Consider the following 288,358-nt stretch of genomic DNA (forward strand, 5'->3'; position numbering starts at 1 on the left):
GTGGCCAAATGGAGTTGGGTATGTGTAGACAGGGTCCTCCAACACCCCATATCCCAAGATAAAGGAGTTCTGCGCACCCATTTCCACCTTCTGACCTGGCCCTTTGCGGGTTAACAGGTGACAAGAACATGAGAAGAGCCCCCTGGCTCTGACCAAATGCTTGGGGGGAGGGTGGCCTGTGGATGGGGAAAATGTTAAGGACCCCACAAAGAGGCCCGGAGGACTGCATTCATCCCTCAGGGCTGAGGTTCCCCATCCCTGGATGATACAGTTTAGATTTCAGCCAGGCTGGCAAAGAGGACAGGAGAGAGAAACAGATGGCAAGGAAGGGAGGGGAAAGGAGGTTGATCAAGACAACAGACTGAAGAAGGAAGGGGGAGAGAGGCACGGGTCTGCTGACCTCCACTGTCTCTGCTACTTGTACCCTCGCTGGGCTGTCTCTTTAAACCAATCTAGTAGCAAACCAGACACAGAAACATTTGTGACTTTATGAGCAACCATTTTTCAGCTCTCCTCAGAGATGAGTGGTAGACATTTCAAAGGCTGCCCTTGGATACATTTAAGATTAAAGCTGTAATCCTATATTCACTTGCCTGGGAGTTAAGTTCCCACTGAACTGAGGGGTGTGTGCACCCAAGTAGATATTTTTGGGACTGCGTTGTACACATCCATTTTAAGAATCAGAGGAACAGAGTTGGAAGGGATCTCAAAGGCCATCTAGTCCAAGCCCCTGCTCATGCAGGGAATCTGATGCTCTGGCATCCCTGCTGACCACCAAAGTGCAATTGCTGTTGCTGCTGCTGCTGTTTTAAACCCTAACAACTAGAGACTTAAGCGCTTCTGAGTTACAGTCACGTGTGGTCTGAAACATAAAGTCTTCCTGATTTCCCAAAATAGTTTCCCTACATATGACAACAATGCTAGCCTGAAGTCATACCATTTTACATAGCAACCACACCCTAGTTCTGTAATGGGAGAAGGACCACCAGACTTCAGTGTCTGTAAACTTTGGATGTGTAGTCTTATGCTGTATAGTCTTTCTTCTTTTTAAAAATAAATGATCCCCTTGGTGCTTTGGGTCTCAAACAAACACATCAAAGCCAAAGCAATTTGCATCTATCAACAGTAATAAGGGCCATGCCATCCCTCTAGTGGCATCTTGACTCTCACCTGCCCTGAAAGTTCAAAGGCTACATCAAGAAGTGATTAACATATTTGCCACAGACAGGACAGTCAAATGAGCCAAGAGCTAATAGCCGACCCGACCAAAGCATTGTGATGCACCTCCTCCTCCACTTCCGAATTGGATCTGTCAGCTCCTAAATTGCGTGCAGTTTTGAGCAGTTAGCACAGTTTACTGCCTGAAAAACTATCGTAGCAGCCACCGTTAAGGTGGCAAATTGCTTCCTAAATGATAAATTAAAGGATGGGATTGTACTTCCCACCTTAATTAGGAAGACCACCCTGTTAAATGGAAATAAGGTGGCCAATGTATATTTTTGTTATTGACAGGCAAACTAACACTAGAGAGAGAATTGCTGAAGGCTTGCCCTGCACAAAGTACAATGAGATGATCGAATCAGGAGGTAGGAGACTGGAAGGCATCCCTATAAGATGAGAAAAGGCCTGTTCTTTTGTTGCTAACCTCTGGACCTTCCTTCGAGATGGATCTCAGATGACATTCTCAGGGTCTGGGCAGGTTCATATGGGGAAAGGCAGTCATAGGAACATGAGAAGTGCCTGCTGAATCAGGCCAATGGCCCACCTAATCCAGCATCCTGTTAAAAAGCACAGATCCCAGTACTGATCCTTGAGGGACTCCACTTCTATATCCCTCTACTGGAAGGACTGTCCATTTATACCTACTTTCTCTCCTCCCCCCCCTTCCCATTTCATGAAAACAATTACAATTATATTTTTAAAAGTCACTTTTAGACTTCAGGCTGTAGGTGGGTACATTATTTTTGAATGTGCTTTTTCATAATAATCTCAGCACATTGGGGAGAAAAGATTCTAGTTCCCACTCCCTGTTGTGCTGTTGTCTACCCACGAAGTGTGTGTGCCTGCGTGCACGTGTGTGTGTTTATATACGTGTATATCAGAGCTTGGAAAAGTTACTTTTTTGAACTACAACTCCCATTAGCCTAAGCCAGCATGGCCACTGGACTGCGCTTATGGGAGATGTAGTTCAAAAAAGTAACTTTTCCAAGCTCTGGTGTATATGCAGAGGAGCATTCATGAATGTGATTCCACCCTGCAGTCAGAAGTTCCCCCCGCCACATCAGCACTCTTTAACCTCATTATAACACAAGAAGAGCCCTGCTGGATGTGGCCAGTGGTCCATCTAGTCCAGCATCCTGTTCTCACAGTGGCCAACCAGATGTTCATGGGAAGCCCAAAAGCAGGACCTGAGTACAAGGGCACTCTCCCAACCCACAGCACTCTCTCTCCTCAAGGGCACTCTCCCCCGTGGGGAATATGTGCTGTAAGTGCAGATCAGGACTCAGCGTGTTACAGCATATACTTTGCAAGTACAATCCTGGACATCACCATTTAGAAGGACTCTAGGTAGAGAATTGCAAATTTTGCACCAGCTCAACTCAGGTTAACTCGGAAATAAATCCAAGTTATTTCCGATCCTATCTGAAGCTTGGTGATAGCCCACCTTACTTGCCAGATTCCCCCAATGCCCAAAGCACTTCTCTTGCTAAGCTCTTACTTCCATGCTTTTCCACTTCTCCTGAAGGACTTGCCAGGCCAGGTGGCAAGTGCAGCTGTGGCACATATGGGGAAGGAGAACTCCCATCTCTCATGGATTGCCAGGCTGGGGAGCAATGATATGTACCGGTATACCATGATGCCTGGTAGGCAGAAGGAAAAGAGGGATAAGCTCTCAGGCTTTCTTTTCTCCACATGCCCTGCTGCTGCTCCCATCACCAAAGGCTGATCTTAGATCTGCAAGATTTTACTAGGAAGATGAGGAGGGTGGGGAGGCTGTTTTGGGAATTGAGAAGGGTTGGCAAGAAAGGAAACTGGGAGTTCTTCTCTAGGTTGGATTAAAATCCAACCCAGAGAAGAATGTTGGGGCTTTGAAAGATCCCTTCACATTTGATGTGGGCTTCTAACAACTCCCAAAGGCAATTTCTGAGCCCGGTTCAGGAAAACGTTGCAGCTTTCTCTAAGTCTAAGTAATGGCATTGAGAAAAAAACCTCTCTTCCTCAATCCTCTGAGATCTTCTGCCACTCACTGGAGCTACCACTAGATTAGATGGGCCAATGGTTGTGGCTCCATATTCATATAAGCACCTGTCCTATTTAGACAAGCAGTTATAAAAATAGATCAAATACTACAGTCTCTCAACCAACACAGTATTAGATTGAGGTTACAGAGGTAGCAGAATTTAATTACGTCCATGCACGCTTCCTGCACCAACAAACTTTTTTTCAGTAAGCCACTTCCCAGGATTTATTTCACACACCCCCTTTTGCTTTGAGGTTTCACCTTGGAATGCCTTCCTAGTTCATACAAACTGTCTTTCCCCATATGAACTAGCCCTTAACCTGAGATAATACTCTGAGGCCTTTCTCTTCAGGCCACCTCCAAGGGAGGTCTGGAGGGTGGTGATAACAGAATGGGCCATCTTTGTAGAAGCTTCCAATTTATGGAATGTTCTCCCAAGGAAAGCATGCCTGACACCAACCTTGTCATCATTTTACCATCAGGCAAGACATTTTTTGTTTTCCTGGGCATCTGGGGAGTGCCAATATTAGATGATTGTTCTGTTAAATCTGTTTTTAATAATGTTTATGTGATTTTATTGTATGTTTTACTTTGGTTATAAATCGCTTTGGGCCTTTTTTTTTGTTAGTTATTATAGATGTAATAAAACTAACCAACCCCTCCCCACAATTAAATGAAAGGAGACTAGCCTGTCTACTTCTAAAAATGGATGTTGTGATTTGCAAAATTGTAGGAGCCTGAGAAAAAGCGAATGCAATCAAGTAAATTGCATAAGTTGCAGGTTTCGTTTTTGCAAACCCAGGCCAGTTTAGCCCAGCCACAAGCCCAGCACTGGCCCATGTCAGAAGTGCAAACTGGGCCATAGGAAAAATCAGTTTTCTAACAATGTTGTATTATATTTTCAGAAGTCTAACAACCCGATCCCCCCAACAATATTTTGCTATTGCAACTAATTACATATAAATGAATCCGTCTTAACTGATCCAGCACTCAGTCTGCTTTTAATTACATGGTTTCAACAGTGACAGATGGCATAGAGTATGATGAGTTGACCCAAAAGGGTTAGAAGGCTGTCACAAGAGTGATTTGGTTTTAACAGCCAAAAATAGGTTGAGGTCACAATGTTCAAAGGTATAACATAGGGTTGACTTGATGTTGGCAAGTGCCTCTTGAATGCGTGCTGTTAGTAGTAGGCCTTGAAAATATAGAGTCTAGTGAAAATAGACCAGGGCTGAGAGATGAAACCATTCAGTGATATTGGACATTTTCAGAAATGCTGAAAAAATGCCTCTCCTTCTCTGCATTTTGTCACTTGTTGCAAAAATGTCCACCTTTTCAAATAAACTGACCTTACTTGTTCTTACTTTTCTTCGCTGTTCATCACCTTCATTTGCCCTCATCAATCTCACAGCCAAATCTGATACCTTGTGTTGACCCACAATGTGACACTGGACTTTATTTGTTTAAATTAAAGATGTATTTTGCTTATTTGCTGCTTAAAGTAAAAAAAGTGCTGGGCCTGTTTAGAAATATAGCACAGTAAAATTGACAGTTAGCTTGCTTGTGTGTTAATCTGCTGACAAGTTAATTTACTTGTGTGTGTGTAAAGAGAAATGCTAATTTGCTGACATGCATTATCATTGTTTGTTTAAAGCTGTGTTTGCAAAATAGCTATAGCTGGGAAAATCAGTAGTTGTTGCAAACTGCAGCTGTACTGTAGAAAAGTATCAAACTATGTTGCAGATGTACAAGGCTAAAATGAACATAACAAGATAACAAGTGTGAAAAACAATCTCCTAATATGGTTACCAGGGGGAAATGGGTATGGACTAATGATGTAGTTATGATGTAGTTACTATGATATTGATGCATGCATAATTATTAAAACAAAGCTTATAAAAAGGCCAGCACAGCAGTGTTTTGCCGGAACTGGCTTGGCCCTTCTCCACGTGCACGTGTTAGCAATAAATATACTCCATCCTCCATCTTGTTTCGTTCGTTTCTGAGACTCTGTTGGGTGAGTATTGGGAGCGGATCCAAGCTACCAGGACCCCTAAAAGGGACTGGGGCGTTTTGTTTTTGTAACAAACTGGCGACTCCTCCGGGACTCATTTACTGGCACCCCTTTTTTGCCTCGGGCGTGGTCCACAGGGAGTTGGGAAAAGTGCGCACCAGGCTACCTTCAGCCTGCCCAAGCCTGTGAGAGCGGATCGGGGCGATGAGGGATCGCCATAATGACTCCCTTTTAAATCGAAACAAGGTTGGAGAGGAGCAGGGGATTGAACTTGAACGTTCCAACGTCTTTGTTTGGCAGGGGTAAGCAGCCCAGTGGGCCTAAGTGTGAAGAGAGTGATGTGTGAAAGTGTGTGTGCATGAGACAGGGCTTATCCGCAGCGGTTTACCCTGAAGCGAGTGTGGACCGTGAGTAGCGCGTTTCCCTACCTCCGTGAGGAGAAGGGCCGCGAAAACCGGGAAGCGAGTGTTGTACGTCATCTGTCCGTTGTTTTGTCTCAGACACCCCCCAGGTTAGACGGAGAGGCTACCCCCAAGTGTCGTACGTCGTCTGCAAAGGGCAGAGGGGACTAGGCATGGGGAAAATGGGGCAGGGTGCGTCAAAACAGGAAAAGACAGAGGGGACAGTACACAGGGAAGTTAAGAAAGGGTCTAGAAAGACTCAAAAGAAAAAGGGTGACTGGAAAATGACCCCCCTTGAATGTGTTTTGCAAAATTTTGCTAGATTTAAGAAAAATGTTATTTCTTCCGGAGGGCCAGTCCCGAACGAAGAACAATTGTCAATGTTTTGTGATGAAGAGTGGGTGGAGCTGGGCATTGGCTGGCCAAAGGGAGGCACATTCAATATGATTAGGGCTAGACAGTTGGAAGCCACCCTTTATGAGTTACTACCAAACGAGGAAACCTCGTGGTATTATGCAAGGGGTTGGAGAATCATCTGTCTAGACCCGCCACAAGAATGTGTGCTCCAAATGGCACTGGCTCAATGTAAAATTAATGAGGGGAAGAATTTGAAAATTAAGCCCCCAGTCCTCCAGGCAGAAGAAGAGGAATGTTTAGTTTCACCCACGGCTCCGCCCGTGATTCCTCTACCGCCACCACAGGGTCCGGTGATTCCTCCACCAGTACCCGCATTACCAGTGCTACCACAGGTGGTCCAACAGCCACCAGTTCAAATTCAGCCACCAGCCCAAATTCAGCCACCAGCTCAGACACCACCTCAAAATCAGCCCCCAAAGTATCAACAGTCGACTACCCCGCAGACCCAGTCCACTAGTTCTGAAACCCCATCTGGAGCGGTAGCAACGTTTCAGGATTTAAGTCAATCTTTAGGGTGGCTGAGTCAAGAATATGATATGTTGGATCGTTATACCCATTCTGTATGGCAAAGTCAGGGTTTGGGAGCTTCACCCCAAACGATACATCCATGGCTCCAAATGATTGAGGAAGTTAGAAGGGAGAATCAAGGAGCAAGTGGACATACCTTGCGGAGTGGGCGGACATATAGTTCCACTCCCATAGGCAATAACGCAGGAAGAAATAACCCTGAAATGGAAGATGTTTTGGCTGATGGTACCTTTATGGGACCGATGCGACAAATGCTTGATGGCCATGGACAGATTGCTTATGTGCATGTACCTTTTACTGCATCTGATTTGTTTAATTGGAAAAACCAGATGCCATGTTTGAGAGAAGACCAAGATAAGCATTGTCAATTGTGGGAGACTATTTTTGCAAGCCACCATCCTACTTGGGCAGATATACAGACATTAATGAATACCCTTCTTAGTCCAGAGGAGAAGTCACTGGTACTTTCCCAAGCGAATGCTCTCGCATTAGAAGAGCAAAGACAAGGTGGCAATGCGCCCGGTTTGGCCCCAGCACGTGTTTTACCCACAGCAGAACCTCAGAGGTGGGTTCAAACCCCAGGAGCAGCGGCCCCTGAAATTACCACGTATAGATGATTGATTTTACATGGACTTAGACATGCCATTCCTAAACCAATGAATGTGGCAAAATTATATGAAATTCATCAGGAAAAGGAGGAAACTCCCTCTGCTTTCCTTAATCGTCTTACTACAGCTATGCGGAGATTTACTACCCTTAATCCAGAGGGTGCTGAAAATCAAAGGCTCCTAATATCTTTGTATATTGGCCTAAGTTCTACAGATATTCGAAAGAAATTGCAGAAGGTGGAAGGAGTGATGGGTATGGGACTGGGACAAATAATAGACATAGCGTTCAAGGTCTATGTAAATAGGGATGAAGCAACTAAGAGAGAGGAAGGAAAGTTGATGAAGAAGCAATATAGTATGATTGAGAAGCAATGTGATATGATTGCGGCAGTGGTCGGTGTGAATCAAAGGGACAAAGAAAGAGGGCCAAGGAGGAGATTAGAGAAGGACCAGTGCGCTAAATGCTTGAAGAAAGGCCATTGGGCAAAGGATTGTAGAAATGAGAAGGTACCTAGGTCCCGCCAAGATGGACGAGGAGCCTCATATGGCTACGGAGAGGTTCCTGGCTCTAGGGACAGGGAATCCAGGACAGTCTCAAGTCCTGATCTGAATCCACCCTATGTTCGGATGGCAGCTGCCAGGGGGCAACAGGAGGAATCAGAATGAAGGTGGACGGGATATGAGGGCGGCTCGTGGGAAGAACCATATGTTTCCCTTACCCTGGATAATTCAGCAGTCCGAGGACTAGTGGATACAGGAGCGGCCTTCTCTATGATTCCACGAGCAATGTTCCGTCTACCCTTGACCCTCAGTAAAGAAACCAAGGATGTAATGGGAATAGAAGGAAAGCGTAGTCGAATCCCTTTGTCCCAACCCATCCAGGTACACCTTCCAGGAAAAGAAGATAACCAACAATATTTTACACATCAGTTTTTGGTTTTGGATGGTTGCCCTATTGCAATATTTGGAAGGGACCTTCTAGCAAAACTTCAAGCCCAAATTACATTTAGAGGAAAAACCTTGGAAGTGATGATACCAAAACAACAAGAATGTGCTTTCCAAATGATCCTAAGGGGGGAGCCAGAAGTTAAAGAGAAACAACAGTGGGAGCCTCCGGAAGGAATTCACCCTGATATTTGGGCCAGAAAGAATAATCCTGCTCGTGCGGTCAATGCTGAACCAGTGAAGGTCAGATTGAAGCCTGGGGTAGGCCCAACCCCAGTACGCCAATTTCCTTTGAAGCCAGAAGTACGCCTAAGTTTGAAGGAACTAGTGACGGACTTCATCCAGTATCAATGGTTACATCAAACTACTAGTCCTCACAATACCCCCATATTTGGAGTCCCCAAGGAAGGCCGCCCAGGACAGTATAGGATGGTGCAAGATTTGCGAACTATCAATGAAAAAGTTCTAGAAGATGTTCCAGTAGTGCCAAACCCACATACTCTGCTGGCTCATGTACCTGGCAACACTACCCGATTTACTGTGATTGATTTGAAGGATGCATTCTTTTCAATACCTCTTCATGAGGATAGCCAAGACCTTTTTGCATTTCAATGGGAAGACCCAGTTGACCATCGGCAATGTCAACTAACCTGGTCCGTATTACCTCAAGGATTCATCAGCTCCCCATCTGAATTTACTAAGGCATTACAGAAAGATTTAGGACCATGGTATCAACAACAACCAAAGTCAGCATTGCTGGTCTATGTGGATGATCTTTTGATCTGTAGCCCAGATAAGAGGAGTAATGAACAAGATGCTGTGAGCCTATTGAATCATTTGCATGCTTGTGGATATCGAGTGTCCAAGGATAAGGTACAATGGAATCAGAAGCAAGTAACGTACCTAGGATACCAACTATCACAGGAGGGACAAATGTTGTCAACTGAAAGGCATACAGCGATGTGTGGTTTACCACCACCAACAAATGTTAGGGAGCTATGATCATTTTTGGGTTTAGCTGGCTTTTGTCGACAATGGATACCAAATTATAGTAGTTATGCCACTTCCCTGTACGAGTTGCTGAAGAAGGAAACAGATTGGAAATGGACTAAAGAATGTCATCAAGCTTTTGTAAACATTAAGCGAGCTTTACAAGAGGCACCAGCTTTGGTTCTGCCAGATGGACTTAAGCCATACAGACTTTATGTTTCAGAAAATAAGGGAACTGCTAGCGGAGTCTTGACACAGCAGTGGGGTCCTGATCACCTACCTGTAGGTTATTATTCCTCTCAATTGGATCCTGTGGCAAGAGGATGGCCAGCATGCCTGCGAATTGTGGCAGCTACAGGAATTCTTTTAAAGAAAGCTGAAAAGATCATGATGGGAGCTCCTGTAGAAGTACTAGGACCTCATGATTTGAAAAGGATCCTGGGAGAGAAGGCAGCTAAGGTTCTCAGCCCAAGTAGGCTTACCCAGTATGAACAGCAGTTGCTAGGACGACAAGGCTTACATCTGAAAGCTTGTAATACCTTGAATCCAGCAACACTACTGCCTCAACCAGGAGAGTTAGTACATGATTGTATCCAGACACTGGAATGCTCATTGAAACCCCGAGTAGATTTGACTGATCAGCCAATACCAGGACGGCATTTATATGTGGATGGAAGCTCGAAGGTAATAGGTGGACAACGGTATGCAGGCTACGCCGTGTGTGAGGACTTGAAGCCTGTAAAGAGTGTTAAGTTGCCGCCTACCTATTCAGCCCAGATGGCGGAATTGGCCGCAGCCACAGAGGCTCTGAAAGAATTGGATCAACAAGAGGGGAATATATACACTGATTCCAAGTATGTATTCCAAACTGCACATGCTTTCGCTATGTTGTGGAAGGAAAGAGGTTTTATTAAAAGTGATGGACACAGGATTGAGCATCAACAGATGATAAAGGAATTTCTGGAATGTGTCCAGTTACCAAAGAAAGTAGCTATTGTTCATGTGAAGGCCCATGGAAGAGAAATGGATCCAGTTCGGCGAAAGGGAAATCATCAAGCAGATGAGGCAGCAAAGGAAGCAGCGCTGAGTGGACGACCATTGGAGAAGAATCTAATGAACATTATGATCCCATGGAGGGAGTTGGTCCCCCAATATTCTAAGAAAGAAGATGTTGCAGTACAATATGGGGCTCAGAAATTACCTAATGGTTGGTGGCAGCTACCTACAGGATTAATTTTTGTCCCAAGGGCAGTGCTTCGAGCTCTTGTACTAGAGACTCATAAACAGACTCATCTTGGAGGCAACGCTTTAGGAGATCTTCTAATCAGACAAGTGGTTGCACCTGGATTATATGAAGAGACCAAGCGAGCAGTATATGGATGTACTATGTGCGCAGCAACTAATCCTGCTCCAAAGCCACCGCCAGCAATGGGAGGAAGACCATGGGCCTACTATCCTTTCCAGAGATTACAAATAGACTTTGCAGAATTGCCAAGATGTGCGGGGTACAAGTACTTGCTTGTTATAATAGATCAGTTGACAGGATGGATAGAGGCCTTTCCCATGCGAACGGCGACAGCAATTATAGTAGCAAAGATATTGCTGAAGGAAATCTTTCCAAGATATTCTATGCCAGAGACATTTGAGTCAGACCAAGGCCCACACTTTGTGAGTAAGATAATTTGTGCTGTAAGTGTGGGCTTGGGGTTCAAGTGGAACCTTCATACTCCATGGAGACCACAATCATCCGGTCAAGTTGAACGTGCTAACCGAACGGTTAAGACTTTGTTGACCAAACTCTGCCAAGAGACTAAGTTGAATTGGATAACAGCACTGCCATTGGCTTTGACCATTATGAGAAACACTCCAAGGGGAAAAACGAAATTGACTCCTTTTGAGTCATTGTTTGGCAGACCTCCCATTGAGCCTGGGCCCCAGACAGAGATTAATGGGGAATTGGGGAACAGACAGTTATTGGAATATGTTACTGCCTTGCAGGGTGTCTTGTCTTCTATTCACAGGCATAATCGTGAGTTTCAGAGGCTACCCTTGGATGTGGCTATCCACCAGTACCAACCAGGAGATTGGGTACGAGTTCGGAAGTGGAAGCAAGAGCCTTTGCAGCCCACGTGGGGACCACCGGAGCAGATCATTCTGATTACTGAGTCTGCCGTAAAGCTCGTAGGCCATAAGCGGTGGGTCCATGCCAGCAGGATAAAGAAAGCAGAACCTACAATTACCCAGGAACCAGAGAAGGGAGTAGCCAAGGACTCCCCACCTGGAGAGGCGAAGGATCAGACGCCTGAAGAAAAGTGGTTGTCGGAAACTGTGCCGGGTTTCAACCTGAAGCTCAAGTTGAAGAGACAGAGAGACTGAGATTGTATGGGAGGTTCACGGAAACCTTTTCCCATCCAAGCTGTTAGTGTACAAGTGCCAGGAGATCCTAGGAGGAAGATTCCAATAACAGTAATCCAATTCGTAGATACGTGTACTAAGGATAAAAGGCAACATCTACATACCATCGCTCGAACCTTTCTGAATTCTGTTCTTCCGCCTGATATTGATCGAAGGACTGTACGCCTAAGGTGGTAGATGGGAGGGTCTCCACCAACATTGCCACCGGAAGCATACACTATAGATTGGAGATTTGAATCTGTTGAAACTTGGGGATGTGTAAGAGTAAAAGTTATTTTGCCCCATGTTCCGTTGATTGCCAATATACCAAATAATCCTAGGCAGTATTATTATCATCCTATTTTAGAGACAAAACTCACACACCGACGACGTGTATGGCGTAGATGGGCGGATCGATACATCCTTGATCAAGTCCCTTAAGTCAATGGGAGGTTCAGTAAGACCCTTACCTTTGGAAGCAGCTGTACAAGAGATTCCAGGAGATACCCGACCAGCGGTAGATGTGAAAGTATTGTATGCTCAGCCTAGGTTAAATCAGAAGGGCTACAGACGAACAAGGTACCGTTCGAAAGTGTTGACTTGGGGCTTATTAACATTTTGGAGATTAGGATTAGAAGATATTAATATAGAGTAGATCATAATTAGCAATACCTTATGTCAAAATGGGAAGAAACTCGGCAGATATTAATTCTCTGGGCTTTAAGCCTATCCTTGGTACTATTTTGTGTCTCACTTCTTTATTTGTGGTATATATCTGCTTCCCGATTCCTTTTTCCTCTCAAGAAACGAGAGTATGTAGAGGTCAAAGGAGCTCATTCCAGAAGGAAAAAAGGGAAAATGTGTTTGTTGAACTCGCTCAAGAGGTAGCCAAAGGGTTTAACCTCACAAATTGTTGGATCTGTGGAAGTCCAAAAGGATTTTTAAAATGGCCATGGATAGGATTTCCTCTTGCACCCTACTGGCTTTTAAGTAATAAAAGTGAAGTACACGTTAATCTGAGCACTTGGACAGAGCCACATGAATGGGAGTTGTACAAATCAAGTTTGGGCAAATATTGTCTTCAACAGAATATTTCTAGAGGCAAATATGTTGGAAATAGTAAATGTAATTGGACATTGGGATGGCGTGAATATTGTTCCATCGGTGGTTGTCCAGTTACGAATTGTACTACATTTGCCTCCCGATGGAATAATACACATGTCCAACTTGGAAATGGAACATGGTGTTCATGTATCCCTGATGCACGTAATCGGAGTCCATGTAGGTCTAAGTGTTCAGACTTCACAGATATTCAATTGCATGAGTGTCAAGAGAGAAATTTAACGATTCCTACAGTCTTAAAAGATCAAGGTTGGCTATGGAAACACCTTAATGGAACTGTTATTTTGGGATTTCAGAATTATTGGGCAATATGGAATCAAACTAATAATGATACCAAATGTACCTACAGAAATGAATCTCAATTATGGAAATGTAGTTTTATTTTGGGAAAAGGGTATCGTATTGTTACGGGCCCTCTTGGCTCAAAGGATACCTACTACATCCCTTATAATAAAAATTCCCCAATTCTACACAATACTACTATGCCTGCACTAAAAGGACACTATTGGATTTGTGATCAAAAGGCTTATGCAATTCTCCCCTTAAATTGGACTGGTATTTGTTATGTTGGAATCATACAGCCAATGTATACCATAAAAGGTGGAAATCTAAATCCTTTAATTCCAGTATTTGATGAAGAACAATCTGATAGAAAGAAGCGGGCCATTGATACCTCTTTAACAAAAGGCCAAGACAATGGTTGGAGAGACACTTGGCCTCCAGAACGGATCATTGAACATTATGATCCTGCTTCATGGGCACAAGATGGTTCAGCGGGATACCGAGGTCCAATATATATTTTGAATCGCCTTATTAGACTTCAGGCGGTATTGGAGATAATAACCAATCAAACAGCTAAAGCTTTAACATTGCTTGCTGATCAATCAACTCAGATGAGAGAGGTTATACTCCAAAACAGACTAGCTTTGGATTATTTATTAGCCAAAGAAGGAGGGGTCTGTGGACTCCTTAATTTGACAGAATGTTGTGTGAAAATTGATGACAATGGCAAAGTAGTAAAAGACATTGCTAATAAAATCAAAAAGCTTGCTTATGTCCCAGTACAAACTTGGAAAGGAATAAATCTTGGAGCTTGGGGAAGTTGGTTTAATTGGTTTGGAGGAATGAAGACAATGATTGTATTGGTTCTTCTGATTTTAATGGGATGTATGCTTTTGCCTTGCTTGATGCCTATAATCATGAATGGTATTCGTAGCATAATAGATAATGCAATAACTAAGAGTAACATGCAAATGTATGGCAAAATAATGTATCAACAAGTGATTCAGAATGAAGAAGCTATATGATATAAATATCAAAAAGCTTCTAAGGGGAGAATTGTGACACTGGACTTTATTTGTTTAAATTAAAGATGTATTTTGCTTATTTGCTGCTTAAAGTAAAAAAAAGTGCTGGGCCTGTTTAGAAATATAGCACAGTAAAATTGACAGTTAGCTTGCTTGTGTGTTAATCTGCTCACAAGTTAATTTACTTGTGTGTGTGTAAAGAGAAATGCTAATTTGCTGACATGCATTATCATTGTTTGTTTAAAGCTGTGTTTGCAAAATAGCTATAGCTGGGAAAATCAGTAGTTGTTGCAAACTGCAGCTGTACTGTAGAAAAGTATCAAACTATGTTGCAGATGTACAAGGCTAAAATGAACATAACAAGATAACAAGTGTGAAAAACAATCTCCTAATATGGTTACCAGGGGGAAATGGGTATGGACTAATGATGTAGTTATGATGTAGTTACTATGATATTGATGCATGCATAAAGATTAAAACAAAGCTTATAAAAAGGCCAGCACAGCAGTGTTTTGCCAGAACTGGCTTGGCCCTTCTCCACGTGCACGTGTTAGCAATAAATATACTCCATCCTCCATCTTGTTTTGTTCGTTTCTGAGACTCTATTGGGTGAGCATTGGGAGCGGATCCAAGCTACCAGGACCCCTAAAAGGGACTGGGGCGTTTTGTTTTTGTAACAACAAGGTTTTATTTACTGATATCTGGCCGTATTAGACCTCACTATTTTCATGATATGAACACTGGTTTGGTGGGATCATCTGTATGATTAACTAGAAAGGAGGGAGAATAATAGAATGGTAGAGTTGGATGTGGTTCTTGTAGGCCATCTAGTCTGAACCCATGTTTGAGGCAGGAAATTCAGAGCTGGCACATCCCCAGCAGACAGCAGCCCTACCTCTGCTTGAAGACCTCGGGCAAAGAGCCCACCAATGGTAACTGGTTCCATTGTCAAGGTGCTCTTTCCATGAAGCCATTTCTCTTGAGGATTAACCACAACCCACCCTTCTGTAGCTTAAGTTCTTTAGATCTAGTCCTGCCCTCTGCCAACAACAGAGTACAAGTATTTGCTCTCTTCTAGGCAACATCTCTTTGGTATTCAGGTATCACATCCCCCACTCAGTCTTCTCCCAATTAAAGTACCTAGTCCCTTCAGATTTTCCTTACAGTTGTTTGCCATACAATTGACAATCTTTGCTGTCCTTTTCTGAATCTGTTCCAATTTGCTTACAGGCAGCACCCAGCAGAGCTGCTGGCAGACTTCAGGGGGTCCTCAGCACGGTCCCCCATAGTACCCCCGATGTCACAACCACTGCTGATACCCTCCTGCTACCACTGGAGCTTCCCCATGCCCATGCTTGTCCTTGTGGCAGCAGCAGGGGTGTACTCATATGGGGTCTCAGGGGGGCTTAGAACTCTTGATTTCTTGAGAGCAGGGTCCCAGCATCATCCCTATGTCTCCAGTGTCCTATGAGCCAATCAGCATGAAAGGGGAGCATGTTGGCCACTGAGAAGATCCTTCTAATGTACTTCCTTGTACTTTCCTGCTGATTGGAGCCAGAGTGAAAGGAGGTAGTCAGCCACCGAGAAGACTCTCCTCAGTAGCTAACACTATCATGTTCATGCTCCCAGGGATGTTTGTTGTTGTGGGAGAAGACATTAATAAGGATCTCATTCTCAGCCCAGCATGGGGGGAAAGCAAGGTTGGGAGGGGGCATGGTTGTAACTATAGTGAAGGGATTTCTGATTTGCCACTACACTACTGAGCAGCAGTGCCACCATCCTCCTCTTCCCCCCATTACTGCTGTCCCCCATTCTTCCTCCTCTCCCCATGCCCCCTTTCTTAGAGCTCAGCTAAGGCAACAGGGAGGCGGAGGCTGGAGGCAGGTGGCTGGATGGTTGCTGGGGATGGAAGTCAAGTTTGGCTCCAAAATGATGTTTGCATACTGCTACCTGGGTCCAACAGGGAGTGACTGGGTGGCAGGTTGGACTGGTGAGTGGCCCTTCAGAGCCCTCGGGCTCTCAGTGAATGCCTGGCTTGGCCAACCGCTGGCACCAGGCATGGTGCCCAGAACTGGATAGAGTACTCCAGATGAGGTCTGACTAGCTGGAAGAAGAAATAGCCAGGAGAATAAGTGACATGAAGCAGGAAAAATGTCACTAACAATACTGAGAAAAGAAGACTATTTGTACATTTTTTAAAATCGGTACCCAGTACAGCATATTCAGTGCAATCCTATAATAGTTATTTCCAGTTATTTCCTTTTTAGCCGTTCACTTAATCTAGAATACTCTCACTGTGTCACAAGTTGTGTGGATTTAGTCAGAATACCTGTGAAGTCAATCGATGCTGCCAGGACTGTAATAGCATCCACCACCCACACTTTGAGATTGGAGACCCCCCAATTTGGCTGCAGAGGATTTGCAAGAAGAAGAGGACAGCTGGACTCAATGAGTTCTGTGATGTCATATCACAGACTGTGAAGTTCTGGAGCCTAGCCCATTCCTAGGTGCATGGACTTTGTTTTGAGTAGAGAGAGCATTCAAGCACTCAGTCCTCCAGTCCTGCAAGAGCTGCCTCACATAATTCTGTTAATCGTGTATTTTGGCATACTGTATTTCTCTTGTCCTTCAACTTGCGAGGCCCAGAAAGCAGTGCATGTTCTCAAGGACAGTGCCAGACAGGAGTTGCCACCTGATGTTGCCCAGAGTTCATTTTTGAGACATTTGTTCTTGGCTGAAACATCAGAGGTATTCCAAAAGAAGCAAAAATACTTTTGATGTGACTAGTCATCAAATTTCACATCTCTCTCTCTCTCTCTCTCTCTCTCTCACACACACACACACACACACGAGATGGACAAGAAATTTGATTCAGTTCACATTTCAAGCTGAATCTATCAAAATCACACTTTCCAAAACAATATGAGAACCAAAACACAGCTATCCTTTGAGAGTAGCACTTATTCGAATTTTGCAATGCAGTTCACCAACCAAACAATCTTTACAAAAATGCACACGTTACAGGAAAGTGTGCATAAAAAATGAATATATGTGTGAAAATAACATACAAAAATGCATTACATGATGAGAAATTGCTTGCAGAAATGTATACATTACTCAAAATGGCCTAAAAAGGAGGGGGGGGGGTTATAAAGAGAAATTGGCATAAAATGCTGGAGAATTTTCATGAGGATTTAAAAATATCGTAGATTGCTGCAGAAATGTGGAGAACTGAATTTAAGATTGGAAAAATGAGAAACTGAGAGAACTGAAACTGACAGATCTTGCCATCCCTAATACACACAGAGAGAGAACATTTTATTTATATACACACAAAAAACTGAAAATAAAAACTCTTCTCTCCTCCTCCTCCTAGTTTACAAGTGGTTGGGGGGGGGAAGAGGCACCACGTGTATAATAAAAATAAGTTGTGGGGATAAATCAGAGAGAATATTATTTTATATTTTGATTCATTCATTTACATATAGCTATAGACAGAGCTTGGAAAAGTTACTTTTTTGAACTACAACGCCCATCAGCCCAATCCAGTGGCCATGCTGGCTGGGGCTGATGGGAGTTGTAGTTCAAAAAAAAGAACTTTTTCAAGCTCTGGATATAGCTATAACCTTCATGGAAGGCTTAACTGATATGGCAGCCAGGAAGCTAGACAAGAACTTTATTGTCTCTCTCCAATAAGACCAGAACAGCTACAGGAAATCCCTGACTTCCTCTGGATTCAACTTAGCCCAGTGCCATCTAGTGACTAAATTACATAGTGTACATATACAGTGACACTACCCAACCGCTGCCTTTTAATTGTGATCTTCCTTGACCATTGCCCAGGCTGGTTGGAGCCAATGGGAGCTGGAGTCCACCAGTATTGCAGCTTCCCCGCCTCTGCACTAAAGGCAAGCAACAGCATTTTGATACTATATGCCAGCAAAGCTCTGCTGTGGGTGTCATCTGCCTCTCACCAACACAGGATGTGCTGGTGAGATTTTCAGGGCTGGGGAAGAAACTCTCCACATAGTAGGCAGAATAGCAAAGGCCAGGGGTTAGAGCAGTCACCTAACCCAAATATTCAAAGCACATTTTGGTGGGGAAATGTACAAGGAATGTTGAGGGGAGGGAAAAGAGAAATTCAGTAAGCCTGGAGATAATTCCTCGGGGAGGTTTTGGCACATACCTGGCACTGCTAACTTTTGAAGACTCCCAAGATCAGATTCCCTGGGAAAGCTAAACTGAGGCAATCAGGTGAAACAGGCTTTGTTTTATGTCACCAGAGCAGTGTGACGCACCTGGAAGAACATCCTGTCAAATGTGATTCAAAGTTCCAGGTGCAAGTGAACAAGCAAAGAGCACAAGCAAGTAACTCACAGCTGAATTGTTACCTGTCTGGCTGCAGATGAAGCAGATGTCTTTCTTTGGTGAAAACAGGTGTACCTCTGCCCCTGGCACAGCCACTTGTCACTTCTACTCTGACCGAGTACGTCCGTCAACTCATCTGTGACCTGCTCTGACAGGAGGCAAAAGGGCAACAGCATCAGATGGCAAAATCTGGGTGAAGGCCAACCTGCTGGAGAGTGTATTAGGAGCTGAAAACAGTGGCAGCTCTCAGTAACGCAACGCGGCTTGGTCAGTGCAATGGTCTGTGGCCAGGATTTCGTTCCATTTCCTCTTCCCATTGGTTCCTAATTCCCACGCCTCTTTTTTCCTTTCCAAGTCACTGATAGGAGTGTTGACAGTGAGTGGCATTTTATGAATCAGCATTCCCAGCAATGTGCCCATATGCTTTCATGCCATTTAAGAGAGGTTTACATCTATCTGAAAGACATCCCATCCAAACTGCAAAACCTTGACAATACCAGGATGACAATGTCAGGTGGATTGGAAACAGAAGGATGATTCAGATGCTCTACTGTTTGCATGGTGGAGGCATGGTGGTAGATGCTTCTAGTATTTATGTATTCCCCCTGTGTGGCTCTGCTATTTTAGCCGGTGTACAGGGACAGCAGAGCAGCAAACATTAAGTATCCACCTCTTCCCTCTTCTTCTCCAGAGCCCGAGAACAAAGTCTTATTTTCAGGGTCTGTCTGGTGGGTCTTTAGCACCCTAAGAAATTCAGGCACCCTTCTCGTTACAGGGACTCTTTCTCTCTCAAACTCTGGCTCGCCAGAATCTCCTTCTGTCTTTTCTCATTCTTCCTTTCACTGCTCAACCCATTGCCTTCTACTCTCCCTGCTCCTCTGTTCCCCTTTGCCTCTCAACCCAAGTGTCTCCAGCATCTTCCTTCACGGATCCTCTGCGGCGCTCTTCCCCCACTGGCCACCTTGTATGCAGCTGTGGTGAGGGCAGGTGAGGATCCATTGCCTGGTTGCTCCACTGCTCCACTTCTGATTCAGCCTGTTGACTTCTGGCCAGGCAGAGAGTAGAATGACATGGAGGATCGCAGTGGGCATGTCTCTCCCCTGCACAATAGGGTTGACTTGCACAGGGCCACCTTGGAAGCTTCTTGGCTGAGAACCTATTTGAAGGCAAGTCTTACCAGTCCAAAGTCAATGCTGTAGCTCAAAGATAGCCAGTGTGGTGCCTTCAAGACCTTGTTGGACTCCAACTCCCATCATTCCTGGTCAACACAGCCAAGGACCCGGGACTATGGGATTTATAGTCCAATGATATTTGGAGGGCACCATACTAGCGACCTCTGCTCTTGCTGCTGCATAACATTGATGCACAACGGGTAAAGTGATAAGGGATGCTAAGAGGGAAAAAATAGTGGTGAATGGCCCCCAACTGGAAATATTTGCTCTTCCAGGGGACAGCTCTTACATAGTTTGAGGATTCTACCTTCAGAATTCCTGCAGAGCTATTTCCCACTATAGGCCCATGGGCATTTTTTTTCTTCCCTCCCCAGATACACACAGGCATGCAAGCGTGCACATTCACACAGATGTATCCCTCAGCATTGGCTCCTTTTCCCCAAACCCCATTTTCATTTGTTCGATTCTTCCTCCATTTGCCTTACAGACCTAGGTCTTGCTGGGGTGGTAAATGCCTACACATAGAAAATTAGCATGTCATGGAGACAGCGATATTACTTCAGGGCTAAATTGCACAGCATTATATGGAAGAATTGTGACTGACTCTCTCAAGGCGGGTTTGTTTTAAACATAAAATGCAGCTGTGGACGAGATGGAGAGAGACTGCTAATTTGCTCAGCATTGGCAAGGAAGGGGTGCTTAATTCTTTCCTATCATGTTATTTTTTCTATGTGAGTCAAACCCCCACCTTAAGCTGCTGGTAGCCCCACTGAGGGAAAGATGTAGGTTTCCCACTCAGGGAAATGGCATGGAGGGGTGGACTCCTCCTCAAACGCCACTATTGTAAGAAAATGGTATCCCCTATGGATATATTTCCTTTAAAAATGTTGAGAGATTCAGCCAGAGATTTACTATGTAACATGTAGTTTGACCCCCAAAACAGCAGGCTTATAGTGACAGAATGTTCTTCTACACCAGGGTTGGGGAACCTTTTTCAGACTGAGGGCCAGATTCTTATTTGTCCAACCTCCGAGGGCCAAATGGGCAGGACCAAAATCCAAGTGGGAGGGACCAAAATCCAAGTGGGAGGGACCAAAATCCAAGTGGGAGGGACCAAAGGCTGGTGTTACCAATAAAGTGAAATACAGTGAACTACAGTTCCAAAATACAGTAGGGCCCCACTCATACGGCGGGTTACATTCCAGACCCCCGCCTAAAAGTGAAACCCGCGCAAAAGTGGAACTCCTTCAATAAAATGGTGCCTGGCGCCCAAAAAATGCCATAAAAGTGGAACAAGTGCCGTATGAGTGGGGCCTTACCCTAATTTTAGCCACCATATTAGCGGAATGCCAAAAAGCGGGCCGCCAAAAAGCGGGGCCCTACTGTAACAGCTATCGAGCCACACATCTCCATAAAGTTTCAATAACACACATCCTACTCCAAAAGCAGAAATTCTGCACACACACACACACGGGTGTGTGTGTAAGGCTTCTCTCAGCTCAAGTTAGAACAAATGGCAGCTTTCCTAATGTTTCAGTATTACATACAGCCAACAAACTATCCACCTCTGTAGAGTCTACAGTGAAATTCCCCTTTTACATAGAAAAGGTAGCACGTCACGAAGAAGGATTCTTGGCTTGCTTTCTCCCTGACAAGCTAGTTTTTTATGTGCAGGGATTTATTTATTTTTTGTATGGAGGGGTATTGCCCCATCAGCCCTCACTTTCTTTCTGAAGTGATACAATCTGGATGCAGGTTCCTTACATGAAAGAGAGGACTAAGCTGAAATCTGTCCACAGAACCTACTTTTCCTATCTAGTTTCCTCTGCCACCTTCCCAATTGGAGTATCTTCCCTTTTTTATTTGATTTGCTATCATTCCTCTCTCTGGAACCCCATTACAACAGCAATGAAGTGGAAGCCTCTCTAATTAAGAGAAAATGATTGGGGACGAAGACAAAGGGGGACTTTTTGAATACCTTTTATGTCTTTAAATGTTCCTGTTGGAGCATTCAAAGGTATTTAGCTAGAATTCATTTAAAACCGAAGCTGAGGAATGTCTCTAACTGCTCCAAAGGGGGCCATGGAAGAGGTTTCTGCTTTTAAGTCGAAATGGTTGGTTCTAATAATTGGAGTGTGATTCATTATTACTTTGAGGTGGATTTTTACAACTGAGATGGCTGTGCAGATACTTCCTGCAGGGGACAAAATGGCATTTGCTGGGGCTGTTCAGAACTATTTGAGGAACAAATTCTTGGGAATAATTCTTCCAAATGAATTCTGCAAACCAAACTCCCTTTGCATTTCGCTCTGAGTTCCTTGGCTGCTGGAGGAAAAATGAAAGATCCTGCTCCCTTTATCCAAGTGCTTCATTGAGAAATAGTTTAGTGGGAACACCTTGCTGGAGTAAGCACTATGTGTAAAAAGAGAGCTGTACCCAGTGACTGACTCTGGATCACAGCATGGCAATAGTTCATGATGTGATAAAACTGAAACACATTCTCTGAAGGTGGCCAATTGCCCTTTGTCAAAAAGAGGGCAAAAGAAGACACAAATTTGCATAAAATTTGCATGTGCTAATTTCTATGTAGGCATGGTCATTTGGAAATAATTACTATACTTCTACCATGGACAGGAATAAGACTATTGACCAGGTAAACTATTTGCAGTTGAGGGGTGAAATAAAACACAGAGACGTCAGCTTGGGTTGAACAAGGGCCACTTTATTTAAATTATAGAACAAAACCCAATTTAAAGTGACCTGCAGAGGGAAACCTAGGTGCGGGAACTGTCTATAAGCAAGTAGCTTGCCATACAGCTCTCGGGCGACCAGCCCCTGCTGGGGCAAGGGCAAGCCCATCTGCTTACCCTTTACCCCAGCCACACCCTGCAGGGCCTTCCCACATCATCCCCACCCAGGGCCGTATAACCCCTGGGTAGATGAGGATAAGTTGGCCCCAGAAGCAGCCCATATCCTGCCCTCGAGCCGTAAAGCCCTGAGAGACAGGCCTCTGGAACCACCAATCACCTCCAAAGGTGCCTAAGGGGGCCACCTAGCTGTCCTTACCTATTTCTCTTCCCGCACCTTCCCGCCACAAAAGGCAGCAGAAGAGGAAGGTGGAAGGGGCGGCTGGACTCAAATAGTCCTATAGACCCCGCCCCTTATGCTGCACGTCGCGCTGACGTCACGGGCGCGACGCGCGACGTTGCCCCATTAACAGATGGGGGCAGCGTCTTCACCCCCACCTGCAATCATGCCCCGCCCGTCAGCTGCGCGGCGAGCGGAGCTTCGTATGTCTGCCACCTCAGTCTGCTATCCAGGTGCTAATTGTGGATGGATACCTTCAAGGCCCCTGCCTCTCCTCACTTAGGGTTCCTTATTTTTAAAGTGGAGTTGCCGATTGGACAGACCTTCAGATCAATAGCAGATGGCAGGATGGGGCAGTGTGGGGTGGTGCTACTTCTATACATGGAGGTTACTGCTAGTAAAGGAGGGATGAGGCAGTGGGAGGTCATCACGATTTGGACACAGTGGCAGGAGTGGCAGATTGGCTCAGTCATTGTGCCCACACTGTGCTGACCTCCTTGCCCTCTCGCCTCTCCCTCTCAGTTACCGGTGGTGACCTCTGCATTTGGAAGCCAGATAAAAAATGCCACCCCACCCCACTGGATACTACTGCTTCAAATAGAGGACTCCGTGAAATAGAGGGCTGTCCTCTGTAAAGTACAACCCATGGCCACCCTGCATCCCTTCCAGGGGATTTTTTGTTTCATAGAATCATAGAATAGTAGAGTTGGAAGGGGTCTATAAGGCCATCAGGTCCAACCCCCTGTTTGTTTGGTTGATTTCATCTTCACCTGCTTTGCATTAGTCACCAAAGCCGGCCCTATCATTAGCCACACTGAGCCACTAGCCTCAGGGTGGTGGAATAAGTGTCCCTTCTGCATTCCCAGGTGTTCCCAGTTTCTCAGGGATGATGCTCTTCCTAAGCAGTGGCAGAGACATGCCTTCTTTCTTTTTTCCTAAGGTTTTAGTTTGTTGTTGCTGCTGCTGCTGCCCCTGCAAGTGTCTGCTGCAATCACAGCTGTGTTGGCTAGCCTGGCCATCCTTTTGCACCACCAGCTAAGCGTCTTGCTGACTTCAGATTTCAAACATTCTGGCACATTAGACTTAACTCTATAAATCGAGGCACACTGGGGAGGAGCTGTAGCTCAGTGATAGAGCATCTGCTGTGCATGCAGAATGCCCCGGGTTCAATTCCAGGCATCTCCAGTTAGGGCTGGGAGAGAACCCCAGTCTGGAGAGCCACTGCCAGTCAGTGTTGACAATACTGAGCTAGATGGACCAATGGTCTGAGTCAGCATCAGGCAGCTTCCTCTGTTCCTATGGGAGGACGTCCCACTGAACATGGTGGCCAGACTGCTGATGGGGGCACATGGCTGACAACATGTGATACCACTGTTAAAACTTCTGCACTGGCTACCCATCTTCTACTGAGCCAGGTTCAATGTCCCTGCATTAATTTACAAGCCCCGAACAACTTTGGTCCACAGCATATTAGGGACCGTCTGAACCCTTGTATCCCAGCCCAATCACTGAGATCATCTGCAGGAGCTGTCCTGGTATTCCCCCAAGTTGGCGAGGCTTATTTAACATCAACATGAAATTGAGCCTTTGGTGTTATTGGCCCAGTTCTCTGGAATGCTCTGCTAACAGAGATTCAGCAGGCACCTTTTGTTTTAACCTTTAAATGCCTGCTGAAAACGTTTCTGTTCTCCCAGCCGTATGCAATCATTTAAGAAGATGTCTCTTTCCCAATAGCTGACCTTGTTTTTACTGTATTTTTAATGGTTTTTATATGTTGTAAACTGCTTTGCTTAAAAAAAATGAAATAGCAGTATACAAATCTGTTTATAAATAAATAAATAATAAACACAGCAGCACTTCTGAATAAGCGTGCCCAGCATTGGAATGTAAGTACTTAAGCATCCACAGAATGTCATTGGGATCCAAGGCTTCCTCACTGACATCCCTGCCCCCAGCACAATCCCTTTTTGGCCCTTTCAGTGTTGGAGCTCCAACATCAGTAGGACTAGGGCTATGGTAGTTGCCACAGCAGTAGGAAAGGAACAGGCACTGGATCTCTTTCTCCAAGGTCAGAACTCCCCCCTCCCTCCCTCCTCTCTCAGTCTTGGACAGGGAGATCCTCTGTATCCTATGGCCCCCATGTTGTCTGCCCAGGGTTGCATAGGATTGCTACTATATTTCCTTTCAGAATCCCCAGAGATCAAATTCATTGAATGTATACACAAAGACAGTATTGTTGTGTGTGTGTGTGTGTGTGTGTGTGTGTGTGTGTGTGAGAGAGAGAGAGAGAGAGAGAGAGAGAGAGAAGCCTTTTACACATCTCATTTTTAGAGCAACATAAACCAGAAATGAGAACAATTTTTCCAAGAAGTAGTCCTTAAAATTATTTAAAATAGCAAAACCTAATTCTGCAAATGTGTAGTATAATCTCAGAGCCACAAAATGCATGTGACTCTGTAACTGTTTTATGTGTACATACCATGCACATCTGCCAAGAGCATTCTTCTTTGCTTGGTTCACAGGACAACAGATTATCAGAGTTTCTTCCCACCCTGCCCCCTATGCCAGTCTGTGTTTTGTCAAGAGGAAATTTAATGAATGAAAGGTCAAGCCACCCAACCATTTCATCATAATCAGATATATGCGAAGGCAGGAAAAAAATAATGTCACAGAAATTTAATTTACCTAGAAATTAGAGACTGTTTTGTTTCTTTGTTTCTCCCTTTTTCGCATCTCCTTCTAAAGAAACATTTGCCTATCTCAGCTAGGATACTTTCTTGAAATATTTACCAATGCCTATTTGCTTCTTAGAACACGGGGAGATCTTAGATGTTTTTAATTGTAGGAAAGGACAATAAAGGAGAAGGAAATGTACATCTTATAGGGCTGTAAGTAGCCTGGACTTAATTTGGGCAGAAGGAGGACTTGAATTCAAGTTTCCAAGCAGTTTAATTTATGTTCTTAGGGAAATTTTACATAAATGTGCATGCAGGTCTCCTTGTAAACATGGCTCTTTAAGCCTGGTGTTATGCCTTCTCCATTTTTACGTTTGGTTTTACGCTTTCCTTTGTGGTGACCTCTGTCCATTCCCCAGGAAGGCGGGAGCTGAAGGCCACTGCAACCCAGGCTCACCCTGGTCTCTAGTGCATCCAGCCTACTGACTCCTCCTTGGAGAGATGGGGTTAGGGTTGCCAGGTCTCCTGTTTTCACCTGGAGACTCTGGATATTTGGGGTCCTCTCAAGGTCCTGGGTGAGTCACCTTAATATCTGGGCTCTCAGCTTTCGTTTTTAAGAAATTAAGTTTCTAGGTGGCCTGGTTCAAAAGATATACACCAAAACGTCAGGGGGCCCCCCAGCTTCTGTTAAATGAGCTCATAGTTGACTGCTCTAACCTCGCCGTTTCAGGTTTGTAGCCAATAAGTGAAGTCAAGGTTGTGATTGACAAGGCAGTAGCTAGACCTCAATGCAAGGCCAGAAAATTGTTATTTCCCCCTACTTATCTGAAAACCTCATAAATTGATTAAGTATATAGCTTGCAGTCTTTTTCTCTCTTGTGTGCAGGACTCAAACAAGTTCAAATTTTCCTGGGCTGTTGAAGAGGGCAGTGTTTTGAAAACCTTCCCAATATGAAGCTTTAATAATATACTCACGTTTCTGGAAGTAAAACTGCAATGCTAATCCCACATACCCGGAGTAAACCCCATTGAATTCAATAGGACTTAATTTGAGTAGACATGTTAGGATTGTGCTGTAAATTAGTGGGATGTTTGAATGAACATAGTAAAGAATTGTGTTTGTGTTGTAAATCTTTCTCTCTCCCTCCAATCCTATTTTTAAAGCAATTAGGCAGGGCTTATGTAGGCATCATTGCTTTTTTATGTAGTAAAGTCATACTGGTTTTATTTTTTTAAAAAAATGTTCTGCAATGACCAGCTGGTTTTGACAATAAACTATTATATGGAGTGTATGTATTTTTACATCTCCAGTGTGTGTGCATATGGAGCCTTTCCAACAACCCTGTGAGGTAGAGTTGCTGACTAGAAACCAAGGCAGCTCACAATAAGAAATAAATTCCTTTAAAATCCAATAACCATAAAAACAAATAGAAACAGTTGCAAAACAGCTTCAAGTGGCATGATTATGAATTTTGGGTTGGGTGAGTGAAGTTCCTTATCACTTGAGGTTGCAGTTCTGTGCATGCTTCCCTGTTTGACTAAGCCCCATTGAATACACTGGGACTTGCTTCTGAGTAAACAAACAGGATTGAACTATAAATATCTTTACAAGTTGTGTAAATAATAAACATCTTTGACAGTCATGCTTATATAAATATTTCTTCATACTATGTTCCAATAAGTATCTGATTCCACACTGTGGTTGTACATCATTATTTCCTCTTCATTTTAAGTGTGCCCTTCTTCCTTGGGGTGGTCATGGTTCCCCTCTGTTGTTTTTATCCTGAGGGGCAGATTAGCCTGAGAGATGGTGAGTAGCCCATGGTCACTCACTACACTTTATAGATCATTACCATTTTAAAGGAATTAATTAAAATGATTTACATGCAGGCAAAGTTTATTAAGTAGATCCACACATTATGTTTAAAGCACATCCATCTCTCATTTAAGGCACATGGCTTCCTTTAAAGACTCCTGGGAAGTGTAGTTTTTCCCTCACAGTTATAGTTCCCACCACTCTTAAAAAAACACAGTTCCCAGGATTCTGTGGTGTGATTCATGTGCTTCAAATGTATGTTGAATGTGCTTTAAATGAATGGTATGGATCTGCCCTAGGTATGATGTGCATTCATTAGTGAATTGAAAGCAATAATTTTAAAAGATACTTTTTAAAACAGGGGAAGGGTTGTAGCTCAGTGGTAGGGCATATGTTTTGCATGCAAAGGTCCAAAATTCAATTTCTGGAAAAGACTATTGCCTGGAATCTTGGAGAGCCAATGCTGAACATGCACCTCTTTACCCTGGCATTTGACACCTGAGATATAGGATGGAACACCAGCCTTTCTCAGACTATATTCCAATTTAAGCTAACAGACATGACTAACTTAGGTTCATTAATTTCAATGGGTCTACTCTGAGTAGGACTTACTGGACTACAACCTGTGTATATTCCGTGCTCACCCTTTTCTCTTCACTATAATCTGTTTTAACTGGTTTTAATCATGCATTTTTAAATTGTTGTAACCTGACCTGGGACCTCATGGTGAAGGACAGATGAAAAATCTAATAAATACTAATGGAAATGGACTGCCTTGAAGTCGATCCCGACTTATGGCGACCCAATGAATAGAGTTTTCATGGTAAGCGGTATTCAGAGGGGGGTTACCATTGCCTCCCTCTGGGGTTGAGAGGCAGTGACTGGCCCAAGGTCACCCAGTGAGCTTCATGGCTGTGTGGGGATTTGAATCCTGGTCTCCCAGGTCAACTGACCATTTACCAGACCCACCAGCTCACAGACCTGAAGGACCAACCTGGGCTTGTATAGTCTGCACAAAACAATGTCTTGCTTTGCCCCAGAAAGGACGGTACATTGACATCTTCCAAACTGCAGGAAACAGCCCTGCATACGTGTCTTAAAACACAGAAAATTTATGGCCTCCTGCTATTTTTGCCCTGTGTAATTAAAGTTCCAACAGCCTGGCTTAAAATGGAGATATTTTTTTTCTCCCCTGGTTGAACTGGGGGAGGGGGTGGATGCGAAGAAGTGCCAGTCAACCACATTTGTGTGCGATAAATAATCAGTTGTGCACTCAGTTTTTGATGCTTGTTAAAAATCCAGGCACTGGAACAGCTCCCGAACCTCACCGCTCCCACCTCCTCTGCCAATCTCTTTTGCATCTCATTGGCATTTGAGAACATTAATTGACTCATTATTTCAATTCATATTCAGGAAAGGAAGCTGATTAACGAAGGCAGATGCAGAATCTCCAGACACATTTGTGGCGATGTTGTTTGTCCCGGCAGTTTACTCGAGTTATTAGAATCCTTTGGAAGCTACAGCCAGGAGAACTGGAGATGTGTCCTGCTATTTCAGCTGCTTTAAAATGTTTGCATACTTTTGCCCTTGATTTTTTTTAAAAAAAATAATAAATAGCATTGCCTTACAGCCATGCAGAAGTCTGTGGAAAGCTCAAAGCCACAACATTTTATGAGCTCTGGAAAAATCTCATTCTTCATAAAAGTATCCTTTGTGAAGAGTAGAAAGCAGCCAACAGGTCAGACAGTGCTAGCCCAAAGGCTTAGGGATCCCAAAAGGCAGTAGTGTAGGGGCAAATTCAGAAGTGCAGGGTCCTTTCATGATAGTGACAGCCACACCCCTTCCCTTCCCCTTCCCCTTCCCCCCCTCTCTCTGCTGCTCAGTTGAGAATGAGATCCTTGTTAATGCCTTCTCCCACAACAACAAACGTCCCTAGGAGCCAATCAGCATGAAAGGGGAGAGTGTTAACTACTGAAAAGAGTCTTCTCAGTGGCTGACTCACCTCCTTTTACTCTGATTGGCTCTAATCAGCAGGAAAGGACAAGGAAGCATATTAGAAGACTCTCCTTAGTGGCTAACAGGATGCTGGAGATCTAGGGACCCTGCTGGGACCCTGATCCCAAAAAACTAAGGGATGTAAGACTCCCCAAAAACCCTGCATAACTACACCTGCAAGAAGGTTGTTCTTTTCTACAAACTCAGTTCTAAATTTCTTCCTCACATCCATATTAACAAATGTAGCCTCTCTGTGCTTGTTTTCCGGGAAATACTGTCCAGGGAGGGAAACCTCTGCACACACTGATGATGCAATCAATACCCACATATTGGTAGTGTATGGGGCCTATGCCCAGGATGGGACTGACAGATTGTAGTCTGAAACATACAGAAGGCAACAGATTGGCAAAAACCAGGCCAGACAAACCCTTGATCTGATCCAGCAGAGCTTTTCTTACGATCAGCCATCAGGGATGATGGGAGTGGCAGTCCAATATCTGAAGGTGGCCCTTTCGTTTAGAGAAAAGGTGAGACAGGGGTGACATGATATATGTGCATTAGGATTGCCAGTTCCTAGCCTGAGACTGATCCTGTATCTTTAGGAGAGGAGAAAGTCAGCCAAGTGCAGGTGTTCTTGCAACAGTGTAATGATAAAAATCACAAGGTGGAATTCTCCCTTCCCCCTGCACAACTTTTAAAGATACAAAAGACCTCTTGGTTGCCAGGCCCAGCTTCCAAAAGGTCTTCTGTATCTTTAAAAGTTGTGCAGGGGGAAGGAAGAATTCCACCTTGTGGTTTTTCCCATTACAGCATTGCAAGAACACCTGCACTTGGCTGACTTTCTCTTCTCCTAAAGATACAGGATCAGTCTCAGGCCATGAACCTAGCAACCCTGCTCTGGCTACATAATTTGCATTATCATTAGCCACTTATAACCACTTTCTCCCCTTTAAGTGAAAGGGCTGGAGGTTGTTCTCCCCCCTTCATCTCAGTTCCTTAATCCTCACAAATACGAACAGTTGCTTGAGAATGGGGGGGGGGTGTCCCTATAGGAAGTATGTTAGGACTGACACAGCTGACTGCTATAGTTCCTTTGGAGCCGTTATCATCTGTCATGTAAATTCATAATTAAGGACTTTTTAAAAATGCAGATTATGTAAATATATAGTTAGGGTCTTTTGGAAATGCAGAAGGTTGACCCAGTGGAATAGAATGAGTCCTTTGGAGCTGTTTGTAAATACATATTTAGGTTTGGAAATGTGGGTTGTACGCTCAATGGATCACTAGGTGCTCCTTCTGAGCCATTTCCTGACTCTTCTGCAGATACTTATTTTTGCATGGAGGGTTTTCAGTAACATTGTAATAGTGCCAGATAAAGTACACCAACTGTTCATTACTGGGGTAGGGGGGGAAAGCTGAAAAGTGGCAACATTTTAAGAAGCCATTCTTGCTCACAAACACCTTTCTCTGTCTTCCCAAACTTCAAGATTCTTAAGCTGATTTGGGGAAATTATGGCTTGAGACAACCACCTCTGCTGATTGTGATTTGCAGGTTTAGGTCTGCTTTTTTAAAAAATAGGCTTTTCTTTATGAACAACTACAAAGCGAAAAGGAAAACAAACCCCAGCTGGGTGTCCAAAACCATGAAAAACAGAAGTATCACAATACAATAATCAATAAGCACAGAACCCAAATAACATAACAATCCCTCCCCAACCCTCCCAACCCCTCCCTTGGGATATCATGGAAGAGGTCAACACAGAAAACACTAAGAAGATGGAAAAAGAAGTTACTGTTTGAGGCATTTTCATTGGGATAACTATTGTTGCTTTGCTGCGGCTGACAGGTGTCCATGTTGCAGGTTTGGGTCTGATTGTAATTTTCCAGGTTCCAAATATATCACATACTTAAGAACACAAGAAGTGTGTTCTTGCTGGATCAGACCAAAAGCCAGTCTAGTATGGCATCCTCACATTGGCCATCCAGATGCCCATGGGAAGCCCACAAACAGGATTTGAGCACAACAGCATTGTCCCCACTTGTGATTCTTCGCAGCTGGTTCATACTACCTATGACACTGGAGGCAGAGCTTCATTGGCAGTCCTCAGATATATAGTTGATCCTTTCTCAATACAGGAAAGGAATTCTGGGGGGGTAGGTGGGCTTCATGTCTTGCAATCCTTCAGTCAGGGTTGGTTCACAATATGTTCTTCTCTTGAGCCCTTTTCAGGCACGCTCATTCAGGTTATGCAAGTATGGTCACATGAGGGGTAGAGCAAGGCCATGCTCGCTGGCCCCGCCTCCCACCATTCAAATGTTGGAGAGGAAGTGGAAAGCCTCCTATGCATGAGTAGGGAGAGGGGAGCAATTTGATTCAGTTTGTATTGAAACGAAAGATCTCTTCCGGAGTCTCTAGGGAACTGTTGACATTCAGAGTTAAGGATGGGGAGAAATTTGGTTCAATTTGCATTTAAAGGTGAACCAACCTCATGTACAAACACCATGCAAACCGAAACACAGCCATCCTTCCAAATTCGCGCTTCTCTGGATTTTGCAATGCAGTTCTCCAACCAAATAATGTGTACAAAAATGCATACTCTAGGGTAAGGTGTGTATAAAAATGCATGTATTATGAAAATAACCTCCAAAATGTATTATATGGAGGAAAATTGGGTTACCAAAAATGTGCATATTAGGCAAAACATCACAGAAAAATAAGTAAATTGGGAGAAAATCACACTAAAACGCTGATGAATTTTCATGAGGATTTTTTTTTTTAAAAAAAGTAGCAAACGAACATGGAAATGTGGAAAACTGAACTTAAGATGGTAAGAATGAGAAACAGAAAAACTGAAATGGACAGATTTCACAGAATCATAGAATCATAAAATAGTAGAATTGGAAGAGGCCTATAAGGCCATCAAGTCCAACCCCTTGCTCAATGCAGGAATCCAAATCAAAGCATTCCCGACAGATGGCTGTCCAGCTGCCTCTTGAATGCCTCCAGTTGTCTTTCCTTATGAGGGGTAGGCTCTCCAGAACAAGAGTTGTTAAGCACATGGGGAAACTACACAGGTACTGCAGATTCCCTACATCAGACCTTCCTCCCACCCATCTGTATTGGCATTCTGCCGGCTATTGCTTACACAGGCATTCCCTTGATCTCTTGCCCTTTGTCTTCTTTTTTAACTCTTGTGCTGTTTGAATGGGGTTGTTTTATGCTGTATTTTAATTATGGATGTTTAATGTCTGCTTAGCGGGTTTTTATACTTTGCAAATGGCTTAAAAGCCTATTTTGGCATTAAGGGGTACATAAATAAATAAAAGATAAGGATAAATAAAGGATAAATAGCATGTGGATGGTGTGGACAATGAGAATGTGACAGCAGGGCCCCACTCTCTTCAACACATAATTATAATTGAAAAAGGTCCCACATTCGATCCCCAGCATCTCCAGGTGGGACTGGGAATTTCCCTTGCCAGAAACTGTGGAGAGCAGCTGCCAGTCAGTGTAGGCAATACTGAGGTAGATGGACCAGCTTCCTATGTTTACTATGAGAAGAGGGTGGACCAGCAGGACTCCTCCTCTGTTCTTATGTTAGAGTTATAGCATTTCTGTCCTCTTCTGTTTCAGCAGACTAATGATAACATAAAACTCTCTGGCAGATTCTTCTTCCTCTCTCACCTGGCTATTTATTGAAAGTCTTGGATATCAAGCCTAATTCAGGATGTTAGTACTAGCATATAAAGCCCTAAACAGCTTGGGATCTAAGTACCTAAAAGAGCACCTTCCCCAATACTAGCAAGCTCAGACTCTATGATCAGCAGGTGAGGCCTTGTTGGTAGGGCTGCCCTGGGAGGTGCCTGGTTGATGTTGACCCATGAACAAGGCCTTTTCAGTGTTGGTTTCTCAATTAGAGAATGCCCTCTCTAGCAAAGTGTGTCTGTCACTCTCGTTATTGACCTTCAGGAGAAATTTAGAAACATTCCTGTGTACTCAGGCATTTGATGGATGAAAGAAACTATTCCAGGAAACTCTGAAATTACTGCTTGAGAGAATGTTTTTTAAACTGTTTCTAGAATGTTTTAAACTGTTTTTAGAATGTTTTTGTTTTTAGAATGCTTTTTTAAAAAAAGGTTTTTATTTATGTGTTTGCCACCCTGGGTTCCTTTGGGACGAATGGTGGGATATAAAGTGAATGAATAAATGAATAAACAACTATTACATTTGTGTAGAACAGTTTGGATATTACATACTCCAGACTGCCATCTGCTTCATTCTGGGACATTCTGATCTGGGATCCCTACCTTGCCTTATCAGGTTCTTCAAAAAGCAGTTGACACCAAGTGGAATGGCATTGACGCTGTCCATGCAATTACATTCATTTGGGCAGGAATTCCTACATCTTGTCTCAGTTCATGAGCTAAATTGTTTGATGAAAAACATCAACCAGATTTCTGAGTCTTGAAAACTAAAAGGGTCCATACTGTGCACTCCTGCTTCAGAGGATTTTTTCATTTTTCAAATCTCTTTGAAGATTTGGGGCTATTCAGGAGAAGTAATTCCTAATCTGCCTCCTTTGTTCAACAGCAATAATGCATCTTGCTGTGTTGCAGTACTGGTTTACATTGCAATGACTGTGACTCAGTTTTAATCACAGCTTATTTATTTATGCCCACCTTTCATTAAAGGAGCTGAAGGAAGACACAGGCTAGTGGTATGCGTGGGCCCCAACTTTCACCTCGTATCTGTGCTGCTTTTTTAAAAATCCAGTCTGTTTTTGAGTTGTTCTGTGCTCTGTCCACTTTAATCTTGGATTCAGGTTTGAGTCACTCTGTCCAAAATGAAGCTCCATGTTCCCCTTGCATGGGGAATTTAAAAATGGCTATAACTTCCCTCCCCCCTTTGGCAGAAGCAGATAAAATCTGTGGGCAAAAGAGTTCCTTGGAAGTTGATTAAATCTGCCAAAATGCAGGGCCAGGGGCTTTTGAGGGGAAAAACATTTTATTCACCTTAATTCACAATCTATATTAGGACAAACTTTATTAGGACAACTAGAACTCCCAAATCCATAGTAGTTTCATATTTTCAGGGGGGGGGAATGGAGGTTTCTCTCTTGCTCTTTCTTACCTTAAAATAATTAAGAGGTGGTCAAGTGTACACTTTTTTAAAAAAACAACAACACCATTTAACAGCTCCACACCATTCAATTCACTGTCTGATTCTTATTGTGTTGGAAGGGGATGTCTTTTAATAGGCATTACAAGGTGAGGCTGTCCTTAATACTGCCTGTGGAGTGCTGAAAAGTTCTGGAGGATTCCCCCTCCCCAGCAGAGTAGCAGACAATTGTTTTTTTAAAAAAAGTGAAATGAAGCTTTCAACTTTTTTAAAAAATCTTCTGCTACTCTGTTTAACCACCACCACCACAACAGCAACAACATCCAGAGCTTGTCCATGCTCCACAGGCAGCATTTAGATTGTCTCACTTATTGCAAAGCTCGTGGACCTAGACTACAGAAATATAAAGCCATATAAAAATATAGAAATATAGTGAATGGAAAGGTAGAGAGGACAGAAACGCAGAGCAACAGATTGGCATGATGCTTTATTTATTGATTGATTTATTATTTGATTGATATCCCGCCCTTCCTCCCAGCAGGAGTCCAGAGTGGCATGTTTTGTGGGGGTCCTGCTCTGGCTCAGGGTGCTTAGCTGATATTGTTGTTTAATTCAGGGAGGGGTAAAATCACCCCAAATCACCCCTATTCATCTCATTATTCAGTCCTAGGACAGAGCAATCACACACCTCTAAAATATGCTCCCCCCATTTTATCCTCACAGCATCTATTTGAGGCACTATGCTTTATGGTGAAGTGGGGATTTGAACCAAGTTCTTCCCACCCCAATCCATCACACTGTCTATAAACAGAAGGGCAGGTGTTTTTTTCTTCAAATATGAATCATGTTATTCAGTGACTTTGACCAAAGCCAATGTAGTCTAGTGGCTAACATTGGGATCTGGAGGTCCATGCATTAAATCTCACCTCTGCCATGAACTCTGTAGACACCCTAGACATAAGCAAGACACTGTCTGTCAGCCTCAGCCACAAATTTACAAAAGAGGAATAAAAGTACCCTTTTAGATGGTGAGTCTATAGGTTCCATTTACATAGATAATGTATTATAATGCTTGTGGGGGGTTATTTTGAGGGGAATGAAGGGAAAGACTCAGTTGTAGTACACATGGTTTGCATGGAGAAGATCCCAGGCTCATTTCATAGCATGTCTGAAACCCCAGAGAGCTGCTGCCGAGCTGTGTAGCATAGATGAAGCTAGAAAGATCAATGGTCTGACTCAGTATAAGGCAGCTTCCTTTGTACAGGCAGGGCTCCAGTGGGTGATTGGGTCAGAAACTGGCCAAGGGCCCTCGCAGCGAGGAGAGTGGAGCTCCCACAGTGCGATCCCCGCCAGCATTGGGTCACATGCTTTGCAGAGCGGGAGCTCCGCTCTTCCTGCCAGCATCACCTCACATGTCAGCGAGCATGTCTGCCATCACCTAAGGTGGCAGTGGGGGCATCAACATCCCCCGCCACCATCTTGGGTGATGGCAGTGAGGCGTGAAGTGAGGCAACCAGGTATATTTAAATGTGTGTGCATACATATGCAATTGTGCACACACACACAAGGGGGAAGTAGAGCCCCACAGTGAGCTGATCCCTGAGGGCCTGCGGGGGGCTGGTGCTGGCCCTGCCTATGTACCTCTAAGTCCCATACACACAAAGTCAGACTCTCTTGGTATAGCTTTCCAAAGAGCAGCCCCTCCACACCACATCCCAGGCAGTTTTGTAGACTCTCACAAAAGCCCTATGGTATGCACAGACGTAGAGTGGTTGCACATAAATAGCTTGTTGGATGAGAATCTTTGCATTCTCCTGCTTTGGAGGGCATCAGACATTGCACTTAATATGTTGCTGCGGAATACCAGTGTCCATGGGTTAAGAATCTGATTTTTTTTTTCATATGGTGTTAGGCATATTGGCATAATTTTTTCCTTCTGTTTTCAATTCTTTGTCCATGACAGATTTCACAGCAGGGAATCATTCTATCACATATGGCCACTAAATTAAAGAAACTTCCAAAACTTCTGTCCGTGAGTTAATTTTAAAACCAAAAGAACAGAACAGTGCCTTAAAATAAAGAAGTTAAAATAGAAAACTGATGGTCTTTTTCCTCATTAAACCTACCTGTAGCTCTACCTGTCTATAATTTGCATTTTGGACCATAACAGCATGCTACCTAATAAATGAGGTAAGATATGTTTTGAAGACATCCTCCATTCCAAATTCTGTAATAAAATAAAATAAAATCCAAAGGTTGGGGTAACTATTACCTGCAGTTGATCTTGTGAGTGCAAAGTATGACTCATGCACATTTTGGCCTCTTATGGATAGTCCTGCAAACCCTTCTCAAAATTCTCTCTCTCTCTCTCTCTCTCTCCCCCCCCTCTCTCTCTCTGTCTGTCTGTCTGTCTGTCAGGCACTAGAGCTTGCTTGCCAGCATGGTGCCCTTAAATATTCCTGCACTCTAACTCCCATCATTCATGACTACTGGCCATGTTGGCTAGGGATGGTGAGAGCTGTAGCCCAACAACATCTGGAGGGCTACCATATTGGCTAACCCTTCTCTAACCATTCCTCCCACAAATGGTCTCCCACAGCAACTGGGCTTTATATGACGGCTTCCCTCCATCAATATTAGACTTTCTATATTACCTGTAGCCACTGGCCCTGGCTGTAAGCCAGGGCTATTGACTACAATTCCCATCATCCCTGACCAGTGGCCATGTTGGCTGGAGCAGATGAGAGTCCGATATCATCCTGAGGGCCATCCCTGCTGTAAGTTTTCCTCTCAGGACCAGAGTCCCCAAAGGGGCTGGCAGTGGAGAACTTTCAAGCAACTGTCCAAGGTGCAGAACCTATATTGGGGATAGGTTTCAGCACCTTGGACAGCTCCTCGAAACTTCAGGCTGAAACCCAAACCAGATTCACTGCCCCACTGACAGAGCAGCCACCAGTCTCCGCTGGGTGCTGGGCCTTATTTGAAGCCTGCCTCATAGGGCCACTCTCCCCATATGCACTTGCTCCAATCTCCCCTTCAGGATCCGTCCAGCTTTTAGGTGGAGGGCTTTTAAGAAGTCCTTTATTGTGGCTTGATTTCATCCCATTTCCCAATTGACAACCACAAAGGACACTTGAAGGTGCAAAGGGGGCAGATCTTTAAAAAGTTTTGGGGTTGGAGGGGGACTCAGGTTAGAAAATACATGCTTGATCCCAGGCTGCTTGCTTTAATTAGAGGTGTGGAACTTCAGGCCTGGGGTTCCAAACACGGTCCTAGTCCAACCGTAGCCTATTTGTCTGGACTTTGAGATTGCCCAGGCCAAGCCACACCCCTCACTACTCCTGGTCCTGCTTTAATGATTTTCCTTGGTTGGAATGAGTCCTTGAACTGTAATAACAATGTATCTTGCTTGCCCGGATAGAGGATGGATGCTAGGATAGATGTGCAAATCTGTGGTTTTCAGTTTCTTTCTGTTTCTCATTTTTCCAATCTTAAATTCAGTTCTCCACATTTGCAATTTATATCAGTTTGCTTTTTAAAAAATCCTCATGAAAATTCATCAGCATTTTAGTGCGATTTTCTCCAAATGTAAACATTTTTATATGCGATTTTGCTTAAGATACACCTTTTAGCACAGCAATTTCTCCCAATATAATGCACTTTTGTATGTCATTTTCACCAATCTATGTATTTATATGCACACTTCACCCTGGCATATGCTTTTCTGAACACATTACACAACTGTAATGCAAAACTTGGAGAAGTACAAATTTTGAAGGATAGCTGTGCTTCGGTTAAAGTGCAGACTTGGTAAGTTATCTGTAAATGCAAAGTGAACTGAAATTCTCCCCATTCTGACCCCATGCTTGCTTTTTGACTGGCACTCAGATAAGGGAGATTGCTATTAGTATATAGGAGTGTAGACTACACTAGGCTAGAATGGAATACAATAGAATAGAATATGGATCCACCATGCTTTCTGGAACGGATATGTTGACTGGAGCTACTGTTAACAAGAGTGCTGCCTTAAATCGACCAGTATAGCAAGGCTACAGCCATTTGCTCCCACCAGCTGAACTGAACCTTTGGAAGCTAATGTAAATACAAGCTTTTCAGCAAGCGGCCAGACTCCTGCTGTTGTGCTGAGAGGTATTGTTTGTGTGTGCCTTGCAATGTAGTTCCTCTGAGGGTTTGCACTGCGTGACCATTCCAGTTCAGGCAGCCAAGGGAGGGCAAAAACGTGGACAAGGCAAATCCCAATTCTATTCTTTGCTGCTGCTCCCCCCCATTTTTGCATGGTAATAATTTTATAATTTTAAAAATATTTTAAAGAAGGGCTCCATGAAGCCTGGATTTGCCGCCACTGAGTAATACACAGCCTGTCCCCAAACATCTGGAATTAGGGGTTAGGTGAGAAGGTATGAGATCCAGGCAAGAATAAGCATAGGCCTGTCAGTCATGGAGACTAGTAGCCCTGATGTCAGCGGGACAGTGAATCCACTCTGGGTTTTAGTTCAAACTTTCAAGGAGCTGTCCAAGCTGCCCCACTGACATTGGGGCCACCAGTCTCCACTGCCTGTCTGTGCTGAGCCAAAGGCAGCTAAATACATTGGAGCTGAAATGGGAGTCCCAGCAGGATTGGGACCAGAACTGGACAGGGTTTGGGGGCAGATCCAGAGGCGGTGGAGTGAACTGCAAGTCAGGATCTCAGTCAAGAAACCTACTTCAGGTTGTGGGGAATAAAATGGGGGCTGAGCAGGTAGCAAGTAGGGATGGACAAATCTGTCCATTTCGATATCTCTAACTTTAGCATTTTCCAGTACTCCACATTTCCACATCAGTTTGCAATATATATATATTTTAAAGTCCCCATGAAAATTCATCAGTACTTCAATGCCATCTTCTCCCAATGTAAACATTTTTAATGCAATCTTGCCTAATATACACATTTTGGCAAACCGATTTCCCACAGTATAATGCTCTTTTGTATGTTATTTTCATTAATATATGCATTTTAATGCACACTTTAACATGGTATATGCATTTTTGTATACATTACCTGGCTGGAGAAATTCAGAATTCCATTGCAAAATTCAGACAAGTGTGAATTTTGAAAAATGGATGTGTTTTGGTTTGTGGATTGTTTCAGAAAGTGCAAATAATGCAGGTTCATTTTTAAACGGGAACAGAACCTAATTTTTCCCATATCTCTAGTAGCAGGACTGAGAAGTAATTAGAGAAGCTGAAACACTGAGAGGTGAGAAGGGAGCCAGGAAGACAACAGGGGGAGAGACATGGCAAAAGGGTAATTATATAAGCTCTTTTCAGGCAGTGGCAGCTGGTGGCTCCATGTCAGTAGGGCAGTGGAATCCACTCCAGGTTTTGGTCTGAACTTTTAAGGAGCTGCCCAAGGTGCTGAAGCACTCTTGAAGACACACCTGTTTAGGCATTTCCCTGCACTTGAACTTCCTGATCTAATTGTTTTGTTTTTGTTTTTCATCAGTTTTAACCACCATGCTTTTTAACTGGCTTGGTTTATTGTATATTTTAATAGTGGGTGTTTTTAATGTTTTGGTGGAATTGTTTTATTGTGTATTTTAATTATGTATGGTTTTTATAACTGATTCTATACTTTGACATGTAAGCTGTATATAAATTAATAACAACTTTGTATAGGTTGGATCTGAAAAGCTGGTTGTCCACCCCCTTCTCATTTTAAAGAAATTAACCAACAAATTCACAGTCTATTTTGAGGATCCAATGCAATGATTTTATAACAGCCTTTGACAATCTGGTGCCTTCCAGATGTGGCTAAACTTCCGTTCTATCACCCTGACTACTGGCCCTGCTGGTTGGAGCTGATGGGAGTTGTAGTTGAACAACATCTGCAGGGCACCTGGTTGGGGAAAGCTGCTTTGCATTAAAGCAAGAAGATTTATCAATTTCCCATTGGAAGCATTGTGATTGGATATGGCACAATCAAGGTTTCTGAGTGTGAAAATGTACAACTCCCTAATGCAGCTGACAGAAAGCCACACTCAGACCTTTCAGGCTTTCAGGAGTTTACTTAAGATTAACTCTGGCGTGAGCAAAAAGGTTTCAAGTCTTGCTTATACTTTGCCCGTGGCTCTAAATTAGCAACTTAGCTCTTAAATGATCAGCAATTGAGTCATAGGTGTTAATGAGTGAAGCTTAGCCAGAAGGGATGAGGCGAATGGGAGGGTAACCCAAGCAAGTGTTAAGCTCCAAAAAAGCCACTACGAAAGCAAGAAAAAACACAACACTCAATGATTTCTTAAGTCAAATTGTATTTTAATCAAAGCTTCCCAGCCAAGATGAAGAAGTCAAACTGTGACTTCTCCAGCTGTAAAAAGTCTGGTTTCACATTTGCATGATTTTGAAGGTCAAACGCCTGCAATCCAAGTCTTACTGATCCATATGGACTAGAAATGCCACAATATGCAATCGTCATGAAGGCAGATTGTCTCCTGTAAATCTGTCCTTTTTGTAACACGTTCAAAAAGTACCGTATTGGATGGATTATAAATCCATTCAGGAAATGCATGCAATATGGTACGGAGCTTCTCTGGTTTATGAAAGTGTGCATTTGAGTGCCTGTTTGCGTGTGTGAGAAAGGCAAAGGCAAAAGATCAGCCTGGATGAACTGCCGGGGGAAATATGCTATGGAACAGGACCCCATCCAAAGTGAGGCTACGGCTGTGATGGAGCTATCTGGCATTGGCCCTGCATGCATAATTTAGACCATTCCAAGTTCTGGGTCCCATTGAAATCTCCACAGCTGAGCCCATGAAGACGGCAGAGTGGCCATCCATTTTGTGGAGCGGCGGAACATTATGTGGCTTTGTGACCGGGTTGCTACGTAAAGGTGGAGGGATCCAGCCCAGCAGGGAGAGCCGCTGATACGTTGCCAATAAACAGGACAAAAGAGGACATCCATTTGCATATGCTAACTAATACGTACGGATGCTAATTTAGAAATAATTAATTTGAATAGAAATATAATCTCATCATAGCGAGGAGGCTGCAGCCGCGTGGCTGTCCAGGCGCTGTCGACGAGCAACCTTCAAGGCCCTTGCTGCTGCCTCCTTCTTAGGGTTTGTTATCTCTAAAGCAGACTTGGGCCCCATCTGCACTATACATTTAAAGGTGTATTGTGCCATTTTACACAGTCATGGCTTCCCCCAAGGAATCTTGGGGACTGTAGTTTGCTAAGGGTGCTGAGAGTTGTTAGGAGATCTCTATTTCCCTCACAGAGCTACAAGTCCCAGAGGAACTGATTGTTAGACCACTCTGAGAATTGTAGCTCTGCGATAGGAACAAGGGCCTTCTAACAACTCTCAGCACCCTTAACAAACTACAGTTCCCAGGATTCTTTGGAAGATGCCATGACTGTTTCAAGTGGCATAATCCTGCTTTAAACGTACAGTGCAGTGGACCAAATACAGGACTCTTTGAAATAGAGGACTGTCCTGTTGCAGCCCTTCAGACAGAGGGCTATCACCTGTAAAACAAAAACTTAGTAGCCACCCTGCTAGCAGGGGCATAGCATCTCACAGGAGCAAAATCAGTAGCTGTTCTCATGAGATCCCGAGGCAGAGGTCTGGTCTGGAAGAAGGCTTGGGAAACTCAGCGTGGAGGGGATGGAGATCCTATACTATATCTACAGCAGACAAAGTGCAGCCAAGAAAGAACAGCCTTGAGCTCAGAGAAGAGTCTCTGTTACTCTATCAGGACCTTAAAGATGGGCTTATTGCCGCCCTGGGCTCCTACTGGGAGGAAGGGTGGGATTGCAATCTAATAAATAAAATAAAATTCCTTATGTTCTACCTCAGTCCAGTGGCAGCTGGTGGCTCCATGTCTGTGGAGCAGTGGAATCCACTCCGGGTTTTAGTCCATACTTTCAAGGAACTGTCCAAGGTGCCAGCACCTTGAAAGTTTGGACTAAAACCTGAAGCAGTTTCCACTACTCTACTGACATGCAGCCACCAGCCGCCATTGCCTTGGCCAATGAGATCTTCTGATAATTTGTAACAGTTAAAGTGTTGGACTTGGACCTGGGAGGCCAGAGTTCAAATTCCCACTCAGTTGAGAATCTTGCTGGGTGACCTTGGGCCGTTCACTGCCTCTCAGACTACCGTACCTCGCAGCACTGTTGTGAGGATAAAGTGGAGAGGGAGAAGAACCCTGTACGCCACCTTGAGCTCCTTGGAGGAAAGGTGGGATATAAATGTAGTAATAAATAAATAATAAATAATAGGGCACTTCTGGTGCTACCCGATGCCCCTGAAATTCAATCGACCTTTACCAATCAGCCTTTAGTGTGCCAAGCCCTGCCCTGTGGAACTCCTTGCCAATAGAAATCCGGCAGGAGTCATCCCTGCTTACTTTTTAGATCTCTTTTAAAACAGCACTGTTCAGACAGGCCAGCCAGATTACTGGCATGCTACTGATGTGTTTATGGATGCTGGGAGACCAGGGTTCAAATCCCCACACAGCCATGAAGCTCACTGGGAGACCTTGGGACAGTCACTGCCTCTCAGCCTCAGAGGAAGGCAATGGTCAACCACCTCTGAATACCTCTTGCCATGAAAACTCTATTCGTAGGGTCGCCATAGGTTGGGATCGACTTGAAGGCAGTCCATTTCCATTTATTATTGTAGTATTGTGTTTTCATGTTTCATACCATCATGGTACATCTCTTATGAAAGTGCACTTTATGAATATTTAAATAAATAAATATCACTGGTGACTCTATCAAAGATATGGGGAACCTGTAGCACTCCAGATGTTGCTAGTCTACAGTTTTCATCATTCTTAGCTATTAGCAATGCTGGTTGGGCTAATGGGAGCTGGAACCCAAACAATCTCTGGGGAGCCACAGCTTCTCCATACCTGAGCTAGGACAATCTCTATGGCAAGCCATCTCCTCAGCTAAAGCAGATCTATCTGTCACAAGGTGCAAAAGAGGCTGTGATGAAAGTTAGATCTGATGGCAATGGAGGAGAAGGAAAGGCAAGTCTAGGGTGAGTTAGGGACACAGGGGGCTGCCATGCACCAGGTTAGGTTATTTGTCTACCCCAATACTGTCTATTCAGACTGGCAGCAGCTCCACAGGGCATCAGGCAGAGCCTTTCCCATCCTTTGCAACCTGATCATTTTTTAATAGAGATGCCAGAGATTGTACCAGGGATCTTCTGTTTGCAAACCAAACACTCTGTCTCTGGGCTATGAGACTGAAGAACTAAGAGGCAGGTTCTCTGTGTGTGTGTGAATGAGTGTGTGTGCCCGTGCACATGCAGCAGGGATAGAAAGATCTGTTAATTTTGGTTCTCTCAGTTTTTCACTTTTTCAATCTTAAATTCAATTCTTTACATTTTTGCAGCAATTTGCCAATTTTCAAAAAAGAAATCCTCATGAAAATTTACCAGCATTTTAGTGTGAATTTCTCCTAATAAACAAATTCTTGAAGGCAGTTTCGACTAATGTACACATTTCTGCAAGCCACTTCTCATCATGTTTGCATATTATTTCACTCATATATTCATTAACAAGCACACTTTCACTTTGTATATGCATTTTTTTTTTCCAATAATTTTTATTCAGATTTTCAGAAAACATACAAGACAAAATCATAAAACATTCAAAGACAAAAAACAAAATCAAAAATAGTTAAACAAAAAGAAAAAAAGAGAAAAAAAAAAACAAAAATAAAAAATAAAGAGTAAAATATTGACTTCCCATTTGTCAAAGATCAAATCAGTTATAAGTCTATAATATATAACAATCCTGTCTCTTAAGTCATATTATAAAATCACTTTCCTCCAGTAGTTATCTTACTTAATCATCAAATCTCATAAACATTACTTTATTCTTTCCACAAAAAGTCAAAGAGAGGTTTCAATTCTTTAAGAAATATATCTATCAATTTTTTTTTCCAGATAAGCATATCGATTAATCCATCTCATTACTAATTATGATAATCTTATTGTCATAACCATAGTCAAAATAAACATTTCAATTAATCCATCACATCAGAATCTGTTAGGTTCAATAATTTCAGTAGCCATTGTTCTATTATCTCTATTAGTTCCATTTTCCATCATCCATCTTCAGTAGTCTTGTTAAGTCCAGTAATTTCAATATCCAATCTTCCATTATCAGTATTCCATAATAATCTTGCTGTCAAAGCCATAGTCATATAGTAAGAGTCTGATGGGAATTACCTCTATCCCAAATATTTTCTTGCCATCCATTCTGAATAGGTTGCTGAAATACTGCTGTAAAATCATATCTCTGTTCTTTTTTTCAAAATGCACTGGGTCATCTCTTAAAAGTTTTTCCATTGTCACATGGCTGCAGTTAATTCCATAGATTTTCTCTATATTGGGCTCCATCACATCATTCCAGTCCAGAAGATTATCCATGCCATTGATAACTTTATCTCTAGAATCTTCATTCATTTCTTCAGAGATAACATTGAGTTCCAAACAATAGATTTTATTTCTAAAGTCCATAGACTCCAAATCTTGTTCCTGTTCCACGTTGGTTCCAATCTCCGGGATCTCCTCTCTCACAGGGACCCCTATTCCAGTCTCCAGGGTCTCCTCTCTCACAGGGACCCCTGTTCCAATCTCCGGGGTCTCCTCTCTCACAGGGACCCCTGTATATGCATTTTTGTAAGCACTGGTTGGTTGGCGAAGTGCATCACAGCATTCAAATAAGTGCGAATTCTGAAGGATGGGTGTGTTTCGTTCTCATATTGTTTCAGAAAATGTGAATTTGATGGTTTTGTCTTGAAATGCAAACGGAACAGAAATTCTCGCCAGTCTCTAGTGTGCAGTAACAGACAGCAGAGTGAGCTCTCATCTGACCTCCCATCATCTGTGATGCTACTGCTTACTGGGAGGTAGAGAGCAGAGCTTGGAAAAGTTACTTTTTTGAACTACAACTCCCGTCAGCCCAATCCAGTGGCCATGCTGGCTGGGGCCGATGGGAGTTGTAGTTTAAAAAAGTAACTTTGCCAAGCTCTGGTAGAGAGGGAGGGGTGAGGTGACGCCGCTGCTTTGCCCTTCCCCCTGTACCTCCCAGGAAGCAGCGATTGAAGGTCAGGTGAGCACCCCCACCCTGCCAACTGTGTGTGTTTGTTTAAGACTTGCCAGATTAGGAACATAGGAAGATACCTTATAATAAGTCAGATCACTGGGCCATCTAGCTCAGTATTGTCTACACTGGAGATCCCATTGATTGAACCCGGGACCTTTGGCATAGAAAGCAGATGCTCTACCACTGAGGTAGAGATCCAGAGATAATGTTTAGACCATAGAATTCTGAGTTAAGTTAGGGCACTCTGGATGAAAGCACAGCAGGTACACCTCTTCTCCCATTCCTGTACTGGTCCTCTGCCCCACTTCTCTACTGTGGGGCAAAGCAGGCAGGGGAGGACCACTGATGGAAAAGGCCAGTGGAGGAACAGCATGGGAGGTTGCGGCATTTCTTGTTGCCTTTGAAGATATGGACCTGGAAGCCAACTGAGCAGGCCACATGGCACACACAGCTCTGCCCTCCAGCTCCACATTGTCATTACCTCCCCTACCAGCATCTGCCGCCTGAGGCATCGGCCTCCCTCTGCCTAACAGTAGAGCCAGGCCTGGTGAGGAAAGTGTCATGGAGATAAAGGCACTGGAGCTAGGGTTGCCAGGTCCATGGCCTGAGACTGATTCTGTATTTTTAGGAGAAGAGAAGGTCAGCCAAGTGCAGGTGTTCTTGCAACTCTGTAATGGGAAGAACCACAAGGTGGAATTCTCCCTCCCCCCCTCCACAACTTTTAAAGATACAGAAGACCTCTGGTAGGCAGGGCCTGGCAACCAAGAGGTCTTCTGTATCTTTAAAGGTTGTGCAGGGGGAAGGGAGAATTCCACCTTGTGGTTTTTCCTATTACAGAGTTGCAAGAACACCTGCACTTGGCTGACTTTCTCTTCTCCTAAAGATACAGGATCAGTCTCAGGCCATGGACCTGGCAACTGTAAACTGGACTGAAGCGGAGATGCATGTTGAGGCCTGGACATACTTGAGACCTGTGTATTCAGATGATGTGCTCTGCTTTACAGGTACAGCTAGGCATATTAGAGTTCTGTACATCTGGGTTCTGGAACATATTTCAATGCCAGGGTAGATATGAAAGAAGAAGAATGGCCCTCTGAGTATGTACAGATTTTTTTCCCTTTACCTGCCCACAGCATTTTCTTCCATATTACCTGGAAGTGTTTATGGGTTTCCAGGGCAGAAGGCTTGCTTTACATGTAGGCTTAAACCCTGGAATCCATCATCTTAGGAATCAAACAGTCATCACCATTGTGTCTGTTCATGCTTCTCGGTTTCAGCTGGTGCTTCTCAAAGAGTACTGAATACAAGATTGAAGTCTCATCCAGGGGGTTGAAAAAATGAAGGTTAATCATTGGCTTTTTAAGTGTATGCAAAAAGCTTCATCTTGACATAGGAATAATGGAGCAGGCTGTTGATGTATAGAAACTCTTTAACATTACGGGGGAGGGAGGGAGAGGCTCCTCCCTTTATATCTCTACAAACATAAGTGTGGATTCTTGCACTGTTGTTTTTTTACTTTGCTATTTTCCCCCCATCTTTTTTGACAGCACATGTAGTTGAAAAGAGACATATGGAGACAGGCAAGCAAAGCCTAACAAACACTTTTGCATGGTTTAAAACGGAATGCTAATCAATGTTGGAAAGATTTGGGGGGTGGGTTGCACTCACAACCGAGTTCTTGACAAACCAAGGAAGATCACTAAAGGCAGATGATGCTGATGCTGAACTATTATTATTATTATTATTATTATTTTCATTTATCATTTGCTTTATACAATGAAAGATACTCAAAGTGACTTGACAAAATAAAATACGGCACATAAAAAACAAGTTAAAACCAGGGGAGAAAAATAAAACCAGTGACAATACAAAATCCATAAAATGTTCATCCAACAAAAAGTTAATAAGGATCAAGTCCTTCCCATCCCACCAAACAACAAGCTCCAGTGTAGGAGGCAACATTAACCCAAAGGCCTGGATGAACAGAAAGGTCTTAGCCTGGTGCCTAAAGATGGCACTAGGCATGTCTCCCTGAGGAGAGCATTCCACAGATGGGGGGGCTACCATTGAAAAGGCCTGTTCTCGTGTGGCCACCCTCTGCACCTCCCTTGGGTCGGGCACATAGAGAAGAAAACACAGATACAATGATGACGACGATAAATTATTTAGCACTCATCTCAGAGTGCAGGACACAGAATAATGGGCTCAAGCTACAGGAAGCCAGATTTCAACTGAACATCAGGAAAACCTTCCTAACTGTTAGAGTGGTATGACTAGGGAGGTGGTGGGTTCTCCAACCCTGGAGGCATTCAAGAGGCAGCTGGACAGCCACCCGTCGGGTATGCTTTAAGTTGGATTCCTGCACTGAGCAGGGGGTTGGACCTGATGGCCTAATAGGCCCCTTCCAATTCTACTATTCTATGACTGATTCTATTATTTGTATCCCTCCCCCACAAAAAAATCACACTCAACATTCATATAGTGGATTTCAAATGTTCAAAGATGCTCGCTGATGTCATGTCTGTAATCCTAAGGTAAGCGGTTGTCATTATTGTTTATTAAATATGTTTTTGTCCTACCCTTCCTCCCCAAAATTCTTTGAGAAAAGGTATGTTAGGCTGAGAGAGAGTGGAAGGTTCAAGATCACCCTGTGAGTTGCATGGAAAAGTAAAGATTAGAACCCAACTACTCCCCAGTCCAAGCCTAATCCTCTAACCCAGCCTTTCCCAACCAGTGTGCCTTCAGATGTTGTTGGACCACAACTCCCATCAGCCTCAGCCAGCATTGCCAATGGCTGAGGCTGATGGGAGTTGTGGTCCAACAACATCTGGAGGCACTCCAGTTGGGTCTAACCAGTATACCATACTAGCCCTTAGGCAGGGTTGGGGGGTGGGGAGAAGTGTGGCTGAGTTTATAGCCATCAAATGAGTTTGTGACTGAGGTGAGATTTGAACTGGGAACTTGATGACTGCCATTCAGCTGCTACACCACACCAGCTCTTATGAGCCACACATGCTTCAGCCAGTGATCTTCAGACCTAAAGAGCACAGAATAGAACTCAGCTGACCTACTCTGTTTTCCACAGTGTCAAAATCACCTTCCTTTTCAACAGTCCTTGAGAAATGTTCACATTTATTAACATTGCCTTGGCTTCCTCTTGACTTTCAATTGACTTTGCCTGCATTCACTGATGTTATCTGGTTGGCTATGCTGCATTGCGATACCCTATTCACTATGAAATTAACAACTATACAGGATCATCCATGGCAAGGTTCACCAGAATGACAGATTCGGGAAGCATTGTCCTGCTCTCAGTCGTCCTTCGTGATGTAACCATGTAGCCAAATTTGATTGATTACGTAGTATCATGAGTCCATCCTATTCATTACAGGATCTCTGGTTGACTGGGATCACTTGTTTACCTGAACCAGGTAGGAAAAAGAGGCAGCTGAAGCAGCAGAAGCAAGGGGAAATAATGGCATGCAACAGGACGGAGAAAAGGTGTATTTTAGTCACACAATTTAAGGGTTGGACCAAAAGTTCTCCGATGAATCTTTGTGAAGTCTGGCTGGAAAAGGAGTGAAACTGCTTCTCCAGGTTAATTTTTTTAACAACTGCCAGTGTCATAGCAGTGGCAGCTGCAATGGAGCTCTTTCCAGTTACACTGGCTGGCGTGTGTAGTTATTGTTTTCTCATAACCTCCTGAGTCAAAACTGTAAGTACTGTTTCAAGATGAATTGTGGGGGATAAAAATGGTGGCCATCAGGAAGATCCGTGCTGCCAATGGCAAGACCTCTCTTTTTGCCCCATCCCAATTGTCAAAATTCACCCCACACATGTACGCACAGACATTTTCATTGCCTGTGGATGGGGTAATGACAGTTAGTGATGGTGGGGTACATTTCAGGTCAGCCCCCATTTCAGGAAATATTTTTCTAATTCTACCAACATTGCTATTTTTAACCCCCCACCCCCAAAACACCTAGAAAAATATTCAGTCCAGCTGTAGCACAAAATACCACATCTGGGCATGGAAAACGCAACACACTAATATTACTGGATAATCAGAGATGGCTTCTCCTCCTCCTCCCCTCCTTCTCTCTCTCTCTTTTTTTACATGAAAGTGCTGAATATTACCTGAACGGAAAGGAGGCAAGAGCTGAACAGACCTTTACAACAGAATGGGCATCTGCCAAGACAAAAATACCCAGAGAGCTTATGGTGTTGGCACAGTGACAGTAGAAGCAAGCTGTCTTTGTAAATGATTTTGCAATCGATCCATTGCAAGGCTGGAGCTTGAATTATGTTCCCGCTGTAGGGCCTCCAGGGTGTCACATTTCAGAAACCACCACCTAAACATTTGCCACAGAGATGGGTGAGCGGGCTAAGGAGAAATCCTTCCAAAGCTTTTTTTTAATGGTGTGCAAATGCTTTTGTATGGAGTTTTGTGTCCTTTCCCTGCCATTTCAGCCTCTCTCTCCTCTCTCCCCCTCCCCTTTTCCCTCTCTTTCTCTCTTTTCCCGTTGTTCAGCCGCCTGGCATTTGCTAACCCACAAGCTGCTGTTTCCCTTCCCAATGAAGCTCTAATGGGTGGAGGGCCAAGAAAAATTAGCCCAAATGATGAATGCAATCTTGACAGAAAATATGCTTTTTAGCAGAGACCGCATGTTGCCAACAGGCAATTAGAAGAAATCTCAGAGATTTCATTGGATCTAAATCCTGCAAAATAAGAAATCATGTACCTGATACCTTTCAAGACATCTGTGTTAGCCACAGTATTCTGTGTTAGGGAATAAGAACAATAAATCATTTTTAAAAGGGGGAAATTACTTTTCCTACTAATTATGCTACTTATCTTTAACACCTATGTGATAACAATGTGTATGTTAAGGGTTAGACAACACTTGGAATACACATTCAAACAATGAATGACATCAGAGAGGTGCCACAGTGCTGCAAGTAATAAAGGGATTTAATGATTATAGGGTCCTATAAGTTAACCACACAGAGGCTGCCTGTTGTCTCTCTGCATGGGGGAGGAGCCAAGATGCCAACAGCTTGCCTTAGAGTATCTCCTTAATTAATGTGCTTTTTTCCCTTCTGAAGCCCTCAGATTCTTAAAAACCCTATTGCTGTTTATGTGGGAGTCTTTTGCAGTCTCCTTGTGATGAATGTGTTGCCCTTCAAAGAGTGGAAATGGCTGTTTCACTTGAGGAGCCTCGGCATCTCTCTGCATGACACTGGAGGACTGTGTCAAGTTCTGGCTGGGTGCCACATTTTAAGGACATTGACCAAGTTGAGTGCATCCAGAGGAGGGCAACCAGGATGGTGATGGGGCTGGAAACTGAGTCCTATATGGAATGGATTAAAGAACTGGGTTTGTTTAGCCTGAAGAAGTTTAACAGGAGACATGATAGTGGGCTTCAAATACCTGAAGGACTGTCATGCAGAAGATGGAGCAGGCTGCTCCTCCAGAGGGTAGGAAATTGCAGGGAAGCAGATATTTGCTACACATTAGGAGGCACTTCTAAATGGTAAGAGCTGCTGAGTACTGAGAGAATCTAGGGAAGGTCTGTAGCTCAGTGGTAAAGCATCTGCCTTGCCTGAAGAAGGTCCCAGGTTCAATCCCTGGCATCTCCATGTAGGGCTGGGAGAGAACCCCTGCTTAAAACCCTGGAGAGCCACTGCCAGTCAGTGCAGGCAACATTGAGCTAGATGGTCCAGTGGTCTGACTCAGTATAAGGCAGGCTCTTATGCTCTTATGCCTTGGGAGATGGTGGGCTCTCCTTGCTCAGAGTTATTTAACAGAGGCTAGACAGCCATCTGTCAGGGATGCTGGAGTTGCATTTGCATTGTAGATCTTGCACAGAGTGTGGACCTTCCAAGGCCCCTTCCAACTCTGATTGGTTCCTATGCCCTTGCTTCCATCCAGTTGAGCTTCCATTGCGTGCAGGCCAATTCTTGCAGTGTCTCTGCATTGGGTATGATTGGGCCAGTGGTGCAACAGAGGATGAGGCATGTCCAGGATAGTGACTCATCCATTAACACAACAATGGGACTCTGCGGGCAGGTAGTCTTAATTTTAGTTATTTAGGGTAGTGTGTGTCTATTTTAGTTCAGAAAAATTAAATGTACTTCAGTGATGTGAAGCTTGGGAGAGGCCTGGCTCCAGGTCAGAGGTCCCTTAGCAAAGAGGTCATCGGTGCCCCACTCCCCCCCCACCACATAAGTAAGCTGCAGGCTTACTTGGCAGTCATAGCTGGGACTTGGAAGCCATCCACCATGTGAAATTTCCTACAGAGCTCCACCTTGCCTGCTGCAGCAGTAATGTTATCTTAGGCACTCTGGGGCATTATGGGAAATTCTCAGCATAGCAAGTGGTTTCCCATCTCCAGCCACTGCCACCAGATAAGGCCACTGCTGGGGGAGTGGACAGGCAGGAGGGCTGAACACACGTTGGCCTCTGTTCCGGGGGTCCTGCCTAGATGCTTGGGCCCCAGCAACTGCCCCAGGGCACTAGGTATGGTCTCCAGCCCTAGACCTGTCTACAGAGTATAAAATCTATGTTGGATGGCTGGACCAAGGTGGCTGGAGAGACGAGTGGCGATTAGCTGGATGAGAAAGACTGATGAGAGAGAACTGCTTGGTAAAACCAGGAGACTCCAGCAAGTTTCTGTCAAAGAATGGTGGGGAGGGAAGGGGTTAGAGCCAAGCCACATGTTCGGAAAGGTTCCCCCACTTGTGGAGCAGACAGTGAAAACTGGTGGGTTCGATGTCAGTGGGGCAGTGAATCCACTCCAGGTCCAAGCTGCTGAAAGCTCCTTGAAAGTTTGGACTAAAACCTGGAGTGGATTCACTGCCCCACTGACATCGGAGCCACCAGGCTCCACTCAGAGCAGACGGTGGGATAAACGGCTTGCAAGCAAACAGCTTTTTCACATGCTGCTCCCTCTCTCCACATAGCCTGGCTTTCAAGCATCCAGGATGCAGGTTTTTCTTTATATAAGTATATAAGTGAGCCAAATAATCAGCTGGAATTTTGTTTATGTAGAAAGTGGCCTTGACCCAAGTCAGACCATTGTTCCATCTAGCTCAGTATTGTCTACACTGACTGGCAGCAGCTCTCCAAGGTTTCAGGCAGGGAGTCTTTCCCAGTCCTACCAGGGGATGCTGGGATTGAACCTTGGGCCTTCTGCATGCAAAGATTATAGGTACTCTTTGGCCTAATTCATATGATGTGACTGTTGCAGTGGCTTCTGATGTCCATTGGGACAGGTGGGGCAGAAGGCAAGAAGACCAACCACAGGCAGAGCCAGAGCCAAAGACAAGCAATTCTAGCTTTGATCCCATCCTCCTTGCTGAATTCTACAGGGCAACACTGAGACCAGGGGTGTAGTCGTCCAGGGACTTGGGGGGTCTTAGACCCTTTACTTTTTTGGGAGCAGGGTCCCAGCAGGGTCCCTATGTCTCCAGTATCCTACAAGATAATCAGCATGAAAGGGGAGTGCATTAGCCACTGGGAAGAACCTTCTAACGTGCTTTCTTCCCCTTTCCTGCTGATTGGAACCAATCAGAGTGAAAGGTGAGTCAGCCACTGAGAAGACTCTTCTCAGCAGCTAATACTCTCTTCTTTCATGCTGACTGGCTCCTAGGGATGTCTGTTGTTGTGGGAGAAGGCATTAGCAAGGGTTTCATTCCCAACTCAGCAGCAAAACAAAGCAAAAGGATGGGAGGGGCGTAGCAGTGACTCTCATGAAGGGACCCGGCACTTCTGAATTTGCCACCACTCTTCTGACTGACCCTAAAGAAGAGGAAGCTGCCACAGGCAGTGCCAACCCCTAGACTGGGTGTAAGCAGGCAGGTGTGGACTGACTGAGGTTGGTGAAGCAATGCCTTATTTCCACCAAGGGACCAGCCTCCACTGCTGCTTCTCCGTATACAGTTTATTCTTTATTAAATTTATATCCCGCCCTTCCTCCCAGTAGGAGCCCAGGGGGGCAAAGTTGTTCTTCCAGAAGGACAGATGGGCACATCACGTGGGTGCTACCCGTGACAATATCCTGTGGGTCACACCCATCTGATCCTGGCGCTCCCCAATGATTCCAGATCTTACCAGGCTGTACACCGAGGGAAGCAGCAACTATATCCCCCTGCAGTGAACGAAGGAAGCTGCTGCAGGCCTCAACCACAGCAAAGCGACGGGCCCTCGGAGTCCAGTTCTGATGTTACCACTGCAGCGTGGGAGGCACAGCAGTGTGATGCCTTCCCACCCCGCCACGTCACCTGAGAGGGGCCGCCAGTGGCAACCCCGGAATGAGGAGCAGCCGTGACATGGGTCCAGATGCCACCTTGTCAGTTGGGCCCTAGGCAAAGCCATAGCTCCTCCAAGCCATCCCCTCCTCTGCTTGACCCATTGTCCTCACTGGCACACTGCAGGAGGTGAGGGTGACGGATGGTAGGTAGAGGTGTGGAGGGAAGAATTAGAGAGCATGATCCCTTTCTGCCTTGCCTCCTGCTTCAGAGGGAGCTTTCTCATCTCAGTGGAGGCTGCTTTATCAGGGCACAAGGGGGCGCTGCCCCACCAACCCCAGTCTACCTTCAGCCTCCACCTGCCTGCTTTCTCTCTCATAATTAGTTCAGAGGGTGGCAATGCCTGTCAGCGTCCCACTCTTTGGTCTCGCTGTTGGCCTTCTAGAACTCGGCGCAGAGGAGGAGGAGGAGGAGGAGGGTGGGGCCAAAAGCAGAATGAGTTGGCTGTGCCTGTCATTGGCTCTGGCTCCCCTGACTGTTTGTCTCCGCGCCTTTTCCTCTACCAGTCCAGACTGGCAACAGCCGCCACTCCGGCATCTGCTGTTCAGAGTGAGAGGCAGCCACCCTATACTTCAGTAGCCCTTCCCAGGTGAATTTGGGCTTCCAACAGTACCTCTGAGTCCAGGGAAGGAGCCCCAGCAGAGCCGCTCCCATGCCATGCCATTTTAGGAAATATCCAAAAGAGGCCTCCCTTTTCAGCCCCAACCCTCCCTTTGCTTGTCAAAGACCATTGCTGGTACGCACAAGGGAAAGAGAGAGCAGCCCAGGTCTTCCTGATCCATGACCATTACCATCAAAAGCAGTGATTACAAACCCTTTTGGTTGGTGTATGCTTTCAAGGACATGTGGTTAAGAACCTGTGCTCGAAATAATTGCCTGGTTTGATTCCTTCATCACCATCACCTAATGTACCATTTGCACTTGGCCCATAAGCTTAGAACAAATTAAACCAGAACTATCACTAGAAGCTAAAATGATGAAACTGAGGTTATCATACTTCGGACACATCATGAGAAGACATGATTCACTAGAAAACAGAATAATGCTTGGAAAAACAGAAGGGAGTAGGAAAAGAGGAAGGCCAAACGAGATGGATTGATTCCATAAGGGAAGCCACAGACCTAAACTTACAAGATCTGAACAGGGTGGTTTGTAATATATGCTATTGAAGGTTGCTGATTCATAGGGTCGCCATAAGTCATCGACTGGAAGGCACATAAGAACAACAACATAAGCGACTTCCGGGAAGTGGTGCTGGCTGGTGGTTGTCTCTGAGGGAGCTCTGCCTCAGAGGAAGCTTTTTTCAGGTTAAAAGTCAGCCAAGAGGAATCTTGGACTGGCTTAAATGTTCTCCAAGGTACAGGAGAACCGATCAGATCTTCCACAAGACTTCGTTGAGCTGTCGGCGGCTGGAATTGATCAGGAAATTCCTGAGATAAGAAGGCAAGCCGATCGGCTGAAGACGGAGTCAGGATTTTCACGCAAGCTGGACTGGAATGAAGCGAAGCGTTTTTTCTTTTCTTAAAAAAAAAACGTTCTTAACCAGCGAGCCCACTTCTGCCTAAACCTTATCATTTGGCTTAAATTACTGCAATAAAAGGGATTTGTTTATGAATCAGCAATTGAGAAACCTGGGTGAGTCATACTTTTTCTCTTTTAAATATAATTAAGGAAGAAAGAAAATATAAACAACTTATTTACTTTTCTACGACAAAAAGCTGGCTTGAATTTGGACTTTTAAAGTTTAAAAACGGATGAGAGGTAATTATTATATTTTGGACTATTTTTCTCTTTGGACTATTTCTTGTTGGATGAATCCGCTGCTCGTATATGCTACTAATTGTTTAGTCTTGGCAACCAGAATTGTTTTGCATTCTTGGATGCAGATAAGGACTGTGTTGTGCTGGCTGGATTCCAATTACAGGCCTGGAATATTAACTCTTCTTTTTGGTGGAGGGAAAAAAAGAAGAAATAGACTGCCCTTAGGTTCTGAAACAGTGATTAATTTTAGAAATTAAAGGCCTCTTTTTGAAAATGACAACTAAAAAAACAACTAAGGCCCAGGGGCGAAGAGGTTCTATTGATACACAGGAAGAGGATATACCCCCAGAAATGTTTCAAAAAATAATGGAAGGGATTAATGCTATAAAACAGGAAATTAAACAGGAAATGAAAATTGAATTGACAGATATAAAAGACTATATTAAAACACAAGTGGATGAGATTAAAGGGACAATTGGGCAAATAAAGGAGGATGCAAAAAATACTAAAGAAAAGGTACAAACCTTGGAGAATAGAACAGATATACTAAATCTGGAACTAGAAAAAAATTTGGACTATTTAGCTATGACTGAAATGAGAAATAAAGAGCATTGTTTGAGATTCCGTGCAATCCCTGAGGAAACAGGTGAAGACATTAGAGACAAAATTGTTAATGCTTTAGTAAAATTTCTGGACTTGAATGAAGATAGGATGGAATTTGAAATAGACAAAGTTTATAGAATTAACTCCAGATATGCAACAATGAAAAAAATTCCAAGAGATGTGCTTGTTCACTTCGTAAAGAAAACGACCAGAGATATGGTTTTACAGCAACACTTTAAATATACCTTTAAAATTGATGGTAAGGAAATACTGGTGATGAAGGAAATTCCTATTAGACTTTTACGTAAGAGAAAAGAATATGCTTTCCTTACAGAAAAACTTAAGCAATGCAAAATTCAATTTAGGTGGGACGTTCCAGAAGGAGTGATTTTTACATTCAGACAACAGAAATATAGATTGAATACTGTTCAAAAAGCAAGGGACTTCTTGAGAAAAGCTTCAAAAGATATGGAAGAAGATAAACTCAAAGATATGGATACAGTTCCTGGGAAACAAAGTCAACAAGGATACGCAGAGGAGGGGAAGGAAGATGATGGATCAAAAGGAGCATCAGGCAAATTTTAAAATACACGCTTAACGATGGATTACAAATACCTAACTTGGAATATAAATGGAGCCAACACGGCGCAGAAGAGAAAGAAAGTGTTTCATTATTTGAAAAAATTAAAATTGGATATAATTTGTCTACAAGAAACTCATATTCAGAAGAAAGATTCTAAATATTTGATTTGTAAAAATTTGGGTGAAGAATTTATTTCAGCTGGACCAAAAAAAAAAAATGGAGTTGTTCTCTATATTAACCCACAATTGCTTCCTAAATTGGTATTATTGGACGATAGTGGTAGATTTGTGGGGGTTGAAATTACTTTACAAGGTACAAACATTTTGATAGTGGGTATTTATGCCCCCAATGAAGATAAAACAAGGTTTTATACAGGACTTATGGAAAAATTGTCAGAGTTTTCATATGAGCATTGGTGTGTCATGGGTGACTGGAATGGGGTAATCTCACCAAAAATTGATAGGCTTTCTGAAAAAAATATCAAAGAGACACAAGGTAAATTACCGAAGATTTGTTTTGAACTCATGGAACATCTAGAATTGGTGGATACCTGGAGATATATAAATGATAATGCAAAGGAATTTACTTATTTTTCAGAAAGACATAAAACATTTTCGAGGATTGATATGATTTGGATGTCAAAAATTTTAGCGAAGGATATTTTTAAAATGGATATATTACCAAAAACTTTTTCGGACCATAATCCTGTGATATTAACTTTAAAAAAAAAAAATCTTGGATTTAGATGGAGACTAAATGAATCTTTATTACAGAATGATAAAGTAGTACAAGAATGTAAGAAGAAATTAAAGGAGTTCTTTGAATATAATTTACATAAAGGAACAAGTGAAAATATTGTTTGGGATACAAGTAAGGCATTTATGAGGGGATACTTTATTAAATGTAATTCTGAATTAAAAAAAAAGAAACAACAGAAAATGCAATTAATTTTGGAAGAAATAAAACAAAAAGAGGAAGAATTGAAAAAGAATCCAGCTAAAGTTTCTATTGTAAATCAAATTAAAATGTTACAGAAGCAAGTATCAATGTTGACAGTTAGAGAAATTGAAAGGAAATTAAATTTTGCTAAACAAAGGACTTTTGAATTTGCAAATAAACCTGGGAAATGGTTAGCATATAAATTAAGAAAAGAACGTCAAAAAAATATTATTTTAAAGATACAAGAAGGAGATGAGACGCTGACAGACAATGTAAAAATTAAAAAGATTTTTCATCAATATTACTCAACATTGTATAAGTGTCAAGAAATTCCATCTGAAAAAATAGAAGAGTATTTATTTAAACAGAATTTGCCTAAAATTACAGATTTTCAGAGACAAGTTATTAATGGCCCTATTACGTCAAGAGAGATATCTGAAGCTATAAATAAAATTAAATTAGGAAAGGCACCAGGACCAGATGGGCTATCTGCAATGTATTATAAATGTTTGGAGGAAGAACTCCTGCTACCTTTACAGTCTACAATGAATTCTATTTTGCAAGAGGGAAAGATACCGGATAGTTGGAAAAATGCTAATATAACATTAATACCTAAAGAGGACCAAGATTTAACTAAAACAAAAAATTATCGGCCAATATCTCTACTGAACAATGACTATAAAATTTTTACAATGATTTTGGCTGAAAGATTGAAAATAATATTGCAACAATTTATTCAGGAAGATCAATCAGGGTTTTTACCTAAAAGACAATTACGTGACAACGTCAGGAATGTTTTGAATGTGTTGGAATATTTAGAACAACGAAATGATAAACAAGCAGCTCTGATTTTTTTAGATGCTGAAAAAGCATTTGATAATTTGAATTGGAAATTTATGTTCCAGGTTTTGGAGCAAATGGACTTTGGAGACAACTTTATAAAATGGATTAGATCGATTTATACATCACAGAAGGCCCAGATAATTGTTAATGGAGACTTAACGGACTCATGTGAAATACAAAAGGGTACAAGACAGGGATGTCCATTATCTCCCCTTTTATTTATTTTGGTTTTAGAAGTGTTGCTTAGAGATATAAGGCAAGATAAAAGGATTTCGGGATTAAAAATAAAAAAAGAAGAATATAAATTGAGAGCATTTGCTGATGATTTGATAATTGTACTAGAAAACCCTTTGGAAGGAATTCATATACTGATGGACAAATTAAAAGAATTTGGACCTTTAGCAGGATTTAAGATCAACAATCAAAAAACAAAGATGTTGGTGAAAAATTTAACTTTAAGGGAACAGAAAGAGTTAATGGACAAGACAGATTTTACAATAGAAAAAAAGTTGAAATATCTAGGCATCATCATGACAAATAAAAACTCAAAGTTGTTTCACAATAATTACGAAAAATTATGGACAGAGATTAAGAAAGACTTGCTAAGATGGGATAAACTACAACTGTCATTAATGGGTAGAATATCTGTGATAAAAATGAATGTATTACCGAGAATGATGTTTTTGTTTCAAACAATACCTGTAATATCCTCTGATTTACCTTTTAAACAATGGCAAAAAGATATTTCTAAATTTGTATGGCAAGGAAAAAAACCAAGAGTTAAATTTAAATTACTTCAAGACGCTAAAGAAAGAGGAGGACTGGGATTACCAAATTTGAGACTTTATTTTGCTGCCTGCTGTTTAGTCTGGATAAAGGAATGGATCTTATTGAGGAATAAAAGACTATTGGATTTGGAGGGCCACAATCTGAAGTGGGGATGGCATGGATATCTATGGTATGACAAAGTAAAAGTAAATGTAGACTTTAATAATCATTTTATAAGACGTCCTCTGTTGAAAATATGGAATAGATACAAACCAAGGTTTTATTCGAAAATACCATTATGTGTCTCAAGTCAAGAAGCTTTTTATAGAAGAGAAATGTCTGGAAAAGAGAAATGGTTAACTTATCAAGAACTATTAGAAAATGTACATGGAGAATACATAATGAAAGAGAGAGAACAATTGATAAAGGAAGGATATAGTTTTCATTGGTTTGCCTATTTACAATTGTTAGAAAGATATAAAATGGACAAGAAAATGTATGGGTTTGAAATAAATAAATCTGATTTTGAAATAGGTTTGTGTACAAATGATGAAAACATAATTGCAAAAATGTATAAACTTTTATTGAAAATGGATATGGAGGAAGAACAAGTAAAAGAGTGCATGGTAAAGTGGGCAAAAAATTTTGGTCATAACATACAAATGGATCAATGGGAAAATATGTGGAAAAAAGGCTTGAAATTTACATTATGTTATAATCTTAAAGAAAATTTTTATAAAATGATGTACCGTTGGTACATGACTCCAGAAAAGCTGTCAAAAATGTATAGTAATGTCTCTAATGTTTGTTGGAAATGTAAACAACAAGAAGGATCTTTTTATCATATGTGGTGGTCATGTAAAAAGGCGAAATTATTTTGGGCACAGATAGGTAGGAAGATGCAAAAAATTCTAAAGATAAATATTCGGTCAAAACCAGAATTTTTCTTATTGGGTTTTATGGATAAACAAATAGAAAAGAAATATGGAAGAATAATATTATATATGATTACGGCAGCAAGATTATTATATGCACAAAAGTGGAAAATGGAATCAACACCAACAATGGAAGAATGGTTATTGAAATTAATGGACTTAGTAGAAATGGATAAATTGACATGTTTACTTAGAGAAAAATCGACAGATACATTTCTTAAGGAATGGAAACCTCTCTTAGACTTTTTGTTGAAAGATCAAAATAAAATGATGATACTGGGATTTGACGATTAATTAAGACAGCCTATGGAGAAAAGGGACTCTGTATGTATACATTAAGGGACAGGTTTGATGTATATTATATACTTATAGCTGATCTGCGACAAATCGGAAGTCAACTATTTTATTTTCATTTTTTTGTTGATGTATTGTTATGTCTTTTTGACTTTGTTTTGTTTGTTTTTGGAAAAATTTGAATAAAAATTATTAAAAAAAAAAAAGAACAACAACATAAGCGAAGGAATTCACCTGGCACAGGGTGGCCCCATTATCGCTAAAGACTTTGTCTCTCTGGTCCCGGGATTTTGCTGGCTTCCCCATACAGCTTCCTTTTAAGAGCATTACAGCCGAATCAATCACTTATCCAAAGGGAACGGTGAGTTGAGATTTCCTGTCGGGGAAGACGGCGCTTGTCTGCAGGCAGCATGTCAGACTTTGTCTGAAGGACTAGAACTGACAAAGAGACAGTCTCTATTGGCCATCAATTACATTGAGCTCAAATGGCAAGCTGCTATCACGAGGAGGGCAGCCCTGGGCACCTCAAAGCTGCTTCAGCTGACTCCACAGGATCCAGGCGGACCGCAGCATGAGCCAATCACATCCCACCTGGGGGACTCTTTTGAGACACTTCAGCCTCTCAGTAAAGGCTCAGGGGATGGCAAACAGGGATGAAGCCAGGCCAAGGCTCTCTGCTCTTCACTTGGAAAAACGAAAGCACTTGCCTTAAAAGCCCCTTCTCTTTAAAAGTAAGGAATGCAATAAACAAACCAAAAGGCGCCACCTTTTCAGCCTCATTTCAGAGGCAGGCCTGTTCAGAGCAAAAGGAAGAGCTGGATCTCACAACTAGGGATGTAGGAAGCCGCCTTATGCCAAATCAAGCCTTTGGTCTATCTAGCACAGTGCTGTCTACACAAGGGGTGAAGAACTCTGGCCCAGGGAGTCCTAGTTGGCCTGCAATGGGCAGAAGGGCAGGGTTAAATCCTGCACTGGCTGCACATACCTGTTCCCAGCAGGAGCAACAGGAACAGAGCAGGAGGGCAGGGTTAAATCCTGCATTGTCTACACGTACCTGCTCAGGTTGGCAGGATTCCATGAAAACCCCACCCTGATTCACAAAGGGTTTGCATAGAAAGCCCTGCCAAAATGGAGGCATTTTGAAAAACCTCATTTATTTATTATTTTTATCTGATTGTATTGATTTACATCCTGCCCCTCCTCCCAGTAGGAGCCCAGGGCAGCAAACAAAAGCACTAAAAACACTTTCAAACATCATAAAAACAGACTTTCAAATACATTAAAACAAAACATCCTTAAAAACATATTTTGAAAAGCTTTCAAGACATAAGAAAAGGTTAAAAACATATTGTTTAAAAACCACACAAAAGGTTTAAAACATATTAAAAAGTAATTCCAACACAGATGCAGACTGGGATAAGGTCTCAACTTAAAAGGTTTGCTGAAAGAGGAAAGTCTTCAATAGGCACAGAAAAGATAACAGAGATGGTGCCTGTTTAATATTTAAGGAGAGGGAATTCCACAGGGTAGGTGTTGCCACACTAAAGGTCCGTTTCCTATGTTGTGCAGAATGGACCTCTTGATAAGATGGTATCTACAGGACGCCCTCACCTGCAGAGTGCAGTGATCTGCTGGGTATATAAGGGATAAGACCATCTTTCAGATAGCCTGGTCCCAAGCTGTATAGGGTTTTGTTCACCAAGACTAGAACCTTGAACTTGGCCCAGTAGTCAATGGGCAGCCAGTACAATTCTTTCAGCAGCGGGGTGACATGTTAGCGATACCCTGCCCCAGTGAGCAGTCTCACCGCCACATTTTGCACCAGCTGCAGCTTCCGGACCAACCTCAAGGGCAGCCCCACATAGAGCGCATTACAGTAATCCAGTCTGGAGGTTACCACTGTGTGGACAACAGTGGTCAGGCTATCCCAGTCCTGAAACGGCCACAGCTGCCTTACCAGCCAAAGCTGGTAAAAGGCACTCTTAGCCACTGAGGTCACCTGGGCCTTTAGTGACAAAGATGGATCCAGGAACACCCCCAGACTACGGACCTGCTCTTTCGGAGGGAGTACAACTCCATCCAAAGCAGGCAACTGACAAACTATCTGAACTCGGGAACCACCAACCCACAGCACTTCCATCTTCCTAGGATTCAGACTCAGTTTATTGGCCCTCATCCAGCCCACCATGGAGTCCAGGCAGCGGTCTAGGGCTTGCATAGCGTCTCCCGATTAAGATGTTACAGAGGAATAGAGCTGGGTATCATCAGCATACTGCTGACACCTTGCCCCAAATCTCCTGACAACTGCTCCCAAGGGCTTCATATAGATGTTAAACAGCATGGGGGACAATATGGTACCCTGCGGCACCCATAGAACAACTGGCAGGGGGCCGAAAGACAATCACCCAATGCTATTCTCTGAGAACGACCTTGGAGATAGGATCAGAACCACTGTAAAACAGTGCCTCCAATACCCATCTCACCAAGTCGGCCCAGAAGGATACCGTGGTCAATGGTATCAAAAGCCACTGAGACATCAAGTAAGAGTAACAGGGTCACCCTCCCCCTGTCCTTTTCCCGGTAAAGGTCATCCATCAGGGCGACCAAGGCCGATTCAGTCCCATAACCAGGCCTGAACCCAGACTGGGATGGGTCAAGATGATCTGTTTCATCCAAGAGTACTTGCAATTACTGTGCCACAACCCTCTCAATCACCTTCCCTGAGAAGGGGGTATTTGTGACCAGTCGGTAATTGTCACAGACTAAAGGGTCCAGGGTGGGCTTTTTCAGGAGTGGTTGGATCACTGCCTCTTTCAGGGTGGCTGGAACCCCTCCCTCCTGCAATGATGCATTGACCACACCCTGGATGCACTCAGTCAAACCCCCTCGGCAAGCTTTAATGAGCCAAGAAGGGCAAGGGTCGAGAGGACACATTGCTGGCCGCATCTTTGCAAGCACCTCGTCTACGTCATCAGGCCACATCAGCTGAAACCATTCCGTTAAGCAGCGCCTTGCAAGGTGCTTTGAGGTCCCAACTTCAAGACTTCAAAACACCTTGCACCTAATGTCATGGTAACATCAGGTGATTGACAGGTGGAAACCCCTGCCCACCTGTCAAATGTGGCCTGTGAGGCCAATCTTGATAAGGATCTGGCCCATGGAGCCAAAAAGGTTTCCCACCCCTATTTTACACTGACTGGCAGTGGCTCTCTAGGTTTCCAGACGGGTGTCTGGAGATGCTGAGGATTGAACCTGGGACCTTCTGCATGCAAGGCAGAGCCTCTACCCACTGAGCTTTGCTCCTTCCTCTACTTTGTCCATGGTGAATTGCCACCCCATCCCACCCCAGGATGGATTGTCTGTAGTTTATCACATAACTAAAAAATGTCCCATTGCTCAGTCCACTTTTGGAATATTCAGCATGGTCCAGACAATTTGTGCCCTGGGGAAAAGACTGGGAAAGGATAACTCAGAGGGTGAAAACGGTCATAATGTTTGCTTATTCGCCCCATGTCCAGAATGGAAATCAACCCAAGTGAATACAATCAGCACTCACCACTGTTGTTGCTTTTAGTCCTCAAACGATATGTAATTGATTGTGTTTCATTTTCTTTGAAAATAAATGGAATGAATAATGTACTGGCAAAGTAATCATTTATGTAAATCACACAAGTTACGAAATTTTGCCTCAGTGGACAGCAGATGAATAAAGTAGCTTTTGCAGAAAACAAACTGCAGTGGAATGGAAACAGTGCTGCATCTGATGAATATAGGAAAACAATGCCTTCTGACATCCCTACTAAGCACACATATTTGTGCCAGGAGACCTAGATTTTCCCCAAGTGGAATTCTACACTAAATCCTATGATTCCTTTCTTCCCCGTAGTAGCAAGCTCACAAATTGGAAAAGAGCCGCAGCTCAGTGGTATAGCACGTGCTTTTGCACGCAAAAGTTCCTAGGTTCAATCCTTGGCATCTCCAGTAGCACTGGAACCCCAGAGAGCCTGTTGCCAGTCAGTGGAGGCAATACTGAGACTAATGGTATACCGCAGCTTCCTGTATGCCTATGTATAGGCAGGCAGGCAGGCACCTATAGAAAAATAGTGCTTCCCCATCAACTCTTCCCACTCATATGTCCAGGGACAGCCCTGTGCACTCCCAAGCATGTGAGGGCCAAAGGCTAAGTGTGGCATTTCAGGGATCCCTGAGAAAGCCCTGGCCCCTGGAAGTCACTCAGCTGAGCCACTGAATCCCAGTTTCTCTCAGTATTCCTCACAATAACCTCCTGCCATCATCTACTAAGTAGGGCTCTCCTGCTACATAGTTGAGCAGTTTCTCTCTCTCTCTCTCTCTCGCTCTCTCTCTCTCTCTCACACACACACACATACACACACAAAAGTGTGTATGTATGTGTATAACCTGGATTTCCAAACTTCCTTCCAACTCTAGCTTCTCCTTGTTTCTTAGGTGTTGCTTTTTCTTATTCCTTTTGGGGTTGCATGGTTGGATTTCAGGCTGGAAATCTTAAAAACAAGGAGGAGGAGGAGAAGGAGGAGGAGGAGAAACACACACACACACACCAAAACCTGAAGCAATATCGATGTGCTGTGGTATGCACAAGACCAGTGCTGTAGTCAGTGATGTTTGTGCATGGATGGTAATTACTGTCAAAATGCAAAGGGTTAGGGAACAGGGTCTGTGGGGAAAGCCCGGATGACACTCAGTGCAAGACATCTTGCTAATAGGTCTGAGAGCAATTACTCTGTGCTTTCTAATCAAACCTTTAACCCAGTAGGTCTCGGACTGAACTGTCTGCTTTGGTTGTTCTACAGATTTATCTGTTCTTTCACGTTCTGTAGGAGCTGCATCCCAGGAAATGAACCGATGTGAATAGAATTGCCAGCCTGTGTTCATGCCAATCAAATCTGAAAGAAACCACAAACCTAGCAAAATTGGGGCAGGGGGGGTGAAGTATTGGATCAGATCAACTCCCCATTGTGCTTCCAGCAGGGGCTAGCCAGGTCCCACCAAAAGCTCCCAAGTCAGATGCAATGGGGATGACAGTTCTGTGCTTGTTGTATCCAGGGCTAGTATTCATTTATTTATTTTAAAGATGTACAGTATATGCTGACTTTCAAAAAAAACCCTACCAAGGCAGCTTATGTCGGAATCATAATAAGCAATGCACCAGATAAATATCAATAAAACCACAATCTTAAAAGTAAAACCTTGTGATGCTAAAAACAGAGGCAGTTAAAAACACACACAGAGTGCCACAAATTAACAGCAGTGGCTTGTGAGTGGTGGTGGTATGGCGGTGGCATTCTCCTGCTGACGGCAGCGCTGTGATCATTGGAACAAGGTGAGGATGAGGTGGGAAAAGCCAGGGTTTGGCAGTGGTAGCACACCCGTGCATGTTTTGCTCTCAGCCCATGCCCACAGGTGCACATCTTGCCCCAGCCCACCACCGCAGCCACACACATTGGCCTCTCCCTACCCCCACAGGTGCATCCCAACTAGCACAGCGCTGCTACCGCTGGGAAGCAGTAGAGTAAGGTCCACCCATATCTCTGTAGGGAGGGAATTCCACAAGTGTGGGGCCACTACCAAAAAGGAACTCAGACTCATGACTTCCAGGCAAGTTGTTCTCAGTGGGAGGCCTCTGAGTCCTCATTGTCTGAAGGCACATGAAGTTCCCATCTTTCTGGTCAGCGCCCAGAAGGGTGGCTTTGGAACCGCACACATGCTGCCTTGGACTGTACGATGGGAGAAAGGTGGGATATACAATGCAAGAAAATAAAAACCATAGATAAGTAAATAAGTTGCAGTGAAAGTTGCAAACTATAAAGGAAATTTTATAAGAAATAAAATAAAATAAAATATCAAGGCTCAGGCAGGCTAGGAAACTGCTTTACACTGAGTCAAATAGTTGGTCTATCTAGCTCAGTATTATCTACACTGACTGGCAACAGCTCTCTGGGGTTTCAAGCAAGGAATCGTTCCCAGATCTTCCTGTAGATGCCAGGGATTGAACCTGGGACATTCTGCATGGCCAATGCTCTCCCACTGAATTCATGTGAGTGCAGGCAGGGATGGAATATTTTGGTTCTCTCAGTTTCTCATTTTTCCAATCTTAAGTTCTCCACATTTACTGAGAACCATGGAAGTTTTGTTTTTCTTCTTTCTCCTTCTGAGGAGGGTCATTGTCAGGCGAGTCAGATAGGAGAAGCATTTAGCAGACACCTGACTGACCAACCTCCACCAAATCTCTAAGGACTGAATCATCTGCACTAGCTTCTAGTTTGTTTCTATGCCCAGTTTAAAGTGCTGGTATAATTAACCTGGTATAATTAGCCCTAAACAGCTTTGGACCAGGTTATCTGGAGGACCATCTTCTCCCACACATACTTGCCCAGATCCTAAGATCATTTTCAGAGGCCCTTAATTTAGGTGTCACTGCCAGATGAGGTGAGATGGTGAGTTTGTATGAAGGAAAGGACATTTCCAGCGGCGGCACCTTGGTGGTGGAATGCCTTCCCTAGAGAGGTTAAAGTGGTGCCTACATTGTGCTCTTTTTGACACCGGGTGAGATATGGTCTTTTTGACACCAAGTGAGGACTTTTTTATTTTCCAAGGGTTTTCAAGTTTAAAAACATGTTTTAATACATTGTAGACCATTGTCACTACTGGTTTCTGTGTTGTTGTTTTTATTGTGGCTTTATCCTGATGCTGTAAGCCCCTTCCTGAAGTCTGCTGAGGTACAGAGAGCATATATCACTAGTATTTAAAATTCTGAAGAACTGCGATCAGGTCATGACTTCCCTTTCAGTACCATAAAGACCCACTATCAAATATTTACATCAGAGCAGGAAATCTAATTTTTCTTACCTCCTAATCTATAATGTACTTAGAATAATGATTAATTCAGCCCTGGTTCCAAGATGCTGGATCAAACAAAATACCCATCTGCACGGAAGAGTGAATTGACTTTCTGATAGTAGGAACAAACACAATCATTTTCTGTATGAAATATCTTCAATTATAATACTGTTCCGATTAAGAGGGTCATGGTGGCAATTTTATTACACCAAAAGTAACATTTATTAGTCTTATCATAATGTGCTGTGATTGCAGATCTCTTGTTAAAGGGGACAGGTTTAACCTCACTTCATTTTTGCTCCATTTAAAAAGTCTGAATGAAATGTTCATAATACATCACTTTTTTCACAAGTCACAAAAGCAGAGAAAACAGGTAAATTGTTGTGTATAAGTGCGTTCTTAAATATTAATATTTGGTTGGATCTTTCAGAATCCCACATTTTCCTAAGGTGATTATCGTTATGATGGGACAAGATAAAAGAAGAGCCTTGCATATTATTTGCATGATTAAGGTCAATTCTGATATCAATTACATGGATAAAACAAAGATGAAACATCATGAATATTACTGTTCCTTTTTGTGCTGAGATGTAACACTTTTTCCAGGGACTGAGAGATCTCACATACTTCAAATGCCAACTATATTTTTGATAATAAAATAAAATGTCCTGAAATCACTTGCTATCAGATTCTCATAGACCTCTGCAGAGCGGCATGCAATATTACTTATTGTGTTCCAGAATACATGCGATTATTCTTCATTAGGACCTAGGCATCTGGCCACTCTGCTGGTTCTAGACCAGCAGCATTTGCACATAATGGTAAGTCAGGAATCCTGTGCCCGGAGTGTGAAATATGGTGCAAGGTATGAGAGGAAATCATTACATGTAGGCTGCAATTGATAGGGTTAAATCAGAGATGGTAAACCTAAGACCTGGGGGCCAAATGCCTCCCTCTAGGCCTCTCCATCTGGTCCGCAGAACTCTCCCCAGACCACATACCTTTATAGCCACACCCTTCCTTCCAGGCCATATCCCATTTGAGATCCAATGTGGTGCAATGGTTAGAGTGTTGGACTAGGTTTTGGGAAACCAGGGTTTGAATCCCCACTCAGCCATAAAGCTCACTGGGTGACCTTGGACCAATCACTGTCTCTCAGCCTAACCTACCTCACAGAGCTGTTGTGTGGATAAAATGGAGAGGGAAGAGAACCATGTATACCACCTTATTTTATTTTTATTATTATTAGCATTTATGACCTGCCCTTAACCCAGAAGTCCCAAGGTGGGTTACAACAACCTTAAAATACAGCGTTAAAAACAATTACAAACAACCAGAATCACAAAATAGGGTGGGTCCTAAAATATATATGCCTCAGGTTGAAGCTCCTTAGAGGAAAGGTGGGATATAAATGTAATAAATAAATAAATTTCTCCTTATAGACACATTTTTACATGGAGTTTTGGCTAATATACACATTTTTGCAACAAGTTCCTCCATTATAATGCACTTTGGTATATTTTATTTTCACTAATATATGCTTTTTAATGCACACTTTCCTGTAACATGTAGATCTGTGTACGATTTGTTGCTGCTGAAACACTGCATTGCAAAGTATAGAGAAGGACAGCTGCATTTCAGTCCTCATACTGTTTTAAGAAGTGCAATTCAGGTAGGTTTGCATTAACATGTTCACCGCCCAGAGAGCTATTGCTAGTCGGGCGGTATAGAAGTCTAATAAATAAATAAATAAAAATAAAATAAATAGAGATGGAAAGACCTGTCAGTTTCAGTTCTCTCAGTTTCTCATTTTTCCAATGTTAAATTCAGTTCTCTATTTCTGCAGCAATTGCTAATATTTTTAAAAAAACAATTCTCATAAAAATTCTCCAGCATTATAGTGCAAATTTCTCCTAATAAACACATTTTTGTAGGCAGTTTTGACTAATGTACACATTTCTGCAAGCCATTTCTCAGCATATATTATGCATTTTTGCATGTTATTTTAATGCATATGTTCATTTTTGTGCTCACTTTCCCCAACATAGACATTCTTGTAAGCATTGGTTTGCTGGCAAACTGCATTGCAAAATTCAAATAAGTGCAGTTTTCGAAGGATGTCTGTGTTTCGGTTCCCATATTGTTTTGGAAAGTGCAAATTTGATTGATTTGGCTTGAAATGTGCACTGAATCAAATTTCTCACCCATACCTGGGCATGGGGACTCAGAGATGGTGCCAAAGACTCCAGGCGAAATTGGGGTTTTAAGAAGGATTTGAAGGGAGAGTGAGAAAGTAGCATAGGAACATAGGAAAACTTTGGTCCATCAGACTCAGCGATGTCTGTCACTGGCAGCAGCTCTCAGTTTCCGATGGGGTCTCTCCCAGTCTTACTCAGAGATGCCTAGGATTGAACCTGGACCCTTCTGAATTCAAAGCTGATCCTTACCACTGAGCTATGGCCTCACAAAGGCATACTGGGTGGCAATTCCAAGCATAAGGATACAGGAAGTTTCCAACAGCCATAAATCCAAAGTAGGGTTGGGCAAAATCAAGCTGCAATCCTATATGCAGTTTCCTGGGAGTAAGTCCTACAGTTAGTCTATTTCCTCTCCAGGACACCTTCACATGTGTTCACCCATAACGTCTGTTCCATCCAGTTCCATCCTTTTTTTGCATTAGCCTGTGATGTGTTTAAACGTGAATTTAAAAATACATTCTCTCAAAATATGCATTTCCAAACATATTTTCTCCCCAAACGCACATACATTTCTAAACGCATTTCCCCTCAAAGTGCACATTTTAAAATGTACTTTGATACTTCTTTTAAAAACAGCAGAGATCTGTATCGGAACATCCAGCCAAGGCAAAAGCTGTTGGATAACTAAGTTCCAATCCCCACAGTAGTCTGGAAGATGCAGATCAAGTTGGTTTGCGTCACAATTTGCAAAGATGGAAATCCTGTAACCTAAAGGGAGGTTCAGCAGGATAGCAAATAAAACAACAACAACCCCTACTGAAATTAGGATGTTGATTTGTAAATGAAGGCCTTGGAACACCCATGACCCCCCATGGCTGGCACCTCCGTGTTGTCTCTCTTTATGAGCTACCATCTGGCATCTCAGAGAGTCTTTAGACGTTGCCACATTTTTCCCCATAAAAAGAGGGGTTTTTTTTCTGGGTCAAGGCACATCTTCAATGTATGGAAACAGACATAAGTGACTGACTTAAATAGTAATGCACAAAGGGAGAAGTGTTAATAGATATGACAAGTGTTAAGATTAAAATTAATTTAGTACTCCACACATAGAAAGGGGACAATCTCTCTTCCTCTCCTCCTTCCCACCAACTCTCCACTCCTACTGCAACATGTCTGCATTTGTGGTTATCTCATTTCCTTCTTGTGCAACTGTGTCACTGTTCATGGCTGGGGATTTATTTCACAAGAGCATTGTCTTCCATGCTCACATCAAAGATCTATCCAGTCCAGCAAACTGCTTGGTTAACAAAACACACATCCCCCAATACCTGTGGAAAGCTCATAAGCAAGACATATTCCATGTTGGTCATAAACATCTGGATATCAGAGGTCAGCTGCCTCTGAACATGGGGATTCTCTTGAGCTGTCAGAGTTAACAGAAGTTTATTGACCAAGGGTAGCCAACACAATGTCCTACAGATGTTACCAATGCATGACCACAGTGGTCCATGCATTGGTAACCTCAAGACTTGATTATTTTAACATGCTTTATGCGGGGCTGCCCTTGTATCTGGTCCAGAAGCTTCAACCAGTGCAGAATGCAGCAGCCAGACTACTTACAGGAGGAGATTACTGGCAACATGTTACCCCACTGCTGAAAGAGCTGCGCTGGTTGCCAATTTGCTACCAGGCCAGGTTCAAGGGACTTGTGTTAATTCACAAAGCCCTAAACAACTTGGGCCCAAAATACCTTACTCCCTTATGCCTTATCTCAGTCGCCGAGATCTTCTGATGGGCAACTTGTGGTGACTCCTCGCACCCCTCAGATTCGGTTGGCCTCTACCGGGGACCGAGCCTTTAGTGTAGCAGGCCCTGCCCTGTGGAACGCCCTACCCAGGAACCATCCTTCCTTCCTTCCTTCCTTCCTTCCTTCCTTCCTTCCTTTCTTTCTTTCTTGTGTCTCTTGAAAACTGAACTTGTTTAGACAGGCCTTTTAATTTATTTTATTTATTTATTTTGTTCAATTTATATACCGCCCACAGACCGAAGGCTCTCAGGGCGGTGTACAGCATAGGATAAAATACAATAACATCACAAGAACAATAGAACATAAATATAAACAATAAATAACCTCATATACATTAAAAGCTTAAAAGGTAGATTAAAACATGATATTTTTCTTCAAATCAATGCAATACTTGCTGATGCTTCTATTTAATGTTTATTTTATAAACACTTAATAATGTTTTATTGCTTTTTAATTTTATAATGTCTTTGTATTGTAAGCTGCCTTGATGTACTTTTATGAAAAGTGTGGCTTATAAATACTTAAATAAATAAATGTTGTGGACTACATCTCCCATTGGCCCCAACCTGCATGGCCAATGGTCAGGGGTGCTGGGAGTTGTAGTCCACAGTCTCTGGAGGGTGCATTATTAGCTACCCACGTTATAGATGTAACCTCCATGAATTTGTTTAATCCTTGTTTGTTTGTTTGTTTAAAAAAAACCATCAAAGCTAAATTGTGGAAGCACACTTTGTCGTTATGCATGTTGATCTCATAGAGCAGATTTTTCCTCATATCAATTGGCATTAAGCAAGGAGGGGCAAGGAAAAAATGGAGATGTGGAGGCAATTCACCATCTACTGAGCTTCTGTATCTTATGAGAAGACAGACTTTTGAATAAGATGAATTTCCTGTTGACCAGACTCTCCTGGGGCCCTGTTGAAACTCCAGTTTTATATACAAATACAGTCCACATAATTTCACAATAGAAGGTTTGGAGATTTCTGAACGGGAAGGGCAAGTGGAAGGAAAAACAACTAGTCTTCTTGTAAGCAATGTCTTGGAAGACAGTGAAGAGGGTAGAAGATGCTGGATGAGAGCTAGTCCAAAGCAATGGGATTACATTGACTTTATTTAGTGCTCCTGCACAACTTTGGCATGCCTGATACCACCATTTCGTTCATTTTTGCTTTCATTCTCTTAGACAAAAAGGTACCAAGGGTCACGGAACACAGTGAAGGCTTCATTTCATTTCCAGAACCTTGGAAGAGGTCACTTTGAGCAATGGTCCTTTCCTATATTGTTTTTATAGTGTAGTATTTTTAGACTTACCTCTTGCTCTGCAAGGTGGTGCAATGCCTTTGGGAAGAAGAACAGCACCAATAATTTTCTGAAAACTTCAAAAAGAAAACAGGGAGGGAAAGGGGTTAATCATTTGATGGACTGCATTTAATACAGTTTAGCACTGAAGATAACCAAAGATTGCCAGGTAGCTAGAGCTTCTACAGTTAACTTGCAACTAGGGATGGGGGGGAAATTCAATTCAGTATGAATTTAAAGTCAAATCTATCACATTCACTCTTTCCAAAATAACCTAAGAACTGAAATGCAGCCATCCTTTGAAATCAGCACTTACCCGAATTTTGCAATGCCGTTCTCCTACCAAACAAGGTTTACAAAAATGCATTATATTAGATGAAATTGCTTGCAAAAATATGTACATTAGTCAAATCTGCCTACAAAAATCTGTTTATTAGGAAAGAAATCACACTAAAATGTTGGGGGGGAAATTATGAGGGGACTTTTTAAAAAAAAACACAAATTGTTGCAGGAATGTGAAGAACTGAATTTAAGATTGGAAAAATGAAAACCTGAGAGAACTGAAATTGACAGATCCTTCCACCCTGTCTGCAACTGACAAGGTTCCTATTAGTATTCATGGGAACTAGGACTGTGATGATATGTGGGGTGCTTTTTGTGAAAGCTTTCATCCCTTATGAAAAGCTCTTCCAGTTTAAGCAGTTTTGGAGAAGCAGCAAATGGGGGGAGGATGTCAGCCAATTCAGAGTGAAGATAGGAAGCACTGCACTCTAAACTCGCTTTATGATGTTGTCATGTAGTAAATATAATTTGCTGCATGAGGTGGTGATATCAAACACTGACTACATAATCTGCAACTGGCTAGGATCATGCAATCAAGAAGAACGGCTTAGGCCCAGGCTACTTGTCAGACCGTATCTCCCTATATGAGCCTACCCGGGCCCTGAGGTCTTCGGGAGAGGCCCTCCTCTCAGTCCCACCACCGTCACAAGTGCGATTGGTGGGGATGCGACATAGGGCCTTTTCAGCGGCTGCCCCTAGGGTTTGGGACTCCCTTCCAAGGGAGACAAGAATGGCCCCCTCTTTACTGTCCTTTTGTCGACAAGTGAAGACATTAATTCCAGCAGGCTTTTGGAGTGAAAGTTGTTTAAGACAGGACTTCTAGAGGTATTCCGTATTGTTTTACTGTTTGGTTATATTATTCTTAAATTGGTTTTAGGTATTTTTAGGTGATGTTTAATTGTTTTAATGTTGTAATGAGTTTAATTCTATTTTAAATGTAGATTTTTCTATGTCTAAATTATATGTACCCATTTTTAGTTGTAAGCCGCCCTGAGTTCCAGTTTTGGAAAAAGGGCGGAGTATAAATAAAGATAATAAGAATAAGAATACCCACTTCATGTTTTTTTTTAAAAAGGTGACAAAACTTAAGCACTGAATAAAAAGCAAACTTAATTGAAGTACTTGGAACACTTTGGGGTCCTTTTCACACTGAAAATAGTCACTTGTGAACCCTAATGGGAACATTGACTGTAGGGTTAGAGTAAAAAGTCAGTTCTGCAATCTGGCAAAATTCTCAAATCCATAATCCTCCAATTCAAAATTCCCAAATTGTGGATGTTCAGATTTCCATTTTGACCTCCAAATTCAAATGTAAGCATCTGAGCTCAGTGTCCAAAGCCAAAACGCGGTGGCAGTGACTGACCTTTATTGCTGGGATATCAGATTTCTCATTCATCAGCCTGCCCATACACTAGCATTCTGCCACCAAAATATGAAGCATGATTTGAATTTCAGGCCCAATATTCATACCGTAAATGTGTGAATTGAGCTGTATGAAGGCCTGCTTTCTTTTGTCTGTCCTAAATCTTCCAAGCAGTGGTGGCTGGTAGCTCCATGTCAGTGGGGCAGTGGAATCTGCTCCAGGTTTTCGTCTGAACATTCAAGGAGCTGTCCAAGGTGTTTTCTTAAACACTAAACTAAAAAGCCCCAAATGAACTATTGTGGTGGTTCTCAAACTCCCCCTCCCACAGGCCACCTGAAAATTTGGGGGAGTCTCAGCAAACCACTTAACTAACTTTTACTTTTGTTCTACAAATAGAAACACATACATAACTACATAACTCATGTTTTAATAACCATAATCTTGCTTTTCTCACTGATGGATGTGCCTGTGTTTGCAAGCAAAGTTCTATAAAGTCAAGTATAATGCTTGTAAGCTTTAGTCTGAGGTCTGGTTCCACAATCATTCTGCTTCTGTATATGGATGAGAGCCTGTTTCAGCCCTGGTCAAAATGGCTTCAACCTCTATCACTGAGGGAAAAAATGAATCAAGTGCAAGGCCAAGTACAGATATTGTTAACTGTTCAAAAATCTTTCGGAAACCACCTGAACAGAGTTTGCAGCCCAGGAGTTTTGTGAGGATCACAGCTTGAGAACGTCTGAACTATTGGGATGAATGCTTGAAAACAGATTGAAATCCTATGCAAAAATGTTGCCAAATAAGAACTGAAAGAACAAAAGAAGAGCCTGTTGGATCAAGCCAGTGGCCCATTTAGTCCAGCATCCTGTTGTCATGTTGGCCAACCAGATGCCCATGGGAAGCCCAAAAGCAGGACCTGAGTGCAAGAGCACTGTCCCCTTCTGCAGTTCCCAACAACTATTACTCAGACGCATACTACCTCCAACCATGGAGATAGAGCTTAGCCATCAGGGTTAATAGCCATTTTGCTGCTGTTGTTGATGATGATGGGGTAGAATACTTCCATGATGAATCCTGAAGCTATGAAATTCCCTTCCCCCTCCCACTTTCATTCTGACATTTCGGTATGTCACAGAGTAGCTGTTTCCCTCTCTCTCCTGCATGACATGCAAAACTAATTCCATTAGCAATCCCTTTGAGGGAGGGGGACATTTCTGCTGGTCTTTCTCCTGTTCTCCCAACTGTTTCTGAAGGCTCCAGGGTTAGAGAGCTGCTGCTAATGCTTAAGTGACCTTCTGCACCAGTAGTTACATTGATGGAAGCACCAACATAGTGTTTTTTTCTTTTTCAATTTCGCTTGCAAAGATCAATGAGAAAGCATTCCCCATCACCCCATTCTCAGTATGTGAACAGCAGAGGGGGAGAGCAGAGAGAGATTTAAGGGTATCTGAAGTGGCAATATTCAGTGCACGGGCACACCAAAAAAAACCCCAGCAGTGAAGCAGCTCCCCTCTAACCTTTACTAAGAAAGGCATCAATTCCAGAGTAGTGTGCAGCTACCCTCACAGATGCTTGACTGCTGAACTGTACAGAAGGCATTCAGTTTCTTGTGTTCACATTTGTATAGAATTAATGGAGATTTGCAACCCAAGAAACTGCTTCTTGGGTTAGGTCACTATGTGATTCCCTATGTGGCTTTCCTTAACCAGCTACACCCTTTCCCTCCAACGCCACTTAGTCCTGTCTCTATGAAGTTTATGTACTCTAATCTGCCTACTTAACTGCCTGTCATTTTGGTTCCTTGACTAACAAGCCCCCCATGGCACATAGCCCCTGCAGCCCCTGTATGAGATATCCCATCTCATTCCTGACCCTCTGTCAGCTGCTCTCAAACCAACTTTCTCCTTCATCCCCTCCAGTTTCTCTTGTCCTTAAGCACTGTGCAAGGTTTGAACACCATCCAAACCGACTTTCCTCCTTTCCTCACAGCAGCTGAACTGATCCTCAACATTTTGCCTTTCCTCTCAGTCAGGGATTCTTAACCTGGGGCCCATGGATGGGTTCAGGGAGTCCATGAACCGAGCACAAAAAATCAAATTCTGATGCAATAAAAGTAATATTTATTTAGTTATTTATTTATGGGGCTCCTTAGATTTCAACAGATTCTCAAAGGGGTCTGTGACCCAAAAAAGGTTAGGAACACTGCTCTCAGCTGTAGGAATGTTCATAAGCATTCTATTTATTTATTTATTACATTTATATCCCACCTTTCCTCTAATGAGTGCACGTGCTTCTCCTCTCCATTTATCCTCACAACAACCCTGTGAGGTAGATTAGGCTGAGAGTGTCTGGCTGAAGGTCACCCAATGGACTTCATGCCCAAGTGGGGATTTGAACCCTGGTCTCCGAGGCCCTAATCCAACACTCTAACCTCTATATCACACTGGCTCTATGATATCACAGCAGCTCAGCCAATGGCGGAGTGAGGGGGTGGCTTGCAAATAGCCATCCAGCTCAATGCAGTGAAATCTCAGAGATCTTGTGTTCATATTACCACATACAAATGGTTACATGAACTGGGTCTCACTGGAAGTGATTCGTGGAAGTGCTCCAACAAGAGAAAGTAACTTCCTTTCTTAAAGAAAACCTTCAAAGTCATTTTTAGAAAGATATGAATGTGAATTATTATTTGCTTTGTTTATACCAATTTATCTTTTAAAAATAATTTTTAAAAATCTCTCTAAATACAGTAAGGCATAAAATGAAAATGTGGCCTTGGCATCTGTCTGAGATTTTCTCCTGTTTGAATTCACAAACACATCTGGGTCAAACTCTGTTCTGAAGTAAATCCACTGATGCCCATCATCCTGTAGAGGAATTTGACTCAAGATTTTCCTGAGAAGGGGTGGGGAAAACCCATTCAATCCGTGTAAATGGAAAAGTGCCCAAAAAGATCATCACATGTCTCAAAAATTTTGTCATTCTCTTTGGACACAGCTAGATGCTCCCTCACATGTTGCCTCATAATATGTAGTTTTATCCTTCATTAATCTTAATTTCTTTCCCTGCGATAACCCTTTTAGGAAAAAAAATATTTTTTTCTTTCCCTGGGATACACCCTCTAAGGGGAGGAAGAATACCATTCACAATGAAAAAACACTATGGTTGGGTGAGAAATTTGATTCCGTTTGCATTTCATACTGCATCTATCAAATTCTCACTTTCTGAAACAATATGATAACTGAAACACAGCCATCCTTCAAAATTCACTACTATTTGAATTTTGCAAAGCAGTTCACCAACCAAATATTGTTTACAAAAATGCATGTTAGAAGAAAGTGTGCATGAAAATGAACATATGAGTGAAAAAACATACAAAATGCATTACATTATGAGACATTGCTTGCATAAATGTGTCCATTAGTCAAAACTGCCTGCACAGATGTGTTTGAGAAAGTCTCACCAAAATGCTGGAGCATTTTCATGAGGATTTTGTTTTCAGCAAAACTGAAAATTGCTGCAGAAATGCAGGGAACTGAATTTAAGATTGGAAAAATGAGAAACGGAGAGAACCAAACCTGGCTGATCTTCGCACCCATAGAAAACACAAAAGCATCTTGGAAAATAATAAAAAGTGATTGTCTCCTATGTAGAATGTAATGTCTGCCCTCAGCATTTTGATGGCAATCATTTTATTCATTCTGCTTTGCTACAAGCTGCTTTGTTGGTTGCGTGAAAAAAGGGAAGACTTCCTTTATCCTACTGAGATGCTTTACCTTAATTTAAAATGATTTTATGCACCTGAGCTTGTTCTAGATTTACATCTCTCTCTCTCTCTCTCTCTCTCTCTCTCTCTCTCTCTCGCTACTGACCAAATGAACAAAATAGGTCATGTTTTGACAATTTGTCGGGCTGGGAAGGAAGGCTGCTGTAAAGGGTTCTCTCGGTCACCCAAACGTAAAAGACAAGTGTTTGCCATCTGCATACTGCGGTGTGTAATCAGTAGAGGGCTCTCTCGTCTATGCCAGCCTTGCACACCTCCAGCATTCTCTCTCTTCCTTCTTCTCAGCCCACCAGCCAGCTCAACAAACCTGTCATTTCCCATTGTTTTTCACATCCACATTAATATCAGCTGATATTAAAATGCAAGGGCATAGAGAGATTCGGACCCGTTCAACAGGACTGAGGCATTGATGTCAATCTATTAACATTCCTCCCCCCCCCAATTTATCAGTGTCATTTTGCTCTTCCCGCTTCCCTAAGCAGTAGGGATATTTTTTCAGAAGCACTGAAATTTTCCTGAGCCTTGATGGCTCAGAACATGCTAGGCAGGGCTTCTTAGCCAATTATGTATTTCAAAAATTCCCCATAGTGCCCTTGTACAGGAGAGGCTGGCAGGAAGGGCCGGTTCTACAGACCTGCATTGCTGCCAAGTACCAGGATGATGAGAGGGTGGTTCAGGCACACCAGAGGGAGTGCTGGATTGGCTCCACTACTGCACCTGCACTGCTGTAACTTTGCTGCTGCCCTGTCTTGCACACACACCATCCCGGCACACAGCAATGACACTTTTGCTGGCATCCGCTTCTCCCCACAAGCCATCCCTGACCATGGGAAAGTCTTTTCAACTTTCTCCAATTTTTACTTTTTCTCCATGGTCATTCACGCAGATCAGGTAATTTTCTCTATGCTGGTGTAATTGGTTCAGGGGATAGCCTATTAGGGAGCAAAGCATCAGGATAGACAAGGAATTCATTTGGTCCACTTTTCACATCCAGTGCTCCTGAACTAGTCTGCAGATTGGGTTCCTTCTGCAAAAGATGAAGCAGTTGCTTCATATGTAAAGACACAGGGTGGTATTCAGTGCTCGCTCTACTCAAAGTAGACCCATAGAAGCTAACAGACATGACTAATAAAGTTTCATTAATTTTGATGGGTCTGCTCTGAGTAGGGCTTAGTTAAATACAGCTTTTTTTTTTGCACAGGCTTTCCCTGACCCATACAAACAGACATTGTTTTATGTGTATGAATCCCCTGAATCTTTGTTTTATTTGCATTTATATTGTTTTATTGAGTTTTAGGCTATACTTTTGTTTTAATGCATATTGTTTTTCTATTGAACATAGTGTATACACTGCTTAGAGTATTTTTTTAAATTAAGTGATTTAGAAATGCTTTAAAATAAATAAACTTCCATTGTTCAACAGTGCAAAAGAGTCAGTATCTGCATTTACATCCCCCCCCCTTTAATGAAGTCATTTCAATTGTAAGTCAATTGTTTCAAACTGCCTTGGGTGTTTTATTACCTATTTCTTTCTTAACTTTCTAAGCTGCCGTTTCTCACAAAGGAGCCCAGGACAGCAACCAAAATGTCAAAACAATCCAGTTGGAAAGGAAATAAAAACATATTTCAGACACTTCAGAACATCTAAGGATGTTTTAAAATAGTCACATACCCTTAAAGCCAATAATTTCCACGTGCCTGGGAACAGAACCTTTCCGCCATCAAATGACTGAGTGAACAGAAATATTTTAACATTTGTTTTAATAATGAGGGAGGCACATGTACCTCACCAGGGGGGGCATTCCACAAATGGGGAGCCACCACTGAGTAGCCACTGTCATGCGCCAGCTCCAACTGAGCAGCACCCGGAAGGAAGGCAGCGTATAAATGCAGTAAATAAGATAATAATCACTTTGTCTCTTGGGCTGATTTTAAGTGGTGTGGAAAAAGCATCTATTTCAGAGAGGCCAATTCACACATGGTCTTTAGTGAGTAAACTATGCATGCAGTTGGATGCATGGGAGTGAGCCTTGGTTTGCTCACCCTCCTCTTCCATGTTCTTCCTACACACTTTTGCTGAAGTTAAGAACATAAGAACATAAGAAGAGCCTGCTGGATCAGGCCAGTGGCCCATCTAGTCCAGCATCCTGTTCTCACAGTGGCCAACCAGGTGCCTGGGGGAAGCCCGCAAGCAGGACCCGAGTGCAAGAACACTCTCCCCTCCTGAGGCTTCTGGCAACTGGTTTTCAGAAGCATGCTGCCTCTGACTAGGGTGGCACAGCACAGCCATCATGGCTAGTAGCCATTGATAGCCCTGTCCTCCATGAATTTGTCTAATCTTCTTTTAAAGCCGTCCAAGCTGGTGGCCATTACTGCATCTTGTGGGAGCAAATTCCATAGTTTAACTATGTGCTGAGTAAAGAAGTACTTCCTTTTGTCTGTCCTGAATCTTCCAACATTCAGCTTCTTTGAATGTCCACGAGTTCTAGTATTATGAGAGAGGGAGAAGAACTTTTCTCTATCCACTTTCCCAATGCCATGCATAATTTTATACACTTCTATCATGTCTCCTCTGACCCGCCTTTTCTCTAAACTAAAAAGCCCCAAATGCTGCAACCTTTCCTCGTAAGGGAGTCGCTCCATCCCCTTGATCATTCTGGTTGCCCTATTCTGAACCTTTTCCAACTCTATAATATCCTTTTTGAGATGAGGCGACCAGAACTGTACACAGTATTCCAAATGCGGCCGCACCATAGATTTATACAACGGCATTATGATATCGGCTGTTTTATTTTCAATACCTTTCCTAATTATCGCTAGCATGGAATTTGCCTTTTTCACAGCTGCCGCACACTGGGTCGACATTTTCATCGTGCTGTCCACTACAACCCCGAGGTCTCTCTCCTGGTTGGTCACCGCCAGTTCAGACCCCATGAGCGTATATGTGAAATGAAGATTTTTTGCTCCAATATGCAGAATTTTACACTTCTTTATATTGCATTTGCCATTTTTCCGCCCATTCACTCAGTTTGGAGAGGTCTTTTTGGAGCTGTTCGCAATCCCTTTTTGTTTTAACAACCCTGAACAATTTAGTGTCGTCAGCAAACTTGGCCACTTCACTGCTCACTCCTAATTCTAGGTCATTAATGAACAAGTTGAAAAGTACAGGTCCCAATACCGATCCTTGAGGGACTCCACTTTCTACAGCCCTCCATTGGGAGAACTGTCCGTTTATTCCTACTCTCTGCTTTCTGCTTCTTAACCAATTCCTTATCCACAAGAGGACCTCTCCTCTTATTCCATGACTGCTAAGCTTCCTCAGAAGTCTTTGGTGAGGTACCTTGTCAAACGCTTTTTGAAAGTCTAAGTACACTATGTCCACTGGATCACCTCTATCTATATGCTTGTTGACACTCTCAAAGAATTCTAATAGGTTACTGAGACAGGACTTTCCCTTGCAGAAGCCATGCTGGCTCTGCTTCAGCAAGGCTTGTTCTTCTATGTGCTTAGTTAATCTAGCTTTAATAATACTTTCTACCAGTTTTCCAGGGACAGAAGTTAAGCTAACTGGCCTGTAATTTCCGGGATCCCCTCTGGATCCCTTTTTGAAGATTGGCGTTACATTTGCCACTTTCCAGTCCTCAGGCACGGAGGAGGACCCAAGGAACAAGTTACATATTTTAGTTAGCAGATCAGCAATTTCACCTTTGAGTTCTTTGAGAACTCTCGGGTGGATGCCATCCGGGCCCGGTGATTTGTCAGTTTTTATATTGTCCATTAAGCTTAGAACTTCCTCTCTCATTACCACTATTTGTCTCAGTTCCTCAGAATCCCTTCCTGCAAATGTTAGTTCAGGTTCAGGGATCTGCCCTATATCTTCCACTGTGAAGACAGATGCAAAGAATTCATTTAGCTTCTCTGCAATCTCCTGATCGTTCTTTAGTACACCTTTGACTCCCTTATCATCCAAGGGTCCAATTGTCTCCCTAGATGGTCTCCTGCTTTGAATGTATTTATAGAATTTTTTGTTGTTGGTTTTTATGTTCTTAGCAATGTGCTCCTCAAATTCTTTTTTAGTTAGCATGCTGAAGTGAGACAGCTTGTCTTGGTGGGGCAGAGGCAGAGTTTGGAAAAGTTACTTTTTTGAACTACAACTCCCATCAGCCCCAGCCAGCATGGCCACTGGATTGGGCTGATGGGAGCTGTAGTTCAAAAAAGTAACTTTTCCAAGCTCTGGGCAGAGGAAGAACCTGGCGCCCCTTCTCTGGAACGTTGCCTAAACTGAGAGGAAGGCAAAGATGTGGGAGCTTTATATATCAGCCAGTAGCATCAGATTGGCCCTCTGCTGTTGGCTTCCCAAGAAGATACCTTCAGCCTGCCTGCCTGACATGCTGCCAAGCACTTGATATATCAATAATTTCCTTTCCTTGTCTGGGCTGCTCTGATATTGATCTTTAAAACCATCATCCACATCCTCATCTTCCATGAATGATTAGAAGCAATATTTTGGTGCAGTGGATGACACACGAAGACAATGGACCCATAACTGGTTAGTGGAAATTGCAGCATGCATGTTAGCTAAAACCAAACTCTGACTAGGTAGCAATTTATACTGCAATCCTATGCATGTCTGCTGAGAGGTAAGTCTTGCTGAGTTGAGGGAGACTTACTTCCAGGTAAGCATGTGTGGGATCATAGCTTTAATATGCTGAGTGGATGGGCCAAGCAGGCACAGATCTGGAGAAGCCTTCTACTGACAGGAGGGAGCTCAAGAGCCAATTGTCTGCCCCTTCTCTGAGGTCAGAAAATAGAATGATGTCCTGAGGCAAGGAGATTACAATAGATGTGCAAATATATATGGCCCCAAAGCTATAAACAAACCACACATCTGGCTTTCTTTGTGGGAATATTTATTTAATACCCAAAATGGCTACCAGAAAATGTGTCCATGTGACATCCCCCACAATCTTTTGGGGTTGTTGCCAACACAGGATTTTTTTTTAAAAAATGATTTTTTTATTATGACTTTTGAATAATAAAGAATAACCAGTAGCAACTGCCTTGCCCTATGGCTTCTTAACGATTTTTGGAAAATCATTATCCTCATTTGGATGGAAGCAGAAACTAAAAGAGGTTTAAATATCTTTTATCTGGGCAAGCTTTATACCTACTCCAGTTATGAAATTTTTATACTGAAGCCTATGGATTACATATGTTTGACCCCTGAAGGACTTTATGTTGAAAAGCATCTGGCTGATTCATTTAAGCAGCACTCACTTTTAATTGGCATTTGGCTTGTAAGCAGGAATGTATTTCTTAGTAGTTGTCTGTAGTGTATATTTTAGCTTATGGAACACTAAAAATTTGTGCTCATGTTTGTAAACATTGCAAACAAATGAGAATTTTATGGTAACTGTGTCTTACTATATGCTAGGAAACAGACTGGCTGTCTAGAGCCTGATTTCTTCTTTGTCCAGTCAGAACTGGACCATGCTTTTTGGGGGGAAGGTGATGCTTCATTAACCACAATGGAGACAATAGTCAAGAAATCAGAAGAAGGCTAGGACTGGGGAGGGCAGCTATGACAGAACTAGAAAAGGTCCTCAAATGCAAAGATGTATCACTGAACACCAAAGTCAGGATCATTCAGACCATGGTATTCCCGATCTCTATGTATGGATGTGAAAGTTGGACAGTGAAAAAAGCAGATAAGAGAAAAATCAACTCATTTGAAATGTGGTGTTGGAGGAGAGCTTTGCATATACCATAGACGCAAAAAAGACAAATAATTGAGTATTAGAACAAATTAAACCAGAACTGTCACTAGAAGCTAAAATGATGAAACTGAGGTTATCATACTTTGGACACATCATGAGAAGACATGATTCACTAGAAAAGACCATAATGCTTGGAAAAACAGAAGTGAGTAGAAAAAGAGGAAGGCCAAACAAGAGATGGATTGATTCCATAAAGGAAGCCACAGACCTGAACTTACAAGTTCTGAACAGGGTGGTTTATAACAGATGCTCTTGGAGGTCGCTGATTCATAGGGTCGCCATAAGTCATAAGCGACTTGAAGGCACATAACAACAACAATGCTTGTGGGATTCTCCTACCTCTTCCTTTGGGATGATGTCACTACCCATCTATTGTCAAAGCAAGGAAAATGAAGTAGAGAATCTTCCACCTCCAACAGGCATAGAGCAGTGGATGGAGCAACAAGGTGGCTTAATTTTTTCAGTACACACTTCTGTCTCCATCCCTTCTTACAGCAACATTTATGTGTAACTGAAGCGCGGGCCCAAGACACACTGCAGTTGGAGGCAAATATACTGCCTTCTTCTTTCCATGTACAGAAGCTGACAAGATGGACAGTTGAACCTTATTTCAATACTTGTGATGGGACAGTATCCTCCTAATAGCAACAGATGAAACTGAGGTTATCATACTTTGGACACATAATGAGAAGACATGATTCACTAGAAAAGACAATAATGCTGGGGAAAACAGAAGGGAGTAGAAAAAGAGGAAGGCCAAACAAGAGATGGATTGATTCCATAAAGGAAGCCACAGACCTGAACTTACAAGATGTGAACAGTGGTTCACGACAGATGCTCTTGGAGGTCACTGATTCATAGGGTCGCCATAAGTTGTAATCGACTTGAAGGCACATAACAACAACAACAACAGGACAGGGTGTGCATAGCTCTGTCCACCAGCATCTTGCTGCTTCTCCTCTCTGTCTAGCATTTGCCACCTGAGGTGAATGCCTTACCCTGCCCAATGGTAGGGCCAGCCCTATGCAACTGCACACATGGAATAAGAGGTCAGGGCTATGATTGTCTTCAGCTTTGAAGGTCTCACTGTTGGGGTTGCCTCCACAGTCCCCAGCCCTTTTCAGCGGGCTTTCTTCTCCAAATTCTATGTTGCAACATCGAGCCTAAACTTCTAACGCGAGGAAAAGGCAATGTGAGAAAAGTGCACATCATTCCAACACTGTAAAAGAGGAGGTGACGTGCGAAGTCATAAACTGCAATGGGATGCAGATGAGGTCCAAGCAGCCCGTTCAAAATACCCGCCTTTTACAATTGTTTTAAATTTGATTTACTCACTGCCTGCAAAGGAGCGCCAGTGTTAAAAACTGTTGCCCTTGAACAGTGGTGAGCTAATTGGAGAGAGAGAGGAAAACTTTATACATGTCCATCCAGACCTTTGGAGTGATTATGACTTCATTGCCTGTATTCCTGGGGGAGAAGAGTTAGCCAGTAGGCAGCGAGAGAAGGGGTGGAATTCTGGGCTGTTCAAAAGTCAGCGGAACTTTTGACTAACTACAGTGACGGAGGGATTGATGCGGCTATTTGGACCGTATAAACCAACTCTACTTGTAGCCATTAAATGCCTGTCAAGCAGCAAACAGGTGTCATTTATCTACACACCATTTTGATACAAGTAGATCTGCAATGAGGTAAAGCTTTTAGAGTTCCGAAGCCCCGCCAATGGGTCCAGTGTGGTTAACCACAGCAGAGAAAATGTTTCCTATTTGATTTTTATTAACTGATTGACATGAATTAACACATTAGGATATTTGACTGTGTCATAAAAAGTGTATATGAACATCATGATTCAATTTAATGTACCCATTACTGCTTGATATGCCATTATATTAGACTAAATTAAAAGAATTTTATGGGGGGGAAATTACAATTAAAGACTCAAAATTGATTACATTCATAACTTAGTAGTAGAGATTCACTCCTATTAATATTTGGGAGAAGGGCCATCAAAGTGCTGGCAGACAACACAGTTGCATGGCTTGCAAGTCCTAGCAAACAATACAACAGAAGACAGGCTGGCAGACACAAGCAGGAAACAAACCACTGGGAATTAGGATGCACTAATAACCTTGTGCAAACAGAGCCAAGAGACTCATGGGTCTGAACAAGCAGCATAACCTGTTGTCAGTGGTGGGCTGGTGCAGAGACACACCCTGTCTGGCTATAAGTAATATGGCAAGCAGGTGGGAGCTGGCTGAGGGTAGATTGAGGTTGTAAGGGCAGTGCCCCATTCATCCTAATGGGCCACCCTCCACTGCCAGCTGTTCCTGAACGTTCAGCTGGTAAAACCCAATGCAAAGGAGATTGTAGCCACTGAGAAATCTTATTGCATTATTCATTGGGAAGAGATTTCCTCCTCCGCTATATCCCATCCTGATCAGCCCAAGTGCCTTCACAGTTCTATCTATGTCCTGTGAGTGTGTGTGTAGAGAAGCATTCTCAGTATCTGCCCTGCAGTTATCCTTTTGGAGACTTTTGAGCATGTTTTCGGCCAGAGGTCAGTTGCAGAGCACATCCTTTGAACGTAGGAGGCTCCTAAGATCAATCCAATTTTTCTAATGAAGAGATCTATGTTTCCCCACCTTTCTGTGTGGAAAGAGTTTGGGGTGTATTCCACCAGATAACGATGGCACTGGCAGGGAAGTACTACTGGGTGGTGGTCATTTTTTTAAAATTTAGATTAAGGAAAAGGGCAAAGGATGTGTTATCTTGTACTGGAAGTAGTGGACACAAGGATGCATAGGGCACAACAAAGCTGGTAGTTCTCCAACTCCCATCAGCCCAAACCAGCACGGCCAATGGCTGGAGAAGATTAGAGCTGTAGTCCATCAATATCTGGAGGGCCACAGATTCTCCAACCCTGTTTTACAGACACCAAATATGGGCTCATAGGTGGTAAGGATTAGGAAAACATTTGCGTAGAGTCTCCAAGTTACTCTGAATTGTTATGTCTGTTGAGAGGACGTGCAAGAACACTGAATTTCCAAAATCATCACATGGTAACCATAGTTGTTCATAAATAATGGAAATAATTTAACGAATATCAAGAACCAAAGACACCAACCTAGACTTCTGATGTAGAAGCTAATTAAAAATGACTTATTATTAGCCCAATATCTTCCCTGTATTTCATCAAAATCTGGAACATAAGAACAGCCTCCTGGATCAGGCCAATGGCCCATCGAGTTCAGCATCTTGTTCTCACAGTGGCAAACCAGATGCTCATGGAAAGTCCACAATCAGGAACTGAGCATAACATTCTCTCGCTTGTGCTTCACTGGAATTGGTATTTAGAGGTATTCATTTAATACATTTATTTATTTAATCCATTTAGATACCACTTAATCATTTGCATTTCTAACCAGTGTGTATAAAAACATTCATAAAATGAAACAATAAAATGACAAAATCATCGTAATACCAAACACTACCTTAAAATGTCTGCTGAAGTTCAGCAAGGAGGGTGCCTATCTAATCTCAGCCAGGAGGGAGATTCACAGGCTTAGGCCCATCACACTGAATGCATGGCTTCTAGTCATTATGAGCTGTGCATCTGAACCATGGGGAACCACCAACAGAAGCTCCCCCAAAGGTCTCAGTGACTGGGCTGAGATATAAGGAATCAAGCGGTTCTTAAGATATCCTGGATCCAAACTGTTAAAGGCCTTCTACATTAATACAAGATATAATCTCTCATTCTGACAGTAGCACATAAGGGTGTGCACTGGCCATAACATTCAGTTCAGATCTGTATCTGTTGCTTTGTGTATCATCCCAGAGATAGTCTCGGAGGTATAGTCATGACAGAGATAGTCTCGGAGGTATTGCTGAGGTCCCCCAAACTTGTGGTGTTGGGGGACATCAACATTCATGCCGAGACTGTTTTATCTGGCGCAGCTCAGGACTTCATGGCCTCCATGACAACCATGGGGCTGTCTCAATTTGTTACTGGCCCAACGCATGTATCGGGTCACACTCTTGATTTGATCTTTGCCACTGGTCATGGAAATGGTGATCTGGAGGTGGGGTGTTTTTCATCTACTCCATTGTCATGGACAGATCACCGCCTGCTGAGTTTTAGACTTACGACGACTCTTTCCCTCTGCAAGGGTGGGGGACCTATTAAGTTGGTCCGCTCTCAGAAGCTTATGGATCCTATTGGTTTTCAGACGGCTCTGGGAGTTTTTCCAGCTGATAGTACTGGCGCTCCTGTCGAGGCCTTGGTCGAACTGTGGAATACGGAGATGGCCCGGGCTATTGACACGATTGCTCCCGCGCGCCCTCTTCGATGCAGAGCTCATACAGCTCCGTGGTATACCCCGGAGCTGAGAGTGATGAAGCAAGAGAGAAGGAGGCTGGAGTGCAGATGGAGACGAACTCCAGACGGATGCAGTTATGCTTTGGTAAGTGCCTCTACTAAGTCGTATATAAAAGCGGTAAGGGCGGCGAAGAAGTTTCACTTCGCTGCCTCTATCAGGACATCTCTCTGCCGCCCTGCAGAGCTTTTTAGGGTTGTACGAGGACTCTTACATTCTGGTCCTCGAGATACTATTGAAACATCTGAAGCTCACTGTAACGACATTGCAGGGCACTTCCAAAATAAAATCGCATGCATCCATAGGGACCTAGACTCTGATGTTATGACAGAAGAATCCATTGAAGTGTCCAGAACACGGTCTTGTCTTTCATTATTGGATGAGTTTCAGTTGGTGCAGCTTGAGGAAGTGGACAAGGTACTTGGATTGGTGCGGGCGACTACGTCTGCTCTAGATCCTTGTCCATCTTGGCTAGTGAAGGCTAGCAGGACTACTACCACCGGCTGGGCCAAGGAAGTGATAAATGCCTCCTTGAGTGAGGGAGTAGTCCCTAGTAGCCTCAAGGAGGCAGTAGTAAGACCTCTCTTAAAGAAACCTTCCTTAGACCCAGATGACCTGAACAACTATAGACCGGTGGCGAATGTCCCCTTTTTGGGCAAGGTTCTGGAGCGGGTGGTTGCCGGTCAGCTCCAGGTGCTCTTGGATGAGACCGATTATCTGGATCTGTTTCAATCCGGTTTTAGGCCTGGTTTTGGCACTGAAACAGCCTTGGTCGCCCTGTATGATGACCTTTGTCAGGAGAGGGACAGAGGGAGTGTGACTCTGTTGATTCTCCTTGATCTCTCAGCGGCGTTTGATACCATCGACCATGGTATCCTTCTGGGGAGACTCGTGGAGTTGGGAGTTGGAGGCACTGCTTGGCAGTGGTTCCGCTCCTACTTGGCGGATCGTCACCAGAAGGTAATACTTGGGGAACATTGCTCGACTCCTTGGACTCTCCATTGTGGAGTCCCTCAGGGGTCGGTTTTGTCCCCCATGCTTTTTAACATCTACATGCAGCCTCTGGGTGCCGTCATCAGGAGTTTTGGAGTGCGTTGCCACCAGTACGCTGATGACACGCAGCTCTATTTCTCCTTTTCATCTTCTACAGGTGAGTCTGTGGATGTGCTGAATCACTGCCTGACCGCGATAATGGACTGGATGAGAGCTAATAAACTGAGACTCAATCCAGACAAGACTGAGACACTGTTGGTGAATGCCTTCCCTGCCCAGATGGTGGATGCTTACCCTGTTCTAGATGGGGTTACACTCCCCTTGAAGGAACAGGTTCGTAGTCTTGGGGTTCTTTTCGATCCTTCCTTGTCTCTGGAGGCGCAAGTGGCCACGGTGGCAAGGAATGCATTCTACCACCTTCGGTTGGTAGCCCAGCTACGCCCCTATCTGGACAGGGATGACCTCGCCTCAGTTGTTCATGCTCTGGTAACTTCTAGGTTGGATTACTGTAATGCGCTCTACGTAGGGCTGCCCTTGAAGACAGTTCGGAAGCTTCAGCTAGTGCAAAACGCAGCAGCCAGACTGCTGACGAGGACCAGCCGGTCAGCGCATATAACACCTGTTCTGGCCCGTTTGCACTGGCTACCTATTTGCTTCCGAGCCAGATTCAAGGTGCTGGTTTTGACCTATAAAGCCTTACACGGCGTGGGACTGCAGTATCTTGTGGAACGCCTCTCCCGCTATGAACCGACCCGGTCACTTCGCTCAGCGTCTAAGGCCCTCCTCCGGGTACCAACCCATCGGGAAGCCCGGAGGACAGTTACTCGATCTAGGGCCTTTTCTGCAGTGGCCCCCGAATTGTGGAATAGCCTCCCCGAAGAAATATGCCTGGCGCCGACGCTTCTATCTTTTCGGCACCAGGTTAAGTCCTGGCTATGCTCCCAGGCATTTTAACGCGTTTAATGTTACAATTTTAAATCTCTTTGTTTCAGTTTATTTATTGTGATATTTTGTATTTCTGTACTTTTAATCTTTTGTACACCGCCCAGAGAGCTATTCGCTATGGGCGGTTTAAAAATGAAATAAATAAATAAATAAATAAATCCCAAACTATTAGGAGCTGATCTGTGATCTGTTCAATTTGACTTGTTATTTTGATCTGAATCAACTTTGCTAAAAACAGTTTCCCACCATACACTATTATGGAGAGTTTACAAGGGGCATAATTCCCTCCCTTTTGACAGAAGTGGATGAAATTTGCAGACAATGGAGTTTGTACAGAGTGGATTAAATCTGCCAAATTACAGGCAGATACCATTACCCTCATGACTAGCAGCCACTGAAAGAGGATGAAGTATCTTTTGTAAAAGGCAGCAGCAAGTGGTGATCCAAACTTTGTTGATACTAGAACAATCAACAAAAGCAAAGGGCCTCAGCAAAACCATTAAAAAAATCTTTATATTAAAAGTCTGCTCTATTCTGCTCACTCAAACCACATGTCTTGCTAATCCCCTCCCCTTCCCACACCACACGTGGGTCTTGCAATGCTTCTGGGAGGTGCTCACATTTGGTGAGTCATGGAGCTGCAGAGAGATTGATAACAATCTACTTGCTCTTAATTCTCATATGAGGAATTCTGACCCCATTTTGCCTAATCCCTCACCAAAGGGACCAAAGCAACAGAGATGGCTCCTACAGAAAGAGGGTTTTTTCTTGGATTATTCATTATTATTATTTATTAAATGTATATCCCACCCTTCCTCCCAGTAGGAGCCCAAGGCGGCAAACAAAAACACTAAAAACACTCTAAAGCATCTTAAAAACACTTTAAAACATATTTAAACAAAACACCTTTAAAAACATATTAAAGCAAAACAACTTTTTAAACAAACTTTTAAAACATCCTACGCCTAAGGCCACTCTGCTGTTTTTGAAATGAAAGTGACTGAATAAACCAGTGCAATGGGGCAGAATTTTCCATCTGTGGAGGTTGGCTAGGAGGCGGTCACACCATAGTAATGGATCACATAGCCACGTGGTGAGCAGCCTCACCTGTGGGCATGTACTTGGAGCTCATGGGGGCAAGACTTTAATTACATTATTAATTCATTTTTTGCACTCCAGTACACCATTGGGGAATGATTGCCCTACCTCTTATCCAAGGCCACATTCACACCATACAGAGTGGTTTAACAGTTAATCCCTCTTCCCAGGGAACTCTGGGAATTGCAGGTCTGTGAGGGGAATAGAGGTCACCTAACAACTCTCAGCACCCTTCACAAGCCATACTTCCCAGGATTCTTAGGAGGGAGCCATGACTGATTAAAGTGGAATAATAGTGGAATAAATGTATGATGTAGATATGTTCCAAGACTTCATCCTGCAGATACTTTGCGAGGCTAATTCCAGAAATTTACGTCCATGCACTACCCATTCTTGAATAATCCATCAGCATCACTCTAAATCAGAATAACCTAGCCCAAGAAAAAAACTTCAGCACTCCCCCGGCTCCTCCCTTGGCCATGCCACGTAGGCAAGTCATCCAATAGCAGTGACTCTTGTTGTTGATGAATAATATCAGTTATTTCCATTATTCTTTGAACCTGATATTCCACATTGCAAATTACGGGTCTCTTGATTTTAGCTTTTGCAAAAGAAATGTGTAAACATGACAGAGCAGAAAATGTAAGCAACACAATATGGGATCCTCTGTCACCTACACACAAAGTGTATCATTTACCCAGCTTCAGAGATCACCTTTGCTTTTGTTCAAAGTGTTCAAACACCAGGAATGCCATCGGAGGCTCAAAAACATTCTGGAAAGTTGTTGGGTGTATTCCATGAAGAAATGACTTTACTATCAAGGTTCATTGGGACCATCTGTGCACCTGATTGCAATCCACTAACCCAGGGCTGGTTCTAAAGGACGGTCAGATGGGGTCCTGGCTGAGGGTCCCTGGGGCTACAGGGGGCCCTGAGGGGGCCCTCCACTCCCCTTCCATGATCCTGCCACGGATCGCAGGGCAGGAGCTTCCGCCTGCCTGCCATTCCCTCACTCCACCTACCTACCTCCTGCCTTTTAGCATTGCCCTTAATGAAGATGGCAGCCGAGGTTTCCCTAAGGTGCTGAAGCCCCTGCCGCCATCTTGGTTGATGGCAGAGATGTGAGCGCATAGCACGCACACATGCCATCAACCAAGATGGTAGCAGAGGCTTCATCCCCTTAGGCTGCCATCTTGGTTAATGGCAATGCTAAAAAACAGGAGACAGGTAGGTGGGGGCACGCATGGGGGTGGAGGTGTGCATATGTGTGCACACACATCAGGGCCCAGGGCAAGCTGATGCCCAAGGGCCCCAGCATGCCTGGGGCTGGCCCTGCACTAACCTGCCTCACCTGTGGGTTTCAAAAGAAGCAAAGTAAAATAGCATTTTGGAGCAGCAAATGAATTGTAGCATTTCAAAAAGTGGGAGGTGAGGATGAGGTCTTGCATCCTTCAAGTCTCCTTGCAGCTCAGTTAGTAAGATATTTTGCAGCCCATAAGGTATTTTGTTTTCTGTCTCCCTGTGCAAGTATCTATCAGATGTTTAAATGCAGCACTTTAATTTGCACAAAGATTATCATTTGTTACACAATGCAGATAGATAGGAAATTGTGAAATTGTGGATTCTCCTCCTCTACTTTATCAATGTAATCAAGAAAGCCAGCTACTGGGCAGTCATAAGAAGGGCAGTTATTCAACAGCTGCCCCTGCTAACTCCATCTCTAACAACAGACAGCTGATAATCTTTTGAATTTCAGAGATGCAGGCAAATATCACTCCCTCAAAAAAAAAAAAAATGCCAGCCCTCTCCCCAAAATGAACCTTCTCTCCACAGCTCAACAATTTGAAACCAGTAAAAACATAATATAGTTTGTTCTCTCAAGTATTTGTTATTGTTGAAAAGCAGGATAAGTAAGACAGGCTTTGCAAGAGATCCAATGAAATCACCTGGTAAAAGCTCAGATGCTAATATTAATGGGTATACTGACAAGGACTGACTTTCTGTCCAGAGATAGAGATGAGTGATGTCATCAAAGGAGGAACAGACCCATTGGTGAAAGATTTGGAAAAGTCACACCTGTCTCAGCACACTTAAGTCACTCATGGTAAGGGATGGGCGAGAATTTCGATTCAGTTCACTTATAAAGATGAACCTAACAAATTTGCACTTTCCAAAACAATATGACAACAACACACAGCCATTCTTGGAAGTTCACACTTTTCTGAATTTTGCAATGCAGTTCTTCAGCCAGGTAATATCTACAAAAATACATATGATCCAGGGAAGTGTACATAAAAATGCACATATTCATGAAAGATTGTGTGTGTGTATTAGGCAAAATTGCATACAGACATGTGTATTCAGAAAAATTTGCACTAAAATGCTGATGAATTTTTAAGGGACTTTTTAAAAAATCACAAGCTGATGTGAAAATGTGGAGAACTGAATTTAAGATTGGAAAAACAAGAAACTGAGATAAACCAAAATCGACAGATTCACCCATCCCTACTCGTGGTGCTAGAAGTGGGATGTATGATTAATTCAGCTGAAACAGGTATCACTTTTCTAAAGTTTTTTCTAAAATGATTTCACATATGAGGATACCCCTTCTTGATGACATCACCCAACTCTTCTTGAACATGGGATGAGCCCTCACTATTGCAGTATGTATGCTGAGTCCTGCACACTGGTATTTGGAAAATGTTCCCATTATTCCTGAGAAAGCTAGAATAAAATGCTGACACAGCCATGGAAATTGTTTATGTGGATTATTTCCATGAACATCTAGTTCTCATATTACATTTGTTCATGTGGCAACATGCTTGAGGATAGTTCAACGTGCCTTCCGTAGGCAGAAAAAGTACTGTGTGAACTAACCCTGAATTTTTCCACAATTAATCAATACAAGGCATGGAACAGAAAATAAGTAAATATTGTACAATATATAATCCAAGAGGGAGTGTTAATCAAAACAAAATTACTTTACATTATCCAAGCTGTCAATATTAATTTTAATCTCATTTGCAGCTAGAGCAAATCTTGTAACAGCTTAAATAATATATTGGGACTTATTTGCTAATAAGAATTTTGATTATTCAGATACAAGTAAATGAGATAAATTAAAACTTGAAAGAAGAGGTTTGATTTAACCCAGGCTTTTATGAATAAATAGGGGACATTTGAAAAACCACTGGAAATTTTCTCTGCTTCTAAAAAAAAAAAGGCAATGAAAAATATATTTCTCAATACTCTTGTGGTTCTTAATGTGAAACAGGTGTGCCAAAATGTCAAGACTGCTGTCAGGAAGACAGAGGAGAGCTGAACCTTTTTTTTTTTTTTGAACGATGATCTTTTGTGTGTGTATCAAGACAGGCACTGGGCTCCAAAATGAGCAGACTGTTGCAAGGTTTTGAACCCAGGTGATGTTGGACTCCACCAGCCCCAGGCAGGATGATGGGAAGGTTCATAGCTCAGTGGTACAGAACATGCTTTGGAAAGGAATCCTATCCTGGAGAGCCACTGCCAGTCAGTGTCAGCAATACTGGGATAGACGGACCATTGGTCTGATTCAGTATAAGACAGCTTCTTATGAGTTGTAGCCCAATAACATCTGGGGGGCCTTGACTCACGTTCTCCCCAGCTCAGTCCCACATGATGTCCTCCTATTGACATTCAAGAAATATGAGCACTATTTAGACATTACAAAAATATGAAAATTTCACATGTGAGGGGGCTGGCTGTACCCTCTGTCTGTCACCCTCAGGTGACTGCCTGATTCTACTCATGGAAACTCCCATACCATGTAGGACCCTGATTTTCTGGGATTCTACATCACACATGAAGCCTCCTCACGTTCCAGAGGCTCCCCAATTCAGACAGTTACATGCCAACTCACAGTGGGTGATGGTGACAGGGATTTGTAGGCATGCCCCCCCCATTTCCATATGCTCAGTGGAGAATGGTGGCTCAGAATCTGCTCTGGGTATTAGTCTGAACTTGCAATAAGCTTTCAGGGTTCAGCACCTTGGACAGCTCCTTAAAAGATCAAACTAAAACCCAGAGCCGATTCATTGCCCCATTGACATCGGAGCCACCAGCCTTCACTGCATATGCTGTAATGCCAGGATAAGGCTAATGTCTACAATAACACTGATTGTCTGTTATTGCCAAACAATTGTAGAAAGAGGATCAACTTCAGGAATCTCCAGTGGCATTCTACAGAACATAGGAATGTAGGAAGCTGCCTTATACAGAGTCAGATCACTGGTCCATCTAGATCAGTATTGTCTGCATGGAGTGGCAATGGCTCTCCAGGATTTCAGACAGGAGTCTTTCTTAGCCCTGCTTGGAGATGCTAGGGACTGAATCTGGGACCTTCTGCATGCCAGACAGATGCTCTACCACTGAGCTATGGACCTTCCTCCAAACCGGGTCTCTCTTTAGTCCCTGGGGCAAGATAATGACACCCCTACTGCCCTGGGGGACACTTGGGCAAAGAGCCTACAGGAGGTCTTCTCCTTGTGTGGTCTTGCCTTGTGGCTATTATCACCACTCCCCATTCACTTGCTCTCTTTCTCTGGGCCCAATCTCACACCACTGACCAGAAGTAGAGGACATGGCAAGGGGAGGCTGGTGACCCTTTCTTTTCCTTGCTCTTGTTTGCACAGCCTGGAGAGGGTATGCGATCAGGGAGCAATGACAAGAAAGAGAAGGAGGAAGGTCAATTGAATTTGGGAGGTCAGCATGGGTGAATCTGCTCTGTTCTTGTAGACACTAGGAACCATGGGAATCATAAGAGAGGCATAGGGACTGGTACAAATTCCTGTGTGTGAAACTGTGTTTCTTCAGCATCCAGCAGCAAAGGTGCAACCCAAATGATCAAGGGGCTGGAGTGACTCTCATATAAGGAAAGGTTGCAATGTTCTTTAGCTTCAGAGAAAAGGTAATAAGGGCAGGGGTGGGGGATATGATAGAGAGTTGTACAAAATTATGCCTGGTGTGGTGAAAGTGGGTAGGAAGACATTTTTCTCTCCCTCTCTCAAAGCATTAAGATCTGGGAAAGGTGAAGGGTGGAATATTCAGGACACCAAAAGGAGCAAATACTCTTTCACACAGCTTATATTTTAACTAGACAACCAAGGCTGGCGCCAAAGGGTGGCTGGGTCAGGCCCTGGCCAAGGGCTCTGCAGTCCATAGGGGCCCCTAAAGGGCCCCTCGTTAAAGTGGGGGAGTAGTGCTCCCATGCCACAAGTCACAGGGAGGGAGATTCCAGGCCGCCCGCCCGTTCGCTAGCTTGCTCACTCCACCTACCTTTCTCTCCTGTCTTCTGCTGCTGCGTGAGCTGTGGCGCAGGGCTGCCATCAACCAAGATGGTGGCAGAGGCTTCTTTAAAGGGCTGATGCACCTACCTCCATCTTGGCTGATGGCAGGCATGTGTGTGCGTGTGTGTGTAGCGTACCGCACATGTGAGCCATCAACCAAGATGACGGTGGGGTATCAGCCCCTTAGAGAAGCCTCCACTGTCATCTTGGTTGATGGCAGCCCTGTGCACACAGCTCGTGCAGCAGCAGGACAGAGGAGAGAGGTAGGTGGAACAGGCAGGAGCCGTGTGCCTAGTCATGCCTGGCTGCATGTGTGCGTTCGTGCGTGCATGTGTGCGGGTGCTGGGGCCCAGGGCAGGCTGGTGCCCAAGGGCCCTGGCATGCCTGGTGCCGGCCCTGTAGGCAACTCACTCCCATAGGATGAAGCAGCAGTCACCACCTTGCTTGGCTTTAAAGGGGGATTAGACTAATTCATGGAGAATAAAGGTATCAAAGGCTACTTGTCACCTTAGCTATATTACCTCCAGAGGTGGTGTGCTTCTGAATACCAGCTGGTAGGGAACATGGGTGGGAGAATTCTACTGCACTCATGTTCTGCTTGCAGGCTACCCATACGCATCTGGTTGGCCACTGTGGGAACTGAATGCTGAACTAGATAGACCTTTGGTCTGATCTGGCAGGGCTCTTCTTATGCAGTGATATCAACCCATGACAGGTCCTAGAAGCCTCTAAGAGTCATTTGGATCCATTTAGGACTGGTCTTGGATCCAGTATGAAATGGGACCACAGTGGTTGAAGGTTGAGAGATATGACGGCTAGCTTTAGTGCAAAGGCAGGTCTTGGACAGACTTGTTCAGGAGTGGTTGTCATCTTGGAAGCAAGCGTGTGAATTCAGGCTGACCCACTGCTTCCAGCATGGCAGAAACAGTCATAGAGAATCCTCTGTGGTCATATTGGAAGTTCTGTGGCACACTGTCAGCCCCTGGTTGGATGGCCTACTCTCCACCATATCTGGGGTGGTCAAAGACCCTTGAGCTCACCCCATGCAACATCACATTGTAACAACCTTCTCTTTTGAAACATCTAATAAATGCATCTTTGTAAGTTATTAATAAAGTCATTATTATTATTATTATTATTATTATTATTATTATTATTATTATTATTATTATTATTATTATTATTTATTAAACTTATATACCACCCGACTAGCAATAGCTCTCTGGGCGGTTAACATAAAATACAATAAAATTACAGAATCTGATACAACAAGCATATAAAAACTACACAATCTAAAACCAAGTTACAAACATTTAACTAAGATTAAAATGCCTCAGAGAAGAGAAAGGTTTTAACTTGGCGCCGAAAAGATGATAGTGTCGGCGCCAAGCGTACCTCCTTGGGGAGACTGTTCCACAATTCGAGGGCTGCCACTGAGAAGGCCCTAGATCTCGTCACCACCCTCCAGGCCTCCCTATGCGTCGGGACCCAGAGGAGGGCCTTCGTAGTAGACCGTAGTGTACGAGCCGGTTTGTATCGGGAGAGGCGTTCCGACAGATATCGTGGTCCCGCGCCGTATAAGGCTTTATAGGTTAACACCAACACTTTGAATCTGGCCCAGAAGCGTATTGGAAGCCAGTGCAGGCGAGCCAGCACAGGTGTTATATGCTCAGACCGCTTAGTTCTTGTTAGCAGTCTGGCCGCCGCATTTTGCACTAGCTGTAGCTTCCGAACCGTCTTCAAAGGTAGCCCTATGTAAAGCGCGTTGCAGTAGTCCAAACGCGAGGTTACCAGAGCATGTACTACTGATGTAAGGTCCTCCTTACTCAGGTAGGATGTAGCTGGGCTACCAACCGAAGTTGGTAGAACGCATTCCGTGCCACCGAGGCTACATGAGCCTCAAGTGAGAGGGAAGAGTCTAAAACAACTCCCAGACTACGAACCTGTTCCTTTAGGGGGAGTGTAACCCCATCCAGGACAGGGTATATATCCACCATCTGATCGGAGAAACCATCCACCAACAGCATCTCAGTCTTATCAGGATTGAGTCTCAGTTTGTTAGTTCTCATCCAGTCCATTGTCGCGGCCAGGCAACGGTTCAGCACATCGACCGCCTCACCTGAAGAAGATGAAAAGGAGAAGTAGAGCTGCGTGTCATCAGCGTACTGATGACAACGCACTCCAAAACTCCTGATGACCGCACCCAACGGCTTCATATAGATGTTAAAGAGCATGGGAGACAAAACCGAACCCTGCGGGACCCCACATTGGAGAACCCATGGTGTCGAGCAATGTTCCCCAAGCACTATCTTCTGGAGACGGCCCGCCAAGTAGGACGGAACCACTGCCAAGCAGTTCCTCCAACTCCCAACTCCGCAAGCCTCTCCAGAAGGATACCATGGTCGATGGTATCAAAAGCCGCTGAGATATCAAGGAGAATCAACAGAGTTACACTCCCTCAGTCTCTCTCCCGACATAGGTCATCAAACAGGGCGACCAAGGCTGTCTCAGTGCCAAAACCAGGCCTGAAGCCCGATTGAAATGGATCTAGATAATCGGTTTCATCCAAAAGCGTCTGGAGCTGGTCAGCAACCACTCGTTCCAAGATCTTGCCCAGGAATGGAACATTCGCTACTGGTCTGTAGCTGCTGAAATCTTCTGGGTCCAAGGAAGGTTTTTTCAGAAGTGGTCTCACAGCTGCCTCTTTCAGACAGCCGGGGACCACTCCCTCTCGCAAGGAGGCATTTATCACTTCCTTGGCCCAGCCAACTGTTCCCTCCTTGCTAGTTTTTATTAGCCAAGAGGGGCAAGGATCTAGTACCGAAGTGGTTGCACGTACCTGTCCAAGCACCTTGTCCACGTCTGTCAGCTCTACACTGCTTCAGCAGTGCCAGGGGGGTGGCTGGAAATTCCTGGGTCTTTGGCAGGGAAGGAAAGTCCTTAGCCGGCAGTCGGGTTGTAAATCTGCCAGGCCTATCCGAAGCGTACTTGCCGAGTCAGAAGTCCAGAAGCGAGGTCAGTGGAGGTCCGGGATCAATTGCCAAGGGGTCAGTCAAAGAGATGCTGCAGGGAAACTAGGTCTACACCAAGCCACGCCTGACGTTGCAGTCAGCAACAAGCTGCAGCCAAGGTGTGCCTTATAAAGAGCAGGATGGACAGCAGGTGTGAGCCCTCAGCGTTTGGGCCTTAAGGAGACAGGCCTGCCTCTCTTCTGCCTGACCTTCTGCTGTCTACGTTCTGCAGGTGAGGGGGGAGTATCTTGTTCACTGTCTGTGTCTGGCTGCAGGGCCTCTGCTGTATCTGAGGTGCTCTGCAGCTGAGGGGGAGAAGGAGCTGGATTCTCAGGAGGCTCCTCCGTGTCTCCTTCTGAGTCTGCTGCACCTGGGTCTGCTGCTGTTACTCCTGAGTCGTCCTCATCTGTGGAGTCCTCTGACGGGGCCATGACAACGTCCTCGAACTGAACTGACTGAAACTCATCCAACAAAATATGACAAGACTGTGCTCCAGACACCTTGCTAGGGTTAACTGCTATAAAATGGGAGTCTAGGTCCCGGCGAATGCATAAGATCTTATGCTGGAAGTGCTCAGCAAACTCATTACAGCAGGCCACCGATGTATCTACCGTGTCCTGTAGGCCTAGATGGAGTAGCCCTCGGACAACTCTAAAAAGCTCCGCTGGGCGGGAGAGAGATGACTTAATAGTGGCGGCAAAATGTTGTTTTTTCGCCGCCCTCACCGCTCCTACACACAGCTTAGTGGAAGCACGAACCAGCGCATAATTGCATTCGTCGGGAGTTTGTCTCCATCTCCGCTCAAGCCGCCTCCTATCTTGTTTCATCGCTCTCAGCTCTGGAGTATACCATAACCGGCTTCTTTCTTGAAGAAGAAACATGCCAACGTTGTGCATCCAAGTCTGTGATGCATTTACCTAGAAGCTCCACTGAAAGGAGTTCCTTTTTTTGCTTACAAGAAGTAATTGAAATGTTCTTGAGAGAGTCTCTGACTTTATCATTAATTTACTTGCCTGTCTTCTTGAGCATTCAGGTTTGATGTTGTCACTGCTTTTCTTCCCAGTGCTGTGAGTTCTGAGCTGTCAGTATGTAAACATCTACCGGTGATTCAAATGGACCAGCTTTGATAAGCTATCACACAGTACATATTTGATGTGTTGTTGTTGTTTTTTAAAAAAGATCCCTATAGGCTAATAGAAGTATTCTTTCAGATCTCTCTACAGCTGTATTCTTTCTATCATATTCAAAGGGGAAATAGCTGCATAGCTTAGGTCAGGAAGAGTATTTGTGGTGAATATTCTGTTTATCAAACAATTTTGGATGCTTCTGTATAGAGGATACCTCCCACATGGACCCACCCATTAACTTGGCTGCAGCCCCATAAACTCCCATTGCATGTATGAACAATCCCTCAGTTGCCCTCAGTCTCCATTAACTGCCTTCAGTTGCCCTCCGTTTCCACAGTGTTCTCAGCAGACTGTAGAGATCACACAATGGGATACAATACAGCAGGAATAGACAAGAAAATGCCCTCTAGATAGTGTTGGACTATGACTCCCATCATCTCTGACCATTGGGCCATTCTGGCTGAGACTGATGGGAATTTGAGTCCAACAATATCTGGAGGGGCACCATCATGTCTACCCTTGCAATAGAAGATGCCTCTAAGAGCCACTGATTGCCTCCAGAATGTGTTTGCTGCTTCTTTCGGCCAAAACAGAGGTAGAGGATGTTGCGCAGTGGGGAAATGGTGGGCAGGAGGGAGGTTTCCATTATCTGCCATTTTTTCTCTGCAATACACAAGCCAGCCTCCCACCGCTACTGAATGCAGATTCCAATCCGTTGTTTTTCAATCACAATGGGTTTATTTTAAACCAGAACTACAGTTCATGGTCAGAATGTCACGGGAATTCAGTGCAGACTGGAGCTGAAAAAATCTGGAGGAGACACACAATAAAATTATCCTAGTTCAAACTTGTCTAGGAAAACCTTGAATCTTGCAATTGCCAAATTTGGTAACTGCCAGCTCTGCCAGCTAGTCCTCATTCTTAAATGAAGAATGTATTGAATCATTCGATTTGGCAAGTATCCATATGCTTTACACAAAGAAACACAACCTCCTTTTGCCCCTGAAGAAAGTGAGTAATCAAAAAAGCATTGAACGCACTACTTTCCCCCAATACCTCTTTCCGTTTTAAGCATCGCTTTTTCTGGCTTCACATTTTTGAACCAGTTATCCACCATTGGCCTACATTAAGGCTGGGCAATTGCAGGCTCAGGGATTTGTATTGGAAACACATGCAAGGCGATTGCTATCTTGAGGTGTTGGGATGGTACCCAGCAATTTCCCCTATAATACCTAGGTAATGCCAGTGTGTGGGCCTGAATCTTCTCCAGAGCCAGTCAGGCTTCTATATGTAACCTTGCAGTTGTACTACTGTATCCTTTTAGGCCTGAGATGTCTAATGCCCCTTTCTCTAGTTAGAATTAGCCTGGGCAAGTTAATTCTCTGCAAAGAGGATATAGCCGGGGACATTTTGGACTATCTCTCTCTTAAGGATAAGCCAAGGCAGAGTCCCACAGCACACCATTTTGTAGGGGAGAGTGGCTGCTTGCCAAGGAATTAAGGGCATCTCTTATCAGTAGGGTGAGATGTAGTACCCCCCTAAGCTGCTTGCCAAATGTTTCGTAATCCTTCAACCTAGCACGACTATACAGACATGGTCAAGGACAGTGGATAAACCAAGTTGCAGGTGTCATTGATGCATCAGTTAGCTTTGTCAATATTGCTTAACATTATGTGTATGTGTGTGTATGTGGACAGAGAGGAAGAGAGAGAGATTGCAGCACTCTTAGTAGGAACCTTGGATGGGGCAAGAATTACATTGGATGCTTATTTGCTTCTGGGCCAAATTCAAGATGCTTGTGCTTACCTTCCAAGCACTAAATGGCTTGGGGCCCAAATACCTGAAGGAGCAACTCCTCCTATATTGCCCTGCCCATTTTGCCACCAGAGACAAGTCAGGATCCCTCCCCTACCACTGCACCCCACAGTGCCAGAAGCTGTTACTTACGGCAGAGAAGTCACCCTAAGTCTTGTGAGGCTTCACCAAAGTGCCCGGCCAGGCAGTTGCTGGCAACAGAAGCTCGAGTGGCATGGCAGCAACTGGCAAGGGTGTGTTCTTATTCTGATAGCCCTGAACGGGCTTGGCCAGGCAGTGGGGGGGGCATCCCCTGCCCCTCCTGATCTGAGACAAGTAGCTCAGTATAGCTCATGACAGGGCTGGCCCTGTGCCCATGCATGAAGATCTTCAGCTGAGACCTTTCTCTGAGAGTTGTCAGTTGCAGAAATGCCTGCACCAATGTTTTTGGAAGACTCTCCCGCGAGATGCTTAACTGGCATTGATGTTAAAATATCAGTGGTGCCAAGTTAAGGCGTCCTTGTTTGCCCAGGGATTTTAAAGGGTCTACATGTGGTTTTTAGCTATTTGCTTTTGTTTTACAAAGATTTATGATTTTGTTTTATGACCATTAATGTTTTATTGTGATTGTATATTGTGATTGTTGTTGTCGCTCCACACCAGGCTGGAGATGTTTGCATAAAGGACAGTTTAGAATTATTTTTAAGAAGAAAAGAAAAAGAAATTAAAATGAGCCAAGACATAGGCAAAAAACAGTGAGCAGCTAAGTTGCTTATTAACGAGAGGGCTTTTCCAAAAACCTCTGTTGCAGTTCTCACTGGAATGGAAGGGTTAAATAACCCTTTGCTTGCCTTGTTACTGCAGCAAGATCAATGTGTGTATGGCATGATGGTGGTGGGCCACTGTTGCTGATCCTCTAGCCCTTGCTCAATTCAAGATGTGGGCCCCTCCTAAAATTAAGTGCTGATGAGGGATTCAAAATGCTTTATGGCAGGGGTGGGGAACCACAGGCCTGGGGGCTAATGTGGCCCTCCAGTCCTCTCTATCTGGCCCTTGGGTCCCACCACCACCACACCTCCTCCAGAGCCACACCCTCCTTGAATATTTTCCCTGGCTGGAATGTGTCCTTGGACATGAATAATGCCTCTTGCTTGCTTGGATGGGAGATAGAGAAGGGTGTGTCAGTGTGTATAAAAACAAGCCGACTGGACAAAGGTCAAATTTACATCCATGACTCTGCTCAGTTTTTCCTTTGGCCCTGGGCATCACCACCATGTGGACCCCAGGAGGTTGCCCAGAAGGGAATGCGGCCCTCGGGCTGAAAAAGTTTCCCCGTCCCTGCTTAACAGTCAGCTATATTCTTCTGGGAAACAAATGAAAACTGCATTGCTCACATCTGGAATAACTTTATTTCTGAAGCCTTTATTTGTGCTTCCTCGCATGCCTCCCATTACTACTGGAAGCTGCAAGGTGAAGCCAGAGGGCTGGAGAGGAGGTGCTTGAATAATCATGGAAGCAAACCGTTATAATGAGATAATTGCCTGTGATAGGCAGATAGAAGCCAGTGGAAAAATGCAACGAGGGCTTTATCAAAGGAAGCATTTCTAGTCTGTGCAGTGCATCTCTTGACAGACTTTTATTGTTATTGCTGTTATTAATGGCAGTGAATGAGGCTAAGTTTAACTTTGAATTCGCAGAGCAAACAATTGTGACGCGATGCTAATTATTTTCTCTGAGAATCAGATGATGTCAAATGAGAGCAATCTCTCTCTCTGGATAGAGGTTGTTGCTCTCTGATGTATATGTTATATCAGAGTTCCAAGGTTTCTCTTGTAGGAATTTAAGCCCTAAGGAACCCACAGCATAAGCAACATGGTCCCTTCTTTCCTAGGTGGCCCCATTTAGAGATAGACAACACACCCCAGGGCACGATACATGACTGTGCATAGTAAACTTGCTTCCCTGAAAGACTGGACAAATGCTCCATTTTTTCCAAGTCCAGTTCCAGAGTTGATAACATATTGAGTTCCTAATGAGATCAGCAGGTGCAATGCAGTTTCTGACACTCTCTGCAACACCCAGACGTTCTCTGCTGGTCCTTGCTGCCCACTTACCTAGCCTGATGGCAGTGGAAACAGCTGCCACAGAAGCAGAAGCAGCACAGAAGGATACCGGAGAAGGTTCCCTGCCACCCTTCCTTCCCCTTGCATTTGCAATATTAGCATCACAGGGACGTGGGAAGTGAAATTTTCCCAGCACCCAAACAGGACTCAGCCACCCAAGGGAATGACAGTTCCCAGATGGAACTCCCAAAGGGAGATTCCTGGCTGATGCAAAGGCACCTAAGGTTTAGATCCCATCAACTTCAATAAGATTTAAGATGTCTGTGTGCAGGATCCATACAGATGTTATAGACCAGATGTAGGGAACCTTTGGCCCTCCAGATATTACTGAACTACAACTCCCATCAGCCCCAGCAAGCATGGCCAATGGCCAGGGTTGATGGGAGTTGTTGTTCAGCAATATCTGGAGGGTCAAAGGTTCCCCACACCTGTTATTGATCTTAAAAGGAATATATGAAGTGTGTGTGTGTGTGTGTTAAACCATCTGAGGTCATGTGGAGTATCCTTTTCAAGGCATGCAACTGTATAAACAGCTTAAACAAAAAGGCACTATGCATGTCAGATTTTTAATTACATGTCTCTGTCTCCAACAAAGGAGTGCAATTAAAGCTAATCATTTCTATTATATTATACAATCCCTCCATTGCTAATGGAATTAGGAAGGCATGAAAGAAAAACACTGCAGTACACAAGCACTTATTTTTTCCCAGTCCCAGTGAATATTTTGTACTCTAAACACACTTCAGATTTAGCGGTGCTAAATTATGCATTGCATAACTCAGACAAATGCCTGTAGAGAGCGCGAGAAGCTGGCTTTTTAAAACCCACTTCCTCCCTGTAGATGCTCCGTCTCTGATTGCTCTGAAAGCAATCAGGATATCTTTCGGCTTTGGTCTCTGACAGCTGTCACCTCTAAACACGTTTGTATCAATGGGAGCATCTCACCACCCAGCACCATGGTCAGCTCCCTCGCTAGCAGCCATCAGATCTACAGGTGTTGTAGTATGTTGCCCAAATGACAAACTGTATGAAGAACAGGAATGATCAGAGCTTTGAATATAATTTATACAACACAGTTCAAAGCAACACTGTGTTTGCAAGCTTTGAAGAGGCACATCGTGGTCCTCTTGTGTGTGCATTACTCTCTTTTAACTGACAGGACCCCCAGCTGGAGGAAGGGAGGGAATCGGCCTGGCTATGCCCACCTGCTAGACACTTCAGCAGATGACCTGACTCTACCGTCACCCTCCAAGCCAGCTAGGAGAACTTCCACCTTAACTGACTGCCAGGACCTGGGTGGGTGGAGGAAGGGAGGAGGATCAGACCAGCGCTGCCCATCTGCCAGAGGCTTCTGTAGCAGAAACATATTATGTGCATTATGACTTATTATTTAGTGTAAGTTGCTTTGAGTCTCTGTGCCAAACCAGGATCAAAATGCTCTGAACACACTCATACATGTCTGCAAACAAATTTCTTTGAGCTGGACACCCAAGGAGGCAGCCCTGAGATGGTGTTATGTCATGATGAACCCTGCAGAGACCCACATAGCTGAAAATGCTAAACTAAGAGCCAGTTACAGCAGAGTATTGTTGGAAGTTGTCTTATATCAAGTCAGAGTGTTTGCCTGTCTCGGCATAGTCTTCTCTGATTGGCTGAAACTCTCTGGTGTCTTGGGAAGAGGCCTAGAATCATAGAAGGACCTTGGAGGTAGGATGGGTGATTTCCGTCCATTTTGGCTTCTTTGAGTTTCTCATTTTTCTAGTCTACTCTAACCCACTGTTCAATGCAAAATCTACAGTGCATGAGCCAGTTTGGTGTAGTGATTAGAGTGTTGTATTATGACCTGGAATACTAGGGTCTGAATCCCCACTCAACCTTGAAGCTCACTGGATGGCCTTGGGACAGTCATTGTCTCAATTTACCTCACAGAGTTGTTGGGAGGATAAAACAAGGAAGGGAAAACCATGTGCACCATCTTAAGCTCCTGGGAGGAAAAGGAGGTATATAAATGTAAGAAATAAAATAAACCAAAGATATAACTACAGCATCCTTGGCTATCCAGCCTCTGCTTAACTGCATCCAGTGAAGGAGAGCCCACCACCTCCTGAGGCAGTCTGTTGATTGGGATTCTAAATGGATCATGAGCAAGGTTCAAAATTGTGCAGAGAGCCTCCATGAGTTCAGCAGACATTTGCCCCCCAATATGAGGAGAACACTGGGGCTGGGCATAGGGATGAGACAGAGGGGGCAGGGGCAGCTTTGGTATCCCTCCCTTCCCTCACATGATTCTAATCATGTGGAGAAACTGAACACCTAAATCAGGAGTAGCTAACCCGTGGATCTCAAGAGGTTGGACACCCATTATTTATTTATTTATTTATTACAAAGCTCCCTTTTGCGGTTTACAGCAATTAAAACAATAAAAACAAATATACAAATTTTAAAACAAAAAACAATTTAAAATTTTAAAACAAAAACGATTTAAAAATACAATTAAAAAAATTAAAAAGAATTTTAAAACACATGCTAAAATGCTTGGGAGAAGAGGAAAGTCTTGACCTGGTGCCGAAAAGATAATAGTGTTGGCGCCAGATGCACCTCATCAGGGAGATAATTCCATAATTTGGGGGCCACCACTGAGAAGGCCCTCTCCCTTGTTGCCATCCTACAAGCTTCCCGGAGGAGGGCCTTAGATGTTGAGCGTAGTGTACGGGTGGGTTCATGTCGGGAGAGGCGGTCCATCAGGTATTGTGGTCCAAAGCCATTATACTCAACCAGCATGATGAGGGATGATAGAGATCAGTGATAGCTGGAGAGACACAGGTTAGCCACACCTGACCTAAATAGTTTTGAAGGGTACCAACCATTGTGAAAAGTAGTATCTTATATCCAAATGCCCCAGTTACCCCTGAGGATCCCCCACTTATATTTGCTGCAGGCCTCTATCACTTACGATTTATAAAAGTAAACTGCCCTCCAGCCACCTATGGTGATGCACTGTAGACCCAACAAAGCACCTGCATTTGATGCTAGCCTGGGATATTGTCCTCTGATTGAAGGGCTGTCAGAGGATATTCATCTATTTCAAAGTTTCCTCTGTTTAAAGGCGTGTCTGGTCCATTTTCCTGACGTTTCCGTACCTGATAATTTCCACATTTTATTAGCTCTTTCAGAAGTCATAAAAGCCACTTCTGGAAATCCAGAAGAATATAGTGGGGGTTTAGCACTCGTTTTCATGTTAATTGCTTCCAGGAAAAAAAAATCATTTGAAGCCCCATTAAGCCAGAAAACCTCAGGAGTAAACTGATGAAATTTGGGGCTGTATACTGACATGCTGCTCTTTCCTGCCGTTTTCATGAGGGCATCCAGGGGGAACAAAGGTGAGCATGTGTGGAAAGGGTGGGGGAGTAGCGACATGTCCAACGACGTTCATTGTTGTGTCACACCTCGCCTGCTGGTGTGAATGAAATTTAGCACGACATGGCGGTGTATCGGTCAAAAAGCCACAGTTCCATAATGCAACAGGGACTGCACTGTGAAAAGAACATTCCAAATCGGGACAGAAGCGCTACCGTTATAATCTGTAAAACTAACACAATAAACCCCATATCTGAATGCAGCCTAAGTCTTGTTAAAAGATAAAGAAAGGACAGCAGGAGAGGCCATGAAGTTGCCCATCAAGAGTGAGCACCTCGACAGCAGACTGAGCAGGCACAGAGGGCACCTGGTTACAATTTTTCCGCCACTATAGTGACATTTATTATATTCCTGTTTAAATTGCAGTAATTCTATATACATATGCATATTAACACATACACACATATACACACACATACACACACACATATATACATATATGTGTGTGTGTAAGCAGATATATAGATATATATTGATATTGATATAGGTAGACACTTTTTGAGTGATGCAGAACTGACTGCAGTAGCCTGAGATTTGATTGCTGATGGATTGTACATGACTTGGTAGTTCGCAAGTTATGCAAGCATGATCTAGTGCATAAGACTGGACCCCATGAAGCACTAACCATTGAACCACAGCAGCTTTTAGTGCAGATGCCAAGACATTCTTGAGATACCCTCTCCTATCCCCATGCAGCCATTTCGAAACCTTTTTCTGAACAGTGTCTCCTCGTTTTCTTCCCTTTGTCTGAGTCCGTCCCACACTGTCCCCCTAAGTGCCTTTTACCATGCTTTAAGAGTCCCCCTTGGGCAAGACACGCAACCAGCTCATTGAATGGGTTTTTAAGTGATCCTAATGGCAGTTGGGAAGCTGACTTTATTAACCCCAAAGCTTTTGTCAGCAGCCCTTAATGTACCTTCACAGTTCTCTGCATGGAAAGTGAGCTGAACTCAACTGATTGTTCCTCTTCAATGTATTCTTGCTAATCACATGGCATTCAGGAAAGCAGGAGCATCTGTTAATAGTCCTATCAGAAAAAAAGGGCAACTCTTCCATGATGCCCCTGGAAAAGCCATCATGAAGCTGCTGGCACCTGGATACACTTTGGCATCCACCACAAATCTCAAAGGACTTAATTAAGTTTGCCAATGACAAGAGCGGCAGTGCTTATTGGGGGAGGGAGGGAGGGCAATAAAATAATCATAAAGTCCTAACGAAGCCTTCCAACCACACAACAGTGCAGTACATACTCTGTGGCCAAAAGAAATCTGAATTCAAAGGCCAGATAACTCAAAGTCTACGCTCAGAATAAATGATGTAAATCAATGGCAGAGTCAGGAGGGCACATGGGCAGCTCTACTGAAAGCTGGATCAGGCAAGTAGGGTCTCCATCTGAAGATCCCTGAGACCAGTTGCTGAAGCTACAACTGTGGTCTTAAGCTGGAAAACTTGGTGCCTGGAGGACAGCAAGCAGAATGTTCTGCTCTGTTCACCGGGCACAGGCAAAGTAACTAGGTACTTAGTATTTATACCAGGGCTGATCAACCAAAAGCTTCATGCTTCCTGCCAGCCAAGCACAGGGACTGCTGTTTGCACACCCTTTCTCCCTTCTGAAAGACTATGGGGCTTCAGAACTTAATATGAAATAACCTGCTAAGTCACATCCCCATCTGAGATCATGAGATTCTTGATTCAAGTCCTAGAGTTCCTCGTACTAGCAGGAAGGAGCAGCCATTGTGATATGATGAGGAAGACATCACAGGAAGAAATAACCATGCTTTGAGCCACAGGAGAACCACCGTTGCCCTAATCCACTACATCTTTCTTTTCTTTTCTTAGCACATTGGTTTTCAAGTTCTGAGTTAGGGAATCCAGCCACTTCCTAGAACCTTATGAGGGATTCCTCAATGAGAAAATTAGAAATGATCATTAAAGGCCCACCATTATCAATCCTCAGCTATGATGGTAAGCATCAGAGGAATGTGATGTAGTATGTTCTAGGGCTCAGTCTGAGTTCACATGGTTGATGATGAGGCCTAGACAGTGAATGGAGTGTGCACTCTGGAACATGTCCCAGAATCCTTTGAAACACACTGGCCTTACATCCTAGGACATGGTCTGAGAGCCTATGATGTAGCTACTTTGCTGAACCTCGTAAATTTGGGCCTGGTTAGTTCTGTTGAACCAGGAAGCCTTCTTATACTCCTTTCTGCCAAGGAGGAACCAATTGCAGCCTGAGCAATTTCAGTCCGGAAAGGTCCAGCTCAAAAGCAGAATGCATCACCTACTTGTTGGCAGATGCATTTCCTTATGTTAGCTATCAAGTGGCCATTTTTACTCTTTTATCTTTTGAAATCAGAAAGAGATCTGCCTTTGCAAATCCTACTAGATGTCTGGCTAAATTGTAGTTCTAGGACTTGCCCTAGAATCTGGACCATTTTTATTAGCTTTGCAACTGTTATTTGACATTTTGAATTCACAGTTTTATTTTTATTAATTGTTGGATGATGATTTTTAATACTTTCAAACTCTACTGAATGTATGATGTATTAATGTTCTTGTGGGTGTTCTGATTTGCTGTGTTCTGACCTGTGGTTAGAGCATTAGACTTGCAGTCCGGAAAGGTTCTTCACTGAAAAGTGGTGGTGCCACAGCTTGCCACATGGGTCAGTGGTTAGCAATTCATGATACTCTCTCTGCCCAAAGTGAGAGGGCCAGAAGTGGGATCTTAAAGCAAGCATGGCACTTTAAGTGCTCGGGAAACTGGTAGCCACTACAGGTAGGAAAAGACTCTAAAGGGGGGCATGTGGATGTGAGTGGCACTGTGTGTCTGTGTTTGTGTGAAGCTTTGACATTCCTCATTAGAAACTCCAAATAATTGGCTGAGGAACAATGGAGCAACACAATGTTTTGGTGTAGAGGAAGTTCAAAGTATGAAAGTTTTGAACGGCGGGACATGAAAGCCAGAACAAATTGGTGGCATAATGCGTTTTCCAAAATTTTGAGATTTTACCTGATTTTAATTGTCACCTGACCATTCATAGTATTTCAAAGCCCTGGGATGGGTGCCAATATCCCAATATCTAATCATGGTCTCTTCCCTTGAATCAAAGGTTTCCTTATAGCATGAACCAGCCAGTAGTGCTTAGTCCCATTTTAAGCAATTACAAAAGTTGCTTTTCTTCAATCAAAGAGAGGTATTAGAGAAATGAATGGTAGTAATTACATCTCATTTAGACATGCAAATGAGTTTAATTAAAAGAAATCCACTCTTTAATAACTTCAGGGGGAAATGCTGTTCCTTGCGGAGTTTGAAATTTAGTTAAGCTAACAAGACACAGTAGCTGAACTGATGAGCCTATGATGCTGCAATCTCCTTATATAAATAGTAGTGTGTATCATATTTAGACCATGAAAAGCAAAGGAAAAAAGAACGGAAGAGAGCATTTTCATGCCAATAAAGTAGGGCAAGGGGGCCAAATCCCTTACTCTTCCCATGCAGTTGAAGGGAATGAATTAGAACATAAGAAACACTCTGCTGGATCAGACCAATAGTCCATCTCATCCAGCTCCTGCTTCCCACAGGGACTAACTAGATGCCTTTGGGAAACCCACAAGCAGGGCTTGAAGACTGTAGCATTCCCTTGGCTATCCAGGAAGGGCCATAGCTTGGTGGTGGAACATCTGTTTTGTATGCAGAAGGTCCCAGGTACCTAGCATCGTCAGGTAGGGCTGGGAGAGACCCCTGCCTAAAATCCTGGGGAGCTACTGCTGTTCAGCGTAGACAGCACAGAGCTAGATGGAGCAATTATGGGAAGCCCATAAGCAGGACCTAAGCACAAGAGCACTCTCCCTTCCTGCAGTTTCCAGCAACTGGTATTCAGAAGCATGCTGCCTCCGACCTTTCAGGTAGAACATAGCCATCATAGTTGGTAGCCGCTGATAGCCTTATCCTCTATGAATTTGTCTAATGCTCTTTGAATGCTGCAACAAGCTGCTATTTAGCAGCCTCTGAATCTTTGGGTTCATTTGTGGGTGAGTTAAAGGATCCAATCTGCTGGGCCAGTCCTGAGATCCCCAACCCTTTGTGGGTCACTTTGACAGGTTGGTGGGTCTAACCACCTATCAATCACCTGACATCACTGTGATCTCCAAAAGTACTGGCTTTTTTATTTGTACAAAGAATTGGGAGCGCCTGATTCTTCTTTGTGGCTTGAACTTTCCTTTGCTTGACATCATATACAACATCAGACCTGGGGAAAATGGGTGTAGTTTTTCCCCAAACAGTTGGGTAAATCACCCTCTGTAGCCTGAAGGACCTAATTAGGCCTGGAGGCTGGAGGTTCCCCACCTCTAGTTCATACTCTTTACCATGCAATAGCAACCTTCCTACTGTCAGTGAACCACAATCTCTTTTATTTGTCTTACTAATGCAGTTATTGAGTTGTCTTTAAACAACCACTGCACATCTGTTGCAGGATCCTTGTGCATTAAGGAGGAATTTTATATGGATTCTCTGGTGCATGCTCCAGTTGTATGGGATGGCAGCCAGGCCTGTTGCTCTACGTCTGAAGGTGCACTCTAATGCACCCAGCATTACCCTCTATGTATGCATGTCAGGGGGAAATTGGTAAAGCTGGATGAACTGTCTCTTAGATAGTTCTTTTGCTATTATTAATCTTTACATCAACAACTTCTTTTGAGGAACCTCAAGCTTTCCTGGAACCTGGTTTGAAAAACACTGCCATTAGGGATGGCTTTAAAAGAAGATTAGACAAATTCATGGAGGACAGGGCTATCAATGGCTACTAGCCATGATGGCTGTGCTCTGCCACCCTAGTCAGAGGCAGCATGCTTCTGAAGACCAGTTGCCGGAAGCCTCAGGAGGGCAGAGTGTTCTTGCACCCGGGTCGTGCTTGCGGGCTTCCCCCAGGCACCTGGTTGGCCACTGTGAGAACAGGATGCTGGACTAGATGGGCCACTGGCCTGATCCAGCAGGGTCTTCTTACGTTCTTAGGGATGGGTGGAGGATTTGTTTCAGTTCACATTTAAAGCCAAATCTGTTAAATTCACACTTTCACATGAGAACTGAAATGCAGCCATCCTTCGAAATTCACACTCCTCCAAGTTTTGCAAGTTTTGGTTTTCCAACCAAACAGTGTTTACAAAAAGGCATGTATTAGGTAAAACTGTGCAAAAAAATGAAAATATTAGTGAAAAAACATACAAAAATGCATTATAGTGGGACAAATTGCTGCAAAATGTGTGCATAGTCAAAACTGCAGACAAACTGTCTTAGGAGAAATTTGCACAAAAATGCTGAAGAATTTTCATGAGTATTTTCACACATTGCTCTAGAAATGCGGAGAACTGAATTTAAATATTAGACAGGTGTCATATATTTTCAGCACCTACTGAAGACCTTCCTCTGTCAACAAGCTTTTTAAGTAGAGACCTTATCCTAGTTTGTGGTGTTGGAATTGCTTTTTAAGACATTTTTGAAGTTTTTTTTAAAAAAGATGTTTTTAAGATGTTTGTTTTTGAGATGTTTTAGAGCTTGGAAAAGTTACTCTTTTGAAGTACAACTCCCATCAGCCCAATCCAGTGGCCATGCTGGCTGGGGCTGATGGGAGTTGTAGTTCAAAAAATTAACTTTTCCAAGCTCTGGTTTTAAGATATTGTTAGTGTTTTGCTCTTTGTTTGCTGCCCTGGGTTCCTTCTGGGAGGAAGGGTGGGAAGTTTAGTGAGTGAGTGAGTGAGTGAGTGAGTTAACAATAGAAAAATGAGAAACTGAGAGATCTATCCATCCCTAACAGCCATTGGGTAAGAGAGCACCAAGGTCAGGGGTGAAGAACATTTTCAGCCCAGCGTCTGTATTCTTTGTGGGCAACCTTTCAGTGCCACTGCTGGATGGGACCAGAATCAAAAGTGGGCAGGGCAACAGATATGACTCTTACCTTTGTACAGTAGGCTACATTCCAGCCATGGAAAAGCCAACTCTTTCTATGTTTTCTTCCCCATACTTCCTCATCCTCCATCCAGACAAGCAAGAGGCATTGTCTCAGTTCAAGGAACACATTCTAGCCAGGCAAAAGCACTCAAAGAGGGTGCAGAGAAGGGTGGGTAAAAGGTGTGGTCTCTGGAGAGGGGGTGTGGTCTGGAAAGGATCCCAAGGGCTAGATAAGGTGTTGCACCCTTGCCTTCCTAAGGTGGTGTAGCCTCTACCAAATACAAAATGGGTCTTGTATATCAAATAATGTGTAATGTGGTTAGAAAGTTGTCTTTATACAAGCGTGTAAGATAAAAAAAATAAAAACCATTTAAACAACTTTTGTGAAAGGAGCCAAATTGCACAGGAAATTCTAGCAGGGCTTAAAAGCTTTGATCTAATTGTAGTCTCAATTATCAATTTTTCCCCTGCTGAGAGAGAGAAAATAGTGCTGTTTAAAATGTTTGATAATCTGACAAGGCCATAAGGCTTAATGAAATCAATGATTACACCCAGATGGATGATTAACTCTTGAGGTTTAATTTTTTTTTTAAAGCATATAACTATGCTGGATTGCATCTTCACAAAAATCACATTGCCCATATGGAACAGAGCTATACCCTGACTATACCCAGAATTATAGAACAGGTGGTGAAACTTTGGCTGGACTGCTTGGCATGCACAAAAGCAGCCTGAACTTGTAACTGCCAGGGAAAATAAAGGAGCCTTTCAAATTGTGTTAACTTTTCATATCTGAGAATTTCACGTGACAAAATTTTTTGCAAAAGTGATCCCTGGGGCCACTTGTTTATTCAGAACACAAGCGTAATCTACACACACACACACACACACACACACAGAGCATCTTATTAATTCTTCATGTGATCTAGTCACACCTATAAATCTAAAAGCTGCTTTGGATGGTATTGTCCTACGCAGGATCAGCATGCACACCTTCATGGGACTTCCAGTTCAACTATTTTAAAAAGTCACATCCCAAGCTAACACTGTGCTGAACCCTGTCCACCAATTTTATTTTATTTTTTTACAATAATTTTTATTCAAATTTTCATAAAACATACAAAACAAAATCATAAAACATTCAAAGACAAAAAACAAAACAAAGCAAAAATGATTAAACAAAAAAACAAAATGTTGACTTCCCATTTGTCGCAGATCAAATCAGTTGTAGGTCTACAATATATAACAATCCTGTCTCTTAAATTATATTATAAAATCACTTTCCTCCAGTAGTTATCTTAATTAATCATCAAATCTCATAAACATTACTTTATTCTTTCCACAAAAAGTCAAAGAGAGGTTTCAATTATTTAAGAAATATATCTATCAATTTTTCTCCAAATAAACATGTCGATTAATCCATCTCGTTAATAATAATAATAATCTTATTGTCATAACCATAGTCCAAATAAACATATCGATTAATCCATCTCATCAAAATCTGTTAGGTCCAATAATTTCAATAGCCATTATTCCATTATCCATATTAATTCCATCTTCCATCTTCAATAGTCCTGTTAAGTCCAGTAATTTCAGTGTCCAATCTTCCATTATCAGTATTCCATAATAATCTTGCTGTCATAGCCATAGTCATATAATAAGAGTCTGATGGGAATTTCCTCTATCCCAAATATTTTCTTGCCATCAATTCTGAATAAGTTGCTGAAATATTGTTGTAAAGTCATATCTCTGTTCTTCTTTTTTACAAAATGCCCTGGCTCATCTCTTGAGAGTTTTTCCATTGTCACATGGCTGCAGTTAATTCCATAGATTTTCTCTATATCAAGCTCCATCACGTCATTCCAGTCCAGAAGATTATCCAAGCCATTGATAACTTTATCTCTAATATCTTCATTAATTTCTTCAGAGATAACGTTAAATTCCAAACAGTAGATTTTATTTCTAATATCCATAAACTCCAGATCTTTTTTCCAATTCCACATTTGTTCCAATCTCCAAGGCTTGTATCTTCCCTTTATTTTTTCTTTTCTCATCTCTGATCTCATTCTCCTCTCTCACAGGATCCCCTATTTCTTTAAGCTCCTGCGTCATTTTGCTCAGTTCAATTTTCAGCTCCTTACTGCCCTGTCGCAGGGTTTGTTTCGTTATCTCAATCTCATCCATTATTTTCTGAAACATAATTACTTCCAGATTCTCCGCCACTTTCTTGATTGCCATTTTTAAAACCACGAAAACAAAACAAAACAAAAATAAAGAAGAACCACTTCTTATTTCAGCAACAATTGGGTTAATATTCCAGGCTTGATGACATCACAGTATAAACAGAGCAGCCTGCCTTATCTCTCTATGTTCAAGAATACAAAACAAATTTAGTTCCCAGCATCAAAACAGTTAGTGGCGTCGTGAAGAAGCAGATTCGTCAAAATAAAATAGACCAAAAAGAGAATAGTCCCAGACAATATAATGTTCCTCGGAATAGAAATCCCTCTTCTGTTTATATCTTTAGAATGCACTTCCAGGACAGCTTTTTGCAGTAGAAACAGAGATAAGCTGTTAATTTCGTGAATAACAGAGAAGAGTTATAGCTCACCCAGAAGTTCTTTAAAGCTGATTCATTTGACAAATCTCTTTTTGCTGCAACAATTTAAACCAAGTAAAAAAAATAATAGAAAGAAGGGTGCTTGCCTGTTAGTCCGTTTTCTCTTTGAAGAAAAGATAAACGTATCGCATTAAACAGATAGAGCTTGTTTGGAAGTCCGTCCGGCATTGCTGGCTGGACCTTTTCTCATAAATTAATGAAATCCAGTCCTCCCAACAAAAACAGGCTTTTGAGGTTGATCTCTACGTTTCTCCCTGCCCGGGAGAAATTTCATCAGTCAAAAAAAAAAAAATGTTCTGACTGATTTATATCTGAATAAGCTTCTTTTGAGGCGGGAGCCCGTCTCAAAAGCAGGCACAAGCGAAGTCACCCTTCCCGGAAGTCCCCTGTCCACCAATTTTATGAAACTCTTCCCCCACCTCCTTCTGCCTTTTCTGAGCTGAGGGGGTTGAATTGTAGAGGGGAGGTTGGGGGGTGGCGTTTACCTTAATTTATGTTATGAGATGACCTAAGGACTGTTCTTTCTGCCTTATAACTTCAAAAATAATAATCATATGGTACTTTGCAGCCTCCCTGGCTGGTGCATGTTCTGGAAAGCCCAAGGCAGGAATTTGAAAACATTCTTCTTTACCAAGACATTTCATGGCTGAAGGAAACTTTTCCTGGCAACCCGGAGATCGCTGAATGGAATAATGTTTAACTGTAATTGTGCTTTCAGTGTGTTTTTAACCACAATGGTATTTTTGCAGTGTTTTTAACTGTTTTCAGAATGCTTTTCTTATTGTTGTTAAACTGTTTTGTTGATTTGTTTGCCATCCTGGGCTCCTTCGGAGGAAGGCAGGACAGAAATTCAATAAACAACAGTGCAGTGGTGGCTGTGGAATCCACTCTGGATTTTAGTCTGAACTTTCAAGGTGCTGTTCAAGGTGCTGAGCCTAATGTGGGAGTAGGTTTCAGTACCTTGCACACCTCCTTGAAAGTTCGGACTAAAGCCTGACGTGGATTCCACCGGCCCGCTGACATTGGAGCCAAAGAGGCAAGACACACATACGGGATAAAACTAGGGCCACTTTATTAACTACAACTCAAATGTAAAATTCAAACTAAACTTTATAGGGAAATGAGACAATGTACGGGAAAACGATAACTCTCAATCAGGCTCCTAAGCTTGTCCATACTGGGTGAAGCTACCCCAGAAGGGGTCAAGCTGGGCTTAAGTCCAGCTTTCCCTCCCCCTGCCACACACCCTGGGTTAAGGAAGGAGGTCTTGCTGCTTCATACTCTCTCAAAGCCTCAAAACTCCGAGTGACACAAGTTAACCCCAATAGTGATCCATACTCTGCCCCCAAGACCTCACAGTCCTGAGAGCAGGTCTCTGGACTCACTATTCACCTAAAAAGTGCCTCACGGTACTCACCATTCCTACCCACCTCCTCCATTTCCCACACACACCTGCCAAGTGACCAAAGCCAATTAACCTAATTATCCAGCACCCACCGCTTACTGCACCAAACGCAAAGTACAGCATGGAGCAGGTGAAATAATTTGCAAGCCAATCACAGATAACAAAAAACACCTCCTTGGTTCTGTCTAAGGTGACCAACTAACTCCACACAGCAAACCGGGAGGGCAGGCTGAGTGCCATGCTCCAACAGAGAAGGAGGGAGAGGGCTGGGCAGAAGGGCCTTATATATCCTCTGCCCACCCATCCCTGTTGCTGGCATGTTTGCGTGCAGGCACCGGAAGTGGCCTCTTGCCAGTCTTCCTGTCCTGCCACAATGCACTCCCACCTGAAAGGCTTTCAGCCCCAGATGGGCAAGTGATATTCTCTAAACTAAAAAGCTCCAAATGCTGCAACCTTTCCTCATAGGGGGTCACACCATCCCCTTGATCATTTTGGTTGCCCTTTTCTGAACATTTTCCAACTCTACAGTATCCTTTTTGAGGTGAGGCGACCAGAACTGTACACAGTGTTCCAAAGGTGGCTGCACCATAGATTTGCATAACGGCATTGTGATATTGTTAGTTTTATTTTCAATACCTTTCCAAATGATTCCTAGCATGGAATTTGCCTTTTTCACAGCTGCCGCATACTGGCTCAGCATCTTCATTGAGCTATCCACTACGACCCCAAGGTCTTGTTCCTGTTCAGTCACTGCCAGTTCAGACCCCATGAGCGTATATGTGAAATTAAGATTTTTGCTCCAATATGCATAACTTGACACTTGTTTACGTTGAACTGCATTTGCCATTTTACCACCCATTCACTCAGTTTGGAGAGGTCCTTTTGGAGCTCTTTGAAATCCCTTTTTGTTTTAACAACCCTGAACAATTCAGTATTGTGAGCCAACTTGGCCACCTCACTGATCACCCCTACCAGGTTTCATTGTGGGGTACTGCAGGGTTTGATTTTATCCCCCCATACTGTTCAATAACTACATGAAACCACTGAGTGGGGTTATCTGGAGCTTTAGAGGGCGCTGTCAGCAATATGCTGATGATACACCGCTCCATTTCTCCTTTAATCTGCAAGTGTGGCAGTGAATGTGCTAGACTGGTGTCTGGCTTCAGTAATGGACTGGATGAGAGCCAATAAACTGAAGCTTAATCCAGATAAGACTGAGGCGCCAATAGTGGGTGGTTCTTTAGACTGGATGGGTGAGGCTCGGCCTGCTTTGGATGGGGTTACACTCCCTCTGAAGGAGTGGGTGCATAGCTTGGGGTACGTCTGGATCCATCACTGTTGTCCTGGCTCCCACCAACAGACCCAGATTTGGGACTTTCAGGCTGGTTATTGCCAAAGGCTTTAATCCACAGGTTAGCACATGTCTTGTCCATGATGCAGAAAACAGCTTACAAAATCTAGTGTTGCTACAAGGCACCAATTAGCATGGCTTCTCAAGCAAAGATGTTGCAAAACTAGATACGCCTCCAGAATCCCCTTAATAAATGGGGCAAGCACAGCTACTTTCACAGGACTTTTCTCTCAGCTGGGGACTGGGCAAGCCAGAGGGCACTCCTAAGGGTAGGCTGGCTAACAGGCTCGGTTTGTTCATGCCTGTGCCACCAATGGCACATCCTTGATGAGGGGAGCAGGGATGGCTCTGCTAGATCCCCCTACAACTCAGCCTCTGGCATCCCCTCCGGAGCGGTGGGTGGACCTGCAACAGGAGGTGAGCCCAGCTGCCAATCAGCCAACATGGGCAGTGTGCTTAGAGGAGGCAGCGGCTCCTATGTCAGCGTCAACCTCAGGGCAGAGCTGCCAACAGACAGACAACTGCCTAGAACACTGGGCCTCTCCCCTGGATCTCAAGACTCCTTCTTTTCAGACCAGTCCTGCCAAGAGTTCTCCATGGGGCTCATGTCAACTGTTGCTTGAGGCGCAACCAGCCTTGAAGACATTGAGTGCCTTCCATCAGCTGTACCCCTACCTGGACAGGGATAGCTGAGCTTCTGTTGGCTACACTTTGGTAACCACTAGGCTAGTTTACTGCAATGTGTTATACATGGAGCTACCTTTGAAGATGGTTCAGAAACTGCCGCTGGTGCAGAATTCAGCAGCCAGATTACAAGCTGGTCTGAACATATAACATCAATCCTAGCATGACTGTGCTGTCTACCAATTAGTTTCTGGGCTTTATTAAAAGTGCTTGTTTTGACTTATACAGGCCTTATGTGGTTCAGGACCCCAATACCCCAAGGACTGCCTCTCCCCACATGGCCAACCTGGCCACTCCATTCATTGTCAGAGGCCCTTCTCCATGCGCCCCCTCCGAGGGAGGTATGTAAGGTAGCAACACAACAACAGGCCTTTACAGTGGTGGCTCTCCGCTTGTTGAATGCTCTCCCCAGGGAAGCACACCTGGCACCATTATTGTCTGTTTGTAGGCAAAAACATTTTTATTTACACAGGCCTTTGGTTCTTAATTGGGAGTGCAGCTAATTAAGTCTGTGGCCTCTTTTTGTGCTCATTCTTTTAATTTGGGGTATATTACCTCTTTACGCGGATTAGCCCTTTATATTTGTTTTTAATTTTTTTGTTATTTCTATTCTTATTATATAAATTGCTTTGAGATACTTTAGTGCAAAGAGCAACAAATCATCATCATCATCATCATTTCTCCATCCTCCATCCAAGCAAGCAAGTGGCATTATCACAGTCCAGACAGGCAAAAGCACTCGAGGAGGGCATGAAGCAATCACTGTTTAAGGTTCCTTTGAAATTCTTCCTACATTTTTCTGAAGGAAGAAGGAAACACCAAAGAGTACAAATTTCAGTGAAATTCAGTGACAAACCTTCGAGGGATGTTCAAATTCACCCTTGCACTTTGATGTTGCTGCTCGCCTCAGCAGACGTAACGCACTTCCAATTTTGCTTTGAGCAAAAATAATGGGCAATTCTAATCCTGTTATTGTTTTAGAAAACTGCAGTGTGGTAACATCTTCACTTTTAATCTGCTAGCGTAACTTGCCTATTCCTATGGTCAGCTTAACTGCCCAAGCTGTTTCCCATGCGGTGACAACTTATCTTAAATTCCAGCCACATTGACTTGAACCTGGTCCTGTTCGTGAACTTGCAAATCACAACCTTTAGGAAGGATATGACGGTCTGGCAAAGAGTGTTATAACCACCATTATTCTAAGGGAGCTACAGCTTTATGTTTGAGATTGCTCTCCAATGTGCTGAACAGTCCAGTAATCAAGTCAAAGACATTGTAGGTCACCTCAGTTGGCTCGCATTAGCTCCTTCTCTCTTTTTGTGATGCCTCTGGAGGAGTCACCTGATTTCCCCACCCTGACACGTCCCTAAACACAGCAGTGATGCTGCTGCTAGGAGGCCAGGCCTGTGTGTCAGCCCTCTCTGCCAGCCCCTTCTGTCTTATTTCCATGTTTCTTGGTCCTGTTTGACACAATGGGAAAAGCTGTGGGAGGCTACACTTTAATATAGCCTTTCCTAACCAGTGTGCCTCCAGATGTTGTTGGACCACAACTCCCATCAGCCTCAGCCAGCATTGCCAATGGTCAGGAAGATGGGAGTTGTGGTCCAACAACATCTGGAGGCACACTGGTTGGGAAAGGCTGCTTTAATATATATCCTCTTCACCTCAGTTATTTGGCAACTTTCCCAATTCAGCCTTTTCCAAATTGGGGGCGGGGGGCGGTGAAGCACCATCTCCATACCCATTGACAAAGAAGAGTGACATGTTTCTATACCAGGGGAGTTGTCCTGGCTTGAATATAGACTGCTTTAGGCTAGCAAATTTCATTGTTGCTGTTTATTTCCTACAAAGTGCCAGTATATGAAGATCAAGGGGGAAAGGAGGAGCTTCATGATCTAGCAAAGCGAAACTGGGTTGGAGATTGAGAAATGTTTTCTAATTGTAGGAAAAACTGATCAGGTAGCCCATGAAAGTTGTTGGATCTTTATCTTTGGAGACATCAGCACTTGTATATATACAGGGACTGGATGAACATCTAAGCATTAGGAATCCCATCACTGCATGGATTAGTTTACACAACCATTTAAGTAATGCCTATGTCCATACTTTAGTGAACCTTTCACAGCATCTGACAACCCTAAAACTGATAGAGATGTTTGACAGTAGCAGCAAGAAACTAACAAAGAATCTAGGGCAGCGTTACCCAACCTTTTTCAACCCAATGCCCCTTTGCAAAATCTTTTTGTGCCCAACGCCCCCCTCAGATTAAGTATATGCCGATGCTTCCTATTCTTCCCTTAAAATATGAGTAATGCATAAAAAGTATTTTCAATGATTATTACTGTTTGTTTTTATCATGCCTTTTTATTGCACTTAGATTACACATTGAATTCTTAGTATGATTTATTAATATACATACATAGTTACACGCAAGAAACAAATTGCAGCTATAGGAGTTGTTTCTTATTTCACAAATCCTAAAAACATAAGCAAAAACTAATTAAGTCCACACAGTATGAACCAATAGAATACACTGTATTACGTAACGACAAACTCATTCAGTTTACCGGCATTGTTTCATTAAACAAGTTCATTTAAACATCACAGAAACAACGAGTAGCGAGTGTGTCCCATTCCTGAAGAAAACCAGCAAATAACTGACTGTCTGCATCACCCCTTTGCACACGGCACTCATCCGTTGGAAGAATGCGCCCTCCACCAATACACCCAGCTTATCAAACACTCTCTCGTGATTGGTTCCAACATCCCTCAAGACAGCATCGGAACATTACCTAGTGCTGGGGCGTGGCTAATATCTCCATTCCTTGATATGACACTGGCCGCTATTCAGAATTTCTTTACTAAAGAGCACACACTATTTATAGTGTTATTTCCATGAACTGAGACTATTAAATACATTCTAACTGGGGACAAAACAGTTTAAAAATTAATGATTTGTGTATTAAATAAAATTGAACTTAAATGCTTCAACTGTCGCATCAGACCACCATATGTCAATGCCCCCCTAATGAACCCAAATGCCCCCCTAAAGTTTGTAGTCACGTAGCCCCCCTGAAAGGCTGTAATGCCCCCCAGGGGGCGCTACCACCCCCGTTGGGAATCGCTGATCTAGGATGTGGTCTGAAGGCATATGAGGCCACCGTCTTGCTGAAGCTAAGCATGTCTGGGTCTGGTCAGTGCATGGATAGGAGACTGCCTGGAGGCCACATGTATGCCCTCTCAAGTTCCTTGTTGAAAGAAAGGCGGGATATAAATGTAAGAAAACAGAAATAAAGTTTTCATTTTAAATTGTTTCATAAGCTAGGCTGGAAAAAAACTAACCATTGGTTATTAGAAAAAGAGAATATAAAACATAAGGAGGGAATTGATTAATGTATATTTCACCCTTCTTCTATGAGGCCTAAGGCAGCATATTAAGGGTTGTCTTCAACTGCATCCTACTCAGAGTAGGCCCATTGAAAATAATGAATCTAATTTAGTCATGCTTATTAACTTCAGTGGATCTCCTCTAAGTAGGACTAGCACTGAATGCCACCCCAATACACCCACACACACCCGCCCATATGATCTTCTCTTCAGGCACTGAACAGAACCGGTCCTTCAGCAAGGTTGCTTCATCATGTGTCCCTTACCAGGGGAAGGAAACCTGTGGTTCTGCAGCTGTTGCTGGACTCCAGCTCTCATCAGCCCCAGCATGTCTGATAGTCAGGGATGATGGGAGTTGTAGTCTGACAAGATGAGGAGGGCCACAGGTTCCCCGTTCCTGCTCTAGACCACACCATGGGCCATCCCTTTAGGGTAGATTCACACAATTATTTTCCCATTCTAATAATTTTGTTACCATCATCAACTCTAGAGAAAATAAGTTGTCTGAAAATGTATTACAGGTGAAGGACTCTGCTGCAATGCTAGCAGGCTTATCCAAAGTATGGCTGTTGGACTCCATCCAACACACAATGGGACAACTTCAAACACTCTAGTTCCGCTTGATTCCTGCAACTTTGTGAACGCAAAATATCACCATTCATTCCGATTCAAATGGCTGTCTGAATCTACCCTATGGAAGTGACTCATTTGTTTTCCAGTATTCAGCAGCAGAAATGGCAGTAACCGGCAATATGGCTACCCCCAAATGGAACACAGGGTGCTCTCCAATTAAATGTGTACTTCTTCAGAGCTGCCATTAAGATGACTTTTTTTTTGTTTCCAATTAATTAGATTTCAGCTTCTTCTCTTTCTCTTTTTTTTGGCATTCCTTTTACCTCCTGTTCAGTCTATCTGGACAGTCTAGGCCTGTCTTGGCACAGATCAAGCTCTGCAATTCTGGATCGGAAAACACTGCTAAGCCTGGGCTTCTGGTTCCTGTCAGTCTGGATCGCAAAGTATCATCATGCATTCGCACACTCTCCCATGCAAACAATAAACCCCATCAGGAGCAATGTTGTTGGAACCAGGCCGAGGTCCCCAACCTTAGGGCCTCACAGCTTGCCTGCCAATGTTGCTGTTTAAAGATCTGTGGTAGGCATTTGTTCATTTGATGGTTGAATTGCAGATAATAATACTTGATAACTGTCTAGCATCTAGGGGAAAGGGCTGTAGCTCAGTGGTAGAGCATCTGCTTTGCATGCAAAAGGTCCCAGGTTCAGTCTCTGGCTTCTCGGCATACGGCTGGGACAGATCCCTGCCCCAAAATTCTGCAGAGCTGCTTAATGTAGACAATACTGAGCTAGATGAACAGTCCGACTCAGTAGCAGGCAGTTTCCTATGTTCCCGTATTCCTGCTTTCTAAGTCCACAAAGCTCTTCCCAGGCACCAAGTCCTATTTAGATGAGTCAATCCTTTCACCTGGTGAAATAGCAGCCGGGCATCCCTGGTGAAATGTATTTATTTATTTATTTAAAATATTTCTCTCCCGCCCTTCCACCCTACAACAGGGCACTCAGGGCAGCTTACAATAAAATCACACACACGCGTAATAAAATTATACACAATAAAAACACAAAGCATTGCAGTAAATTAAAATACCTAAAGTACAATTAAAATGTATAAAATACAACATGCATATATATATAGAGAGAGAGACTAACAGACATGTATACATATGCATAGATATTATGGGGGAGTGATACTAAAAGGACTCAAAAGTTAAAAATTAGAAATAAAGAGCATAAAAACAGTGTCAGGCTCACCCGTCAGTCCCTCCCAAAGGCTCTCCGGAACAAGAATTTCACAAGTTTCCGGAAAACCATCAGGGAGGGAGCAGAGTGAGCTTCTTGAGGCAGGGAGTTCCAGAGCCTGGGAGCCACAACTGAAAAGGCTCTCTCCCACGTGCCTGTCAGTCTAACATCTTTCAATCCAGGCACACAGAGGAGACCAGAGGCAGATGATCTTAAATCCAGGGTAGGGACATATGGACATAAGTGGTCCCTCAGGTACACTGGTCCAAGGCCGTTTAGGGCTATAAAGGTCAAAACCAGCATTTTGAATTGGGCCCAGAAACAAAGTGGAAACCAGTGATAAAACACAGGGATGATACGCCCCCTGCGCCATGCTCCAGTTATCATTCTGGCTGCTGCATTTTGGACCAACTGTAGTTTCTGAACCGTTTTCAAAGGCAGCCTCACGTAGAGTAGTCAAGCCTTGATGTCACAGTAGTCAAGCCTCGATGTCACCAAAGTGCATGTGTCACTGTGAAATGGGCCCTTCACATGAAGCGCAAAATGTTGACGTGTGTGCGTTGTTGCGTGAAACAGCATACATTACGTTGGAGTTAAGTTGCTCAAGAAACTTCTCAGATGCATTAGATGAGGTTAAGAGTCTTTTATTAAGACATTATGGCTTAAGGCTTTAAGATCCCCCCCTCTAGGAGAGAAGTTCTCAGTTCAAAGACATTACACAGAAGACTCAGCTCAACACAGATAGCTGCTAGAACTGTTCCCAGTCTATCGCGATGGTTACCATAGCAACGGCCTTGGCTGTCCGTTCCCAGACTGGGCAAAGACATAACTCCCCCTAGCTACAGTTTTTCAGACTTGATGGAAAACAAACTCAGTGACAGTGCGGTTCAATGGTCAACACAAAATAGGTGAAGATGCAATTAGTATATTTTATGTGTTAATCGAATCCTTACATGCATATATCTCCTTAAGGGGCATGATGGGGAGGAGAGGCAGGTTCCTGATGGGCTGATTGAAGTTGGGATCCAGCAACATCTGGAGGGCACCAGGTTGGGGAAGGCTGTCATACTACAAGACAGCCATATTGTCCTAAGCGAGCTTAGGATGACAGCTCTTGAAAATGGATGAGACACTATACAGTGGATGAACACATATCAGAAGGCATAAGTTGCATATATTATAGGGAAAGGCCATAGCTCAGGGACAGAGCATCTGCTTTGCATGCAGAAGGCCCCAGGTTCAATCCCCAGCATCTCCAGGTAGGACTGGGAGTATCCCCTGCCTGAAACCCTGGAGAGCCACTGCCAATCAGTGCAGCCAATACTGAACTAGGTGAACCAATGGTGTGCCTCAATCTGACAGCCACCTATATTTCTACATCATAGTATTATATAATACATAGCATAATATATATGTTCTTATTTATGTACGGTTTATTTGATTTTTATTGTACATGTGTATTTTTAAACAGAGGAGCATTATTATTGTTATCTTCTTCTTTACATGGGTCTCCTGATGATCTCCCATCCACATTACGCATAAGATTCACCTCCGCTTGGCCCTACCTGGAGATGCTGGGAATTGAACCAGGGACTTTTTGTATGCAAGACAGACATTCTACACTGAGCTACGGCCCTTCCCCTCACTTCATGAAGGGGAATAATGAGGCTCACCTGACCATCAGGAAATAAGAGCTTGGCCAATGTATCCCAGAATCCTCTGCAACAGGCAGAGGTTCCATGGCAGATGAACAGGTGTTTCTCAGCAGACTACTCAAATGTGGAAAGGCTTCCTTGAAGGCAGAAAAGTTAAGAACCACTGACCTAAATATACTCTTGTGCACATTTTTATTACAGAGAGAATCCCCCTCCTCCTTCTTCCCAAGTTTAAGACCAGTGTGGTGTGTCTGGCAATTAAGCAGACAAAGTGATGTTACAGTATATTACAAATCTTAAGCAGTCATATCCAAGGTAATGGCTTTGCCCATAATGATTTGTCATGCAATTTTAGCTTCAAAGCTCGGCATTAATTACAAACAAGAAACAAATCACGCTGTTAAAACATACATTACAGACAAATTATGCTCTCAAAATAGGTAATTTACAGCTTGGAAACAGTAATTGATAAACCCTAAAATGTTTCTAGACATTATTTTTAAAGGCAGAGCTGAATCTCAAGATAACTTAAGGCCACGTTACCCACTCACTCTGTCTGTGGCTTGGTGGGGTCTGTCCTTCTCCCTCTCAGCCCTTGTTGGACCATCCACATGGCAAGTGACTTTGTCTGAACTGTTTCTCACAAGCACAGATCAGAAGTTTGCACGTTGTTCCTCAGCCCCCGAGAGAAAGTTTGCAGGGGCATGCCCAAACTTATGGAAGTCTTACATTGTAAGAACATAAGAAAAGCAGAGCTTGGAAAAGTTACTTTTTTGGACTACAACTCCCATCAGCCCAATCCAGTGGCCATGCTGGTTGGGGCTGATGGGAGTTGTAGTTCAAAAAAGTAACTTTTCCAAGAAAGGCCCATCTAGTCCAGCATCCTGTTCTCACAGTGGCCAACCAGATGCCTACAAGAAGCCCGCAAGCAGGACCTTGCACAAGATTGTTCTCCCCTCCTGCAGTTTCCAGCAACTGGTATTCAGAAGCATACTGTCTCTGACCATGGCAGCAACGCAGTTGTTGCTTCCCTGAGGCTACATTCCATGCTGCTTCAGTAGCCTAAGGATGTAGACACCCCATGTGTGCATCCATTAGGGGTAGGGTTGCCAGGTTCATGGCCTGAGACTGATCCTGTATCTTTAGAAGAAGAGAAAGTCAGCCAAGTGCAGGTGTTCTTGCAACACTGTAATGGGAAAAACCGCAAGGTGGAATTCTCCCCCCTGCACAACTTTTAAAGATACAGAAACCTCTTGGTTGCCAAGCCTCCAAGGGGTCTTCTGTATCTTTAAAAGTTGTGCAAGGGGGAAGGGAGAATTCCACCTTGCGTTTTTTCCCATTACAGTGTTGCAAGAACACCTGCACTTGGCTGACTCTCCTCCTAAAGATACAGGATCAGTCTCAGGCCCTGAATCTGGCAACCCTAATTAGGGGCAGCATTAGGGATAGCATCCGTATGGATCTTCCCCTATGATCCTGCCCCTCCCACATGGTTTCTACATTCTTAGTTCCTCTTTGCACCCACATGGAGCCACTTGGGAGCTACGCAGTGGTGTAGTGGTAAATAGTGAAGGCAGGAACTCCTCTTGACATCCCCCATAGCCACAGAGCCAAGGAGCATCCATAGCCATGCCCTCAAGCAGAGTTCAAAAATGCAAGCCGCTTTGTTGATCCATTGTCACACACGCATGCGCACTAAAGAGCAGCAGCACATAGAATCATTCCCAATTTATTAGGATTAGTATGGCTGCAATCCTACACACAGTTCCCAGGAATAAGCTCCTAGGTCCTAGTCTAACCTCTATGCCGCACTGACATGGCTGGTTTTTAGGCTTTGGGACGTTAGCACTGCTGTTATGGGATGTTGTTGATATGGTGTTCTTATTGCATCTTCTGTATTTTAAACTGAGACTTTGCTGTTTTTATTGATTTTACTAGAGATCCTAGGATGTAGGGCAGGATCCAAATACCCCCCCCAATGCATAAAGTTAATAGGTTTATTCTAATAGTCTTCAAATGGAACAAGGGGGGTATATGTGTGCAGATTACAGTTACAATCCTACACCTGCTTACTTCTGGATATATGATTCCTACTGAATTCAGTGGGAATTCAGGTTGGGGAAGACTAGGATAGACCATGCTCAGTGCCAAAATATCTTGAATTGCATCAAAGGCTACAAAGACCGAAAAACACGACTGCATTCATTTTAGGAACATAGGCTAGTGTGCTATGGCCCTTCCTCAAGTCAGACTCTTGGTCTGTCTAGAGTTTCATACTGTCTACACTGACTGGCAGCTGCTCACCAGGGCTTCAGACAAGAGGACTCTCCCAGTCCTATCTGGAGATGCTGGGGATTGAACCTGGGATCTTCTCAGAGCTTGGGGAAGTTACTTTTTTGAACTACAGCTCCCACCAGTGGCCGTGCTGGCTGGGGCTGATGGGAGTTGTAGTTCAAAAAAGTAACTTTTCCAGTCTCTGGCACCTTCTGCATGCAAAGCAGATCGTCTGCCACTGAGCTATGGGCTCTCCCTTTAAAAATATTACTAAAAACCATCAATTCTGTTGTTCTGTCTCTAACCCTAATTGAGACACATGGGTGCAAGATTTCTCGTATTAACATCACCACCCAGTTTTGGGCTAGGTATGTAACATATCTGCGATATGTACACATTGCTGCCCTGGGATCCTTTGGGAGGAAGGGCAGGATATAAATTTAATAAATAAATAAATCAAATAAGTGTACATAGTGACTATTATTTGTATAATGACTTTCGTATGCTGTCTGGCTATTCTGTTGGTGTGGTGAAATACACTTCCATACCCCAGACCGCTATCTGGACAAGAAAGCAGCCTCTGGGATGACAGATGCTGGTCATTCCTGGTCAATACAAAATAGTTTGTGTCCTTGCTATCTATCAGTGCTGAATAGAATGCAAGCATTAAGTTGTGCGTGAAGTGATTTTAGTGGCAGCACATAATATTTGTGTGTTTATTTAAAGTTATTTTTAACCCCACATTTCAGCTGAAAAAAGGTACCCAGCGTGGCTTACAGCTCAGTAAGAAACAGGACAGTCCCTGTCCTCAGGTTTACAATCAAAAAGGCATGGCACAAAAGGAAAATGGAGTGGGAGGGAGGAAGAAAAAAATTAAACACAAGGACTAGCTTCTTGTTACAGAGTTCTTACAAGTGTTCTGTCCTCCTGTCAGTGGTGAAGCAGGCTACTCCTCTGGTCAATGAATGGGGCCAGTTTGCTGTCCCCCTTGTCATGATGTTTTTTCTGGGAGGCAGGAGGTGTGGCTTCCTGTGGTCCTTGGTCTTCTGGCCAATGACAGAGGCTAGAGAATGCTACCTGCCCTTCATCTCTGCAGTCCCAGGGCAGAATCTATAATACAAGAAGGGCTGGTGGTGAAGAGAATAATGAAATCCAAGCATGACAAGATCCTATTGTTAATACAGTGCATTTTAATTAAAGTGAGAGGTATAATTATATATGTGTATAAGCAAGGAAAAGCTAAAAGTTCCTAACCAGTGGGGGTAAAAACATCTGTTTGCTCTAAAAATCATTCAATGAGAGGTTTAGGAAAATGTCAGCTCTGTAAGCCTGCAAGAGATTTAGGTCTTGGACTGAAATGGGTATTAGAGGTTAAAAACCAAACATATTCTACCCACACACTAAGTCTTGATGAATAGAATATATACAGATATATTTAAAAAATAATAATTGGAAGTGTTCCCAGCTGCCAGGAGTTATGCCTAATAGAAATGTCTTTGTCTGTCAGAAAGACAAAGTATGGATTTTAATTTTTTTGCATTTCTCTGAGTTCTTATAGTCCTGGGTTTAAAGCAAGAATGGGGAACCTGTGGCCCTCCAGAGCACCCTTACTGGACCAGGCCAAAAGCCCATCTAGTCCAGTATCCTGTTCTCACAGTGGCCAGATGGATTTCTACGGGAAGCCGACAAGCAGGACCTGAGAGCCACAGTACTCTCCCCTCCTGAGGTTTCCAGAAACTGGTATACCACAGACACTGGAAGTAGTATAGCATCATGGATTCCAACTCCCATCAGCCCCAGCCAACATGGCCAATAGTCAAAGGTGATGGGCGTTGTATTCTAAAATCACCTGGAGGGATATAGGTTTCCCATCCCTGGTTTAGAGTCAAGCAGTGGAGTCCAGGGCAGATGTGGGTCTCGGGGCAAAGATAGGAAGGACCAGAGGCAAATATCATCCTCCAGGTGAACATGTTCCAGATCAGGCAGACACTAAAGCAAAATCTGGCAAGACAAAGCAAGAGGAGTCAACCCCCCCCAAAAAAATGTTCAGACTATAGTGCTAGTTTGAAGTAGGATAGCCATGTGCCCTACATTGCAGAGGACAGACCTCTGCTTGAAAGCATCCTCTTTTTGAAGGGCTGTCTGATCCAAGTCCAGTTCAAAGATAAAGAACCGCAGGAAGGGAGAGCAGGGGCCTTCTTGAACATATGGATCAAATCTTCCAATGTGAATCAGTGTGGAGTAGTGGTTAGAGTGCTGGACTCAGACCTGGGAGACCAAGGTTTAAATCCCCTTTTGGCCACAAAGCTCACTGGGCAACCTTGGGCCAGTCGCCATCTCTCATCCTAGCCTACCTCACAGGGTTCTTGTGTGGATGAAGTGGAGAGGAAGGAGAACGAGAACCATGTATGACACCTTGAGCTCTTTGGTAGAAAGGTGGAATACAAATGTATTTGTTTAATAAATCACACATTCAGTCTGGGTTGTTGAACAGTGCAGTGATGCATAGTGTATGCTTTTATGCATGGCTCCTGACCCAGAATGGGATTCGCATGTAGCCACCTGCTTCTGTACAAACAGTGCCCTTCCGGATTAGTCCAGACATCTTAAAGAGCAAAGACATTTGGTTGGCATTTTTCTAGGCATTTACTCCGTTTTTTCTGACACCCAAATGTGAACACTGATACATACAGCCTAACCAAAACTTGAAACACTGCCCCTCCCCAGAACATTTGCTCAGAACATGAAACTCAAATTTGAAATTCACACTTTGAGCTCTTGGGTATTTTTAGAGCCAAATGCAAATTAGAAATTTGAGAAACAGCGTGAGAATCTTTTCCCCATATTTGTTCAACTGTAAATAATAATGTCCCTTTAAAAAAAAAACCTTTAAATTTAAAGCACTTTTACACAATTTTTTGAAATCGGCATTATGGAGGAGATTTCGAGCACGTTCAAAAGGAATGCCCAGTTCCAGCTTCCTACATAAGACCTAAAGAGGATAGTTTTGAGCAATGGGATGAGTGAGATTTCATATCCAAGAGCAAACCTGAAGACTGCTCAGGTTCTGCACCTCAAATGAGGGCCAAAAAGGAATGCAAAGGGGAATTGCTCTTCGGAGCCTTATGCTGGAATGATGTTCTCTGTGCCCTCTGCCATTTCACATGAAGTGAACCAAGTGTGCTGAAGTTACAGAAGCGATCTCTAAATCCACACCAGAAAAGTACAGAACGCTTTCATTGTGGGAGGTCCACCACCTGGCAGCATGTTACCTTCCTTCGGCATATCCCTCTCCAGATAATGTTTTAGGTCTTTCAGAGATTCCTGGACACCTTTGCCTTTGAGATGCCATCCTGGGCTCCTACTGGGAGGAAGGGCAGGATATACATATAATAAATAAATAAATAAATAAATAAATAAAAAGATGCTTGGAGTTCTGATGTCTGGGAAGTCATGACATGGGAGCATGCAACATCAACTATGCTGAAGTGGGAAGGTTACTTTTTAAATAACTCGCTCCCCCCGCCCTTCAACATCTTAGTATGGAATCAACCACAAGACCAGCTGAAGAACCAGGATGTGATAAGATCATAAAAATGCCTCTTCCAAATCTAACTAAAGGTCCATAAGAACATAAGAACATAAGAAGAGCCTGCTGGATCAGGCCAGTGGCCCATCTAGTCCAGCATCCTGTTCTCACAGTGGCCAACCAGGTGCCTGGGGGAAGCCCGCAAGCAGGACCCGAGTGCAAGAACACTCTCCCCTCCTGAGGCTTCCGGCAACTGGTTTTCAGAAGCATGCTGCCTCTGACTAGGGTGGCAGAGCACAGCCATCATGGCTAGTAGCCATTGATAGCCCTGTCCTCCATTAATTTGTCTAATCTTCTTTTAAAGCCGTCCAAGCTGGTGGCCATTACTGCATCTTGTGGGAGCAAATTCCATAGTTTAACTATGCGCTGAGTAAAGAAGTACTTCCTTTTGTCTGTCCTGAATCTTCCAACATTCAGCTTCTTTGAATGTCCACGAGTTCTAGTATTATGAGAGAGGGAGAAGAACTTTTCTCTATCCACTTTCTCAATGCCATGCATAATTTTATACACTTCTATCATGTCTCCTCTGACCCGCCTTTTCTCTAAACTAAAAAGCCCCAAATGCTGCAACCTTTCCTCGTAACGGAGTCGCTCCATCCCCTTGATCATTCTGGTTGCCCTCTTCTGAACCTTTTCCAACTCTATAATATCCTTTTTGAGATGAGGTGACCAGAACTGTACACAGTATTCCAAATGCGGCCGCACCATAGATTTATACAACGGCATTATGATATCGGCTGTTTTATTTTCAATACCTTTCCTAATGATCCCTAGCATGGAATTTGCCTTTTTCACAGCTGCCGTACACTGGGTCGACATTTTCATCGTGCTGTCCACTACAACCCCGAGGTCTCTCTCCTGGTCGGTCACCGCCAGTTCAGACCCCATGAGCGTATATGTGAAATTAAGATTTTTTGCTCCAATATGCATAATTTTACACTTGTTTATATTGAATTGCATTTGCCATTTTTCCGCCCATTCACTCAGTTTGGAGAGGTCTTTTTGGAGCTCTTCGCAATCCCTTTTTGTTTTAACAACCCTGAACAATTTAGTGTCGTCAGCAAACTTGGCCACTTCACTGCTCACTCCTAATTCTAGGTCATTAATGAACAAGTTGAAAAGTACAGGTCCCAATACCGATCCTTGAGGGACTCCACTTTCTACAGCCCTCCATTGGGAGAACTGTCCATTTATTCCTACTCTCTGCTTTCTGCTGCTTAACCAATTCCTTATCCACAAGAGGACCTCTCCTCTTATTCCATGACTGCTAAGCTTCCTCAGAAGTCTTTGGTGAGGTAACTTATCAAAAGCTTTTTGAAAGTCTAAGTACACTATGTCCACTGGATCACCTCTATCTATATGCTTGTTGACACTCTCAAAGAATTCTAATAGGTTACTGAGACAGGACTTTCCCTTGCAGAAGCCATGCTGGCTCTGCTTCAGCAAGGCTTGTTCTTCTATGTGCTTAGTTAATCTAGCTTTAATCATACTTTCTACCAGTTTTCCAGGGACAGAAGTTAAGCTAACTGGCCTGTAATTTCCGGGATCCCCTCTGGATCCCTTTTTGAAGATTGGTGTTACATTTGCCACTTTCCAGTCCTCAGGCACGGAGGAGGACCCGAGGGACAAGTTACATATTTTAGTTAGCAGATCAGCAATTTCACCTTTGAGTTCTTTTAGAACTCTCGGGTGGATGCCATCCGGGCCCGGTGATTTGTCAGTTTTTATATTGTCCATTAAGCTTAGAACTTCCTCTCTCGTTACCACTATTTGTCTTAGTTCCTCAGAATCCCTTCCTGCAAATGTTAGTTCAGGTTCAGGGATCTGCCCTATATCTTCCACTGTGAAGACAAATGCAAAGAATTCATTTAGCTTCTCTGCAATCTCCTTATCGTTCTTTAGTACACCTTTGACTCCCTTATCATCCAAGGGTCCAATTGTCTCCCTAGATGGTCTCCTGCTTTGAATGTATTTATAGAATTTTTTGTTGTTGGTTTTTATGTTCTTAGCAATGTGCTCCTCAAATTCTTTTTTAGCATCCCTTATTGTCTTCTTGCATTTCTTTTGCCAGAGTTTGTGTTCTTTTTTATTTTCTTCATTTGGACAAGACTTCCATTTTCTGAAGGAAGACTTTTTGCCTCTAAGAGCTTCCTTGACTTTGCTCGTTAACCATGCTGGCATCTTCTTGGCCCTGGCGGTACCTTTTCTGATCTGCGGTATGCACTCCAGTTGAGCTTCTAATATAGTGTTTTTGAACAACTTCCAAGCATTTTCGAGTGATGTGACCCTCTGGACTTTGTTTTTCAGCTTTCTTTTTACCAATCCCCTCATTTTTGTGAAGTTTCCTCTTTTGAAGTCAAATGTGACCGTGTTGGATTTTCTTGGCAATTGGCCAGTTACATGTATGTTTAATTTAATAGCACTGTGGTCACTGCTCCCAATCGGTTCAACAACACTTACATCTCGCACCAGGTCCCGGTCCCCACTCAGGATTAAGTCCAGGGTTGCCGTCCCTCTGGTCGGTTCCATGACCAACTGATCTAGGGAATAGTCATTTAGAATATCTAGAAACTTTGCTTCTTTGTCATGACTGAAACACATATGCAGCCAGTCTATGTCCGGGTAGTTGAAGTCACCCATTACTACCACATTTCCTAGTTTGGATGCTTCCTCAATTTCATATCTCATCTCAAGGTCTCCCTGAGCATTTTGATCAGGGGGACGATAGATCGTTCCCAGTATTAAGTCCCTCCTGGGGCACGGTATCACCACCCACAACGATTCTGTGGAGGAGTCTGCCTCTTTTGGGGTTTCGAGCTTGCTGGATTCAATGCCTTCTTTCACGTACAGAGTGACTCCGCCACCAATACGTCCTTCCCTGTCCTTCCGATATAGTTTATATCCAGGGATAACCGTATCCCACTGGTTTTCTCCATTCCATCTTGTCCAGCGTTTTGTTGCACAAAATTGCCAACCAGAGGCTTTTGGGAAGCACATGAGCAGGGTACAAAAGTCTACCAGCAACTGATATTCAGAGATCTGGTTCAGACATCATGCTAAATCATAGTTTAGCACAGGTGTGAGGAACCTTTCACCTTCCATATGTTGCTGAACTATAACTCCCATTAGACTTAGCAAGCCTGGCCAATGGCCAGGGATGATGAGAGTTGTAGTTCAGCAACATCTGGAAGGCCAAAGGGTCCCTCCACCTGGTTTAACGTGATGAGAATGAAATGCAACAAAACTTGGGTTCACACACTCCCCTACCTCTTTGACCACGAAGCCTTTGTGTCTAGTGTAGATTAACTGTCGTTTGTTCTCTTATCCAAATCCCATAAACTGTGATTAATCTCAACTATGGTTTGTTTGAAACAAGCCAGCTTCACACCATGGATTAAAACCATAATTAACATTAATTGCAGTTTAGTGTACAGGTGACACTAAACCATGGTTAATGGAAATTGGAAGGGATAGCTACTCGCAGGCTACATGCAAGAGTGAGAGGGAAAAGGGGAGGATTTGAACCTGAAGTTTGCAGCATCTCATTCTATTGTTTAGCATGATGTCCAAAAAGTGGCCAGTGGCATATATAAATAATAATAATAATAATAAAATTTTATTTGTTAGTCGCCTATCTGTCCGAGTTATCAGACACTCTAGGCGACTTACAACAACATATGAAAATACATTAAACAATCACATAGTCTTGATCTTATACATTTATCTACCCTTATGATGAGGACTAGTGTCTTCTAATAAAAAATCTGATCATCATTTGAATAGATATGGACTGTTCCAGTTGTTTCATGTTGGGACAATCATATTGACAAATATACAAACAATGCAAAGGCCATTCTTCACATCACTTGTGAAAGCCCTCTTACATGTTGAAATGGAAATGGACTGCCTTCAAGTCACTTCCGATTTATGGCAACCCTATGAATAGGGTTTTCATGGTAAGTGGTATTCAGACTTGGTTTACGATTGCCTTCCTGTGAGGCTGAGAGGCAGTGACTGGCCCAAGGTCACCCAGTGAGCTTCATGGCTGTGTGGGGATTTGAACCCTGGTCTCCCAGGTCGTTGTCCAACACTCTAACCACTACACCACACTGGCTCTGGGCCCCTTACTGCATAGTCCTTTCCCACCTCGTTCACCGGGCAGCTTCCTCCACAACAGACATCTTATCAAACGTGACTGATTGCTGTAATCTGCACTCTGGGCAGCCATTAAGCAAATTACCTGAATCATTGCAAGGATTAGTCTCATTAACACATGATTAGCATCAAATTAAAATAATGAGTGTTTAACTTCTGATGTCTTCCAGTTGTTTGAACAGCTTGATCAGCCACACCAGGCTGGCAGTGAGGTGGTGGGTGTCAAAGAGTCATCAGGCAAAGGAGGGGGAACCAAGGTAAGGTATACTGTACAAGAGATAGAGGTACCCTCAAATACATGGAAGACATCAAAGGACACCAGTGCAAAAGGTTGCTTTGGTGACCTCCAAAGACTACAGATCTCTGGGTCAAAAGAACAAATTGAGCTGAGTTTATGAGTTGCAGAGTGCTGTGTTCTCATTAGTCAATTTCATAGGAGCTTCCATATACCGAGTCAGACCATCTAGCTCAGTATTGTCCACCCTGACTGGCAGCCACTCTCCAGGATTTCCGGCAGGTGTCTCTCCCAGCCCTACCTGGAGATGTCAGGGATTGAACCTGGGACCTTCTGCATGCAAAGCAGATACACTCCCTCCAACTTTAGAACTAAGGCAGCCTTCCCTAACCTGGTGCCCTCCAGATGTTGTTGGACTACAAGCCTCATCATTCTTGACAGTTGGCCATGCTGGCTGGAGCTGATGGGATGTGGTGTCCAACAACATCTGGAGGGCACCAGGCTGGGGGACTAAGCGAGGCCAAAACCACTCAAAGGCTTCCAAAGCTTTTTCAGCAGTATTGTATTGTATTTGTATTTATTGTATTTATATACCGCCCCATAGCCGAAGCTCTCTGGGCGGTTTACAGTAACTAAAAACATCACCTCTCCTTTTTGGCAAGTTTTAGCTCTCCTTACAAATGTGTTCCTATTTCTTTTACATTGCCCTCATGTGCCCTCTGTGATGCTGCCGCACAGCCAACTCTGATTGGCTGTTATATTATATCATCATGTTTGCTGTATGATCTCTGATTCGGTGGGGTGCCTTTGCGACTAGACCCAGGAAGGAAGCAGCAGCAGCAGCAAACAGGGCAATAAATGACACCGAAGCCATGATAGTCAGGGGGATGAGCAACAGTGATAAATAGACTGGAAGAAAGATGAACAGTGGCACACAATCAGGGCTCTTGTGGGGGAAAAATGACTACCCCATCAAAATGCCTAGTTTCTATCCAAAAATCATAACTGGAGAAATCAGTGGTGGCCCCACATTTATAGAACTCCATCCCCTGAGAAAAATGATCTGTTCCCTCCTTGTTGTCTTTTCTTCTTGTTGTTACGTGCCTTCAAGTTGATCACGACTTATGGCGACCCCATGAATCAGCGACCTCCAAGAGCATCTGTCATGAACCACCCTGTTCAGATCTTGTAAGTTCAGGTCTGTGGCTTCCTTTGTGGAATCAATCCATCTCTTGTTTGGCCTTCCTCTTTTTCTACTCCCTGCTGTTTTTCCCAGCACTATTGTCTTTTCTAGAGAATTGTGTCTTCTCATTATGTGTTCAAAGTATGATAACTTCAGTTTCATTATTTTAGCTTCTAGTGACAGTTCTGGTTTCATTTGTTCTAACACCAAATTATTTGTCTTTTTCGCAGTCCATGGTATGCGCAAAGCTCTCCTCTCTGTCTTTTGGGCAAGCCTTTAAAAACATTAACCCAGGCTATGGTCTGAAGGCATATGAGGCCAGCTCCCTGCTAAAGCTAAGCAGGGTCAGGTGTGGTCAGTGCCTGGATGGGAGACCGCCTGGGAACCATATGTAAGGCGCCTTGGGTTTCTATCAGGAAAAGAAAGGCAGGGTACAAATGTAACAAATAAATAACAGATCAGCATCTACACTGGCTGGCAGTGGCTCTCCAGAGTTTCAGGCAAAGTTCTCCCACAGCCCTACTTGGAGATGCCACAGAGTGAACCTGGGACCTTCTGCATGCAAGTGCTCTACCACTGAGCTGCCGCTCTTTTCCTAGGTCTAGGGGTAGATCACGTTGTAATTTGGTTGTTGAGACAGAATTGTATTATTTTATCTATTTATATGTAGTCTATAACATTCAACAGATACACCAAGTTTCACATTTTTACGGTTATTGTATTATTTAAATGCTGTACATCTTTGAAAGTGATTTTATCAGATAGCGCAGCCTTTCCCAACTTTTGGGTCCCCAGATGTTGGTGGACTACAGTTCCCATAATTCCTGACCATTGGTCATGCTGGCTGGGACTGATGGGAATTGTAGTCCAGCAACATCTGGGGACCCAACGGCTGGGAAAGCCTGCGATAGTGAATGCCACCTTTTGCATTTTGCAAGGGGAGCTAACAAATATATTAAATGACGATAAATAACAGCAATGGGGGCTGGTGAGGTAGTTTACTGGCAATGAGGACCTTACGTGCAACTGTTGGGGTAGAGGGGGTGGAGATGTGGGGTGGCACAGTCAGCAAAGGCAGAGCTGCTGCCTGACTAGCAGCTCCTGGTACAGGCATGGCCTACTGACATCAGAGGGAGCTGCTAGCCAATCACCGGGTGTGTTCTTGCCAGGGATAGCCCTGCCATGCAGCAGGATGAAGTAATCTGATTTAGGTAGCATCATCTCACGTGGGATTAGATGAAGGTAAGAACTGGGGTCTGATCAATGCAGCAAGAACATTTCAAGCAGTCTGTGCTGGCCAGGGTGGACGGGAGTTGTAGTCCAAAACATACAGAGGGCATCAGATTAGCAAAAGCTAAAGTCTTGACCCTTCCTGAAGAGTGGAGAGGAATACCATCTCAGCCACTGATCAGGCAGCATAGGCACTCAAATGGTGCTGACTGAATTGTCCTCTGCCTCCAGTGCTACTTCCTGATGTTGGTAAGAACCCATATTCCCAACCCTCTCAATTGCCTTGCAGTGACAGCCAGGGACACCTAACAGTGAGCCACTTCACTGGCTGTTTTTCCTCCTCAGTGTATTGGGCTTCCCATAGATGTCTGATTGGCCATTGTAATAACAGGATACTGGACAAGATGGGCCATTGGCCTGAGTCAGCAGGCTCTTCTTATGTTCTTATGATGCTGCTGTCACAGCTGTGGGACTTCCTCCGAGCAAAGTCTGGGCCTGCCCTTTTCCTGGAAGTGTTGCAAGACTTATTTATTGTTGGAAGTGTGGATGATTGCAACTCTAATTTAGGGACTGAAATCTGCATACCAGAAGGGAGATACTGTAGAGAGATAGTCCTCCAAGGTGGCTTGGCTGTCCATCTGACCTGTAATCTACCTGTCTTCTTTCCTTTATAAACAGATACCTTTAGGGAAGCTGACCACTCCTTCCAAAACTCTCCTTCCTCCTTCTTCTCCAACCACCAAAGGGAGAAGAGACATCTTGCTTCTCTCTCTCTCTCCTGTAGCAATGGGGGTAATGACCAAGTCTAGCTGTTGTACCTCCTGCTTAGTTAGTTAGTTAGAACTAGACTGCCTTTCCTATCAACTATGCAAGTTCAGTCTAAAACCTGGAGTGGATTCACTGGCCTACTGACATTGGAGCCACCAGCCTCCACTGTCCTGAACTGTGATGCCTCTTGCTTACCTGAATGGATAGATGCGGGTATACTTTGCAACCTCTTGACTTGTGTGGTTGGAATGTGTAAAGGTTAGAGTCTCCTCAATTGCTCCTCCCACTTTTGCCACTAGCCACATCCTCTACTGGCCTACAGCCCCCAGAAGGTTGCCCATGAAGGAATGCAGCCCTGAGGCTGAAAAAAAAGAGTTCTCACCCTTGCCCCAGAGAAATTGTCCACTAACAGTGAAAGCCTATACGGTGTTGACTTAGAAGTTCCACTTCATTCAGTAGGACTTACTTCCAGGTGAAGGTGTACAGGATTGCAGGCAAAATGAGAGACAAAGTCATCATAGTCAAACCATGGCTGGAGTAAGGTGCTCCACAACTCTACAATCCTCTCAGTTGTTTTCTGACTGACTTTGGGAGAACCTGAAATCAATGAGGTTATTTTCCCCCAAAGACAAACCCTACTGGGTTGATGGAGAGTGGCCAGGAACATGGGACACTGTCCTATTCAGGGTCAGACTATTTGTTAATCTAGCCCAGTACTAAGGGCCAGCATCAATGGAATGGTTGGGCATCTGCCAATAGCCCTGTATGCCCCAGCCGTGGGCTTTCAGGCTTCAGAGATACCAAGGAAACGATAAGGCAGATTCAGGTTTGCTTACAAGGAGAATTTATTGAGTAACTTACAGCACACAGGCGTACCCAATATGTGGATCAGACTGCAAGGTCCTGCATGATCTGTTGACCAGTCTGAACAATCAAACTGGGCATCCAAGGTGATTATATAGCATTACAAGCATCGCAATAATCTTTAAAGTATCATAGCATTTGATTGATTGTTTTGTTTTTGGAAAATCAAAGTGATAAGATATTGTGCTAATTGGCACTACTAACAAGCAAAACATCTTGCATCTTGAAGCTACTCCTCCTGGCAGTACATCAGACCACTCCCTGGCAATGGAAGCTCATTAGCCCCTGAGATAAGGCACCAGGTTTGCTATGAGCTAAGTTGATGGTACATTGACCGTTCTTTGACCTATCTTCCAAGCTTCCAGGAACATGCTAAATCATTGCAAATGCTAAAGAATCAGAAGGAAACATTACAACAGAGCTTGGAAAAGTTACTTTTTTAAACTACAACTCCCATCAACCCCAGCCAGCATGGCCACTGGATTGGGCTGATGGGAGTTGCAGTTCAAAAAAGTAACTTTTCCAAGCTCTGCATTACAAGCTTCCATTTCTTTAAAAGCAGCTATATATTTGCCCTTGCAATGGCTATACATTTGCCTATGGCCTACAAGCCCATACACCAGCAGGGGCCCACACACCAGCAGGAAACAAAAGCTCCTGGACTTGAGCAAGGGGGAAGCTCCGTGGAGGGTGTTTTATGCAAAACCTTAAGCTGACACTGCCAGTGCTGTCTACTTATTCTCTGACTGGCAGTGCCTCTCTGGAGTCTCAAACAATCGCAGTATTTCCCAGCACCTGCCCCTGAGATCCTTTTAACTGGAGATAGTGGGGACTTACCATGAGGCTTTCCACATGCAAAGCATGTGTTTTACTACTGAGCCATGGATTCTCTCCGTCCAAGCTTTGAGTTGAAAAGAAATGTATTGTTTACCCCATTCCTGAGGAACGCTGGGTGGATAGTGTGTTAGGGGAGAGAGTATACCTGTGGAAATCAAGCTTCCCACCGCTTAGCCTCCACTAATTATCCCCATGCCTTATGCACAAGCCGGTAGAGGACTAACTTGTCTCTGAACTTACTGAGTACTGACTCATGCAAACTGTTGGAAGAGGGGCAAGAGCAACTCCTGTTTGGGTTCTTTTGTTTGTATTCCAGAAGGAAGATAGAGTTGGGGTCCTCCAGGTGGCTAAGCTTGCCTACTTTTACCTGTGCTGTTCTCTACCTAACTTCCTTCTGTTGTAAACTGATATGCTCAGGGAAGCTGATGCCCCTCCTTCCTTTGTCTTCTTCTTTGACTGTCCAAGGACAGAGGAGACAGCTTTGTCTTTGCTCTCCTGAGCCATGAGGGCGATACCCAAGTCTGGACATTGCACATCCAATTTAGTTTGTTGGTTAGAACTAGGTATGCCTTTCCTATGTATTTCTATAAATAAAGTAGATTTTCTTATTTTAATAAGTCTTCAGTGATCTAAATGCAGGGTAAAAGCCGCCTTCTAAGGTAAATACACACATTGGCAAACACGCAGCTCAGACCACTGACGATCTCTGCATATACAAATTTCCATGGCACAAACAACCTGGTCCCTTGAAGATATATCTTGGTCAATATTAGTTTTGGGGAGGCCAATAAATATCTGTGCCAACCTTTTGTAAAAAAAATTAGATATGAACATGTCACTTGCATCAGCAGCACACACTGACAAGTAGGCATTCAGAAATGACATGTTACCTCCAGTATCAGAGGAAGCCTGCCTCTGAACGCCAGTTGCTGGGAATCATTAGCAGTAGAAGGCTACTGGGCCCATAGCCTGCTTGCAGGCTTCCCACCGTCCTCTGGATGGCTACTCTGGGAACAGAATGGTTGACAAGATGGACCTCTGGACTGACGAAGCAGAGCCCTTTCTATGCTCTTATGTTTGTTATTCTCTAACTGCCTCACAAGCCCTATTCAGATGGTCTGCTCACATGTAAAAACAACATCCCAAATGGGGATGGGAGGTAAATTCTGTTTGGCTCCCATTTTAATGTGAATCTACATAATCTGCACTTTCAATACATCTTCAAATGTCAGATGTGGGCATCTTCAGGACTCAGTGTTTCCATGAAAGGTTAGCCAGTTATGTTAATGATTATTTTCAGAGCTTGGAAAAGTTACTTTTTTAAACTACAACTCCCATCACCCCCAGCCAGCATGGCCACTGGAGTAGGCTGATGGGAGTTGTAGTCCAAAAAGGTAACTTTTCCAAGCACTGATTATTTTCTACTGTTTTAATGGGTATTTTTATGTTTTATTATTGTACATTACCCTGATGTTTAATCATATGGTGGCATATAAATACTTTTATAATTAAAATAAATAAAATAAAATAAGCCTTTGACACCGCCCCCTAGTCCACATGCCTAGGCAGGGGGGAGAAAAATGGTTCAGTTTGTGAACCTTCCTAATTTGCACTTCGAGAAACAATACCCAAAATGAAACTCAGCTAATCTTTTGAAATTCACACCTCCAAACAACAACAACAACATTTATATCCCACCTTTCCTCCCAGGAATTCAAGGTGATGTACAAACATGGCTCTCCCCCTCCCAATTTTATCTTGACACCAGCCCTGTGAGGTAGGTTAGGCTCAGAGGCAGTGACTGGCCCAAAGGTACCCAGTGAACTTCATGGCTGAGGGGGGATTTGAACCCTGGTCTCCCAGGTCCTAGTCTGATACTCTAACCACTATGACACACTTTTGTGATGCAGCTCTCCAACTCAAAATGTGTCCAAAAATGTGTATATTAGGGGAAAATGTGCATGTTAGTGAAAATAATATACAAAACTGTATTGTTCGAGAGATTTGCTTGCAAAAATGTGCACATTAGCCATGCATAAAAATGTGTTTATTGGGAGAACTCACTAAAATGGTGATGAATTTTCATGAGGACTTACTACTAATTGCTGCTGCTACTACTACTAGTAGTAGTAGTAATGCGACTAATAATAATCTCAAACTGATGCTGAAATGTAAACTGAATTGAGGGTTAGAGAAATGAGAGAGAAATTGACAGAAGAACAAGGATGATCACACCAAACTCTCCCTACAGATATACACACCACTGCCATCCACATAAACTACACAAGTTGAAGGGCAGACTTCTAAAGCAGGAAGCAGCCTGTACCTATGTACTTGGGGTTCTAAATCATGCAGGGATTTGTACTATTCTCATGAGTTCAAGAGGCTCCCCACTTCAGAAACTTCTGAAGCGGTCTCTTAACTTGGAGCTCTTCAAGTGTCAATAATTCCATCGGAAGGTCAAATCCTTCTGTGATTTTTTTTAAATGTAACCTTCTCTAACCTAGTATCTATACTGGCTGGAGTAGATGGAAGTTGTAGTCTAAAACAACCAGGTTGAGGAAGGCTATTTTAATGGTTCCCCTATGGTGCTGTAACTGAGAGGCCATTCATTTGCTGTGTGCTTGCTCCAATCAAGAGGTATATGAAGAATGCCAAATTAAAGCGACAAAAAAACAAAAACTGCAAGGCTGAAAATGCTTCTGTAATTTGATGAAGCAACTGACAGCTTATCTATGTGCCGCAGCCAATGTTTAAACCCCAACATCTTGGCTATTTATTCTTTTTCAAATGCCACAGACCATAAGTGGATATTATAGACAAACCACTTGTCAAAACTCTCTTATATGCCCCATTTCTTAATTTATTAGTGTTCCTCAAAAGTGCAAATAAGCAACTTAAACAGATAACATTATTTTTGCAGTCGCATCAAATGAAAATAGCCATACCTCCCCCAAATTGGCAAGGGTTTATTGAACAACCAAAACAACTCCCAAGCAAGACGTCTCTGTGTGCCAACTTCTGGTGTCAGTTGAGATGTGGATATTATGAGATATACAGTAGATGCAAGGATTCCTAGTGGGTAATACCATTGGACATTTTAGATGGTGGAGGAACTAGATAGCTGTGCATACACTTTAAAACAAACCCCTGAAACATTGGGAGGGGGATTCATCTTTTTCTCAGTGAATTAATATTCTACTATAGATTATTTATTTCTTTATGTATTACATTTGCATCCCACATCCTAGTGGCATCAAAGTGGCATAGAAGGCTCTCCTCATTTTATTCTCACTATAATCCTGGCTGCATTCAGACATGGTTTATTGCATGAGTTTTACTGATTCTAATGGTAGCGCTTCTGTCCCAGTTTCACTGCAGTACCTGTTGCGTTATGGAACTGTGGCTTGTTGACCAATACGCTGCCATGTCATGCTAATTTCATTCACACCAGTGGGTGTGGTGCGACACAACAATGAACGTCATTGAATATGTCACTACTCCTCCACTCTTTCCACACATGTGTACTTCTGTTCCCCCAGGATTCCCCCATGAAATAGCAGGAAAGAACTGTATGTTAGTATACAGCCCCAAATTTTGTCACTTTATGCCTGTGATTTTCTGGGTTTATAGGGTTGCAAACGGATTTTTTTTTTAAGCGATTAACACAAAAATGAGTGCTAAACTTCCACTACATTTCCAGAAGTGGCTTTTACGTCATGTGGAAGATGAAATAAAATGTGGAAATCATCAGTTAAAGAAATGTTGGGGAACGGAATAAACTGCTGTCTGAATGATGCCCCTGTGAGGCAGGATAGGCGGGGGGGGGACTGGCTTTAGTTATGCATATCATATATTTCAAGGTGAATCAACTAGCTTACAGTGATCATTTAGATCTGTTAAAAGTGCACTTGTCCTGTAGTCACTATGTCATTAATCAGAGCTTGGAAGATTATTTTTTAAAAGGAATAAATTACAGTTACTGTTATATGGCCCCAAAAAGGAACAAATTACCATTACAATTGTTCTGCAAGGAATTGATTACTTTACCCTTAATCAAAAGTAATCACTACAATTATACTTAAGTTACTTAAAAGAAAAAACTATAGTGCCTACAAGATGCTGGCCTTGGCTGCTGCACACTAAGTCGCCTAAAACAACATTAAAAATAAACACACACACACAGAGGTAGTAGAATAAAACATTTTATCCATAAGATAGCAGTAGCGGTCTCTCTGCTCGTAAGGGATGCGGGGAGGGAGGCTGAGGCCACTACTCAGATCTTTGCATGGCAAACCAAGTTTTTAAAACAATTGTTTTCTCCACTCCACCCTGGTCTCGCTCTCCACCTCCTCCCTCACCGTCTCCTACCCAACCACAGAGCACAAGGAAAGAGCAATGCTGCACAGAAGCCCAGTTTGAGGCACATGATTTTCATCCACAAATCAGAGGAGCAGAAGACTTCCCCTGCTCCCCTCCCAACTAATGCCCCAAAGTAATGCTGGAAACATTACAATTACTCCTCAAAAGTAATAAAATCACTCCTTGTTCTATTACAATCAAAATGTAAAGGAATTACCTGCTCATTCCTCAAAAAAGTAATAAATTACAAGTAATTCGTTTTTTGTAACAAATTACTTTCAAGCTCTGGTCATTATCCCGTTGCTTGCTCACCCAATCTCTGTTGCTTCTACCTCCAAAGTAAATCTAACCTTTGGTTTTGAAAGGATCCAGGCTTACACCACCACCACCACGCCTGCTCTGGAGGGAATCCATGTTCTCAGAGGGAACAAAGATGCTGAGTCCCACACTGTGTAATGTAAGTTAATGTAACCCTAACTTGATTCCTTTGAAATGACCTGGAAACACCCAATTATTGTAGGACTGAACTATACTTCTCACAGCATTTTAGATCCATGTACTTTCGCCTGGGTCGCCATGGTTTCGGCATGGGCCAGCTCTAGTGCCAAGTTTAAAGTGGGTAAATCCTCTTTGAAATTATCTTGTGTTTTACTTTTAAAATCCACAGACCAATCTAGGATTAAATTCGGTGCATGAACAGGGGTGTAGTCGTATGGAGTCTCAGGGTGTCTTAGACCCTTTACTTTTTTGAGAGTAGGGTCCCAGCAAAGTCCCTTTGTATCCAGCATCCTACAAGCCAACCAGCATGAGAAAAGAGTGTATTGGCCACTGAGAAGAGTCTTCGAACATGCTTCCTTGTCCTTTCCTGCTGATTGGAGCCAATCAGAGTGAAAGGAGGTGAGTCAGCCATTGAGAAGGCTCTTCTCAGTAGCTAACACACTCCCCTTTCATGCTTATAGTAAGTTGTATAATCTTAGAAGGGGGTGTGGCTATAAGGGAGGATGGCTGTGACTATCATAAAGGGACCCTGCACTTCTGAATTTGCTGCTACACAACTGTGCACAAAGGGGCTCCACTTCCACCTCTTTCTCTTTGTCTCTATTTATGAAGAACTGTGTAATTTTTGTCTGCTGTCTCCGATCTCTCTGCCTGTTCAGAGGAATGCTCTCAAAGGTGGGTGGAATCCCAGAACTCTGTGTGCATTTCTAGTGAGCACCATTCTTTACACAGCAAAATACTTGATGTGTCAGGTTAAACACTTGGGTTTCCTGTTCTAGGCATGAATTAAACAAATACTCTCAGTCCTTGTATGCTTGCATTTAAATCCTAGAGCTTAATATCTAGATCCATGTATGTTCATGCTAAAAGGAGCGGCGGGTGGAGGGAGGATACAGGCAACTACCAACTAGTGGAGACAGGGAAAACATTTGGTTTACCTAGTCCATACTTTTACAATGTGTCAACCAAAATGCCACTGTCCTCCAAAATTAAACTGCTCCAAGTTTTAGAATGCTGTTCTGCAGTGTGGTGTAGTGGTCAGAGTGTTGGACTGGGCCCTGGGAGACCAGGGTTCAAATCCCTGTTGGGCCATGAAGCTTACTGAGTGACCTCAGGCCAGTCACTGTCTGTCAGCCTAACCTACCTCACAGGGTTGTTGTGAACATAAAATTGGGAGAAGAATGTTGTTTGTACACCACTTTGAGCTTGTTGGAGGAAAGGTGGGATATAAATGTAATAATAAGCACAAAAATAAAAAACTGTGTCCAAAATGCATATATTAGAGGAAAGTGTATGTAAAAATGTACAGTAAAAATAACATGCAAATATGCAACTTATTAAGGGAAAATTGCTTGCAAATATGTAAATGTGTTTATTAGGAGAAATGTCCACTAAATGGTAATGATTTTTTGTGAGGACTTGCTTTTGAAAAAATAGCAAATGGATGCAGGACTGTGGCAAGTGGAACTGATTTTTTCTTTTTTAAAGAGAAACTAAGTGAAGGCAAATTTGTTCATCACTTCTGATGGGTTGCCCTGATGCTGACAGCTGGAGAGATTCTATAACAAATACTGTGATCACAAACACCCTGCATGGATTTCTTAAAAACAAGTCATGCCAGAGTAACCTCTCCTTTTTTTTAAATAGAGTTAGTGCTAGCTTAGTGGATCCGAGGAATGCTGTGAACATAGTATATCTTCATTTCAGCAAGAGTTTCAACAAGGTCCTCCACGATATTCTTGTTGGGAATGTAAACGTTGTTTGGTGCATGAACTGCATTGCAAAATTCAAATAAGTGTGAATTTTGAAGGATGGCTGTGTTTTGCTTCTCATATTGTTTCAGAAAGTGTGAATTTGATATATTCAGCTTGACATGTGAACTAAATCAAATGTCTCACCCTTCCCTAGTATTTTGCATGTTGATGAGAACATAAGAAAAGCGTGATGGGTTCGGCCACTGGCTCATCTAGTCCAACATATTGTTGTCACAGATATAGTGATCTACATACTAATCTCAGTTCAAGGCATTCTGTGCTCAGGTAGTTAAACCTACAGCATTGATGCATGAGAGACTGCCAGTTGGTGTAGTGGTTAGAGCAGCCTTTCCCAACCAGTGTGCCTCCAGATGTTGTTGGACCACAATTCCCATCTTTCCTGACCATTGGCAATGCTGGCTGAGGCTGATGGGAGTTGTGGTCCAACAACATCTGGAGGCACACTGGTTGGGAAGGGCTGGGTTAGAGTATTGGACCAGGGCCTGGGAGGCCAGGGTACAAATTTATTTATTATTTATTACATTTCTATCCTGCCTTTCTTTTCATGATAGAAACCCAAGGCAGCTTACATATGGTTCCCAGGAGGTCTCTCATCCAGGCACTGACCACACCTGACCCTGCTTAGCTTCAGCAGGGAGCTGGCCTTACCTGCCTTCAGACTACATTCCAAGGCAAAGCAGGGAGCCTCCAAAGTGGACCAAGCTGAATCAGGCCAAATTCCAAAGCAATGAATCAGAGTCCAGACTGTATCTCCTGGTCAATGCATGCTCCTGCTTGCTGATTCCAACTCTCTCCAGATTGCTCACTCTAACATGCACCTCTTGCATGCTCTGCTTCCTCATGGCATGACAGCATCCAAGAAAGAAGAAGAAGAAAGCAGAACTGAAGAGGGAATTTTTGACCCACCAAAAAAAACTGCTAGAAAAGTATGCATGAAAAACAAAGGAACATAGTTAGGAGGGGGGAAATGTCCTTTTCCCATGATATTTCTCCTACCCAACTGTATATTACTTATTGTTAAAATACAAACAGGAAGACCCCAGTGATCTAAATTTCTCCCCTCCCAACTTTTGAAAGTTGATTGGCGAGTCTACCTTGGTTCCTTCTCCAGTCTGATTCCATCCAAAGGCAAAATTCCTTCTACAAAGTTTCCTCTAGAAATCAAGCAAAACATCATCCCCCGTTGCCATCTGTGTAGGCATGTCTGTGTCATTGTTTGGCTGCCCATTGAACTGAAATCTGACTGGCCTCATTGATGACCCTTGCCGTTCACAAATAGGCTTTCATTTGTTTGCTAAGTGGTGCATGCCTTTTAATGTTAAACTGCCCCGCTCCCCCCCATTTCGTTCCCTATTGTTTATCGAAGGCCCTAAAATATTGATGGGAGGTATAATAATCCCCCCCACAAAAAAGTGTGGAGTTGTATCCACAGTTCATCTTGTATAATGGTAATACTCCAAATTGCCATGCATGCTATAGTGGTTAAGGTGTTGGACTGCAACCTGGGAGACCAGGGTTTGAATCCCCACACAGCCATGAAGCTCACTGAGCAACCTTGGGCCAGTCACTGCCTCTCAGTCTCAGAGGAAGGCAATGGTAAACCACCTCTGAATACCCCTTACCATGAAAACCCTACTCATAGGGTCGCCATAAGGCGGAATCGACTTGAAGGCAGTCCATTTCCATTTTTCCTATAGCAGAGCTTGGAAAAGTTACTTTTTTAAACTACAACTCCCATCAGCCCAATCCAGTGGCCATGCTAGCTGGGGCTGATGGGAGTTGTAGTTTTAAAAAGTAACTTTTCCAAGCTGTGCTCTATAGATCCCTCTGACATTGTATGATATTTCCCAGTATTGAGCAGCCATGGGGAACCTTTGGCCCTCCAGATGATGCTGAACCGCAATTCCCATAATCCTCGGCCATTGGTCATGCTTGCTGGGGCTGATAGGACCTGTAGTTCAGAATCATCTGAAAGGCCAAAGGTTCCCCACACCTGTTTTAAAGAGTCAGGCAAATAAGGCCACAGTCATGGCTTCCTCCAATGAACCCTGGGAGCTGTCGTTTGTTAAGAGGACCAAGAACTGGAGCACTGTAAGGGGCCTTCTAGCAACTCTCAACACCCTTAACAAACTACAGTTCCCACAATTCCCTGGGGAAAGCCATGACTGTTACAGATGTACACTTCTTGATTACTGGTATCTAGATGTCTTCTGTTCCTCAAAGATGTTCCTCTCAGTCCTCTCTGGACTCTCTCCCTCCACATATCTCTTCAGTTGTTACTTCCCAGTTTTCACTATCAGCATTCTACAACTACTACTCCTCTCAACTCCTCCCTTTGACTGAAATTCAACAGCGTAACTTACAGAATATCCTATTATAAATCACTAAAACTGTCACTACCATTAAAAAAAAATTAAAAGTGCTGATGAAAAATATGATGCTTGCCCCTTTAGGGAGGTTTAGAAGCCCAGCCAGATGTGACAGAGCTATTTAATAGACCCAAGGGTTTGTGAACATCCAGTTGTATGTGGATGGTGCTGTTTTGGCTGCAAAAGAGAACTGAGATCACTGTTGGTATATATGACTAGTGTGTTTTCAAGCTGCTTCTCAAAGTAGGTAAGTATTTTCAGTAAGTGGACGCGGCCCTGTATAGGTCAGCAGCGACATGGTTGTCAGGAAGGCAGCTCCATTGATGGCTTTTTCATAGGAACAGGGAACAAATTCTTTTTAATGCCAGTCTACCAAATCCACACTTCCCAAACCAATATGTAACCAAAACACAGCTTTTCTTTGAAATTCAGATTTCTGTGAGAAATTACCTAGAGAGGAGGTGAGCTCCCTAACACTGGAGGCCATCAAGAGGCAGTTGGACAGGCACCTGTCAGGTATGCTTTAAGTTGGATTCCTGCACTGAGCAGGGGGGTTGGACTTGATGGCTTTATAGGGCCCTTCCAACTCTACGATTCTATGATTCACTTGCCGTCCCTCTGGGCTTCATTAACCAAGAGTGGTTCACCCAGTGGGGCAGAGCCACAGCAATTTCCTCCTGGCAGTGGAATTGCTGCTGCTGCTGCTACTTACTGGGAGACCCAAGTTGGTGGTGAGGTCAAGGCTGCACAGATGCACCTGTGGAGGCAATCCATTTAAATCCATTTAAACTGTGTTTTAAATTGTTTTTAAAAGATGTGTTTTAAAATTTGTATATTTGTTTTTAATGTTTTTAGTTATTGTAAACTGCCCAGAGAGCTTCGGCTATGGGGTGGTATATAAATACAATAAATAATCCAACACTACTGCTGTTGCACCAGTGTGAGTGCTGGATTGTCTCCGTCCATGCATCCACACAGCCCCAACCTCGCCGCCACCTTTCCCTCCCAGTAAGTGGCAGCGACTCCACTGCCGGGAGACTACTGCTACGGCTCTGCCGCTGTTACTGCCATTAGCTCTCTCCTGTCCAAACCCCAGTCTCCCAACAGTATCATACCACTGAACTGGGACCACAAACCCCAATTCTAAACCCATCACCTGTAAGAAAGCCCTATTGCTTTCAATGGAATTTGTTAATGGCTTGGATGGGGGAGGGAGTCCACAATTCCATCCCAACTGCAGTCTGCCCCCAACAAATAAAACAGGCTCCAGAGTGCCAGAAGTTTCTCGAGTGGCTTTGACGGGGCCATGTGTGTGCATGTGCTACCAACAGATGAGATCATCACAAGCAGAAGCGCCTTTCATTCATGCAAAACCTTTGGATTCAAACCAGCATGTCTGAGAGATCTCTTTGTACATCCGTCATACCGTCATTCCCTCCCTGCCCTTCCTTTTCATCTCTACCCCAGTCTGCAATTTCCCCCCTCTGAATTTTCTTTTCTTTCCAAGGTCACTTTATCCCCCCCCCCGTTGTTTATTCGTTCCTCTGCCATGTTTGTGATGTGTCTGTCTCTTAATCTCAGGGCTGCTTTCTTTAACTTGAAATGAGTTCTCCAGCAAAGAAATGCTTGTACCTCTCCGGGGAGGAAAAAGAGGCATTGTTTTGTAATACACTTGTATCAAATGCTGCCAGTCCTTGGGGAGGTTCAAAGGACCTCAAAGGCACTAGTCCTCTGCCCGGGAGCAAAGAAGCCATTACAGCTTGTACTCGAAGATTTAATAGGTGTCATAATTTATCATGTAAACCGAAAGTGTTTCTTAATTAAGTGCGTACGTTAATGAATTTTTTAATTTGATCCCTGTAAGTACCTTGCTATACTAATTGCAATATTCTACACATTAGTCATCCGCTGTTGCCCTTGGCTATTTTCAACTCAGAGAGGGAGAGGCAGAGCTTTTCAGTTAAAGTTCATTTAACTCTTTCCACCCAACAAATTAGGTCTTCCTTTGACTCGTGCGGGAGAGTGACAACCATATTTCACTCCCACTGCCTATGAAAAATGCTTTCTGTGTACATAGGCTGGAGTGGCTGGAGTCTGCCACTGAATAGAGACCAGGAAAGAAAGCAACATGCCCATCCTTCCAGATCCCAACTGCATCTGGAGCATCATGCCCAGTTTTGCACACCACAATTTAAGCAGGACATTGATGAACTAGAGCATGCCCAGAGGAGGGTCACCAGGATGGTGAGGGGTCTGGAAACCAAGTCCTATGACAGGGATGGGTAACCTTCCAGATGTTGTTGGGCTCCAACTCTTGTTAGCCATAGCCAGCATGTCCAATGGTCAAGAGTGATGGGAGTTGGAGTTAAGGATGGGCGAGAAATTTGATTCAGTTCTCTTTTAAAGCCAAATTGATCAACTTTCCAAAACAACACGAGATCTGAAACACAGCCATCCTTCAAAATTCGCACTTTTCTGAATTTTGTGATGTAGTTCTCCAACTAAGCAATGTTAGCAAAACTGTATATTATATTCATTTTTATGCATGCTTTCCCATCATATATGCATTTTTAAAATGAACATATTCATGAAAATAACACACAAAATGCATTATAGTAGAATAAATTGCTTGCAAACATGTATACATTAGTCGAAACTGCATACAAAAATGCATCTAGTAGGAGGAAATTGCACTAAAATACTAGATAATTTTTAGGAGGATTTTTTTTTAAAAAAAATAGCAAATTGGTGCAGAAATGTGGAGAACGAAATTTAAGATTAGAAAAATGAGAAAGAGAGAGAACTGAAATTGACATTTCCTTCCATCCTTAGTTGGAGTCCAGCCACATCTGGCCACAAATCACCCATCCCATTCCTATGAGGAATGGATGAAAGGGCTGGGTATGTTTTAGCTTGGAGAAGATTAAGGGAGGCATGATAGATGTCTTTAAATATCTGAGTGGCTACAGTGTAGAAGAGGAAACAGACTTGATCTCTTTTGTTCCAGAAGGCAGGATTAGAACTAACGGGTAGAAATTGCAATGGTTTGGTTAAACATTAAGACGGGTATAGACCCTCCACATGTTGTTGGATTACACTTCCCATCACATCCAGCCAGCACAGCCAATGATCAAGGATAATGGGAGTTGTAGGCCAGCATCATTTGGAGGTCCAAAAGTTTCCCATCCTTGCATGAGGAGCAATTTCTAATAGTAAAAGCTGTTCAGCAATGGAACAGATTGTCTTGGGAGGTGATGGGCTTTCCTTAGCTGAAGTACCTTCTACCTGCTGAACGTCTGGCTCCAACAACTGACTGTAAGGACTCTAGGTTAGAGAACATGCAAACCATATCTGAATTGGAGTACGTATAGGCACTCACAATTACCTTGAGGTCCAGGCCAGAAATACCTGGGTAACTCTTTAACCCAAAGATGGACTATGCATGCTCTATGGGCCAATGCAACCTGCTAGCCCTCATTAAAGAGGGCCCTATTAATTTATTTATTTGCATTTCTAAACCACGTGATATTTAAAAAATCTCTAAGCAGTACACAAAAATGCAACAAAAAAGAATAAAGCAGCATCACAGAAACAGAGGTACAAACATAAAAGCAATAAAATAGCACTGTAAACACAGGTACAAACAGAAATTCAGTAGTCTTATAGGTGAGGGAAAGCCTAGGCAAAAATATGTAGGTTGCATCCAGTGCTCTCTGTGTGTAATTCCACTGGCACAATAGGACTTCAATCTCCTCTCTTACCCCCATGCAGCCCTAAAAATTGTTCTGGGGGTCCCCCAACCCTCCAGAGCTGTCTTTGAGGGTGGGGGGGCTTGAGGGGAGAGGAGAGGAAGAGGAAGCTCTGCAGCACACACAGAAGTCCATTACACCAGGGGAGCTGCAGCACTCGATATGACCCTTGGGTAGGGTTGCCAGGCTCAGGGCCTGAGACTGATCCTGTATCTTTAGGAGAAGAGAAAGTCAGCCAAGTGCAGGTGTTCTTGCAACCCTGTAATGGGAAAAACCACAAGGTGGAATTCTCCCTTCCCCTTGTTAAAACTTTTAAAGATACAAAAGACCTCTTGGAGCCCGGGCTTGGCAAGCAAGAGGTCTTCTGTATCTTTAAAAGTTGTGCAGGGGGAAGGGAGGATTCCACCTTGTGGCTTTTCCCATTACAGGGTTGCAAGAACATCTGCACTTGGCTGACTTTCTTTTCTCCTAAAGATACAGGATCAGTCTCAGGCCATGAACCTGGCAACCCTACCCTAGGGCCACATTCACACCAGACCTTTATTCCACTATTATTCCACTTTAAACAGTCATGGCTTCCTCCAAAGAATCCTGGGAAGTGTAGTTTGTGAAGTGTGCTGTGAGTTGTTAGGAGCTGTCTATTCTCACAGAGCTGCAATTGCCAGAGTAATTTAATAGTCAGTCCCTCTTCTCAGAGAACTGTGAGAATTGTAGCTCTGTGAGGGGAATAGGAATCTCCTAACAACTCTCAGTACAAACTACACTTCCCAGGATTCTCTGGGAGAAGCCATGATTGTTTAAAGTCATGGAAAATCCTGTTGCGCAAGCAGTTATCCGTGTGCTGATGGAATTATGACTTGGTGCTACTCTGAATACAATCCCAAGTGTTTTAAGCACTGGGAATGACTCAATGTCTGATTCCCATTGGAACAGTGTTCCAGACTATTGGTGCCATTCTGCTAAAAGCCTTGGTTCACACAGAAACCAAATGAATATGAGGTAACTGGAACAAACAGGAGGGCTTCTTCAGAAGATTGCAGTGATCTGGCCAGTGTATAGAGCAAAGATGGTCATCCTTAGCCATTGGCTAAGCTGGCTGGGGTTGATGGGAGTTGTAGTCCAAAAACATCTCGGAACCCAATGTTGACCATCTTTTCCTCTATACACTGGCAAGATCACTACAATCTTCTGAAGCAGCCCTCCTGACTGTTCCATTTAGCTCATATGCTAACAGTAATAAATTGAACCTAGCTGAGTAATGTATTGGCAGCCAGTGCAGAGCTTCTACCAGTGGTGCAACATGCTAATGTGGAGCTATTCCAACCCCAAACCAGGCTAACAATCTGCACTAGCTGCAATTTCCAAACCAACCTCAAGGGTAGCCCTCTGAAGAGTGCATTGCAATATACACTCTAGAGGTTACCAAGGCTTGTCACTATGGCCAAGCTGGACCTAACTGAAGCTGGGACATTTTTCCTCTCTCTCCTGTTGCTAGGATGGGGCTGAAGTGGAGTCTGGGGAAAAGAAGGTCCTGAGCAGATAGCAAGGTTGGCCCCTCCACCTGTGTATGGCACACATACATGGATCCAAATTCCATGCTGTTTCCTCTTCCTCTTTGTTATCCTCTGCACCATGCCACACTCTATGCTGCCTTGGGTTCCCTTGGGAGAAAAGGCGGGATATAAATTTAATAAATAAGGAAATTAGGTGGGCCATCTGCCCTTTGAAAATGTATATGATTAAAAATGTTTTGGGATGATGATGATGATGATGATGATGATGATGATGAAGAAACCCCAATCAGGGTTTTCACAAAAAACAATTGTGATGTCATAAGGGCCAAACAACCAGCACCATGCACAGCCAAATTGGCCAGAAACTACCATAACCGGTGTATCCTGATCTAACTCCTGAAGAAAAGGCACCAGGGTGTGTGCAGTCCCACAGTAGTTTGACAGCTTTAATATATGCATCCTGTGAGTAGGGGTCCCACTGGATTCTTCACATCAGCTATAGAAATTGCATAATCAATTACTTATAGTTGGTCTTATCAGCTTTTGCACCCAAGACATGGTACCTGCAAGTTCAGCACTGCCTACAGTATTATCAGCAACTGTAAGGCTTCTGGCTCCAGATCAACTCTGGCTCCATCACCTGCTGTCAGTTCTATTCATTTTGAGGATCTGACTTTTTCTAAGTAAAGATCCTGGAGCCAGCACTCAAGTTATTGACCTAGTCATCAAAGCTGAACATCTAATTCACTTCTGAAGTCAGAGAAGCTGAACACTCCATTACTCAGGGGGTTTTTAAACCCTTTTCTGCCACATTTATGAATGCTGTATTGATTTGCTTTCACTGGAAGTCCTCCTGACAAGCTTACACATACAATTAACTGGATTATAATGAACATGTTTAAATCGCCTAAGAACTTCTGAAGCCAAAAAAGCCTTTTGTGGAGTAAGTCCTCCGGAATCATCAAGCCAGCCACCCACCCACTCATAGGCAGGGCTTGTGAAATTAATAGTTTCAGCCCAACCTATCACGCTTCTTTAGAGTGAGACTCCCTGATTTGGGTGGCTGTCACCTGCTTTTCAATGAAATTGAAACGGTTTTGCCTACAGCAGCCTGTTGTATTAGATCAAATGAATCTTGACACCTTTCTTACTCTATTATGCCTGGCTGCTAAATTCTTGAAACACAAACCTACTAAAAGATTCCTTCCTCTTTTAAGTGGAGAAAATGCTGTCCAGTAAACTGCTGTGGGCTAGTTATTATGGGCTTTGAAGTTAACTGAAGGCTTTATATGTGTGAAATTCCATCACACACATAGATTTTGGGAATCTTGCATGTCTGCAGACACACACACATCCAAATCACATATTCCTGCATCTGTGTTGGAATTGCTTTTTAATAAGTTTTTAAAGCTTTTTTAAAAAATATGTTTTTAAAGCTTTTTTTTTAAAAAAGATGTTTTTAAGGATGTTTTGTTTTAATATATTTTAAATTTTGTTTTTATGATGTTTTATTTAGTGCTTTTGTTTGCCGCCCTGGGCTCCTGCTATTATTATTATTCCAAAGTAAGTGAAACACTATTATCATATATAGGAAATCCAGATTTTGTAACCAGGTGGTCACAGTATCCATGGTACTGACTTCAGGAGCTGCTTTTATACTCAGATCTATTTTGTGCAAAGTAAGAAATTTACAGAAATAAAGACTAGGCCTTGTTATTGCTGAACTTCTATTTTTATAAAACTGTTTTACTGTGTTTATGTTGGTGTCCCTGTTTTATTATACTTTTTTTATATTGTATTTTATACCGCTTAGAGATTTTAAAATATTAAGCAGTTTATAGATGGTTTTCAATAAAATAAATGTCGTCCACGATCCAGATCCATTTGCTAAGAAGGACCATTGGCTCTTTAAAAATAAATCAGAAATCATTCATGCGGAGTAGGGATAGGGAATCTTGTGGCTCTCCAGATGTTGCTGGACCACAACTCCCATCAGCCCCAGCCAACATGACCAATGGTTAGAGATGATAGGAGTTGTAGCCCAACAATATCTGGAGGGCCACAGGATTCCCTATCCATGATATAATTTAAAAAGCACAGACCATGGCTTCCCCCAAAGCATCCTAGGAACTGTAGTTTGTGAAGGGTGCTGATAGTTATTAGGAGACTCTTATCCCCCTCACAGAGCTACAATTCCCAGGGTGGTTTAACAATCAATCCTTCTTCCCAGGGAACTCTGGAAACTGTAGCTCTGAGATGGAAACAGGGGTCTCCTTACAACACTCAGCATCCTTCACAAACTACAATTCCCAGGATTCTTTGGGGGAAGCAATGAATGATAAAATTATATAAAGGGAGGCCAGATGGGGCCCTGGCAGAGGGCCCCGCAGCCCACAGGGGCCCCTGAAGGGTCCCTTGTTATGGTGGGGGTGAAATGCTCCACTTCCACAGCAGGCTCCCTGCCGTGGATCGCAAAGAGGAAGCTGCCCACCCACTCGCCGGCCCGCCTGCTTGGTCCCTTGCCCCCCCTGCCCACCCACTCTCTCCCTCGCTTGCCCTCTCCCCTGCTCACCCTCCCCCGCCTGCTCACTTGCCCTCTCTCCCTGCCTGCTCACTTGCCCGCCATCCCATCCCCCCACTTGCTTGCTCACTTGCCCACCCACAACCCCTCTCACTTGCTGTCCCACCCCCCCACTCGCTAACTCCCTCGCCCACCCGCCATCCCCCCACTTGCTCATTTGCCCACCCACTGTCCCACCTACCCACTTGCTCACTTGCTCATCCGCCTGCCGTCCAGCTCGCTTGCTCACTCGCCAGCCTGCCAACCGTCCCTCCCACCCACTCGCTCACCCATCTGCCATCCTGCCCACCCGTTCCCTCACCTGCCTGACCTCCAGCTCCTCCGCCCGCCTGATAGGTAGGTAGATAGGTGGGGCGGGCGTGGATCAAGACCCAGGGCAGGCTGGTGCCCAAGGGCCCTGGCATGCCTGGGGCTGGCCCTGGGCAAATCTGTCAGTTCTGGTTTCAGATTCTCACTTTTCCTGTCTTAGGTTCAGTTCTCCACATTTCCACATCAGTTTGTGATTCTTTTCTTCTGTTAAAGCCCTCATGAAAATTTGTCAGCATTCTAGTGTGGATTTCTCCTAATATACACATTTTTGCAAGTAATTTTGCCTAATATAATGATTTTTGTATGTTATTTTTACAAACAGATGCATTTTTAATAGATGCACTTTGTCCTAGTATATGTACCTTTGTGCACATTGCTTGGCTGGAGAACTGCATTGCAAAATTCATAAAAGAGGGAATTTCAAAGGATGGCTGTGTTTCGGTTTGCATATTGTTTCAGAATGCAAATTAGGTATGTTCACCTTCAAGGGTGAACCCAATCACTTTCATCCCCCATCCCCATTCAGGGTGCATATTAGTATTAGTATTATTCCTATACCGCAGTGTGTTTCAAGTTGTCCATAGAAATGCTGGTGTTGACCTTTAAAGCCCAAAAACCAGTCAGGACCCAAGAATCCCAATGTTCACCTACTGCCGTACAAATGTGCCCTTACTCTGAAGTAATTGGGAAGGCCAGCCTACAGGTGTCCCCCACCCCAAGTGAAAATTAGGTAGACGTCAGCCCTGCTTGGTGGTGGCACCTCCTCTCTCTTGGGCCATATCCACAATATACATTTAAAGCACTGTTATACCAGAATGGTTTAACAATCAAACTCTCTTCCCAGGGAGCTCTGGGGTTTGTACCTCAGTGAGGGGAATAGGGGTCTCCTAACAACTCTCAGTACCCTTCACAAACTACAGTTCTTATTATGCTTTGGAGGAAGCCATGACTGTTTAAAGTGATATGACAGTACCTAAAATGTGTAGTGCAGATGGGGCCTTCAGGGAGCCACCTGTTGTTTGTTTTCATGCATTTAGTGCACCAGATCAATGTGGGTTTATTTGGTCAGGCATTTAAATACGGCTTTCATCTTCAGCTAATATTTGAAATGGAATCTGCAGCTTTTAATTTTTTTGTGCTTTTCATTTTTCCCCAGTTGTTTTATTTTTGTATTTTTTTTCTGGTGGTGGCTTCCTGATAAGGCAGGCAACAAATTCATTACATAAATAAATAAACAATCCTCCTCTCCCCCCTTTCCCCTATTAAATATTTATTTATTTATTTATTTAAACATTTTATATCCATTTTATACACATTTTATGTTCATTTCTCTGCTAGCGTTGTGTTTCTTGTAATCATCTCACACACAGAGACGCCCCTTGCAAGACGATGGCTAACTTGGGAAGGAACAGAGAATCAAATCAGTCAAATCCCATGGAACTCCTGAATGACAAAGCTAACATCCTTGTTCCCTGCTGTACTGAGGTATATTACAATAGTGTTTGCATCAAGACTGACAACTGCTTCAAGCATTATAAATGGCTTGTTTTCATGCCGTGTAGTTGGCCTGTCTTCTCTGGGAAAGGAACTCACAGAACAGCTGAGTGACACCTTTTCCCTCCCTACCTCTCTCTCACCTGTTTCATTTATATTAAGGTTTTCCTCCTCAGCTTTATACCTTGATCTAACAATGACGGAGAAGCTAACAAATACATTACCTTTTACATATGTCTCTCCCATTCTGGCTAAATTTGGGTTGTAATTCACTAATAGGCAAAAAACATTGCAGGTTAAGAGCGTACCTATAGCCAACAGATATTTCTATCAAACTTTAAAAAGCAGAGAAATTGGGCAGCTAGAGTGAATGCACCAGGGGAGCAGGAGACCTGACCTACAAATTTGTCAAAATACAAACACCATTTGGGTTGGTTTTTCACAGTCCAATCCAATTCTTGTGTAGCTAGGAAGAATTTGGTAACATGTGCTTCTGAGCATATGGTGAGTGGTGGCAACACCTGCCATCTCCAAAGATGGAGAATTACATTTTTGAATGTTTGTTGGTGTTTCTTACTTTGCTTCTTTCCTATTGTTACCACTGTTTCTAGAGAAAATCTAATCTAGAAAATTATATTTCTCTCATTATTCATCCTAGAAACCAGTGTCAAACTTATTTTTATTAATTTCAAAGCCTTTTTATTGGTCAATGTCATATGATGGTGAAGACAGCCTTTTGTGTTTCAAACTGGAGGTTATGCCCTATTTCTGTTGTGGGCGCATTAACAGTGGAATCTGAAACTGCAGTTTGATGTAAAATCAGACTGATTACAACACACTGCTACTTCAGGAATTATTCTAACTGTTGGAAAAAACAAACTTGGTCCACCCAAGATGCATGTTTTCAGCCTGCTATGTTAAAACCACTTCATTTAAGGCGAAAGATGCTGAGAGTTGCTAGGAGATGCCCTATTCCCCTCACAGAGCTTCAGTCAGAATGGCTGACTTTTAAACCACTCTGGTCACTGGAGCTCTGTCAGGGAAACAGGAGTCTCCTCTCAGCACCCTTCGCAGACTACACTTCCCAGGATTCTCTAGGGGAAGCCATGACTGTCTCATGTGAAATCAAAGTCTGGTGTGGGTGTGGCCCCCTGATTAGGCAAGCCAAACAGCTGTGAGTCTGGCTTTTTGAACACTGACAGTTGGTTCTTACTGAGCATGCCCAACATTATCATTGAGTTCAATGCAAAATTTCTTAAATTAATTAAAAATCAGCCAGGTATTTTTTTAACTTTTAAACTGCAGAAGATGAAGGTCAGAGTGTGGGGCAAGGTCAGTAATAGGATTACAGGTACTCTGTGAACATGGCTGATTTTTAATTAATTTCAACAGATTAGGATAACTCTGACAAAAAAGTCCAAAAGGGGTCTGGTTTTTCCCCCTCTCTTTTTACAGTTTGAACTCTCCATTCTGTCTGACTGTTTTGTGTGTTACCATGAAAATTTAGAGGGTTTCTGAGTTCAGGGCTATAAGTTCTGTAAGGTTTTGTTGTGAAATGAGCTTATGGGAAACATCAGAATGGCATGCGGGTATTTTCAATTTTCAGCTCTTGTGGTTGTATAATTTGGGATGGACAAATCTAACATTTTTGGCTTATGTCAGTTCCTCATTTTTCCAGTTTTAAATTCAGTTTGCCAGGTTTCCATCTTTTTGCATCTTTTCAGTTTGCATCTTTTTCTTTTTAAGTCCCCCCCTCTCTCTCTCACACACACACACACACCCCACCAGTATTTTCATGTGCGTTTCTCCTAACATAGACATTTTTACAAGCAATGAAATAGAGCATAGGGGTTCGCACACTGTGCTCTGTGAGCTTCATTCAGGTAGTCTGTGGCATGTCCATATTAAATATTCACATTGATTTTTAATTGTATTTCATTGCTGCTTTATTTCTTATATTGCATTTTATTGTATTACATTTTGAACTCTATGGGATGCAAATTGTAATAGAATAAAAGATATTATATATGAAATAAAATTAGCAATAAAAATACAATTGGAAAAATCATACAGCATCTAGCACAGCACATTACAATTGTTACAACAGGCAGAAACATCTCACAAGATTATCAGCAATTTTCAAGTGGTCCAGTTCGTGGAGGAAAAAGGTATGGGAACCATTGATATAGTCTAAATCTGCATATTATTTTAACGAATGAATGCATTTTTATGCACCGTTTACCTTCCATAAGTGACTATGAGACCAGAGAGCTGGACTAGATCGGCCCTTGGCCTGTTCCAGCAGGGCTTTTGTTACTTTCTTAGGTTCAACTACCAGTCTACTCAGCTTCTGTGCATATAATGGGGAAAACAACAGGCAGCAAAATATCTTGGGCTGGCCCTGGTTCCAACTCACATTTGCTGCCCTGAAAACAAACTTTGGAAACCAAAAACATATTCCAGGTAGGGTTGCCAGGCTCAGGGCCGGAGACTGATCCTGTATCTTTAGGAGAAGAGAAAGTCAGCCAAGTGCAGGTGTTCTTGCAATGCTGTAATGAGACAAACCATAAGGTGGAATTCTCCCTTCCACCTGCACAGCTTTTAAAGATACAGAAGACCTCTTGGTGGCCTCCAAGATCCGTCTCAGGCCCTGAACCTGGCAACCCTATTTCCGGGGTATGTGTTCAAAGTGCTCCCGCAGCACACTTGAAATGTTATCTCTGTCTTCACCCTTCATTGTAACAAGAGCAGTGCAGAGTGTCTGTCTGCTTAAAATAATCTATCCACTTTTTTCAGACAAGCACTTTATAGCTTTATCTGTCTCCAAGAAAACAAAATCTGGTGGTACAGCAGTGACACCAATGGCAACAGCAAAGTAGTGCACAGGCTGTTAATATAATAGTTTGTGATTTGGGGTGAGCTCAGATTTTATTGCTTTAAGAGAGAGGGGGGGAGCATGTTTTGCTCAAATTCTGGGATTTCAAGGGGAGGAAGAAGATTGAGTAATTTTCAAAAACACTCCTTGAAATAGTTGTGTTGACATTTCCCCTGATTTGCTATGCCCCATTGCGTTCTATGACAACACAAAACTTACAGTTCCTATCATGCTCAATCAATGTATCAAGAGAACACCATTTCCAGTTAACCATAACTCATTCGTATTTCTTGTGATATTGGCAAAGCATTGTAATTTGTCTTCACTGTACTGTTGCAGTAGGCTCTTCATCTCACCTCAAGGAAGACAGACATGGCTGTAAGGTTTAAACTGGAGCTTTTACTTAGAATCATTGGCCATTACTGGTTATAGCAAGAAGCAAGGAATGGAGGTGTGTGTGATGCCCCTGTATTTATAATACTGTAAATATGGTAAGTGCAGATTTATTAGAGTATATATGGTAAGTAGACTGAGTGAGAGGGGGGAGTACATGGACTGGAATGCTGGAGAATGTTGTATTATGGTTGGCTGAGCGTTTGAGTGTCTGAAGGTATAAATGAGAGGATGACAGTTGGGAAGGGGGGTGAATAGGAGAGTTCTGTTGGTGGGAGTTCTGAGGGAGGCTGTTGGTTGGTTTTGTGGATTGGATTGGATTGGATTAGGCTGGTAGTGAGGCAGGTTATTGACGACTAGTAACATAAAGAGTAATGCATCTGATGAAACCATACGCTTGTTAAACTATACCTTTAAGTAATCTTGTTATTCCTGTGTATATAAATAAATATTTCTTGGTTTACCTAATGCCTGATCCTTGGCTGGGTTTACACAGACCAGAAGGGTGGGCAGGGCATATACCAAGGTTGGGAAACACTATCAATGGTGGCAGTGGTGAAGAGATAGTGTAACATCATCAGGTATCCAGATCAACCCAGGGCTGTATGCGTTATAGGCACAAAGATGCAGGGGGGTTGTGGCCTGCAAGTGCACTCAGACACAAAGTATCAATAGGCCTGGAGGAGACTAAGGCACAGTCTCAAGGCAATATTGAATTACTGGGAGTGACTGGAGGTGCTGCCTAGCAGTGGGATCTTGAGAGATCTTTGCTAGAGACTGTGAGAGAACCATTTAAAAACCAGGACCCTGAGGTGGGACCATGACAAGGCGGTAGCCACAGGCAGGATCTTAGCAGGTGGTGGCCTGAGGTGGGATCCTGACAGGAAGGGTCCTGACAGTGTGCACCAAATTTGGTCAAGGTCCAAGCCAAATTGGGTCCATTCTGATGTTTTTGGGCCTCAGTCGAGTTGGGTTCTGACAGCCACGAATTTCTATGGGTTGGATTTGGTGCTGCCAGGGTTAGGGCATCAGGCAGGAAGACGAGGCAGCCACAACTCTCCTTCAATGTTGCCAATTTAGTGATTTTCCCACTAAATTAGAGTTTTTAGGGACGTGTCTGGTGGTGCATTTTCCTGTCTAGTGGGAAATTTTTGTTGTTGTTATGTGCCTTCAAGTCAATTACGACTTATGGTGACCCTATGAATCAGCGACCTCCAAAAGCATCTGTCGTAAACCACCCTGTTCAGATCTTGTAAGTTCAGGTCTGTGGCTTCCTTTATGGAATCAATCCATCTCTCGTTTGGCCTTCCTCTTTTTCTACTCCCTTCTGTTTTCCCCAGCACTATTGTCTTTTCTAGTGAATCATGTCTTTTCATTATGTGTCCAAAGTATGATAGCCTCAGTTTCATCATTTTAGCTTTAATGATAGTTCTGGTTTAATTTGTTCAAACACCCAATTATTTGTCTTTTTCACGAATCTGGTGGTTTTCACAGATAATTTCATTATTTCCAAAATCTAGCCTTTTAAAAAAAATTCTACTTTCAGACATTTTCTTGTATTTTTCCTTGTTTGCATTTCTGTTCCTATATGCAGTCTCTAAAATGCTACTTGACTATTGTTTCATTTCTGCTGTAAGCCATGTCTAGTTAGCTACCTCTTTGATTGAAAGGATGCCAGGCCAGAATAATGTACCTAACACCACATAATGAGCCAGTGACAAAGAAGAGGATTTTTAAGTCTCCAGATCCTCTGGTGTGCTTTTTTTGTAAAATAAAGACAACAAGGTTCTTGCCACTTGGCTTCCTGAGAAGGCAAATGAGCAGGCAGTATTCTACTCAACGTGTGCTGCGGCCTACAACCACCATCTCCTCCTCACAAACCACAGACGGCTCCCACAGACCTGAGCAGAGGAGGCATGATGATTAGCAACTATAAGCCTCAGAAATAAATGGCATGAGCATGCACAGAATGCACCTGCCTCACCAGTGAGAAACCTCTGTTTGTATTTAACAAGCTGATTCCACAACAGGTATCCTTTGTATAAACAGTACATTGGATAATCATCACAGGAAGAGCCTGTTGGCCAGGCCAAAGGCCCATCTTAGTCCAGCATCCTGTCCTCAGAGTAGCCAACCAAACACACACACACACCATTTTTTAAACCTAAAAAAAACCAGAAATGCAAACCTTCCATACTTCTCTCGGATCGAAAAGACACACACACACATTTATATCTGCAATTCCAAGGTTACACAACACACAAACACACAGAGCATTTTTGAACCTTTTAAATTCTATTATCCACCTCGTTAAGCAATTACTCATAACAGCGTTTCACAATAATGCAAAAATGTTATCAGACACGGTGTCTAGTAGGTTAAGGTCAGATTTTGGTGGATTTGGGGTGTGGGTCTGGTGGGAAAAATTCTTCTTGTTGGCAACGTTGCTCTCCCTGATGAGCACAGCCAGCGACCCTCTGACTTATACAGGCCTTATGTGGTTCAGGACCCCAATACCTCAAGGACTGCCTCTCCCCACATGACCAACCTGGCCACTCCATTCATTGTCTAATTAAACATGAAACCCACCCCCAGAACTTATTTGGTAGTGGCTCCGAGCCAGGATGGGTGGTCCCTGGGTCGACCCAGGGCAAGTCAGCCTGATGGCCCACCTCCAGATTGGATCCACGGGGCAGATAAGAGGGTCTGTGTACAGGTCTAACAAAGAAGAAAGGGGGAAAGAGAAACTGAACTCACAACTCAGGAAGGCGGCGGCCACTTAATTTTCCGGGCCTAAAGACATTAACCCGAAAACAATTTTGTTCCGGAGAGCCTTTGGGAGGGACTGAAAGTAGAGCCTGACACCGATTTTATGTCTTCTATGTTAAATTTTACCTTTGTAGTCCTAGTATCAATCCATATATATATTTATATATATAGTATTTTATGTATTTTAATTGTATTTTATGTATATTAATTTATTTTAGTGTTTTTGTGATTTTACTGCTTACAATTTTATTATGTACATGTCTGATTTTATTTTTGTAAGCCTCCCTGAGTGCCCTATTACAGGGTAGAAGGGCGGGATAGAAATATTTTAAATAAATAAATAAATAACCCTTTAATGGCTTTCCCCTCTCAATACAATCAGTATTAATTAAAAGACTGTTGCTTATTCCAACATGTTATTGGCCAGAGGATGGAGCAATGAAAGAGAACAATCACTATGACTATTCTACCTCCACTGTTGGAGGCAACTTGCTTCTGAGTACCAGTTGCTGGAAACCGCAAGATGAAAGAGTGCCATTCTGCTCATGTCCTGCTTGTGGGCTTCCTGTGGGCATCCGGTTGCCCACAGTGAGAACAGGATGGATTAGATCAGTCTTTTTCAACCAGTGTCCCTCCAGATGTTGTTGGACCACAACTCCCATCAGCCTCAGCCAGCATTGCCAATGGTCAGGAAAGATGGGAGTTGTGGTCCAACAACATCTGGAGGCACACTGGTTGGGAAAGGCTGGATCAGATGGACCGCTGGCCTGATCCAGCAGCCAAGGTCTTACGATCTTAATCATCCTCACTCAGAGTTATTGCCAGGGCCGGCTCCAGGAATGCTGGGACCCTTGGGCATCAGCCTGCCCCGGGCCCCTCTGCTCCCCTTCCGCGAACCATGGCAGGAGCTGTACTACAGATCACAAGACAGTCCGGAGCTTTCAAGCCACCCGCCGAGCCACCCGCCATGCCCACCATCCCCCCCTTCACCTACCTTGCTCTGTTGCCCTTAGCGGCTGCGTGCGCTGCACACGCAGGGTTACCATCAAACAAGATGGCGGCTGAGGTTTTCGTAAGGGACTGAAGGCTTGGTGGGTGGCTCCTATCCTGCGATCCATGGCTCCTGCCACGGATCGCGGAAGGGAAGCAGAGGGCCCCTCAGGAGCTCCTGTAGCTCCAGGGCCCTCGGGCCAGTGCCCAACCTAGCCACCCTTTAGAACCGGCCCTAGTTATTGCCGTTAGTTACTGGTATTCTTCTGCTAGTAGGATTGCCAGTTCTTGATTTCAAACATTTTGGTCACTGATTGGGTCATAAGGGGGAGATTTCTATGACTGGGATGGAGCTCCAAGTGCTTCTAGGAGATGGGCTTGAAGGACGGAGCTAGGCACACAGAATCAGAATGTACAGCAGCGCTGGAAAAATCCATCTGGCCAATGGGCTAGATCCAACCTCCCCCAACCCCTGTGGGCCACTTTTGACAGGTGGGTGGGGCCACTCACCTCTCAGTCACCTAACATTACCATGACATCAGGTGAAGTGTCAGAAGGGGTCTGGCGGCACCAGAGATCAGCCACATCTTTACCTGCCGCACACCTGGCATCATATATGACATCATGGGCAGGGCAGTTGGGCATGGCTTGAGTAAAATGAGCTCATGGGTCAAATTAGGATCCCTGATTAGCCTAATAAAGGTCCATAGGAATGGAGGCTGCACATTCGTGGTGTACAGATTTTTTAAAACCCTGCTGATATGGAGGTAGGTGGGAAAGCATGTGAGGCGGAAGCACTAACTGCTGGTTCTTGACGCAAACCAGAGTTATGTCCTGACTTAAGCTGCGTTGCTCCATTGGCATGGCCGCTCTTTGCTATTTAGCTTTTTAGGAGATGGAGAGAGAGAAATTAGAAGGTAGAGAAAGAAGAAAGGTGAACAAAGACAGTTGCAAAAAAAAATAGCAGTGGTTCTCATGTTGTATGTTAGGGTTAAAGGTGGGTCCCTGGTCCAGTAGCGCGGTGACCAATTCAGATATGCAGGGTCCCTTCATGATAGTCACGTCACACACCCCTCACAGCCATGCCCCCTTTTCCATTAGCCCTTGTCCACCTTGCTGTCCCTGTCATCTCATGAGTCCACACTCCACCACAACAGACATCCCTAGGAGCTAATCAGCATGAAAGGGGAGGCTGTGTGTTAGCTACTGAGAAGAGTCTTCTCATTGGCCAGATCACCTCATTTCACTCTGATTGGCTCCAATCAGCATGAAAGGACAAGGACTCTTCTAAGTGCCTAACATATTCCCTTTTCATGCTGATTGGCTCATACATAGGGACCTGGCTAGGACCCTGCTTCGACAAAGGTAATGGGTCTATGACTCTCTGTGACCCCGGATGGCTACACCCCTATCCTGGTCTGAAAAGGTTAAAGATGACTGCTCTTAGCCATTAAGAATGGTGCTTGCTAGAGACCTGGTATTGAGAAAAGTAGGTGAAGCCAGGAATGCATCCTCACAAGGGTCCTAATCAATTTGAGGAGCGGGAACAGAATGGGTAGTCCAGCCATGCCAAGCTGGTGCCCTCAAGATGTTTTGGGTGACAAGTTCCCATCAGCCCAGTGCAGTCCCAAACATCTTGAGGGTACCAGGCAGAGCTTGGAAGTAACTAGTTACAAGTAACGAATTACTTGTAATTTATTACTTTTTTGAGTAACGAGTAGGTAACTTCATTACATTTTGCTGGTAATAGAACGAGCAGTAACTTCATTACTTTTGAGGAGTAATTGTAATGTTTCCAGCATTACTTTTGTGCATTACTTGGGGGGGAGCAGGGGACGTCTTCTGCTCCTCTGATTTGTGAATAAAAATCATGTGCTTCAAATTGGGCTTCTGTGCAGCGTTGTTCTTCCTTCATGCTCTATGGGTGCTTAGGAGGCAACGAGGGAGGAGGTGGAGAGCGAGATGGCGTGGAGAAAACAATTGTTTAAAAATGGACAGGAATGGAAGGAGAAAAGAGCTGGAGGCAATATATATATATTAAAATGTGTGCGTTGGGGTTTCATTGCTGGGGGTGGGGTGAGGGGATGTGAGATTCTGTTATGCTATTCTGTTAATCTTATGGATAAAAAATTATTCTACTACTTTCTCTGTGTGTGTGCTTATTTTTAATGTTTTAGGCTACTTATATGTGCAGTAGCCAAGGCCAGCACCTTGTAGGCATTTTTTTAAGTAACTAAAATGTAATTGTAGCAATTACTTTTGGGTACATCAGTTACTTTCAGAGCAATTGTAATTGTAACGGTAATTACTACTTTTTTGGGGCCATGTAACTGTAACTGTAATTTATTACTTTTTAAAAGTAATCTTCCAAGCTCTGGTACCAGGCTGGTGACAGCTGATGTAAGCAATGCAGGAAGACAGACAGCAGAATTGCAGCACTCCTGGATGTAAAGAAAGGTAAGCGTTGTTAAGGAGGATTGACCACCCCACAACTCCAACACTCTTTTGAATGGAAGCGTGAGGCAACGGGATGGGGCAATCCTCTAACTTCCCATGGAATTTTGGATCAGCCACAATTGTGATATGGATCCCCTTGGTGGGGGAACTAGAATTATCTGAGTGGAAGTCCAGTGATGCCAATGCCACCCATGCTCTTGTCATTGTTTGTAAAGCACTATTGAAATCTATTTATTTATTTAGACTATTTATATAGCACTTATATATAAATGAAACTCTAAGCAGTGTACAACATAAGTTAAATATCTTAAACAGCAAATACAACAACAAAAACTACACAACTGATAAAATACAATTGATAACTGAGCAGAACATCGTCTTTAGTATCAACATTTAGTACAAACATTGCATATAAAAATGAACTACAAAAATACAAAACAAAATCATAGCAAACATAGTAGGCTGAACACAATATCCCCTAGGCTTCAATAAAAAATTTTAAAATAAAAATCTTTAAATTAAATCAAAACTTTATTTTACAACATGGCAAACTGGACAAAAGAAAATCAACTCTTTTCTTAATCAATATATAATAATAAAGCAAAACAATTAAAACAGCCAGCTCCCTTTACAATAGCAAACAGAATTTCATCTAGCTACAGTTGGAAGTAAATATCATTCAATTTACTCAAGCACACCCTTACAAGATCAACACTCCCATTAATCAAACATATAAACATTCTAAACCAAAGCATTCAAGCTTACTATATTAACACACCTCAAATTACACTCTGGAAGCACTCACGTAAATTCTATCTTGCATCCTAAAAACAACACACGCACTTATCCACTCTATGCAAACCACTCAAATCTAAATACATACAAAACACACACACACACACACTAACACATTCATGCCAAGCACTCCCCTTTGTCTCTCACTCAAGGGGGCAGAAACTATCCCCACCAGGCTCTTACCCTGGAGGTAGAGAAACAACTATTTCCACCATAGTAGGCAATGACACTGCCCTCACCTCTCGCCCAAGAAACCAAAATCTATCCAAGTGGTAAACTTTCACCTTGAGAAGGGGCAGACTTTCAGTTGCAACAGCCTGTTGGTTTGCCCATCTCTCTTCAGCACTTGCAGAGCGTGGCGATGATTTCTCTTGGAATAGATTCCAAACAGACTCCAAGACGACTCCAAGTGCAATGCTAAGTGCACACTTAGCAACTTTGTGCAACTCCAAGGTGCTGCCTCAAGCAGCCCTCCCCCCTATATAACTGGAGTAGAGAATAAGATATGGCAAAGTTGTGGACAAATGGCAAATAGCTGCAGCAGCACACAGAGTCCTCCCAAACACACAACACACATCCAGCATGCCTGTACCGATAAGATATTAGGTTGTATTAGTGCTAAGGTTCCCCAACCCTCCGGAGCAGGTTTGGGGACGGTGTAGGGCACACACGAAGGAGGAGGGGGAAAATCCCATTATGCTCTAGCTAACCTGTGCTGGATGGGGTTATACTCCCCCTGAAGACGCAGGTTCGCAGTTTGGATGTGCTCCTGGACTCAGCTTTAAATTTGGAGGCCCAGGTTTCTGCGGTGGCCAGGAGTGCTTTTGCACAATTAAGATTAGTGCGCCAACTGCGCCCGTTCCTTGAGCCGTCTGATCTGGCCACGGTGACACATGCCTTAGTTACATCCCATTTACATTACTGGGGACCACAATACCTGCTGGAACGCCTCTCCCGATATGAACCTGCCTGTACACTACGTTCTACATCGAAGGCCCTCCTCCGAGTTCCGACTCATAGAGAAGCTCGGAGGGTGATAACTAGAACTAGGGCCTTCTCAGTGGTGGCCCCCGAACTCTGGAACAGTCCCCCTGATGAGGTGCGCTTGGCGCCGACGTTACTGTCTTTCCAGAGCCAAGTCAAAACCTTCCTCTTCTCTAAGGCATTTTAATCTAACTTAATTTAGTTTTAATATGTGTTGTAATTGCTTTTAGTTTTCTTATTCTTTTACATTGTTGTTGTATTTTACTATGGAATTTTTGTATATTTTTGCACTTTGTTGTACACCGCCCAGAGAATTATGCTAGTCGGGCAGTATAAAAATCTAATAAATAAATAAATAAACTTGCTCTGCGTGGGGCTGCCTGTGAAGACTGTTCGGAAACTTCAGTTGGTGCAACATGCTGCAGCCAGAATGTTAACTGGGGCTGGTTACAGGGACCATACGACTCCCCTGTTACAAAAGCTCCACTGGTTGCCACTCTGTTTCCAGACACAATTCAAAGTGCTGGTGATGACCTATAAAGCCCTATATGGCTTAGGTCCAGGCTATCTGTCAGACCGTATCTCCCTATATGAGCCTGCCTGGGCCCTGAGATCCTCAGGAGAGGCCCTTCTCTCAATACCTACGTCCTCATAAGTACGACTACTGGGGACGCGAGATAGGGCCTTTTTGGTGGCTGCCCCGAGGCTTTGGAACTCCCTTCCTAGGGAAGCAAGAATGGTCCCCTCCTAGCAGTCCTTCCATCGGCAAGCAAAGACTTTTTTATTTCAACAAGCCTTTGGAACTGAAAGCTGTTAAGGACAGGTCTTGAAGGGTGCTGCATTGCTGTTGCCTAATTGTATTATTTTAAACTGAGTTTGAATTATTTTAACTGTATGTATGAATGGTTTTAATACTGTAAATTGTTTAATTTGATTTTAATCTAGACTTTTCTATGTTTTTAATTATATGTGTGCTTTTATCTGGAAGCCGCCGTGAGTTCCAGTTTTGGAAAAAGGGCGGGGTAAAAATAATGAAAATAAATAAATAAATAAATAAACCCTTGCGCCAGCAGAGCTAGTTTGTTGCATGATGGTTCCTGAGATCAAGAAGCAGGTTTCTGCCTGTGTCTGCATACAGTTGGACACCATTGTGAATCAAGATAGCGGACTGAACCTTTCAAAACTGCACTGATGTTAAAACACTGATTTCCAAACTGAACTGATTTTTTTTGTTTCTTAGAATTTCCAAGCAATACTAGGTACAAGGCTGCTAATATCTATCTATAATATTTAAGTTTTATCTTTATTCTAGCAATTCAAGGTCAGGCTCATAGAACCATGGATGGAAGTTCTGCTGTTCATACAGTCTGAATCCACCCACTCATCCTGCAGATATAGGATGCTGGTGGGTTACACAAACTCTTCTATTTACACATTTATTTATGCTTACTTTTTCATTCTGCTTTTTGACCATCAGGTGCTCACAGCAGCTTGCAACATTTTACAATCCCATTTTAACTCCTTCTTACATCCTCAGCTGTTCCAAATATTCCTTAACCCCAAGGCATTTTTAAGTAATAGTGGTGTGTTTAAATAGACACACAGTCCTAGCTTTTGGCACCCAGTGGACACAAATGGACGCATAATATTTAATCAATGAACCAAGTACACAAATTCAGACTGGAAGCCACTGAAACACTGAGTAGAGGTATGACATTTTAGTGAAATTGAATAGAAACAGTAGAACGCAGGAACACATTACACAGTAATTCTTAGGGTTATTAGAAACCACCAGTCTTTTTGAAAAAAGTCTTAACAAAATCTCTCTCCCTGTACACTGTGATGTCTAGTGCTCTGCAGCTTTGGGTTTTTTTTTGTTTTTTTTTAAGAATTCTGCTACAGCAGGGCATGGATCATGAAATGCCTTCAAGTCGATCCCAACTTATGAATAGGGTGTTCATGGTAAGCGGTATTCAGAGGGGGTTTACCATTGCCTTCCTCTGAGGCTAGTCCTCCCCAGCTGGCTAGGGCCTGCTCAGCTTGCCACAGCTGCACAAGCCAGCCCCTTCCTTGTCTGCAACTGCCAGCTGGGGGGCAACTGGGCTCCTTGGGACTATGCAGCTTGCACAGGTGGCAGGGCACGTAACCCCTGTGCCACTCACTGTGGGGTGATCTTTAGCTGGCCCTTGACACCCAGGAGACACTGAGCGGGGATTTGAACTCACAGACTCTGGCCTCCCAGCCAGGCTCTCCTTTCCACTGTGCTATACCAGCTGTGCATGGATCATAAGCAGCAGCATTTAATTTTAATTTTAACTTGCTTTTTAATTTGTGTATCTGCAAGTAGGCTAGTAAGAATTTTGCTGGGCTAGTAACTTGTGCAAATGCATTTGCAAGGCTGTATTCACTCCCCCCCTCCCATTTTTAGTCTGAACCACAGTCCAAATGTCAAGGCTTGTACATGGTAGAGGGGCTTCCATGTACAGGCCATTTGAACAACGACAAAAGAGGAGGACACCCAATAACAATTCCTTAAATGCCCTGCTTAACCCTCACTATGGGGAAGTGCAATGCTTTAGCCCAGGAGTGGCTACTCGCTGGTTTGGCCCTTCAGACAATTTTGCTACACACACCCCAACCCAGACCTCACCAGTTTTGATGGCGGTAAAAGAAAGAAAAAGAAAAAGAAAATAGACACCACGCTGGGGTGGATGGAATCCAGTGCCCTAATAGGGATGCAAATTGCTCTGCCCATGGTTATCAGAGTGACCTGAGCAATTTAAGGGGAAAGGCTGTAGCTCAGTGGCAGAGCATCTGCCTCTCGTGCAGAAGGTCCTGGATTCAATCCCCGGCATCTCCAGACAGGGCTGGAAGAGACTCCCTGCCTGACACTCTGGAGAGCTGCTGCCAGTCAGTGTAGATAATACTAAGCTAGATGGTCTAGTATAAGGCAGCTACCAAGGTTTCAACCATATGATGGATGGAGAGGGAGTAATAACCCCCCTCCTCAGTGATCTGCACAGATCACAAGGAAAGGAGGGGTTTGTTTGCCTCTCTGTCCTATGTAGGGATGCAAGAAGGCAACATTTCCCATTCCACTCTGTATTTGTTGTATGCAGCGCTGTTTCCATTTTGCTGCAGTTCCATCTCCCACCATTTATTTATTATACTGTCCACTGTGATGAAATGATGTAATTTATGTAATTAATTACAAAAATTACACACATTACATGGCCCTTATGTTATCCTACCCCATTCATTTTAGTGTAAAGGAAACACAATGCAAATGGGAGGGGGGGGACTAACTGATTACGTATAATTTGGGAACTGACAACAACAACAGTGAATATCGATCATATTTGCTGGATTGATTTCCGTTCTGGAAATTGAATGAATAAGCAGACATAGGCAATTTCTGCTCCCATTTCTGCTTTTTTCATGTGCGTGTGTCCTCTGTGTCTGTGCATGAGTGTGGGGGAGCCACACCTACCACAGGCATGTGGCCCCTGGGATAAAAAAGGTTGGCCACCCCGTCTTTAGCACATCACCCTTCAACTTTATTTCTTCTTCTTCTTCTTCTTCTTCTTTATTCCTCTCTTTTCTGGCCTATTTAAGCGCCAGCAGCAGTAGTGCCACCTTTGAGAGTCCACTGCAGTCTGGTGCTGGCCAGTTGTATAATCATCATAACCACGTGTTGGGCTGGTTCACACATGCAGGTGTATCACTTACAGACAGCATCATCGAGTGGTGGCCTATCTATGTGAATGGGGTACCACAGATCAAACACCACAGAAAGGACTTGCCTGACAGCATCTCAATGCTTCTCAATGAATTCACTCCACACCTTCAGTTGTTAGTCATCAACTGTACAATAATCAAGGGTATAGAAACCCAGTGACATTATATCCATGTGTGAATACCTCTTATATTCGATGTAATTTTAAAAAGCATTGTTTCAGCAATCTTAGAATCATAGAATCGTAGAGTTGGAAGGGTCTATAAGGCCATCGAGTCCAATTCCCTGCACAATGCAGGAATCCAAATTAAAGCATACCCGACAGATGGCTGTCCAGCTGCCTCTTGGACGCCTCCAGTGTTGGAGAGCCCACCACCTCCCTAAGTAATTGGTTCCATTGTCATACAGCTGTAACAGTTAGGAAGTTTTTCCCGATGTTCAGTTGAAATCTGGCTTCCTGTAACTTGAGCCCATTATTCCATGTCCTGCACTCTGGGATTATCGACAAGAGATCCTGGTCTTCCTCTGTGTGACAGCCTTTCAAGTCCTTGAAGAGTGCTATCATATCTCCCTCAGTCTTCTCTTCTCAAGGCTAAATATGCCCAGTTCTTTGTCTCTTCTCATAGGGTTTTGTTTCTAGTCCCCTGATCATTTTCTTCACATTCCTGTAAGATAGGCCAGAATTATTATCCCCATGTTGTAGACAGGGGGAGAGTGAAGGATAGTTGCTTGCCTAAGACCACCTAGCGTGTTCTTGGCAGAGGCTAGATTTGAACTGAATGGCCTCTCCAGCTCCTACATGTAGACATTTATCTATTTATTTGTAAACATATTTGTAACCATACTTTTATTTCATTTCAAAAACATTAAAGCAGTTTACATTTTCCTAAGAGGTTTAAAAAAACCCTGCCGTATAAGGCCATCTAGTCCAGCGCTTGGTTTCTTACAATAGCCAGATGTGTGCCTGTGAAAAAAATTGCCAGCAGGGCATGAAGGCAACAGCCATCCATGCTGGTTGCCCCTGGTACTTGCTATTCACAGGTAGACTATTGCTGAAAATGGAGTAGCTACCATGGTTAAAAGCTAATGATAGGCCTATTCTGTTAATTTGCCTAAACTTTCTTTAAAAGCGGGGGTCACCAGCTTGGCACCTACAAATGCCAGTGTGCCCACCAGTACCCTATATGGCACTGGTATCTGCAAAAGGTCTAAGTAAATATCCTCTTGGAAATTCACAAAGCACAAGAGACTGTTTGCTCTTCCTCCTCATTGCATTTGAGCACATACCTTTACACATGCCCACATTTCACTGGCTGCCAGGATTGGATGCCCACCCTCCCATCCGTTCTGTACATAGGAGAGGTGCAAAAGAGTTTCTCTCTGTGAACAAATACGCTTGATACAGGTGCCTTTTTCCCTTTTGATGTCTGCACCATTTTGTGGCCCTGTCTGTTTTTCTCCTCCTTCAGATGTGGCGGCCATCCTCTGCTACGCCATGCCTCCACAGCAACCATTTTAGGACTGGCACCCACAGGGCTTTCTCAACAGTCCAAAAGTGCCCACTGGCCCAAAAAGTTTGCCGGTCCCTATTTTAAAGGATTAAGCATTATACTAAGATAATATGCCATCGGGTGCAGAAACAGGGACGCTTTACAGAAGAACGAGAAAACAGATTATCTCTGAGCTTCTAGGAAAGTTGTCTCCCAAGTTAAAGTCAGAGAGCCTGGCATGCAAAAGGGAGCAAGGATCCCAATCTATCCTTAATCTGTAAATATTTAAGCAGGCCCCCTTCCCCTGAAGCTGACCCCACCCCTACCCCAGCGACATATGCCAGCAGCTCCTTCAGCTCATAAAACCCAATTACCCCCTTCCCCACGGCTTCCAAGCACCAGGAGTCTCCGAGTGGTGATTAGTAGATTACGTGCATCGCAAGAGCTGCCACCAATCGCTTTCTCCCTGAAAATTGCCCGAGCTGGATGCAACGGCACAATGCTGATTGGGGTCTCTCTCGCAGGGGCCTAGTCTTCATTAAAGCCTGAAGGATTTCAGGTGTTTGTTTATATGGCTGGAGCACCATCCTCCCTGGACAACTCATCATCTTTCCCCAGGGTTTCTGCTCTTTGAATACTTAAAGGTAATCAGCAGCAGCCGAGGACACCGAGAGTGCATCTAAGCAATTTCACCATGTCAACTGACAACAGCTTGAAGTAATATCAGCCCCTGTTAGAGGAAGAGAAGTGCTCTTTCCAGGAAATGAGGCTGGAGTCTAGCGCCACTCAGTAAATCAAAGCAACAGTCTGGAAAGCTTGTTATCAGTTCTGAACCATTATATTTTGGGGTGAGGTTCTTTGTGTTTGCCTGTTTTTTGTTGTTTTTTGCTGGGGGGGTTCTACATGGGGGCTTAATCTCAGTGAGTTATCACAAAAGGGCTGGATTTTCCCTGGAAAGGGTAAATTTGGACAAAATGGGAGGGAGATACAGGTGTCATTTTGATGTTAACAATGTCACATGGAAGCTGCAAAAAAAAAACCTGCATGCATGCAGAGCACCCTTAAAACACCTCTCTGGAAACACCCAGTATCTCAAGATCCTTATGTTTAGATCTCTGTAAATAATCGCCTTGTTCTAAAGCGGAGTTAGCTATAAAGCCCAGAAACCTTGATGAAACACATTAGATAAATCATAGGCCAGAAAGCCTCCTCTTCAAAGATGAGTCACAACTCAGTGCTCCTAGCCACTCCACAAAACACACTTTCTGAATCAGTTTGCAATCAGGATGGCAAAGGAAGATATATCTCAGCATATAAGGTTGCCAGGTCTCCGGGTTTTGCCCAGAGACTCTGGATGTTTGGGGTCCTATCTGGGTCTCCAGGTGAGTAACCTTAATATCCGGTCTCTCAGCTTTCATTTTTTAAAAAAATTAAGTTTCTAGATGGTCTGGTTCAAGAGACATACACCAAAATGTCAGCCACCGCCACCCACAACTTCTGTTAAATGAGCTCGTAGCTGGCTGCTCTAACCCCGCCATTTCAGGTTTGTAGCCAATAAGTGAAGTCAGAGTTGTGATTGACAAGGCAGTAGTTAGATCCCATTGCAAGGCCAAAAAACTGTTTTTTCTTCCTGCTTATCTGAAAATCTCATAAATTAAGTATATAGCTTCTCTCTCTTGTGTGTAGGAGTGAAACAAGTTTAATTTTTCCTGGGCTGTTGAAGAGGGCAGTGGTTTGAAAACCTTCCTAATATGAAGCTTTAATTTTATACTCACTTTTCTGGTAGTAAAGCTACAATGCTAATTCCACATACCCAAAGTAAACCCCATTGAATTCAATAGGATTTACTTTTGAGTAGACATTGTTAGAATTATACTGTAAATTAATGGGAACATAGCAAAGAACTGTGTTTGTGTTGTAAATCTTTCTCTTTCAATCCTATTTTTTAAAGCAGTTAGGTAGGGCTTACTTAGATATCACTGCTTTTATTATGTAAGAAACTAATACTGATTTTATTTTTAAAAAAAATGTTCTGCAATGACCAACTGGTTTTGACAATAAACTATTATATAGGGTGTATGTATTTTTACATCTCCAGTGTGTGTATATATATATATGAAGTTTTTCCAACAACCCTGTGAGGTAGAGTTGCTGACTAGAAACCAAGAACATAAGAACATAAGAAGAGCCTGCTGGATCAGGCCAGTGGCCCATCTAGTCCAGCATCCTGTTCTCACAGTGGCCAACCAGGTGCCTGGGGGAAGCCCGCAAGCAGGACCCGAGTGCAAGAACACTCTCCCCTCCTGAGGCTTCCAGCAAGCGGTTTTCAGAAGCATGCTGCCTCTGACTAGGGTGGCAGAGCATAGCCATCATAGTTAGTAGCCATTGATAGCCCTGTCCTCCATGAATTTGTCTAATCTTCTTTTAAAGCCATCCACGCTGGTGGCCATTACTGCATCTTGTGGGAGCAAATTCCATAGTTTGACTATGCGCTGAGTAAAGAAGTACTTCCTTTTGTCTGTCCTGAATCTTCCAACATTCAGCTTCTTTGAATGTCCACGAGTTCTAGTATTATGAGAGAGGGAGAAGAACTTTTCTCTATCCACTTTCTCAATGCCATGCATAATTTTATACACTTCTATCATGTCTCCTCTGACCCGCCTTTTCTCTAAACTAAAAAGCCCCAAATGCTGCAACCTTTCCTCGTAACAGAGTCGCTCCATCCCCTTGATCATTCTGGTTGCCCTCTTCTGAACCTTTTCCAACTCTATAATATCCTTTTTGAGATGAGGCGACCAGAACTGTACACAGTATTCCCAATGCGGCCGCACCATAGATTTATACAACGGCATTATGATATCGGCTGTTTTATTTTCAATACCTTTCCTAATTATCGCTAGCATGGAATTTGCCTTTTTCACAGCTGCCGTACACTGGGTCGACATTTTCATCGTGCTGTCCACTACAACCTCGAGGTCTCTCTCCTGGTCGGTCACAGCCAGTTCAGACCCCATGAGCGTATATGTGAAATGAAGATTTTTTGCTCCAATATACATAATTTTACACTTGTTTATATTGAATTGCATTTGCCATTTTTCTGCCCATTCACTCAGTTTGGAGAGGTCTTTTTGGAGCTCTTCGCAATCCCTTTTTGTTTTAACAAACCTGAACAGTTTAGTGTCATCAGCAAACTTGGCCACTTCACTGCTCACTCCTAATTCTAGGTCATTAATGAACAAGTTGAAAAGTACAGGTCCCAATACTGATCCTTGAGGGACTCCACTTTCTACAGCCCTCCATTGGGAGAACTGTCCGTTTATTCCTACTCTCTGCTTTCTGCTGCTTAACCAATTCCTTATCCACAAGAGGACCTCTCCTCTTATTCCATGATTGCTAAGCTTCCTCAGAAGTCTTTGGTGAGGTACCTTGTCAAACGCTTTTTGAAAGTCTAAGTACACTATGTCCACTGGATCATCTCTATCTATATGCTTGTTGACACTCTCAAAGAATTCTAATAGGTTACTGAGACAGGACTTTCCCTTGCAGAAGCCATGCTGGCTCTGCTTCAGCAAGGCTTGTTCTTCTATGTGCTTAGTTAATCTAGCTTTAATAATACTTTCTACCAGTTTTCCAGGGACAGAAGTTAAGCTAACTGGCCTGTAATTTCCGGGATCCTGGCAGCTCACAATAAGAAATAAATCCCTTTAAAATCCAATAACCATGAAAACAAGTATAAAACAGTTGAAAAACAGCTTGAAGTGGCATGATTCTGAATTTTGGGTTGGGTGAATGAAGTTTCTTATCATTTGAGGTTGTAGTTCTGTACACCTTTCCCTGATGGAGGAAGCCCCGTTGAATGCATTGCTTGCTTCTGAGTAAACAAACATAGAATTGCACTTTAAATATCTTTACAGGTTGTGTAAATAATAAAACAGTCATGCTTATATAAATATTTCTTCATACTATGTCCCAATAAGTATCTGATATTGCACTGTGGTTGTACATCATTATTTCCTCTACATTTTAAGTGTGCCATTCTTCCTTGGGGTGGTCATGGTTCTCCTTTGTCGTTTTCATCCTGAGGGGCAGATTAGGCTGAGAGATGGTGTGTAGCCCATGGTCACCCAGCAAACTTCATAGCTCATTTTCATTTTAAAAAATTAATTAAAATGATTTATGTGCAGGCAAAGCTTATGAAGTAATGTAGATCCATATGATACATTTAAAGCACATCCAACTCACATTTAAAGTGCATGACTTCCCCCAAAGTATCCTGGAAGTGTAGTTTCCCCCTCATAGTTATAGTTCCCACCACCCTTAACAAACTACAGTTCCCATGATTCTGTGGTGGGGTTCATGTTCTTCAAATATATGTTGAATGTGATTTAAATCCATGGTGTGGATCTGCCCTAGGTACGATGTGCATTCATTAGTGAATTGAAAAGAACAATTTTAAAAGATACTTTTTTAAACAGGGGAAGGATTGTAGCTCAGTGGTAGGGCATATGCTTTGCATGCAAAGGTCCAAAATTCAATTTCTGGAAAAGGGTATTTCCTGGAATCCTGGAGAGCCAATGCTAGCGCATGTCATCAGTACTGAGCTAGATGGTACCAAATAGCCTGAGTCAGTATATGAAAGATTCCTTTGTTTCTAAACATGGAAAGAGACCCAAGGGCCACAGTGACTCTAGAATGTATTTATGTATTTTATTTACAACATTTATATACCGCTTTATTGTAAAAAATCTCAAAGCAGTTTACAGAAGAAATTAAAACAACAAAATTATTGGCAAAAACAGTTAAAGACAGGTATTTAAAAACAGTCAAAATAATAAAATCAACAATGAATTAAAAACAGATAAAAACTACAATAGCTTCTACATGCCTGGGTAGATTTGCCTAAACAAAAATGTTTTTAGCAGGTGCTGAAAAGAGTACAATGAAGGCATCTGCCTAATCTCAATAGGCAGGGAGTTTCAAAGCATAGGTGCTGCCACACTAAAGGCCTGATTTCTTACAAGAGCAGTGTTGCACCCGTAACATACAAAGCACACCTTGAACTTGGCCTAGCAGCAAATCAGCAACCAGTGCAGATTTCAGAGCAGAGATATTATGTGCTGACAGGGTCTCACTCATGACAGCAATCGTGCCGCAGCATTCTGCATTAACTGCAGCTCCTGGGTAAGGTTGTGCTGCATGAAGATTTCTGTGACCTTGGCTGACTGGCCGCCAGGATTTTTTTAGTTTTGGTTTTTGGTTAGGAATCCTGACTGGTTGTGGGATGCTGAGTTTTCTGCCTTACTCATATGATTCTTATTGTGGTTGGTATGGCATTGCATTTAGGAAATCATCACTGTCTTTTGTTTTCCTTTTTCTATTTGCATTTCATTTACCTCTGACCTCACTCCTTACATCCATAGAAGCAACAAGTGGTTCCATGCACTCAGCTCAACCCCCTTAAACGCACTCATGATGCACCTTGTTGGTTGCATGATGGTTTCTTTCTTGCCTACAATAGTGGTAAAAGAGAATTCAAATCGTGGGAAATATGACTGCAATTGTTGTTCCCAAGCTGCTGCCTGTGAAGGTAGACTAACCCATGTGTGTTTTCTCTCTGTCAATTATTATTCACAGGAATTGGGTTGGCTATCAGAGTGAGTTTACAGCAGCCCACAGGGTACACAGAACTCTTACTCTTACTCTTAGTCATTTCTCAGGCCTCTTTCTGAAGTGAAGGATCAAATCTATAAAGACGTTTGGAGCAGCCATGTCAAAAGGTATGGACAGGGCATTCCAGGCAGGGGGTTTCCAACCCTGCTTGGATATGGATATCTTTGCAGAGGATCCCTAGTCAAGCTTTACCAACAGCACAATCCAAACCATATCAGCTCAGCTCTATGGGGCTTAGTCCCTTAGTAAGTGTGTTTAGAACTGCAGCCTTCAGGGGCATCCATCTTTACTCCTGAGTGCTCCCATCTAACATCTCCACAACACTAGGCTCCTTTCTCCCTACAATGGCCTGGTCTGAGGCAGAGCTTGGAAAAGTTACTTTTTTTGAACTACAACTCCCATCAGCCCCAGCCAGCATAGCCACTGGATTGGGCTGATGGGAGTTGTAGTTCAAAGAAGTAACTTTTCCAAGCTCTGGTCTGAGGGCACTTAAACCCTTTTTGCCAGAAGCATGTAGATTAGATTAAATGTTCCCTACCCAGGCTTCATTTTTAGCTAAGATTTCTATCTGAATTTCCAGTCAGAGAAATGTTTTTGTTTGAATTGTATGCTCCAAGCAACTGTGGTTGATGCTTAATGTATCATGCTCAATGACATCACTTGGGCCCGTCCTTGAAATCTCAGGGTTTGGGATGCTTCTAATCTGGCAACCCTACTCAGCAACGTCTGTCAAGGTTACTGTTGTAAAATGCTGCGGTCATTCACAAATAGCAGAAGAGAGGACACATGGACAGTAGTAGCTAGTCATATGGGTGAGCCCAACCAATCAGGAATCACACCATAAATGGGATTATATCAAAACAATCACAGCTACGTGATGATGTCACTGAGAATGTGAGGCCAATCAAGAGTGAGGGCACTGTGAGTGAATAACCAAACATTTTTGCCAAGAGTACCACCAAAAACTGAGTACTTTTGACTGTCCTATTTAAATTGTACTTTCACATATATATATAAACCTCAGTTGCTTTTCTCTCTCTCTCTCTCTGACAGTCTCTCTCCTTTTTGTTGTATTTCATTAGCTGATTCATGATGCACTATACAGGACCTCTTTGCTTATGGGGAAATCAATGGCAGATGGGCTCTGCTATCAGCCTGAGGGGACAACAGAGACAAAACTTCAAAACTCTGAAATACACCGGGTTCCTTCCCTTTCATCACACTGGCTAATGGACCCATAGAGACCATCAATCCCCCTGCAGGATCATACAAGCGGCTGACACTGAAGAGGAGACCTGCTGGTTTTGAAAGAGAGGAACTTGAGCCTTTCCTACAGTATGGTGGCAGACGTCTGGCACACACAAGAGGAAAGGGAGTTGAAAACTTGCAGCACAGCCCTGTTTGAGCTGGAGCCTGAATAATAATAAGTAGTGTCCACTTTCTTTCATGCATTTCCTTATCTACCTCACCTTTCTTCTTTTTGGCTAGCATCACCAGTCTATGCATCCCTTTGGAAAGGGGATTATCAGGCCAAGGCACAACACAATGAAGGATGTCTCAAGAATTTGCACTGGGACTAGGGATAGGGAAATCTGCCCATTTAGGGTTTCAGTTGCTCATTTTTCCAATCTTAAATTCAGTTCTCCACATTTCTGCAGCAATCTGCATAATCCTGATGAAAATTCTCCAGCATTTTAGTGCAAATTCCTCCTAATAAAAATACAATACAAAAAAATACAAAAATAAAATTTTTTGGAAGGCAACTGTGACTAATGTACACATTTTTGCCAGCGTTTTGGTATGTTATTTTCACTCACATACTCATTTTTATGCACATTTTCCTCTAATACATGCATTTTTTAAATACTGGTTGTTTGGCAAACTGCATCGTAAGATTCAAGTAAGTGTGAATTTTGAAGGATGGCTGTGTTGGTTCTCATATTGTTTTGGAAACATCAAATACGACATCAGTCATGGAGATCTGTTATCTCTGACCTAAGCACTAAGATTAGATGAGGGATCTCCGCCAGGCCCCCTCTACAATGAGCTTCCGCCGAGCTGTGAAGACCTGGCTCTTGAGGCAGGCCTTTGGGGTGGGCTAGATTTTAACATCATGGCTTTTAGATTTTAATTTTATTGTATTGATATGTCATTTTGTGTTATTTTGCTTATTTTGTACGTCGCCCAGAGTGACTGGTTAGCCAGCCAGATGGGCGACTAAGAAATCCAATAAATAAATAATAAATAAATTGCTTATCTCCACTCTAAGCACTAAGCACTACAGCACTAAGATCAGAGGATGAGCCTCTGCCCGCTCTTTAACAGCAAAAGATAGCAGGCAGAGACTTATCTTCAATCCCACAGTGCTAAAATGGGAGGTAAGAGAAATGTCTGATCTTTCAGAGTAAAAGCCAGTATTCCCACACACGCTCATACACACCAGCACTGATACTAACACGTTGAATTGGACTTAGTAGCTCACTGGCAGCCAGTGCAGAGCTTTCAGGACCAATGACCAATGGTCCCATTGGTCTGCCCCACTTGCTAAACTAGCAGCCACATTCTGCACTAACTGCAGCCTCCAGACCATCTTCAAGTGCAGCCCCACATGGAGTACATTGCAGTAGTCCAAGCAGGTCACTACAGCATGGAACACTGAGACTAGGCTATCCTCAGAATGTGTAGAGGGAAGCAGGATTGTGACCACTGCCCACATGTCCTTAACCTCCACATGTGCAGCTGATAATGGGAATGGCCTCCACATGCACACGATTGTATGTATGTAGGGTCTGTATTTATGATATAGTCAGGAATTCTGATCACTCCAGGTTTAGTCATGCATATAGACTCTACATGTCATATATTTGTCTCTTTCTTTCTCACACAGGCACATACACCTGCGTCAAGGGAACAGGGATTCAAGGTTGAGTCTCATCCTGCTTTTTCAGACATTCACAATTTGGCTCCTAAAACACATTTTAACCAGCAGGAAGCAGCAGGCACACTGAATTAATATGAAAAAAATAAAACAAATAAACAATGCCATGTGCATTGTGTATATTCTGACATATATTCTTTGCGTAAGGGTGGCTTTTGGCAATGAAAAAAATAACAAGTAACTCATAATTAAATACTTTCCTGCCTTAACTGTTTATAATATTTATTTATTTAATTAATTTATAACCTGTCCTTCCTATCAGAAGGAGTGCAGGGCAGCAAACAAAAACACTAAAAGCACTCTAAAACATCTTAAAAACATAAGACTTAAAAAACATATTAAAATAATACATCTTAAACATATCTTTTTTAAAAGCTTTAAAAACATATTTAATAAACAACCAGAACAGACGCAGACTAGGATAAGGTCTCTAATTAAAAGGCTTGTTGAAAGATGAAGGTCTTCAGTAGGCTCCAGAAAGATAACAGAAATGGTGCCTAATATTTGAGGGAATTCCAAAGTGTCAATGCTACAACACTAAAGGTCTGCTCCTGATAAGGTGGTATCTGCAGGAGGCCCTCACCTGCAGAGCACAGTGATCGACTGGGTATATATAAGGGGTAAGACAATCTTTCAGGTATCCTGTTCCCAAGCAGCATAGGGCTTTGTACACCAAGACTAGAACCTTGAACTTGGCCTGGTAGCAAATGGGCAGCCAGTGCAATTCTTTCAGCGACAGGGTAACATGTTGGTGATACCCTGCTCCACTGAGCAGTCACATCAGCACATTTTGCACTAGCTGCAGCTTCCAGACCAACCTCAAGGGCAGCCCCACATAGAATGCATTATAGTAATGCAGCCAGCAGGTTACCAGTGCATGGACAACTATCCCTGTCCAGAAACGGCTGCAGCTGTCTTAACAGCCTCTACTGCTAAAAGGCACTCCTAGCCACTGAGGTCACCTGGGCCTCTGGCAACAAAGATGGATCCAAGAGCACCTCCAGACTACAAACCAGCTCTTGCAGAGGGAGTACGACCCCATCCAAAGCAGGCAATTGAATTTTAAATTGTTACCCACTCTTGGACCTGTTGCGGAAGGGTGGATGATGATGATGATGATGATGATAGCTGTTGCTTTGCAAAAAGGGGAAGATCTAATTCACACTAAGATGCTGATGAATTTTTATGAGGACTTTTTTTTTAAAGCAAGCCAATGTGGAAATCAGTGGAAAACTGAATTTAAGATTGGAAAAATAACAAACAGAGAGAAACCATCATTGAGAGATTCGGCAACCTCTAATCAAAGGGCAGGGAAAGAAGGGACTCCAAAAATCCACCAGCTTCTTAGTCATCAAGCAGAGGAGCTCACAGACATAATAACAAATGGTACAGCAAAAGCTTTCAAAGAAATACTGATCAAAGATATAGATATAGATTCCGTTAAGGGGAGAGAAGCGAACACATCTTCCTCCCATAGGGAAGCACCCAATGCGGCTCGTCATGATAACTAAATTTATTATTAACTGTGTATTTCATGATGTTAGTGACAATATGTTAATGTGATTTTTCATGTCCTCCTGCAGTGAACAGATGGCTCCTTTTACTTTACTTTCCACATCAAGTGTGATTATTTCTTGGTGCCAAAAGCCGCCTGCCGCTCCTCGGTCTCCAGTCTAATTTTTTATGTTGGTAAAACACAGCAGGACTTGTTATCCGTTGGATGGCATCTTAATAAAAGGAGACGTGCCAACATATTGACATCATGTTCAAGGGGAAATTTCTTCCCTCCTGACCCTCACCCTTCCTGCCTCTGCCCTCTTCACTTCTTAACATCTCTCTGCCCCCCTCTCTCTCTTGTTTTGTTTTGTTTTTAACAAATGAAAACAAAGCATGACTCCACCACTTTCAAGATGCTTGACTGCTGTTTTTGGGCCTGGTGCCAAATCAAAGATCCGACCCCCTTTTGTTCTTGTACCATGCACCTCACTTGGGGCTCTGCTCCCTCGTCATGTGTAATGATAATTAGCCAGAACACATTCAGAAGTCAAATGTAAGCAGGAATATATTAACATTGAGATCAATACCAGAGTAATTTTCACTGGGCAAATGACAAAGAAGGATGCACACTCTCACACACACAAGATACACAGTATAACTTTCAGCTCCATGAAGGGTAAATTAATTTGCTTCCCAATAACAAGCAAGAACCTCTTACCATAGAGCTGCCATTTCCAGCAAGTAAGCAACATGGGTTTTAGGGTTACCAACCGTACTCTTTTAAGAGTACATGTACTCTTTTTGAGATGGTGCAACAGCATACTCTTACTTTTACATGTACTCTTTTTGAGATGGTGCAACAGCATACTCTTACTTTTCACTTATCGGAGCCAAATGTACTCTTTTTGAAATGACAAAATGATGGTAACCTTAGTTTTATTGGAAGGGCCGTAGCATCTGCTTTGCTTACAGAAGACCCCAGATTCAATCCCCAGCATCTCCTGGTAAGGCTGGGACAGAACCCTGCCTAAAATCCTGGATAGCCACTGCCAGTCAGTGTAGACAATACTGAACTAAATGGACCAATGGTCTGACTCAGTACAAGGTAGCTTCCTGTGTTCTTAAGTCCTACTGAGAGTAGATCCACTGAAATCAATGACCCTAAATTAGGCATATCTGATATGAACTTCAGTAGGTCTGTTCTGAATAGGACTAGCACTGAATACCATCCCATGTATCTGATTGAACGTTGTGCCATGGCTAAACTTCTGTTCATTTGTTTGTTTATTCATGTCCCACCCTCCTTCCCTAAGGAGCTCAGGGCAGCAAACAAGTCAATCATACAATGCAACTAAAACTTCAAAAAACAGTTTTAAAAACCAAAGAGTTAAAAGCTTATTTAGAAACACCTGGTCTTCACCTGGTGCCAAAAAGATAACAAGAATGGCACCAGCCTGGTGAGCTTCCTTGGAGTCTGAGTTTCAGAGGTGGTGCACCACAACAGACACATCCTCTATCTTATCACATTTGTGAACCCTTCCCATCTTTCTTCCAAAGACAGTACACATAGTCACACACACACACCCAATTTTATCCTCACAACAGCTTGCAAGGTAGGTTAGGATGAGAGGCAGGCCCTTGCCCAAATTGAGCATTCTGACTAAACAGGAAGACCATTCATTCATTTAGCAAGATTGACAGAATGCTTAATAAAAACAATATCTAAGCAGAAATAGTATACAATATATGTGATGTGCCTTCCTGGGTTAAGTAAGATCTATTTGTCACACCATGCTGCATTTTATGCCATCTGTATTTTATGCCATCAGTAGCAGGAGTTGGGAACCTTTTTCAGTCAAAGGGCAGCAGTCCCTTCTGGGCAACCTTCTGAGGGCCACATGCCAGTGGTGGACAGGGCCAGAGGCAAAAGTGGGTGGAGCAATCAATGTAAATATTACCTCTGCACAGTAGGCTAGTTTATACACATGCTCACACACCCTATCGAGACAAGCAAGAGGCATTTCCAGAGTTGAAGGACACATTCTAAGTAGGCCAAAGCACTTGGGGTCTGAAGCAGAACCAGTGAAGGGTGTGGCCTGGGGATAGGGGGTATGCCCCGAAGAAAGTTCCAAGGGCCAAATTGAGAGGCCTAGAGGGCCACACTTGGCCCCATGGCCCAAGGTTCCCCATACTTGATCTATTCTTTGTGTATATTTGTCCAAAATAGAGATGAAAAAATATTTGTCAATACTTGGACAAAATTTTCAATTTCACCACTGAAAATCTTGAATGCAAAAAATATATATTGAAATTCAACATGTGATTTCCCCCCCCCCTCGTTTTACCTCTGTGTTACAGCACAGTCTTATGGTCCAAGGGAGGGTGTTCCAGGGACCATAGTATTTTGCAGGTCTCCTTTCAGAATTTCCCTCCCAGCAGTAGAAAGGACCATTCATGAGGAAAGGCCGTGGCTCAGTGGTAGAGCATCTGCTTTGCATGCAGAAGGTCCAAGGTTCAGTCCCAGGTATCTCCAGGGTGGGCTGGGAGAAAACCCTGTCTGAAATCCTGGAAATCCGCTGTCAGTCAGTTCAGACAATACTGAGCTAGGTGGGCCAATGGCATGACTTAGAATAAGGCAGTTTCCTATGTTCGTTGGAGAGTTTTCTTTTTTGGGGGAAGGGCTGTGCTTTGCATGCCCAGAATCCCAGGTCCAGTCCTTTGCATATGAGAGATCATATCTGAAATAGTGCAACACTGCTACCAGTCAGTGTAGCTGGACCAGGATGAGGTTGCTTCCTCCATATTCCTGGCCTGGTGCCCTTCTGCTGTTGATGCTCAAAAGGCAGAGAAGGTAAAAAGGGGGTATTCTGGGGGTAGAGCAGGAAAAGCTCTGGATCCAAAGACCTTCCATTCCCCAACATATCCATAGGACATGGGGAAAGTATGCCACCTCTGGAGCTGGCATACTTTTTTAATCTAACACACCTCCAGCCCCCCTGGCTGGCATTAAGATTAGCAAGGCTCTGGATTTGTCTGTACTAAAGCTGCCGATTCTCCCTCCCCTGCCCCCACTGGCTGCATCAGACAGCAATTTGTTCCATTTTCTCAATGTTTCCTTACCCTTTAATTTCCGTGTTTTATGTCATCATTCACACAATGTAAAAGCGACTTCCAGAAATCTAGTGGAATCAAGTGAAAGCTTTGCACTCAATTCCATGTTAATTGCTTCAGAAAAACATCCATTTGCAACCCATTAACTCAGAAAATCATGGGAGTTTGGTATTTTATTTTTCCTGCAGTTTTCTTGGGATCATGTCACCACTGATCATGTAATGAAATTTGAGGTGGCGTTCCGGCATACATGTCCAATGATGTCCACTATTGTTGTGTCACACTATGCCCACTGGTGTGAATGAAATTTTGCACAACATAGCAGTAAAGCAATTTTAATAAAACAGTTCCATAACGCAAATTAGGACAGAAGCACTAGCATTTTAATCTGGAAAAATAATGCAATAAACGCCACATGTGAATGCAGTCATTATGTTGCCTATTAGAATTGTTGTTGTCTCTTGACTGTTTTTGGAAGGCATCATACATTTACTATTTATTATTATTATTATTATTATTATTATTATTATTATTATTATTATTATTATTATATTTATATCCTGCCCTTCATCCCAGCAGGAGCCCAGGGTGGCAAAGAAAAACACTAAAAACATTAAAACATAATAAAAACAAACTTTAAAACACATTAAACTAAAACATCTTCAAAAATGTTACTTAAAAAAAGCTTTCAAAACATCTTCTAAGATTAAAAACATTTTTAAAAAGAAGGGTTTAAAAACATATTAAAAAGCAATTCCAACACAGACGCCTCAACTTAAAAGACTTGTTGAAAGAGGAAAGTCTTCAATAGGTGCCGAAAAGGTAATAGAGATGGCGCCTGTCTAATATTTAAATATTAAATATTTAAATATTTTGTATCTAATATATACATGAAATTTCATAAACTGTCCGTTGCCAAAGCTTAAAAAATGTTCTGTGTCACCTATCAAATATTAAATATCATGTCTATGAAAGTTGAACTCTCAAATTTTAGATATTGGATTGTGTTCAACTAAGTTCTACTCAGAGTAGACCCACTGAAATGCATGTACCAAAATTAGTCATGTCTACTAACTTCAATGGGACTACCGCCCACTGAAATTATATGTCAAAGGATGTGAATTGATAAAGAAGCTGAATGAAGAATATTTAACATCAAAAGTTGCAGAGGAGAATTTAAGGAGATTGTCTGGCAGCAAATTAGTCTCAACATTAGTCCCCTTTAATCTGTCTCTTTTTAAAAAAAAAAAAAATGCTCCTAGGTGACATACTTTAGTGAAACACATCATTCCTAAATTCACCTCTTCTTTTTAAAAATTGTAACAGAATGGCTGGTTTTCCAAGCTGAACAGTGCAGGAAGCCCATGTAACCTTAATGACAGAATTAAACTCTTCATTAGACATCATTTTGGTGGCTGGAATGTAGCCTGTCTCCTGATAATGTCTGGTGTCATTTAAAGCAAATTAATTTCTCATTTCTTGCTGATGGTCATAATTCTCAGCATGGGACACATTACCAATGACCTTAAGGATGGACATACAACAAACATCATTAGCAAAGCAAGAGCACTGAAACACACATATACAAGGAATGATTATATAGCACAGGGCCCTACTCTGTCACTCTTTCTTTGGCTTCGGAAACCTCATTTTCATAATTTAATTTATTTGATGTTGGTCGATTAGAGACCTTTTTCCCCTTAGGCTCCTAGATAGCCTCTGTGTATACTCTGTCATAAAATTGGTTAATTAATAATTCCTCTCAATTGCCGCTAAGCAGGCCTGCACAGTTAAATTAAAAGGTTGCAGCTTTGTTACACACACAGTTCTGAGATTCTGAATCACATGCTTAATTCCACAAGGAAGTGGGTTGGCGCTGGGAGGAGTTGCAGACACATCGAGTGTACTCTGACAACATTTTAATTGTATTCCAAGTTCCTTATAAAGGTAGAGGGAACTTCACAAGGGCTCAAGAGGAGCCCTGCTGAATTAGACCAAAGGCCTATCTGGTCCTGCATCCTGTTCTCACAATGCCCAAACAGATGCATATGGTTCTGGAAGCACAACAGCAGGGATCATTCAGTTAGTAACCTGAGCATTGATTCTACTTATAGTTAGCCAGTTAACCATGGTGGTGGTGGAGGAGGAGGAGGAGGAGGTGTTGCCTAGCAACCAGTCCAAGTGGCATCATCCTTGCTGTGGTAACATGCTTTGATTGGCTGTGTGTTGTTCTGAAGGAGTTTTGCCCTGCATTTTTCGTTGTCGAATATCTTCCTGCTATGTACAAGGCCTGACCAGAGGAAGACAAAACCCTTTGTTTATTTCTCCTCATATTATGTACTGTTTTTGTTTGGTTTACCCAGTAAAGTAATATCAGTTTCTTTTCTCTCCAGACTCAGTCTGCTTTGCTAACATATGGGGGGCCTGCAAGCAGGACTTGAGCACCAGTAGTGTAGTGGCAGATTCAGAAGTGACATATTCAGAAGTAGTGTACTGGCATGTTCAGAAGTCCATTTTTCCTTGTCTCCCTTGCCCTCCGTGTCATCTAGGAGTCTGCACTTCACTACAACAGATATCCCTAGGAGCCAATCAGCATGAAAGAGGAGGCTTTGTGTTAGCTACTGAAAAGAGTCTTTTCAGTGGCTGACTCACACCCTTTCACCCCCTTTCACCTTCGGTTGGTAGCCCAGCTACGTCCCTATCTGGACAGCGATGACCTCGCCTCAGTTGTGCATGCTCTGGTAACCTCTAGATTGGATTACTGCAATGCGCTCTACGTGGGGCTGCCTTTGAAAACAGTCCGGAAACTACAGCTAGTGCAAAATGCAGCAGCCAGACTGTTGACGAGGACCAGACGGTCCGCACATATAACACCTGTTCTGGCGCGTTTACACTGACTACCTATCTGTTTCCGGGCCAAATTCAAAGTGCTAGTTTTGACTTATAAAGCCTTACACGGTGCGGGACCACAATACCTAGCGGAACGCCTCTCCCGATATGAACCTACCCGTTCACTACATTCAACATCAAAGGCCCTCCTCCGAGTTCCGACTCACAGAGAGGCTCGGAGGGTTGTAACAAGATCTAGGGCCTTTTCAGTGGTAGCCCCCGAACTATGGAATAGTCTCCCCGATGAGGTGCGCCTGGCACCTACACTTCTATCCTTTCGGCGCCAGGTTAAAACCTTTTTATTTTCCCAGGCAATTTAATATATTTTATTGCTGTTAATATATACCAGGCTGTTAAATGCTTAAAATGTATGTTTTTAGTGTCCTATTGTTATTTTATTGTATTTATTGTATTGTATCTACTCTATGCTGTGCACTGCCTAGAGAGCCTCTGGCTTTGGGCGGTATAAAAATCGAATAAAATAAATAAATAAATAAAGTCCACATTAATTGCTCCGCCTGCTTTTGCCTCTGGCCTTGCCTACTACTGGCATGTGGCCCCTGGAAGGTTGCCCAGGAGGGAATGCCGCCCTTGAGATGAAGAAGGTTCCCCACACCTATTTTCATATATAAAATCCTTCCAAGGATGAGTAGAGTGCCTGGGTTTGACACTCTTTGAGTACATGTTTCACATGAAAAAATGGAAAGGACTGCCTTCAAGTCGATCCCGACTTATGGCGACCCTATGAATAGGGTTTTCATGGTAAACGGTATTCAGAGGGGGTTTACCATTGCCTCCCTCTGAGGCTGAGAGGCAGTGACTGGCCCAAAGCTTCATGAGCTTCATGGCTGTGTGTGGATTCAAACCCTGGTCTCTCAGGTCGTAGTCCAACACACTAACCACTACACCACACTGGCTCGCTAGTTTAATTTTAAAAACAAATGGATCCTAAAATCAAATGGATCCTCTACTAGCTGAATCTGGAAAAACCCCTTTTATCACTTCAGTTACAATATGCCAAAACGTTTCTGCTTCAAGACTTTTCTGCCACATATGGCAGAAATCCCTATTCCTTTCCCTACAGAACCAATCACTGATAGTTGCCACTTTATTCCTTATTTTACTCTTCTTGCATGACTGAAGATTTATGATATATAAAGATGTAAGGCACAATAGGACACAATCAAGCAAAAGGCCTGTCAAAACTCAGTGGAACTTGATCTAAGGTTCTGCTTTCAACTGCTTTGTAACTAACGTCTGCTGGATTGTGCCTGCAATTGCGTTCTTTTAATCCAATTTGTATTTTTCCTATTTAAATTTATTTTACAACACAATTTGCAGTGATGGACACCATCAGATTTATGGATCTTTAGGGGAGAAACAGCATAAAATACTCATGCTGGGAAGTCAACATGTAACATTATTGCATATGTACTGTATATAAACAGCAAGCTGGCAGATCGTTGTCTGCTTTGTAGAATGATCTTTGTTGCACCAACCCTACTAAAAGCAAACTAAAAAAGGATGTTTACAGGAATGACGCTGTATCACACCAAGCACAGCAAGAATTGGCTGTAGACTTTGGTTTAACTAATAGCAAAAGAAGGTTCCTAAATAAGCATTTATGGCTTGTGATGGCTGGTGGCTACTAGGCACTAAGCATATCCAACTTCACTAGTGGAGCTGGAAAATAATGGTTTTGGCAACAACTTAGACTTCTTTGATGCATATGGCTGGCAGCTGCACCTTGCTTTTGGGGGAACAAACTAATGTTTGTGTTTATTTTAATCAGGTTTTTAACTGTAGAGGCATTTTTAGGTCTTATTGATTCTGTTGTTTTTAATTGGTTATGTAAGTAGCTTTGGGTCACTTGGTGAGAAAAGTGACAAAAACAACAACAATAATCAGCGGCGTCACCTCCAGCACGCACCTTCCCAGGTGCATGGATGGGGTGGCTGGCCTTGTGTGTGCACGCGCGTGATGGTGGAAGGCCCATCCCGGCTTCACCGCCAGCGAGCGGGCGCCTGCTTTCAGTCTCGCCCACCCGCCTCTGAGGAGGAGTTGGCTGCGCTGACCCGGAGCGCTTCTCGGCTCCTTTGCCGGGCAACGGCGTGGGGCAGGGCGGCTCTGGGTGTCACCCCCCTCATGGTGTCACCTGGGTGCAGTCCGCACCCTCCGCACCCCGGTAGTGACGCCCCTGACAATAATGCTATTTTAAAGACTAGCTCTGTCTGGTGGCTTGCCTGTTTTTCCCTGCTCAACATATATAACTGCATGTAAATCAATGTTACAGCACATAAGTCTCCAGTAATCTATCAACATGGAAACTCACCCTGTGAAAGGCTTCTCCATGCTTCTCACCTCTCGGAAAGTAGGAGCTTGAAACAACATTAATTAGCAAGAGCCACAGTAGAAAAAAGAACTACACTAGGAGTACCATCATCTACTGCCCAGTTTTTCTCTGCCAAAGCAAATGATAAGTGATACTTCCAATGTTCTCCTCATCTCAACTTCTCCCCAGATTTTAGAGTGTAAAATTACCTGGACTTGTTTCTGAAGAGCAATGGAGACATTAGAACTCTCTAATTGTTCCATTTTTTTATTTTCAAATTTCGGACAAAGTGTTGCACATACATGACTTGCCAGTGCATTGCATGTTTTATCCCTCTACATCAGGGGTAGGGATTAGAGTTGCCAGCTGTCTGGCTTTCTCCTGGAGACTCCAGATTTTTGGGGTGCTTTCCAGGTTTCTGGGAGAGTCACCTCAATTTCCAGACCCTCAGCTTTCATTTTTTAAAAATTAAGCTTCTAGGTAGTCTGGTTCAAGAGACATACACCAAAACATCAGTCACCACCCCATGCAACTTCTATTAAATGAGCTTGTGGCTGGCTGCTCTAACTCCACCCTTCCAGGTTTGTAGCCAATAAGTGAAGTCAGGTTGTGATGACAAGGGATTTGTTGACTTTCAGGCAATAGTTAGAACCCATTGCAAGGCCAGAAAACTGTTGTCTTTTCCTGCTTGTCTGAAAAGCTCCTTTCTTTGTGTGCAGGAGATGTACAACAAAAAATCACAGCAGGATCTTGGTAGGCAATTGTTTACTGTAAACTATTTCAGTTATGATTATAATAAAAGTGTACATGTAGGGTTTTTTAAATTACTTGCAAAAATAGCATATTATACATTTTATCTTTCAAATAATTTTTGAACAGAAATTTAAAAGAAGTGTACATGTAGTTTATGATGCCATTACAATGTGTTATACTTTTCTAATTATGAGGAGTCAAACAAGTTTTCCTGGGCTGTTGAAGGGGGCAGTTTACTTGTCTAATAGCCTGTTTTGAAAACCTTCCCAGTATGAAGCTTTAATCCAATTCTCTCTTTTCTGGGAGTAAAGCTGCAATGCTAATGCATTCCAGGAGTAAACCCCATTGAATTCAATAGTACTTACTTTTGAGTAGACATGGTTAGGATTGTGTTGTAAATCAATGAGACGTTTGAGTGAAGATAGCAAAAGATTGTGTTTGTGTTGTAAACCTTTCTCTCCCCCTCCAATCCTATTTTTTAAAACATTTAGAGAGGGCTTAGTTAGGTGTAACTACTTTTCTTATGAAGGAAACTAATACTGATTTTATTTTTTATTTTGAATGTTGTGCAATGACCATCTGGTTTTGACAATAAACTATTATATAAACTATTATATGGGGTGTATGCATTTTTACATCTCCAGTGTGTGTGTTTATGAAGTCTTTCCAACAACCCTGTGAGGTAGGGTTGCCAGTTGGAAACCAAGGCACCTCACAACAAGAAATAAATTCATTTAAAATCCAATAACCTTAAAAACAAGTATAAACAGTTGCAAAACAGCTTAAAGTGGCATGATTCTGAATTTTGAATTGGGTGAATAAAGTTCCTTATCATTTGAGGTTGCAGTCCTGTGCACGGTTCCCTGTTTGAGTAAGCCCCATTGAATATATTGGGACTTGCTTCTGAGTAAACATGCATAGGCTTGCACTATAAATATCTTAACAGTGTGTAAAAAATAAACATATTTGACAGTCATGCTTTTATAAATATTTCTTCATACTATGACCCGATAAGTTATCTGATTCCACATTATGGTTGTACATTACCATTTCCTCTACATTTTAAATGTGCCCTTCTTGCCTGTGATCGTCATGGTCTCCCTCTACTGTTTTCACCCTGAGAGGCAGATTAGGCTGAGAGATCATGAGTAGCCCATAGTCACTCGGTAAATTTTGTACCTGATTTCCATTTTTAAAAAAATAATTAAAATGGTTTACAAGCAGGCAAAATTTATTAAGTAGAACCACACAGTAAATATAAAGCACATTGAACTCACATTTAAAGTGCATGACTTCCCCCAAAGAATCCTGGGAAGTGTAGTTTCCCCCTCACAGTTATAGTTCCCACCATCCTTAACAAACTACAGACCCCATGATTCTGTGGTGGGATTCATGTTCTTCGAATGTGTGTTGAATGCGCTCTAAATGAATGGTGTGGATCTGCCCTAGGTATGCTGTGCATTCATTAGTGAACTGAAAAGAACAATTTTAAAACATACTTTTTAAACAGGGGAAGGATTGTAGCTCAGTAGTAGGGCACATGCTTTGCATGCAAAGGTCCAAAATCCAATCTCTGGAAAAGACTATTTCCTGGAATCCTGGACAGCCAATGCTAGTCCATGTCATCAGTACTGAGCTGCATGGTACCAACTAGCCTGTGTCGGTATGGCAGATTCCTTTGTTCCTAAATGTAGAAAGAAACCCATGGGCCACATTGACTCTGAAATTTACAACATTTATATACAGCTTTATTTTTAAAAAAAACCTCAAAGTAGTTTACAGAAGGAATCAAAACAATAAAATTATTGGCAAAAACAGTTAAGGACAGGCATTTAAAACATTCAAAATAATAAAACCAACAATGGGTTAAAAACAGATTTAAAAAATCAATAGCTTCTACATACCTGGGTAGGCTTCCCTAAACAAAAATGTTTTTAGCAGGTGCTGAAAAGAGTACAATGAAGGGGCTAGCCTAATGTCAATAAACTTGGAGTTCCAAAGCATAGGTGCTGCCACACTAAAGGACTGATTTATTATAAGAGCAGAACAAGTACTATGTGGCACCCGTAACATGGAAAGCACACCTTGAACTTGGCCTAGCAGCAAATTGGCAACCAGTGCAGATTTCAGAGCAGAGGTATTATGTGCTGATAGGGCCCCACTCATGTTAGCAATTGTGGCACAGCATTCTGCACTAACTGCAGCCCCTGGGTCAGGTTGTGCTGCATGGGGGTTTCTATGATCTTGGCTGACTGGCTGACAGGATCTTTTTAGTTTTGGTTAGGAACCCTGACTGGTTCTGGGGTGCTGAGTTTTCTGCCTCACTCGTAGGAATGTTGTTGTGGTTGGTATGGTATTGCATTTAGGAAATCATCAGTGGCTTTTCTTTTTCTTTTTCTATTTGCATTTCATTTACCTCTGACCTCACACCCTTACATCCATAGAAGTAACAACAGTGGTTACATGTGGTCAGCTCAACCCCCTTAAACCCACTGATAATGCATCTTGTTGTTTGCATGATGGTTTGTTTCTTGCCCAATAGTGGTAAAAGAATTCACATACTGGGAAGTGTGCCTTCAATTGCTGTTGTTCCCAAACTACTGCCAGTGAAGTAGGCCAAACCATGTATGTTTTCTCTGTGTCAGTTACTACTGACTGAAATTGGGTTGGCTGTCGAAGTGAGTTTATAGCAGCCCACAGGGTAAGGGCAGATAATCTTTTTAACTGTTACTCATTTCTCAAACCTCTCTCTGCAGTGAAGAGTCAAATCTGTAAAGATGTTTGGAGCAGCCATGTTAAAAGGCAGGCAGGGCATTCCAAGCAGGGGGTTGCCAACCCTGCTTTGATATCAATATCTTTGCAGTGGCCCTAGTCAAGCCTTTCCAACAGCCCAATTCTAACCATATCTACTCAGAAGTAAGTACTATTGAGTTCTATGGGGCTTAGTCCTTTAGTAAGTGTGCTTAGAATTGCAGCCTTCAGGGGTATTCATCTTTACTCCTGAGTGCTGCCATCTAACATCTCCACAACATTAGACTCCCTTCTTCCTACAATGGCCTTCTAGTGACTGGTCTGGCCTGAGGACAAAAACCCTTCTTGCCAGAAGCAAGTAAGCAGGTGAGAAGGAATCATCCCGTCACTTCAGCTGGACCTGGGAACACCCTAATTGAGCTAAGATTTCTATCTTAATTTATAAACCTTCTTTTTTTAAAAAAAAATAGATGGTTTTAAAGCTTTTAAAATGTTTTTAAAGATGTTTTAATATGTTTTAATGGTTGTTTTGTTTTAATACATTTAAAAGTCTGTTTTTATGATGTTTTAAAGTGTTTTTAGTGCTTTTGTTTGCCGCCCTGGGCTCCTACTGGGAGAAAGGGTGGGATATAATAATAATAATAATAATAATAATAATAATAATAATAATAATAATAATAATACAAGGGCCATGGCATTCTGCACCAGCTACCAATTGTAAGGGTAGCCTTACATAGAGTACATTACAGTAGTCACAATGGCCAAGCTATCCTTGTCCAAGAAAGGGCACAAATGACACACCAGTTGAAGCTGGTGATAGATGCTCTTTGCTATGGAGCCTACCTGGGCTTCCATGGACAAAGATGGTTCCAAACTACTTACCTGTTCCTTCAGAGGATGTGTAAACCCATCTAAAAGAGTCACTGGGCTAATATTTAAATTGGAATGCACTTATGCTTCCATTTTTGCAGTTCTCCAAATTTTGCAATACAGATCTCGGCTAAAAGATAAAATCCAAAAGTGTATAAAATATGTGTTTTAGAGCAAAATGTGTACAAAAAGTAATATCTTAGGATAAAATGCATTCAAAAATAATGCAAATGTTCATTTTTTTTAAAATGCAAGGGATGGAGAAATGGAATAGAGGAATGAATGAATGCATGTGAAACAGACAGAGACCAGAAATAAACTGATCCATCCATGTCTAATCATCGGTGGGCTGATTTTAGACTTGGAGGATTGATTCCATGTATGGGCAGCCTGGACTGCAGCTCCCATCATCCCTGACCTTTGGCCCTACTGGTGAGGTATGATGGGAGTCCAATAACATCTGGAGAGCTATAGATTAGCCACTACAGATCTACTCTGTTCTTCATTAGGACCCTGAGGGGCAAAACAGTGTCTTGACAAGGTACTATTGCAGAACAAGGTGCCTTGGAGCACATGCTCAGTCCAGGAATTTATTTTCAGTACCGGAATTGTTGTTCACGCACAACCCCTTTCAGACATAAACTCCGGTTTTCCCCCAGCTTTCAATTTCAGTCACCTAATTTAGGAGTAGGGGGAGGCCTATTTTGTTGCTGCTGTTATTAAAGAGTCGGAAACTCCTGCTGATCTAATGCAAGTCATCTGGAGATCTACCAGTAGATCCTGATGTAACCTCTGTACACCCCTGCTCCATACTAACTGTGCACATGTTTGCATAGATAATACATCACTGGGGGGAAAGCAATCTTGATTATGTGATTATTAGGGATAGGTGAATCTCAGTTTTAGATTCTCTTAGTTTTTCACTTTTCCATTCTTAAATTCAGTTCCCCACATTTCCACATCAGTTTGGGATTTTTTTTAGAAAAAAAAGTCTCATGAAAATTCATCAGTTAGTGCAAATCTCTCATTATATATACTTTTTGACTTATATACACATTTTTGCAGAACAACTTTCCCTAATACACTGCATTGTTATTTTCACTAATATATGCTTTTTAACACACACTTTACCCCAGTATATGTACTTTTGTACACATTGCTTGTCTTGAGAACTGCATTGCAAAATTCAGAATTTTCACATTTCAAAGGATAGCTGTGTTTAGGTTCTTGTGTTGTTTCAGAAAGGGCAAATTAGGTAGGTGCACCTTTAAAGGTGAATTGAACTGAATTTCCCCTCCATCCCTAGTGATTGTATGAGTACCAATTTTCCCCCCAGGTGATGTTTTATCAGTGTGCAGGAACACATGCCCAGCAGTCATACACCACTCAACAAGAGTCTTGATGCCTGTGTTCGCATCAGGATTACAATGTTTGATTGATGTACAAATGGGTATTGCTAGCACAGAGGGGTGCATAGATGTCAATGAACTGAATGCGCTCCAGGGTGCAGCCAACTGTGCATGGCCCAAGTTCAGAATTAATTTTAGAAATTCCCCTAGTTAAAATGGAATTCGGGGGTGTGGAAAGCAGGGCAGAGCAAGTCCATTAAACAATAAAGGAATGGAGCAAATCCACTCATCTGTACAAACTGTTACACTCAGACTCCAAAAGTAGGATGGAAAATAAAAATGGTTTATATATTTTAAAGAGAGGTGCCAGAATGTATACCCGTTTGGAGAAGGGCTATAGTTCAATGGTTGAACAGAAGGTCCCAAGTTCAGTCTCTGGCATCTCCAAGTAGAACTTGGAGAGACTCCTGCCTGAAACTGTAGAGAGCCCCAGAGTAGACACTGAGCGAGATGGACCAGTGGTCAGATTCAGCTTAATGCAACTTCCTACATCAGGTTTTAAGGGTGGGGTAAGGATTCCACACATTCTCAGAGGTGCACTGAATTATGACCAGCTCATATGTCCTAAGGCTGAGCCAAAGCATTCAAAACAGGACTGAGCCCTGGTGCAAATTAATCCATTCCCTAATTAAGAGTCTTGAACAATTAACATCAGGAAAAATGTCCCATTGCTGACCATCCAGTCTATTAGTAACATTGCTAAGAGTTCAAGGAAGCAGTGGAGATTTCATTACATCTGTCTCTGCTTTCCTGTAGCCTATTAATCACTTTTTCACAAGATGTCATCCAAGTTAATGATGTGATCCATTTCACCACCGTAGGTGACTGTTTATCTTTCCAATGTCATAAGATAATTCCGGCAGCTTAATCTTGGTCAATAATGCAAACTACTGGCGTCTCTTGTGCTGACGGTCCTCTTCAATAACAAATACATGGGAGGAAGGTGTGAGGGTTTGTGCCTGTGTGCATCATGTTGCAGTTATGCACAGGGCTATGGAAATTCCATGATCCTGTTGGCCTAGGGTACAAGGTGTTTAACTGCTGACATGTTTGTGGTGTGCAGCGGTGTTGCTGATAGGCTAGGAAACAGGTGAACAAGCAATCTGGAGGCAAATGTAGGAAGGCAGAGAGCCAGATAGGCAACACCTGCACCAAGACCAGACTATTGGTATGGCTGACCTGACTTTTTAAAGCCAGAACAGATGGGCTAGCTGGAAGTGGGACACTCTTGAAGTCTGAAGAGGATGCCAGAGCTTGGAAAAGTTACTTTTTTGAACTGCAACTCCCATCAGCCCCAGCCAGCATGGCCACTGGATTGGGCTGATGGGAGTTGTAGTTCAAAAAAGTAACTTTTCCAAACTCTAGGATAATCCCTCCACTCTGCAGGATTGAGTGGCTCATGGGTGTCAGAATTCAAGCAGAAATTTCCTGTTTCATGTCCTGGCTGATCAAAGGCACAATCCATGATTTGGCTGGATATTTCAAACCAATTCTAGTTCTAATTAACTGAAATGAATGGCCATGACTAAGTTATGTCCATTAATTTCAACAGGTTTACTCTAAGTAGAACTTCGCTGGATACAATTCAGTGTGCACATCTTAGCTCTCCTTATCTCTGCAGCTTCTGTCCATGTTCATCTTTCCTTATTTCCATCCTCTGTTCCAGGTTTCCTTTCACCCCTGGATTCCTCCCTCTGACCTTCTCTTCCATTCATTGCTCCTGGTCTTCTTTATCCAATCCTCTCATCTTCCCCTTGGCCTTCTACCTTCTCAGGCCACGGCTTCTTTGCCTCCTTTACAGGCTGTCCTTCTGTATGATCAGAGCAGCTCCGCCAAGGGAAACCAGGGACACTTCTCCTTGCATTACTTCCTACATCACTTCCTGTTTCACACCTCCGTGATGTCATGGGACCTTGTCCAATCACTGTCAGCAATTTCCTCACTGTAAAAAAAGTAACTGTTTCTAGGCTTGGCCCAAAGTGCTCATGGAAGAAATAAGTCATATCTTAGTGAAGAGTAATGCTTTCTCTAAGTATTTACACCATCTACATTGTTCTGTTTTGTTCTCTGTCTCACAGGTGTTGCACGCAACCCTCACATCCTTTCTTTTTAAATGTATACCTGTCTGACCATATGAAGCTGCCTTATCCTGAGTCAGACCATCTAGGTCTAGGGCTGACCTGAGACACGTTGCTGCCTGAGGCAAAGGAAAAGAAGGGGTCCCTCTCCATGCCACATACAGAAATCAACTGGATTGGCAGCTGAGAGCATCCTCCATCATGTCCGAGTGTAGAAGGCAAGCCTAGGGAGTGCAAGGTAGGCTGTGTGACACCAATCCCTCTGTCCTGCAGCCCCTCACCACCACTCCCTGCCCTCCCCCACCCTCCAAGCATCTGCTTGCTAAGGCAGCCACTCCACTCTGCCTACTTGTAGGGCTGGCCCCGTCTAGCTCAGTGTTGCCTGATCTACCTGGGAATAGTACTCCAGGATCTCAGGCAAAGGGTCTTTTCCAGCCCTAAGATCCTTTTAATTGGAGATACCAGGGATTGTACCTGGGACCTTCTGCATGCAAAATGTGCTCCATCATTGAGCTATGGCACCTCCCACTGAACAATGGCCATCATGCACAGAATAGCATTTGTTAAAGCTGCGGAGCCTTTGTCCAAAAAAACCTTGGCAGCCCTACTGGCTGATAGAAAATGGTTATTTGCCCATTTGGGCACTTCCAAACCAGAAGTGACTCACTGGGTGGGGTCAAGGGTGTAGCTGTCTGGGGTCCCAGGGAATCTTAGACCCCTTACTTTTTTGGAAGCAGGGTCCCACGAGAGTCGCTATGTCTCCAGCATCCTATGAGCTAAATAGCATGAAAGGGGAGTGTGTTAGCTGCTGAGAAGAGTCCCAGTGAGTGTCAATAGCAAGCAAGCTTTTATTAGTTCCTACTTCAGAAAGCCAAGACAAGTTGTGGAAAGTGAGAATTCTGTAATTGCAGAAGAAGAGACAGTGAATCCTGATGATAGCATCCCATCTACATCATCAGGCAGTTTGGTAGCGGCAGGATATAAATGTGTAGACACTGAATTCAGTAATTCAAGCAATATTATTATTGTTATTATTGTTGTTTTGTTGTTGTTGTTGTTGTTATCATTATTGTTATTATTGTTATTATTTATACCCCACCTTTTGGCCAAAGACCCTCAAGGCGGCTTACAAAAAACACAAATATAAAAATACAATATAAAATACATCAATAAAACAACACAATTTACAAAATACAATTTACAAAAGTTAAATAACTGCTCTTAGGCTAACAATGTAAAATGCATGACACATGAGGGAAAAGGGACAAGGAAGAACAAGGGAAAAAAGCACACTCAGGCACCAGTTCTCAAATTACAGTTCTTATCATGACCAGCTGGAATGGAAGCAGGTACCCTGATAGCATGGTGGCTACTAGAGAGGGCAAGGGCAGCTAGTCGCTCAGCAGAGGCGACAAAACAGCTCACAGATGGATCTCTAGCAATGAGAAAGGACAGTCAAATGGTGACAGTGACAGAGAAGCAGATAGCAATATTCAAGCCTAGCAAGATTATTCTATGATCTTAGAAGGGGGCGTGGCTGTGAGGGGGCATGGCTGTGACTATCGTGAAGGTACTCTGCACTTCTGAATCTGCCGCTATGCTATTGGGTGGGGTGGAGCCACTATGCTACCTTCCCAGCAGGAGGTTTACTGAGAGAGGGAACGGAAGATGGGCAAGGTGGTAGGGAAGGTTAGCATGGTGCAAACACAGTGGCAGGAGTGCTGCATTGGCTCCATTGAGCCAGCCTCCCTGCCGCTTTGCCACTCCCCCTTTCCCTCCAGGTGATCAAGAGTAGCCCACTTGCTGGGAAACTACTAGCCTAGCAGCTGTGCCCCACCTGGCAAGCTGCTGCTGTTCTAGACATGCATAGGCAAATCCTAACGTTTGTCGTAGATTTTGGGTCACTTCCAGATTTCGTCCTGAGGTGCCAGTTTTCAAACTCTTCCTTTGAACTCTGAGATTCCATCTCAGCTTATCTCAGAAAGAAGATGAGCGGTTGCAGGCAGCTTTGCCTGACAGACGGCTGGTCCACCGCAATTCATCTTTCCCGGCAGTGTATAGCCATATGGGCATGTAGCCACATTTATTTATTATTGAATTTATATCCTGCCCTTCCTCCCCAAAGGAGCCCAGGGCAGCACACATGGGAGTGTTGGGTGCATATCTTTTGTTTGCAGAGGTTATTAACAGGCCTGGCTAGTGGCTAATATGGACTTGGAGTGTGCCTTTAGAATGTATTACAGAATATTCTGCTACATGTAAGGGCTGGAGGCATTTGTGCCAAAGATTTGGAGGCAGACAAACTGATGTGGAAAGGGAGTCATGGGGAAGTTTGAAGACCACTATATTATTATTATTATTATTATTATTATTATTATTATATCCCAACCTTCCTACCAGTTGGAGCCCAGGGCGGCAAACAAAAACATTAAAAACACTCTAAAACATCTTAAAAACAGACTCGTAAAATATATTAAAACAAAATATCTTTAAAAACATCTTTCCAAAAAAGTGAGAAAAGCTTTAAAAACATCTTCAAAAGCAATTTTAATGCAGAGGCAGACTGGGATAAGATCTTTACTTAAAAGGCTTGTTGAAAGAAGAAAGTCTTCAGTAGGCACCGAAAAGATAACAGAGATGGTGACTGTCTAATATTTAAGGGGAGGGAATTCCAAAGGGTCGGTGCCATAGCACTAAATGTCCGTTTCCTATGTTGTGCAGAACGGACCTCCCGATAAGATGGTATCTGGAGGAGGCCCTCACCTGAAGATGCAGTGATCAACTGGGTATATAAGGAGTAAGATTATCTTTCAGGTATCCTGATCCCAAGCTGTATAGGGCTTTGTACACCAAAACCAGAACCTTGAACTTGGCCTGGTAGATCTCCATAGATTAGGACTCACTAGTAACATATTACCAGCATCAAAATATTTAAAGGAGGAAGCATTAATTTATGTCAATTGTTTATTCAGAAGTCAACAGACCTTTTAAACACATAAATACATAGATGCAAACACAGACACCAAATACAATGTATCAAAATATAAAACTTACTTATGTATATTGTATACATTTAGTCTATTTGTCTCTTTGACTCAACTCCAGTACTCCTATACACAGTAAGGTAAGTTTAGACTATAGTTAAAATAGTTTATAAAATAGGGTTGCAAACCCATAATTATAAATGGTTCACTGAATTAAGGACCGCAAAATGTCTTCCTTAGCTGAATGGCCAAGTTTATGAATTTGGCCACAGTTAGGGTAATGTTTTCATTATAACCCTGTAAAAGGATTATTAATAATACTTCATTTGAACGTCCGGGGTATTTTGACAGGATTGGACTGAGAAGATCTTTTCTGGTTTTCTTATATAATTCGCAGGAAAATAATATGTGAGAAATAGTCTCGATTTCTGAGTCGTTACAAAAACAATACCTATTCATACTCGGAATTTTTTTAAACCTGCCAAATAAAAAGTTAGATGGTAGAATGTTAAAACGGGCTAACGTGAAAGCCCGTCTGTACTTGGGGACCATTAACCAGTATTGGTATTTCATCCCTTCTGGATTTGGATCAATATTAATACCCAGAGCCCTCGGACAACAAGGACCTTTTGTCAAACTTATTAAAGTCTGATTATCGATATCAGTAAGTCTGAGTTTAACCGTCGCTCTGGCCTTATTAAAGTCCATCTCTAAAAGCTCGGGGGGGTGGAGACCGATCTGTAGTAGCCTTTCCATTACCTTCCCTGTCCATGTTGCTTTTGCAAGAGGATCTTTTAAAAAGTGAGACAGGTAAGATTCAGGAGTTAATACTTTACAACAGCGAATCCAGAAATAGATAGTATGAGTCCATAATAAGCAAGACAAGGAGTTCAACCCAGCTTCTAACAATAAGGAAGCTCCTGAAACACAGCCAGGAACTCCAAATAAGGATCTCAATGCAGAATGTATTATTCCATCCAGTTTCCCTTTATAATATGGGAACCAGACGGGAGCCCCATAAGTAAGCATTGGAATGATTTTAGATTTAATAAGCCTTATAGCAGCCGGGATATTTTTCCTCTGTTGGTAAAAAAGAATCGTATAGTTGCTCCTAAATTTTTGTTTGCTTTCGCTTTTAAATAAAGTATATGAGAATTCCAAAGACCCGACTCCTGGAACCAAATTCTCAAGTATTTATATGAATTAACCTGTTCAATTTTTGTATGACCCATCTTCCAGTTGTGTCTGACTTTCCTTCTCGAGAATATCATAACCTTGGTCTTGGTGTAATTTATCTCTAGAGTATTTTCCTCACAATAGGTCTTAAACCTCGCGAGTAACCTGTTAAGTCCAAGGCGAGTTTGAGATATTAATACTGTGTCATCAGCATATAATAGAATTGGGGCCTTTGCTGTGCCTATTTTGGGAGCATGGAATTGAATATCCTCCAGGATGGTAGGAAGGTCCGCCAAATATAAATTAAACAGCATTGGGGCTAGGACGCATCCTTGTCTAACTCCCTGTGTAGATGGAATTTCACTAGTAAGATGTCCCTGATGGGAACATCGAATCTGAACTGTGGTATTTTGATATAATGTTGCTATCAAATATAATAATCTCTTATCGATATGATATGTTTCTAATTTGTTCCACAGACGTTCGCGAGAGATAGAGTCGAACGCTGCTTTTAAGTCTATGAACGTGACATACAATTTGCCGCAGTTTGGTTTGATATATTTAGCTACTAGTTGTGACAGCAAAAGACAGTGATCTACTGCAGACTGACCCGATATAAAACCTATCTGGGCTTGGTTTAGAATTTTATTAGATTTAACCCATTCTTTTAAAATTGTACTCAGAAAGGTAGCATAAACCTTACCCACCACAGACAACAAACTGATGGGTCGGTAGTTGTTTGGATCGTCTCTAGATCCTTTCTTGTGTATTGGGATTATGTAAGCTTTAAGCCAAGAGGTAGGAATTCTACCAATATTATTAATTATTGTGAAAAGAGTAGCAAGCCTGGGTGCCCACCAGGTAATGCCACTTTTAAGAAGCTCTGGAACAATCCTGTCTGGTCCAGCTGCTTTTCCATTTTTTAGCTTCGCTACTATTTCGATAATCGTTTCAGGTTCCACTAGGATCCAATCTGGTGTTACACTAGGGTCTATTAAGATAAGTGGAGTATTTATAATGTCTGTGGTATTTAACATCTTACGATAGTGTGATTCCCATGTTTCTGCAGTAATGGCGCTGTTATTGCTAGCTAGTTGATTGGAAAAAGCACCAGAAACAATCTGCCAGAATAATTTGGAGTTACGGGTAGCAAACGCTACTTCAAGCATTTGCCAGGATTTTCTTATTTCGTCCTGCTTTTTTTTATTTATAAGTTTCTTGTACTCTTTACGTAATTTGTAAAAATTAGGTGGTAAAGTTCTTTCGTTATTCTGTCTATAATTATGGTAGACTAGCATAAGCGCCTTCTTTTGCAAATTACATTCCTTATCAAACCAGTTATTCTTTGGACTCCTGTTTTGAGAAGGTCTAGATGGGCCATATGCATATAACTCTGAAATAATCAGACTAGCTAATTGCTCATAAATAACTAAACCCTCTGGGGAAATTCCTGAAGAGTCGAACATAGATGTCAGTTGACTTATCTGAGGGGATTTTACAAGATGTTCAAATTTTTGAAATATCTAGGGAGACCAGTTATCCCTTTTATATATAGTCGACGCTGATAACTTTATGCGTAGCTCAGGTTGAATTGATAAATGGACATTCCCTCCTATATTAAAGGAATATTCAAGGGGTAAATGGTCACTATCCATTCGGTCAGCAACTGTGAAATGATGCCCTGAGCAATCCTTTTTATGAGGGGTAATTATGTAATCCACTACACTTGATCCGTGAGGGGAATGGAAAGTGAATTCTCCCCAGTCATCTCCATATGAACCATTTAAAATATGTAATTGGTGATTTGCAATAAATTGAAGGAGAACAATTCCGGCTAAATTCATTATCTTATCTTTTGAATGTCGAGCTTTATATATAATTTGGTTTCTGTCTACGTTTGTAAATAAACCAGGTTGTGAAGTGTTAATTAAATTAGTAGCAGTTCTCGCATTAAAATCCCCAGCAAGTATTGGATAAGCTTGTGGAAAACTTTGAGTCCAATATTCATATATAGACTCGAAATTTACCCAACTTGATATAATATCCTCTCTATTCAGGGAAGGGGAAAAGTAAACATTAAAAATTAAAATTGGCATTAATGACAGTTTAAATTCTAGATATAATACAGCTACCATAAAGCCAGTTTGTGTGATCCCTAAATTGGTAAGTTCTGTATGTTTTACATCCATTTTGGTTGAGACCAAGGTACACAGTCCTTGCCTAGCCCTTTCTTTTTTAACCTTGGGTAGAGCCGGGGTAACAAAAGTGGAGAAGCCATTAAGATGAATCATCTCTTCACTCCAGGTTTCCTGGAGAAGGATTACGTTGAATTTGTTTAAGTAATCCTGAAATCCTGGAATTCTAAATTTTGATTTCCACCCCGCGATATTCCAGGAAAGGATTTTTAAGGGGTAAAGGCGAATGCCGCTCTGTCAGTCTAGCTCTTGAATACCCTCTATCATAGAGGGGGATACCACACAGCAATTCTTCATCATTTCATTTTGGCTTATTTTAGGAGAAAAATCAACAGTTTTGTTTATTCATGGTTAAGCCCAATTCATGAGGTTCCAAGTATCGTGACGCCAGCCAATTAAAGGAGGATGTTTTATGTATAGAATAGTCGTAGTAAAGTTCACCGTGGTAAGATTTCGCTGGTCTCTTTAATTGCAGGGTTTTATTGTTAGAATTGTCTGAGTCGAACTGTTGTGAGTCTCTCACTTTGTAAACAATTATATCTGGTTCAATTCCGTTAAGATGGTTTTTATCAAGTAGTTTATCCATTTTTGAGTCCAAACCCAGTACATCTTCTACTGAATCTTTTTTTTATCATGTTCCAAGATGAAGATTGTCGTTGTTGTTGAATTATTTGTTGTGAATCTTGTGATGTTGGCCGTGTTGACTCAATATCTTTTATTACGTTGCCATGCCAGTGTTTTTGTAATTTTTTTTGACAGGTTTAACTTTTTCACTATCCACTGTATTAGGCGGCATCTTCACAGGCTCCTGCCGGTGCATCGCGGCCAGACGAGCGGCAAGGACTTCAAGTCTCGCCAATATCTCTAATCTCTGGGCATGAGGTAAGTGAGTGAAAGAGAGTAGTAATGACTGTTCCTCTTCTATTTCATCTAAAAATCCGTTCATAAACAGTGAATCTCCTTTTGATAATAATTTGACAGAGCTTTCTTGGGGTTTTAGATCTGAATTGTCTTTTTTATGGATTTTTCTGATTTCTCAGTTTCCGTATGTACATTTAAATTGGGATTAACCTTCCTATTCTCTGAAGCATTTTAAATTACACTGATTTAATTTTAAAAATGTTTATTGTGTTGGATTGTTGCTTGTATTTTAGTATTGTTTTGTTATTTATTGTATTTTTATGCTGTTTTATGTTCACCGCCCAGAGAGCTATTGCTAGTCGGGCGGTATATAAATTTAATAAATAAATAAATAAATAAAATAAAAAATTAAGATAGGGATAAACTTTGTTTTGGATTTTTTTATTCTGCTGAAAAGAATGAGATAAAGGGATGGGTAAAGAAGTTCGAGAGCTTAATTTAAATGTCTCTGGTGAATCTAAATTAATCAGTGGACTATGATTCCGCTGTTTCTCAGGCCATTGTTGTTTAAAATGAATGTCATTCGTAAGCTTTGTTTGCTGTGCCTGGTTTTCAAAAATTCTAGTAACAGTTATACCCTGATAGGCCAAGTCAGCCTTGTTATATCGAATATACTCTGCCGTATTACGCGAGTTGAAAGAGATCAAGGCTCGGGCCTTTTGGCCATTGTAATATATATACTCCACCTGTTTAATTTATGTGTATGTGCCAGTGTGCCTAACATCAAAGATAAAAACTAAAAAATCAATTTATAATGCATGACAATAAAAAAAAAATTTTTAAAAAATATTAGTAATAGTGGAAGAGGTCTTGCGTGCATAGTTCTTCAGGGTGCCTGATATCCAGAGTATGGACTCAGAGGTCACGGGAAATTCCATTTCTTAGGGTCCCAACAGCTGGGATGCTACTGAAGCACCATTCAAGGCACAAAGGCAGATGTGAAGGTGCACTGTCTTTGACTGAAGCCAATATGGTGTATTGGTTAGAGTGTTGGACTAGGCCCTTGGAACTCAGGGTTCAAATCTCCACTCAGCCATGTAGCTCGCTGGATGACCTTGGGCTAGTCACTAATTCTCTGCCTAGCCATCCTCACAGGGTTATTGTGAGGATAAAATGGGGAGGGAGAAATCCATGTATGCCACCTTTAGGTTATTGGAAGAAAGGTGGGATATAAATGTAAGAATGAATAAATAAATTATGATCCAAGCCAAATATGAGCTTTTGCTCCATTTGCAATACAAGCTGAACCAATTCACATTCCAAGCCAAATAAATACAAACATTGTTATGTGTTTCCCTGACATAGTCTTCAGCAATGATGTGAAGAAGTCAAGTACACAATATCTCAAATGCAAAGCAAGTGTAATTAGGACTGCTGATGAAGAGATATTTCTGTACCATTAAGCACTGAGTAGTGTGTTTCATTGATCTTCCTGGTGTGCTGTGACAGGATGCAGCTATCCAGCTGTCATCTGGACCTATCCCAGAGTATAACCTGCTCCTGGGTCACCACCTCTCAGGAGAGGAACATTTGGTACCAGCTCTTTAGCTGGAGGGCATGGAAAGAGATAGTTGTTGTTATTATTATTATTATTATTAAATTTTATTTATACTCTGCCTTTCGGCCAAAGGCCCTCAAGTCGGCTTACAAAGAAAAATAAACACAGGTATAGAAATACAATATAAAAATACAATAAAAGTAATACAATTTACAAAAAATAAATTAAATAACAAATAACATTATCATTATCGGCAAGAAAGAGGAGGTGGTGTTAGCGGGGGCAGCAGTTCTCAAGAGGCAGAAGGGCGACAGGCATTTGTTACAGCGAAGCTGTTTGCTGTTTCAACATTGTCTTCCTCACCATGTCCTCGGGCTCGCTTAGCTACTGCTCCCCGGGTTTCTGCAAGGACAGGTAGTTGTAGCTGGCGTGGAGGAATTGTGAAGCCATGCATTTTCTTCAGTCTACCAGTTTATCAATCCAAACAATAAAACATATGCAACTCCTTTGCTGAAGCCCCACACTGAATATAATTCTCAGGGCATTAAACTTTCATAGTTGATGGTATGGTTTCTCTGGCACAGCGAGGGGACAACCCAAGGTCTTACAGAGTGGCTATCACCTATCTTCTAGCAGGAAGGCATATAATGACCCCCTTGTGCCAAGCTGACTCAGTAGACTGGTTGCCTCAAAGCACATATCTCCGATATACACATTACAGAGCTGGAACCCAAGAACCTTGTCTTCAATACTCCCGTGCTCCTTCTGGGCTGACACAAACAGCAGAATACAAAATTATTTATTTATTTGTATTTTTTATATACTGCTTAATACCACTTTGTTTGCTAGGTATTGATCACTGATCTTGGTATTTTTATATATACTTCTTTAGGATTTGTAATATATGTATAAATATGTCTAAATATACCAAAATGCAACTGTAAGATACAAAAAAAACTTCCTTCAAGCTGAGTAAAAACTCAGTAAGACGATGGGTAGCATTCAGTGCAAGTCCTACAAAGGGTAGGCCTATTGAGGTTAATAGACATGATTAACAGGTTCATTAATTTTAATGGGTCAACTTTGAGCAGGACTTAGTTGAATACATCACTATATAACATTAAGTAAAACTAAGCAGTGTACTGAACAGAGGGTTGTCTCTGTTTAATGCTGGTCCTACTCACTGAACTTAATAGTCGTTACTAACTTTAGGTCCATTAACTTCCATGGGTCTACTTTGACACAATACAGAGAAGTAAAAATTAAGAGGCAGGTGATAGCCACCTAACTCATATTCAGAATTACTTATGATCATTGATTTCAGTGGGTCTGTTCTCAGTATGACTTAGGTGGGTACCAACTTGTGTTTTTAAGAGGCATTTAAAAGCCAAACTTTCTGTGCCTCACAAATTGTATGAGTTTAAGGATGGGCAAATCTGTCCATGCTGGTTTCTTTCAGTTTCTCATTTTTCCATTCTTAAGTTCTGTTCTCCACATTTAAAAAAAAAAAACCTGATGAAAATTCATCAGTATTTTAGTGTGAATTTCTCCTAATATGCACATTTTTGTTTGCATTTTTGGCTTATATACATTTTTGCAAAACATTTTCCTAATAGAATGCATTTTATGTGTTATTTTCATGAATATATGCATTTTATACATATTTTACTCTAGTATATGCATTTTGTACACATTATATGGCTGAAGAACTGCACTGAAAAATTTGGAGAAGTGTGAATTTCAAAGGATGGCTATGTTTCAGTTCACATATTGTTTTGGGAAGTGTGAATTATGTAGGTTCGCTTTTAAATGTGAACTGAATCGAATTTCTCCCCCATCCCTAATCAGAAAGAGGGCATTCCAAAGGGTGGGTGCTACCACAGATAAAGCCTGCTCCTATGATGTCTCCACGTGACAATCCACTGGTCATGAAACGGCCAGCAGAGCTCTCCCCAGAAGATCTTAGAGATTGGCTCAAACTGTACTGGGGAAGACCATCTGCTTAGATATCTTGGACATAAGTTGCTGAGGGCCTTAAATTAGATTCCAGTAATATGGGGATTAATGACAGGGCAACAAAAGCAGATTTTCCAAGCCTGTGACGAGGTAGATGAGGGAAAGCTCCAACTGCCACAATTTGCTGGATCTTACACAGCTGTAAGTAGACACCACTATGCCAGAGAGGTGAGGTGTGGCTGCCAGAGCAGCCTGAAAATGCTGGCTCAACTCCCTATTGGATATACGGTAAGAAGAGGACTGGGATGGGGGAAGAGAGGGCAGCCGCAGAGATAGCAACACAAGCAGCAGCACTACCAAAAGTAGCTTTGGAGTTAACACCACCCCAACCTCAGAGGCAGTAAAAGAAGCTTGGATGAGGTAGAGTTAAGATAGGACTTGCTAAAATAGAGAATGGTGTGTGAAGTAATGGGACAGCCCTGGTCACTGGAAAGCCCCTAGGTGAAGAGAAAGGGATATGTAAAGCATATCATAGGAATTAAAGCTGTATTGTTGAACCTTACAGGGATCTGCATGATGGCAAGGGTCTGATCTCCTCTAACAAGGGAGTAAGAGTCTCACCAGCCCTCTTCAAATTTGAGTAAACCTGGGACTCTGAAGGGATCCTAACATGCTGCTGCATCCTACAGATGCTGAAGAATAGGACAGAGCCCTTATGGTTGTTAAGAGAGGCTTGTACTTTGAGCCTGGAAGCATAAACACCTACTGTCTATTACGCAATGGTCTGAGGACCTCACCGCCCTTGCTACAGTTGAACAGATTTTTTTACAAATGTCAGTTTTGTATGGATATTTTTCTGGATGTTTGGATGGTTTACGCTGACTTAAATGTTTAAATTAAGTTGGATGCATTGACAGTGATTGTATCCGTAATGTGAGCTGATGGGCTTTTTTACCCTTCACTTCCCCCGCTTCCCAGTTTTTCCTTTTCTTTTCAACAACAAAGCCTTGAACAAATGGCTCTACCCCAGCCACCAGAGTTGATTGACAGTTCTGATACAGAAGCTGATTGGACCTCATTGACCTAGCTAGGTCAAATGCTCCCAGGGCACCTCTGCACCCTCTTCCGAGCAGGAAGAAGAGGTGCTTCACAAGTGATGTTACAGGATGACTTCCCAAATAGGTATGAATTTAAGAGATGGGGTTTTGTATGTCCTCCCCTGCATATGGCCGTGTGTGACAATTGCACCTGTCAGGTTGGCAGGGTGCCCACGCTTTGGGAATCTGCTTCCAATCAAGGCATCCTGCTGCATACACTTGTGGTAAAATAGACATGTGTGACTGTCAAATAGCACTGAACACTGTGGGAGTATACACGTTTCCTACACTGAAGTGATATCAATGTCAAACATGAAATGGGTGAAGCAGCACTATCAATGGGTTTCATGTTCTAATGCTGTCTTTTCTAACCTTTAGGTCCCCAGATGTTGCTGGACTACCATTCCCATCATTCCTGACCATCAGCCATGCTGGCTGGGGCTGATGGGAGTTGTATTCTGACAGCATCTGGGGACCCATGGTTGAAGGACACTGCTCTAAAGTATTTCTGAATGTTACTAATCAGATATAGAAAGCAGAGGATAATCATTTTCAAAGTTTGTTCTAGTTTCTCTGCCTCTTTCATTCCCATTGATCATACCTTTTTTACTTCAACACATCTTGTTGGGGTCCTTCTCCCACTCCCCCCCCTATAATTTATATGCTTGAACAAAGGCTTTGTGCCCTTGAAGACAGCTGGAAATTCAACAGAGTTAGCTTTCCCCAGCACATAGCTGTATCCAGCACTTTCTGTTCTCAGGCTCAAGGGCTCTTATGCTAGAGGCTGGGTGAGTTTTAATGTTACACAACAGAGGAATCCATTGCAACAGTTGCGCTAGCAGAAACTTGTTGTATAGCAGATTATGCAATCTATTGCACAACCAATCTACCAGTAACTTGCGCATGCTCTTGCATAACAGCATTCTGCTGGTGCAAAATATTTTGCCAGCAGAATAAATATACCATTAAGTGACTTTAACGTAGCACTACACTGGATGTAACCCAATAATTGGTTGGCTCAGCTTAGTTCAGTCCATCTAGCCATGACATTTATACCACATAGTTGAAGTCCTTGTGCTAAATAATAAAATCAGGTTTAGGTGTTTTTGAATATCCTGGATTTAGACCCTAATAATTTCCCAATAGTTAAACTCAACTTTCCCACATATAAAATATCGATCCAGACTCGCCCTTGTAAAATCTAATGTGGAAACTCCAGGGCTGATCCTGTAAAGGGGCACTCTTGAGTTTTAACTACTTGTGGGGGTTTATGACAAGTGAGTAGCCAAGCTTCCAGCTGAATTTCCGTTTAGTTATTTTTGTTTTAATGTATGTGTGAATCAATTAATCCTGTCATAGAAGGGCATCGTAAACTGTGTGCCAGAGTTAATGAGTCAGACATTATCACATCATTACACCAGCTGGCATAATGTAGCATGTGTTGTTTGTCATAATATACACTGCCATGCTTAACAACCATTAATTGTTTACACGAGCAGTCGGGGTTTTTTTTCTTCAAAGAACCTTTGGTGACTGGTTGATATTTTGAAAGGGAGTTACCATTACAAGCAGTAAGAGACAGATAGATAGACAGACAGACAGACAGATATATAATTTAATCCACTACAAAGTAAATGACTAAAAAGCAATAACGAAGGCAAGTATCCAGGTAACAAGTCCTGCCAGTGCAAGAATCTACCCATGCACAATTGAACTTCCCCCCTCCTCCATCTACATGCACCCTGCATGCTCCCCAGATCTGCTCTAGAGGGTTTGGGGAACCCCTAGAATAGATTTAGGGCCACACAGGGGGAGAAGAGGGGTGAGTTCCATTGTGCAAGTGCAAATCCCTTGTGCTGACAAGATGCATTAGTTGGATACCTAATAGCACAGTCATATACACATCTATGCAGAAGTAAGTCTGACTGAGTTCAGTCTGGGAAGTGAATGAGCATAGCATTGTAGCCTAAGAGAAGGAAGCCTCATTGAATTCCATGGAACTTACTCCCAGATAAGTGTATGTAGGATTGCAAGTTGTGAACTAGACTTGCAGCCTGAGTCGTGAACCAGAAAGGCCTCCATTTAAAATGGGCCATGCCAGGCAAGCCACCCTCTTAATTTCCCACAATCTCTTTTGTGTTAGGCATTGTGAGAAATTTAAAGGCTAGACCAGAGAAGGGGAACCTGTGGGCCTCCAGATGTTGGACTCCAATTCCCATCAGCCCCAGACAGACAGGGATGATGGGAGCTGAATTCCAGCAACATCTGGAGGGCCACAGATTCCCCATCCCTTAGCTAGACCCAGCCAACCAGTGACAGAGACACCCAGCCAGACCCATTGGTCCAACCAGAGGACACTTTGCTAGGGGCCTCCTAAACCTCGAGCCAGCCTTGACACTAATGCCATTCCACATATCCTGTTGAAGCAGTAGCAGGGCAGTTGGAATGGAATGTGGAAGGCAAATGCTCTTGCTGCTGTTTCATAACACAGGAACTTGGTGGCACAAACTTGCCTGTAGCCCCACAGTTGGCTGCAATTTTGCCAGTTGACACCATTTTGCATTTATTTCTTTATAGCTTGGGTACATCTATTTGTTGTTTTTATGCCTTTTATGTTTTTATTATGCTGCTTTTTTTTCTACACCAGTTGCCAGTTTTTGCTAAATGTAATTTTTAGGGTTGTCACCTAATTCAAGAAACGTTAATGCACCTGGATAATCTGTCATGCCCCATCACTTGTTCTTTAAAAGCAAAATACACTGATAACTTCAAACAGAGAAGAGGGTAGAAGAGAAAGACGGAGAGAGAAAAAGAAGCCTATTTGCTCAGCAGTGTTAGCTGGGGCTGATGAGAGTTGTAGTCCAAAACATTTGGTGAGTGCCAGGTTGATGTAGGCTGATGTACATTGTCCCTATTCAATGACCACCAAGCCATACCACATCCATGGAGTTACATTAATATAGCTCAAGATCCTGCTGTAAGCAATAGAATCTTCTGCCTACCAAATCTTGCCAAAATGCTGCCATTAATTGTCAAATGGAAGCTACATTCATACTTGGAGCCTGGAAGGATAAATACCCATGGTATATCATGCACTGTTGTTGTTGTTATGTGCCTTCAAGTTGATTATGACTTATGGTGACCCTATGAATCAGTGACCTCCAAGAGCATCTGTCATGAACCACCCTGTTCAGATCTTGTAAGTTCAGGTTTGTGGCTTCCTTTATGGAATCAATCCATCTCTTATTTGGCCTTCCTCTTTTTCTACTTCCTTCTGTTTTTTCCCAGCATTATTGTCTTTTCTAGTGAATCATGTCTTCTCATGATGTGTCCAAAGTATCATGCGCTATATTTGAACATATTTCTTATAGACATCAATTTCATGTGGATACCTGTTTGACATCAGGAGGACTTACATTAATGTATAACGTAAGATTGATGTACTGGTGGTTATCATATCCTGATATGAGCTGATGCTGTGTTTTGTTTTGTTTTAAAAAACCCTGCTATAATTATTCATATATTTTTTTCTTTCATTCATTTTTATACAATCCTTTTGTGTTTTTTTCCTTTGTTAACTTTGCAAATAAAAAAATCATTAAAATGGAAGCTACATAGTGAGAATTAACAAAACAGGAGCTTGCATCTTGATGATTCTCTAGGATTCTGAATATAAGGTAAAATTCTCTTGGCACTATGCTGATGTAGAACATAGGAGAATGTCTACCCCTCTTATAGTTTTAAAAAATGGATAGGAAAGGACAGGATGTTGTCCTTGGACCTTTCCATCTTGCCCCTTGCCTCCCATTCCCTGTTCACCTGGGGCTGAGAGCTGAGTACACTGATCTGTTCTATTTCATTGCAAAACCATGGCTGATGATTTCTTGGCTGCCTAAAGACAGCATTTGGCCACTTGCTGCAACAAACCCAGTTTTACCAGCTTTCGGTGGATTTGATTCAGTCTGCTTATGGCCAGATCCTTCAGCCATATGGTTTCGAACAGCCAACAGTTAATTATATATGTTAAAGGATGAGATTATTGGAACAGCTGGACTTGACCACTGGTAGTACTCATGAAAAAAGTCAAAGATCAAAATGAAAAGATCTTTTGGAACTACAGTCTTTAAGGTATGTTCATTCCTGAAGCAGAGGCAGACTTGACTGTGTATTTTTATGAATATTTTTGACAATGTCAAAAAACACCCCCTTCCCCTCTTTCGGCATATTCCAAGGATTATATTAAAGGAGGGCAACAGTATTCACCCATATAGAATGAGGGACATTGGTCCTCCATAGGGTTGCCATATTGCCCGGTTAGCCGGGTTTTACCCGGATTCTTTGCATGCCACCCAGCGCCTGGCTAGCCCCTTAGGTGGCCGGATTCTCAGCTTTAATTTTTTTTTTAAAAAGTTTCTAGGTGGTCCGGTTCTCGAGATATACATAAAAACGTCAGCCCACCTGACTGTTAAATCTTTCTTTAAACAGTACAGTACTATAGCACTTCGTAGCTTTAACTCCACCCGTTCAGGATTGCAGCCAATCAGTGAAGCCAGGATTGTTTCAGTTTCATTGACCTGAGGCAGTGTCTAGAAAACAAAATGCTGGTGTCCCCCCCCCCCCGTTTATCTGAAAATCTCATAAATTGGGTAAGTATATACATTTCAGTTTCTTTTCCTCTTGTGTGCAGGAGTCAGATCTTGGGCAGTGTTTTGAAAACCTTCCCAATACTTGCTTTTTGTAAAAGCAATGCTAATCCCATATGCCCAGAGTAAATCCCATTGAATTCAATAGAACTTACTTTTGAGTAGACATGGTTATGAATGTGCTGAAAATCAATGGGACTTTGGAGTGAATGTAAAAAAGAATTGTGTTTGTGTTCCCTTTCTGTCCCCTCCCCCCTCCAGTCCTATTTAAAGCAAATAGGCAGGGCTTACTTAGGTATTACACTTTTTATTCTGTAGGAATTTTTTTTAACTAATACTGATTTTTCTGCAATGACCAACTGGTTTGACAATAAACTATTATATGGGCTGTATGTATTTATACATCTGCAGTGTGTGCGTGTATGGAGTGTTTCCAACAACCCTGTGAGGTAGGGTTGGAAACCAAGGCAGCTCACAACAAGAAATAAAGCCATTTAAAATCCAATAACCATGAAAACAGGTATAAACAGTTGCAAAACAGTGTAAAGTGGCATGATTCGGAATTTTGGGTTGTGTGAATGAAGTTGCTTATCACTTGAGGTTGCATTTATGTCCCTGTTTGAGTAAGCCCCACTGAATACACTGGGACTTGCTTCTGAATAAATAAACCTAGGATTGCACTATAAATATCTTTACAGTTTGTGTAAATAATAAATATATTTGATAGTCATGCTTATATAAATATTTCTTCATTTATCATATTTTTGGTTTTTGGTTAGGAATCCTGACTGGTTGTGAGATGCTTAGTTTTCTGCCTTACTCATAGGAATCTTGTTGTGGTTGGTACGGTGTTGCATTTAAGAAATCATGGTACGAAGTGGCCTGAATCAGTATAAGGCAGATTCCTTGGTTCCTAGAAGTGGGAAGAGACTCAAGGGCCACAGTGACTCCAACATTTATTTATTTTTATTTACAACATTTATATACCACTTTATTGTAAAAAATCTCAAAGCGGTTTACAAAAAGAATTAAAACAATAAAATTATTGCCAAAAGCATTAAGGACAGATACTTAAAAATATTCAAAATAATAAAACGAACAATGAGTTAAAAACAGATTTAAAAACACAATAGCTTCCACATGCCTGGAGAGGCTTGCCTCAAGAAAACTGATTTTATCAGGTGCTGAAAAGAGGTGTCTGCCTAATGTCAATAGGCAAGGAGTTCCAAAGTGTAGGTGCTGCCACTTTAAGGACTGATTTCTTACAAGAGCAGAACAAGTACTATGTGGCTTTATGTTTGTTGCTATTTTGTGTTTTTATTATGTTTTTATATTGATTGTGTATTTTTATTGTTTTTATTATATTTGTAAGCTGTGCTGAGCTCTGTTTTTAACAGCAGAAGGGCAGGATATAAATCCTCTTAATCAATCAATAAATATTCCATAGTGTTGGAAACTAGTCTAGGCATTTAAGGCTGAAAATGTTGCTTTTAAAAAAAAGATTTCTCACATCTTTCCCCAGTTTTTGGTGGTAATTCCTAGGCACAAAAACCAAACAACTGGACAATCCAAATATTAATATGCAAATAATTTGCATAATATGCAAATTAGCCTGCCCGGATTTCTGGAACTGGAATATGGCAACCCTAGTCCTCCAAGTGGATGGGTTTATCCTTGTGACTAGGCCATGAGCCATTGCCCTGACTCTCATTTCCTGTTAATGACATCATCACATGACCAAATCTGATTGGCAATGTAATGCTACAATGCCACATGTCTGTTATGCAATCCCAGATTGTCTGGGAGAAATGAGGGAGAAAGAAGCTCAAAGCAGGAAGAAAAAATGGTGCCAAGCAAGATAGGGGAAGAGTGGGGAAATGAATATCAGCAAAAGGGATTGGGTGGTAGCAGAGTGGGGGTGAATAATCATTCAAGTGAGTCTCAGACAAGGCATATTTTAAGTAATAGTTGTGTGTCCAAATGGCCACTCATTCCTAGCTTTCGACACCCAGTGGGGGACAAATGGACACATAAAATGTAATCAATGAACCAAGAACACAAATTCAGATTGGAAGCCACTAACTAGAGGCATGAAATTTTAGTGAAATTAAATTGAAACAGTAGAACGCAGGGGCACATTACACAATAATTCTTAGGGCTCTTACAAACCTCCAGTCTTTCTGAAAAACATCTTTCCCTGCACCCTGCGATGTCTGGTTCTCCATCTTTGTCCTTTCCCCCCCCCCCCGTGAGAATTCTGCTACAGCAGGGTGTGGATCATATGCAGCAGTTTTTAATTTTAATGTGCTTTTTAATTCATATATTTTCTGCTGGGTGGGCCGGCTAGTAAGAGTTGTTCTAGGGTAGTAACGTGTAAATGCATTTGCAAGCTTGTATTCACCCCCCTTTTTTTAGTTTGAACCACTTTCACCTCAATCCAAATGCCAGTGCAAGCCATTTGAATGGGAAAACGGACACCCAGTAGCAATTCCTTTAAAAATGCCCTGGTCTCAGAAATTATTTCAGTTCCCCCAAAAGCTGAATTTTCATCCCAGAACTGAAATGGGCAAAATTTGGTACAGCTCTAATTCTAGCTGCTGCTGCTTCTGATGCTTCAGTTTTACACCTAAGAGTCTTAAAGCACAGGAAGACAGAACATAGGAAGCTCCTTTATACTGAGTCAGATCACTGATCCATCTAGTTCAGTATCGTCTACACTGACTGGCAGCAGCTCTCCAAGATCTACGGTCCTTTCTTTTAAGTGATTTACAGGATGAAAATAGAAATAATAAGAAACCAAATACAGAAACAGCAATAAAACAGAACCTAAACTGCTCATCCAGTTATCTAGCTAGCTAGCTAGCTATCTGTCTAGCTATTTATATATTTAGCTATATATAACAAATCCTACCCACCCCAATTAAAGGGTAAGCACAAATAGGGGCCACACACTATTTATTTATTTATTTTGTATTTATTTCATTTATATTCCATCTTTTCTCCAAAGAGCTGAGGTGGCGTACATGGTTCCCCCCCCATTTAATCCCCACAACAACCTTGTGAAGTAGATTAGGCTGAGAGGCATTGACTGGCCCAAGGTCACCCAGTGAGCTTCATGGCTGAGTGGGGATTCAAACCCTGGTCTCCCAGGTTGTAGTCCAACACTCTAACCGCTACACCACACTGGCTCTCCAATCCAATGGGATAACCCTGCCCTATTTACAGAGAGACACTCTCCAAGCAGCCTGCCCGGCTAATGATGCTCCCTACTTGCCCAGGTCCTAGTCCAACACTCTAACCACTACATCACACTGGCTCTCTTACTAGTACTATGATTCTGTTGCTTTTGAATACTGATTGGAACATTCTCATAGCAGTTCCAAAATTCATCAGATTTTAATGTTATCTGCTCTACACCAGAGTTCTTTAGAAAATATTGTGACTATAGTCTTCCAATAATGTATAACACTTTTGTACCTTGTACCTAACCATTTTTATTCTTCCAGGCAAAACATACATATGGTAGCACAGCTCACTGTGCATATAATCTTTAAGACTACACAACCAATGATGCAGTGCAGTTGTGAGCCTCGCACACATGCGTGAAACATCCAGAGGCTTTCACTGAAGTAGAGCAATTGACCATATAGAAGGAACAACCCCACAGACAGAACTGCCTAAACCTCATGTAGGCAGACAGATGTTCTGCAGAAATCACCAATGAAGCCCAAGAAAATAGAATTGAAAATTGTATTTCACCTGGGGTTTTTGCAAACAATAATGGTGCTGAACTCCTTTTTCTTCACAGTAGCTGTTCATAAGACATTAATCTCCTACAAATAAAAGAATGCCATCAGTGCTATGATTAATACCATTAATACATAATGGAATAGTGGAATTCCCCCCCTTAAATATTAGGCAGGCGCCATCTCTGTTATCTTTTCGGTGCCTTTTGAAGACTTTCCTCTTTCAACAAGCCTTTTAAGTTGAGACCTATCCCAGTCTGTGTCTGTGTTGGAATTGCTTTTTAATATGTTCTTAAACCTTCTTTTTTAAAATGTTTTTAATCTTAAAATATGTTTTGAAAGCTTTTTTAAGAAACGTTTTAAAGATGTTTTTGTTTTAATGTGTTTTAAAGTTTGTTTTTATGATGTTTTAAAGTTTTTAGTGCTTTTGTTTGCCACCCTGGGCTTCTGCCGGGAGGAAGGGCAGGAGATGGATGGATGGATGGATGGATGGATGGATGGATGGATGGATGGATGGATGGATGGATGGATGGATGGATGGATGGATGATAGATAGAAAGAAATACATTCCACTGTAGTGTGAAAGACTGTGACCAGATGGCCTGTGTGCCTTGCTCAGTCCGCTGTCCAGGTGCTCACTGTTGATGGGCAACTTCAAGGCTCCTCCTACTCTCCTTTCTTATGTTTAAATTGGACATGGACCACACAGTCCTTTAAATATAGAGGACTGTCCTCTATAAAGAAGGACACATGGTTACCCTACTGTCATGTCTCTTTTTCCCAGAGGAGACACATCAATGTATCCTTTGGACCCTTCAGCCTGCTCCTCCTTTAAAATACACTTATTCATGGGGAGGAGTGGAAGCATATTACTTAAAACTGGGATGCAAGCAGCATGTGGTCTTTGAGTAAATAATATACTTATGATTAGATGTGGCAGGCGGTGCTCTGTTTGACTTCACCAAGCAGCTGACTGCCAAATTCCCATTCAAATACATGTGTTCACAAGGTGCATTATGGCAGCATCCAAACGAGCAAGATTTACTCAAGAGGCAGCATGGCAATACAGTGTTTGAAGGATCCAGCCAGTGCGCTTTGATGTTTTGTCATCTGCTTGTCAATCTGTGTGTCCTTTCCAATAAATAAACCTGGAATTGGAGCTCTAATCAGGATTGAGACCCAGAGTGGGCAGACTCCAGAAATGAAGCTGCAGAAGTTTCAGGCAAATTCTTCTAAGTCAAATTTGCTCGCAAAACTCCAAAGATATTTTCTAATATTGGAGAGAAGTAATCACAAATTCTAGCCCTGAATAGCTTTTCTCACGCAGAAGGACTGCAGTGAGTTTGACGCATGTCAGGGATCTTGAACTGAATGACTCTTTGTTGCCATTTTGGGGTGCATTACTCCACATCTGCACCCTGCTACAGATAATTGCTGATTTTAGGGGGGTAACAACAGCAGTTTCCATCACCTTTCTACAGGTGATGGGGATAGGAATCTGCCTTATGCCATGTCAGACCCCTGGTCCATCAAGCTCAGTATTGTCTACACTGACTAGCAGTAGCTCTCCGTGGTCAGACAGGGGTCTCTCCCAAGCCTTGCTGGAGATACTGGGGATTGAAACTGGGAACTTCTGCATACAAAACATGTGCTGTCCCTAGCAATGAGGAAGAAATTCTGCTCAATTCACATTTAAAGACAAGCTTACCTGATTTGCACATGCCAAAACAATACACAAACGCAAAGGTCGCCATCCATTGAACTTCATACATCTCCAGATTTTGCAGTGCAGTTCTCCAGCCAAGTCATGTGTACATAAATGCGTATGTTAGGGGAAAGTATGCATATAAATGCATATGTTAGAGAAAATAATATACCAAAGTGCATAATATTAGACAAAATTGCTTTGCAAAAATGTGTATGTTAGGGAAAAGTGTATACCAAAATGTGTACATTAGGAAAATTTCACACTAAAGTGCTTATATATTTTCTTGAGTATTTCCCCCCCCCCAAAAAAAATGCAGTCTGATGTGGAAATGTGAAGAACTGAACTTAAGATTGGAAAAATGAAAAATTAGGAGAAACCAAAATCGATTGATTCACCCATCCCTGTACTCCACTGAGCCATGTCCTTTCCCCAGGAGAAACCATGGTGCCACCTTAATTTAGCTACGACTGAAATCTGATTGACTGGCTGTTCAATAGAAGAAGTAGGGTTTATTTATTTATTATTACATTTATATCCCCCCTTTCCTCCAAAGTGCTCAAGGTGACAAACAAACATGGTTCTCCCCCTCCCCATTTTATCCTTACAACAAGGATAATGGTCTGAAGGCACATGAGGCCAGCTCCCTCCTGAAGCTAAGCAGGGTCAGGTCTGGTCAGTGCCTGGATGGGAGACCGCCTGGGAACCATATGTAAGCTGCCTTGGGTTTCTCTAATGAAAAAGAAAGGCGGGGTATAAATGTAATAAATAAATAAATAACAACCTTGTGAGGTAGGATAAGCTGAGAGGCAGCGACTGGCCCAAGGTCACCCAGTGAGCTTCTTGGCCGAGCAAGAATTTGAACCCTGGTCTCCCAGTTCGCAGACCAACACTCTAACCAAGCCTTTCCCAACCAGTGTGCCTCCAGATGTTGTTGGACCACAATTCCCATCTTTCCTGACCATTGGCAATGCTGGCTGAGGCTGATGGGAGTTGTGGTCCAACAACATCTGGAGGCACACTGGTTGGGAAAGGCTTTTCTAACCACTACACCACACTGCACATGCACAACACACACTTCCTTCCTTGCCAAACAGCTGATTGTCTTGGAGCTTTTTCAAAGGGGCTCTGTGTGCATCGTATTAGATTGGAGTCAATAAATCTTAGCTGCATATTGCTGTGTTTTGAAAAAGGTTCCCTGGTGTGAAATTGTGTGTTCAGTCCCAGCACACAAGCAGCATTTCCACATGGCTAATATCCCTAATATTATTGTTAAAGGGCTGTTTGAAATAATGTTAACAGTGAATACAAGCAAAAACCGCTGTGTTCCTATCGTTTCAGTACTACCAATAATTGCAATACCATTAACAGTATGAAAGCTGTGCAGCCCCTCCTTGCAATTCTTAGAAACCCAAGAGATCTGAGTACCAGAAAAGATGGGAACAGCTTGTCGAAAAGGGTTAAGCCAGCCAGCCGCCAGCCTCCCTCCGCTCAGCTCTCAAGAGGGCGGCAAAGTGTATTGTCTGGCGTAATCATGACACAGATCCACATGTGTACATCCTCAATAATTCATGTTTGCAGCTTGTCTCACTGTGGGGACAGATGTCAGTGAAATCAGTGACAGCCGAACATGCTGATCCCTCGCATAATCATGTGCGAGCTGATCCCACAGTGACAGGCCACCCTGGGAGCCTGCCCATCAAGGCAGGCATGAGGTCCATGGGAGGACACATAGATCTGGGTGCTCATGAATGTGCCTGAGCGTGTAAATACCCTTTCACTCACCCAATACTGCTTTATCTTAGGCCCAGTGCTTTGTGTGTGTGTGTGTGTGTGTGTGTGTGTGTGTGTGTGTGTGTGTGTGTGTGTGTGTGTGTGTGTACAGTTTTCACTGGTACAGAGTACTGTCACCTCTTTTTTCGCTGCCCTTGGGAATCATTTTGCACTGGTGCCCACGACACCTTGATCAATGTACCGGCACCTCATGCTTAGGCCCATGAAGGAAAGCCAAAGCACATGTGACTGCACTTGTGAGTATTCTTCCCCTGGCTGTCACCCTTCCCTCTGGTCTTCCCCCTCCAATTTACTCTTCCTATTAACTTCTTTTCTTTGGAAACATATACTATAAGCTTCTCAGGGCAAGGAACTTTTTATTTTATTTCCTTTCTGCCATAGTGCCCAAGGCACTTTACAATTCAAACACTAAAATAAAAAAGACGCATTTCCAATTATTTAAAACCACCACCACCAGGGTATTCTTAGTCCACTGAGGACATGAACTACCTGCCCCGGCTTCATCATGTCTGCCTCCTCTCAAGACACTCAGGTTAAAATTGCTGCTAGGAGAAGGAAGACCTTAGGTTATTTGCAAAACAACCACCATATGTGGGTGTGTACCTATGTATGTATGATTATTCATCTTTGCTGGAGTTATTTAAGTAGAGGGTGGACAGTCAGCTGTATAGGATACTGCAATTGCAAGATTCCTGCATTCAGCAGGAGGTTGGACTAGATGATCTCCAAGGTCCCTTTCTAATCTAAAATTCTACAATGGTGGTGGGGGGTTAGTGATATTATTATTATTTAGTAGTAGTATATGGTAAGTAGAGCACAAAAGGCTAAAGCCCCTCACACAGCCCTGGGTCCTGATGTGAACTGGGTGTCCTCACACCGGCTATTTAAGTCTTAAGGAAAGATTCATGCAATCATTCCTTGTCCCTCCAAGAATCCTGGGAGCTGCAGTTTGGTGAAATACCCTCCATTACAGATCCTTTGAACTACGGCCACCACTTGCAGAACTACAATTCCTAAGGTTCTCTGGCATGAACCACAATTACTCCAGTATAAACCTGGAGCATCTGGATGTGTCCTAAGAATCTGGATGTGAGCGAGCGCTTCCTTCCTCTCCTGAATGAACCTACTTTAATTTTTCTTGGGTGTTCCAAAAAGCAGCAACAGTGACAACCGCAACAATAATAAAAATCTCATCTAAGATCAGGACTTTTTTCTTTGCATTTTAAGAAAGAAAGAAAAGTGTACGTTGTTTTCATTACGGTTAATGCAGATTGTTTTTGAGTCAACATCATGGCTGAGTCAAAGTATCTCATTACAGCTGCCACACGTCCAGTTGCCTCACCCCAAGTGCCATTTGTCTTGTGAAGGAACATTTGCATAAATATTTCTAATCACAGTGCTGTAAAAAGAGAGACGGCGTAATCGTTTGCGACTTTTTAGGTAGTATGTCATCTGAATCTTAACATATGGCGTTTACGCAGGATGACGGCAACCTTGGCTATACAGGAGAAGGCCTGGACACCATCCAGAAAGCTGTGAATCAGTCAAAAACAATGGAGGAGCCCTATCAATGCTATGCCAGATTTACACCTTCTATTCAGCCATCAGCGCTCACAAGCAGATGGTTTAACATGAGATGTGGAAGTTGTGAAAAGCAAGGAATATTTCACTTATGGACCCCTTGTAGCTCATGGAGGCTATTCCTCGGGGACTGGACTTAAAAATAACATGAATAAACAGATGCAAGAGGAGTTGCCAGAGTGGCTGCACATTAGGGTGATTTCACACATTATATGGTACCAAACCCAGGTTCATCATGGTATGTCGCATCCAATAGTGATCGGCATTCCTTCCTGGCTCTCTGACAAGTTGGACCACTTCACACCTTACCCAATAACAGGATGGGTTCCAGATATTTGCAGGATCTGGGCAAAAGACCTTCCAGTGGACTCTCTTGATGTATATACACACCACTGAGTCCTCTTTGCTGTATCCCCAGTGAGCATGCAATTTTATTAGGGTTCCTGTTTTAAACTCTGTTTTCATGTTTATTGCTATTAGGAACATAGGAAGGGGCCTTACACTGAGTCAGACCATTGGTCAATCTAGCTCAGTATTGTCTAGACCGATTGGCATCGGCCCTCCAGGGTTTCAGGCAAGGAGACTCTCCCAACCCTACTTGGAGATGCCGGGGATTGAACTTGGGACCTTCTGCATGAAAGGCAGATGTTCTACCACTAAGCTATGGTCCTTTTAGTGAATATTTAAAACCATTGTACATAAACCACTTAGAGGTTGGTTTTTTTTAAAATCAAGCAGTATATAAATCTTGTCCAATAACAAAGTAATTCTAACTCCCTTCTTCTGTGACTGAAGCCATGCAGAGCCACTGCCACATCCACAGCCCAACAGCAGGGACAGAAGGGAAGTTCATAGGAACATAGGAATCTGCCTTATACTGTCAGATCCATTGGTCCATGTAGCTCAGTACTGCCTACACTGATTGGCAGCAGCTCTCCAGGCTTTCAGGTAGGGTCTCTTGCAACCCTACTTGGAGAGGTCAGGGTTTGAACCTGAGATCTTCTGCTATCACTGAGCTATGGGCCTTCCCCAAGCAGATTGGCTTGAATTTTTGTAAATTGTATTACTTTTATTTGTATTTTGTATTTGTGTTTTTCTATTTGTGTGTAAGCTGGCTTGGGGGCCTTTTTGGCCAAAGGGTGGCCTAGAAATAAACCATAACATAACATAGCATAGCATAAGATAGCATAACATAGCATTGGGGCCAGTCCCTGCATCAGCTACAGGGCAGTGCAGTGATCAGGCCAGGATTGGTCTTGATGCTGGCTGGCACCAGCCAGAAGACAGGCTCTATGTCTAGCAGATCCAGGACCAGCTCAGCCCCACTTGTTAGGGGACTTTCCTTCACTTGCCACTACTAGGGATAGAGGACAGGCTTTCCTTCCTCCTCCTCCCATTCATCAAGCAGAAGGGAAAGGTCGTGTCCCGACAGAGTGACGCTTGTGTTGGGCACTCCACGTAAAGCAGAGTGTAGCTGTTTGATGCGGGTGTTTTCAGAGATTTGTCGCATTCACACGTGACATTTTAAAGTGTATATGTACAAGTTCCTTGTTTCTCTAGAATGGCACTGAACTACTATAAGTGGAGAACGACCATGTGCACTGATAAGCTCAATGTTAAAAAAGGAAATGGTGGCCTTGCACATTTATGTATACAAAGGGAGGCAGTGGGTGGATGGTCAAGTGGATGGGTGTTGTGGCCTTGGCTCATTGGCCAATTGTCAGTCATTTGTACAGAGGGCTTCCCCCACCATTGGTTATGGTTGCCAGATCACAACTCAAAGATTCTGCCTGTCTCCATGTTAGCAGATGCAGCCAATATGCCGCCCAATAGAATCAATCTTCTGTTGATTAGTATGCCTCTGAACGCCAGCTGCTAGGGTTCATGAGCAAGAGAGGGCTACTGTGCTCATGCCCTGCTTGTGGGCCTCCCAGAGGCACCTGAATGGCCATTCTGGGAACAGAATGCTTGACTTGGATAGGTCTTTGGTTGGATGAAGAGAGCTCTTCTTATGATCCCTTCAGTCACCCTTCACCCCTGATTTTTGTGGAGTAGAACTGGGGTTTTGCTTGCTACAGTAGGCAGAGGTAAGGGTGGGCAAAAAGGGTGGCCATGCATCTAAGGCCCCATCTGCACTACATATTTACGGCAATATCATGCCACTTTAACAGTCATGGCTTCCCCAAAAGAATCCTGGGAACTGTAGTTTGTTAAGGGCGCTGAGAGTTGTTATAAGACCCTCCTTCCCCTCACAGAGCTACAATTCTCAGAGTTCTCTAGGAAGAGGGACTGACTGTCAAACCACTCGGGGAATAGCAGCTCTGAGAGGAGAACAGGAGTCTCCTAACAGCTCTCAGCACCCTTCACGAACTACACTTCCCAAGATTCCTTGGGGAAAGCCATGACTGCTTAAAGTAGAATAACAGAGGAAGAAATGTATGGTGTGAATGTGGCCTCTGTTCATTTTTCCAATTTTAAATTCTATTCTCGACATTTCTGTGGCAATTTGCAATTGCTTTTTTTAAAAAAAAAAATCCTCACAAAAATATATCAGCGTTTTAGCGTGAATTTCTCCTAACATACCCATTTTGTATGCAGTTTTGACTAATATACACATTTTTGCAAACTTTCTCCCTGATGTGTATGTGTTTGTATACGTTGTTTGGCTGGAGAACTGCATCGCATAATAGAGAGAAGGGTGAATTTTGAAGGACAATTGTGTTTCAGTGCACATACTGGTTCCAAAAGTGCAATTTTGGCAATGTCTCATTAAAATGCAAACAAAATCGGATTTCTCCCCCCATCCCTGGATACATGTGTCTATGTGGTCAGCAATTAATTCATTTAGGTACTCTGTTTCCTGATCCCCATCACCTTTTATGCTGCTCTGCTATTCATTCACCGTGAACGGGTGTGAATGCTCTCTTAGTGCTGGCACATCGATGCCCTGTGCACACTCAGTTTATTTGAGGAATAACTATTTCATACTGCAGTAAATGGGCTTCGATGGAAACAGAGCGACTGAGGCCCAACCCATATTGGACATTGCCAATTAGGCTGGTAGGCTGGAAGAAACAGATGGAGGACATAATAGAAGTAGCATTGAGCCCCCTTGGTTAAAGATGTTTGCCGCCTTTGTTGCTCATCTTGGGAGTCTTGCTGGATACTTGGCTGCCTGGGGCCAGATGGCTGCAGAGTCCATCTGCACTTGGCAAAGAAGTGATCCTCGTTGCATTTGGCTGCAGACCTGCCTCGGTACAGTCGCAACTGCTGTTGCCTCCATCTCATTGCAGGCTCAATATATTTGTCACACACTCAGCTGCTTTATTTTCTTTACCATATCCTTTTTTCCAAGGCTAATTTAGTCCGATGCAACGGCTACCCCAAGTGGAAAGGGATGAAGGGAGAGGAAGAGTCAAAAGGACACACCAAGGTCAAGGTCAAAGTCTGACAGAACCAAATCTAGCTCCAGAGGGAATTTCTCCAGCTCCAGGTCCCTGAGATCAGCGGCTTCAGGTGGGAGCTAGAAACAAGAAACTACCCCATCCAAAAAATGGTGCTTTGTTCACCTGGTGAAATTCTTTCAGCTACATTATCTCAATAATTGTTACAACTCTGTTGTTGTTATATGCCTTCAAGTTAATTACAACTTATGCTGACCGTTCGACCTGAATCAGCAACCTTCAATCTGTTATAAACCACCCTGTTCAGATCTTGTAAGTTCAGGTCTGTGGCTTCCTTTATGGAATCAATCCATCTCTTGTTTGGCCTTCCTCTTTTTCTACTCCCTTCTGTTTTTCCCAGCATTATTGTCTTTTCTAGTGAATCATGCCTTCTCATTATGTGTCCAAAGTATGATAACCTCGGTTTCATCATTTTAGCTTCTAGTGATAGTTCTGGCTTAATTTGTTCTAACACCCAATTATCTTTTTCACAGTCCATACTAGCTTTCATGAATGCTACCCCCAACAGGCATGCTAACCCAAGCTCTTTGGAGAGAGAGCAGGATAGTGATGTGATAATTAAAATGACTTGATCCATACCCCATGAAACAGAAGGTACCCTGCAATGAACAACCAGTTACAGAATCACACCATTTTAGAGTTGGAAGGGACTTTTGAGATAATCTAATCCAACCACCTCTTCACCACAGGATCTGCATTGAAGATGCAACCACAGCATCCCTGACAGATGGCCATCCATCTGACGAAGGGGAACCCACCCGCTTTCAAGACAATCTATTCCATTGTCAAAAAGGGCTCACTGTTAGGAGCCAAAATCTGCTTCCCTCCATTTCTACCCACTGGTTCTAGTCCTGTCCTTTGGAGCAGCAAAGAGCAAGTCCTCTCCGTCCTTTGTGTGACATCCCTTCAGGCAGAGGCAGCTGGTAGCTCAATGTCAGTAGGACAGTGGAATCTGCTCTGGATTTCAGTCCAAGCTTCCAATGAGCTGTCCAAGGTGACTAAAATCCAGACTGGATTCCACTGCCCCATTGGCATGGAGCCACCAGCCGCCGCTGCCTTCAAGTATATGAAGGCAGCTATCATGTCTCCCCTTAAACTTCTCTTCTCTAGAATACATACATCCAGTTTTTGCAGCCCAAGTATCTGAAAGAACACCTCTTTTCAAATCAGGCTGCTTAGCTTCTTAGATATCTGGGTGAGTCCTTTCTTCTTGTGGTGCCACCACTGGGTGAGATTCTTCATGCAGCAGCAGGCAACGGGGCCTTTTCCATGGTGACATCCCAACTGTGGAATGCCTTCCCTCTGGAAGCATAACTGGTGCCATTCAGAACCAAGTAAAGTGTTGCCTCTTTGTGTGGGCATTTGTGGGATGCTGACATTAGCCTTCTCTTGCAGCGAGGGGCTCTTGCAATGAGGAGAGGGGGTTAGCTGTGTTTAGGAACAAGTTTTATCACTGCTTTATGTTATTTTATGTTTTAATGGAATTGTAACCCACCCCAGGATCATTTGAGGAAGGGCAGGTTAAAAATCTATTTAACAGCTTACTGAATTGAGATACGCAGGCACCTATCATCTGCACTTTCGAGAAACAACGGAAGGCATTTTTGTGTTCACAAGCTTTTCCATCTGAATGGTCTCTGCCTTAGGGATTCATTTTGTATTGTTTTGAAACCCATTCCCACTTGTTCTTTTGTATGGTAAAGCTACATATAAATTAATTAACAATAATGGGTAGTCTCTGTTTAAGCTCTACTTAGAATAGACCCACGGAAGTTAACAGACATAAGCTTGTCATGTCCATTGATTTTAATGAGTCTACTCTGAGTCATGCTAACATTGGGATAACAATAGCTACATGTAAAGCACTATTGTACCACTTATAATTATGATTTCCCCCAAAGTACCCTGTGAAGGGTAGTATGTGAAGGGTGTGGAGTGCTGTTGGGTGACCCCCTCACAGACCTGCAATTCCCAGTGTTCCCTGAGAAGAGCGATTGATTGTTATGCCACTCTGAGAACTGTAGCTCTGTGAGTGGAATAGGCATATATTTCCCAGGGATCTTTAGCAGTTCAAATAACAGCGCTTGGCTGCAGATACTGGGATGGGCCTTATACCACATCATTTCCCTTACATAGCTCTGCTTCCATGGTAGCTGTGACTCCATCAGACACAATAGCTTTATCACAGAGCAATTTATTCAGGACAAGGGCTTTGAATATTCAGCAGGGCTCCAGGCTAGTGCTTCTGTCGTGAGTTAGGTTTCCTTGTCTTCCAGAAAGCCCTTGACAAAGGTCACAAACAATTTGCTCATTCCTCTTATTAAAATAAAGATGGAAAGCACTGATGATAGCTCTGCCCAGCAGCTAACTTCATCATCTGTAGCCCTTCCAACATATGCTTGTGAGATAATGAAAAATATAGCATTAAATACAGTGGCAGATTGAATCTTGTTTCAGGGTAAATATAGTAAGTCATTTTTTTTTCTCCTCCTCATTTCCTCAGAACCTGTTTAGCATTACACTGTTAATATCATTGCCGAGACATGACAAACCCATTGCATAATATACTGCGTTCTAGGCCAGCCCCCACATAAAAGTGAGCAATGGCAAAATAGGACATTATTTCAGGCACCCTCGATAATGAACTGCTGCAAGCCAGCCTTCTTCCAGCAAGGCCCCCATTGGTAGACCTTCAAAGAACTTTGCCAATTCCCCATTGCTTAGCATCTCAGTTTGCCCCTCAGCTGGCTCAGTATTATTTGGTGGTTGTATCTTGAAGACTGGCTTGCTTTGCCGGAGTAGTTGGCATTCAGAACAAACAGGTCAGGGTCATGGTGTTTTAATATTGCCAGCCCTCTAACTTAATGCTACACTTGGGCTTGGGGAGGTTGAGATATGAAGCAGTATTTTACATGGAGATCAAGGTTTCAAGTTCATAGTCTCCACTGTCCATAAAACACATTCTGCTAGAAAAGTCTGGAGTCCAGGAGTGATCAGCAGGATAGGAAAGCAGTGCACACCTGACCTCCCTTCACCTGTGCCCTCCTGATTACTGGGAGGTAGAGGGGGAGAGGCAAGGCAGGGGTGAGGTGCAAATCTACTGGTTGCACCAATCTGGTGCATTTGCAGCATGCCAGCCCCACCATCACTTCTCCCCTCCCCTTGTAATTCCCAGTAAGCAGGAGCAACACAATGGGAGGTGAGGTGAACACCATTGCCCCGCCTACCTCTACTACTAGACTCGATTCCCAAGGATTTGGGAGGGGATTGCAAGAGAGGCTATCTGGATTCTAGAAAGAGTTAATATTGTCCTCCTCCTCCCCACCTGTAAAGCTGGACCTCCATAAGCCAACATCAGGGGTGAGAAGCCTATGGACCTTCAGATCTTGTTGGACTCCAACTCCCATCAACTCCAGCCACCATGGCCACGGTTCAAGGATGATGGAAGACATAGTCCAACAATAGCTGGAGGATCACAGGCCTAGATGGAGTTCTGAGATGTTCATGCAGATATGTAATATAATTGATTCTAATGAGATCTATGAATACTAGTATGGAACATGACATGCACACAAACATATACATATACAGAAGGGGAAGCCACACACCCTTTTTTATGCGGTTGGTGTCAGTAGTGATGATGAACTAGGCATCCACTCAGGTCTATCTACAGAGCCTTCTGGGATGGAAATAATCCTATAGGCCTGCATGGTTACCAGATGAGAACCGATGGGGTTCATGCATCACTAATTGCACAGGAATTACCAAAAAGCAACAGACATTCCAGCCTTCCCTATGTGATAAGCGACTGTGGAGGTTTTTTTGTTAGTTCATTGTTAATGTAATGAAATCACTGCAGAGTTGGTGAGAAGTGTACAAAGACTAGGGTACTGTGCATGTGTATATCAGGGCACAAGTTCTGGCAGAAAATGAAAAAGTTATAGACTTGTCCTTTTAAAAAAAAATCAAAATTGAAAAGTACCCTGCATGAAAAGCCCTAGATGTATCTATATACAATTGTGCAGGCTTAATGCTCTGGAGGGGCTGCCATGCCTACAAATTTCATCCACTTCTGTGAAAATGGGAAACGTTATAGCAATTGCTTAAATTTTCCATTATAGTGAATGGGGAAAACAGTGCTTTGTTTTCAATATATTTAATTCACTCCTGAATATCAAATTTGACAGACACAGAGTTGTTTTGGAACAGATTGGCCTGCTTCCTATAGCTGCAGATATAGACACAGATACAAGTCACATTTTGTGGCCATGCACACCACTAACACATACCAATTATATTTTAGAAGGTGTAGGTAATTCTGGCGTCTTCAACATGGTACCTGTGGGCACCACTGCACCTTCAGACACTTTCATTGGCACCCACCAAGGCCACCTGCAACTTTCAGGGTTTTTTTAATGAGTAGGTTTCTTTTTTCCAGTGGTTTGGTTTGATTTTGTCTTTTCCAGTGGTTTGGGGTTTGAGTGGTCTGCTTTTCCCCCTGTGTTTCATTTGTTTGGGGATGTGTTTGTTTTCCATGTTGCTGGTGTGGGAAAAGATCTAAGCATCACTAGCTTTCTGTGAAATGGGTATTTTTGGTGTCCATGACAGTTTCTTAGATTTTCAAATGTGCCCCCATGCCCCAAAATGTTGGGGACCTTGAGGGAACCGGATGCAGAAAACTTGATACATTTCAGATCTTTCAATAAGAGGATATATTTGGAAGAAATGTTCACCTTGAACAGATAATCAAGACAAGTTTCTATCTGGGATTGCACCCCATCAACAATGATTATGAGAGTTGGGCATTAGATACCAAGGAATAGGATAAGGGGCCATCCATGGATGGTTGTGGTCAAGTGAAATAAATCCTCTGTCTTCTATAGCTTCCCATACATCAAGAAATTGTCTTAGATTTGGTAAATCAACACGTTTAGCCAGAGCTTGGAAAAGATACTTTTTTGAACTACAACTCCCATCAGCCCAATCCAGTGGCCATGCTGGCTGGAGCTGATGGGAGTTGTAGTTTAAAAAAGTAACTTTTCCAAGCTCTGTGTTTAGCATAGCAGAAATAACTGTAAAGGGACTACTGCAGAAGAGTCTTCTGTGCAAAGGTCAACAGTGCAATGGCTGACTTTGCGGCCCATTTGAATTTCTGTTGCCTGTGCAGGTTGACTTTTGCCATCACCTGTTGATACAGGACTGTAGGCATGTGTTCTATTTATAACTTAGGGAAGGGGTACTGAACCTTTGGGGCCTCTGGGCTCATTTACAAACTGCAGAAACTGTCACAAGTGCCATGCACACACCCCTGCCACATGCATATGCAGTGCAACCACCCACCCTCTCTCCACCTATACCTCTCCCCCAGAGCTTGGAAAAGTTACTTTTTTGAACTACAACTCCCATCAGCCCCAGCCAGCAGGGCCACTGGATTGGGCTGATGGGAGTTGTAGTTCAAAAAAGTAACTTTTCCAGGCTCTGCCCCATCCTCCAGCAATCAGGCTTGAAAGAAGTGTTGTCACTTTTTTTTCAAGCCTAATTTTTTGGGAGTGGGTGATCTTCCTGGGCAGTGCAGCTGCGGAGGCAAAAATTAACTCTCACTTTGAAAGGGGTTGCATCTGGGGAGGAAAAGGGTTAAGCCTTCCTTTCCCAGTTCTAACCCTCCCCTCCCCTATTGCAGTTAGGCTTGAAAGATGCCTTCCATTGGTTTGTCCTCAAAGCTGGAGAGGAAGGGGCTAATTCTTCCTTCCCCATCTGTGACTTTCCCCCATCTCTTCCATTAGCTTCAGTCTTAATTTCAGCATGGGGAGGGGTAGGACCCTGAAGGCTTTGTGGGTGCATATGTACCTGTGGGTGCCACATTGGTGTATTCAGTGTACCGGTGGCAAAACTCATGTTTTGCATGCACAAAGTCCCAGGTTCTGTGAAAGATCTCTGCTGAAGAACTATAAAACTGCTGCCCATCAAGGCAGATGAAGCTCTACCATTAGGCTGAGTAATCTTACATGGTAGATTCTGGGGTATCATTAAAGGACAAGAAACCATCAGTGGTTAACTTTCTTTCACTGTTATGAGAGGAGCCATTTGGATTATCTGCCACAGATCCCAAAATCTCTTGGGCTATCTCTGGTCAGAAGAGACAAAACCAGACAGGACAGGTCAATACTCTAACTCAGTAGAAGGCAACTCCATATATTTTATTCTATATAATTTTCCAAACTGATTTATTTGGAGATGTAGGTAGAGTTGAAAAGTCCTAATTCCAAGAGTGGCTTGACTTGTGCTCTGCACAGAAATGATAACTGCTCTGAGCAATCCCTGGGTTGGAAGACACACACTTACCACACTCCAAATTATATATGGCATTGAAAAGTTCTAGCCAGCCAGTCCTTCAGGTTTAGCCTATTTCTTGGACATAAAATCCTGAGTCAGGCCTGAAAAATCAAAAGATGGAAAAACCACCTATCCATCCATAGATATATTGGCTTCCTGGGATGGGGAACTGAGACTTAGAAAGGAGGCTGAAGATGCTTTGACCCAGATACACTAAAGGAATTCTCCAAAAATGTCTTTGACTCCTTTCTGTAGCTGGGAGTTTATGCAAACATAGACGCTAATAGTTGACATTTGTCATTCCTATAGCATAATTGAAACCCTCGTTAGGAACCAATCTTGGCTGAAAAGCTGTGTATTAAAAAACAACAATCACTAACAATCAAACATGAAGGGAAGAGCTTTTTCAAGATGAGAACCCAATACAATGGAGGTACTACTCCCCTTTGGTGTCTGGTCCTGTTCAGTGTTTGCCCCTCTTATAAGCACTTCTGGGGCCATGTCAAACGTTCTCCAATTTTTGTTTTTTGGTAAAACAATAAAAAAAGCAGTTTGGATTGCACAGAATTATTTCCTGAAAGGACACTTTTCATCTTTTTTCATGGCAGTTCAGTAACACACGTTCCGCTGGTTCTTGGTTTCTATTTCTTTCTCTTGTCCAGATTAGTCACATGGGTGATCCCAGTTAATTGGGAATCACACAGTGACCAGGATGATGTCACAATGTTATGTAGCCAATCAGACTGGGATGTGTGATGATGTCATCACTGAGGAAAAATGGGCAAGAGAGAGCACTGAAGCGTTTTTGCAAGCAATCCCAAAAAATAAAAAAGGGATCTAGTTTTTGACACTACTGAAAAAGTTCCTGAAAAATGGGGAGTAGTTTCAGCTGAGCCCTACCCACTTCACAATGGAACCCAGCAAATGTTCTTGAGCCTATTACATTGTTTTGGAAATTTCCAAGGGAACCATAAGGTTGTAGTATATTGCTGTTAAATACAAGGTTTGTTTTTAGGGGCTAGCAAGCATCTTAGGCTGAGATGAAGCAGCTTCAGTTTGGGGGGGGTCTTTTTGGAGGGCAAGCTATTTTGTCTCTCTTTCCTTTGACTTATTCACAAATGTTCCAGTCTTGATATTGTGATCTCAGACATATTTTGCTGGTTTGGCAATGATAATCAGGGCAAACTCATGTGCCAGAGGTGATGTCTGCATCTTATTCCTTAATAAGATGCACATATATCACGCCATTCTTCTTTTGCAATGGAGCTCAGCCCAAAGTCATGGAAGCAATGAGTGAACAGCGCAGCACTTGAATCAGCTGCTGGAATCTCAGCTGAGGACCTCACAGATGTTCAGGCCTAACCTGTGAACTTCTAGAGAGGGAGGAGGGAATAATATTTGCCGAAAAGCAATTCTCTCCAAGCTTGCTGCTGGTACCATTGCATATGGGGAAAGGCCATAACGCCCCTAGTGGTTTTCTTACTTGACATACGCTTTGTCTGTAAAGACAGGGAAATGGCTCAGCTGCTACTGTAGCTCTGAGATCTAATTAAGCGAGGGCGATTCAGTTGCTGTGGCTTGCCTGGCTTTTGTTTATTCTTCATCGTGACGCTTAGGAACTACATGAAATGCCCCCTTTACCCATTTTTTTTTTTTAAAAAAAAACATGAATTCCATTGCCTTTGCTTATGGCAGTGCATCAAATCTGTAAGGAGGAGGAGCACTCAGCAGGATGGGATTGTGGGTCCCATTTGTGCAAAACAACACATGCAGCAGTAGCACATGCTCACAGTAGATCTGCATAGCCATGTTTGTAAATGGAAAGGCACTTATTCCAACCTTTCCCTTGATAGAGTGCAGCATGAAAGCTGGACACCCCGTGTGTCAGTTATTTAGTCAAAGGATTTTCCTCCCCCTCTTCAGCCCCCTCACCCTAAAAAAGGCTCACAGAACATCTTACAAATGCCAGCGATAGGGCAGGCCCTGGCCTTAGACTTACAATCTAAAAGACATGAAACAAAAGGAAAGGGGATTGGGAGGGAGGAGGAATGAAGCAAGCCCAAGTGCTAGTTCTTAGTTGCAGAGTTCTTATAATGATCAGGTGGAATGGACAGGGTTCAAGGAGAGGAGACAAAAGTTGCAGGTCTCCCAATAGAGGCCATGGAGAAGCCTTGCAGTCCCATCCATCCTTCCGTTGTAGTCTGATGGAATGGGCCCTAGCCCACTGTTTTCAACCTTGGGTTCCCAAGTGTTGTTGGACTACAACTCCCATCATCCCCAGACAGCATGGCCAATGGTCAGAACAGTGCCCTAGCCTAATGGTATAGCCACTGCCACCTCTTTTTCTCTTCCCTTGCTCCACAAACTCAAGGGACTTGAGAGAGCTGTGGGCATTAATCGGAGAGGAGGGGAGTACTTTTAGCAGGCCTTCTGGTATGCCCAGCCAAGGACCCAGTCCAAACCTTTTTTCTCTCCCCCCCTTAAAAGTTCATAAGAACACATCATAAGAAGAGCCCTGCTGGATCAGACCAAGGACCAATCTAGTCTAGCATCATGCCCCTGCAGTGGTCAACCAGATGCCCACGGGAAGGCCACCAACAGGACATGAGTGCAATAGCATTCTCCTGCTCATGATCCCAACAAACAGGTATTTAGAAGGAGACTGTCCCTGATACTGGAGGCAATGACTAGCAGCCATTGATAGACTTAATCTCCATGAATTTGTCTAATCCCTCTTTAAAGCTATCCAAGTTGGTGGCTTTCACTATCTCGTCTGGTTCATAGCGTGAGAAAATAGTTAGGCAGTGAGTAACACCCTGCCAGTGACTAGGCAGACACTTGTCAACTGCAGGCTTCAAATTCAAGTCACAATGGAGGCCTGATGGTGGCTGAGATTACTCTGAACACCTGAGCTACATTTCCTGCCCATAGAAATAAAAAGCAAGATGCTGCAATGTGGCAGACCACCACCAGCGAGCCAACCCCAAAGGAGTGACACCAATGGAGATCTCCCCTTTTGAGTTTCTACTTCGGGGTCACCACAAAGGCAAGGGTGTCACCTTTATTTTGATTTGTTTTGTTCTTGGAGCATTATTGTTCTTCAAGGGAGATTGCTTTTACTCATTTTTGCTTGACTGACTGGGTTGCTCCCTGTGAGGTAGTGAGTGTTAAGTGTGCTGATGGTTGCACCCAACACCTCACAGGGCAAGAGTCTGCTGGTGGGGAAAGCTTTAATCTCACTAGGTGAGAGGTGGGAAGCAACTTCTGTACTGCCCCAGGTGAGAAGTGGGATGGGAATCATTGGTGGGAGGGCTTCTGTTGCTATTGGATCATTTTTATTCAGCAGATCTAGTTGTTGTTTTTTCCTGTACATGATTATTGGTTAGTTTAGGGGTAGAGAACCTCTGGCTCTCCAGATGTTGCTGAACTACAGTTTCCATCAGCCTCAGCAAACAGGGCCAATGGCCAGCGATGATGGGAATTATATTTAGCAACTTCTGGAGAGCTGTGGTTGGTGTAAGGAGTGTGATTGTTGAGTGATTGTGTATGTGGGGGCTGTGTGTTTAGATGAGTTTTGTGTGCACTAAATAGGTATGTGAATTATTTCAGTGATTGTATTATTATTATTATTATTATTATTATTAATTCCATTTGTATACCGCCTCATAGCCAAAGCTCTCTGGGCAGTTTACAACAATTAAAAACATTAAAAACAATATACAAATTAAAAAACCCTTTTTAAAAAAAAGATTTAAAAAAACATACTAAAATGCCTGGGAGAAGAGGAAAGTCTTGACCTGGCGCCGAAAAGATAACAGTGTTATGTGTGTTTCTTTTTTTAACATTCATTAAATTTTCATGATGATACATACTGTGTCTTGATGTATTTTGATGCCTTACATATGATCTGTTTTTGTGGTTCTTAGTTGTTCTACCTAAGTATATCGCTTAGAGATATTTATTGTTGTTTAATTATGTTACTTAAAAAGTGGAATTATTATCAGTAATAGCAGTAGTGTTGATTTGTTTTCAATGTGGAATTTGTATTGGATCTTATATTGACACCACTCCCCGACTCAGGATCCATTCTAGAAATAAGCTTGAGATGAAGGCAAATGAAAACAAAATCAGGTTAAAAACCATCTATGTGTATATTGTGTCCCAAGGCACAATGACAGGCAGGAATTAAGTGACCCATCAGAAAGGGTTCTGGGATATGCCAGGTCCAGCACATAGGCAGGATGACAGTATTTATCCCTTCCTTCTCCACTTTCCTGCCTGCCCTGTTTAGGCCAGGCTCCAAGTTCACATGGGGAAAAATGGTACCTACTGGCAGGGCAGTGGATCATCACCTTGTAGTGGTGAGTGGGCTTGTGTGTTCCAATGAACCCTGTGAGCAATGCTGTCAGGAGTCATGTACTCCCAGCAGGATCACCCATGGCAGCAAGGTCAAGGGAGAGGAACCAGACAAAGAACGACCCAAGAATGTCCTCAACAGCAGAACAGGCAGATGATAACAATGTGTATGTTAAAACATCTGTGAAGGCGGATGAAGGCTGCAGCAGATACAAGACTTCCAGTCGTTGTGGTATCCATGCCATTGGATCAAAGCCTTTTTCTGTCAAGATTGTGTGTTGATCGTTGTGCGCCGAGCTCCCCACATAAAACAAATTCACGCCCAGGTGTCTTCCAACCAAACCAAACCTTATCTTGGAAGACAATCTTACTCGGCCACAAGTGATCGCCAATGATGAATGATGTAACAGCAGGTAAGGCATTTGACAAAGCCAGGTTAAGGCAGGTGCATCAGGGTCTGGCTTAGATAAGACAGAAGCAGTCAGAACCTTGGACAGATCACTGTGAGAAAACCGGCTAGGGTATCCTCACCCATGGAAGGGGACTTGTCGCTTCACCAAGGTGCACATGCCTTCTGAAGGCTGCCCAGTCTAATCCTGTTGTTGGCTGTGCCCCCACTGTCGAGCTATCTTGTGCCTTTAAAGCAGAGGTTGGGGATCTTTTTAAGCCCAAGGTTCATATTCCCTTATGGGCAAGTTTTGGGGGCCATGTTGCAGTGGTGGGCAGGGCCAGAGGCAAAATTGGGCAGAGCAACAAATGTAAAATTAACCTTTATACAGCAGGTTACTTTCAAGACATTCACATGCCCCTCTTAATCCTCTAATCCAAGCAAGCAAAAACCAAGGCCGGTGAGGGGTGTAGCTTGGGGTATCTGGGCTGGAGGCCTGGAGGGCCAAATTCTGAGCGCAGGCCTGAGGTTCCCCCCACCCCGCCGGCTTAAAGCCTCATCAAGTCCAATCTGAGCGTAGGACTGCAGAGAGACAAGCAGTTCCAGTCAAGAGCTCCAATGACCAAACACCTTTCAGACTTTAAAATACAAAATGTGCTATTTTGTGTCCTGAGATGGAGATTTCGTGCCAGTGAGAATTTTGTCCTCAGGGACATCAGCGTGTTTAGCTGAGTCGACTCTCCTCAAGCATGGCGCTTCTGGGGAATGATGCCAAAGCCATCAGGTCAGTTCAAAGATGCACTGACTTGAGCAATGGCATCAAACTGCCAGCCTTCCAACAGGAACGTGTCTTCTCCACGGCTGGCCAGGACTGCAAACATTTGCAAAACGTCAGAGCAAGCAGCTGAAGCCACAATATTTACCGAAATGCAGCCAATCCCTATCTCCTCCTTTGCTTGCCTTCCTGCTGGGTCATTTTAACAACTTGGATGCTAAATGTACATTTGAATGCTTCACCCAAAGAGACATCTCTTAATTGTACCAGACAACTAATTATTGCCAGAGTGATCCAATGAAATATGGTACAAACTTAGCAACTGACAAGGCTGGTAAGTTCCAAGTCTAACCTTGCCCTAGATATTCCAGAAACTATAGATTTCAAAGAAGGCTTCATACCAATTTTTTTTTAAGCAGCTATCTGGGACAGAGGAGTGCAGGCTTTATTAATATAATCAAGAAGAGTATCAGGCTTTGCTTGCTGTTCAAAAGTATGAAGCATTGGCACATGAAACTGCCTTAAGTGTGTCAGGTCCTTGGTCCCGCTGACATCAGAACCACCAGTCCCCACTGCTTACCCCTCCACAGAGCAGCTTTCAGAAGAAGGAGAGTGAACACTGCTTCTCTCTGGGCTCTTCCTGTGAGTGTTAAGTGTGCCACCTCATGTCTAGGGTGCTGGGCAAATTTGCTTCCAATCCATTGTAAATATCTCTCCCTCCCTCTTTCTCGCTAGCCTATTCCAGACCATTTCTGGCCCGTCTGCACTGGCTTCCTATTTGTTTCCGGGCTAAATTCAAAGTGCTGGTTTTGACCTATAAAGCCCTACACGGCATGGGACCGCAATACCTGGTGGAACGCCTCTCCCAATATGAACCTACCCGTACACTGTGCTCGACATCTAAGGCCCTCCTCTGAGTCCCATCCCATCGAGAAGCTCGGAGGGTAGTGAACAGAACCAGGGCCTTCTCGGTGGTGGCCCCCGAATTGTGGAATAGTCTCCCCGATGAGGTACGCCTGGCGCCGACGCTGCTATCTTTTCGGCGCCAGGTGAAAACCTTTTTATTCTCCCAGGCATTTTAAAATGTATTTTAATAATTGTTTTTATAGTGTATTTTAAACAGTATCTTATTATTGTTATATTTTGATGTTGCTTGGTTTTGTTGCTTGTTGTTTTGATTTTTGATTCTGTTATATTTACTGTATTTATATATCTTGCTTGTTTTATCTTTTATGTACACCGCCCAGAGAGCCTTTCTGGCTTAGGGCAGTATATAAATAAAATAAAATAAATAAATAAATAATTTTCCCCTTTTCCTCCTCTCATTGTTGCTGCTAAATGAAGATCATTTAGCTGTTAATCTGCTTTGAGGAAACAGTAATTTCCCATTCGCTGCTTATGTAGTAAATCTCCCAATTCCTTTGCTGCCTTCCCCCCTCTCCACCCCTCCTTCCCACTGTTGAAATAAAACATACATACATACATCCTGCAAAGCATGTGTTTATCTCTTCATTTTTAAATATTACAGCTTCTCAACATCTGTCTTTGCAGGGTATAATCTTACTGATGAAATATTTAATGTTTTCCTTCGGCTCTTCTCAATATGTCTCCCTGTGTTATCAGCTGAGCAGATGAAGAAGTGGGAGGGTGTAACCTCAGCTTACCTGTGTGCTTCTGGATGGCAAGGATGGACTGATTTCGTTCAGAGCAAGACCCAAAGCTATGCCTCACAACACGACTTCATTAGTTGCAGCTCCCTCCATTCCATCTGCTTAAACCTTCATGCAGATCCAATGAAAAAATCCTGCTGGCTGTCTTTGGGGTATATTGTACCCCAATGAGATTTCCAACAGAAGGATGAGGTAACTGTGTCCCCAAAGACCATTTCCCACCCGATACCTAAGGACCTTGAGCCAAAAAAACACTTATTCAGAGAAGGTAGCTTTTTTTTTTTAGTTGGCCCCTTCTCTGTGCACATTGAGTGAATGGCTTTTTGCTGGAGTGCACTTGGACCCCAGTGGTAACTGCCTAAAGTCTGGGGACATTGTATGGGTGGCAGTTTGTGACAAGGTCCTTACTCATGTGTAAATTACACAAGTGCACCTGAGGCAGAAATGTGCCCCAGGGGCTTTTTGCTGGGGTATGTTTGTGTTGGAAGTGGGGCAAGAGCAATTCCTGTTTGGGTTCTTTTGTTTGTATTCCAGAAGGAAGATAGAGTTAGGGTCCTCCAGCTCGCTAGGCTTGCCTGCCTTGACCTCTGTGTGCTCTTCTCTACCTAACTTCCTTCTGTTGTAAGCTGATATGTTTAGGGAAGCTGACCTGCCCCTCCTTCCTTTGTCTTCTTTTTTGACTGTCCGAGGAGAGAGGAGACATCTTTGTCTTTGGTCTCTCTCCTGAGCTATGAGGGCAATACCCACGTCTGGAGATTGCGCCTCCAACTTAGTTAGTTAGTTAGAACTAGGTATGCCTTTCCTAGCTACTATATATTTCTATAAATAAAGTAGCTTTTCTTATTTTACTAAGTCTTAAGGCTCAGTGATTTAAATATAGGGTTGCCAAGCTCAGGGCCTGAGAATGATTCTGTATCTTTAGGAGAAGAGAAAATTCAGCCAAGTGCAGGTTTCTTGCAACACTGTAATGGGAAAAACCACAAGGTGGAATTCTCCCTTCCCTCTGCACAACTTTGAAAGATACAGAAGACCTCTTGGAGGCTGGGCCTGGCAACCAAGAGGCCTTCTGTATCTTTAAAAGTTGTGGAGGGGGAAGGGAGAATTCCACCTTGTGGTTTTTCCCATTTCAGAGTTGCAAGAACACCTGCACTTGGCTGACTTTCTCTTCTCCTAAAGATACAGGATCAGTCTCAGGCCATGAACCTGGCAACCCTATGCACCACACAGTTTTAGAGGTGGGCCACAAAATTCTTTGTAGAGTGGAGTCAAGGCTCTTCCCTCCACCAACAGTTAAAAAATAACATTTTATTGTCAAACTGCAGTAAATTATATTGAAGTATTGTTACTTGAATTGCTCTTGGATTGACCACAGTGAAAATATTCTGAAAATGCTTTGATTTTATGATATTTAGCTAGGGATTTTGTGTCTACACACACACTACAATCTTCAGTACTAAAATGGTGTACCTCTCCTACTATGGGGTGTGTGGGCTTGTGCCATAAGGACATCAGTTATTTCTAGGGTGGAGTTCTGGCATGAAAATAAGGTAGATACCAAACCCATTATGTCAAACTGTGGCCCTTCATTCAACATTCAGCAGCCAGGCCAAGAAGTGAACCAAGCAAACATGTGACAAAAAAAACAGGAATTCTGGAGCCTGCTATAGTCTATTTAATAAATAAACTTAAAGTTAATTTTCTAAATATTTCTATTTTCTCGTAACCTGACACAAGTATAAGGTTAAACTACCTCAAAATAATAACTGACTGTATTCCCATTACAGTGTTGCAAGAAATCTTGCACTTGGCTGAATTTTCTCTTCTCTTAAAGATACAGAATCATTCTCGGGCCCTGAGCCTGGCAACCCTATTTAAATACAAGGTAAAAGCCTTCTTCGGTAAATACACACACTGGCACACGCAGCTCAGACCACTGAGTTACTCTGCTCATATTTCCATAACAATTTGGACCCCAGCAGTTTTGTTTTGTTTCCAGAAGGAAAACGGTAAGTGGTAACTGGCTGAAACTTGGGAACATTGTACTCTGGAAGAAAACAGAGCTTCATGTTGTGTTGAATCAACAAGACCTACTAGGGGCATCTTTTATTAAAAGCAAACAAAGCAAAGCAAGCAAACAGCCGTTTGGAGAGAAAATTCAGGCAGGCTTAAGCCCCCCCCCCAAGGTTCACTGACTCCCACTTTTCCAGCATATTCTTATAGTTGTCTTTCAGAGGCATAAGACAAACTTTCCAAGCTACTAGGCTAGAGCATCAGGGTCACGCACATAGTTATTCATTTAGAAGGTTGAGCCCCAGCAATTCTCTTGGAACGCTCTGTGGCAGTTCCTTGTGACATCCTGTCAGCATATTTCAGTGTCAGTCTCCCCATCACCCACTTCGTACTTGCAAAGTCTTGATCAAAGTTGGGGCCTACAAATCTTTATTCCACAGTATGGATGACAGTTTGCGCAATGTCCTAGAAGGATATCCCCGTAGGTCTACTTCTGTGTAAATTACACAATGAAAATTGCATCGGAAAATGTACCCCAGAAGTCTGCATGAAACTGCATGATGGCAATGCCAATCCATGGCCCATTTGCCCATACAGATGACACCGTTTCTGCACATACACACACACACACCCCTGCACCCCATGCCCTGCCCTCTCATCCTGCCAAATAGTAGGGCAGATTTGACCTCCTGCCAGTGTGGGGAAAAGGTTTTACAGAAACAAAAGCTATTCTGCCTTCTCCTGTTTATCAGGCATGGTACAGGGATGTTCCTGGGCAGCTTGCGCTGCAGGAGCGGAGAGGCTTTTTGGCCCAGTGGATGAGAACTTCATCTCAACCCACCCCCATGGGCCAACGTTGACAGATGGACAGGACCACCAACCTGTCAAACATCTGATGACATATTAGGTGATTGACACCTGTCAAAGTTGGCCCGCAGGAACCATGGGAGATATTTCAAAGGGCTTCCTCATCCCCCGTGCACAGCACTTCCCAAAGGCTCAACAGCAAGGGGATTGCCAAGCATTTGGGAAGCACTGAGCAGAGGATGGAGCGAGCTTGGCAATCCCTGTGCTACGTGTTTGGGAAGCACAGAGCACAGAGTTAGCAAAACATTTTGCACAGCACTTCTCAGATGCCCAACACTCAGGTGGCTGCTGGGTGCTAGGGAAGCACTGTGGAAGGGGCCTTGTAGGCACTGCCAATCAGCAGTGCCTGCAAAGTCCCTTTTGGCCAAGCCCCGCCCTTACCTGCCCCACACCGGATGTCATCAGGTCAAGTGCAGCCGGGTTTGGCCTGCCTGAAATGGCCTCACAGACCAAAGAGGGAGGCCAAATTTGGCCTGCAGGCTGGAGGTTCCCCGCCTCTGATGTACTGTGCAAGTGCCTGGCATCTCCAGTTAAAAGAATTCAGTAGGAGGGCCACAGTGGCAGCCTGGGTGTTGTGGTGGAGCCACCCTCCAGATCCTGGCATCATTGCAGTTTATGGGGATGGGACAAGATGGCGGTGAGGCTGAGGCCACACGGTTGCACTGATGGGAGTGCCACCATCAATCCGGTCCTACTAGGAGTGCCACTGTGTCACCCTGATCTCACCAATGCCCCGTCCAAGTGAGCAGCAATGTTGCTGGTGGTGGGAGGGTGGTTCCACGGCTCTGGCTCTCCACGTACACAACTACTTGTGGGCAATCTGCAGCCTTGAGGCCACATATGGCCCCGGCCTCGTTTATAGCATGGCCCCTAGCACCACCTAAAGTTGTCCTATTCTTCCATCCTATCAGAATTCCTTCCTTCGTGTTCATGTACTCCCTATTTTTTCCTGGATTTTTAAAGTGTTTCCCCACATCTTTCTACTTAGGGGTTCTTAACCTGTGGTCCATGGGGATCCATGGGTGGGTTTGAGGGAATCCGTGAACTGGGCACAAAAATTTATTTCTTTGATTTCCTTCCTGCTACTTTGAAAATTTAGTGTATATGTGTTTATGTGCATTTTTCTGGGAGGGGGACCATAGCTTTCATCAGATTCTCAAAGGAGTCTGTGACCCAAAAAAGGTTAAGAACCTCTATATAAGAATTGGAAGAGCAATATTTTAAAAATAATAATAATAAAGTGGCTTTTTTAATTACAAAAATCCTGGTTGTATGACTTAGGGAAAAGAAGTTTCTCCCTAGCTGTCTGAAAACACATTGGTAAACTTCTGCCATGTATTTGAGTGTGCGCACATGCACATGCGTGTGTGCATATAGCACACTAAAGTCAGAAAGGCATAACTTTCATTTGCTTAAGTAACCGTATCGGTTTGCTGCTCTCTTTTTATGTATATTTATTTGGGAGTAACCTCATCAAACATAGGGGTCTTGCTTCTGGGCAGATCTGCATGGGACTGGAAACTGGTTTGAAGTAGCTATGCTGAAAATTGGAGCAAACCCATCTTTATTCTGGATTGGTTAATCCAGATCACATTAATCTCTGGCTTCACCGACTACTAGCAGGTGGCCCCCATCAGATGGAATGTGGCCCTCAATGGCAAACTGTCTAAATGAGCTGCTTGTTGCTACTGTTATGTTGTTTTCCATGTTGTTTTATAATCTTTATTTTTATTGTTGGCCACCTTAAACCATTTGTAAAAAGGTGGGGGTATAAGTCCTGATATAAAATAAATAAAATGAATGTGTGGTAAAGTGTTCCTTATCACTTGGCAGGCTAATACAGGGAGCCTTTTAAAAATTACTAGTCTAAACAGCTGGTGGTCTTTGATCAGAGCAACAACTACGGCATGCAAAAGCCATTTTCTAATATCTTCACCAGGACCATAAGGATCACATTTGAGGATTGTCTATTATTATCTATACAGTTGCATCCTTCCCCCATTATAAATACCAAGAAACGAGATCTTTCTATAAACAAGGTGTCACCAACTGAGCCCAATCCAACCCATCCCTCTCTGGCTACTAACTGATAGTGCAACCCTAACCACACCTACTCAGAAGTAAGTCCCTACTGAATTCAATGAAGCTTACTCCCAGGTAAGTGGGGTTAAGACTGTAGCCTAAGAGAGAAAAATAAGGGTGTAGAGAAGAGACAAGAGTCCATGGCTATATATTGGAGGGTGGTAAAACTGTGGCCCTCCAGATGCTGCTCACAGCTCCTATGATGCTTGACCACTGGCCATACTGGCTGGGGCTGATGGCAGTTGGGGTCCAATAACATATGGAGGGTCATCGGTTCCCCATCCCTGCAACAGAGCTTAGCAGTAGCCCATTTGGGGGAGGGGAAATTAAGAGCATGATCCAACCCTTCCCTCCTTAACACCCTCCCCCCAAATACTGCTGATAGGGATTAAATGCCACAGGGTTTGCATCCCAGTTTTAATTCAGGTGCATCCAAATTAACAACACAAGGCTTCCACAAGTAATTTGGTAAATCCATGCCCAGGACCACCCCTAGGTACAACGTTTGACAAAGAGGAGACTGTGGAATCCACCTTTCGCTTTCCCTCCTTCCTTCCATTGCAGCCGGGATTTGCTGCTTTAATAATCAAAATGAGACTGTAATCTTGAAGAAATCATCTTGACCAGTATTTAATGACTAGTCTGGTAGTTAACTGCCTGAGGCAGAGCCCAAGGCTATTAAAGCTCTGAAGGGGGAGATACAGTAATTAACCAGACTCAGCTGAGGCAAGGCTTTCTGAGGAAAGAGACAGAGACGTGCATCAGACACCGGTCCCTCTTTGTAGGCAATCACCCAGCAACATATAAAAGGCTAGCTTTTGCTTACAAAGGAGATCCTCCCACATGGGGTGGCCAGCTAACCAGAACAACCAGCCTGGCCCGCTCTTGTGCCTTCAGCAGCCAGCTTGATCTGCTGGAACCCTCTAGTGGCAGTTTTCCACTGCCTGGAGAATAAGACCCAGCAAATAGGGATGGAAGGGTCTGTCAATTTCGGTTCTCTTTGTTTCTCATCTGTCACATCTTAAAATCAGTTCTCAACATTGCAGCAATTTGCAGAAATTTGTTTGTTTTTAAAGAATTCTCATGAAAATTCTTCAGATTTTAGTGTAGATTTCCCATAATCAACCCATTTTGTATGCCGTTTTGACTAATGCATGCGTTTTTGCGAGTAAGTTCTCCCACTATAGTGCATTTTTGTGCATTATTTTCACCAATATGTTAATTTTATGCACACTTCCCCCCCATATAGACATTTTGTAACCATTGTTTGGCAGGAGAATTGCATTGCAAAATTTAGATACATGAGCATTTCAAGGGATGGGTGCATTTTGATTCTCATATTGTTTAGAAAGGGCGGATTTGATAGATTTGGCTTTAAATGTGAAAAGAATCGACTTCCTGCCCCATCCCTACCGATGAACAAAGTTGCCAAACCTGGTTTCAGGATACACCAGTTCGTGCCAGTCTGTTTATGCAAGCAGTTATTCTGGAACCCTGGCTTGTTAATTTAGGCTCCAAATGTGTAAGGACTCAAAGCAGGGTGAAAGTTAGATAACCAGGTGTCCTGCTTTACAGAGGGCAGCCCTTGATTTGAAGGGCAGCCCAGGCAAAATTAGAAGGGAGAACAATGGGGGACTTGAAGTTGCCTATCAATAGTGTACACCTGGACAACAGACTCAGCAGGCCCACAGATCTCCCCTATGGTTTTTATTTGTTTTATTTAACACAAGAATGCTGGGGAAAACAGAAGGGAGTAGAAAAAGAGGAAGGCCAAACAAGAGATGGATTGATTCTATAAAGGAAGCCACAGACCTGACCTTACAATATCTGGTGGTTCACGACAGATGCTATTGGAGGTCGCTGATTCATAGGGTCGCCATAAGTCATGATCAACTTGAAGGCACATAACAACAAATATACCACTTTGCCCCCACAAGAGGCAGTGAGAGCCACCAACTTGGATGGCTCTAAAAGAGCTTTAGACAAATTCATGGACGATAAGGCTCTCAGTGTCTTCTAAACCTGATGGATATGTGCTACCTTCACTGTCAGAGGCAATATGCTTCTGAATACCACTTGCTGGGAATCACAAGAGGGAAGAGAGCTGTGGCACTCAGGTCCTGCTTGCGGGCTTTCCATTGGGGCATCTGACTGGACACGGTGGCCACGGGCCTGATCTGCCAACATCTCATCTTCACTTACCAGAACAAAAAAGTCCTCAAAGTGGTTTGCAACAACAGCAGTAAGGCATGCTGTATTTTTATTTAAATTATAGTAATTCTTTCTAAGTGCACATCTGTGTACATGCATGTGTGGGTGCACATGCAAATGTTATGCACATCTCTGTCCCCTTTTACAACCCCCTTTATTTGCTAATTCTGAAACTTGCAGCTATACATGTGAATTAGCATGTGGGCATTCTATGTACCTCCGTATCCCCTTTTATTCTCTTGTTTTGGTGATGCATAAGCGGCCCCTCTAGGTGAAAGGCAGTCAACAATTCTCGGCTCATAGAGCCCAACTGTGCTTTGCACAGCAGTTTGTTTAAATAGTGTGTTCAAGACTGGATGGGCCTTTTGCTTCACAAAAAGCAACCATGGGCGGGGGGGAGCAGGGGCAGTTCAAGACATTTTGCTGCCTGAGGCAAAAGGCAAGATGCCACCCTGGGCTCCTACTGGGAGGAAGGGCGGGATATAAATCAATCAATCAATAAGATGGTGCCCAACTCTATACCATGTATAGAAACTGTTTGGATTTGCAGTTGAATCTACTTCAACCCTGTCAATGCGACGGACTCATTCAGGGGTCACCAACCTTTGGGAGCCAGTGGGCACATTTGGAATTTTGAGAGTGTTGTGGGCACCAGCCACAAGGAGCAGTATTCAATGACATTTTTGTGCACTGACCTGCATTCCTGTTTCCCATGGCTTGCAGAACTAGAATAAAAGATGTGAAAGAGTTTTTAACAAACGGAATAGGAGTTTTGTAGATTACACCATTTAGATAATTTATACAGAGGGCAAATTCCAACTTTACTTAGCAAAAATGTAGATGCAGAATTTTAATGGTTTATAACAGTCTCCGCCAACCTGGTGCCCTCAAGATTTTTAGACCACAACTCCCAAAAGTCTCGAGGGCCCCACGCTGATGGAGACTGGTTTACAGTATGGAATAACCAGAACTCCCATTCTAGCCTTCTTTGGTATGCAAAGATTTTCAGACTGCCATATAAAAAAAACATCAGCACCCAGCTTTAGGCTTCAGTGGAAAGACTGGGGAGATTTAGCACATAAGAGAACCCATGATAAAATAATTGAAGCTTACACCTTATTTGATTGACAGTCAACCTGCAGCATGGACAAGGGACAGCAAGGACTTTAGGACCACCCACCCCCAACCATGATTCACTTTATAATCTTATCCACATAAAGGTAAATACCGACAGATTATCAACAAAATATATCTGAAGTGCAGCAGAGAAAGAGCCTGGGGGGGGGAGGAAGACAGAGGGAGGGAACCCTCAAGAGGGTCAGGCTATAATGAAGATTATGCCTCAATATTAGGATCATGATGTTAGTTCTTGATTTCAATAAAAGTGGATACAGATATTTTATATCAGGGACACAGCTAAACTGTAAGGATGGGGTAATCTCTTGGGAATTATGCAGAGAGAAAGAAATTCAACATCATTTTTACTGGATGGCTGATGAGCTGGAAAACTCTGGGATAGTCTGGCTTTAATTTGTAATCTTAATTTTCATATAAATCAGTATAGTGCAGGGGGTAGTTGGGGGGAGGGAGAAGAAATATAGGGCCTTTCCTTTCATGAAAATATGGTAGCAAAGAGAGAGAAAGAGAAAGGAGATGGTCACTCATGTTCAGAGACGATATGATTCTCCCCCCGCCACCTCTCCATCTGTCTCCTGTCTTTATATCTATCCATCACCCCCCCCTTTTAAAAAAATGTTTAATGGCCATACAAGAGCCGGAAGCGATAATGTTAGCACAATTCCGCCGCCCCCACCTCCACTTCCTTGGAGAATGACCTATAATAAATCTCCTTAAAAGCAATCATTTTCTTTAATAGAGATGACTCCAGCTCAAATAACAGCAGATTGCTCATTGGGTTCAGGAGTGTGAAAAAGTGACCGGCCATGTAAATCAGTCACTTTGGGATTAAAAATCCCCTTTTCTATTGGCTTGGAAGCCCTCCAGATCCAACAAGAGGGAAGGGAGGCATTTCTCAAAAGCCCACCTGTTGTTATAGAAGAGTAGCCAGGTTCAGTCTGTAGGAGTAAAAAGAGGAATGGGGGACGGATTCATTTGGTCTGCTTTTCACAGTGGACCAACCCATCTGATGCTCTTGAACTTGTTTGTGGATCCAGATGCAACTCGTGGTCAGATTACACACTTTGCCAGATTTTGTGGTGCAGTTTCGGTGTGCAAAAAGTGAACACAGATATACATATTTTACAGAAAATATGCATGCAAAATGCAAGTGTTATGGATGAATGCAGTGAAAAGCGAGTATTTTACATTTTAAAGTGTATTTTACATAAGATTGCATACAAAATGCCAGTATGTGATTGAATCCTGCCTGAAAATGACAGTATCAGCGTAGAAGCATTCTAACTTGACACAAGATTCCATTGTTTTCACCTGTGCTTTGTCAATGCTTAGTTTAAAAGGAAGTCATATGGTTTTAATATCAACCAATAATTCAACTACTGTACTCATTTAATATTTCACCCTCCCCACAGTAGGGATGGCAGAGAAATTTTATTTAGTTTGCAGGTAAAGGCATGCCTACCTGATTCACATTTTCCAAAATAACATGTGAACTGAAACAGCCATTCTTCAATATTAGCTGTTCTCTGAATTTTGCAATCAATTCTCCAGCCAAGTAATTTTTAAAAAATGCACGTATACTAGGGTTAAGGGTGCATAAAGTGCATATATTGGGGGAAATAACATTTAAGAAGTATTATACTGCAGAAATTTGCTTTGCAAATAATGTATTAGGCAAAATTTCATCCAAATGTGTATAGCTAATGAATTTTTACAAGGGCTTTAAAAATTGCAAACTGATGTGGAAAGTGGAAAAATGAATTTAAGAATGGAAAAATGAGAAACTGAAATGGGCAGATTTGCCCATCCTTAAGCCCCCCATGTGCACATATACATTCACGCACACACATCTCTTTCTGTTCAGTGGGACTGATGATAATTCAGCACTGGTTAGGCCTCCTCTTGAGTACTGCATCCAGTTCTGATCTCCGCCCTTCAAACCACTGGCACTTGAGAGTTTTGATGGGGCCAACTCTAGAAATCCTTTAAAACCAGGGCATACTTCATAAACATTTCACACTGTGACATCACACTGCTGAGATCCTGTTATCTATTAATACCTTCCTCAGAAATGCTGCTACTTCTCCATGTACATTGTTCTTGGAATATAATAACAATTGATCCCTCTTCCCAGGGAACTCTGGGAATTGTAGCCCTGTGAGGAGAATTGGGGTCTCCTAACAACTCCCAGCACCCTTAACATACTAAAATTCCCAGGATTCTTTGGGAGAAGCCGTGACTGTTTAAAGTGGTATGATATTCCCTTAAATGTATAGTGTAGACAATGGACAGATGCTTTAATGGAGTGTCCCAATTTTATGTAAGCCAGGGCTAAGTTCCTCTTGTCTGGACTTTCAATCCATTCTTTTTAATCTCTGAGGAGCCCATTTCTCTTATCTGATTTTATTTGTCCTTTTTCCCGTTGTGCCATAACTCCCTTAACAGGATCATTTTTTTTTAAAAAAGGAGATACCTAGCCATGCCTTTCTCCTCACAGCTATGAAGATTGAAACAGATCACTGCTGCTATTGTAATCCCTCAAGGAAAGGCCTCTTATCTCTTGTCCAGCAGGATTTATCAGTGCAAAAGGAGTGGAGTAAAGCAAAGCAAAGCATCGTTTACATAAATAACATGGAGTCGAACAACTATCAGGGATGATGAAGTGCTCCATAGTTGACACATTAAATCAATCAGGGAGACCCCAGTGAATGAGAAATGGGCTGGATATGGCCTCAGCAGCCCCCATCGTGCCATAATCTCTCTCTTGCTCATGATGAGGTAACAAAATACTCAGCGCTCACCAAACAGCTGCTTTCATAAGGACAGCAATCACGGAACGGGCTCCCAGAATTCCTCTATGCCAGCGTGGCAAAACAAAATTTCCAGAGAGAAAATTAAAATGCCAAGAAGATTTATCCATACCTATGCAGATGTCCTACAGCCCACAGCTTTGAAACGTGAACTGTGGCATGAAAGAGAGGAGGACAGAGAGAGAGAGATAACTTTATTTGTTTAGAAAAATAAACAAAAGACAACTGACAAAAAAAAACCTGAAGAGAAGGTTTAGCCTAGAAACAAGACAGAAGGAAATAGCAAGTGATAGAATTTAATCCGATGCAATCATGCATATAATCTGAACGAGGGGTAGGGAGGTCATTAGGACTCTTCCTATGCCAAGTCTCCTCCCAGCCATACTTACTCTCTCCAGGACACATGTCCTTTGCACCCTTCTTGAGTGTTTTTGCCTGACTGAAATGTGCCCATGAACTCAGATAATGCTTCTTGCTCACCTGGGTGGAGGATAGGGATGGGTGAGAATTTTGATACAGTTCACATTTTAAGCAGAATTATCAAATTTGCAATTTCCGAAAGAATATAAGAACCCAAAACACAGCCATCCTTCAAAATTTGCATTGATTAGAATGTTGGGATGCAGTTCGCCAACTAAACAACATTTACAAAAATGCATATATGAGGGGAAAGTGTGCATAAAAATGAACACATGAGTGAAAATAACATGCAGAGAGCCATGAAATGATGAGAAATGGCTTGCAAAAATGTGTACCATTATCAAAACTGCCTACAAAAATGTGTTTATTTGGAGACATTCGCACTAAAATGGTGGAGAATTTTCATGAGGGTTTTAAAAAAAATAAAAATTCACAGGTCGCTGTAGAAATGTAGAGAACTGAATTTAAGATTGGAAAAATGAGAAGCTGAGAGAACCGAAACAGACAGGTCTTTCCATCCCTACTGGAGGACAGAGTGTGGGGTCTAGGTCTGTGTGGAGCCTAATCCCATAAAAGTAAAACTGATATTTTTTTTTTGCCTCTGTCCTCATGAGGGATTGGGGATAAATTTGATTCTGTTCACATTTAAAGCCAAGTTTATCAACCAAACAAGCATTTTTTAAAAATGCATATAATAGGGGCAAATGTGCATAACAATGATTAATGAAAATAATGTACAAAAATGCATTATATCTGGAGGAAATGCTTGCAAAAATGTGTACTCTAGTCAAAACTGCAAACGAAAAAGTATTTAGAAATTTGCACTAAAATGCTGAAGAATTCTGTGAGGATTTTTTTTTAAAAAAAATCACAAATTGCTGCAGAAATGTGCAGAACTGAATTTAAGACAAAAAAATGAGAGGAACAGATGGAGAAATTGACGGATCTTTCCATCCCTAGTCCCTGCCCAAGTAGCTTTGATGGGAGCCACTTATGCATCTTCATAAAAGAGGGCATAGATTTGCATAACGTTTGCACACACTAATTTATTATTTAGCAGCACGTGAAGAAAGAATTACTATAATTTAAATAGAAAAATAATACATTTCACCATAGTGGGAAAGACTGTGGCCAGGCGGCTTGTGTGCCTGCTTGGTCTGCTGTCCAGGAGTCATCTGGTGATGGGCAACTTCAAAGCCACCTAGAGGAATGTCCTCTGTAAAGTGGTTGCATCAACACAGAAACAGAGAATCATGGAGTTGGAGAGGAACTTAGAGGCCACCTAGTGCATCCCACTGCTCATTGCAGGAAATCTAGAGCAGGAAATCCACCCTCTCCTTGAAGACCTCTGGCAAGGGAGAGCCCAATACCCTTCTAAGAAATTGCTCCCATTGTCAAACTTCTCTTACCACCAAGAAGGTTCTCTTAGTGTTCTTCCAAAAGCTGTCCTCTTGTCACTGAAGCCCTTTAGATCTCGTCCTGCTCCCTTGATCAACAGCAGAGAGCAAGTCTTTGCCTTCTTCAATGTAGCACAGTGTTTTCCTGTAGTGATTTAACAATGTGAAATGAAAGGAACGCAGGAAGCTGTCTTATGATGAATCAGGTCATTGGTTCATCTAGCTTAGTACTGTCTTCACTGACTGGCAGCAGCTCTCCAGGCTTTCAGACAGCTCCAGCCCTCCTGTTGGCATTTCAGTGCCAGGTAAACCCTGTCATTAGCATTCCAGCACCAGGTAAACTTAGGAACATAAAGACACAGAAAGATGCCTGATACCAAGTCAGACCATTGGTCCATCTAGCGCAGTATTGTCTACACTCACTGGCAGCAGCTCTCCAAACAGGAGTTTTCCCCAGCCCTCCCTAGAGATGCTAGGACCTTCTGCATGCTCTGCCACTGAACTATGGCCCTTCCCTAGACATTAGGAAAACACTGCAGAGGAAGAACCTTGATGCAGTCATACATGCCATCACATGATGGTTATGTTTGCCCTCCACTGACAGAGGCAGTAAACCTCTGAATAGCAGTTGCTGAGCATCACAAGTGGGGACTGCGCTGTTGTACTTAGGTCTTGCTGGAGGGCTTCCCATTGAGGCATCTGGTTGGCCACTATGAGAACAGGATGCTGGACTAAATGGGCCACTGGCATGATTCCAGCAGAGCTCATCATAGATTCTTATGTAACATGCTGCATAAATTCCACTTCTGGAATTAATTTTAAACATCTTCCTAGTTAAACTGGAGTTCAGGAGGGCAGAGTAAATCCAGAGAATAGTAAAAGGAACAGAAAAAGAGAAAAGTGCACATCCCTAATAATACTCTCTCTCTCTCTCTCTCTCTCTCTCTCTCTCTCTCTCTCTCTCTCTGCAATTTCACACTTGGTCATCTTCACTCCCCTTTCACTCCCCAATATTCTGAGATAAGCTTTCATTTATTGCTTGGGATAAGTATCCACTGTCCCAAGAAGCATTCCCAGTTTGTTCCTAATCCTCCTATTTACTACTCTGAACATTCTTCAGGGTTGTTGTGGGTTTTTTTTTTTGCTAATCTCTCCTTATAAACCCATAATTCTGGAAGATTTCCAGAAGATTATAAGAGATAAATAAACTGCTAGATTGCCACTCTTTGGAACGTTGTCCTGATTTTACACCTTATGCTCCAGCTAAGCTCGAATAAGCAGGAACCACAAAAAGGAAAGAAGAGGGAGATCTCAGGAGCTCCTTCCCAGTTCTGATGTAACATACATTTCCCTAAAAATCAGATTTCTCCAAAAATTTGGATGCTTTTTTGCAAGAGGAACACGGAGATCTCCTTTTCAGCACCCTGGACAGCTCCTTAAAAGTTTGGACTCAAACCTGGAGCGGATTCACTGCCCCACTGACATCAGCCCCACTAGTCTCCACTGCCCTGCCTCCTTTTCATCAGCATCCCTCTGTGGCTCGTGCAGTGGCTTTTCGCTCCTTTTAGAAAAACCTCTTTGCCACTGAAAAAAATAAAATCTTTAAACTTTAAAACTCCACGAGACTTTAAAAATCCATGGAGGACTGTTGGAGAAAAGCAGACAGAGCAGGCATCAGCAGTGGAACAAAGTCTAGGGAGAAATTCAGTTTTGTTTGCATGTTAATGAGAAACTACCTAATTTGCACTTCTTGAACCAATACACAAACCAAAACACAGCTAACTTTCCAAATTTGTACTTCATCAAATTTTGCAATGCGATTCTCCAATCAAATCATATATGAATCCATTATATTCGGGGAACATATGCATCAAAACATATCATGAAAATAATAAAGAATAATGTATTGTATTAACGAAGATTGCTTGCAAAATGTGTGTATTTGTCAAAATTGCATATGAGAATGTGTTTATTAGGAGAACTTCACACTGATGAATTTTCATAAGGATTCGGAAATGTGGAGAATTGAATTTAACACTGGAAAAATAACACACTTGAAGAATCAAAATTGACAGATTCATCCATTCCTAGGTGGCACCAGAGATTCAAAGGCTGGGGGGGCACAGAAAAATTGGGGGGACTTCTTTCCCCCAAATTTTACCTTTGCATACTATCTCGGTCTATGGAGCCACTTATAGCCTTATCATCCATGGATTTGTCTAACCCTCTTTTAAATCCATCCAAGTTGGGGGCCATCACTGTCTCTTGTGGGAGCAGATTCCATAGTTTAATTATACACTATGTGAAGAATTTTCTTTTGTCTGCCTTGAATCTTCCAACATTCAGCTTTGTTGAAGGTCCGCGAGTTCCAGTGTTCAGAGAGAGGAAGAACAACTTTTCTCTGTCCATTTTCTCTATGCCATGCATAATTTTATACCCTTCTATCATGTCGCCTCTTACTCGCCTTTTCTCTAAACCAAAAAGGCCCAAATGCTGCAACCTCTCTTCATAGGGGAGCTGCTCCATCCCCTTGATCATTTTGGTTGCCCTTTTCTGAACCTTTCCCAGCTCTGCAAAATCCTTTTTGAGGTGAGGTGACCAGAATCGTACACAGTCTGTTAAAAGTGGCATGATACTGCTTTACTTGTGTAGTGTAGATGGGGCCCTTGTCTGAACTACTGAGTCCAGTTCTGGCAGAGCTTGGAAAAGTTACTTTTTTGAACTACAACTCCCATCAACCCCAGCCAGCATGACCACTGGATTGGGCTGGTGCAAGTTGTAGTTCAAAAAAATAACTTTTCCAAGCTCTGAGTTCTGGGTGCTACACTTTCAGAAGGATTTTAGAGAAACTGTAATGGGGTCAGAGGAGAGCAGTCAGGCATATGGAAACAAACACCATGAGCGGTTGGAGGAACTGGGCATGTTTAGCCTGGAGAAGAGGAGGTGGGATATAACAGCTCTCTTCAAATACCTGGAAGGCAAAGACTTGCCCTCTGCTGCTGATCCAAAGGACAGGACCGGATCTAATGGACTTCAATTACAGAAGGGTAGATTTGGGTTGAACATTCAGAAAAACTTTTTGTGAGAGTAGTTTGACAATGCAGGCATGGGTGGGGAAACTTTGGCCCTCCAGATGTTGCTGGGACTACAACTCCCATCATCCCTGACCATGGGCCATGCTTGGTGGGGATGATGGGAATTGTAGTTCCAAAATGTCTGGAGGACCACAGGTTCCCCATTCCTGACCTAGAGGGATGGTGAGCTGGAAGTCTTCAAGGAGAGGCAGGACAGCCATCTGTCAGGGTGCTCTAGCTTTAGATTTCCTGGATCAAGCAGGGGATCGGGTTAGATGGCTTGTAAGCCTCTCATCCCCAGATCTATCAACACCTCTCCCAATATGAACCTACCCTGACCCTTAGATCTTCCTCTGACACCCTTCCACAAGTTCCCCCTTTGAGGGAAGCTCGGAGGGTGGTGACAAGGGAGAGGGCCTTTTCAGTTGTGGCTCCCCATCTGTGGAAGATGCTCCCCAGTGAGGTCCTCCTGGCACCGTCATTGACATATTTTCCAGGCCAAATAAAGACATACCTTTTCTCCCAGGCATTTGATTGAGATGTTTTGTTTTTAACATGCTGCCAGCCCTTCCTGTGTGTATGTGTGTGGGGGGGGTATGGCTATTGTTTTTTGTTGTTTATTGTTATGTTTTTATAGTGTGTTTTATTTGTTTTAACATTGTGTAAGTTGCTTGGGGACCTTCGGGTATCAAGCAACTAATAAATTTAAGAAATAATCATATAATAATAATATGATTCTAAAAGTGGGGTATATATGTTTTGAATCCGACCATTGGTCCCTCTAGCTCTGTATTGTCTGCACTGACTGGCAGAGGTGCTCCAGAGTCCTCCACACAGAGATCGTGGAGATGTAGGGGACTGAACTTGGGACCTTGTGCATGTAAAGCATGTAATGTGCCACTGAGCTATGGCCCTCCCCCAAATGCCTTGGGCCATCTAGCTCAATGCAGTCTACACTGACTGGCAGTGACTCGCCAGGGCTTCAGCCCAGGAATATGCCCAGCCTTTCTTAGTGAGGCCATTGATGGAGCCATTTAGCTGGGGATTGAACTTGGGACCTTTTGCATACAAAGGCAAATGCTCTGCCAGCAAGCCACCGCCCTTCCGTTGTTGTCATCCCTTCAGAATAAGCCCTTTTATACAGAATGTTCACTGGAGGCCAGGCTCAATTTCGAAAACCCATGAAGGTACACTGCACTTTGTGTAATCCCACTGAGCCTAATGCAGTCCCTCTCTACCTACAGTGGCCCACCAGAGGCTGGATAAATCTGCTCGCTCTGCTGCTTGCAAAAGTCTGCCACAGCAGCAGGAAGGATTGTAGCTCAGTGGTGGAGCATCTGCCTTGCATGAAGAAGATCTAAGGTTGGATGAAGGCACATGAGGCCAGCTCCCTGCTGAAGCTAAGGAGGGTCAGGTCTGGTCAGTGCCGGGATGGGAGACTGCTGGGGAACCATGTTTCAGCCGCCTTGGGTTTCAATCATGAAAAGAAAGGTGGGGTATAAATGTAATAAATAAATAAATAAAAATAAGTAGGGAAATCTTCTGTCTGAACCCCTGGGAAGCTGCTGCCAGTCAAAGCAGACAATACTGAGCTAGATGGACCAATGCTCTGACTCATTTTAAGCAGCATCCTGTGTTCCTAATTGTTAGGTGCCTGGCAGGGCCTTGATGCCAACAAATAACCAGGAAGAATTTTTTAAAAAGTGATTCTCTCCCCCTTTCAGTCTCCTTATGATGTCTTTCGGATCATGAAGCACAGGTTAATCCTGGCTTTTGAAATATATAATAATAATTACAGAACCTCATCATACTTTCCCCTCGTGTCAGCCCCCCCCCCAAAAGAGTACACCCACATATAATCTTGTAAAGCTACAGAGATTTCTGATCAAAGTGTAGCAGGTAAATCAAACCTGAAATGAACGGATTAGGAGAGGTAGGTTGCCGTAATATTCTTTTTTTATTAAGTGAGACAGAAGCAGATTTTGCTGAAACTTGCTCTCTAATTCCCATCTGGAAAGGCATTTCTCTGGAAACGTGCAGGTCTGTGGGAATGTCTTTTTTTAATGACATCTGTAAAGTCAAAATCCTACAACTGGAGTGGACTTAATCTGTCATTCAACAGCAGGTGCTTTGCATGCAATCAGCAGGCTGTGCAAATGAAAGTCAGATATGATTCTGGGGATGTAACCTGTTTTCGTTTGATCAGGATGGCGCCTTACCCTGCTTTTAACCTGCCTCCAGCGGGACTCACTTCTGCACAAACGGCTAGGGGTCACCAAAGACATTTTATTACTTGAAGCAAACGACAAAATGGTGCCTTCTGTTCTACCTACAGAAGCCCACTGGGCTGGCACTGGGATCTTGCTTCAGCAACGCCATGGGGATAGTATCCTCAAGGGCCCATGAGGGCAGCAAGGTATGTGGTGCACCCAGCTCTATGGAGAAGGGCCATAGCTCAGTAGCAGAGCACCTGCCTTGCATGCAGAAGGTCCCAGGTTCAGTCCCCAGTATCTCCACATAGGGCTGGGAATATCCCCTGCCTGAAACCCTGGAGAGTTGCTGCCAGTCAGTGTTGGCAATACTGAGGGGCAAGGGTCTTGGCTTGGTATAAATCAACGTCCTTTGGGCCTACAAATACCTGGAAAGATGCTGCAGGCCACACTCTGGACTGGTGGCAAGCAAATCTTTGTAAGCTGGCTTGGAGACAGCTTCCTGCGATGCTATTTTCCCAGGAGGAGCCAGAGGAGAATGGCCAAGTGGCTCAAAAAAGTGCCAACTCCCCCAATTCAAAAAGTAAAAAATGGAACATGCAGGGGGCCATGGTGGACACCAAGAGGGGTGTCTGAGGGCACAGAGGTGCTCACTGGAGGCACTTTGGGAACCCCAGGCTTATAATATCTTGGAGGAGAGCACAGCAGGACTGACTTGTCAAGTTTTCTTAAATCACTGTCCCATTAAGGCCTGTCCTTGGGGGTCTGAGTAAAGGGTCATGCAGCCTTAGTGGTGGTGGAGAAGGACTCATATGGTTGCCAGTGAGTGGCAGTGCTGCAGCAAACAGGCCTGGCAGCAGCATCTGGCATGGGAATTGTGGCTAGCACTGATTGCCACAGCATCCTGTTTTCGTTGTGAGGCGTGGGAGGGGGGAAACGGCTGGAACTTGTCTGCACGGTGCACTGTTCACTCAACCTCTGGGCTATAAAAAGTGTTATTTATTTATTCTAAAAGGAAAGAAAATGGGATCCATTCATAAGGTTAGGGGAGAAATTTGATTCAAAGGCGAACCTACAATATCTGTATTTTCCCAAACACTGTGCAGACTAAGACAAAGCCAACCTTCAAAATTTCACGCTTCTCAGAATTTTGCAGTGAGCAGTTCTCCAGCCAAGTAATACCTATACTAGGGTAAAGTGCATATATTATTGAAAATAACATACAAAAATGCATTATGTTAGGGGGAACTGCTTTGCAAAAATGTGTATCTTGGGCAAAATTACAAAAACAATGCTTATTAGGGGACATTCACAGAAAAACGCTGATGGATTTTGATGAGGATTTTTTTTAAAGAAAAAATCAGGAATGGCTGCAGAAATGTAGAGAACTGAATTGAAGAAATTGAAAATGAGAAACTGGGTGAACCAAAACGGACAGATCTTCCATCCTTTCCCGTTCACTTCCCCTGCCACTTGGTAACCTGGGGGGGGGAAGAAGAGTGTGAACAGAGTGTCAGTGTGGGGTGGGTGGGAATGCAGCATCTGGGGCAGGATGGTGGGGAGAGGGCAAAGGGGGCAGCAGTGGCAGCAGGGGGCAGGAAAAGTAGTCAGGGCAATGGTAGGGGCAGAAGGCACCTTGCCTAGAGCCTCCTCAAACCTAGCAGTGCAGCCCTTTAGAGATGTTGTGATGAGACCCTTCGAGCATACCCAGCTCCTCAGTTGGACAATATGCTTTCTGTAAAGAGCTCAGGTAGCCTTTGTAAAGTCTGGGAGCTGCATAATGTTTTGTACAACATACTCTCTTTCTCTCTCTCTCTCTCTCTCTCTCACACACACACACACACACACACACACTTCTTGCAACATATTAATTATTGTTCTGGCACCTCTGGTCTTATGGAACCAATGATGTGTGAAATGCCTTGGAGCAGAATTGTTTTTCATATTTTGTGCCTCATGTATTAATTGCCTTTCTGTTTTCTCTAATCAAGAAGGGGGGGGAGAGATAACAATGTTTAAAATACACTACTAGTAGCAGTAATTCCCCCACCGGAAAAAAAATCATCCAAGTTTCCTCAACTGTTTTGGATAAGAACACTGTTCTCTTCAAATACATCAGCTGCAATCTTCAAGCCACTCCTTTGAGAATAATGACTTAATTTGATATAGATTAACTGTTGTTTCACCACCTTAGTTCACAAGCTTCAAAAGGCATTTCTTTTCATTGATTAAAAAGAACCAAGTTTCTAGTCCTTATGGCTATGAATACAAGTCTTAACAATTGTAAGTATATGGGAGGCATCTAGTGAAATCTCAGAAGAAACTAAGCAACGTGTGCAGTGATCGAGGGATAGGAATAGCCAGTGTGGCAACAGACAGACTAGGGCTGGGGAGAGCCAGGTTCAATCCCCTCTCATCCATGACGCTCATTGAATGACATTGGGCCATTCACTACCTCTCAGCCTAACTTACCTTGCTAGGTTGTTGTGAGGATAAAAGGTGGGGAAAGAACCATTAATGGCCATTGGAACTCGTTGGAGGAAACACTGGTTATGTATGTAATAAATAAATAAATGCATCTTAGACTTTTTGTAGGTTTTCGGCATTCCCACGAACCAACAGACACAGAATAAAGCACACCTTAACATGGTGAGGGGGTGTGAGAGTGTTAAAGATGCTGAGACCAAGAGGCTAGACTCCTAGCAGGGGTACCCAAGGCAGACTGGTCAAAGCTGAGACACCAGACTAAGATGCATCCAAACTCAGAGAAAGACACCTCTGAATACCTCTTACATGAAAACACTATGAACAGAGTATCCAAAATGCAACACAAGATAGTGCTGGAAGATGAGACCCCCAGGTCAGAAGGCACTCACCGAGCTACTAGGGAAGGACAAGTATGAGTAGCGTTGTGACTAATGATGCAGGTGGGTCAAAGCCAAATGGAAGCCCAGAGGCTGATGCACACAGATGTGAAAGGAGAGTCCGGGGTTGTACAACGTATGCAATAGGAGCATGGAATGTAAGACAATAATGCTGGGGAAAACAGCAGGGAGTAGAAAAAGAGGAAGGCCAAACAAGAGATGGATTGATTCCATAATGGAAGCCACAGACCTGAACTTATAAGATCTGAACAGGGTGGTTTATAACAGATGCTGTTGGAGGTCGCTGATTCATAGGGTCACCATAAGTCAAAATCAACTTGGAGGCACATAACAACAACATACAATAAAGCTGTGCACAGCCCCCCCCAACCCAACCCATGGCTCTGATCCGCAGGGGCAGCAGGCCAACCCACCCTGGGCTGACCTAGGGACAACCCTCCCACTATACCCCGGATTTAGGGTTATAGGTTCGGGGGTGAGGCTAATGTTTAATTAGGGTATTAAAAACATACAGCTGGGAGAGAGACGGGGAAAGGAACCCCTTTGTGTCTCCTTTCCTCCCCCTCCCAGCCAAGATGGGGTTTAATTCTGCAGCGTGCTGCAATGTCTTCCCCGCTCCATCAATGCCCTTGGACAGGTCCTTGAAAGTTCGGACTAAAACCCAGAGCAGATTCAGTGTCCCAATGTCACTAGAGCCACCAGTCTCCACTGAGCACACCTCTTCCTGACTATAGTTCAGTAACTCATTTGCACTCTCCATAGTTCCATCAAGGAACAGAGTTTCCTTGTGGAAGGCCCACAGAGCTGCATCTGGCATCTTCATTGTACAGCTTCAGGGCCGGCACCAGGCATAACTGGGCCCTTGGTCACCAGCCTGCCCCAGGCCTGCGGTGCCTGCCCGCATGCCCCCCCTACCTCTCCTGTCACCTCATGTTAATGCCATGTATACTGCGTGCACAAGCCTGACATCAACCAAGATGGCGGCAGGAGCTTCCCTAAGGGGCTGATGCCCATGCCACCATCTTGGTTGATGGCACACATGAGTGCTATGCTACATGTGCACATGTCTGCCATCAACCAAGATGGCAGCAGGGGTGTTAGCCCCTTAGGGAAGCCGCTGTCACCATCTTGATTGATGGCAGGCATGCTTGCACAGAATTCACAACATTGGGAGAGATTGGTGGAATGTGAGGGTGGGCTTATTGAAGCCTGCACAATCTGTATGGGGGGGATGCCTGGGAGCTCCCTTTCTGCAAACTGCAGCTGGATCAGGAGTCAACAGTGCTGCAGATCGTGGAATGGGATGACTACCCTCCCACCTTAAGGAGGGGCCCCTCTGGGCCACAAGGGCCCTTGGCCAGGGCCCAACCTGGCCACCCTTTGGCGCCAGCCCTATACAGCTTCCACCATAGCCTGAAGATGCACCACTTTATCCTGGCCTTTGAGAGCTAATGTTTCTTTTCTTTCCTCTTCTGGGACCCTCCTCTTCTGTTGAATCTGTGTTGTTCTGTTGTGGCTGGAACAGTTTGACTTGTTTTGTTTTTATAACTGTATGATCTTATTATTGCAACCTGCTCTGAGACCCTATAGTGAGGGGTGGATAAGAAAACTTATAAAGATAATAATTAAAATAAAATACATCACCCTAATTCCCATATTATTGATTCTGGAAAGGACAATTGAGGACTTCCCCACATAATCCTGCAGTGTCTACTCTAACTGCGTCATTCTGCTCACCTAGCCCTCCAGCCAGCTCCCAAAATAACACAATATCATAGGAGCACAGGAAACTGCCTTATACTGAGTCAGACCACTGGCCCATCTAGCTCAGTAGTGTCGACGCTGACTGGCAGTAGCTCTCCACGGTTTCAGGCAGGCATCTCTCCCAGCTCTACCTGGAGATGCTGGGGATCGAATTTGGGACTTGCTGCATGCCAGGCAGATGCTTGTGACTGAGTTATGGCCCTTCCCCTTAAAGATCTTGCCTCCATAAGTACAAGCCTGCATGACTTGTGACCCTCTGGAATACAAATGCAATTTGTGAGCCAGGTATGGTGGCCTGTTGGGGTCTCAGTAAGCCTTTTTGCATTACCTGAGACCCCACGGCTGGTGGACTGCTTTTTGCCTAGATACCTGATAGTTAGAATACCATACATTCGTTTTGAGACCCAAGTCAAGGCTTTTACACTAAATTATGATTTAATTTTTAACATGCCAATCATTCAGCCTGAACTGAGGGAATGGTGTGTGGCATTTTGTGATTCAGTAGCAGTTATGCAATGGCTACGCTTGACAATGAAATATAAAGCTGAGATCAGGGACATTATGGGGAGGCACGTTCCGCTGCTTTCAGCATTTCTGCATGACAGCTGCAGTGAAGGAGCTCTGATTGGTGCACGGAGCTTTATGTGTACAGAGGCTTCCCCCATTCTCCTAGGAGCAAAGGGAAGTGTCACCATCCACGGGAGTGAAATTCTGTACGCATGAAGCATTCTCTTCCATATCAGAATCAGAATCAAGTTTTATTACGGCCAAAGACCAATATAAAAGTAAAACAAACATCATAAAACAATTATTAAGATAGGGACATTCAAATTTAAAACACTAATCAGGAATTAGTTTCCAGATCTAAATAAAATATTCATTATTCATTCATTATTCATTATTATTTGTTATAATATAAGGCTAAATATTATAAGAATACAAATCATAATATTAATATAGAATAAAGCATATTAATTAAAATTGCTAAAACTCATCCCGAGAATTTAAAAGTAAACAAGGAGAGCCAAAGAGAACTTAATTTCGAGAGTCATTTACCCGGATCCTCCTAGATAAAATTGCAATTACACAAAATTTAGCAACTTTCTCTGTAATAAATTGTTGATGATCTCCAAGTAGATATTCCAAACGCTTATCCTCACTTCTACCAGGTATAAGGTCTAGGATAGGTTTAATTATTTGATTTCTGGAATCATGGTAGTAAGAGCAACGTAGTAGGACATGGGCAATAGTTTCTACCCCGTCCTCACCGCAGGGACATTTCCTGTCACAATATGGGATTTTATTATATCTGCCATCAAGGAGCATTGATGGCAGTATATTCATTCTTGCGAGGGAAAATGCTCTGCGGTGACTGGGAATGGTGAGATTGGACAAATATGGCATTGGGGATAAAAAACTTGGGTTATGTCTATGTTTCCTGACTTGTATTAGGTGGTGTTGGTAATCAATATCTTTAATTCTTTGTGAGATATTCATCTTGGCTTTTAAATAGCCCATTTCTTGGATCGCAGGGATAGAAAAGCCCAGATTCTGAATTTTATCTATTATCAACTTCTCCCAAGGAGATTGAAAATTATCTTGAAGAATTTGGGGAGAAAGCCCAGTGGGATCAAATTTCAATTTCAGCCAAGTGGAAATTCTCAAAGTCCAGATCTTAGATTCTATAGTTGGTAATCCAGCCTCGAGTCTAAGAATAAAGCTAGGAATACACTTAGGGACCGCAAATATAGTCCTCAAAAAAGAATTTTGTAATGATTCCAAAGCAGAAAAGTTCTCATGGGTGGTGACTTGTATTCCATAGAGTAGTTGAGAAATTACTTTAGCAGTGAATACTTTAATTGCTGGAATAATAAGCTGTCCCCCTTTATTGAAAAAATATGATAACAGGGCTTTCAGCGTTTTTTTAGCATTCGAGATCGTTGCCTTGATCTGCATTTGCCATGATCCAGTAGATTGGAATGTTAAGCCTAGATACATGACAGTATTTATTTGTTCAATTGAGTGACCCTTAATTTGCCAACGATGTTTCAGTCTTTTTTTGGTAAATATTAAAACCTTAGTTTTCTCGTAGTTAATTGTCAGCAATTCGTTTGAGCAAAATGTAGTCAAAGCTGTTAAGAGTCTTCTAAGGCCAACCACAGATCTTGCCAACAGAACTATATCATCAGCGTATAAAAGTATGGACCTGGGACTGCCAGCCAGTATCGGTGCATGAGCAGAGATAGTGGCCAAGGAATCGACTATACTATTAATATATAGGTTAAATAGTAAAGGGGCTAAAACACATCCCTGCTTAACCCCTTTAAACGTAGGGATAGGGTTAGATAAATGGCCCTTGTTATTGCATCTAACCCGTAGGGATGTGTCCAAGTATAGTCCTCGAATCAATAGAAGCAGTCTTTTATCAATGTCCAGGGCACTTAATTTCTCCCAGAGTCTTTCATGAGAGATGGAATCAAACGCTGATCTAAGGTCAATAAAAGCTGTGTACATCATGGTATCAGGCTTAGTCGAATATTTAGATATTAAATGGTGAAGAATTAAGGCCTGATCAATGGTTGAACGTCCAGGCCTAAAGCCTGCTTGTTCCTGGGCCAATAGGTTCTTTTGCTCTACCCATGCATTCAATTTTCCATACAAAAGGGTCGCGTAAAGTTTGCTAATTATATTCAAAAGCCTTATCGGTCTGTAATTGGCTGGATCGGTATGAGTACCTTTTTTATATATCGGGATAATTATTGCAAGGCCCCACTCTTTAGGGATTTTCATTGAGCGGTTAATATAAGAAAACAGAGCAGCTAATAAAGGGGCCCACCATTCTGGGTTTAATTTGAACACTTCTGCTGGGATATTATCACTACCGGGAGCTTTCCTCAGCTTAAGTTTGGCGATTAATTCGAGGACCTCCGGTATAGTAACAGGGGCCCATTCAGGAATTTCATCTTTCGAGAAATGTATTACAACACCACTATCAGTGTTCTTTTGGTATAATCTGGTAAAATGATTCTCCCAGACAGCTGGGGGGATATGGCAATCTAAGTTGGATAAGGGTTTTGGCCAGTTATATGAGACAAGTCTCCAGAATAAGGTAGAATTTTTTAACTTGGAGGCATGTAGTAGGCGTAGCCAGGATTTATTCAATTCTGTTTTCTTTTTATTTTTAAGCAAATTCTTATATTGTTTCCTTGCCATACAGTAGGTTAATAAATGTTCAGGTGATCTATTTACTTTATAAGTTTTATAAGTTAACACTAATTGTTTTTTATTGTCACGACATTCTTGGTCGAACCATGATTTTGATTTTTTTTGAAGATTTTTCCTATTACAGTTAGAAGTTGTTAAAAAGGATTTTTGGAAGGAAGCTATTAGTTCTTGAAAGTAGGATGATGGGTCGTCAGGATAAGATATTGTAGTGATGGATTCTCTTATCATTAAAATAGCTGGAGAATTTAACCATACATTTAATTCATTCTCTAATTTGGGTATCCATCTCAGCCTTCCCCGACGAATGTCTACCTCCTTTTTAGTAAAAGTCTGGCGGTTCAATAATAAAGATGTTGAGCAACAATTAAGAACAGTGTTTAAGGGTCGGTGGTCACTTTCCGGGCGATCTTCCACTTTGAAATTATCCACTAATTGAAAAAGTTCATGCGATACAAAGATTAAATCAATTAGGGATGCTCCTCTTGGGGATAAATAAGTAAATTCCCCTTCAAGATCCCCTAAGGTACGACCATTTAGAAGAACCAAATTTAAATTAGTTAATTTTTGCATCAAATAGATGCCAGTATGATTTATTCCACTATCTCTTGATTGTCTTGCAGGTATGTTAAAGAAGCCTTCTATTATGGGAGGAATCATTTGATACTTGTTGTACAAAGCGGCATCAGACACACCTAGTCTGGCATTGAAATCACCAGCAACTATCAGTAAAGCTTCAGGGTATGTAACAATTAGATTCTCTAAATATACTTCCAAGCTTAGGACCTTATCGATGGCAGTTATTTTATCTTTACTTGGAGGTAAGTATACATCGACAAGCAATAGAGTGTAGCAGGGCAGTTTTATAATTAGAGCCATAGCTAGGTTTAACAAAGATTCAAGCCTTACAATTTGAGCATTAATTTTAGTTGATACAAAAAGACAGTTGCCACCTTTTGGACAACCACCTTTGGAACTTTGGGTAGCCTTTAAATAAAAAGGGGCATAGTTATCTAGGCGAGGCTCAGTGATTAACCAGGTTTCTTGTAAGCAGATAATGTCAAATTGAGCTAAAAATATCAGTGATATAAGGGTCTAGATCTTTATTCTTCCATCCTGCTATATTCCAGGAAATGATCTTTAGTTGGTGTAAGCTTGAGGAAGGACTTTGTCAGATTTCAGTAGGCCGAGGGGCAGAAAGATCCCCTGGTGATATTTTTTCCTCAACCTTCAATTCCATGGGGTACAGAATGGTAGGTTGACCCAAAGAGTTAGGGATTGTTGGAGTATGCATAATTAGTTTTTGCTTGAGATTCCCCTCTACTAATATCTCACAATGTAGAAGGGGCGGATTTGTTGTTTCTAAAAGTTCTGGATTTGCTCTTCGGTTCACCAACCTAATATGAGTATCATCAGGTTGCTCCTTTCCTTTCGGTTTTAAGATAGTCATTAGATTTTCAAGGTTCGTCAAAATTTCCAGTTGTGCTTCTATTGACAATGCAGAGTAAATGTTGTTGTTCCGGAATATCAAACATTCCTTCCTCATTTGGAGCAGTTGGGAGACTAGTTCTTTCATGGTTTTCTTGGAACTTTACAGCATTTATATTTATATCTTCAGGGGTCATCGACTGGGAAAACAAGTCCCTTGTCCCCACGTTCAGTTCTGAAGGTCGGGGTTTAAGCTCATTTAAAGTCAGAGGAAGTAGACTTTGTATTGGGGCTACATTTTCAAAGACCCTATAACACCTTAAGTTCTGTGAAAGGAGTAAATTTCTATTTTCGTATAGGAAGCTGGCTATTTTATTATCATGAAATGTAACTACAGCTCTTGCTTCCATATAGTTAAAGAAAAGGTATTCTATCGAAGCAATCTCCATGCACCAGTCTAGTTTTGGAATAATATGTTCCATTACAGATTGAAAGTGCTTCCATCGTTGAGTCTGGGTTAGAGCTCCTTTGGGCTTAGGGAAGTTTGTTATAGCTATTTTTTCCTTGCTTAGGACCAATTCCCATGATTTGGATTTATGTGTCTCAGTCGATTCAGGATTATCCAAAATCACTTTAGATTGTTGAGGTTGAGATTTAATATAATTAGATGAGGAGGAATATGAAATTGGAGTATTAAGCTCTGTTTTAAGAGGTTCTTGAGCAGCAGAGTTATTATTTTGCACCATTTGAGCCGAGATAGTTGTATTTGTACTCTTATCCATCTTTGTTTTCTTAGATTTCCTTTTTCTCCTCTTTTTGCCCTTGTTAGGTGTAGGGGTATCCATTAGCTTAAAAAGTTTATCAAATCTCATGTAAGGTTTATTTCGGGTCTTACAAAATTTAATGTTTTTACTCTTCTTAGGTTGGTTAGATGTTTGGGAGCTCGTCTTTTTGTCTAGCATGGTGAAAGATGATTTCACGCATGAGGTTTGAGTAGCCTGTGAATTTGTGTGTAATTCAGTTGTCACTCCTTCATGGTAGTGTTCTTTCTTAATGATTATATCGGCTAATGTGGAGAGCAAAGCATTCGACTCAGCCACAAAGTTGGAAATTTGTATTAGGGATTGAGTCACCACTTGGGGACAGTCTTCATTAGCCACAGAGCCTAGTTGGTTATTCAAATCAAGGTCTTTTGTCTTTTCATAAAGATGCCTAAATTCTGAGGAGCTAGACTTGAATTCTTCATAAATTGATGAGGATTCAAGAGGGGGCATTAAGCTGCAAACACTTAAAGCTGAGGTATTAGTTTGCTTCCCTTGAGCTGTTACTTCAAAAAGGGAGTTTCCCTCTGCAGCTGCTGTTAATTCCTGAGCCAAATTATGTCCAAACGGCTCCTCAATGTTTTGAATCCACGACAAAGAGTTATCCAGTGACCAATCATTATTACAGTTCTTACCAGGCATCGTGGATTTTATCTCCTTCCCCAACCCAACTTCCTCCACTGTCCCCTTTGGGCCATAAAAGTTCGTCATCTTGGTTTGTATTCCTTTAACTTGGAGGGAATTTATATTTAACTTGGAGGGAATTTATATTCCCCCATTCTCCTAGAAGCAAAGGGAAGTGTCACCATCCACGGGAGTGAAATTATGTACGCATGAAGCATTCTCTTCCATATCAGACTTCAGTCAATGCCTGCGTTTATTGGGTTTTGTTGATCATACCCAGCAAGTCCCATCTAAACTAAAATGGGCACTCTGATCTTCACACAGAGCTCCTGGTAAGCAAGGGCTTCACCACCATCCATTCCTGTGAAGGATTCATGCTCACAAAGGGAATGCATGCACAGAGCATTTCCCTATGAAGGTGGGACCTTTCCCACATATTCAAAGGATTATTGGGTAGTAGCGACCGGCTATAATTCAGGGAAGATATTCTCTGTGTTCGGGGGGGGGGCTTCCTTGTTTCCATCATCATCATCACTGTTTATTTGTATGCTGCCTTTCCATAACAATTCATGCACAAGGCGGCTCACAACATGAACAGAAAAAACACAATTCACTGTAAGAAATAAATTCAAATGGTCAATAAGTTAACAAAAACATCTTTAAAAACATACAATAAATTGATACATCCTTATAATTCCTAATAAAATCCAACAATACAATACAGAAGCATAATCCCAATAACAGCAAAACAAAAAACTGACCAGCAGCAATTAATTTTTTACCCAAACAGAAGCCCCTAAAGAACACCCCACAGTCAAGGTGGTCTCTGGCATCTTCAGGTAGTGATACCTTTTGTAGCTGCAGTCAGCCAAGGCCCCGCCCTTCCAGGCCAGGTGGAAAGAGGCCAGCAAGCAGGGAGAGGGTCTTACAGCCAAGATGGTATCTCCTCATTTTTCCTTTCAACTCCTTCCCACCTCATCACATTTCACTTTGGTCTGAACATCAGGAGCCTTCCCTAACCACCCCGTAGCCCCAATCTGGGAGCCCAAGGGAGACCCAATCCGCCCTGTCCTGAAGAGAGGACCACCCTGGATCCATCACTGAAGCTATTCGGGAGCGCAGCTAAGGGTTTGTTATTGAAATTAAAAATATGGTCGGGAGTGGAGGGAAGGGGACGCTACACCCCAACCGAGAGCAGACAAGTGAAAGCAGCACGGCACAGGATGGAACTGTTTTGCTTACCAGCTGGTAAACAGGGCGATTCCATCCTGCACATTACTGGTTGCTGATCCAGGGAAGCCACCCACGAATGAACAGTGGCCAGCACTGCACAGGATGAATCCCCCCACTTATCAGCTGATAAGCAAGAGGTGCTTTTCTTCCTGCAGGGGTGCTGCTGCTTTGCATGCAAAGGGGATTTGGTTCCTGGCTCTTGGGGAGGCCTGGTGGAAAGAAGGAGAGGTTGGGCAGGAAAAGCACCTACCTTCTCCAGCAAAAAGGTGCCTCCTTTCCTCACTGTCTCCCTTCCTAGACACACCTGCCTGTCCGTTCTGCCTGATGCCCTGCCTGCTGGCAGACCTAAATCTCTCTGGGCTGCCATACCCGACCCATAGCTGTGGACATAATATATCTTGACTTCAGCAAAGCTTTTGACAAAGTGCCCAATTGTATTCTGATTAGCAAGCTAGCTAAATGTGGGCTGGATGGAACAACTATCAGGTGGACCCACAGTTGGCTCCAGAATCGTACTCAAAGAGTGCTTATCAATGGTTCCTTCTCAAACTGGGCGGAAGTAACGAGTGGGGTACCACAGGGCTCTGTCCTGGGCCCAGTGCTCTTCAACATTTTCATTAACGACTTGGATAAGGAGGTACAGAGCATGCTTATCAAATTTGCAGATGATACAAAATTGAGGGGCACCGCTAATACTGTGGAAGACAGAAACAAAATTCAAAGGGACCTTGATAAGCTCGAGCATTGGGCTGAAAACAACAGAATGAAATTCAACAGGGATAAATGCAAAGTTCTACACTTAGGAAAAAGAAACCAAATGTACAGTTATAAGATGGGGGATACTTGGCTCAGCAATACAACATGTGAGAAGGACCTTGGAATTGTCGTTGATCACAAGCTGAATATGAGCCAACTGTGGGATGTGGCTGCAAAACAGGCAAATGCTATATTAGGCTGCATTAACAGAAGTATAGTTTCCAAATTGCGTGAAGTATTAGTTCCCCTCTTTCAGCACTGGTTAGGCGTTATCTTGAGTACTGCATCCAGTTCTGGTCTCCGCACTTCAAGAAGGATGCAGACAAACTGGAACAGGTTTAGAGGAGGGCAACAAGGATGATCAGGGGACTGAAAACAAAGCCCTATGAGGAGAGACTGAAAGAACTGGGCATGTTTAGCCTGGAGAAGAGAAGGCTGATGGGAGATATGATAGAACTCTTCAAGGACTTGAAAGGTTGCCACACAGAGGCGGGCCAGGATCTCTTCTCGATCATCCCAGAGTGCAGGACATGGAATAATGGGCTCAAGTTGCAGGAAGCCAGATTTCGACTGAACATCAGGAAAAACTTCCTAACTGTTAGAGATATACAACAATGGAACCAATTACTAGAGAGGTAGTGGGCTCTCCAACACTGGAGGCATTCAAGAGGCAGCTGGACAGCCATCTGTCGGGAATGCTTTGATTTGGATTCCTGCGCTGAGCAGGGGGTTGGACTTGATGGCCTTATAGGCCCCTTCTATGATTCCATGTTTCTAAATCCGGGGCTATCTCAACCCAACTAGGCCAAGATCCAAACGCCTCCAAAGAGAACTCCACGCACAATTCATTAAGGGTTTGTTAGTTTTTTGTGGGGGTGGCTGATATAAAGCATGGGGCACTAACAGGGTGCCTGCGGGTACACATATGCCTGCAGAGGTCTTCCCTAGTGCCCACAGGGTCCCAATCCCCTGCTGAAACTAGGCTTGAAAGATGCCTTCGTTAGCCAATCCCCTCCTCCTTTCTATCCTTTTTTCCTCGCGTGTCATGTCTCTCTAGTTTGGGAGCCTGAGGGCGGGGACCATCTTAGACAAGGTGGAAAGCACCTTGGACAGCTCTTTGGAAGTTCAGACTGAAACCTGGAGCAGATTCTCTGCCCCACTCACATCAGAACCATCAGTCTCCGCTGGTCTTAGAGCTGTTTTGTAAGCCGTTCTGAGAGTCGTTTTGGGTAGACATGCTGCAAATATCTAATAAGCAAATAAACCCTAATCATGATGTGGGGGGGTGATTTCAGGGGGGGTGACAACTAGGGAGAGGAATTGTGGCATGCACATGTTGTCCACAACAGTTTCTCTGGTTTGCAAATGTGTCCACAACCCCCACCACCAAGTCGATGACCTCTGTTATATAAAGATATGAATAAACATGGCAACTGTGACTTAGCAACATTGCTTAGCATTCTGGAAGTCATGTCATTTTTCTGTTCTTTTCTTCTGATAAGACCACTCATAGACTCTCATCTTTCAAAAAAGATGACAGCCTGTCTTTTCATTTTTTAATCCTGGCATATCCTCTAGCCGTTGAAGAGAGCGTTACAAGTCATCACTGAACAAGGGGGGGGGGGGGAAATAAGATATATATTCAGAAGGAAACTGCATCATCCTTCCAACTGGTTAAAGTGTGGAGATGCTTATATTATTAATGTCTATTTAAATTTACCATAGTTCCTAATTTGCAGCCATCGCCAGACGGAAATCATGCCGTATGATTTATACTCAGGCAAAAAATCTTTACTAACTCAGGCCTCATAAATTTGATCATTTCATAATTTAGTACTAGATTTCTTCTTTTAATGAAAGAGTGGTTAATGTGATGGTTATTAATGCTATTTTTAGTGCATTTAAAATCACAGCATTATGATAAAACAGTCTATTTAAAGTTTTTTAAATATATATATATATTTCAGCTCAAAATGAAACTTTAACGGCTTTCATTTTTGTTGGCCTGGTATTGAATATCATGGCATTGTAACATCTATTGCAAAATTATTACTTGTAAGATGTATTGGATGAAGGGCTAGGGGGGACAGAGATTCCATAATAATATGGAATATTATTAATATAAAACCATGAAAGTCTTGCTTTCAGAAAAAAATGGAAATGGACTGCCTTCAAGTCGATCTCGACTTATTGTGACCCTATGAATAGGGATTTCGTGGTAAGCTGTATTCACAGGGGGTTTACCATTGCCTCCCTCTGAGGCTAGGCCTCCCCAGCTGGCTAGGGCCTGCTCAGCTGGGCAAGCTGCACAACCCAGCCCCTTCCTTGTCCACAACTGCCAGCTGGGGGGCAACTGGGCTCCTTGGGACTATGCACCTTGCCCATGGCTGCACAGGTGGCAGGGCACCCTGACCCACTCACTGTGGGGGTGATCTTTAGCTGGCCCTTGACACCCAGGAGACACGAGCGGGGATTTGAACTCACAGACTCTAGACTCCCAGCCAGGCTCTCCTCCCCACTGTGCTATACCAGCTGCTGCTTTCAGAAGCCTGGTCCAAAATTCACAAGATTTTTAGATCTTCCCCAAAGCCATGGTCAAGTGCTTCAGATAAATTATTTCAGTATTCCATACAACAGTCCTGAAAAGTGGGTCATTTTCGTTGTCTTTGTATTCATTTTCCCAGTATATAACTACAAGCTATGAATTCAAAACTGAAAAAAGTACTGAGATCTTTAGATGGGCGAAAATGTAACTAATATTGAACTAATGTTGATGGCCTAATCTGTCATTTTTCGTTTCTTTCCATTTCTAATTTTTCCAATCGTAAGTTCAATTCACCCCATTTCTGCATCTGATTTTTTTAAATAAGAAAACCTCCCAAAAATCCAGGAGTCGGTTCTACTATAGCCCATGTGGCATGTGGAGGAAGGGCAGCAGCTCAGTAGTGGAACAACTGCTTTGCATGCAGAAGGTCCCAGGTTCAATCTCCAGCATCTCCCGGCAGGGCTGGGAGTGTCCACTGCCTGAAATCCTGCTGCCAGTCAGTGTAGACAATGCTGAGCTAGATGGACCAATGGTCTGACTCAGTATAAGGCAGCTTCCTGTGTTCTGAGCACATACGTTCTGAAAAAAATGAGGGGACTGATTCCCCCAGAAGAATGAGGATTCTGGACCAGGGGTGTAGTCGTGCAGGGTCTCAGGGTGTCTTAGACCCTTTACGTTTTTGGGAGCAGGATCCCAGCAGGGGCCCTCTGTCTCCAGCATCCTACAAGCCAATCAGCATGAAAGAGGAGTGTATTAGCCACTGAGAAGAGTCTTTTAACATGTTTCCTTGTCCTTTCCTGCTGGTTGGAGCCAATCAGAGTGAAAGGTAGTGAGTCAGCCACTGAAAACTCTTCTCCTCTTTCATGCTTATTGGTTCCTAGGCATTAACAAGAATCTCATTCTCAACCTCACAGCAAAACAAAGAGGGAAGGGGACACGGCTGTGATTAACATAAAGGGACCCTTCACTTCTGAATTTGCCACTACACTACTGTTCTGGACACAGATAACCCAATGTGTCCTAAGCAGGATGAAATCAGAGTTGTTTGTGCCCATGTGCCATGTGCATGTGGCATGCAGACATTGCATAGTGATAGAGCATCTGTCTTGCATGCAGAAGGCCCCAGGTTCAATCCCCAGCATTTCTAGTTAGAGTTGGGAGAGAACCCTGCCCAAAATCCTGGGGAGCCTCTGTCAGTCTGTGTAGACAATACTGAACTAGCTGAACCGATGGTCTGAATCAGCGTCCTAAGTCAGCTTCCTGTGTTCCTATATGTTGGGAGCCCCAGGCATTTGCACTGGAAGGAATGTTCCTACTCATGCCAATGCCACTTTCCTTCCAATACAAATAGTAGGTGTGCGTGGGCAGAGCTGATGCAGATCAGGATTGCAGTGGAAGGAAGCAAAGGGTGAAAACCCCACTTGGGGTTTAGCTGGCTAACTAGGAAAGGTCCTCAAATGCAAAGATGTATCACTGAACCCCAAAGTCAGGATCATTCAGACAATGGTATTCCCAATCTCTATGTATGGATGTGAAAGTTGGACAGTGAAAAAAGCGGATCAGAGAAATATCAACTCATTTGAAATGTGTTGAAAGAGAGCTTTGCGCATACCATGGACTGCGAAAAAGACCAATAATTGGGGTTAGAACAAATTAAACCAGAACTATCACCAGAAGCTAAAATTATGAGACTGAGGTTATCATACTTTGGACACATAATGAGAAGACATGATTCACTAGAAAAGACAATAATGCTGGGAAAAACAGAAGGGAGTAGAAAAAGAGGAAGGCCGAACAAGAGATGGATTGATTCCATAAAGGGCGCCACAGACCTGGACTTACAGGATCTGAACTGGGCGGTTCACAACAGGTGCTCTTGGAGGTCACTGATTCATAAGGTCGCCATAAGTCGTAATCGACTTGAAGGCACGTAACAACAACAAAGATATTTTGTTAAAGCTTGCTTTGTTTTGCAAACTGAGCTGATGCAGTCAGAAATGAGCACCCCTGAATTCAACAGAGCTTATTGCCAAGTGATTATGCCTAGGATTTCAGTCGTGCTGATCCAGGTTGTGGGCCCAGATCTTCCCAGGGAAATTGGAGCATGCTAACCACTACGCCACCTTTCCCAGCTCACTGTTCTATGACTGTCTGAATATTGTACACTGAGTTTTATGCTAGGTACTGCTACATAGGGACATAATTTCTGGACTGTTCTTGGGGATGTGGCTATGGGACCTGTCATGATGAGCCTTTGCACCAGCAGAGACTGGTGGCCCCGATGTCAGTGGGACAGTGAATCCACTCTGTGTTTTAGTCCAAAGTTTCAAGAAGCTTTGTTGTACAAGTTGTTGTGCAAGAGTTATTTGCTTGTTTATTTCTTTGTTTAAAATATTTCTATCCTGCCTTTCAATAGGGCACTCAGGGCGTCTCACAGTAAAGTCATATGAAGTAAAAAAAAAAAAAAAACACCCAAGAAAATTAAAAGAGATAAAAATACATAAAATACAGTTAAGAAATCTAGGGGAGTGATATTAAAAGGGACTAAAGAGGTAAAACTAAAAAAGGGGGAAATAAAATCAGTTTCCGGCTATACCTTCAATCCCTCCCCAAGGCTCTCCAGAACAAGATGGTTTTCAGAAGTGTCCGGAACACCATCAGGAGGGAGCAGAGTGGGCTTCTTGGGGTAGGTTATTTCAGAGCTTGGGGGCCATGGCTGAAAAGGCTCTCTCCCACTTTATTGTCACCAAGAAAATAATATCAGTTGTGCTAGGCGCTACCAAGTTCATGGTGTTAGTTCTGGTGTATAAAGCCGTGTACTGCTTGAGACCAGGATTTCTAAAAATATATATATCAACTTACCCCTCCCATTACACATCACACAGGTACCGTCTCTGTTGTCTTTTCGGTACCTGTTGAAGACCTTCCCTTTTCAACAAGCCTTTTAAGTGGAGATCCTTATCCCAGTCTATATCTGTATTGGATTTGAAATTGCAAAGACGCTGCCACAACTGGAGATCTCCCTGTGATTTATTTATTTAGTCTATTTCCATACCACTTAATATGCAGTATATAAAAATATCCCTAAGCAGTGTACAGAAAAGCAAAGCTGCAACAAATGTAAAAATAGACAATGAAACCATAATACAAATAATACGCAATAATACAAATTAACAAACACCAAAAAAAATAATTCCTTGGCACTTCCCCACTCAACATCTCTCAACCTCCTGGCTCTTGCCCAGGATACCCCTCATCCAGCCTGGATCTGACCCAGGGCACAAGAGACACAAAACCTCCGACGTCTCATGAGTAAGAAGGTCCCCAGAGGTTCCCAAGAAGGCATTTTAAGGCACGTTTTCAAACGGGGGACAATGGAGAGCTGCTATGACGGGAAGAAAGCCTTTCAACAAGCACAATGTTTTGTTTTAATATATTTTAAGTCGGTTTTTATGATGTTTTAGTGCTTTTGTTTGCCGCCCTGGGCTCCTGCTGGGAGGAAGAGCAGGCTATAACCTCCCAGGCATTTTAGCATGTGTTTTTAAATTGCTTTTTAAAAATGTGTGTTTAAATTTGTATATTTTTTTTTAATGTTTTTCATTATTGTAAACCGCCCAGAGAGCTTCGGCTATGGGGCAGTATACAAATGCAATAAATAAATAAATTAAATAATAAATAATAAATGACAACAAAGCAATCTCCATTCAGAGGAAACAGAAACATACAGCTGACAAGCCTTTTTTGCAGAAGGATTACTCCCTCCCACCCCCACCCCGCTCCATGAACATGCGTGCACCCTCCTCTATCAAAAGTGCAGGAATCCTCGTATTCGAGCTGTTTGTGAGGCCCATGCCTCCCTTGCATCAGCTGCCCTTGGCTGCAACACAACCATAAAACATTTTACTGCAAAGCCATGAACAATCCATATGTCCATTTGATGTGTCAGGCCACCAAGAAGCCAGCACTTGTGGGGTAGCATAAGGATATCTGAAGGTGACACATGCTGTCATTTGACAAACAGAGAGGCAGAGGGGGAGGGTGGTTCTGGCAGCCAAAGCCTTGGCCTTGACAACTTGTGATGGTGACCAGGTGGGGTGTGTTATCTTAATAGTCTGGAGCTCTTGTGAATTATTTGCTGATAGATGTAAACAGCTGTTATTCTTGGTAATGGAAAGCAATTAGAAACATCTGTACTCTTGGCTATGAGTAATGCCTCCTATCCTCATGGCTCCCAAGTGCCAATTGGAAATAACTACATCATCCGAATGGGGCTGGCAAGTCTACCCTGCATTCTGGACCGATGATTAGTACTGAGCTGTGAAGAGCAAGAGGTGAAGAGCAGAAGAAAGAGGATGTACCTGCAATGGAGGAAGGCAGAAAGCAGAGACAGATGGAATCCGACCCCAAGAAATTTCATTAGTCTTATCTGAACCAGCAACAGAACAGTTCTGGTGGGGCTCATGAGCACATCCCCAAAGATTATCGCTGGTGTTGGCATAGCAGGCAGCTCTGGCTAAAGGACTCCTGCTTGTTGTGTTATGAAAAAGGTAAAGGTGTCCCCGCACTTATAGTGCGAGTCGTTTCCGACTCTTAGGGTGACGTCTTGCAATGTTTACTAGGCAGACCGTATATATGGGGTGGGATTGCCAGTTCCTTCCCCGGCCTTTCTTTACCCCCCAGCATATGCCAGGTACTCATTTTACCGACCACAGATGGATGGAAGGCTGAGCGGACCTTGACCCCTTTTACCAGAGATTCGACTTCCATTGGAATCAAACTCCGGCTGTGAGCAGAGCTTTAGCTGCGTTACCTCCACTTACCACTCTGCACCACGGAGGATCTGTTGTGTTATGACCTGCCACTAAAAATTGACTGTGAAGATTGGGAGTGGCCATAGCTCAATCATAGGGCATGTGCTTTGCATGCAGGAGATCCCAGGTTCAATCCCTGGCATCCCATGTTGTTATTTATTTATTCATATATCCCGCCCTTTCTCCCAGTAGGAGCCCAGGGCAGCAAACAAAAGCACTAAAACACTTTTAACACATCATAAAAACAGACTTTAAAATATATTAAAACAAAACAACGATTAAAAACATATTAAAGCAAAACATCTTTTAAAACATTTTTTTAAAAGCTTTCAAAACATCTTTTAAAAAAAAGGGTTTAAAAACATATTAAAATGCAGTTCCAACACAGATGCAGACTGGGATAAGGTCTCTACTTAAAAGGCTTGTTGAAAGAGGAAGGTCTTTAGTAGGCGCCAAAAAGATAACAGAGAAGGCGCCTGTCTAATATTTAAGGGGAGGGAATTCCAAAGGGTCAGTGCCACTACACTAAAGGTCTGTTTCCTATATTGTGCAGAACAGACCTCCTGATAAGATAGTATCTGCAGGAGGCTCTCACCTGCAGAGCACAGTATTCAACTGGGCATATAAGGGATAAGATGATCTTTCAGGTATCCTGGTCCCAAGCTGTATAGGGCTTTGTACACCAAAACTAGAACCTTGAACTTAGCCTGGTAGCTAATAGGTAGCCAGTGCAATTCTTTCAGTAGCGGGGTGACATGTTGGCAATACCCTGCCCCAATGAGCAGTCTCACTGCCGCATTTTGCACCAACTGCAGCTTCTGGACCAACCTCAAGGGCAGCCCCACATAGAACGCATGTTACCAGTGCATGGACAACAGCCCCACATAGAGCCTGGAGGTTACCAGTGCATGGACAACAGTAGTCAGGCTGTCTCAGTCCAGAAATGGCCGCAGCTGTCTTACCAGCTGAAGCTGGTGAAAGGCACTCCTAGCCACAGAGGTCACCTGGGCTCCTCGTGACAAAGATGGATCCAGGAGCACCCCCAGACTGCAGACCTGCTCTTTCAGAGGGAGTATGACCCCATCCAAAGCAGGCAACTGACCAATTATTCCACTAGCATGGGAGGGGAAAGCAGAAGGGACTCACACTGAATGGATGAAGGGTATCCAGGCAACCATGAGAGAGGCCAAGCCACAGGAGGAGAAGGTTACCAATGGCTACTAGCCAAGATGGCTATGTTATCCTTCCACTGTTTGAGACAGTATGCCCCTGAACACCAGTTGCTGGAAACTGCAAGAGGGGAGAGGACTGTTGTGCTCAGGACCTGCTTACTGGTTGGCCACTGTGAAAACAGGATGCTGGACTAGGTGGGCCACTGGCCTGATCCAGCAGACTCTTCTTGTGTTCTTTTCTTTTTTAAGAATAAGCAGGTGATGTGGAAGACCTCTTCCTGAGACCATGAAAAGATGAGTCAGAGAAGGCAATTCCCAGATTAGATGGACAAATAATCTGAGCTGCAATAGCTTAAATATATGGTGTGTGATCTTGCAGTCCTATTTCATGGAAAGGGAGTTTGGAAGAGCTGCCCATGTTGGTTGGAGCTGAAAACATTATTCTCTTGAGGATTGCAATGATCACATGATAATGATCATTTCAGATCTCCAGTACATGTTGGCTCTCCTGAGAGCAGTAAGTTATCAACAGTGCAGACAAGCTCCCAAGCAGAGCAGTTTCCCTATAAATGCCCGACTGGGCTTTGACTTTTGTTAGAACAACATCTGTGCTCCACTGGAGCTCTCCAAGGTCATGTAGATCTTCCTGTCTTGACTCTATCGGCCTAATTCCCTGCAGTCTGTTACTGTGTTATATGATGCCAACTGAATCATACTGTGTGATTGCTGCCCCTCCTGTTCCATTGCCCCAAAGTCTTACTCAGCACTTGTGTGAGTCTCAGCTGAACTGGTAAAGTATGTTCAACAGAATATCTCAGAGTAGCTTTTGCACATTACAGCACAAATTAGCAAGTGGATGTGCAGGGAATTAGGCAGCATGATTTGTGCTTCCATAGAAACATCTGAAAATGAACTTACATGATGAAACCAGGTGTGCACTGTCTCTGAAACTTATCACACCCCTCCCCTGTGCAAGTTCCCCTTCAGACATTACAAAATCGGTAATGTGAGTCACCGTGCCTCTTGCTTATCTGTGCTTGGTATAACATCTGAAGCCACTCTTAATCCTGCCCATTGTGTACACATAATATATTAGTGATAGGAGGGGGCATGTGGAAAAACCGTAAGGACATCTTCAGTGTGGAACTTTAAGGTAACAGAAACAGGAGCATAGCACACATGTGCAAGTTTTAGGAAGGCACAGGTTGCACCATAAAATGTTTATGTTCTGCAGTAAGAGTGTCAAACTCCTGATAGGAATAACACTTATTCTGGGGCTGGGGGGAGGGGAGACTGAATAGGCTGGCAATGTGCACCTCTCATGGGAGCTGTTGATTCCATAGCTGTTTAATCCTCAGCTTGGCGGCTGTTTTGGCAGTCACAGCAATCCATGATTGCCAATTGTGCAGTGCTGGTTTCTGAGATGGGAACACCTGTTTATTTGCATTTGGTTGAGCACATCCAACATATTTCATGGAGGCTGCAGTGGGGGTGCTTCTGATGGCTTGCTTCTTTTATTTTTATATTTGCTTGGTCGCCATGCTAGTTGACTGCCCTTCCTGGGAAAGGAAAGGAATTCATTTTCCCTGTGTGCGTCTTCCTTACTTTCAACATCTTCTCCTGCAGCATTTTTCCCTTACCCATTTTGGGGCACCACATGTGAGTTCTGGAGAACAGACATGTTCTCTAGGTTCACAGTGTATGGCTCTATTGTGGAAGACATATTGCAAATAAGAACATAAGAAGAGCCTGCTGGATGAGGCCAGTGGCCCATCTAGTCCAGCATCCTGTTCTCACAGTGACCAACCAGATGCCCATGGGTAGCCCCCAAGCAGGGCCTGAGAGCAAGAGTACTCTCGCAGATTCTGGCAACTGGTTTTCAGAAGCATCCTGCCTCTGACTATGATGGCAGAGCACAGCCAACATGGGCCGGACCCATTGATAGCCTTAACCTCCATGAATTTGTTTAATAGTCTTTTAAAGTCATCTAAGTTGATGGCCATCATGTCATTTGTGGGAGTGAATTCCATGGTTTAACTATGAGCTGTGTGAAGAAGTACTTCCTTTTGTCTGTCCTGAATCGTCCAACATTCAGGTTCATTCGACGTCCACAAGTTCTAGTGTTATGAGAGAGGGAGGAAAGCTTGTCTCTTTCCACTTTCTCCATACCATGCATCATTTTATACACTTCTATCACATCACCTCTTACTCACTGTTTCTCTCAACTAAAAAGCTCCAAAAGCTGTACCCTTTCCTCACAGGGGAGTTGCACCACCCCCCTGATAGTTTTGGTTGCCCATTTCTGAATCTTTTTCAGCTCTGCAATATCCTTTTTGAGGTGAGACAATCAGAACTGTATTGTTGCTGTTGTTGTTTATTTATATACCACTTTTTGGCCAAAAGGCCCCCAAAGTGGTGAACAAAATATTATGAAACATATTACCAAAACAAATTACTAAGAAATAACCAGTAACTACTGCTATAATTTACAAATTGGGCTACATGAGGACCCCAAGATACAGCTGTTCTTGCTAGCTGAGAATCCTAAGCTGTCTTTACAGGATTAATCAGGGAAGTACAGGCCCAGAAGCTCACAACAGTTGTATGTTCATTTCCCCTGCCCTCAAACAAGATGAAATTTCACTGTAGAGTGAAGCAACAATCTCTGATGGTTATCTGTGGCTGAAGATCACACAAGTCAGAGCAGAAGATACAGGGGTAGCCTTCCTCATCCTGGTGGCTTCCAGACATCTGGCTGGGGCTGATAGAAGTTGTAGTCCAAAACATCTGGAGGGCACTAGGTTGAAGAAGGCTGCCCTAGAGGAACCCAAAATTAGTTAAACTGGTTTTGCTTCTTTTTCCAGGTGGATTGCTTATACACCACAAAAGCAACAAGAGCCCTGAGCAGCATGCGCTGGTACAAGATTTGAACATTAAAGTTGGTTGTCACTAGAACTGCACTCTTGGAGCTTCATACACACTAAACACCTCAGCCCTCTGCTTGTACACAGTATTCCAAATGCAACTATACCATAGATGTATATAACAGCATTGTGATAGTGGCAGTTTTCTTTTCAATACCTTTCCTAATGATCCCTAGCACAGAATTTGCCATTTGCACAACTGGCACACACTGAGTCAACATCTTCATCGA

The 288,358-nt window shown here is 43.0% G+C and overlaps 1 non-coding gene across 1 annotated transcript; it reads left to right on the top strand.

Annotated features, from left to right (window-relative positions):
- Positions 1 to 174,710: 174,710 nt before the first annotated feature.
- On the top strand, positions 174,711 to 174,779 carry TRNAE-CUC (transfer RNA glutamic acid (anticodon CUC)). Its single transcript has one exon. It is a non-coding gene; the product is annotated as a tRNA-Glu (tRNA).
- Positions 174,780 to 288,358: the final 113,579 nt, after the last annotated feature.

This window comes from Rhineura floridana, chromosome 9 (genome assembly GCF_030035675.1).
Source record: "Rhineura floridana isolate rRhiFlo1 chromosome 9, rRhiFlo1.hap2, whole genome shotgun sequence".
NCBI classification, from domain to species: Eukaryota; Metazoa; Chordata; class Lepidosauria; order Squamata; family Rhineuridae; genus Rhineura; species Rhineura floridana.